This window comes from Urocampus carinirostris, chromosome 2 (assembly GCF_059441175.1).
Source record: "Urocampus carinirostris isolate Australia breed hairy pipefish chromosome 2, RoL_Ucar_1.0, whole genome shotgun sequence".
Classification (NCBI taxonomy): domain Eukaryota; kingdom Metazoa; phylum Chordata; class Actinopteri; order Syngnathiformes; family Syngnathidae; genus Urocampus; species Urocampus carinirostris.
In genome coordinates this window covers 11,281,447-11,569,804 of record NC_142350.1, presented here as the reverse complement: position 1 = coordinate 11,569,804, position 288,358 = coordinate 11,281,447, and the positions used below count along the sequence as shown (strand labels likewise).

Sequence of the window (288,358 nt, the reverse complement as noted above, 5' to 3'; positions counted from 1 at the left end):
CAAAATATTTTCTTTTTTTTTTTTTTTTTTTAAGAATTCAACAATTCCGTCAAACTGTTTTTTTCAAGCTATAGTCTCAAAACTGCTTTGAATTTATACCTAATACTTTGCAGAATTTTTTTACAAATACTATCAACCCTGAGTGCAAATACTAGTCACATAAATATATATAAAATATATGTTTGTAAATAACAGTATTATATTAGAAAGTGCAGGTACAACAACAGGATGCAAGAAATTTTGTAAAATGAAACCGACACTACAAGTTCCGTTTTGTTTTACATGTAGCCACTTTTGTCCAACAAAACAGTCCAACAATCTGAAATTTCAATTATCAGAACCTAACCCCCCTTTTGAGGCTCACATCCCTGTCGACCAAACGAAATAAAAAGAACAGATTTTGGCGTAGTGAGGCTGATGCTGATAAAGCTTAAAATCCACAGCCAAACTTTGCAGAAGCGTTAAAGTTCTGGCAGGTTTGGAGGATTCTGGTAAGCAGCAAAAACAATCCAGTCCCAACAGAACTATCAGTTTCTGGAATCTGCTTGTGTCGGGTCTGAAAAGATCCTGAGGTCTTTGTTTTTGTTTGCATGTTTGATAGCCATCTGATTAGTCAGTATAAAGGCCCCATTCAAAACTCAAAACCTAGAAATACTACTTTTGAATATGGGGAAAATAAAGGTACAGTAGATTCCCGGGATATGACATTCCAAAACTTAGGTATTCACTTTACGATATGGAATAAGGTGCTTTTTTACCCCTCTGTGCGACATTTTCCCCTTATACGACATCAACAACAAATTATTTTGCGTATCTAAAGACTTTGGCAATTTTGAGTGTATGACAAACTGCCTAATATTGATCGACATCATACAAAATGCATGTCTACATTGTTAAAATACAGATATACTATCATCTGAACTACCTCACACAATGCCTTTCTCTTCATTCAGTTCACAATCTTGTCTGTTTCGTAAAGACTTTGCGAGCAAGCGATACAAAACTGTACTTTTTCCATCATACTTATTCACTATGTGATGCTAAACGGAGAGGCAAAAATATAATAATCTGTGGAAAGGAACTTTGCGATTATAAATATATCACGGGTTGAAAAATATTCCGTAATCCATTATCCCCGATTGTTGGTTACTGTGAACAGGGGACAGCAGAGCCTATTTTTGTCAGGCTTAGCAACTTTTTTTGTTGTTCTGTCCACCAAAAATTGAACTGCACACGTGTGGCCATGATCCATTATCTCTGATCACACACTGCTGCCAGAAACTGGCAGAGCACACTTTTTGTGATATGTCCACCAAAGTGTGCAGCCATGATCCATTACCCACGATCCCATTTTGTCAGAAGGCACTTTGGTCAGGAGTCGTTTCATTCTGGCCTGCTTAAAATGAACTACACTATTTTGGCCCCGATCCATACTCCCTGGTCGACTAAGGCTGAGAGAGGAGCAGAGAAAATTTGTATCATGCATGGCAATTCTTTTTTTTTCATTTTTTTCCGTCTAAAAGGAACAGAACTTGGGCGGCCACGATCCATTATCACCAATCCCATATTACTGCGAGCGAGGACTAGCAAAAAGCACTTTTGTTATGGAATTTTGCATGTTCTGGAGGATTCTGATAGGGGATTAGGGTATTTGAGTTTGGGGCAAATATTTGCTCTTTAATGTCATGGGAAGTTTCTTGCTTTTGAGTCACGCTGCCCGTTTAAACTAAAGAAACTGAGATCAGTGATGTCATCTGGACCTGATCCAAATAATTAGTCAGCTCTGCAATTGATTCATTAACAGAGAGAGTGGCTAAAATAGTGGTTGATGAGATGCACGAGACCCAGGCTGACGCTATGGAAAGTAATTAACATGTCATTCATGTTTCTGCGACGTATAAAATTTTGATTTGTGGCAAATTCAATCAAAACGGGCGTCTTTTCAATATAATGTCTCGATTTACTGCCAGTGTTTAAACAGTCACGGTTGCGGTGAAATATTTCTTGCCAAGAAGCCAGTAATCAGCTTCACTTTCACGCTTGGGCGCTTTCATCAAAAGGGGAAGCGGGGTGGTCGCACTCTTTCATTACAGGTGAGATGAAATGCTGCTCAGGCAACAATGAAGTGAGAAAAGGCTATAAATTATTGAGACTCGTTTAGAAGAGCGGTTAAAGTGGTGCTCTTGTTGCTAATGTGTAACTGGAATTATAAATTCAGCCAAACTATGGCTAAATAAACGCTAACCGGTGACTTCATATTTAACATTTTGAAAAGACAGAGCCATGCAGCGATCAGTGCGAAAGCACCGTTCCCGGAGGTACTGCAATACCGGGCCGATGCACTACATACAGCCTTACATCCAGCACGCTGTAAGATTTTTTTTTTTTGGTTTGAACAAATTTATTGACACTAAAAACAGAAAACAATCATGACAATCTCAACAGCAATTAAGCACATTCACAACATTATATTCCAATATTACGTTTTTAACAGCAAACACAAAGTGAGGTTTGAACAAACCTTCTCGAAAATCTTATTAGCAATCAAGCATATTCACAATTTCGTTATATAACATCTTTGTTAGTGTCAATAGATCCGTCCAGATTATGAGACTGACGCGCTGCCTACTGCGCCAACGAGGCCGTCCAGGCCAAATTGTTCCACTATTTTAACTTCCTATATACTACACAATCCTAGAAATCTAAGCTCCGTAATTAACGTATGATGCAGACCTGTAAAGTCCAGGTCCCGTTGAAAGCAATCCAAGGAAACAAAATGTATATTTTCAAAGTTAAGGATGGGAAAAATATATATCCACTATTGCCCGCTGCGACAACAGACAGATCTACCGGTAACTCAGCTTTACCCCATTTCCCATCAGCCCGCGTTTGCTCCGCCCCTTCTTTTTGATTTGTCCGTAGAACACATAACAGAATAAATCTCTAAAATAAATACATTACAAAAATATACAGTTGCAAATACATATTATACATGGTTACACATATTTACGAAGAAAGACGGTACACCGAGAGTTTTCAAAGCTTTAATAATAATAATAATATAACTTTCATCCCAAACCGTGCCTTTGAAAGGTACCAACACGCAAGTAGGATCACGCTCACAATGCATCAAACATACCGGGGGAAAAAAGGCACCCCATAAATGTGAATATCACGGTAAATCGTCTTGAACTTCCTTCTTACAACTAACGCCACTATGGGCATCTTCCTCATTATCGGAATGTACCTTAACCTTACAGACAATGTATGCTTAAACTTAGAGGTTGCAGTCTTTCTTGACACACATATTCTACTGGTCTTAATCTTACCTTTTATACTCCAGCGCCGCTGGTGGCCGTTAGAAAAATTCCATAAATTGGCCGCTTCACTGAATAAGCCGCAGGGCTGATCAATTGGGAAAAGAGTAGCGGCTTATAGTCCAGAATCTACGGTATATGAACTGCTCCTTTTGGATAAAACATCAATATATGGGTAATCTTCCATTATGAAATAAATTCCATGTATCAAGAAAGAAATACTAGATGGCTTGACTTGCTGTTAGCCTGCACATACGATCACTAATTGTATTGTTTGAGGCTGAGGGGTGCGCCAAATCAGTATACTTGGTCTTAATATTGCCGTCTGCAATGAGGCTGGAGAATTGCGTGCCTCACTCTGTATCTACAGAGGCTCAGCACAGTACTACGTTATGTATCAATTATATTGATAATATTAATAATAAAATGTGAAAAATCAGCGATTTTGAAACGAGAAATCCAATGATTGTAAAGTTAAACGATAAAGTACTTTAACACTAAAGAAATTTAAGTAGTTCATATATTTTTAACACGATATTTCCAAGCTGACAGGTGAGGCACAGCTTCACCTGCCTCCCCAGACTGCACGTCACTGATATTAACTATACTATAATTCACGAGAATAGACAATATGTTTCAGTGATTTGGACTAGAATCGGCCAATACTGTTCCAAGTATTGATTATAGTGCTGACATCATTTTTTTTTTACCTCTGAGGACTACGTGTATCTAATCCGTGATCATTTCTTGTAGCATCATTGCCCCTTTTTTGTGTATTTGTGCCTGTCTAAATATTTCATAAAACCTTTGGCCATTCCCGGATATATTTGACTCGTAGCTGACTCAGGTAGCCAGGAAACAAGCTCAGACTCAGTATTCTGAAAAAAAATTACAATAAAGCAGAAAAAAACAAAAACAAAATACAAAAAGGTACCAGACCTTTTAAGGTGTCGATACTTGTAGTTCTTGTGACCATTAAACAATTAGGAATTTAAAATCAAAGGAATGGTAAATCACTCCTTGATAAATTTAATTTTAACCAAAATGTTTTTGGAGAGAGAAGTTAATTTTATGTAGTAATTGTATCAGTATGTGATAAAGCATCGGTTACTGATCAACAAAAAGACATCGGGATCGATAGTGGCTTACGAAAAATGTCGTATCAAACACCTCTCATGAAAACAAGTGATACCTCTAAAAAGAACACACAGGAAACACATAGAAGCAAAACAAAACATGCATTAATTAAAATACATTTCCTTAACAATCGAATTTTAGAAAGTTATATGTACTAATGGTCTTGGTTTATGTTACCGAAAACAGTGACTTGAGTATTCATATCTGTCTGAGTAAGTTTGGTATTTAACATCTTTATATCATTACATGTTTTCCTCACATACATATTCTTTTATATTTATTTATTTTGTCAGGTCTTACTTTTATTTACAAGATGCATACAAGTAAAATGTCATGTCAAGTCAAGTCATGTTTATTTGTATAGCCCTTAATGACAAAGAGTCTCAAAGAGATGCACAGACCACAGATTACTGCAAACCACAGACTATTATTACACCATCCCCTGATCTAAAACCTACATCATGGCAAGGAAAAACTCAAAAACCTCAACATGAGGAAAATGAAGAAACCTTGTGATCTCTAATATGTATATTCCTATTGGCCGAAGTGGTCTCAATACATAGAATCATAAAGTGTAAAGCAGGAAGTAACTTTTCCCCAACTACCTAGGTCCTAAGTTTAGAATTTTAATTAGCATATGATGTCAATTTTGAAATGTTTGACTTTACAAAAATGTTAACTTTTTGACAAGCTAGCTGTGTTGAGTTTGCCCAATGTGCTATTGCCAGTGTTGACGAAACGGCCTGTAAGCAGGTTGCGTATTTTAATTGAGTGAATTTTTTGTTGGATTTCTGTTTTAGTTGCACCCTGTGATGTGTAAACCTCCTTTTTTGAGTTAAGAGGATTAACGTTTGTACTCTCGGATGATTCCGTTTAATCTGATGTTTACCAAACATTTGCAATCTGCTTTACTGTAGACAAAATGGCCCGGTAGCACATACAGCATCGGCCCCAAAAAATATCTCGGGATCTCTTTGGACTTGGCTTTGAATATTTTATGGGCCATCGGATGCACAACAGATGCTCTTTTTGCCCTTTATTTGGATGCACGGTTCAGCGATAGAGCTTTAAATTAAGGCCTGGTAAAGTTGGCTGCTTACATGCTGCTGCTTTCAAACAGACCTTCTTTGTCTTTTACCAGCCATTGTTTCATTTTGCTCCATTTGTTATCAGATTTTTGTTTTATAAAGGCAAACATCATAAATGATAGTGTATGAAAAGCATAATAAAAAGGTTTCAATGTTTTACTTTTCTTGCTAAATGTCTTTCTAATACTGATAATTCAGTGCTTTTTCCATCTGACAGCTATACAATTCTGTGTCAATATGTATTTACATGCATATATATATTTTTTCCATTCTACACAGTATGATGGATGGATGAACGGAAGGATAAGTGGATTAGCTAATTGATGGATTAGCCAATGGATGACGATATGCCACATAAAACATGTTTTGCTCATGTTAAGGGTTGAAGGTTGTTCAACAAGTTGGCGAGGACATTCTTAAAAATCCTTAAAATGAGCAAAATAAACATAACAGAACATTTTTCACCTTTTTAAACTATGACTCTCCCACTTTTCAACTGTTAAAAAAACACAAAACGTTACAACTGTTTCAAACATCACTTTACAGCCTGGAAAACTACTAAACAAAACGGATCATAGCAAATAATAAACGCTGAGGCCTGCGGACTTAACTGAAAAGGAAACCTGAGCGTTGCAGTCCTCACTTTAAATCCTACACCAGTGCGGTGTAGCTATCTGGCAGACCCCTCCATAATTACAAGCTCCCCATCATAAATGTCATCCTCCGTGCCGTCCACACGAGGATCCACCCTCACGCTCGAGTGGCTAGGCGACGCATTAGCGCCGCGACACTCCCACTTCCCAAACCACAAAATTTCAAGTGGCCTCGTGAGCCCGTCCAGCAGAGGGAAAAGCTATCAGCAAAACAGCCTCAAACATAGAGGTGAGTCAGAGCACGTCTCCTCTGGAGGTAAGACCAGGCCTAAAAAAATCTAGCCTGACCCAATCTAGGCCCGTGATTATTAAAGTGAGACCCAGCCTGAGCCTCACCAATTAACCTGATTTTCAGGATTGAGCTCAAAACAAACACAATTTCACACTTTATTTTTGAGGACTCGGGAGGAGAAGTGATTCATGATAGAAAATTAAAGCCTGTCTTTTGTAACCACATATAAGTTAAACAGGACTGTAGAAACATTTACATATTTTATATTTATGTGTCTGTAGAGTTTATATTACCTGAATATGTTCCATCATTAAAAGTTTTTTCAAAGAGTAAACGGGAAATTTTAAGGCCTCCTGTCAGTTTTGTTGGGTTAAAAAGTGGGCCATAAACCACAGAAGCAGTACATTCTTAATACTCTAGCACAGTATTTTTGAGAGAGAGAGAGAGAGAGAGAGAGAGAGAGAGAGAGAGAGAGAGAGAGAGAGAGAGAGAGAGAGAGAGAGAGAGAGAGAGAGAGAGAGAGAGAGACAGAGAGAGACAGAGAGAGAGGAAGAGAAACAAAGAGGAACAATGACGGAATGATAATCGTGACTGGAAGGAATTATTCGAATTGACAACGCAAAAGTTTAGTTCAGTAGGTGTTGTGAGGCGACGACTTTGGACCATGGTCTCTCATGTCCAAAACAACTCACGACCCTGAAACGCCTCAGCACCCTGCAATGTTAGCCTAGCCACTACATAGTGAGTTTTGACAAGATACTGATTTAATCACTGTTTTTCTTGCATATTATAACCAACACTACTACCAGATAGTAGTCAAGTCATGTTTGTTTGTATAGCCCTTAATCACAAAGAGTCTCACAGGCCACAGATTATTACAAACTACAGACTATTGTAACACCATCCCATGATCTATAAACTATATTAGGGCAATGAAAAACTCAAAAACTCAACATGAGGGAAATGAAGAAACCTTGAGAAGGGACCCCACATGAGGTAATCCCCCTTCCAGGATGACCAGGCTGCAATGGATGTTGCAATAACAAATAATACACAGATATTGTCAACATCAAATACAGTATAGTACTGGATTCCATGGTTACCAGTAGCAGGAGAAGCACCTTTATCATCTGGTCACCAATGTTTTTTGGTGTAAAGCATCCTCCCGCTTTTGAGAGATGAGACGGACCAGCTGTTTTTTGCAGCTGGTCTAATAATGTCCAGGTAGCTTGTGGGCTCCCGGAGGCTTCCACATTGGTTTGGTCTAGGTTAGCCACATTAGCAGTCGGCTAGCTGGCGAGTCTGCCGTGCTTATTGTTTTCTTCTCCCGGCTAGGTTCATTTGCTGCTGTGCCCCGCTGTTATCTTGGCTGCTAACTGCATGTTTTTGGTCAGCCAGCCTCCCGTTTTTTCCGCAGATCAATCCTGGTCCGTCTTCTATAGCAGCCGGCTATCCCATTTTAGGTCTCTGTGTGTTATTGTTCTTAGTTTACCCCATTTTTGCTGCTCGCCTTTTGTTGTACAATTGCTGCACCCACTGCGACACAATGCCTAGCCATTCTCCACAAAAACTACCAAAACTTGGCTCTAATCACTCAAAACCTTTTTGACTAGTTACCATGTAAACCAATATGGTGACTGGCTCACTAGGGTGCTGGAGTTCTTTAAATGATGTCAGAGCTCAGAAAGTCAAAGAAGAGACAGACTGTCTTAAAACTGCATTATCTTGGAAAATAATTGGAATATACCAATGACATATGTATAAACATTATGTAAAAAACATGTACTATTTCCTCACATTTTGTATGTTTTAGAATTTGAGAATCCCTTTAAGATATTACCTATGATCCCTTCCACCTCTCCTGTCTTGTTGAATAGAAGCAGAACGCGTTAGCTGCTTACGGGTGCAGGGAGCAGGTGACGTGCTTTATCGCCAACTCGGCTGCATGCTCGGCCGTCATCGCTCCAGCCAGATTTCATTTTGCGCTCATTAGAGCGTCACTTCCTGTTTTAATCACCTTCCGCCTGAGTGCATTTATGTCATTAGGCCAAGCTGCCAGCTAATATTCTAGTGAAGAGTTGGTGGGTGGATAGGATCCCTTAACCACTAGGGTCATGGGGGCAACATTTTGGGTAAGTACAGTCTCGTGGTGCCTATCCCTCTCCAGGCCAACATATATTTCTACGTGCGTGTCTTTTTGTTTGTGTGGTCTTTATTTGGTGAGGCTTTTTGTTTTTTTCTGTATTTGTATTTTAGTAATTGTTTCTGGTAGGCTTTTTTTCAGTTTTTCTGTTTTTTTACTACTTGTTTTTGTGTACTTTTGCTTTTTTTCCTTTGCATTTTTTTTTTATAAATATGAATTTTGTGTTGCTTTTGGGCGTGTTTTCATTGTTTTTTTAATAATGGTTCTGGATGTTGTTGTTTTTCTTTTGTGTCTGTGTTTTGGTAATTTCTTGAAGTGAGTGTTTTAATTGTCGTGTGTTTTCGTGTTCTTTTAGGAGTGGCAAGTGTTTCTTTAGTGTGTTAGATAGATAGATAGATAGATAGATAGATAGATAGATAGATAGATAGATAGATAGATAGATAGATAGATAGATAGATAGATAGATAGATAGATAGATAGATAGATAGATAGATAGAGAGAGAGAGAGAGAGAGAGAGAGAGAGAGAGAGAGAGAGAGAGAGAGAGAGAGAGAGAGAGAGAGAGAGAGAGAGAGAGAGAGAGAGAGAGAGAGATAGATAGATAGATAGATAGATACTTTATTCATCCCCGTAGGGAAATTCACACTTCCAGCAGTCTACCCTGTTGTTTATTAACAGATTAACATGATGCCCTAGGGGTGCTTGTAGCGGAGTGGATGACTAAGCTAGTCCAAAAGTTCGACATCCCTGCAGCAGATGAAAATCTTTTCTTGAGTCTGGGGATACACCACCTCGTGTTAGCAAGTCCGCCTCCTCTCCGATTCCCCCAAGCTTTCGTGTCTCTGTATAGTGGCGCTGAAGCCGGATTGCTCCGGGTAGCTCCGGGTGGCTACACGTTAGTGTCCGGAATGCTAAACGTGAGCCACGTGAGCCACGTTTCCGAAAACACAGCAACTGCGCTCCCTGTGCGCTTCGATGTTTTCCACCAGCACTCGTTGGTCTTATTTAGTAGTGAGTTCGCATTTACCATGATTACGGATGGCACCGAAGACTTATAACGCCGCTAGCCGCTTAGCTAGCTCCGGCTCTTCTTCCACGATAGGCCCCTTCATCACGCCAGCACAAGAATTCTTCAGGGCAAGGAGTTGATTCCTTGAATAAGCGCATTTTTGTGCGCTAAAACCCATGTCCATAGGATAGATGTAATCCATAGTGTAGTTGTCAAAACGGGAAGAAAAACACCGGAGATAGAAGCAGACAATAAAACAAAAAAATCACAAAAAGTGAGAGATAACAGGGGAGCTGCTGGAAAGGCAGCCGCTCGATGGCGGCGCCGCTTCGATCTTGTAGTGTATTTCTCATGTTTTATAGTTTTGCTTTTTGTGTGTTTTTGTTATTGTGTTTTTTGTATTGTTTTATGGTTGCTTTTTTGTTATTTAAAGGTTTTGTCTGTTTTTTTTCTTTTTTAGGGTTTTGTGTGTTTAGAGGGGGAGGTGTTTTTATTTGCTGTGTGTTGTTTTCATTGTGTTGTATTATTATGTTTTGTCTTTTTGTGATTCTACTCTTTTGTGTTTCTTTTTTTCTTGTTTCTTTTTTGTATTTACGTCTTTGTGTTTTTTTGGGTGGTTAAGGTTTTTGTTTTGTCCTATTTGGTTTGTTTTCTCCTCCTCGGGCATGGGAGGAGTTTGGCGAGGCCATGGAAGCCGACTTCCGAACGGCTTCGAGGAAATTCTGGTCTACTATCCTGCGTCTTAGGGGGGGGAAGCGATGTGCCATCGACACTGTGTATAGTGCCGATGGGGCGCTGCTGACCTCGACCCGGGACCCTGTACCGGTCCGTCGTGGTGAAGAGGGAGCTGAGCCGAAAGGCAAAGCTCTCGATCTACCGGTCGATCTACTACCTACCCTCACCTATGGTCATGAACTTTGGGTCGGATACAAGTGGCCGAAATGAGTTTCCTCCGCAGGGTGGCTGGGTTCTCCCTTAGAGATAAGGTGAGAAGCTCAGTCATCCGGGAGGGACTCGGTGTAGAGCCACTGCTCCTCCGCGTTGAGAGGAGCCAGTTGAGTTGGCTCGGGTATCTAATAAGGATGCCTCCTGGACATCTCCCTCGGGAGGTGTTCCGGGCATGTCCCACCGGCAGGAGGCCCCGGGGGCGACCCAGGACACGTTGGAGAGACTATGGCCCAATCCCATTTCTCTCACTCGGCCCTGAGAACCCTCCAGTGAGGTCCCTCGAAGAGGAGTGCCCTCCGCGAGTGAAGTGCAAAGTGGAGATGGTTTGGACAAGACTTGCAAGGTTCCACCCCTGTCCAGGAGATGGCGGTAATATTAATTGGCTGTAGACCTTAGTGACGTATAGGCCTACGTCACGTGTAAACAACTCGAGTCTCAACCTGTAGTGTGTCAGTTGGAGATTTCGTGCAACGTTAAAAATGCCCGCTACAGCTGTGTTATTACCGATTGCCTGAAAGCTCATCATCTTTTCCGTGTCTCCAATCAACGGAGGAGAAATGTGCTATACTGAAGACAGCTTCGGCGCTATGTAGTGCTGATTCACCTTTACAAGGTACGGTCAAATACAGTAAGAGTTAACATACAATGCACGTTCACATAATACCCTATGTTTGTGTAGACATAAATGGCAATCTACTTATTAGTATCTTAATGCCATTTTATGACACATAGTAGGGGTCTTGAATGTGTGACATGACGAAAAGTAAACAAACACAAGAACAGTCCACCTGACCCATAAGCTGACATAATATCGTCACCAAACTTCCCTGTACGACCCAAAAACCTTAGTTCGTAAGGAATTTAATTCAAAAGAGTTGTCATTGGATATAAAAAAGGTGCTTGATTGCTGTTGTTTGGTCATGATTGTTTTCTGTTGTTGGTGTCAAGGGATTTGTTCAGACCAAAAAAGACAATCGACTTTGGCTTGGACAGATCTATTGACACTAACAAAGATATCATATAATGAAATTGTGAATATGCTTGATTGCAAATAGGATTTTCGAGAAGGGTTGTTCAAACCCTCACATTGTGTTTGCTGTTAATAACATCATATTGGAATATAATATTGTGAATGTGCTTGATTGCTGTTGTGATTGTCATGATTGTTTTTTTTGTTATTAGTGTCAATAAATTTGTTCAAACCAAAAAAAATTTCAACATTTTTTCATGATGCTTACATCACAGTTAAAGCGGTCTTTTTCTTTTCTATGCCCACATTTATGTCTAAAATGTTTGTTTTCTATTGTGTTCCAGAGTGGCTGTCCCATAAGCATGGACAGGTTGGACAGGAATGTTCCCATCCTGTGCTTATGGTTGGATGTGGAGTCAGAACTCATTCAGGACTTAAGGTTGAGCAAGAAGGTTATGTGGGCCCTGCAGGAGCTGCTAAAGAGGGAACAGGGCCATGGCTGGAGGTCCTGATCTACGTGTACTGGCTGGCCCACGCTCTGTCCTACCGTGTGGTGTCACGGGTCTTCAGGATTCCCAGGTCCACCGTACAAAGAATTGTCCACAGTTAATATGGAATAAATTGCCCAAAAGCCATATTTTAGGCTCTTTAAGTCAGACCCACATTTGCATTATGTGCTTTTCTGCATTACTATTCAATAAACATCTTCATTTTGAGTAACACCTTGGTGGTTTATTTCATAATGATGTGAGATACTGCGTGTGAACTATGTGACTGTTGGACAGAAAACAACTACAAATCACTCCAGCTTAAATAATAGTTTACTTTCAGAAAAACAAACTCACATTGGGCCAAAATACATAATAGTAAATAAATAATGTGTCACAAATTTTAACAAAAACATACCAATACTTCCATGAAGCTGGAAAACACAAACTGGAACTTCATTGAGTTCTTAATAAAAAAAAATATTTTCCTTTTATAAAACAAAGGGAAACATTGCAGAGATGTCACTGTTCTGGAAATTTGTCCACGAGCTTCCCAAAAAGGACGGGAACCGCTCAGTTTTGGCCACAGTTTCTTCGAGACTTTTCCTCACTCCGGCAGACTCCACTTTCAAAAAGTCAAGGAGTGTATCGTGCTTCCTTTTTTTTTCTGGGTGATTTGGGGTTTGGCGCCGGATTAGAAGGTGCCAACGACGTGCCCGGTGGTGTGGATGGCGTGGTAGCTGTGATGGTGACCAGCTCTTCCACGGGACGTTCTACAATGGCCTTTAGGTTGGGTGGAAAAAACAAGAATTACTTAATGCTGATGTATTGTACAAAAACAACTGTGTATACGATGCTCAACTAGTTGATGTCAAGTCAGTCAAGTCATTTTTATTTGTATAGCCCTAAATCACGAAGAGTCTCAAAGGGCTTCACAGATTGTTACACTATATTACACAAACTATTTTCAACCGACAAGAGGAGTAGGTTATTCGTATGCAATGGAGTAGAAGTGAGTTTTAAGTTTAGATTTAAACATTTCCACTGAGGTTGCAGATCGAATCTCAGGGGGAAGAGCATTCCACAGCACCGGTGCCCGGATGGAGAACGCTCTCGAACCAGCAGAAGACTTCTTTGCTCTCGGGATCATCAGAAGACCAGCACTCTCAGATCGTAGGCTTCGGCCCGGGACATAGTGGCAGATCAGATCTGAAAGATAAGAGGGAGCAAGTCCATGTATGATTTTGTACAATACTAAGAGAACTTTGAAGTCACATCTTTGGCTAACTGGGAGCCAATGCAGGTTAGCCAAAATCGGTGTTATGTGATCGTACTTTTTTGTCCTGGTTAAGAGCCTCGCTGCGGCATTTTGTACTAGCTGAAGAGACTTGATTCTGGACTTCGGGAGACCGGAGAGTAGTGCATTGCAGTAATCGAGACGGGAGGTAACAAATGCATGAATTATTGTTTCCGCATCAGACTGAGACAGTATTGAACGGATTTTAGCAATGTTGCGAAGATGGAAGAAGGCAGTTCTAGTAATTTGTTTTACATGCATCTCAAAGGATAGTTCAGGGTCAAATATGACACCTAAATTTTTAACTGAGTCACTCTGTGTGATGTGACATTTGTCAATGTTCACAGCAGTTTTTGAGAATAAGTCCCGGCATTTAGAAGGACCAATGACTAACATTTCAGTCTTTTCAGAGTTAAGACGCAAGAAGTTGAGTGACATCCACTCTTTTATCTCAGTGAGACAGGCCTCCAAATTTCCACAGTTTAGTGTGGAAGATTCCTCCAACGGAAGATATAGTTGAGTGTCGTCTGCATAGCAGTGGAAGCTGATATTGTACTTGCGAATAATATCACCTAACGGAAGCATGTAAATGTTGAAAAGTAGGGGGCCGAGCACTGAACCCTGCGGAACACCGCAGGTAACATTAAAGGGCTCAGATGTCGTTTCACCATATTTAACACAGTGTGTCCTATCTGAGAGGTAGGATTTGAACCACGAGAGGACAGCTCCTGAGAGACCAATCCATTTTTCCAACCGTTCTAGTAGGATATTGTGGCGCACTGTGTCAAAAGCAGCACTAAGATCCAGCAGCAGCAAAAGTGATGAAGCGCCAGAATCCATTGACATTAGGAGATCATTTGTTACCTTGATCAGAGCTGTCTCAGTAGAGTGGTTAGCCCTGAATCCTGATTGCATGGATTCAAAAAGGTTATTCTCCGATATGAAAGCATTCAGCTGCTGTGCCACTACTCTTTCGAGTACTTTAGAGAGGAAAGGTAGGTTTGACACAGGTCTGTAATTACTTAATATTTCTGGATCAAGGTTGGGTCGTTTCAGTGTGGGTTTAATAACGGCGGACTTAAAAGCTGCTGGAACTACACCTGAGGAGAGTGATGTATTTATAATATTTAGAACTGAAGGCCCAAGGACGCTAAAAAGACTTTTAATAAGTGAACCTGGGAGCGGGTCGAACTGGCAAGTTGTCGGTTTGGCCGCATTCACCACTTGTTTGAGATCATCAAGTGACAGTTCACTAAAACCGGCCATTTTCCCAGGGCAGCCACCCTGTCGTGCATCTGTAAATTTCAGTCCTTTAATACGTGTGGTACTAACAATATCTTTTGCAATTTCTTCCTGTATGCATTGAATCTTCTTAGTGAAGAAGACCATTAAGTCCTGAGCAGAGTGTGTCGAACTGTCTGCGATAGGCTGTTGCCTTGTAAGCGATGCTACAGTGTCAAAAAGGGCTTTGGGGTTGTTCTTTTGAGATGCAATCACCTTCGAAAGGTAGGCCGATTTTGCAGAGGCAAGGGCCGCTTTATACTTTAACAAGCTGTCACACCAGGTTTGATGGAAAACCTCAAGCTTGGTAGCGCGCCATTTTCTCTCCCATTTCCTGCATTCTTTTTTAAGGGTTCTAGTTTCATCAGTAAACCAAGGTGTGCGTCTTTTAGGACGTGATTTTAGTTTTATGGGCGCTATTGAATCCAGCACACTAGTCAGGGTGGTATTGAACTCATTCATGAGTGAGTCAATCGAGCCATTGTATTTAGGAAAGGACGCAACTGCTCCAGGAAGGAGTTCAAAGAGCTCAGAAACTGTGCCAGTGCTTATATTGCGTCCGCTAGATCCCTCAGCTTTATTAACTCTACATTTAGTTAGCACCTCAAATGTCACTAAATAATGATCAGAGATAACAGTAGTACACGGTAGCACCATAATGTTTGAGGTTAAAACTCCTCGAGTCAGAATCAAGTCTAGCGTGTTCCCATTTTTATGGGTTGGCAAGTCAACCAGTTGAGTAAAACCAAATGCATCAATTAGAGAACTAAACGCAATAGTAAGTGAACTGTGTGGGGAGTTCATATGAATGTTAAAGTCTCCCATAATTATAATTTTGTCTGCATAGGTTACTAGTTCAGACAAAAGTTCAGCAAATTCGTCTAAGAAAGTTGTGTATGGCCCAGGTGCACGATAGATAGTTATTACATCAATTGACAATTGAGGGGACCGCATCACAAGAGCCTCAAACGTTTTGTAATTATTAGAGGTACGTGTATTAAATTTGAGCGATTTTTCAGAGATTAGCGCAACACCACCACCCCTTTTCAGTGTGCGTGCTATATGACTACTCTCGTAGTCTGGGGGAGAGGCATAATTTAGCGCTAAGTGCTCATCCGGGCGTAACCACGTTTCACAAAGACCCATACAGTTAAGTTTATAATCACGAATAATGTTATCAACAAGTAAAGCTTTTGGAGCAAGCGATCTAATATTTAACAGACCAAATTTCAGCTTTGCTGAATCATTTGACTTAGCTGAACTCTTTGTAGTCTTTGTCGAGATCTTCAAAAGCTCCCGGCGTTGTGGCCGCTCGTGAGCGCTGAGTTCAAAGCGTCGGTTGTCCGGCGAGGAATGAATGGTGGAATTAGTTACATCCTCGCGTCCATCTTGCTGCTTGGACTTCACACGCTTCACACATCTACCTGCACGGCAACCACGTTTCTGTTTCCTTTCTTTACGGGGCCGCCGCCGCCGTTTTTTAAGAGGAATAGCTGTCCACAAGGATGCCGGGTCTCTTTGAAGTTCGCTCGGTATATCATGGGCGGTATAAAAAGTGCCCGAATAATCGAAATTTAGACGCCCACCCAACCGAATAAGTTCGTTCCTACTGTAAGTGTTTTTGGCCACACATGTGTCCAAAAGTGAAAGCAAAAAAGACAAGAGAACGGCAATAAATAGAAGATTAGCTGGAGAGCTCGCCGCAAGCATGTATCCATGCGCAGCCGCCATCTTGAATTTTTGTGATGTGAGACATGAAATTGATATGTTATTCTTATGGCTGTATGAGCCTTCTATTGGCCAGCATCACATATGCTTTAGAATTGTCTCCACATTTGGACAACATTTTGAGAAGGTAATTCGTTCACTTAATATGTGTTTACAGAGAAGACAGTGAACTATGTGATAGTAGTTTGTTTCAACTGTATTTCCACGTGAAATTCGGAAACATTACTCGTAATGCATGATGAAAACTAATGCATTCTGATCTCACATGAAAGAATCATATTGTAAATAAAACACGACACCCGAAATTGTGTGCAGTAAACAAGCGCTTATGTCCAGAACGGTATTCTGACTATGCTCCTTTAGCGACTGGCCATGTAGATGAAAAGCACGACTCGTTTAAGATAAAAACAGGGATGGGCTGAACCGTGATTTTCTGCACAGTTATCCTACTTTACAGTTTGTAGCGTGAAGGTTTTTTTTGCCAGCTCCCTTGGTAGATTAGTGCACTTCGTAAAGTAGCGATTTTGCAATGTTCGTGTTTTAACGCGAAAATACGATTTTCTATTGCATTTACGTCTAACTAAGATATCTCAATATATTTTGTTGCAAATACATGCGTGGTTGTGGAAAACTACTTACATTTGTGTGGTTCCTTTTCGGGCATGTTTGTTGATATTGAGAATTCGCAAAGCCTTCTGGGTAGTCACTTCGCTGCCAAGTGAGGTCGAGAGCCCCCTCGGTCTTGAAGTGGTTACGACTTGGTTTGAGGGCACTTCTGCCTCGGTCTTGAGAGTATCGGGACACACCCCATTTTCACGTGAACGCGCAAACCGAGTGACTAGGGCACATAGCGAGTGAAAGTGCGAAGAATGGGACGCAGCCTATGTCTCTCGGCTGGCTTGAGAACGCCTCGGGGTCCCTTCGGACAAGCTGAAGGAGGTGGCTGGGGATAGGGACGTCTGGGCTTCCCTTTTAACGCTGCTGCCCCCGCGACCCGACCTTGGATAAGCGGAAGACAATGGATGGATGGATGGATGGTTTGTTTTGTGTAGCTTCAAAAACTTAAAATTAATCACTTAAAAATAAGTACATGATAATGGGAATTACACAGATAAACCGATGGTCTTGTAGGCTTTTCCTCACAGGCAAAATAAGAGTGGTTACAAACCTTAGCAAAACGTATGGAATCACCAGTCTTGAGCAAGCCCTCACTCAGACATTTTATTCTGTAGAAAAAACTCAAACATAAACATAAAACAATCGTAAGGTCAATCCAAAGTGCAACATATTAGCCTTCAAAAACACTAAAAAAATAAGAAAAAAACATTGCAAGGGTCAGTAAATTTTACTTTTATAGAGCAAGTGCAAGGAAATAAACAAGGGATCACTCAATTAGGGGGAAATAAATATGGATTAAGTGCATTTTGAGTAGAAAATTAGCACACACCCAGTCAATTTCATTTCCTCAATCGGGCATCTGGCTTAGATTAAGTCTGCTCGTTAGTCAGCAGTTGAAAACTGCATTAATCACACCTTGGATGGCTCCTGGACTAAGTGGATTGGCAAGAATCATGGCTCCAACAAGAGAGATCTCTCTTGAGATCAAAGACAGGATTGTCAAACTTCTTGAAGAAGGTAACTCTATTCGTATGGTTGCCAAATATGTGGGCAGTTCACAGTCAGCGGTATCAAAGATTTGGACTAAGTACAAACAGCATGGGAAGGTGGTCGAGTCAAGTGTACTGGTAAACACAGGAAGACTTGTAGACATCAAGACAAACAAGTAAAGGCCATATATCTTGAAAACAGAAAATGCACAACAAGACAAATGAAGAGGAAATGGAAAGGAGTTGGAGTCGATGTATGTGAAAGAATTGTGCACAATTGCCTAAAGGAAATAGGATTTTCAGGCAGGAAAGCTAAAAGGAAACCATCGTTGACGCTTAAGCACAAAAGAACAAGACTGCAATGGGCTAAGGAGAGGCAAACATGGACTGTGGATGGCTAGATGAAGGTTGTCTTCTGTGATAAATAAGGAATCTACATTGGACAAGATGATAATACTGGAACATTTGTTTGGTTTCGGTGAGATTTACAAAGAGGACTGCCTGAGGAAAACATCAAAATTCCCACAGTCCTTAATGATATGGGGCTGCATCTCAGGCAACGGCACTGGGGAGATGGCTGTGTTTAATCTGCAATACATGCACAAGTTTACGTTGACATTGAGGACAGCTTTCTTATTCCTTTAATTGATAGTGTTTGGAGATGATGAACTAATTTTCCAAGATGACAATGCATCATGCCCCAGAGCAAAAACTGTGAAAGCATTCCTTGGAAAAGATGCATCCAATCAATGTCAAATAGCCCGGATCTCAAACCAATTGAAAACCTGTCGTGGAAATTGATAAAATTGTCCACGGCAAGGCTCCGACCTCCAAAGATTATCTGGCAATTGCAATCAAAGAGAGTTGGCACCAGATTGATGAAGAATATTGTTTGTCACTCATCAAGTTCCATGCCTTGGAGACTGCAAGCTGCCATAAAAGCCATAGGTAGTGCAACTTAGCCACTAAATTTTAGTAATGTTTTAAGTGTCTGTTTTTATCATTCTATGTTTTTTTTCCTCAGAATGAAGTGATTCCATATTTATTTCCTTACACTTGCTCTATAAAAGTAACATTTACTGACTTTAGCGTTTCTGAATGCCAATATGTTGCACTCTGGAATGACCTTACGATTGTTTCATGTTTGTGATTTGAGATTTTCAACAGAATAAAATGTCGGCGTGAGGGCTTGCCCATAAAGGGTGATTCCATACTTTTTGCTAGGGGTTGTATTTCTGGCGGCTGTAATCCATCGTTATCCATTTTTATAGCAGTAGCAGTTGTTGTAGTATGAAAAACGTGTTGCAAATCCTCCTCTCAAAAAACAATTATGATGTCATACATATATTCATTAGTTTACTTTGGAGCTTTTTCCCGCTCACTCCATCTGGCTCGCCAAAATAATTACTGGCATAGAGAGGGGTGGTGAAAAGAAACTCAATTTCTTCCTCTCGTATCTTCCTCGAGTGAGTTCATTTGCATGTTATAATCCTGCCATCTGTGAAACCAAATACGGAATTATTTGCACTGTGACCAACATCATGAAAGGAGGAAAATAATATTAATATAGCCTGCGTTAGGCAAACGTGAAATAATCAATTATTTGTGTGTTCAGTTTCTCCCGGGAGGAATTGCGGTTCTGTTTACTCTCAGAGGAAAGTTCAAGTCATTAGCAAGTCTTTGTGAAAGTAAACCGTCTGAGCTTGAGAAGAAAGCTTTATAGATACGATATTCCAGTCACGTTTTTTTTTAATGGTCAGCTAAGCAAAGTTTTGCTTTTTCAGGTGCAGCTTCAGACGGATGTGAGGGTCGGATGGAGACACTCAGACTTTCTTAGGCTTAGGGCTATCAACAGATCAGCTAGCAGGCCAATGGTAACGAGGTCACTGGATCCGATAGCCAACTTCTTATCGCACCCGAGGAAGTTGGAGAAACCGGTTTGGTCATTAAAGTCTAAAAATGTGTGAAAGTGTCATTTCTGGGGGGCTTGGGTTATGATCTATATCTACTGGATGTGAAACTCACAGCCTGTGACATCATTAATTGTGAATAGAATATAATAGAATAGAATGGAATTGAATAAAATCGATTAGTCTTTACTGTTCTTTAATTTTGGCTGTTGGTCATTGACCATCAAATTGTCACGGACCAGAAACGGAGATGGGGCCCATTTGCGTTCGTTTTACGCAGTTTTTATTAAGAAGGAGAATAGGACTTGCATCCACAATCCGAGGATCGGCGGTTACGGGTGGCAGATAGCAGGAGGTAGTCGATGACAGCGAGAACAAATAGGTCGATGGCCGGGGCGGAGGAGCAAAAACATAAACGGGTCATAGATGGTTTTTACTGCATCATAGAAACTGTGCATACCGCTTCGATCAGCGTGAGACTGGATTTCATTGGCTTTTGAGATCCACCACTCATCTTACAGTTTTCTAAGAGTTGTTTGGGGCTCGGAAGGAAGGGCTTGTCATAGCGTTTTATGGAATTGAGATTGTGGGTTGTTCAGGGTGGCTCTGTGCGCCTTGTGCATTCTGTCCAGGAGGGTTGAGATCTCTCCGGCATTCTGGTCAAACCAGTCCTGGTGTTTTTTGATTTTAAAACCAATGGTTTGGGCTGCAGTGTCAAAGAGGGTGGTAGATATACAGGTCCACTTCTCATCCATCCCAGCCTCTGAGATGACCAGCTGTTCAATGTCTGCCAGCCTCTCAGCTAGGGAGCAACGGAAGTTGTCAAGGGTGTCGCTACTGGAGAGTTTGGCACAGTTGAGTGTCTTCCTCTTTGAACCACCCTGACGTGGTAGGGGCCGGACATGCATTCGGACCTTTGTCAGAATCATGCGGTGGTCGGTCCAGCAGTCTGCCCCACGCATAGCTCTTGTAATGAGCACGTCCTTCAGTTCAGCCCTCCTCCCAATCGCGTAGTCGATCAGGTGCCAGTGTTTTGACCTGGGATGCATTCAGGATGCCTTATATTTTTTCTTTTGTTGGAAGATGGTGTTTGTGATGGTAAGGTTATGCTCCGCGGACAGACTAAGAAGTCTCATGCCATAGGAATTAACATTTCCAATGCCATGGGCACCAATCACACATTCCAGTTTTGCAAGTTCTTTCCGACTCTTGCATTGAAATCACCAAGCAGCATGATTTTGTCATTCCTCGGGATGTGACTGAGGATTTCATCGAGTGCCTGGTAGAAGTGATCCCTCTCTTCATCATTCGATGGCAGTGTTGGTGCATAGGCACTAACTAATGTGACATGTCTGCATTTTGCAAGTGTGGTGCGAAGAGTCATTATTCTTTCACTGACACCCACTGGTGACTCTGTGAGCTTCAGCAGTAGGGTGTTCTTAATTGCAAAACCAACTCCGTGAAGATGGTGTCCACCCATGGGGTATCCCTTCCAAAAGAATGTATAACCCTCTCCCTCTTCATTGAGTGACCCTTCCTCAAGGAGTCTGGTCTCGCTGAGCGCTGCCACATCCACATTATAGCGCTTCAGCTCGTTGGCAATGAGTGCTGTTCTGCGCTGTGGTCTGTCCAGACTGGTATCCAGGAGTGTCCTTATGTTCCACGCTGCAATTCTAAATGCTATTGTTTTCCAACCGCATAGTGGAATGTCCCGACAGGCGCAGTTTCCTGTCCGGGTACTGTGCTCAGTGGACAATCTTTAGGCCACCTTTTCTAGGCCTTTCCCCAATTGGGGTGAGCAGTGCGGCCACTAAATAGTGCTGCTCAGACGCACAAGGGGTCTGCCGGAAACAGCTGCCACTCAATCCCAGCTGCTAACGACCGTTGCCCTGTGCCGCTGACGTGCAGAGGTCCAGCTAAGAGCTTCCAGCTCATTCAAACCTGCTCCCGTCACTGGATACTCCATCGCCACCAGACTTTTGTGGTCGGAGACTCAGGTAAAAGAGGATACCTGCACAATGATGGTTTTTAAAGTGGCGTAACCAACCCCACTATCTTGATTGTAAAGAAGATGGTTCCAGTGGCAAGGGAGACCCTAGACAACCGGCATCTTCCTACAACTGCAGGCGGCTGCCGGGATCCAGGTCTGTAGGAAACCGCCTCAAAGCGTGCCGCCACCAGCTTTTGGGATCACTCTTAGTCTGGACTCTACCCGTCGACCTGTCCGGCTTGGGTAACCCTACCAGGAGTACGAGACTCCCGCCGACATAGCTCTAGGGGTCATGGAGACGCACAAAGTGCCCCACCACGATAAGGTGGTGATCCGTCGGGATACATGCTTAAAAAATCTATATCTACCAACTATCAGAATGACTGAGTTGGATGCAGCATGCCCCGTGGAGAAAGACATGACTACTCTGTTGTAATACACGCCTCAAGTTAATTATTGAATTGCGGAATGTTTGAGTGTTTTGATAAAATTAAAGAAATGCAATTTTTGATATCATTTTATTTTGAGGATTGAAAAAACAACAACAAAGGTGCATAACGCGCATTTTATCAGGCCAGCAAAAACAGCAATACAACGTAGCATGCATTTATAAAAATAAACAAACCTTTTGAAAAGATAGAATAAATGAAATCACATTAATGGAGATTACACTTGATCTCTTTCTGTTATGTATGTCTTTTCACCTTTGGGCTCCATTGCGGATCACACACCCTCCGGCGACACTGCCCCTTTAAAAGGGGCGGGGCTAGGGCCACACAATGGATTCCACCGAACAGGATTAAGAGCAAGCGAAGGACTCTGAGTAATGCGTGTATTTATGTGGAGGGGATTTAAGTTACTTATTAACGGGTTCAATGTAGTATAATGTAGTGGAGTAAGAGTACACTTTCTTCTTCACGAACCTACTTAACTAAAAAGTAAAACGTATAGCGCTTTAACATCACCAAACATAAACCACACAGAAAATGTTATTAAACCAGGTTTCTTTCCCTACATTCACACCGAATTTTAAAAACACTTTCACTTTTTCAAAGAACTTTAAATCAGAAAAATAAAGTTAAATCCTATTGACAATAACTTTCTATTAGCAGTAGGATATGTTTCACGCCAAGAATGTGGATCCAAGCGCATGAATGAATCTGCTGTCTGCATGTTTGTTTGTTTTACTTCTCCAGCATGTGTAAACAAGGATGATCCTCCCTTCGATGACACGAACCTGTGGGTGGCCCCAAGAGTCAACAACTGCTCCGTCTTCAGCCGCACTCAAAAAGTGACAGGACTGAACAGGCAGCGTGAGTTTGCGCCGGATTAGCGCACGCAGCTGGGATGGAATCAAAAAACAGAGCTGGAGTTGATGAATCATCACCTTTTTTCCCCCTGTTGCTGTTCAACCTCGGCCTTCTTCTGAGGCAGAACTTCGCCTTACCCTCAAGAACAAATGGCACATTAAATCTTGCGTGATATTCTGCACATGTGATTAACTGCGCAAGTGTTAACTGCCAGTGTTTATTCCAAATTGAAATCTGCATTAGTTAAAGCTCCTTTTTTGATTAAAAAAAAATTATCTAACGTCATTCTGCTTTTTTTCAGGAATGAAGAAATTCCTCTTAAGAAACTAAACAAGTCCATTGCTTACAATGAAGAATGTGGTTGTATTTTGACTATTGAACATATGCAAATAAGACTGCTTAGTAAGCGAAGGATTGGTTACTTTCACTGTTCGTGAAAGCTCATGTACTTTTGTATCACTTTTACTATTTGCCAATATGTTGCTGTTCTATTTTAACAAATGTACACAGAAATGATTGCTTAAGATTCCAGGGTTGGGTTAATTTGACTATTACTACACACGGTTGTTCATTATTTTGACCATTATTGAGAGCTTGTGCACTGTTGCATCATTGTCTGTTTGCCAATCTTGTTGCAAAGAAGATTGCTTAACATGCCAGTGGTGGTTTATTTTCACTATTATTGGGTACTGTTACCTGTGATTTTTACTTTTATTGAAAGTTTTTGCAATGTTGCACCATTCTTACTATTTGCCAATAATGTTGCTATGATAATGAAACACCTGCAAATAAGATTGCTTAAGATTCCAGGGTTGGGTTAGTTTCACTATTTGTGAAAGCTTGTGTACTTTTGTATCATTTTACTATTTGCCAATATGTTGCTGTTCTTGTTTTAACAAATGTTCACCTGCAAAATGATTGCTAGGCTTGGGTTTTCATGACTTTTGTTGTGCACTTTTTTTTTATTACTGTTACTCAGTGCTTGTGCATTGTTTGCATCATTGTCACTATTTGCTTATCATGTTGCTGTTCTTAGATTGCCACTTCTTTTAGGGTTGATTTGTTTTTGGTAACCCAGGAGACTTAAATAAAAAGAAAGCGCTCAAGGAAAAGACCCGTAGAACAGTTTGGATTTTTACATCTTGAGGTTTTTGTACAGTCCATTACTGTTCTTGCGAGCTCAAAATGTCATTTAAGTGTCTATTAAACTTTAAACGTGTCATTTCTTGTGCATTACGAGTAAACACACCTGGTGCTAAAATGTCATACCTGACTGATGGCGGTCGAGACAGTCGAGACTAATCCCGTTCGTCCCAGCGTCAACAAACGTTGTACCCTCACTCATTGGCAAATAAATCCCAAAGATCTGCCGGGAAGATGCGTAGGTGTTGAGTGCAAAGGTCAAAGGTGGTAGGACACGGAGTGTCTGGTGGTAAACGTTTTAGAGGGAGGTGTGATTTTCACATTCAGGGGGAGGTCAATTTTGGTCTGTTTATTTTGTGTTGGTATCCAAAAAATTGGAAAGCAGGAAAGTGACGTAAAATTAAAGTTTCAGGAATTAGTAATTAAAATTGTATTTATTTGTTTTCATTTACGTCAGAGAAGCACAGTGGGAAAGGAAATGAAACCTGATGGTCAGTTAATTTTTGTTTTCTTTGTTCTTTAGTTCTTAGGTGAGGAAAAACAAGTGATATTCATTAGTCTAATATGGAAAGAAATGAAAATCCCATAAACAATAAATGATTCTCACTAACCTTTATACTGTATTAACCCCACAAATACATTAATAAACTTGACTATATTTTATTTTATCTACTTTGTTATACTTAATTTGTCCTATTTTACTAGAAGAACAAGTTAAAAATATTGTGAAAAAAACACACGCACACAAAGGAGAAAGGAAGCTAAGATGGACAGATCATTAATTAGAAGATTCCGTTTTTAGGTGCACGGCGGCGCAGTGGTTAGCGCGTGTGCGGCACAGCTACCGGACTTCCTGTGCAGAGTTTGTATGTTCTCCCCGTGCTTGCGTAGGTTTCCCACAGGCACTCTAGTTTCCTCCAACATTCCAAAGATATGCATTTTAGGTGGATTGGCCGGTCCAAATTGTCCCTAGGTGTGAAAGAGCGAGCGAGTTGTTTGTCCCTGTGTGCCCTGCGATTCGCTGGCAACCAGTTCTGGGTGTCCCCTGCCCACTGCCCGATGATTGCTGGGATGGGCTCCAGCACCCCCGCGACCCTACTGAGGATAAGCGGTGCAGCTAATGAGATGAGATGAGATGAGTTTTAGGTGAGAAAAAAATAATGATTTGATATTCACTGATCAAATGATGGAAAAAATGAAAAATCAACAAATCAACAAATTTTACTGACTTCTATACTTTATAACTGTGAAAAAAATTGCCATAATTGACTGAATTCCATTCATTTCCTTCATTGTACTTTATTTGTCATATTTTAAATACCGTTTAAAAAAACATGGTCCATTGATAAAAAAAATTATATTCTTGGTTGTAAAAAGAGGTTCAATTATACTCCTGATCAGGAGATGCCGATAATCCCCTGCTCGGTCTTTTCTTCCGGTTCAGTCAATCGCCGCCATCCCAGTTGTGTTTGAGAGTGACCGTACCTTATTTTATTGCGATTTTGTTTGTTTTATTTCCTTTCTCTGCTCAAAATAATGGGAGGAATGTTATTAATTATAGGAAGGAAAAGTGTAAAACAGTGACAACAATTATCGGGTCAAAGAAGGAAATTATTGTGAAATACTGGAAGGTTCACTAAATGGTTTCAGAACGTCACGCGTTTCGTTTTTTACCATATTTTCAATCTTCATTATCTACATAATATAAATAAGTATCGATGTTTAAGTTATATTAATAATGTTTTGGACACGAACCACTTTTTGTATGTGGCTATTTTAAAGAAGTATGAGGAGGTTGCTTATAGGCGATATAGGTTTATATTCTAGTACAGTATATACGGTACTTGAATTCATTTTGATTTTAGTGGTCAATCGTTTCGTTCAATACATTTGAAATGTGGACACTTTTTCTTAATTTGTGTTGAAGGTTGTCATTAGGGCGGAACAATGGGTCCTGAAGTCAGACCATGAGAGAATCACTGATATACCATATAATATAATTTGCTAATTTTTCATCCAAATTTCAGAAGGATTTAAGGAATGGGATTGAAAATATTGTACAGTTTATCTTATAGGTACTAGGTCACGTTGAGTGCATTCCACTTTGCATATTGTAGATCCATACTAGTCCCAATGGAGTTTTTTTTAACAAGGTGGGGAAATACCTGATAGACTTTAAGTAGACACTTCTCATGTTGCGTTCAACTGTGGGTGAGCTTGGTTGCATTTGTGTTCCTTGCTTTCCCACACATTGTCTTGTGCATGGAAACCAGACACTTGGCTCTCCTCACCCCTGCCTGAAGTGGTTGTTACATAGCAAAAGCTCATCTTTCCAATCACACTTCTCATGCAGGAGCTTACCTAATGCAGCCGAGCACAAATCTGAGGGCTGATTAGTTTTAAATCCACCAAATTTGGGTCATGTAAGGCATAATCCTGGTCAAAGAAAGAATAAAACATCAAATATTAATTGATTTAACTACTCTTTGAAACAGGTGGAACACCCGTTAACTTGACTACTGTAGTACATGCTAAACTCGAAATGCCTGGGTATCATTTCATTCAAGTTTTTAACCCCGAAAAATTCCGTTTTCCAACTGATCTATACTATTGGTCTTATCTGACCACATTATAAGGAAGATTTTTTATTCTAATATTAAATTTAATATGTAAAATTGTGTTAAAAAGACAGTGGATAATATCTAGTGCCTCCTAGTAAAAATGTAATTCAGTAAAAACATTGATTTGAATAATAGGCAAAATACATAAACTATCATATTGATGTATTTTTTTCTATAAAGATTGTTGGTTAATGAAATGAAATTAAATGAAATTAAATGTATTTCTCGTACCTAGCAGAATCCATACCCAGTAGTTGCAGCAATGTTTGTCTGGCATCTTTCTACTACACTGTGCTCATTTGGCACCGTTTTTGTTTGCATTACACAACATAGTGTCATATGGCAGTCAAATATTGCACAATAAACATTTCAATGTGATGATTTTCACATTTCAGATTATTAATTATAAACGATTCAATGGATAACACTACAAAAAAACAAAAAATGTAGAAAATCTAATTATTTGTAAAATTATTGTCTTAATTTTATGACATGTTTACTTATTTCTCAAGTAATTTGTGCTTACTCTAAAGAGACAGGGCGTACTATTTGACCACGAAATGTCACTGTATTGTGTAGTGCACCCAAAAACAAATGTTAAAAAGCACAAGGGAAATAAACCAGAGAGATTCAAAGTGACCAAATGGCACTGTTTTTATTCTCATTTTTTTGACCAGCCGTACACAAGGTTTTGCCAAAAGTAGCATCCCATTCCCAATGTCATTATTTCATTATTTCTATTTACCTTAAACCTTAAATACACACACACACACACACACACACATATATATATATATATATATATATATATATATATATATATATAGCCCTCTCAAAATAGACTTGTTTGTTTCCTATGAAAAAAGTACAATCATCTTTGTTTCCAATCTTACTGTCAACAAAGTTAATATCTGTTCTTGCGCCATCATTAGCATAAAGCTAGCAGATGTTAGCAAGAGTGGTTTATATGGTTTGGTGTAACATTTCAGTATTTTCAACAAATCCTAAACAGTAATAAACCATCACATTATCCAATTTAAAAGTGTTTCTATGCGCAAAATAATTATACGTTGGAGTTTGAATTCATACTTTCCTTCTGAAGCATAAAAGACTTCATGAATTTTATGTAGGAACTGAGTCATAAATGACCGCGACGACTCAATGAGGAGCATTACTGATTGGCAACTTCATAATAATCTAATTAGCATGAGATATCGAGTCAAACTTTCCTACTCAGGGATTTAAATCTGATCTTTGTTAAATCTTATGTTAATGCCATTGATAGCGTTAAGTCCCCATTAATCTTATTAAAGCATCATTTTGAAAAAGCGCCAAACCTCTTAAGAATCAGTCGAGATCTGCTAAAATTTTCCTTTGCTGTTAGTCTGCCCTGAGCCAATTAAACACTGGAAAAAAACATCAGGAAAATATATTTATTTGATGCCTTACAACTGCAGTTGTTATTATAAACAAAAATAGATGATTAAAATAAATTTCAAGTCATAAGAATTTTTGAAAATATTCAGTGTGCCTGTTTAAAAAAATATATAATTAAAATAGAATTTTCCAGCTAAATATCACACACATTCCATCCATCCATCCATCCATCCATTATCTGCACCGCTTATCCTCAGTAGGGTCGCGGGGGTGCTGGAGCCCATCCCTGCCGTCTTTGAGCAGTGACACCCTAAACTGGTTGCCAGCCAGTCACAGGGCACACAGAGACAGACAACTCACTCGCTCATTCGCACCTAGGGACAATTTGGACCGGCCAATTAACCTGACATGTATGTTTTTGGAATGTGGGAGGAAACGGGAGTGCCCGTGGGAAACCCACGCAAGCACGGGGAGAACATGGAAATGCAGGAAGGTTCGATCTCATGACCTCAGAACTGTGCCGCACATGTGCTAACCACTGTTCCGCCGTGCTGCCATCACACATATTATTCCCGATAAAATGAATGCCTTGCATGGCTGTTGCCGCTATAAGTGTGTGTGTGTGTGTGTGTGTGTGTGTGTGTGTGTGTGTGTGTGTGTGTGTGTGTGTGTGTGTGTGTGTGTGTGTGTGTGTGTGTGTGTGTGTGTGCTATATAAATGCAGACATAAAAGTAACCCTAATTTTCATATATTGACAAATTTAGAAAGTGATTACTTTTTAAAAACACTGATTTTGCTAACAAACAAAAATGAATTTTGGATAAAAGTTTTGCTGATAGCTCATAAATAAATACTTAAGAATAATATGTCATGGTATATTTTAGCTTCAGTGCCCCCTTTTAAAAATCTATATTTATATTTTTTCTTTTATTTTGAGAGTGTATGCGATAGTGGTTCGTTCAGGCCTAAAAATTGCAGCCCAACCCAACCTGTGGGTATATAAGCCCAAAACCGGACAAACCGGACCAATTAATTTGATTTGAGGGAACTAGCCCGAAGTAAACCATAAGCTTTTTGTATCCTTTATTTAACAAACACATTACCATAGAAAAATCTTACAATGTTGAGTAAAGAGTACAGTCACAGGGTATAACAAACAAAAATAACCCAAACCTTTACTTCGGTGACGACGTAAACCCGAAGCTTTACTTCGGCGCTGTGCGTACTTCGGCCAGGTTCGGGCTTAAAATTCAGAACCCAAGATCTTACCTTTAGTACTTGAGTGCAATTGTGACATCTAAAAAAGTATTTGACTTATTAAAAGATATCATTGAAAAATAAAATAAACTGGAACGAATATGGGCACGTCAGCTCAGTGGTTAGAGAATCCATGGCACAGTTCTGAGGTCATGAGTTTAAATCCAGCTACCAGCCTATTCCGTGCGGAATTTTCATGTTCTCCCCGTGCTTGTGTGGGTTTTCACTCCGGTTTCCTCTCACATTCCAAATATATGCATGTCAGGTTAATTGGTTGGTCCAAATTTTCTGTCTCTGTGTGCCCTGCGACTGGCTGAGGTGTTTCCTCCCCATTGCCTGACGACAGCTAAGGATAAGCGGTGCGGATAATGGATAGATAGATGGATGGATGGAACAAATATGTTTATCTTTATAATGAAATGAATAAAAATGTTTAAAAATGATTCAAGATAATTTCTGATATAGTCATTGCCCATTTTAATGACATTTTTTTAAAGTTTGTGTCCGTGTGCCAGTTCCATTTCACATCTTAAAATTGTTTTACAATTACATGAAACTAATCATTTTCCTTGAAATTATGATGAATAAAATGAAAAGATTTGTTTTTTGTTGTTTGAAAAAAAACAAACTTAAAAATAATATAAAAACCTAGGATGCACGATAACTATCTGGCGGATGGTTTTCGAATTGATGACAGCCAATTATGACGTCACAGTTATATTTCGATAGAAAAAAGACCCTATAACCAGTTATTTAATGCCACACTACAATATTTATTCGGCCAACACTACTTGTTAGAAAAATTCTACGCATTTATGTTCCTGATTTTAAAATATTTTGATTTTTTTATAAAAGCAATAGCACAAATTGCTCATGTGTCCTCTCTATCTTTTTATAATTTTCTGCAAAGCATCCTTGATAAAAAATTTCTAAAATTAAAAGCTATTATAAAGCTTCTAATCGCAAGAGTTAAATACATTTCAATAGTAATATTGAAAAAAAATGGCTGATTGATACAAACCAAGGTCTATAATGGATAACTTGTCTCTAAAATATTCTTGCTCCTAGTTCCTTCGAGTTTATATACTGTTTATTTGTTTCCATTAATCTGAATTATTAAGTTTATATACTCTGAACCTTTAACTGATACTTCTGAAAATGAGTGAATAGGAATTGGTTAGTTAAACTGACAATTTTTCTGATTATCTCATTACATTATGTTTCGCACGGGTTACTGTCAGTGAGGCGTGTTCAAGGAAGCAGTAAGAGTCTCATTGTGCTTGAAAAGACATTAATTTCAGGCCTGGCCCAAAACACGAAATATTATTTTCAGGATAATGGGCCAAAATGTAATCGGAAAGTAAGAGGGGAAGCAATACAAGAATCGGTAATCAGAAAGCCAGTCTGAAAAACAAAGAATCCTCTGTTTAGCTGTTTTGGAAAAACAGGACATAACAACTGCAAAGGGGGGGTCGGGACGGATCCCTGTGGGATTCCAAATACTCCACCGGTTGAAGTTCCAGCTAATATTTCATTGTTTTTTTCCACTGCTGTGACAAGTTCAAGAGTAGGTTTCCAAGACATTTTCGTTCAGACATCAGTTTAAAGTTTTCAACCCTGGGATGCTAACAGGGACCGTCTGCTTCAGAAGCGGCAGCCTTGACCCACTTATATTTTGCTAGCGACTCGGGATTTGATGTGCTTTCTGCCTGACAGACGGGAAACAGCTCTACTTTTTCTAAGGGACGTTTTACATTTTTGGATTGAATACAGGCGGTTGAATCAAATGGCAGCCACAATTTCACATTTGGGGTTTTGTAATTTGGCTTTCAAATTCTATTTGACAATATGTCTGTTGTGTGTTTTTGTTGTGGTTGTAATTTGTAGCCATGTAGTGTTGTGTTACTTCAATTTGGAATATTTTGTCCGTCTTATGAAACTAAATGGAGTACTAAAAAATGGAGGCAATAATCAACAGACATTGACAATACAGGATAGTTGAATGACCATACATGAATCCTCGACTTACAACATATTCCACATTTAATGTTTCCAATAATTTTTCGGACTACATTATAACGTTTACATTCTTTTCCATCGGTATTGTTGTTCGTAACTGTCTTATACGCTGGAAACATGAGTCGTTTCTTCGCCCAAAACTTCCACACTAAACATTGAAAATGGGAGAATATTGTTACAATGCATCTACCTGCCTTTTACAAGGATAAGGATTAAACATTTTAAAAATTGCAATGGATGTCTTGTTCTTACAACCAAATTATTAACATTATCTGAAACTGGTGCAACCAGGAGTAATGATGGGAGAATACCAAGACCAGGTATGACTATCACTGTCAATGCCAGCCTTTTTTAAAGCCCAAAGGTGTAATATTTGACCACTAGAGGGCACTATGTTGTATGGTGCGAACAAGGGGGCATTGCCACAAAGCACAACATGGCAGCTGGATGCCATTCAAACATGACGGCAACCTCAGTGGGGATTTCACTGTGTAAAGGAATACACATTTCTCAACCCAAGATTTTAATTTTTTTTAAAGAACATTGTGTTTGTGTATTTTTGCTTGGTATTCAAATCAAAGTTTTTATTTTTTTACTGAATAAAAGTTTTTTTGTACCACTACAAGGCACTAGATAATACACACTGTCCCTTAACACACAGCCATTTAAGAATGTAGAAGGTTTGGGGGGGGGGTTGTTTTTCACATGAAAGGGAACTTTATGTACAGTTGGGTAGTATCGATATTGATGACCATTCAAGATTTGGGTTTAAGTAATTCAAATTGGTTTGAAAAAAATGTCTGAAGAACATAATGTATTTAAATGTTTTAGCTTCTACACAGAAAGCTAGCATCGTGTTCCCCGGTAATTTTCTGCTCCGTTACAGTGAGAATCCCGCATATAAATATTTTTAACTAATTTATCAGTTTTGGCCTAGTTTGATTTATACACCTGAGTGAGTTAATGTGGGGAAAATACCGCACACACTGTATAGCTTTCTTTTATATGTATAGCACTCAGTTTTATCAGACTTTCATACAAAAAAAATACTTTGAAATCTGAAATTCAGGTTATGTTGCTGGCTTAATAACTTAATTCAGCAGTAAGTCAATGACTTCCTGTATTTTTCCTGTGAGATCTATTGTATTATTATCGTTTGGACTATGGACGTTAAAAATCTATCCAGCATTATATTCAATATCATGTGATCCCAAGATTTAATTTGCCCTGTACTGTATCTCATATTTCTTCTGAAAAATCGTCTTTTGTGTTTTCCACTCTAAAAAAAAAGAATCCAATGGTTTTCCCTCTCTGAATTTCCCCACTTGAGCCATTGACAAGGAAATAAAAGAGCTCAAGTGTCCCGTGTGTTCATTCACTAGCAATAAAGTGATGCAAACAAACCAGGCGAGGGAAAGGTTAACCTCATTGTTGGAATCGACAACATCCTGTACTGTATAATCCCTGAAAAAGAAGTTGGCATTGTATGCACAGTGGTGGTAGTTTAGCCGAATCCATAGCGCTGCCAGAATGAAATATAGCTGCCTTCATGCTCATGCAAACAAAAACAACAAAAGAAAGGGGATACGGAACGTCCACATTGTCTCGTTGCAGTACGAAGCAGGTTTTGTGTTTCATTTTTCTTAATCTTACAAAATTTCGTAAAAAGAGCTCCTGACTTTATCTACGAATGCACCTATTAAGTTGTATTATTATTCAGAGTTTTGGTAATGGGTGTGTGGAGCAGCACTACACACAAATTTGACACGGAGGCTGCAGTTCACCTTTAGGCCAGAGGTGACAGTGACGAGTGAAAGTAGCGAGTGAAAGTATGATAAACGATGCAATTCTCCGTTCTGACTAAAATTCAAAATCTGAAAGTTGATAAATGATCGGAATAACATTTTACAATGTAGTTCTTATTGTTTTGGAAGTATAAAATAAGTTAACTTCTATTGTGTTAAGATAAATCATTGTTTCTCGAAACGTTTTTTATTGATATAAAACGTGTGAATTGGAATCTTTGAATCTGCATATTGGAAAAGGTTATTAGCACATTATTTCTTCATATTAAAAAAATGAATGTATTTGAATTTGATTGGGAGAATTCAATAAATGACCAAAATCATTGTCTATTATGAAAGATGTTTTTCTCATTTTGATTATAAACTATTTTTCTTGATTTAGAAATAACATTTTTACAGTATTCTTAGTTCACTTAAAAAAACTGCAATATTTCATATTTCAAGGATATACAGTATTTCACTGGAAGAATGATAGAATAATTTCAAATACTTTTTTAAAAAATCCTTAAAAAGACTTTATATACAATTTAAAATAATTATTTTTAACCACTTTGGAGCGCTTACTAATGCACATTGTCCTTTTAAAATAAAAATCATAAAATTACAAATACAAAATAAAATTACAATTATCTTCTGATGAGACAAGAATTGTATTTATTTATTTATTTGCATGACCTGCGATTGGCTGGCAACCAGTTCAGGGTGTCCCCTGCCCACTGCCCAGAGATGGTTGGGATGGGCTCCAGCCCCCCCGCGACCCTAATAAGGATAAGCAGTACAGCTTATGAGATGAGATGAGATTTATTTGCAGTGTATGTAGGAAGAAAGCAAGAGTTGTGTTTTTGTTTTATTGCTACTTTTTTATATAGATTTATAATCCTTGCCTTCAAGCTCTCCCATAAAAAAATCTCAAATCATTTTTTGCACTTCTTAAAGGAATTAAATAATACATAAAAAAACGTATTGATTTAAATAATAAACAAAAATACATTATATTATAAATACCCTTTTTTAAATATGGGTATTTTGCATAACATAAACCTCGCCTAAATGGAGCTGACATGATTGTCTGCCGTCTTGCTGCTACGGGTATCACCAAAACAAAAAACCTTAAAAAAGGCTGTGCAAAAAAATGAGGAACAAAATGGTGCGGTTTGGTCACTTTGAGTCTCTGTAGTTTGTATTCTTCCTTATGCGTGAAGCACTTTTTTCAGTTGAACCACGTAACGCAAGATCTAATGGTCAAATATAACAGTGTCCCTTTAATGAATTCTTAGCTCACACATTTGACAAAATTCCATCACTATTATAGTCAGTTTTGTTTCTTTAATGCAAGTTGTGGGTATTCACGACAAGTGTGAGAAATCAGTCTGCATGAATAATACAAAAGAAAATGTAAACAACTACTTATCTGAATGAAGTGTCATTAGCGCTGCGAGGGCCTCAAACAAAAATCGGTTTTCGATGCGCAAGGTTTGTTTATGAGATGCAGCAAGGTCTAAAGACGTGGGCGGGGAATGCGGGGATGCGGGGAAGATTGGAGGAAAAAGGGTTTGGGGGTTTACTCAGGAGAGATTCATGCAGGGAGGCAGGTTATATCAGGTCAGAAGCAGAGCCAGATAGCCTGCAGCCGCCAGAGGAGGTTGTAACGTGACCTTGTTTTTTATTCCTGCCCTCTGTTCAGGGACCGGCTCCCATGAAAGTGCTTTTGCCTCAGGTGGAAAAATAGGGAAATAAAGAGGGAAAATGCGCTTAGAATTTGTTGAACAAACTTTTTTTATTGTTTGGTGCTGAGGGTCGTTTGTCACCAATGGCACAAAACCCATTTGCAAAGGTTGCAATATTGTGGGGTTATGTTTATATAATGATTACTAAATAAATAAATACATAAAAAAATAAATGGGTAGCCTGGTAATACCAACCTAGTAATAACATAATTACATAGTAATACCATGGCCACAGTTGTTATTTTAGAAATGCATACCAAGCTAGTGGTCCTTTGCGTTCAACAGTGACAAATTAGTAGCTTTAGGCCTCTGAAAGGTTTGAGAGCCCTCTTGGAGCCTGTGCTTTTCAATACCTGTATTGATATTGACCAAGGTTTCCACTGTTGACAGTACAGCAGAATATACAGTCCGTTTCTTTTAGTTAAGTGGTCATGAGCTGTGATGGTAAAATTGACACAAACACATAAACAACTCTTTCACCAACACATTCACACCGTCCAGAAAACTAAAACGTCTAAGTAAATAAGAAAAGGGGGAGATTGGTGTATAACAAAAATAAATTATACCACGAATGATAATAGGAATACGATTTTTTTCCCCCAAATTAAAAAAAATAAAAATAAAATAGGTGGTGAAAATCGTTCGTTGCAGCTCTAGCTTAAACGAAATTCATATAATTGTTTTTCTATCGTCAATTTTATGTTAAGTCCTGTATGGTACAAAGAGCCTTTAATATGTCAAAAGCAAACGATTTAATGACACTGTCACAAAAATTCAACAGAAATATTAAAGTATCACTAGTACTATGCCACGTTTCATGTGGGGGACCAAACAACTGGCCTGGATAGGAATGGGCCCTGGCAGTTAACCAGTGTTGTAATAGCTCGAAGTGGAAGGAGAAGAGGACGACGAGGTGAGCGGAGAAGATGAGGTAAAATTTTGGACTATTTGATAAAGTTTCAGGAGCGAGCAGAGAGAGTGGGAAAGGTGAGATGGCACAACATTCATTTGGACAGGTAACTTAAAATTAGTTTTACCTGGTTATATCAGTATCAGAAATTATTTTCCCCCCATTTTATTAACACTCCACTTATTGAAACATAAATATTTTGTTTGTTTGTTGTACATGATTCAATTGTTTGTTTGTTTGTACATGATTCAGATTGAATCGTTTCTTGTACATGATTCAATTGTTTGTTTGTTTGTACATGATTCAAATTGAATCGTTTCTCCGGCGCCGTCACGAATGGCAGCCACTCCAGCAGCTCCCGTGTTATTTTCGATTGTTCTCAGTTATTTTCGATTGTTCTCAGCTTAGGGATGCTGCTGGAAAAGTGAATTTCCCTTCGGGGATGAATAAAGTATCTATCTATCTATCTATCTATCTAAAGATAGAATAAAGAGAGAGAAAGGCAAAGGGGCAGACAGTGAGAGAGAAAGCAAGAGAGAGAGACAGGCATGCAGGGAGAAAAGAGAAGGACACAGAGAGAGAGTGCAACAGGGAGAGAGCACATACAGCAAGCGACAGGCAGGGAGAGAGAGGGGGGAGTAGGAGAGAGAAAGAGAGAGAGAGAGAGCGTCAAACAGTGAGCTAGATGCAGAGAGAGGCAGACTGAGAGAGACAGAGGGAGAAAAAGAGAGAGCAACAACCATAGAAACAGATAGAGACAGAAGAGGGAAAGTGCAAATAGAACACTAAATGGGTAAGAACAAGGCACGAAAAGGGAGAGAAAGACAGAGAGAGAGAGAAACAATGACAAAAAAGACATACAGAATGATGTGACAGAGGGAGAGAGAGAGAGAGAGAGAGAGAGAGAGAGAGAGAGAGAGAGACAGAGAGACAGAGAGACAGAGATACAGAGACAGAGAGAAAGACAAACAGACAAACAAAAAGGTAAAAACAAAACAGAAAAGAAGAGGAAGAAAAGAGACAGAGAAAGAAGAGTAAGAGGCGCATGAAATGGGGTAAATACACAGAGAGACTGATAGGAATGGAAAAGGACGAAGGGTAAAACAAATTAAAAAAGGAGAGGAAGAAAATAGAAACAAAAAAGGGAGGATTAGAAAAGAAACAGGAGAGACAGACAGGGGAGAACGAGAGAGAGGCAGAGGAAGAGACACCGAGACAGGGGGAAAGAGACAATAATGTTAAGAATGTATCAAAAGGAGAAGATGGAAAACAAAGAAAATTGACAGAAAGAGACAACAAAATGGAGAGATTGAGTGAGGGGTTAAGATCAAAAGCAATAAAGAAAGGGGGAATAATAATAACAATAAATTATAGGAGAGTGAAAAATGAAGTTGGAAATAAATAAAACAAACAAAGGCCAACCTGGCAAACATTTAGCATTACTTGCTTGAGTGCTACTTAGGAAATTGGTTGAAGCATCTACAAAGACAATTTGATGGGAAATTACTCTTTATCTTCTATAAGTTGGCACCTCAAAAGAACAGAGACATATTTTTTTAGCTTCTGTTCCTCAATACAAACTTTTTTTCACAGGTTACCTAGGGCAGCAGCTTAGCTGCCAAAGAAAAAAACGGTTTTCCCCAAAAATATGTACGGTATTAATTGAAGTATTTGTAATGTTTGTTTGTACATGATTCAAATTGAATCGTTTCTCCGGCGCCGTCACGAATGGCAGCCACTCCAGCAGCTCCCGTGTTATTTTCGATTGTTCTCAGCTCAGGGATGCTGCTGGAAAAGTGAATTTCCCTTCGGGGATGAATAAAGTATCTATCTATCTATCTATCTATCTATCTATCTATCTATCTATCTATCTATCTATCTATCTATCTATCTATCTATCTATCTATCTATCTATCTATCTATCTATCTATCTATCTATCTATCTATCTATCTATCTATCTATCTATCTATCTATCTATCTATCTATCTAATGTATTTCTTAAAGATTTTACTATATCTATATATTATCAAGCTCGCTAGCCATGTACAGTTGTTTCGCTAACAAAAGGAACAGCACGCATCAGATCATTTAGTCTACAACTCCAGTTAAAAGATTTACAGCAAACACCCTTCCCTCAAGCCAGCATGTCGTATAAACAGTGGTGAACATTCCTTGCTGCAGATGAGCTTTGCAGACAAAACAAATGGTAGCGCATTCTTTCGGTGGCGGGACGGTCATATGCTGTCTTTTCTGATGTTTACTCAATGTAAATGCTGTCAACGTTTGTCCAAGTCAGCAAACTTTGTAAAAAGCAGTTTGGGACAAACCTGATTAACTTTTTTGTTTTTTAATTCACAATAATATCTAACAGTGAAATAATAAATGAATTGATAATTTTCACAGACACTTTATAATGTTAGAATTAGCTGTGTGAAAAAGCACAGCTGCTACTGGATCAGCCCCCAAGCATAAATCTGAACAGCTGCAGCTAACATCTGCATTTGCGGCATCAATACACTGAAAAACCGCGCTGGGACGGCAGAGAGCAGAAAGCGCTGACCACAAGTTGGCAGCTTGAGTGCATACGTGTTATGCTGGGGTCCTCAATTTTTTTTTTTCATTTTGTAGAAATGAAATCCACACAGATGCCTTAAAATGTTGAAGTTTATTATCTAGAACTAAAGTCGCCGATCCTTTTGAACCCGAGAGCTACATTTTTTATACTAATTAACGTGAATGGCTACCAGTTGTATATGCATTTTTAAAATAACAACCCAAAATGTTATGACTATGCTGTTGCTATGTTATTATTGTGTTATACCATGTTGTAGGTATTTGAAGTAGGGTTAGATAGGCTAAAACAGGTTTGAAACTAAAATTTCCTTGAAAAGTCACAATGACCTATCACTGGCGAGCTATTTATAGGACTGGTCCATAAGCTACTCAGATCCACCTTGTTATTTCGAGTTCCTCCGTTTTTGCTGTTGTTGTTTTAGAACTGAAATCAACACAGCTGCCTTGTATTATAGAATTTGTTTTCTCTCTAGATTCCCTTTGAAAGTGAGAGATACTTTTGTGTATGATTGGTAGGACAAAAACGTTCTCGGGAAATTGCTATTAGCGTTGTGTACAATGAGCATTGGTTGGAGGACTCGATGGGCAGAAAGGAATTTCAGAACACTGGCACATCTCTGAAGAGTGCGATCACGCTTTATACTGAAAAACAACAGTGATCAGATGATGATTGTCCTGTATCTGAATCAGATCAGGAGGCCTCTACTGCTACTGGTAAACATGGAAACCAGTACTACCTGTTTCATGCTGAGGAGCAAACCCCTGCCCCACCAAAAAAACAGCCTGGATAGGATGGGTGGTGGCAGACTGTACTTGCCCAAGACACACCGCAGGCAGTGGCGCCCCTACAACCTAGGTGGTCAAGGGATCTATGAATGTGAGCCTTTCACGCGAAAGGTTCCTGGTTCAAAACCTAGTGGAAACATATGTAGTTCTGGAGAGGGATGGGCGCCACCAGACCTTACTTGCCCAAGACACACCACAGGAAATGATACCCCTTCTACCCTGGTGGTTAAGGGATCCAACCAACCAACCATGTTCTAACTATTTACATGTTGTTACCAGGTTATAATTTTTAAAAGTGAGGTTAATTTGAAAATGGGAAAATCTAATATGTTGACAGTAGATACATTGTCAGATTTTTTTGGCCAACATTATTCATCTGATTTATTGTAGGAGCAAAACAGGAGGTTTGACAGTTTTTTTGTCCAATATTTACAACGCATTCACAATATTTCCAATTTTCACAGACAAATCAAGAAAAATCCTGATTTTATACATCCGAATTGAACACAAGGGAACCTTTTACACGACAGTTCCCTTTTGGCATCACCCGGGTCAATGTCGAGTCGTTGAAGTTCCCTTTAATCCTCAAGGAGCGATGACAAGTAAATTTAATTCCATCCCATAATGAGGCAACGACCGATGACAACAACAGAAAAGACGACTTCTCACATTTGTGTTGCAATCTAGCCCTATGGTTCGTTATGGGAATGTCAAAATTGCTCTGATGTTGCCATCTAGAAATATAGGGCTTACACTACATTTTATGCAACCCTCATTCATCTTTTCTTTGTCTTGTGCTCATCTTCATAATTGCTATTTGACTCTGTGGTGGTTACCATCTTAAATAGTCACAAGATCTAAAAAACACCTGAATCAAAAAACTTGGAGTCTGTGTTCTACTCTCCCTCATGTGGCTGTGGGTGGTACACAGTTTAGCAGCATCTTAAATTCCCTTCGAATAAAGTGCAGAGTCAGCTCAACTTTCATTCAAAACAGAATAAAACTGAAACACATAAAGAATACACACCGCGTCTGCCACCACACCACAAATGATCGACAAAATCTATCAAACAATCAGCAGTTTCAATTGAATACATCAAAAATATCTACAGACGATGGGTTTGAAGGCACATTAACGAAAGCAGATGGCCGTTGATGGTGATGATGCAAGGAGTCAATGGAAATGTATAACTAACCTGATGTTATATGGCTCCCAATGTGACATCTCTTCCTGTTTGAGAATCTCCTTTAAAATAAGTACAAAAGACTACGTAAACTTCAAATTAACTTTTTCTGGGGGGCAGAAAATTAGGGCTGAAAACAGTGCAGGTGAGAACAGCGGCGAGCGTAATGTGGGTGTTCGCAACCAATAGCATTGACGCTAAATTTCAAGGTGCTTTACCTGGTGCCCGTGGGAAACACATCGGTGACCGCTGCTCCAGATCAAGTAATTAAGTTTGCTCATTACAGGTAGCATCTACCAATTTCTTTTTTCTTTGCACTTGTTTACTTTGCATTTTTTATCCCGACTCTGCCAGTCCTCAGTCCCATTTTGGCATTATTTATAACGTCCCCTTCCAAGAATTCCCCCCGCGTCGTCACTGCCTGCCGAGCACAAGAGAATGGATGGATACTCACCATAAATAACTGTCAGAGAAAAGCCAAAAACCGCAATGTTTCCCTCTACGTGCTTTGTTCCCAAATGTGCTGGATGAAATGTTGGCACATGGTTTATGAAACGGAGCAGATTACTAGATTTTCGAATGGAGAGGATGAAATTTTGCCTATATGTGACTTAACAGAAAGAAAAAAAAACGAACAGACTATTTACAGCTCATCTGTTTTGAATCAGTTAGTGGTCAGGAAATTTAATTGCTCAGCATGTATTTGTTTATAGTGATATGACAATGTTGCGTTGCAACGATCTGAAATCTGTATTCATATGACTACAGGGCATTTGTCACTAATTACATGCCCTGGGAAAATGTCAAATATTGTTTGTGTTTTAGGGGGTTTTGGATGCGAGACCAAAGTTTTTTGTTGTGTGGAATGTCAATATAAACTTTATACAAAGAGCAGGGAAGACATAATGTGAAATATGATTGCATGACACATTGTGGTTAGCGTCATCAGGCTAGATCTGTTTTGAGTCTGGAACTTAAAATAAAAAAAAATAAATGACTTTTTTTTTAGCTCTTGGGTCAAAAAGTCACATTGAAAGTGCCTTTTAACAAAATGTCGCTCTGATGTTAAAGTGGTGTCAGTATCAGGGTCTAGTATCAATGAATACTTAAGAGTTGAGCATTGTCAGTCTGAAAATAAATTGGCATCGAACATTTTAAGTAAGTTTAGCATCATCCTCAAATCTCACTATCATTATTGTTTGCAGATAAAAATTTAAAAATAGATTGCTGAAATAATTATCAAAATATTTCTTTTTGTTGTATTTTAAGACAGCTTTTCTTGGATCGTGTCCATAAAAAGAGCCCAAGTCTAAATTCAAAAGTTAAAAAAAACCGTATCAAAATATAATCAAATTATGAAGTAAAAAAAAAACAATACTCAAGTCAAGTCATGTTTATTTGTATAGCCCTTAATCACAAAGAGTCTCAAAGGGCTGTACAGATCAAAGACTATTGCAAACTACAGACTATTATGACACCCTCCCCTCATCTATAACCTACATGAGGGCAAATAATACATCATCAACATAAAATATAGGTTATACATGTGCTATAGAGTAGAAGTGTGTTTTAAGCTTAGATTTAAACAGTTCCACTGAGGTTGCGGATCGAATCTCGGGGAGAAGAGCATCCCACAACACCAGGGCTGGTGAACGCTCTCGAACCTGCGGATCTCTTCTTGGCTCTTGGGATCACTAGTAGACCAGCGTTCTCAGAGCAAAGGCTCTGGACCGGAACATAGGGGGAAATTAAATCTGAAAGATATGGGAGCAAGTCCATGCATGATTTTGTATAATACCAACAGAACCTTAAAATCACATCTTAAGCTAACAGGGAGCCAATGCAGGTTAGCTAAAATCGGGGTAATGTGATCAAACTTTCTTGTCTTAGTTGAAAGCCTCGCTGCAGCATTTTGTACCAGCTGAAGGCTCTTGATTTTGGACTTCGGGAGACCGGAGAGTAGTGCATTACAGTAATCGAGACAGAAAGTAACAAACGCGTGAACAATAATCTCCGCATCTGACTGATACAGCATAGGACGAATTTTAGCAATGTTGCGAAGATGGAAGAAAGCGGTTCTAGTAATATTCTTCACGTGTGTTTGAAGGGACAGATTCGGGTCAAATATGACACCTACATCTTTGACTGAGTCACTCTGGGTGACATTACATTTGTCAATGTTCAAAGCAGTTTTTGAGAACAAGTCACGGCATTCAGATGGACCAATAACTAACATTTCTGTCTTTTCAGAGTTAAGGTGCAAGAAGTTGAGTGACATACATTCTTTTATCTCAGTGAGGCAGGCCTCCAAATTTCCAGTTTAGTGTGGAAGATTCCTCCATCGGAAGATATAGTTGAGTGTCATCTGCGTAGCATTGGAAACTGATATTATACTTGCGAATAATATCACCTACAGGAAGCATGTAAATGCTGAAAATAAGGGGGCCAAGTACTGAACCCTGCGGAACATCACAGGGAACAGTAAAGGTGTCATTTCCCCATATTTAACACAGTGCGTCCTATCTGAGAGGTAGGATCTGAACCATAAGGGGACGGTTCCTGAGAGACCAATCCATTTTTCCAACCGTTCTCGTAAGATATTATGGTCCACAGTGTCAAAGGCAGCACTAAGGTCCAGCAGCAGCAAAAGTGATGAAGCGCCGGAGTCTGTTGCCAGTAGAAATAATACTATTCACTTTTTTTTTTTTTTTATAAAAATACAAATATTATAAATATTGGAAATGAAAAAATATACCTAAAATCTCAATTAAACGAGAACTTTTTTTTTAATCTCATTTAAAAGAAATAAAAACTGATTACAAAAACAAAAAATACAGCTATAAAAAATAATGATAAATATTCTATGTATACAAATACTATGTGCAATCAAAAATACATCCAAAAACAAAACTGAACTCATTAAAATAAAAATAACGGATTTGAAATAAATAACATTTATAAAACATTTATTAAAAAAATTACAAACAAATTTACAAAAAAAACAAATCTCACTTAATTTTAATTCTAAATTTGGGGTGGCACACACACAGAAAAAGAGCCATCACGTTCATCATTTCAAATGGGGCTTAAACTGATCTCATTTCCCTCCCATGGGATGGGCGGCCTGATTAAATCTGCATACACACAGCAAACACGTGACCACACACACGCTCACAAGGTTCAATCAGAACATGCTCAGTCTGACACCTCCAACTGCCTGCAAGCATCTTCTCTGCAGAAATGAGAATGTCAACACGTAATCGAGCCTCCAATCACACTTCGCCCAGACACATTTTCGAAAAAATCGACTGACGGGATCCATTTGAGAGAGGACTGCGAGGCTTATTGCTCAGCGGAGAAGATGATTGGGAGTAAGAGCAGAGATCTGCTGAATTCAGGTTCGGCATCAATAACACCGAGCTGGACGTTGGGGGAGGATATCATGAATTTTAAAAGTTCTCTGGACGCTGAAACATTATCCTGCAGTGGCTGCTGACAGAATGATGAACAGTTGGCTTGGTCGCCACGCAAGAGCAAATTACTCACTGGGGAGGAAGGTGAATGAACAAGTGTGAGCTATTTCCAAAAAAAGGGCGAAAAACGGTGAATTTAAAGATGGCTTTGGTAACCGGTTACAAAAAAACGGAGCGTTTACGCCGGGTATAATCTTGCGTATTTATGGCCTTGTTTTTCAGACTCCGCCTCAAGTTGATGGCCAGATAAAGAGACGCCTTTAGCCCCCGTACAAGGAGCTATTCAGGTCGCTGAAATACAACTGGAAAAATTACACTTAAATGAAACTCGAGGTGTCGGGTTGATTTGTTCAAGTGGGGCAGGGGGGAGGCTCCTCGGGGCCTCTGCGTCCATTTTTGCTGATTTACTTAAGATACAGATACAATTTACCACAAGTTTTTCAAGAACAGTTTTTAGGACGATTCACTTTGTAATTTAGAGGTATGTTTTCCAAATCACACTGATTTTTTTAATGTATTTTCATTTCATTTATGAAATTGGAGCACTCATTTGGTACCATGGTGCTATATTGTGTGAAATGTTTCTGTATCTATGTACTCTTTAACCAGTACAACGCGTGAATGGTTGAATAGCTGATCTTTAATCTATTCTTTAACTGATATTTATAGTTCTAATATTTTTGGAGGGAGCGTGGTAATATTTTGTATATTGTATTTTTTGTTTTTAATATTCAATTATTTTATTTTGTATTTTGTGATTTATCCTTATTTTATTATGTTTCTTAATTCTTTATTTTCATTTTTTAATTTATTTTATTTTCATTTTATTTTTCCATTACCTTTTTAATATTTTGTTTAATTGTATTATTATCTTATTTTCTACAGTCAAGTCAAGTCATTTTTATTTGTATAGCCCTTAATCACAAAGGGTCTCAAAGGGCTGCAACAGTTGTTTAACTTACTTTGTCTGGTAAAATGTGATTTTTTTTTTGTACTTGTTTATGATTAATAGAATCAAAAATATAATTCTTCAAATAAATAAATATTTATGTTTTGTAGATGCAAGATAATTGTGCTCATTTTCATACTTTTTGCTACCAGGAAAAGTGGAAAAAATATGACTGTTAGTGGGCCAGATTTGTTTTTCTGCCCAAGTTATTATTCATTATATTATTTTGGGGGGCATGAATACTATTTATTTGTTCTTTTTTTATTTCATAATCCCCATTTGAGAACCACTGCTATATAACATTTTATATTGTATAAGTAGTTGTCTGTCCCTGTGTGCCCTGCGATTGGCTGGCAACCAGTTCAGGGTGTCCCCTGCCCACTACCCGGAGATGGCTGGGATGGGCTCCAGCCCACCCTAATGAGGATAAGCGGTACGGCTAATGAGATGAGATGAGATGTGTATAAATGTTTGAAACATATACATTTTACCATTCAAGTTCAGAAACAACGGTAAAATAACTTCACATAAAGACAGTAATAAGTTTTCCTTGTGATTTTAAATTGCGTAAATCTTTAAAAACTGTCATTTTTATGTTGTCTTTTTTCATCAAATAAAAAATAGTCGTTAACTAATTTTTACAAACTTTAGCTTTGACGACAAATGCAATAAGTTAAGGACTATTTTGTCTGTCTCCAATTCAAAAATACACAAAAATGTGTAAAAATACAAAAACAAGCAGTACATTATGTACGATTTGTGGACCCATAGAAAAATCTGATGAATATGGAATCCACAACATAGGAACAGTGGTGAAAGGACCACTGTGAAGAGTATTAGTTCCTATTTAAATTTCAGTAGTCAGCTTCAAAATGTTTTGCTTTTTGTTCTTAAGCAACCCTAAGATGCTGTCTTTTTTACAGCCTATTTTTAGGACGAGCACTATCCGCAGAGCTACGCTACAAATGACAGTGGCTTCCAAACCTTGAGCTTGATTGACAATACAAACGCATTCCTGTTCAATTATAGCCGCTGATATTATATTCCTCAATCCCGAGAACGCAAACCGCTCCAATTTGTATCGGTTTTCTTTTTACCTTCCATCATCTCCATTGAAAATGTCAAGACGTTTATCAGCATGACCGGACCTCGTTACCGGGCGAAAGTGGAAACGTTTTTCGTGGTTGTGGGATGTAAATCAGTACCGGAGAGTGAGGCGACCTCTGGCAACGAAACACTGACAATACTCTTCTTCTCTTGTGTGTTCTTCACATTCCTCCAGGCTGCTGCCAGGCCGCGAGGTCACAGGGCACCGAGACACCGACTGAAGTCTCGTCTGTCAATGAGGAGCTAGGCAACGCTCCCATAAATACGTCTGAGCTAGTTGAGCAAGCCGGTTTGAGGACCAGACTTTGGCCAAATACCATTACTTTCCCTTTCAACTATGTACTTTGTCTTTTTTATATTCCTTCTCCCCTTCCCTTTCTTTGGTGAGGGCAAGATTCCTGCAGGAATTGGGACATACTTTCTCCTCACCATGTGAAGTTGCGCTAGTTGTAAGATATGATTCTTCATTCTTATTTTAAAAACGAATTCACCCAACATAAAACAGTAATGGTACAACTGATCAGAACAACAACAAAAAACTCGTCTTCCCCGCAACCACCTCTTTCTCGTACATCTGTGCTTTTCCTAGTCTCACAGAACCCTATGGAAGAACAAAGTTCCATAACACAATACAATATAAACACATTTAATTGGTTCATACTATCCCAAAATTAATAAAGGGAGTGACTAAAACCTGGGGCGCTCCTGACCAATCTTCGTGAAAAGAGGTTTGTATGTTTTGCTCTTTCCCACAACTCTATGTTTTATTGAGAAATAGGGCAGTCTTTATATTTTCGAGAATGTGAATCGCTATCCATCGATATATTTTCTGACCCACCTATTGTGCTTGCGGGGGTGCTGAAGCCAATCCCAGCTGTCTTCGGGCAGTGGGCAGGGGACACCCTGAACTGGTTGCCTGCCAGTTGCAGGGGACATAAAGACCAACAATGCACTCACTCACTCACACTTAGGGACAATTTGAACCTGCCAACCAACCTGCCATGCATGTTTTTGAACATGGGGAGAACATGCAAACTTGACACAGGGAAACTGGTGGCTGGAATTGAACCCTGGATTTTTATAACTTAATTTATATTGTGCTTTTTCTGTTTTTTAACACACAACAAACAAAGAACAAATGGGTTGGAAAGGGGAAATAAATACTAAACAAAAACAAAACCCTAGACTTTTAAACTGTGGGGCTGATGAGCTAACCACTCAGTTGCTGTCCCGCCCTCACATTGCTACAAAAAAAAAGAGTGAAATAGAGGGGTAAGGGTTACAATGGGATTCAGCATTTTCCTATAAAGTGCTGAGGGGCCACCTCCATCAAACAGAAGTCCAAATGCTAACACCGAAACCTGCCCAGATGAAAGGCAGGCAGCTCATATTTCTTTGCCGTCAAATTCCAAATAGGTATGAGTAAAAGCTAGGACACTCCTGACCTATCTTCATGACAAGAGAATACGTATCTCTGACTCTAACCCTCCCCTCTAGACCTTGTTGAGAAATGAGATGGTCTTTATCACCATGTGAATTGCTAGAGAAGGTAACAAAATTGAGAAGAAGGGAGAATACTAGGATTGGACCCTCAGAGGGAGTGATCCAGGGCCACGTCTGCTGAACACAAGTACAATTGCTAACACCTAGCTTCAAACCAACCCCTGGCCAGATGAAAGGTAGGAGACTTGAAAGGTAGGAGCCGTCAAATTTCAAACGAGTCTCTCTGAAAGGTGGTTTGAATCCCTTACTCTTCCTCTTCCCTCAATCCCCTGCTGAGAAATGGGACGTTTTTCATCTTCTCATGAAGATGCATTATTACAGAAATGAACTAAATGAAGGAGAGGGGGGGAGCAAAGGGAATTCTTTTTTCCTGAGCGCTGAGGGGCCACCTGAGGAGCTCCAAAGTTTGATTTCTAGTACCCAGGTTTAAACCAACACCGACACCTGGCCAGATGAAAGACAGATAGCTCATATTTCCCTGCCGTCAAAACACCCGAGGACACACGGTAGCTACCAACTATCATCTTGTGTAATCTCTTAGGTGTGAGAGAAAAAGATACCTTGTCCGCCACCGCTGTCGTCAAGGAAACGAAGGCCCACTAGGGATATCCACCTAGCCGCTTGATTGTTTGACTTTGCCCAGGTTCAAAAAGAGGATTTGGAGGCTGTAACTCAAGCTGGCGGGCGGTAGATTATCAAATCTCTCACTGCAAATCTCACGAACTGATAACGAATGTTGAGCATGAGTTGAACAAGCTGAAAATGGCACACCGCTGGAGAGCCAGCCCTGAAAGACCGATCCAGTCCCAACAAATCTCATGAATACGTTTTTTGTGGGTGCTCCAGTCCCAGCGGTGATATTAACTAATTTTTTGTTTCTTAACTGTTGTGCTGTGAGACTTTGACTGGTGGACCGCAGATAATTGTCCGATTTGATCTAATTAGTGACACCAAACTGATAATTATTCGGAAAAAGTGGGATGGATAGTGCAATTTGATATTCAACTTTATCGTTATGTACAAGCATATCACCATTTGATATTTTTATAGTAACAAATAGCAAAAACAATAATATAAAATATTCAACATTAATTATTTTATTGGTCAATAAAATCAGATTAATCAGAGGACTTTTGTCATGTCAAATCCTGTATTTGAACTAGAAATCTATTCCAAATAACACCTTTCGAGAGAGAAGTATTATTCCGTTATTCAATGCCCCCCACCCAAAAAAATAATGATAAAACGGATCAAATAAAAAGAAAGGTTACATGAGTGAGGCCAAAACAGTTTAGCTCCAAATTATTTCTTTTTAATTCTCACCGGATAATAATTACTTGCTTTTCCAAAGATAAATTTGTAATTTTTACATTTTATAATAAATAATTTGTAAACAGACAAAAACTAATTACCAACAAACACTTGTGTAGGCTGATCGAAGATGTTAGCATTCTTTAAGAATCTTAAATTTACCAAATTTACCAAATAGTGACCTGAAATTTGTTCTTTTTTCAAAAAACAAATATATAAAGTTTTCTCTAATGGAGGAATGCTAAACAATGTTTACTTTTAAAGACTGATATCCACAGGATTTCAAATCTTAAATAAACGTAAAGAATGATTTGATTGAAAAAGTTGACGATGAATTTGGTTATCGATTAGTTGTTGCCACGGTACCAGTGACAGAACTGGCCCTGGACAAAATATTGACCCAGAAGAATGGGAGAAAAACGAAGTTGGATGTCTATAGCCATCAATGGTAGTATTTTTAACGCAAAAAAATGTGGTAAAACTATGCAGTATTTGACATAGGAAACAGGTGCACAAATGCACTTAATCACACACCCTTAACCGAAAAGAATAGCGGCAGTCGCCACTTGAATGGGCTGCAGCTGCACGGCGCTAGCTACGTAAACAAGCTCGGGAGCACCTTGGTTTATGCATTCAAGTGAGGATATGACTGTTCAGCACGAACAATGAGTGTCACAAACGCTGTGATAAACGAGCCGAAGCCCAACAGAGTTGTGGAGGTGCCAGCCATTACTCCTCCTTGAAAATGTTAATAAATGCAAGCATTGTAGGTAAGGGACAAGTGACCGTGATCACTACTTTTATTTTTAAACCAGGATCATGACTTCAGTTCAAATCATTTATTGCCATTCAAGAAATATATTTGAGATCAGGGGATGGTGTAATAATAGTCTGAAATAATAGTCTGTGCAATAACCTGTGCAGCCCATTGAGACTCTTTGTGATTAAGCGCTATACAAATAAAAATGACTTGACTTGACTAGATCTATTAAGATATACAAACAGCAGTGGTGGGCCGTCAGTGCCTGCGAGGCTTTCTATAATGGCCTTAAAACATCTGAATCATGTGATGTCAATTATATTTTGTCAATGAATATTTATTAGATAATACCAAATTGTCTGTCAGTGTGCTTTAGAGTTTAAGCATAAAACCAATCACATTACTTGTTGCGAGAGTCAGAAATCTACCCAGAGGCCTTCACAATCAGTTCTACAGGCCCCGTGGCATAGAATAAGTGACGATAAAGATGTTTGTTTGGCCAGTCACATTCAGAGTTAGGGGAGCCAGGGCCTTCTAGAAGGAGTAAGGAAATGTAAGTGGTTTCACAAACTATGATTAGCTAGGGGGCTGTAATGGGAGTATCACAACAAAAAGGTGAAGAAAAAGATCCCCATGTCCACCGCTACTGTTGAACTGACAACTTCAGCCCTAAATCGAATAAAAATGTATGCCAGAAATACAACAGAACAGCCTGGACTTTCAGCATGGGCTTCGATGGTAATAGAATAGAATTTCTTGATGGAACTGAAACGCACGGATAATCTCTACAATGAAGTAATTGAAATATTAAGTAAAGAAAAGATGATGGATTTTGTACACAAATAAAAAGGATATTTGGTGAGTAAAATGTGGCTGTATTTCTAAAAACATTACAATTTCATGAGTTGATTATCAAGGCTTTTGGTCCGTGTCGCAGCTGTAGCTGCAGTACATGTTCTATAGGGATAAAATAGTTATAGAGGGTCGGATTGATTCATATGTAGCACTACTGAAGGCATCGGTGTGAAATGCACGGCCTGCCACTAATAAACAGTGATACCTCGTTACTTGAACAACTCTTTATTAGGACGAATCGGTGTTTGAGTAAGTTTTGCTTTGGTTTTTGAACGAAAACTCTGAACCCAAACAAACCTGACCAAGACTAAATCCGTAGCTGAGTGAGATGAGCAGCTATCTTGGCTACAAATAGCTTTGGGACCTAAAAATTTAAGTAATTTTTGCTTCAGTATTCAGACCAAACTTCGGAATCCAAACAAACCCGAACAAAACCAAAGGTGTGGCTGAGTGAGATGAGCGGCGATCTCAACTACTCACGCCTGGTCGAGTAGAACCATTTCGAGAGAGATCACCAGTCTATTATCATTTGTGAAGAATGAATTGAGATTTAGATCATTTTTTTGCCTTTTTGCGGTTGATAATCAGTCCCAATAAAATTATTGATGTGCGTTTAAGATGAGCAGCCATCTTGGCTAATCTAGCCATGTCAGGTAGCATTATTTTAGAAGAGATCGCAAGGAAGAGATTATTTGTTATCTAGAGTGGTTTTTGCCTTTTTCTCAGACAATAATGAATTTAAAGAAAGTTATTGATAAGGGGAAGGTGTCATTACACTCACCTGTGCCAACTCGTTTGGCGCCAGCTGTTGCTGGTTACCTGATTGGTTCCCCCTCCTATTTAAGCTCAGTGCTTTCACTCGCCTCTTGTCAGTCCATCAGCGAACCTCTGTTTACACAAGGAAAGCATCTGTTCCGTTTTGTCACCTGTTTTCCACCCATCCGTTCCTGATTACCCCTGTTTGTCTCCTAATACGACCCGTTTCTTGACCCCGACCACTTTCTGATCCCATCTAACGACCTGTTTTTTCCGTCTAACTACGCTACGATCTCCCGCTCCGGAAGATCCGCTTCCGCATTCAGTACACACTCCGATCCCGTGAACGGCTTGCTTCCCGTGTCCAGTGAGCACCGGATCGGTGGCGCTTACTTTCTTCAGTAGCCTAGATGGTAGGGCGCCCACTTTGAGACTGGGAGGTCGCTGGTTCGCGCCTCGGCCGAGTCATACCTAAGACTTATAACATTGGTAAAATGGCGGCGCCCTCTGTTGGCTGCGGCTGCATCGGCTCGCTACAACGGGTCAGGTGTATCGACATTTCGTTCTGTGTACATTGTTACAAAGAATGACAATACAAAGGAAATTATTATTATTATTATTATTATTATTATTTAGATGAACTAGTGAGTAACGTTACGCGTCTGGGTCCTCCTTCTGTTCTGGTCCTGACAGAAGAAGATGAAAATAGTGAGAACAATGATTGAGTTTAAGATGGAAATTGTTGCAAAATACAAGAATGGTGTACAAGTGTCCGACATAAAACCGCTGCTCAAGTTAAAGTAGTTTAATCTTGATAATGCTTAATTTTAGTGTGTACACATTTAAATAATTATTGTGTTTTGGATACACCTTTTGCTAATATTTGGGGTATTCTACAATGTGTATGAATGTATAAAAATAAATAAATTTACTCCATATTCAAAGTCAAAGTCAAATTTATTTATATAGCCCTTAATCACAAAAATGTCTCAAAGAACTGCACAGGATTACAATGACACAATTACCTGATCTTAAACCAACATGCAGGCAAGGAACAACTCAAAACCTCAGCGTGAGGAAAAAGACAAACCTTGAGAAGGGACCTCACAAGTGGTATCCCCCTTTCAGGATGACCAGGGTGAATTACATTTAGCATTACAGTACAAAACATAGTAAACACTAGGTAACATGTTGAAAATTTGTCCGGAAAGTGCATGACAGCAGCAATGCCCCCAGCCTGTAAACTAGTCCAGAAAGTCCATGACGGCCACGACGCAGCTTCCCATCTCTGCCACCTGGTCCATGCAGGCGTTCACATGCTTCAGGTCAAACGCTGGTTGGAAATAATGTTTCAATAAGCAAACAATTCGGTGGTCCAACCTCAATCCCAAACGCATTATGGTCGAGTACCAATGACTATATATTAAAAGTTGGTTATATAGAAATATTATGTTAACAGGCGTTAAAAAATGTTGAAGACTTAAACCGCTCAAAATCCACACTCTTCCTTATTGTTGCCCACTTCCTCTCTGTGGCAACACACGCTTCTGGGACAGTTACCTCAGGTTTTGTGCTTTAAATAGTACAGAACAGTATGAGGAGTGTCAAATTGTGATTATTTCATAAAGTTTTCGTGGCACTAATTCCTTGATGCTAACATCTGCAGAAAAGTCCAAAGCTGTATTATTGGAACATTTTGTGTCATTTAGCGACTCCAAGTCTCATTGGGTAAAAACAACATTAACTTGAAAAACCAGCAAACATACTTGAACTATCAAATAAATGTGCAATTTAAAAAAAGCAAAAAAAAAAAAGGGTCAAGCTTTTTTATGAGCCTCACTTTGAGGAATCTGACATGATTGTCTGCCATATTAGTGCTAAGGGTGCCCCCAAAAAACAAAAACCTTTGGAAAGGATGGATAGACAACAAGAAGAAAATGGTCTGGTTTGGTCACTTTGAGTCTCCTTAGTTTGTGTTCTTCCTTGTGCCTTTTACCACAAGTTTTCTGTTGGATGACATAATACAGTGACATTTAGTGGTCAAATAATACACAATGTCCCTTCAAAGTGTGGCGGCTGTATCAATATTCTTGTTTATCTTGTTTTTTTCTCTTAAGTGTTTTAATACATGTTTATTCTGGAGTACCACGTCAAATCTCGTTGTAAACATTGTACATTACTTTGTTATTAATGACAATAAAAACAATTCTCACATCTGTTAACTTATACAAGGGGTCTCTAACGTGGTGCCCGCCAGCGTGCCCCCTAAATTTAGCTGAGGTACTGGAGAACTTGTTCTAAAAATAGATTACCGATGCTGGTTCATTGTGATTTTCTGGTAAAATATTTTTTTAATGGTTAAGTCTATTCAATCTTACTTCCAATAATTAACTTGGTAATAACACAGTAATAACATGATGATATCATAAAAATGCCTATCAAACTTCGGCTCTAACCCTGATTGTTTGGGTCTCTGGTAGCTAATGTTAACGTCATCATGGAATGCTAACAATGTAGTACATTAACAAAAGTTATCTTCAATCAAGCATTTATTTGATTGTTTTCAAACAAATGATCATTGTTTCTATTCTACAATCTACATTGCCTGTCTTGCTGTGAGTACATAGATGAGGCATTGAGTTTGATAACAATTAATAAGGGCAATTGTAATCATTATTAAAGGGAGCAATTGGTCCTGGTTGACAAGTATGAATTTTATTCTATTTCATTATTATAATCTATGCCAAACTACAGAAGCATTTTAGTTCGATTTCTAATCATGACGTCACATCAGGAAAAGGGGGAGGTGGCTTGGGTAGTGTGCTGCATCACTTGACCAATCAGTGGCCTGTATGTAAATGATACATTTCGTCACAGACCGGAGAGCGGAGACTGCTGAGGACGTCGAGCAAAGAGGCTCAATCCGAGTCTCGAAGCCAGAAAATAGGCGAGTTCCCTCCGTCTTCACGGCTCTGGATGGCGGCTTAGCCACAGAGAAGTCCCCTTTTTCTTTCTTATTAATGTGCGATAAAGCGGATATTTTTCGTCTGTTTTGGAATCTTCTAGAGGAGCGGCACAATGAAATATAAAGTAAGTGACTGTTCCCTTGTTCTGTCGTACTTTAAAGCCGGCCTTAACTTTGTCGGGAAAAATGGTTTTGATTCTAAAACAAATCAAAATATTGTCTCGTTTTCGTCATCTTGATGGTTCGTCCGGTTACTTCACGCTCGGACTGTTCTTTTTTCCCCCTGCCCAATCTGTCGCCGCTATTTCCAACAGTTATTTCAGCAATCAGGGGCGTAACTAAAGCGTTACGTGTGTAGGCTCGTCCAACTGGGCACCCCACTCTTAGATCTACATTGAATAATATGTTACTAAATATTTAAATACGAAAATGTCTTCAACATATTTCATCTTAAAATGTCATTTGGTTTTAAAAAGTCTAACACATGACAAAGCTCAAAGTTCGGAGACACGCCTTTTCCAATCATTGCTGGTGCTCTATTGCCATACTCAATTGTTTTATACATTGTTTAATTTACATTTTATTTGTTTCCTTCTGTCCATCCAAATACAAGGTTACATTGATCTCAAAACAATTGATAAATCAGAAAGACAAAACGGGCTAAGGGAAAAAAGCCAGACCTTATCTAGGTCCCGTCTCCTTGACTGTCTAAACTCTTCACAATATTATACATAATGTTTTAATATAAGCCCACAATATAGAATGATCGGAGTATGGGGAGTATATGCGACAACAAAGAATTTACAACTAGATGATTTTCAAATAACTGACAGGTTTTTTTTTATGATCAATTAATCATCCAGATAACATTTAAATAAGAAATTATCTATATATTTAAACTTAAGCTTCTCAGAATTAAATATTAGCTAATTAATTTTCTTATTTTGGTGGTAAAAGACCAATTGTGGATTAACATTACACTGATTGGTGACAGTTAAGGTTATTTTACATGTTTTTTGTTTGTTTGTTTTTCAAAATAACTTAATATCTTTCAGACTTATGTGTTTATTTTTCAGATTATTAGCTGTTTTGCGGATCTTTTTATATTATTTGACCTCTAGATGTCGCTGTATGGTGTAGTGCAAATGAGAACGCCTGGTAAAAAGCACAAGGAAGAATACGAACTATAGAAACTCAAATTGACCAAAAGGCACCTCTTTTTCTTTTTTTCCTGCCTTTTTATAGGCACCTGTAGCAGCAAGCTATCGGACAATTATGTCAGCTCCCTTTAAGTGAGGTTCATTCACTGTCTTATAAATGCTCATTTTTCAACCTACAAGAATATTATTAAAAATGCACATTTATATGATATTGAGTGTATTTTTGATTATTATTCAAACTAATGTTTGTTATCTCAAATTATTTTTTAACCATTTGGAGGCACTAAAGAGGACGCAGAATCCCTTATAAAATACTTTGTTTTTTAATGATTTTATGATTCAGCCCTGACTCCAGCAATTTGCTTTACTTTCGAAAATGATCAACAATTATTTCTTGTTTTCTGACATAGGATGGCTGATACCAGTCACAAGATTAGCCAAAAATATTTTGTATGGTTTATTAAACACATTTTTAGTTTGATATTACATGAATTGAAACAAATACGTTATCAGTTCATCCACATAATCGATGAATCTATGAAAAAAAAACATTTTAATTGATTAATACCGTAGTTGTTTTGCAGCCCTAAATGGGAGATGTCTTCAGGTTTGTTTATAAAGCTTTAAATATTCATGCAAAGTGGCTTCAGCAGTGCTACATCGACCAGCGGCGTGGTGCACTGGTAAATATGTCGTGACGCAAGAGCAAAACTGGAGATTATCAGCTGTATAAGTGAACAGTGTGTTCATTTCACCAAACACGGTCGTTTTTTAGTGCGGTCACACGCAGCACTGGTCTTCATTAGATGAGCTCAGAGGCTCGCCGCATTCTCGTCGGAACCCATCCGAAATGTCGGCGTGATTCAGAGGTTTCCAAGGACGAACGGGGGGAAGGCTGCAGTTTTGTGGGTTGTTTTCTCAAGTTGCTGTTTGTCAAGCTTCCCCTGTTGCTCAGCATCAGGCTTCTGTGTCTTTCTAGGGGGGGGTGTTGGACCAGACCAGGAGGCGTGCACATGGACTGACTCATTGGTCTGTTAAATATACATTTTAGAGCAGGCTCATGGTTTCAGCTTTTCTAAGGGGGACTTTAGATATTTATGAATCAGGGGGGGAAGAATTTCAAGACTCTTAAGTGCGTGCAGGAAGGAAGCTGACACAGTGTGCACCGTCAATAACGCAGAATCGTGTCTGCACTTTGTTTGTCTTTCTCTGCCGCCTTTCAAGATAGCGAGCCAGCCTCTGCTATTTACTTACCATGCCTTCAGTAACCAAGGGCATTTTAGTTACTCAACTACAAAGGGGACCAGACATTCATTTGAAGCTAGCGTACGTTTGAGATAAGGACTTTTATTTTAGTAACAACACACCTGCCAAAACAGTTAGATTCTGCAAGTTTGGAAAATATCTCTCTTCTGATTTTCAAGTAAAATGTTTTTTAGTGGTTGACTGTGTCTATTAACCTTACTTCCAATAATTAACCTGGTAATAACATTGGAACAACATAGTAATAACATAAGTTGTCATTTTAGTAAAGCCTCAAATCGGGTGCTCTTTGCACTAATAAGTGACAAAAAGTAGCTCTCAGCTTGAATAAGGTCATAGAACTTTGCTGTAAAGAATGTTTTGGTCTGGAGTCAATCACTAGACCAGTTGTAAAAGGCAGCATTTTAGTAAACATTTGTATCAGAAAGACTAATGTCAGCCAATCAAAGAAATAAACGTAAGTTTGGTGGTATATGAGCTTTGTTGTGCAATGGGGCAGCCTATTCTCACATTAATCTTCCGTCATAACCCAGTGTTAGTGAAACCAAAGAGCTACGGTATTTGGTCCATGATGCATCCGTGATTTTTGATTGATTGTGACTTAAATTAAATGGTAAAGAAATAACAGCTTGAAACCGGATGAATAGCTGCTGAATTAGTCTTGCCTAGATTCGATGTTACATAAGCTTTTGTAACTTTAGTCTGTTATTTTACCTTCAGTTATTTTACAATATGACAATTTATCAGTATGTTCCAGCCCATTTCTGTGGTGCCATCTGGTGGCTCTCGTGTATCAAGGAAGTGTGTTTGAGTGAGTTGCAATGCTTTGAAACCCTCTTGTGACATCTCTCAACAATTATTTAGCTGTTTGGGTTGCCGTTGTGTAAAGTTCATTGATTTTACAGCAAGGCTCTCACCTGAAGTGGGGGTTTACTGTATGCGAACATTATGTAACGCAGGCTATAAGGTTGGCATGGGGGTAGAGGAATGTGCCCCTGCTTCCATGACACATTGTGCGTCAGCCTTCTGTGTCACATTTCTTTCAGGTCAGCTGCCTTGTTTAAAGTTGTTAAATAACCACAGAGGTTACGCTCTCAAATCTTCATGTTTGTGTTTGATCTTAGTACCATTGAATGATTTACCGCTATATTAAGTAGCGGAGGGGGTCGTGTTTCAGTCGGAGTTTATCCCCGGCGCCTAGTCACTTGTTGTCTGTCAGAGAGGCTTTTGAGCAGGTGCTCAGGTGCGAGAGAGAGGTTATTTCTTCTATTGGTCTCCTAATTCGTATAATCTCATCTGTGGGACTATACGCACGCTCTTCGATCTCCCGTAGCATCGGTGAGGTCCAACAATTTCAATGGAGCATGGCCCCTGCGGTGCTCCCAAAAGTTCAGACTGTTTTATGGGGGGGAAAAAAATTCCACTAACGCTTTTAGTATTAATGTCACAGTTACTGAAAATGCTTCACAACCTCCGTGGTTAGGTGTCCAAAATGTGTGTCTTTCTCCTTCTGATTCTTTTTTTAATGAGTTCAGCTTCCAGGCACCGGTCCAAGCGTAAAGGGAGCTGGAGGAGGGCAAAGCTGACATTGTTCTGAGTGGGAGGAGAATCCCTGATGCTGAAAGGGGCTGCAGAAAACGAAAAGCAGAGGAAGTTGTGGGGGGCGACAAAAGGGCAAAGTTAGATTTGTTTGGTGATTGGGGGGAGGGGGATGGGAAGAGAGAGGTAGAGGGCCTCCCTGTGAAAATGAGAACATTCCAGGGTGTCTCGCTTAGGGAATGTCATCAAGGGGATGCGCAGAATTGTTTCAAGGTGGCCCTCAAGGTTGTTAATGAGTCTGGTAAAGGGTGCGAATAGTCAAGCCCCCAGTTGCATTATGTGGCAAGAGTCCTTCGACAAGAAACACTCTAATTCCCATTGGAGTAGGATTCCTTAGACTGCAACCATCCAACCCTTTGTACCCGAGGCCAATCAGCCAACTTTCAACATAACAAAAATATACACAGGCAGATGATATTGTTAATTCAAGGACAGCACAAATAGCCCCCATCAGTCTTCTGAAGAATGTCAACTATTTTGTAGGGTCACCTCTCAAGATTGTGAGCCCTTTGTCGGTATGCTCTGACCCCAGAGGCTGTTAAACCTTGTGGTAGCAAGCTGGGCAGCTGAGAAAAGTTATTCATGCCAGCGCAAATGTTAGTTCATATCAGAGCATTCCACATTTCACATACACAAATGGTTATCGTGAGATTCTGTCTCAAGTTAAAATAAATTTCACCAAGATGGTTCTTTCTTTTGAGAAATTAAAGAAAAGTGTCTTACAAGATTATTTCAAAGATCAGCATGGTTTGGGGGCAGGTTTATTATTGCAACATCTCTGCCTACCGTGAAATTGTAAGGACAGTCGAGTGAATTTCCATATCATTAAAATTTCCTATGTGTAAAACCTTCCAATGTGGCCCTTCAGAGATACCATGAATATGATATTGGCTCATGCCCCCTTGAGGGATTAGTTGGTCCCCAGAGCATACCAAGATGCACCCATGTCGCATTTGACCTTGGCAGGAAGCAAGAAAGTAAATCACTTCATCGTTTGCCAATAATATTGCCTTGAGTCTTGCCAAAAGGATTGTGATTGTGTTTTTTAAGGCATTTGTTTGTTTAAATTCTCTTTTGCCGAGCAGAGTTCTGTGTTTGGTACTAAAGAAAACCCATAAAGTTGGCAGAAACCCAGTGATAGACAAATTCGCTGCCTGCTGCTTCACACAATTCAGAGTCAGAGGAAGTCTTGGAATAAAACACAAGGCGACTATACCCAAGATGCTCACGGGACTCCTGCAGATTTGTGTAAATAGATGTGCCTCACACACCTCATCATAGCACGTGTTTCAAAAGACAGCACAAGATGAGAAAACGGTAAGACCGCCAAATTGCAAGTTGCCTTGTTCGTTATAATTTCTGAAGGGGACTAAAAAGTTGCGCGGGATGAAAAAAAACAATAACATTACAGGGTAATGTCAACATAATGTATAACAGTAAATAAATAGCATTGGTAACGGTTGAGGGGGGTGCATCCCTTCTAACGAAGATGTTTCTCAATAACTTTGTGAGACTTAAAATGTCAAGTGTTGCACTGTCATCCTGCCCACATTCATCATATTTTACTTAAACATCTAGAAGTGACTTTATGCATTGTAAAACTAATGACATCAGTCTAGTGTAAACGGTCAATATTTAAATCATCACTGTTTTTACGAGTGTTTAAATACTATTCTATCTATCTATCTATCTATCTATCTATCTATCTATCTATCTACCTTGGTCATATTCCTCAAGAGGGGTGACCGACAGCAAGACAAACACATACAATAACAAAGAAAATAAAAGGGGAAAAAAACAAATAGCAAAAAAACACACAAATTTTTTTTGGACCATGGCCAACCGAATTGCCCAAACACCCAAACAAGTTAGGCACCTCGGCACCTAAGTTGGTCATGCTTTTGTCCCTCCAGATGAAAAGGGACACCAGAAAGCGGCCATGTCACTATATCCTGGAGAAACATCTGTTTCAGGGAATCATCATGTTTCCACCTCAGTGAATTTTGATTTCACCTGGGATTTCATTTCCTGAGTCCGCATGTATTTTTTCCGCTTCACTGTGGCTCGAGGTATATTAAATCTAACCTTCCCTTCTGGACTTTAACATCATTGGTCATATAGTTAGGCATATCTGACGGTAAATACAGCGCTAAGTGATTTGCTGTCCTTAGTCGGTTAGTGAAATGAGAAAATTAAGATCATTTGACAAGGTTATTAACCGGAGTTTGACCGTAATAGCTTATAGGTAGTCAGTCATCAGAAGGAAAAAATGAGCTATTGATTTTTCCTGACCATTTCAAGCAAATCATACGCTCTCTAACTATTTTGAAATTAATTATATATTGGTACATATAGCTTGGTAAATAAAGTTTAATTTTACATGCAAGGACACAGTTGAACATTGTCTCTCATACCAAGAACCTGCTGTATAATTTTACTCAAACAAAGCCATTGACAGAGGCTACAAATAGGCTATAATCGGGGGGTAAACCTTCCTGTAAGAAGAAAAGTTCAAATGAAGAAAAATTACCACGTATGCTTTGCCACTTCCCACGAGCTTTTCCTACCCAGAACCCTTCACACGCCCCATTTATTTGAACTGGCTCTCACCCGCAGCAGGCCTTTCACTCTGAGGAACGACTGGTAAAAGTCATCAGGTCCTCATTATCGTCATTATCATAATTATTTTCTAAATATAGCCACGTGGAACCAGGCCACACAAGTGCGCTGCTTTTCTCATTCGACAAAGTTACAGTGGTGGATTCTCGCACCTTGGGTAAAGCACTATTTGGGTGTGAGGGGGCAGTTTGTTGACTGTGATTTTCAGCATTTATGAGCTTATATAGTCAAAGCCCTGTTCATTACCCACCCTAAAAAGTCTAAACTTCTGAGTTTTCTCATGGCCAGTAGAGGTGGGGCCCTTTTAACTGGCAGCAGTGTTACATAAGGCAGATTTTATTTTGGGACCGGTCAGCACCGGTAAGTGAGGGGAGGTTTACACAGTCTGCGTCAAGGCCAGACACCAATGGAAAAAGCCTGCGTGAGTCATTGATGTCTGCATACGTAGAAACTGGGATCAAGGGGGCGCCCGGGAGGGTCACACAGCTGGATCTTTAGGTTGTACACTGTGATCCAGGTGCAGAGCCAGACAGTTACGCTCTGCGCTATTGCATGCCTTGGGCTCATGAAAACATGCAAGGTCTTTAAACAAGGCACTGATGGGGAGAAGAAAGCCTGGCAAGGGAAAACAAAAATTCCTTTTTTACGTCTTTTTCTTGGCATGGCGATTGAGCTGAGAAACTAGAGATCCAGATTCCATTTTTTAAAGACAGGGTAAGATGGATCATTTAACCCGAATGTTGCAGTATTGCTACATTTGCCATAGGACCAAGATTTAAAGAAGGATCAAGTCAGTTTGTAGAACACTACATGAAAAGCGTCATACTTAAAATAATCACAGGTAGCAAATCCAGATCCAGACAATAAAAACTCTGCCACTGTTTGCCTTTAGCCACATGTGGTTGTAGTCAACCAGAAGGTAAACGTTTAAACGTTGGTCAAGTAGAAGCCCCTTTAGCTAAAGTCAAACTTAGTTTCCAAGAATAATATGTTATATGTGCCACTGCAATGCATTTTGGTTTGTTTTTAGACTATAACTTAAGAAAGTTCAATTTGTTTTTATAGTTTTCTGGAAGCTAAGAGTCAGTGTTGCGGGACGATGACATGGACTACGTTTACATATAGGCAATAATCTGATTGGAACCTAAATACTGATTTTTGAGCAATCCGAATGAATCGTTTACATGCCAGAGGAATAACAAGTATCCCCTTATACATGGCGTTTGCAAGTCATTAACGTTTGTCAGCACACAAAGGATGATTTTATCCATGTTACTCACCAAATTCAACAAAGTACTATGTTTGTTTCCTCCACACTCCAAAAATTAGCTCTTAGGCTGTGCCTCGTGTGTTCACAAGATGGGCTCGTATGTGATGGACTTACACCATATCTTGATGGATCCAACTGTTACATTTTAGAATAGAATAGAATAGAATATACCTTTATTGTCATTGTTACAAAATGGGTTAACATATTGTGACAACGAAATTGGGCATGACACTCCAGTTTTACACATTCACAGTGAGGTATGAGCCAAGAAGATAAAGGAACAGAGAAGATAAGGTTATAAAACAAGGGGGATAAGGCTATAGTTATAATTTACATGGTATTTACTCAAGAAATGTCGGCATGTGGGATGTTACATACAGTGTTATCGTAATATCGTTGGTATCGTAAGGGTTGTGCAATATTGCATTTGGTGCAAAAGTCATCATAGTGCAAAAAACATAGTCAGCATATGCATTGGTGCAAACATAGACATCATAGTGCAGAAAAAATAAATGGTCAAACATTGTGCAAGGTGAGCAGTAAACGTAGTGCAGTCGACATGTGCAAGAACATAGACATGAGTACCATTATATTGTATAATATTATATTATATTTTGCTGCATTTTCGCTGTGGGAGCAGAAAAAAAAATTGAAATATCCTGAAAAAAACCAATACACATTAAAATCCACGTATACACATTAAGCTTTTTAAGCGAGTAAATCTGAGTTTATCATTCGTCTCTGTACGACAAGTCCTACAGTGCTTTGGGGCATTCAGTATTTCAGATGAGGGAAACCGTGTGCATTACTGGAATGCGTATACATGCACGAGTAATCAAAACATGAAAGGACTAAATACTGCAATCAGAATGTTTGCAGTAGGACTATGACCTTCATGGAATTATTTTGCACGTTTCCATGGTTTTACATCATCGGAATACTGACATAAGTCCTTGGACCCAGCTCACTATTATTAACGATTATTATGCTTTCTGAGATTGAGCTGTGATTGGTCAATAGCTGAAGATTTATTTGTTGTGTATTTTTTATGTAAGTTTTAGCTCTCTGTTACTCACCAAATGAAAAAGTGTCATAGTCGAGTTGTTTTTTTTTAATTCTTGGAAACCCAAAACACATCATGCATAATTTTCTTGATGGAGCAGTAGCCCGTCTCGCCCCGTCACTGACCTCTAAACGATAACTTCCTGGAAGCGCACACTCATAGGTGGGGGCCTTTTTTTCCCTAACCATCCCTCCACACTCACCCGCCACAAAACGGCAAACACGTGTGTTTACAGCATGATCAATGGCAAAGAGCGTCTCCGTGTCATGACTAAAGCGTGTTTATGTCAGCGATGCAAGGCCTTAATAGTCAGTTTTATCTGCTCACATTACGGCTGTGTCCACACAAGTCAAGCAAACAAACACCGAGGAGAGAGCTGCGTGTTCCCGCCCTGTTTCACATCAAAAAGACATGTGGGACGATTATTTTCAACAAACAACCTGTTTATGCAAATGTTTACGGCTCTTTTATTACATTTCCCAATTGGGTCGCACCGATTTGCATTTATGTTTTTATATGGGGCCTTAAATCTAATCCAAATTGACATTTCCTGGCTGAAGGTGCAGTAGCAAACTGTCATCATTCATGGGAAGCACCCACTGGAGGAAGTGAGTAAGATCTACCACAACAGCTCATGAATTTATTTTTTTCCCAAGGACTGATAGACTATCAAATTGATCTGAAGCCATAAAATGTTATCATTTTACAAAAGCAATAATGCTAAAGTCATTTGTAATAAAACCTGAATCATTTCATCCGAAATCATTTTGTTTATATATATATAAAAAAAATCAAGTGCAATGGCCAACAGTTCAAGAAGTAAAACTAATTGTTGAGCAGATTTTATCCCCAAACTGTAAGCTTGAGTAAACAATGAGATGGGAAAACACAAACTGTCAATAGTTATTCTTTCACCCATTTAAATTCATTTAAGATGACTTGAATACATGTTTCAAAAGCAGTATTAAGTCTAAGTGTATGTTAAAAAAACGAATGTAAATAGATTCATAATTCATCAATTCTTTCATGCACCTCTAGAAGGCTCATTTAACCCCAAAGAACCTTTTTTTAGACTGGGAGAGAGTGTACTGTCTCATCCACTGCAGTGGGTGGCAGTGGCAGCATCATTCAAAGTATGCTCACAGTATTACTGCAAAAAGGAACTAAATATGTTCTACATATAATGCTATTTATAACTATGTTGAACAGTATGGGACGGGGATAATAATTTCCCCCTCTGATCATTTTGTATTACTTGTTCTGTTTTTCAGATTATTGATTTTGACATGACTGTTTAGTATTGAATCAGGGTTCCCACGGATCATTAAAAAGTCTTAAAAGGGATGGAATTCATTATTCTAACAGTAAGGCCTTATTTGGTATCAAAAGGTCTCAAATCCAATTTTTGAAAGTCTTAAAAAATGTAAACACATCAATAAGATTTTTATTTGTTTGAACTAAAAAGATTTAGTAACCTTTATCAATTGTTTTTTGTTTTTTTTAAATAATTCATTTACTTTGGTGGCAACATTGCCGTAACCACAATACCGGAACTATCGAAACGGTGATGTGCTTTCAGACAGGCCTTTCAGAGCAGACGCATGTCTTAGGTTTACCCACAATGATCTTAGCAACTCAGGGCCGAGGCGTTTACTTTGGGTCATGAAAAAGGTCAATTTTACGAGAAGTGACAATCCGCCGAACATTTTTTGCCAATGCTTAGAGCTGTGCCATGTATACCTGGCATGATGTATTTTCTGCAAGAAATCCTTTGCTGACTTGGTCTTAAATTTGATTTCAAAAGGTATTGAAGAAGTCTTAAAAAGTATTGAATTGAACTTGCCTTAAGCTGTAGGAACCCTGTGAATATGTTTTCAAGCTACATACTTTTTATTTGATAACAAGAGCATTTTACATTTTCCTTGTCAATTTTTTGGGGAAAAAAAAATCATGGAAGTCAATGCCTTATAGCGACATGCTTTAATTATTCCGTTATGACTCAAACGTAAAATAAACAAACTGTCATCATCATTTTCCATTTAAAACTATCTTGTGATAAGCATGAGGATTAAGTTAAGTTGCTTTCTTTCAGCTATTGAACGGGCTTTGTGGCTGATGTCAACAAGCTGCCGAGTTGATGCATGCATTAATCTGCTCCGGGGCCTGCGATGTGATTAGGTTTGCATAAATATATTGAAAAAATGTACTCCGCCTTTCAAAGCCCACCGTCACGTGGGACACACTCTGTCTCCGACCCTGAAAAGGAGAATTAATTGTGTTGCAGACCTGATTAGATATTCAGAGTGGCTTAAATTTTGAAAGCATTTATGTGGAAAGGCTTCAAAAATGTTTTGTCTTGGATGAGATTATTGTTTTGTGACAAGAGTGCTTAATGTGGGTTACGTGGGGGCTTCATACAAGATTTAATTTTATATGAGAACATTCATTTAGATTGTAATTAACAGAGACAAAGGAGCGGGACAAAGGAGTCTTCTGCTGTTAAAAGTGAGATATCACCACCGCACAAGCTGAGCTTTAAACATTTGAGCGCAAGTTCCGTGAACAGAAATGAGCTTTTCGCTTTCCTCATTTCCTCATGGATGATTCTGCCAGGCCACATCAAATTATTGGAACTGGCCAACAGTCGCATCACATCCTATTGGATCAGCGACCCCCAAGGTCGCAATCGAATGCTCCGCGGGTGCACCTAGCGGGTAGCCGGAGAGGGGGGTGGTACTTTTGCGGGTGTGTCGAGTGTTACTGGCTAATGTTGCTGACAGCGCGCTTAGACAATAGCCAAAGCGGCCACAACAACACAGTGAGAGATAACGGCGTTAACAAGAAGGGAGATTTTCACATGGGAACCAGCCAAGGAGTGAACCCCATGGCTGAAAAAAACCTCAACGATAGCTACCTGGTTCCCACATGCAGGGTAGCGTACAATAAAGATTGATAACAAGCTAGGCAGTATTTTATCTGGTACAATGTAATGACTTAATGGCTATAGCAAAGAGTTGTAAACAACAGTGTAGCAAAGTAACTCATTGCCAGGTCAGGCATGTCATTCTAAACTCAAGGGCCAAGTCCCTATTCTGTAACATTTACCACAGGATTGGACAATAGATGGTTCTTTAATGGGGCTGCACAATTTGGGGGGAAAAAACTAATTGCGATTTTTCAGACTAGTATTGCAATTTTAATGTGATTTTTAAATGTTAAAAGACAAGTGCATTTTCTGTGCAATGTTTGTTTTTTTGTGAGTACTTAACCATGTTGTTCTCAGGTCAAAATTTTCAGCCACTGTGTTGTTAAAAACCCAGTAAAAATCTCCTTGAATTATATTTTATGTAACGTTAAATGTTATGACTTTTCAAGGATTGGTCAGAAAAATAAATAGTTTTTTTTCACATTTCCATGTAAGCTTTACAAAAAAAGTACAAAAACAGTCCTTAAAACGAATACAACACAATGGTTAATCATATTGACATAATTTAAACCTAAAGAGTATTTGAATTCGAGACGAAAATAACGTGCGCAAGGCAATCCGTGATTCATTTTTACGCACTACTATTATCGACAAGTGTGCACAATCATTGATTTGACTTCTGGAAAGAGAAGACAATCATTTGCAAATATTTTACAATTGAGAAAAAATTGGCTTTAGTAAAATACAAATTTGCAAATGTTTTTGTGTAGTAAAGTAGTCGTCTCCAAATGGCCACTTTAGGCAATGCCTCCTACCTTTAGAAAAATGTGTAAAATGTAATGTTTAGTAAGCTATGGTCTCACCTGTTTTCCAGCTAAGATGGCCGTGCTACACTCATCTGCAGGCATTTAACTGCAAAAGAAAATTCAGGCGGTACTAAAAACCTAGTTCTGTGTGTTCCAAATCAGATTAGATAGATAGATAGATAGATAGATAGATACTTTGTTCATCCCCGAAGGGAAATTCACAGTGTAGCTTTTTGTAGTGACGATTTCAGTTTGGGACAAAACTTGAGAGTCTTACCTTTCAAAAGAGACTCTCCATATTCTCCAAATGGTTCAAGAAAAACATTCAATTTACTCTGGGTACGTCTTGGATTGGGATTTTAGGCGAATTGTACAGAAACGTTAAGGGGTTAATTATGCAGCCATAGTTCTTAATCACGTGATCTACTTTGCATCAGAGGAACCTGAGTAGTGACGACCATGTTAGATGAGTATGTGTATGATTACATTGTTGTTTGTTCTATGAACTTTCCATGCTAAATTACGACGATTAATGTTCACAAACTGTTATGTTCTGTAGCTTTTGTACTCGTGTGTTTTTGTGGAACAATCCTCTTCGATGTCTGTAAGATATAATTTAAGGCAGATAGTTTGCCTGTTGAATAAAAATTCAGTAAAAAGTTAAGAAGTTCAGCGCTATAGAACTACAATAGTTAAATAAGCATTCGTGTTTTTGACTTATGCGAAGAGAATTGGAGATTAATATGGATAGTTGCTAACTAGCCTCAGGAAAAGACCAATTGCAGTTTATATTACAACTGGCACTTGAAAGGAAAAACAAAGATTTGGCCTGACAAGTTTAATTAGTTACTTGTTAACCCAAAAGACAGTCAACAGTAAGACTAAGTTTATCATTCATTCTAAAATGATGATTTTGTGTTCCTGATCACCTAGCGTTTACGAAATGTTCTGGACAGACTCTCAATTACGGATATGATTTGGGTGTTAGGTCTGCTTTACTGAACCTTGATAACCACGTTCGTTTCCAATTTCTTATTCTTCTCGCCCTGAGAGGTAACTCTAGCAGGGAGATGAAAAAACAACGCCATACACCTTCCACTTTTATTTGACCCGCCAATAACAGTGTAGACCCATGATAACATCAAACCGTGTCTGTTAAACTGGCCGACAGTCTATATACAGGAGTCTCCACACTAAAACTATCTAAAAGACTTATTATCCGGTATTTTTTTTTTTTCAATCACAGAAGATTTAATAAGTTTCCAAGACGTAACCCCGACCTTGTTCACTCACGCGAGTGCAGCATGGCTAGCGCTAGGACTATATACATTTGGTTTGTGGAAGACTACATTTATCACATACTAGCTCCAACGCAGGCGCTTATTTGAGCAGCTGCCTTCACACGGAACCCGGTTGTAAGCTAAATACTAAGTCAAATCAGCTTTTTTGACTCTTAATCTTATGTAATTATACAATAATAGATACATGATTAGCAAAGCATTGGGTATTGGCTGCAGATGTTATTGTATGACAGCAGCATTTGGGAAATTTCTACTAAGTTTGGTATTTTATATTCATCTCAAAAGAAAAGAGTTATACATGCTAGAATTTGATCAAATAAAATCTATTATTTCAAATTTTCAGTGTGTTATTTACTGTAGAATGACCTTTTAGGGGAAACCCAAGCGTACTGTATTTTGTTGACTATAATGTTGCATTTCACAAAAATAAGAAAATCCAGTGGGAGTGAATTATTCCCTAAGGGCAACAATACTAATGCAGTGATCAATTTTCAAAGATAAAAGGATTGTCATTAGCTATGTGTTCACGGCATAAGCCGAATTAGAGCCTTGGGACAACCCTCTTTATCAATTATTTAATCAATAAGTGGATTGGTAAGACCTCTTAGTCCCGCTGGAATTAGTTTTTATTGACATTTTGAACCATTTCATTTGGGGCAGCAATTTTGGTAGAAGGCTTTAGAAATCTGACACCATAAAAAAACTGAAGGTGTAAAAGGTCTCCAATATTTTCACCCGTATGGGGTAGGTTGTCATTGCTTGTTTATGTAATTAACAGTACAGAGTACTGTATTTGTCCATGTTCCAGTGCTAAGTTGAGTCTTTCCAGCCATAAACCACCCCCAAAAAGGGATAATGGTGCATTTAATGCGGCAATTAGCCGCAAATGCCGGCCTTAAACACCGCAATGGCACACTCCGGGGCATCTGCTATCGCCAAAATCTGCCTGTTAGTCTCATTACACCTCAACCCCCGCTGGCCGGAACACGCAAGTGTGTCCTGGAGCGAGAAGCCAAGCTGAGAAAATCCCGTCAAGTTCAGATTTGTTTGAAAGACATCTGGCGCCGAGCCGCGGGCTAATGCCATCTGCATGGTCATTTGAAGCGGGGATTTAAGTTCACTGACATGTCAGAGTGAATGTTAACACGGAGGGGCGAAATAAACAAACTTTAATGTGGGATTTTGTGTACAGAACATAATTAATGGGAACATTTCATGCAGTCAGTCCATTTCATGCATAATCTAAACCAGGGGTGGGCAACTATTTGGAGTCGCAAATGGTTTAAAAAAAATGACCGAAAGGCCAATCCTAAAGACCTATTCCATTTTTTAATTCATGAATAAATATACATACAGAGATATACATCTTATACTTCTTTATATCTCTTTTCAAATAGAATTAAATTTTTTTGAAACCCTCATAAATAAAGCAAAATAATATTTTAAGTCCCTGTTGTAATCACTACATTTGATAGATAGATAGATAGATAGATAGATAGATAGATAGATAGATAGATACTTTATTCATCCCCGAAGGGAAATTCACATTTCCAGCAGCATCCCTGAGCTGAGAACAGTACAATAATAAAGCCAAAAGAATACAATATACAAATACCCAGTGTGACGTGGAAATGCCCACTGTAGCGTGTTATATAGAGTAACTAAATAGTGCTACACAAAATACATATTGCAGTAAGATTCGGTAATATCCAATGTAGGTGGTGTGGTTTAATGTGGGCCTTGACTCTGCCGGGTGGAGTTAAAGAGCCTCATGGCATGAGGAAGAAAAGATCTCTTCAGTCTGTCCGTAGTACAAGACAGTGACAGCAGTCTGTCGCTGAAACTGCTCTTCTGTCTGGAGATAATGCTGTGTAGTGGATGCGATGGATTGTCCATGATTGACCTCAGCTTTTTCAGTGCTCGTCTCTTTTTATTATATTATTTATATTAAGTTTTCTAGTATTACTGTAGTTGTATGTCGCAGAATCCATACATAGTAGTCCATATTTGTCTAGCATTTTGCTGCTAGGTTGTTCTCATTTGGCACTAGTTTTCGTTCGCAATTAGACAATACAGTGACATGGCGGTCCAATATTTTACAACGTACCTTTAAAGACTGGCCTAAGTTGCAATAAGAGTGCAATAAAAAATAGTGCATCATCACAATAGTGCAACGAAAAGTAGTGCAATTACATTTATCAGCAGCATCAATTCCCAAATTCGGCCTTTTTATCTTAATTCTGTGCGTTTGTTATTTCCATGTTTGTGTGTGAATATATATATTATCAAAATGATAATTACTTCTAATGCAGATAATACTTTCCCATAAGTATTTTAATCAAATGTTACATTATTTTTAGCCTCAAACACACTCAATTAAGTACATAATAATATTGATGATACTAATAATAATAATGATAATAATATGTTTTACATCAAAGCACCTTTCAAGGTTGCTGTACACGGAATATCAGACAACAGTAAAACAAGCAAGTAATAAATACCAAAAAAAAGCATAGTTAAAAAACAGGGGGCGGTATGTGAAACAGGTAATTATGAATAGACCAGTCGAAAGATGTGAGTTTTGAGTCTGAATTTGAAAGTGGACAGACTTGGTTGCGAAATTCCAGAGGTCAAGTGGCAAAGAGCTTCAGAGCTGGGGGGCAGAGTGGCTGAAAGCTCTGCTCAGAGAGATGGGCAGTGGGTACAGTGAGATGGAGGAAGAAAATCTGAGGGTGCGGGATGGATGAATTGTTCTCTGTTGATCTTAAGTTTCTAATAGATTGCGTTTTCCTTTTTCAAACAGAACCTAATGGCCAAAGCCTTGTACGACAACATGCCTGAGTCCCCAGAGGAGCTGGCCTTCCGCAAAGGGGACATCCTGACGGTAATTGAACAGAACACCGGTGGCCTGCAAGGCTGGTGGCTCTGCTCCCTGCATGGTCGCCAAGGCATCGCCCCTGGAAACCGCCTCAAGCTGCTCATCGGACCCAAGTTCGAGGCCCAGTCACCGGTGGCAGCGGGGGCCGCTCTCCAGTCGCTTCACCAGAGCTCGGGTTTCCAGCAGAACGCCTGCTCGCCCGGGGCTCAGGGGCTCTACCAGGTGCCACCTTCCCTGCAAAGTCCGCAGCAGCAGAGCCAGCAGTGCATCTACCAGGTGCCCTCTGGACAAGATGTCTATCAAGTGCCACCACGGAGTACGCTTGCTGTTGAGAACACTCCGAGCAAGGTGAGATACTATGACAGAAGAAGGATCATGCCCTTTCCTTAAAATACTGTATATGTTCTAATTTTGACTCAAACTAATCTTTCCAGTGACTGTAAATGCGTAACGAATCTGGCGCTATGATGATTAGTTTGGCCAAAAATATAATAAATCGCAGCTCAAAAGTGTCTTCTTTGGGGAACAAAATGGGTTAAGTATTATAGGGTAATTCCTGACCGGGGTACTGATGTTGTCCCTTGGGCTTTCTAGTAAATGTTAGCACCTCCACTTGAACAATGTAAAGAGTTTTATACAACCCTGAGCCTCGGCCGAGTCATACATAAGACTTACAACATTGGTACTCATTGCCTCCCTGCTTAGCGCTCGGTATTAGGTTTTGGAATTGGGGGGTTTGGTCACCTATTGGCTTCCAACACATCAGTTGGGTTGAGCGAGGGGGCTGGGAATCCCCTCCTCTGTATCAATTTCCCAGAACGAGTCAGAAAAGTGAATGTGTTCTTGACTCTAGCTACCTCCCACTAGGGGCTCTGGTACTCATATACATATATTTATATATATACATATATATATATATATATATATATATATATATATATATATATATATATATATATATATATATGTATGTAAAAAAAAAAAATATATATATATATATATGTAAAAAAAAATATATATATATATATATATATATATATGTGTGTGTGTGTATGTATGTATGTATGTATATGTATATGTAAAACATATATTAAGACTAGAAAAACAAAATTTTTAAATTAAAATAATCTGCCACTCAACAAAGGATTTATTTTGCATTGTATGCTGTTCGCCCATTAGATACTCAGCAAGCTTTATATGGTACGCTAGGCTGCAATGATGTTAGATTAAGCACAGCTATCACAATCTCCCGCCTGGAAAATTGAGTTTCGATGCAGGTCTATTGTTCCAAGACATACACCACCATGTACAGCTTGATGGAAACCTGGCCTGAAAATCAACAATATCACACTGGAAAAAGAACTGTTAAGTTGCCAAGTAAAAACTCGCACATAAGAAATGACTGTGAGAAATGCGCTCGTATCGAATCCCGAAAAGGCTTTTCTCTGGGATCAGCGCCTATTTATAAATATCAAACGGTGGGTTTGGCCTCACGGACGCAATAGGACGTGACATTTACACAATTGAGCTCGACTCCCAGCCTGGGACAAAGTACAAAACTGACTCATAGTCGAGAAAGATTGCGGCTTTGCAATGACAAATGTGGACAGGGTGTGCCACTTTTAGCGCCGACCACAGAGCAGGGTAGTGTTTTAGCGCTAGGATTTAGCCGTGCATTGTGAGTAGCAGAGCCAGGATAAGCCGCAGAGGCCTCGCCAATCAGTTCACCCAAGGGAAAAGTTAAACTGCACAAAGCCATTTTGTTCCTGCATCAAAAATAGTTTGTTCCTGCATTTAATTGTTGGGTTACAGTTCACTAGCAAACATGTAGCACTTAGATCGGTCGCCGGATAGCAACTGTAGTTTGTCATTCCCAGTCGTTTTAGTGCTGGATTTTATGTTTCTCGCAGCATATAATTTTGCCAGGGCGGGTTTGAAAACAGTGAATGAATCAGTGGAGTCAAAATGCTAACTTTTAACATTAAATTAGAACACACTATAAATATCAGTGTCATAATATGCTGTGCACTTCTTCCTTGCGTGGGAAGGTTTTGTTCACACAAAGGCAACAACAAAATGATTCAAGTTTGCACAGGCCTGCAAGGGGGACTGAAAGCACCGTCGAAAGTGTGCCATGCCAAGCGCCGGAGTTGGCAAGTTTTTTTTTAGGAAAACATTACACACCTGCCCACCAACTGCTGTTTTGGCTTCACAATTGCTGTTGTCCTGTAAACAGATGAATGTGGCTCCAGGCCTGTTACTCAACGGCAGATGGGGCCAGGCGCAAGCTAGGCCCAATGACATCAAAGCATAAAATATATTTTATTTTGGAAGGTTTTGTCGATTTGAAATCGGATGTTCTCTCACTTTTTAACCTTTTGCTGTCATTTAAATTTTGGAAACATGTCAGAGATGCAAAGTGAGCAAAATCTAGCTTATTTGGCAAATACATTTTAAAATAAGTTTTATTTTTACGTATTTCGAATTTTTACGGATTTCAAATGTGATGGGTTTTTGTTTGTTTAGTTTTTTTCTGATTTGACACTTTAGCTATAATTTCAACTTTTAAAACAAGTAAAATGCCCAAAATAAGCTAATTTGTCTCAGCTGGTAGACAATTATGAGTATTTTTCATATTCTGTATGAGAAAAATATTGACCAAGGTATTTTCTTGTTGGTTTATACATTTTTTTCCTGACTATTTTTGCAGGAATCCTTAAAATTAAAAAAATCTTCTTCCAATGGCTACAAGTTTTTATCCATTTTTAAACATATTTTTTATATTAGTTTTATTTCAAAAGAATGAAATAAAGAAATATAAAAATTTAAACAATATTATTTTCTTATAAATCACTTTTAGTCAAAAAAGTCAATTAAATCTTATTGTTTGAATTCAGAAATACTTTTAAGTATTAAACAATGTCAAGAATCTTCTTACTTAAAAAAAATCAACGCAGTATCATTTTTTGAAAGGGGAATTAAATTGTCGATTAAACTGCACACATACAATAAACAAATAGAGAATTATTTATTGCATTTACTTATAAGTTCAATAATGTAATTTAACACACTTTATCAAAGAATAGAATAGAATAGAATATACCTTTATTGTCATTGTTACAAAATGGGTTAACATATTGTGACAACGAAATTGGGCAAGCCAGAGTTACTTGAAATTAGCAAAAAATATCTTCAAATGTGTACGATTTTTTACAGATAAAGAAAACTGATATTCCGTTTACTTAAATGGCCATAAAATATCACATTAACATGCCAACATGCAAGAAATAAATCGGAGAATCCGAACTATTTTTAACTTAAAAAAAATGGTAAACCAACAGTTGGGCAAGGAAAAACTCAAAAACTCAGCATGAGGAAAAAAGAAACCTTGAGAAGGGGCCTCACAAGTGGTTGTTTCCCTTCCAGGATGACCAGGATCCAATAAATTTAGCATTGGGTAACAGTACACAAAAATTGTTCATATCAATAAAAGAGAACAATAGTTAACATGTTGAAATTTGTTCGGGAAGTTCATGACAGCAACGACGCCTCAAGCCTGTAACATAGTCCAAAAAGTCCATAAGAGCAACAGCGCAGCTTCCCATCTCTGCCGGCTGGTCGATGCAGGCGTTGACATGCTTCAAGTCAGACGGTGGTCCGCTGACTCATCTCAAATCGTCCTTCTCCCTCGTATCACCACGAGCCAGGAAATCAGAAAAAGACAGGACAATACAGGGAGTGCAGAATTATTAGGCAAATGAGTATTTTGACCACATCATCCTCTTTATGCATGTTGTCTTACTCCAAGCTGTATAGGCTCGAAAGCCTACTACCAATTAAGCATGTCAGGTGATGTGCATCTCTGTAATGAGAAGGGGTGTGGTTTAATGACATCAACACCCTATATCAGGTGTGCATAATTATTAGGCAACTTCCTTTCCTTTGGCAAAATGGGTCAGAAGAGGGACTTGACAGGCTCTGAAAAGTCAAAAATAGTGAGATATCTTGCAGAGGGATGCAGCACTCTTAAAATTGCCAAGCTTCTGAAGCGTGATCATCGAACAATCAAGCGTTACATTCAAAATAGTCAACAGGGTCGCAAGAAGCGTGTAGAAAAACCAAGGCGCAAAATAACTGCCCGTGAACTGAGAAAAGTCAAGCGTACAGTTGCCAAGATGCCACTTGCCACCAGTTTTGCCATATTTCAGAGCTGCAACATCACTGGAGTGCCCAAAAGCACAAGGTGTGCAATACTCAGAGACATGGCCAAGGTAAGAAAGGCTGAAAAACGACCACCACTGAACAAGACACACAAGCTGAAACGTCAAGACTGGGCCAAGAAAAATCTCAAGACGGATTTTTCTAAGGTTTTATGGACTGATGAAATGAGAGTGAGTCTTGATGGGCCAGATGGATGGGCCCGTGGCTGGATCGGTAAAGGGCAGAGAGCTCCAGTCCGCCTCAGACGCCAGCAAGGTGGAGGTGGGGTACTGGTATGGGCTGTTATCATCAAAGATGAGCTTGTGGGGCCTTTTCGGGTTGAGGATGGACTCAAGCTCAACTCCCAGTCCTACTGCCAGTTTCTGGAAGACACCTTCTTCAAGCAGTGGTACAGAAAGAAGTCCGCATCCTTCAAGAAAAACATGATTTTCATGCAGGACAACGCTCCATCACTCGCATCCAAGTACTCCACAGCGTGGCTGGCAAGAAAGGGTCTAAAAGAAGAAAAACTAATGACATGGCCTCCTTGTTCACCTGATCTGAACCCCATAGAGAACCTGTGGTACCTCATCAAATGTGAGATTTACAAGGAGGGAAAACAGTACACCTCTCTGAACAGTGTCTGGGAGGCTGTGGTTTGCTGCTGCACGCAATGTTGATCGTGAACAGATCAAAGCACTGTCAGAATCCATGGATGGCAGGCTTTTGAGTGTCCTTGCAAAGAAAGGTGGCTATATTGGTCACTGATTTGTTTTTGTTTTGTTTTTGAATGTCAGTAATGTATATTTGTGAATGTTGAGCTGTTATATTGGTTTCCCTGATGAAAATAAATAATTGAAATGGGTATACATTTGTTTTTTGTTAAGTTGCCTAATAATTATGCACAGTAATAGTCACCTGCACACACAGATATCCTCCTAAAATAGCTAAAACTAAAAAAGCCCCACTCCAACTTCCAAAATATTCAGCTTTGATATTAATGAGACTTTTGGGTTCATTAAGAACATGGTTGTTGTTCAATAATAAAATTAATCCTCAAAAATACAACTTGCCTAATAATTCTGCACTCCCTGTACAAAATATGAGGTGGGCATCAATCATAAGGTTTTAAATAGAAGCGTGTCTTAAGTCTAGATTTAAAAACTTATCTCCGGAGCCAGAGCATTCCACAGCACCGGGGCCCGGGTGGAGGACGCTCTCGAGCCTGTAGACTTCTTCTTGGCTCTGGGAGTCACAATTAGACCGGCATTTTCAGAGCGGAGGCTCCATGCAGGAACATAGGGGGAAGTCAAATCTGAGCGATAAGAGGGCGCCAGTCCATGCAAACATTTGTATGTTAGTAAGAGAACCTTAAAGTCACATCTTAAGTGGACTGGGAGCCAGTGCAAGTTGGCCAATACAGAAGTAATGTGCTCAAACTTTTTTGTCTTCGTCAAGAGTCTTGCTGCCGCATTCTGAACCAGCTGCAAACCTTTGATGCTAGACATCGGGAGACCAGAAAGCAATACATTACAGTAATCGAGCCGAGAAGTTATGAACGCATGAATTAGAACCTATGCATCTGATTGGGATAGCATCGACATACAAAAAAAACAAAATAAAAATTATTATACTTTCTTTTTTTGAAGGCCTAGTAAACATTCTTAGCCACATGTTACAAGTATCTTGAATGTTACAACACACGCTATTGTTCCAGTTTCGAGAATATTTAACTTGTCAATTTTTTACCCTAAATAGTTGATTAAACATATTGTGATTGACAAAAAAACATCATAACCTACTTATGATGTTGATTTTTTTTGTAGTTTTAGTAAACATTTTTAGCCTCATTTAATGTGTATCCTGAATGTGTCACAATACACGCTATTGTCCCAGTTTCGAGAACATTTAGCCAGAAAACAAATTGTCAACCTTTACCTCAAGTAGTTGGTTAAAAAGTAAGCATCATGTTGTGATCGAAAAAAGCCTCAAGGCTTGAACATATTCTTCTTTTGTCATATCCTCTTTTGTTGCCCTTGTGTGTTTTCCTTTTATGAACTTTGGTTATCATCCGGATGAACCCAGGTGAGCTCTTAAGAGGGCAAACACTCCAGACTGCGATAAAGATGGCGAGAGCTGGCTGCCGACAAGGGCACCCATCACTCAGGCAAAACGCATACACTCCAGGGGGCTTATCCAATCCTTTTCCATGCAAGGTTTAACGCTCAGGGATAAAAGGACTTTGATGGCAGCATGGAAAATTAAACACGCTTCCGCTGACAGCGTTTTGTGCTGTGATCATGTTATTAGGGAGATTATATTAAGCCGCGGATGGGTCATTTTTCCTTGTTTCATCCTAATGGAATCCGATGGGAGTCTTGATAAGTGCGTCACATGCAAATGAATGTTCTCCTCCGTTCTTCATTTGTGCATTGTTAAAAATTCAGACAAGGTTATGCTGTGTTGCCATGACGCACGCGTTTTTTTGGGATATCCCCAGTCAAATAGTGTTTTTTGGCGCTCACGGTTCGAAAATTGCTTTTTTAGGATGGCTGTTGGTGATTAAGAATCGATTGGTGCGGTATTTTCAAACGAATGAATGGGTCTGCGGTTCCTTTCAGTGCAATGGGCGATGAGAAATGATAACAATCCTCACACATCAGGGAAGCTTTAACCTCTGGTTCACCTTCATTTTCTTTTCTATTTTTGCTCTTTTCCTTTGGCAGTCACGTTCGGTGTCTGGCTTAAAGGACGGCAAGAGGAACATAGGATTGTTTTTTTTTGTCTTCAACAAGAGACCAATAGCAATAATAAGCATGGCTTTCTATGTTTTTATATATAGGTTTATTGGAATTACGAGGGAACTAAAATATTGTTAATGTATCATATCGTTTATAATGGTTCCTTGGGAAAAACTTAAATCCTGACTAGTGCTTTTTTATATCGAAGGCTTTAGGGATGTTGGATATCACTTTTTTTTAATAGATATACCAAGGACCAACACCACCAGTCAGCCCAAGTGGCTCCTTTTCCCCAAGGCCTTCACCACCCTAAAAAAGCGCACAAAAAAGTGAAAATATACAGGACTGTCTCAGAAAATTAGAATATTGTGATAAAGTTCTTTATTTTCTGTAATGCAATTAAAAAAACAAAAATGTCATACATTCTGGATTCATTACACATCAACTGAACTATTTCAAGCCTTTTATTATTTGAATATTGCTGATTTTGGCTTACAGCTGAAAAAAAACTCAAAAATCCTATCTCAAAATATTAGAATACTTCCTCAGACCAAGTAAAAAAATAATTTTATAACAGCAAAACTAAATCAAACATTTGAAAATGTCCATTGATGCACTCAGTACTTGGTTGGGAATCCTTTTGCACGGATTACTGCATCAATCCGGCGTGGCATGGAGGCAATCAGCCTGTGGCATTGCTGAGGTGTTATTGATGCCCAGGATGCTTCGATAGCGGCCTTCAGCTCATTTGCATTTGTAGGTCTGGTGTCTTTCATCTTCTTAACTATACCCCACAAATTCTCGATGGGGTTCAGGTCAGGGGAATTAGCAGGCCAATCAAGGACAGTGATGCCATGTTCAGTGCACCAGTTACTGGTGGTTTTGGCACTGTGGGCAGGTGCCAGATCATGCTAGAAAATGAAATCCTCATCTCCATAGAGCTTTTCAGCAGATGGAAGCATGTAGTGCTCTAAAATCTCTTGGTACACAGTTGCATTTACTCTGGACTTGATGAAACACAGTGGACCAACACCAGCAGCTGACATGGCTCCCCAAACCATTGCTGACTGTGGGAACTTCACACTGGATTTCAAGCAACTTGGATTTTGCTCCTCTCCAGCCTTTCTCCAGACTCTGGCGCCTTGACTTCCAAATGAAATGCAAAACTTGCTTTCGTCTGAAAAGAGGACTTTGGACCACTCTGCAACTGTCCTGTGCTTCTTCTCCATAGCCCAAGTCAGAGGCTTCTTCCGTTGTCTTGAGTTCAGAAGTGGCTTGACCATGGGAATACGGCTATTGTAGCCCATTTACCGGACACGTCTGTGAACTGTGGCTTTTGATACCTGGACTCCAGCTTCAGCCCACTGTCTTTGAAGCTCCCCCAAATTCTGGAAGCGGCTCTTCTTCACAATTTTGTTAAGGCTGCGGTCATCTCTCTTGGTTGTGCAGCGTTTCCGGCCACATTTTTCCCTTCCAACAGACTTTTTGTGGATATGCTTTGAAACTGCACTCTGTGAACAGCCTGCTCTTTGAGAAATTTCTTTTTGTGTCTTACCCTCAAGATGGAGGGTATCAATGATGGTCCTCTGGACAGCAGTCTTCCCCATACTTGTGATTTAGTTTACTGAACCAAGCTGAGTGTTTTTAAGGCTCAGGAAACCCTCGCAAGGTGTTTCGAGTTAATTAGATGATTCAGGTGATTAGTTGAATAGCCTACTTGTATACTTTTTCATGATATTCTAATATTTTGAGATAGGATTTTTGAGTTTTCTTAAGCTGTAAGCCAAATTCAGCAATATTAAAATAATAAAAGGCTTGAAATAGTTCAGTTGATGTGTAATGAATCCAGAATGTATGACATTTTTGTTTTTTTAATTGCATTACAGAAAATAAAGAACTTTATCACAATATTCTAATTTTCTGAGACAGTCCTGTATATCTTCCGATTTATTTTTTTAGTTTCAGTTTTTTGCTGCTAAATGTTGTTGCGTAAAACTGTAAAAACGTATACCCTGCGACTAACCTGGGGATTTGTGTTGCTGATAAATGCTATTGCACTTGTTTTTATTGCAATATTGTTAGGATGCACTATTCTTATTATTTTCACTTTCATTATAACTTGGACCAGTCTCTAAGCACTTCATTTTAAATAGTTTTTTTCCTTTTCATGCTGACAGTCTTTGTTTCTCTTTTTAAGTCTTTATTATATGTCTACCCTGGAATGCCATGTCTAATTTGTTGCATACAAAGTTTCACAACATTGATATCAATACAATAAAGAATTCAATACCAATAGCTCGGATAGGAATTCACCTATGCCTCTTTTCCTGTATTGATTTTAATTTTTGGGGTTATTTTAAAGGGTTATGGAGAGGGAATCCCTTACTTTGAACTAAAGGTGTACCCTCAACATCGGTAATAAATAATTGAAATCTTGTTATTTTTCTCATTTTTGTCATGTTGTATGGAATGCTAAAAAAATATGTAAATATTTTTGTCAATATTTGGAAAACTACACCTAATTTGTACGAAGCCAATTTATATTTATATAGCTTTTTTTCCATATTACAATTTAATTAAAGAAATCACAGTCAAACCCTTCTGTTTCAAAGTATTTTTGGAGAGGCTCTGCTACATTTTTTTAATGTTTGTAATTATTACAAGTTTTATATACAGTAACAATTTATTTAAAAAGCACTATTAACCCGTTAGTGTCAAAATATCTTTGGAAAGGGTCTTCATACAGTCCCTGCGGTTAACAAGTGCCTGTAGACACCACGCCGGTGACCTGTGATTATGGTAACCACATATTTTTCTTTCACAAAATGCTTCTATGAAATAATAGATTCCTAAAAGTTGTATGACTACTACTGAAAGAGGACTAAATAAGCATAAGAAGCACGTTGTAATTGGGTATCGCAGATCTCTTTTCCGACTGTGGCTTGAGTAAGCATGAGCTCAAATCATATTTTTACTTTCCCAAGCAACCGCCATACTTTCTAATTTCCTGCAAAAATTTGTCCTCTGGTTTGCAAATCCACAATGGCAACTAGTGATTTTTCTCTTCATGTGGCGTAAGAGATGCGGTATATAAAATGCCCTTTGGGTTTGGCTCCCACTGGTTTGACGTCGGGCTTCTTCCTCGCCTGACTTCCATTGGGACTACCATTGGGACCGCTCGCACGGGAACCTTGTCAGGCTTCAAAGTCTTGGGTGAACCCCAAAAACCAGAAGCCATTGTGCTCCAGTTTCTGTGTTTCCTCTTACTGTGATTGTGTAATGAAAGGTGCATTTGTATTACTCCACGCCGCCTCCCACTCCTTCACGCGCCCCTCTGAGTCAGGCTCTGAGGTCATGGTGTTCAAAGATGGGCTGGGTTCAGAGTTCAAAGACCTCCGCCGGGCGTCTTATCTTCGCTTACCAGACGGGCTATTCATTCCAAACTTCCTTCCCTCAAGAGCTTTCTCCTTGTATGGGCACTTCCTCAATTACTCACGTCATGGCTACAGATCCAGCGTCCCGACAGGATATATGGTACCGATCGACTTCGGCTTTTATGAGGGCGCATCGTTCACCCCCGATTATGCCGGGTTTGCCTCGTTTGTTTGTCGGCCGCAATCGCTTTAGTCGCACGCAAGGTGACTTATGCCTTCACGAAGCCCGCCGGGTCGGTCCGTTGCTCGACATTGTTGCGGCTGTGATGGATCGCCGGCCCGTGAGACGTGACCGAGGGTTGGGGAGGGCACCATAAATCAGTTGCAGTAATGCTGTTTGCGTGGCTGAGAGGACTTTGCTCCTTGAAGGTTTAGAACTATGCTCGTCATAAATGAGTCATAAAGTGAAATGAGGCTGGAGGACAGGAAATGTGTCTCTGGGAAATTTTTGGTAAATGCTAACAGTGATCTGACCGATTGCCTCTCTTTGCGGTTTTCTTTACCGCCCATGTCTCAACGATCGTGTTTAAATTAGGTTTACACAATTGCTCGATCGTTCTCTGTTGGGATTTACGTCGGATAATCTCAATATCCCCCTCTGGGAATCAAAAAAACATAATGACGTTTTCAGAGAAACCAGACCTCTCCTGTCCTCTTTTTCGCATTCCTGCGGATAAAGTCGCTTTGATCTGAACGGCTAAGACAAACCTCCTCAATAACTCATTCAGTTCTAGCTCACTAAAATGGAAAATGGTGGCTTGACGTCTAATTCCATAAATGTTTGACAAGGGGTTCAATAATTTTTTTCTCGCAATACAGTCATTGGTTTTGCATATTCATTAGCAAATGGGTAGTTGTGTTTGACAGCCATTCGTCAAAGACCAGACACTCCCTCCATTTAGCTCCACGCTTGGCTAACACAGAAGTGATGTCATTGTGCTTTAGTCCCTCGAAGCTTCATCAACATCCTGACTGGGGATTATGATTGATAGCTGCTAGTGGACAGAGATGAAGACGCGAGAACGAGGAGGCGGCCAATGGCCGGAAGTGTAATAGTCATCAGTTGCCTCCTTAGCCTTGTAGATTTATGTCGCTGAGGGATAGAAGGGCCGCCTTCAAACCAAGCGAACAAAGATTAGACGATGTCTTCCCATTCATTTCAGCCGCACACGCTAACTGCTTCTTTATCATGAAGCATCTTTCATTTTGTTGATTTATAGCAGCTATGCTAGGGTTGAATACAGAACTGAACTATACGCAATGCAAGAAAAGTGTTTAATTTTCTGTCATTAAGATAAAAAGAATGCTCTAATGCACTTGTAAATTCAACAATTTTTTTGACCAATTACGGCTGTTCTACCCTAAATTGTTCTCTAAATTGCTACCATGATTTTGATTACAATATTCGGTTAAGCCCAGAATTCCCCAGAATTTGCCCCTTCCATTTACTTTGTTATTCCTTTCCAATGTCCTATCACCAGCACACTATAATCTCAAGTCAACACTGGGACAACTGCATTTTGGTATTATCACAGGACCCAAAAAAATGTGCCGTAAGTGCAGTACATAAGACCCATGACGACATATCTCAAATAACAACGAAGTAGGTCTTAAACCTACCAGTGAGCTAAGAAAACAGCAGGGGGTGCCGTGACTCACTCACCGCCAAGAACAGGAGCATTAGCACATCATCAAGGCACCAAGTCCAAACCTGATCCCGCTTTAGTGACACAACCTTTGCCTCCTTTTTTCATGATGAAATCCTTGGAAGTCTAGCACCTTAGTGGAAGCAAATATTTGCTGGATTGGGGGGCTCTGTGATGTCATCGGCTTCCCTGAAAAGAAAGACTCTGTCAAAACGCACCGGCCTCTTCGGAGCCGGTAAATATTTACAAAGCGGCAATTATGACGGCTTGCTGGGTAAACAACGGGAAGGAGACGGAGGGATAAATGAGCTGTGTGCGTACGCTGAGGCAATGACACATACTTGTGAAAAAGGTCACCAAAGTTCTCGAACGGACACCTTGCTGCCATCTGTATGTGGCAGCTCAGTCCCAATATCCACTTATCGCCGACGCTCAGATTCAACCCGCAGGCCGGGAATGACCTTTAACGGACTCGCTCGTCTTCTCGCTTCGATTCCGCCAAGGAGTTCAGTTTATATGTCTGGAATGGTAAAATTTCAGATTCTTGAGCAAAGGAAATGCAATATGGACTCAAATTCTCTTCATTTCGCTCCTGGTGTGCCCTCAAGCTCTTTCCTAAGCTCTGTTTTTCATTTTTGACTTCTTTTTTCTCGCAGACTTTAATATCCTTTTCATTTTATTGAAAAACAACACTTGTCCTGCTCATCCTATAGTTTAGTAGACACATTTAAAATAAGGAAAGAAAACAGCAATCGATTTTGCAAGGAGGACATGAAGGGACCCAAACCTCAGGTAAGAAATTCTAATGTGTTCTAAAAGCCCTCACCTGATCCGTTTCTATTAGGTTACAAAAGCAGATCCACCCTAAAGGGTGTGAATATCCAAGAACAGCAAGACGATCGGCCGTTAGTGACTATAATGCATAATAGTCAAGACAATAAACAACAGTCTGGTATAACAGTCGAATTAATGAACTGGCATACTATCCCCTTTGTCGGTGCCAATATTCAAAGGAATAAACTTATCAACTAATAAATACAAAACAGAACATTTTTGGGACAAAGGATATCATGTGAAAAAGAAAAGAGAGCACTTTTTTTAATATTATGGTAATCTCAAAATCAACAGAGGGTAAAGATGCACCACAAAATAAATCTAGTGGAAAATGCAAATAAATTGGTTGCAGTGTAGCGCTTTATCCATAAGGGGGCCAATTCAAACACAAATTCGGTTTTGGGTAAATAATAATCTTTCCAAGTAATTTTTTTCCAATTTTGTCAGCTTGTCAAAATAACTGTTTTAGGTTCAAATTTTTATGTTTCTTCACATATGTGTATTATATATTTTATTTAATTGTACAGTATTTGCAGCTGGGTTTTTTGCAGTGTGGTTGGGCAAGTCCTTTGAAAAAATATAGAGAAATATAGTGTACAATTGAGATAATTTTTTTCCGAGTACATTTTATTCTGTTAGAGGATCATTTCATTCATAGAGTATTTATTTTTTTACTATATATTTCCCAATTGACTTATTTTTACTGAAAAAAGTCAATTTAAAATGGGGGAAAAGGAGAGAAATAGGGAAAAAAAGGAACACATCTTTTTTCCTTTTCACTATATTTTCTTCTGCTTGCAGTTCCAAATTGCATATATAAATATTGGTATACATTGGCATTTATACTTTTTGGGGAATTTTTGTTGCTGTCAATGTTATTCTACTACTTTACATCGCACTATAGTTACGATGCACTATTCTTTCATTGCACTATTATAACCTGGGACAGTCTCTAACAACTACATTGTAATATGTTAACCTATTTATTCTGACAGTTTTTTTTTTAGCTTATTTCACTCTTAATTAGATGTTTATTCTGGAGTGTTATGTCTTATCTTGTTGCATATACAATGTTTCACCATGTTGATATCAATGACAATAAAGACTATTCCTTTCTATATTTCCTAATTTACTTATTTTAACTGAAAAAAATCAATTAAAAAAGCGAAACAAAAAGAAAAATATGAAAAAAGATTATTTTACTATGTTTGACAATATTTTCTTCTTGCAGTTCCACATAGCAAAAAGCCAAGTTATATTTTTAAGGAAAAAGGTGGCTGGGAATTATCAAGTATGAAATGAAAGAGTATCTATTATTTTTTCCCTTACTGTTCTGCAAATATTTTTCAAAAGCAGGACACTAAAGACATTTTTTTCCTCTCAACTGTCAGCCCCATCCATTATCTTCCATAATATTTCTTTGAAATGGAATCAACCAAAAGCCTTAGCTGCAGCCTACTGTGTGGAACGCAGTATCTGACCGCGATGCGTGAGAAGCAACAAGTCTATTTATTCCTCGGCCGGTTTATTTCAAACCCGGTGTACGTTTCGGTCGTGATCCGCTATGCCAGTGATGAACACCTTAAATCACCTCGAGGCTCGCTTGATCAGAACCATATGAAGTTCTCGTCTGACTCCACATTGAATGGCATTCCTTTCCATACTCAGCAACATACTCCCAGTTTCCATTCCCTCCCCCCACCGACTCCTTTTTTTTTCATAAATCTCTTTAACAGACTGACCCCCTCCCCCCTGTCTTTTTTTTTTTTTTTTGCTTTCCCCGAAACATTAATCCAGTTCTTTTTTTATGATTGGCTTCATCATAAGCCAGCTTTACCATGACTCAAGAAGAGTGGATACTATGACTAAATTCTGAACCCTGCTCCCCATAGACCTTTACCCACTTTTAGCATTTCCACGATTGCTATTTTTATAAACCCCGATCTGGCGAGGCGATGATAGCAAGTGGGGGTGGAAAAAAAAATCCGGGCCCAGAAAAGTACATTCCCAGAATTCCACTCTCTTTCTGACGCAGTGAAGAGGTCTGCATAGATGGTGCAGGAGGAGGGTTGGAAAAAGCGATATTAGGAGGTGTGGAAAGACTGATAGGAAAAAAGAGCACGGTCATAATTATGTCATTTTGTGTTGAGTGGAACTTTGGCATGATTAAATCAAAGTTTTTTTCAGCCTCTCTGCTGAAATCAGCTTCCTTATGCAAATGTTAATTTCAATCATGGGCACTTATTGTTCGCTCTTCTCATGTTGTGATTGGACAGGTGGTGACCCCCACAAGGGTAGGACAGTCATACACTTACAGCCCAGGTCAGCACAACCAGCAGGACCTCTACGATGTGCCACCGAGTAGATCACAGGGGGTAGGTATCATATATTACCATACTTTTCAGACTATGAGGCACACCTAAATCGGCCAAAAATTTGAAAGTGCACCCTATAATCCAGTGCACTTTATATTCCGGAAATCACAGCAAATATAATTAGAAATGCATAGTTGAAATTTAATGATACTGCATACAGTAACTGGTCTGCCTTTGAGAAACATATAGTGGGCCCTTTTGGTTAAGATGTTAATTTGTAGAAGCAAAGAGAGCCCTACGATACAATTTTAGACAAATTTTAGCAAAACCACTAACCTCCAGACAAAAGCTATTTTTTCGGCGAATTTTATTTCTAAGTGTGATGTTAGATGATTTGATAACATTTATGAAATAACAATGCCAGAGCTAGTGTCCCATATCATTAAATATACCGTATTTTCCGCACTATAAGGCGCACCTAAAAGTCTTATTTTTTTCAAAAGCTGACCATGCGCCTTATAACACAGTGCGCCTTATATATGGCTCAATATTAAATTCGCAAGGTCTCGCAACTACGGGAAACAGCCGCCGACTCCATTTTTCGCGCTGTGCATACTGGGAAATATTAAACGATTGGTAGTTGCCGGGGCTCGTGTTGTATTTGTTTACTAAGTGGCAAAATGGCTACCCCATTAAACTGCTTAATTCATATTCAACAAATACAGTATTTGTCTGAATCCAGGGTTATGACTGGTGAAGATGTAAAGCACAATTTACCTTAAACAAACGCAGAATTATTCAGAATGTCACGTTTGAGAGAGAGAGAGAGCGAGAGAGAGAGAGAGAGAGCGAGATTCTCTTTCATACGTGCATTTGTATAAGAAAATGGCTCCTGTTAAGAGACACGCGTACAACGCCGAGTTTAAACTCAAAGCGATCAGTCACGCAGCACAACACGGCAATAGACCGGCAGCGAGAGAGTTAAACTTAAATGAATCGATAGTACGGAAGTGGAGAAAGGATGAAGATAAGCTCCGCCAAGTAAGGAAAACTCAACAAAGTTTCCGTGGCAATAAAGCAAGATGGCCAGAGTTAGAGGAGACACTTGAACAGTGGGTTGTTCAACAAAGAGCGGCAAGCAGAAGTGTCAGTACGATAACTATACGTATGAAGGCAACAGCGCTGGCACAAAAACACCGGACGTGTTGGATGGCCCATTCACTGAGATATGGTCAATTCGAACACAGCAGAAGAAGAATTCGAGGGATTCGTCGATGAGGAGCTTATAGAGTGATCTTTGTTTTTCTTTTGTGTGTTTACGTTTTACATTTTACAGTTATTATGTTATTGCTTTGCACTCGTTGTTTTTGCACATTACGAGTGTCACTTTATTGCGATTGCACTAACGTTTTCATTTAAAATAACAGTATCAGACGTTTTTTTCTTTGCGTGTTGACTAAATGGACAAAAAATAAAATAGATGTTAAAGATGTGTCACGAAAATGCTTTACCTCAGAGAAAATAATAAAACGGCTGTTTATTTATTTTGGGAGTGAATGGAGTTATGGAAAGCTTGTTTGTTAATAAAGTTTGACCCTTTTGAATGTTTTGTTGACATTCCCTTGAGCGTGGCAACATCTAGAGGTTGCATAAAGTAACTACATTCTCTACTGTAGTCAAGTCGTCACATTTATTTACCGTAAATAGCCCTTAATCCCAAAAATGTCTCGAAGGACTGCGCAGGATTACAATTACAAAATTGCACAATTACCTGATCTTAAACCAGCATGCACTTATAGCGCCTTATAATGGGGTGCGTCTTATGTATGGCATAAGTTTTAAAATATATCATTCATTGAAGGTGCGCCTTATAACATGGTGCGCCATATAGTGCGGAAAATACGGTACCCCCTCAAATTTCTCTCCCTACCACAGTTACTTAAGATTATTTAGGCTCATTTTGACCTTAATTTTGTAAAAAATGGTTTAAAAACAAAGTGCAAGTAGAATTATTATGCAAATGTGTCACAACATTTGCAAACAAAAAGTTTATATATGTATTTCCCTTCAGTGAGTGTGCGTGAGAGGGGAGCGTGCTGTGTTGCATAGCTCCGCCCACCCCTAACTCTCACACAAATTTTTCTGAGTGCTTGGCTAGCGTTTGTGGGTAATTACAGTTTGTTGTGTGTGTTTTTATCATAGTGTCTTAACAGTGAATATTCATTATTTAATGAACAACATTGGTGATGAACAGCCATAACAAAGTCTGTTGGTTTGACACCTTGAAAGTTAACTGTAGGTAAAACTGCACCCTTTATATACTGGACCGAACTTTGAACATGATTGGAGTTGCTTTGGCAATGCACACACCAAACCGGTTAGTGAGTTAACCAGATGAAGAAAATTTAGGGAGAATTTACAGTCTTAATTAATGTTTTTTTTACCAGTCAGATAATAATAATCCACAACGTCCATTTGAAGTTGCTCACATTTAAAAAAAAAATCTAAATCGATGTTTAATATTTCTGTTCCTTTCCCAGGTGTATGACGTTCCACCCAGTCAAATGTTAGGGTCCCCGTACCCCGGCCAGCACGTGGCTGCAAAGAACCAAGACATTTACGATGTCCCCCCATCTCAAGCGGACCACCGGACGCAAGGACAAGACATTTACGATGTCCCTCCTTCTCCACAATCGGTATGAAAACATGCTTTAAAAAGGAAGCATTTTATTTTAAAGTCAATGATACAAAAAAATGCCATGGTGGAATTAATATTACATTAAATGTCCCATTTATGACATTTTTGTGGTCACCGTGAATGGAAGCTAATGCTGCCAGCTAAATTGGACCAAAACTCTGCCAGTGTGGTTAATTCTGTCTCGAGCCTCCATGGGAAGGTCGAAAGGAAAACTCTTTACTTTCCGCAGGGTCTACGATTTTGATTTTTCAGGCTTTTGTTCAATTATTAAGCACATACCGCTAACTTGCTAAAACTTTAAGATCCATATAAACATCAACTTGTCATTTCAAAGTTGCAAATGTAAGAGAAATATTTCCAGTTCTCCCTTGTTAATTTGTGCTTCATGTTAAATAGCCGCAGTGCATCTTAGGTTGAAGTATAATCTACGATCCATTATCCGGGATTGCATATTGTGCGTGGGGACAGGCATAACACATTTTCTTCAGGCCTGGCAGCTCTATCTTTGCCATTCTGTCCACCCATAAGTGAACTGCAATCGTGCAACAACGATCCATTAACCCCAAACTCATATTGCAGTAAGCGGAGGCAATTTCTGTCAAGCCTAGCTACTCTTTTTTGCTGTTCTGTCCACTTAAAACTTAACTCCACCCACATGGCCGCGATCCTTTATCCTCGATACCATATTGCTCTGAGGTTGGCAGTGTGCATTTTATCGGGCCTGGTGGCTTTTTTTTGCGACCCATGATCCCAGATGGCATTTTGCTGTGAGAGCCGGCGGAGCTTTTGTTTTTGTTTCGGGCCACTGAAGCATGCCATTGCGGCCTGCCTGAAATTAACTGCACTGTTTTGGTTGCAGTCAATTACAACCAGGCCAAAAGAGCAAATTAGTGTCATTAGTGGTGGCTCTATTTTTCCATTCTTTCTGCATAAAATGAATAGCGCCTGTTTGGCTGCGATCTATTATCCCCTGTGTGGCACAGCGCGTATTGAAAATAGGGGCAGGGGCTAGTTTGTGGATTTTCGTATATTGCGGGGGGGGCGTTTCAGGTCCTCATTAACCGCGATGAACTACACTACATTAGTCTAAAAATGCCTGTTTTTGACTCATTGACGCTTGTTATAGGTTTACTGTAAATTGTATTTCATAAATGCATCTACATGATTGCAGACAGGAAGTGAAACGATATTGTGATGAGACTTGGAAGCCATCAGTTGACAACGAAGACCATTTTCATGATTTTATTTTTTTATAAGCATCATACTAATCAGAGGTAAAATTCAGTCCGTCCCAGGCCTGCCGGTACAAAGACTCAACCCAGCCGAAGCCTGACCTATTAACTTGATTCGCAAGACTGAGCCCGGACCAAACCCGAAATTTATAATTTATTTGGGAGGTGAAAGGAGAAGAAGAGTTGATTTGTGATAGGAAAGACATGCTTTAATTTGTTAACAAAATCTAAGGTAAACAAGACTGTGTAAACTGATTTTTTTTTAAGAGTTGATGTGACTTTTTTACGGCTTTCTGTCATTTGGAGGTGTTGAAACTTGGGCAATAAACCAAAGCAGCAGTACATCTTCCAGAATCTGGAGGAACTTTAAGAGAGAGAGGCCGAGCAAGAAGAGGAACAATAATAATATTAATTATAATACTAATAATAATAAAAAAGGGCAGCATAAGAGAAGGCTGGCCCAACCCGATCATCATCAATGTTTTAAGATAAGATAATTTTTTATTCGTCCCACAACAGGGAAATTTCTTTAGGCCTGACTTGCCCCAAAATCCAGGTCGGGCTCGAGCTTGGCATTTTACCGCTGATGACTAGTATTTTAACGACTTACCAGGTATTTTCCTTTACCTTCAGGTCTATTCAGTCCCACCATGCCGAGCCAATCCTGCCCAGCAGGAGGGCACCTACGATTTCCCGCAACCTGCCAAACAACTGCAGGAGGGCATCTACGATGTGCCCCCTCCATCCCTCATCAAAGCCCCGCAGAACGTGCAGTCTGTTTACGACTTCCCCCCCAGTGCAGAGCCCGCCGGCCATCACAGACAACAGAACTGTAACGAGGGCATCTATGATGTACCGCCTACTGCCCTATTATCGGGCGGGGCGGGGTCCCCCAGTGACGTTTACGACATCCCGAGGGGTGCACAACACGCCCAGCACGATAAGGGCGTGTATGACGTCCCCGCCCCGGATTCCCGAGCCGTGGCAGAAGCGACTGACGGGGTTAACCGTCTTTCGTTTTCAAGCACGGGAAGCACAAGGAGCAGCATGTCCACCTCATCCTCCTCGACCGGAACCGGCTCGGAAGGCCGTTTGGCTCTGGATTTGGACACTGCGCTCCAGAGGTTGTACCGCCTCCAACAGGCCGTGGAGGTCTCAGTCGGTGCTTTGCAGTCAATGGCGGCATCCCCTCACTGGAGGACTTTCCCCTTCATGGAGCGCCACGCCAACGACGTCCGTACAATCTTGGACCGGGTCCGTGTGGGCCTGGGGGACTTAATCGTGTTTGGAAAAGGGGCGGCGGCTAACGCCACGGCGCTCTCTGACTCGGCCCTTCACAGCAAGCTGAGGAGGCAGCTGGGACGGCTGGAGGACTCGCAGCAGATCCTTTTGCAGAGCTACCAGCTCTTGGAGAACAGCGGCTGGGCACTCAACGCCATGGCGGCCGCCGGAAAGCACCACCACAAGAGCGACGAGTTGGACCGCTTCGTCATGGTCTCCAGGACCCTGCCGGACGACGCCAAGCAGCTGGCTTCCACGATAAGTAACGGCGCCGAGTTGCTGTTCCGGAGGACACATGTGGACGGGTCCTTCTCCGGCGGAAGCACGCCTGACGATAACCACCCATTTACGTCACCCGCATCGGAGGCTGAAAACTATGAGGGCCCTACCAAACCCTTCCCGGTACCGTCCAGCCAAGACAAGGACAACATGAACCACAGCGAGAAGTGTGTTAAAAGCTGGATGGAGGACTATGACTACGTACATTTACAGGTACACAAGATATTTGAATTACCGTATTTTCCGCACTATAAGGTGCACCGGGTTATAGGGCGCACCCCGAAAAAATAGTTTTTGGTCCTATATTTGACATACATAAGACGCACTGGATTATAAGGCGATACAATGGGAACGTCGACAAAACATTCATATAGTTTAGTCAAACTTATTACCCCCTTAACATTCCGAAAGCTTGCAAAGACGCAAATACGTGTCGAGAACACGTGCGGATGCGGTGTCCGTACGATGTCACTCAAATGCATCGTTCCATCATTTGGAAGGTTAAAGTCTTGGGATTCAAGAAATGCCAACCATTCCTTAATTTCTATTTTCTTTTTCGCTCGCAACTTTACTGTGCATATGACAATAAACACTTGGAATTGAGTTAATTTAAAAATAGACACTCCATTCCATCCATTATCTGCACCGCTTATCACAGAAACATCGAGTTCAGTCTGAAACAAGATACAGGGAAAATATATAGCCGGAGTAGCTCACCGAAGTCGTTGTGTTCAATAATAATGTGCAGCCATGGTCCTCTTATATCCGTGAGTGTAGTAAATCCAGGAGAATAAAATCTTTACAAATACAGAATAGTAAATAATACTTTCTGTATGCCGTCAACCACCTGCTATACACGTTCATCTTTTTCGGCCAATTGCAGGCTTTGTTTTGCCGCTTAAGCCTATGCCAGCCTGTAAATGATAAAAAGGATCCGCCCCTTAACCTCCGAATAACTTTAGCCAATAGTGATCGATTCAAATGATGATTGACACATTGGTTAGCCAATGAAACGCCGGTAAATAAATCCCAGCATACACCGCGGACTACTTGGCGTTCGGGGGAAAATCTAGTCGGCGGCCGCAAGTTAGTTGGAAGACTTTGCGACTTAATATTGATCCATAAATAAGGCACACTGTATTATAAGGCGCATGGTCAGCATTAGAAAAAAATAAAGGCTTTTAGGTGCGCCTTATAGTGCGGAAAATACGGTTATAATATATTTGATACAATGCATGTGATACAGGCAAACCCAACACTAAAACACTATAAGCCAAGACACCAAACCTGCGGTCTACTACTGCTTACCATCACTCAGGTAGACATCACAGACCACTCCAACAGGCCCCGCCACTTAAAGGTATTCCCAAATTCTTAAATGTGCCAATTGTGAGGAAATAGTACATCTTGCTTTTTCATAAGATGTATCTATATATTATCCAATTATTTTCTGAGAGAATGCATTTTGAAGACAGCATGTCTTGACTTTGTCATCCTGAGCTGTGACGTCATCGGAGGAACACCAACACCGTTGCATGCGAGTCTCCATATTGCTTTACGTGTTAAGAGAAATCTAGGAAGTTTTTGTGTGGAATGCCTAGGCGTTGTGTCACAGGTAAATTCAGGAATGGTACAACAAAGGGTGAGCAGCCAAAAAGGGGCTAGCCTGCCAAAAAAAGAAAACACAAAAAGCTGCCAATGGGCGGCTACCAGGGACAGATCAATGAAAGGCCACTGTACCTTCCGCGTAAAAGCCTGAGGCTGGCCGACCCAAAAACATGCAACCAGACTAACAGGGAACCAACAAAAAGCGTCAACAGCTATGGCGAGAAACGCCAAGCCAGCCAGGAATAAACAAACAGAGAAACACGTAAAAACAGGTGCCAACGCCAGGCTAACCGAGTACCAACAATGAAAAACAGCAAAGCTTTCCAGGAAATAACCTACAGATAAGGCAAAACCGGCACGAACGAAAGGCAAGCCAAACAACACCCGGTGGTCAGCCAACGAGCGCCATTCGGGATAAAACAAAACAGGAAAACCCTCAGTAGCCCTGACACTAACATATGTAAGCCCGACAAAATTAAACAGTAAAATGCATCAAAAAACACCTACTTCCAAGCAGATATTAGCAGTATGGAATCGTTTTGCATTGCAATCACTGTTTTAGAGCTGGCCTCACATGTGTTAATGGGATTCGCCATTTTGAAAGTGTTGTGTTCCTTCAGTGAAGTCACATTTTAGAGGAAACAAACCAATTTAGGGGGGAACACTACAGGTTCTGTGCACAATGCAAAAAAATGTGTTTGGGAATACCTTTAAGTAACACACAAACACAATAAGCGTACACACACAGAACCTGCTGTCTGCCTCAGCTCACAATCAGTCAGTGGTCAGAGACCACTCCGACAGGAAAATGTCTAAACGTTTTTATCTTGGACTAATACTGTGTTGCGTGATCATCTGAAAGGTATACACTGTATATATCTTATTTATATAAATAATTTAACAATAAAAAAGCATTTTAATTAAGTCTTTAGTCTCTATTTAATGAAATGCTAATCGTTTCCCTCCAGGGTAAAGAAGATTTTGAACGTCAGCAGAAAGAGCTGCTAGAAAAAGAAAACATCATCAAGCAGAATCAAGCACACTTGGGACAGGAGCAGGTAAGCTTAAAATTCTTTGGAAAATAATTCTGATAAGTAGCGATATCGAGTCATATTTTGCTGGATTGCGTATCGCAATAGAAAACGAGTGCTAAAAAGCACAAGGAAGTATACAAACTGCGGCGATTTCAAATGACCAAACACCAACACACTTTGCTTCTAATATTTTTACTGAGCGTTGTGCTAGGTTTTTGGGTAACAGCAAGATGGCCTATAATAACGTCAGCTCCCCCTAGTTGATGCTCATCTCAAGTTTATACCGATTCCTCGACCTACGAGTACGTATTTTGAAAGAATGAACGTTTATATAATAGTTCAAGTATGTTTTTCTCATCGTTCAAATTATTATTTATTTATTCATTCATTTATGTATTTATTTTTTACAAACTATGTTTTTTTAACAACTGGGAGGCACTAATTAAGCCACACTGTCCCTTTAAGGCACAGTTAACAATACCGTTATTAGCATCTTTGCTTAAAATTTATCAGTCTTGAAATATTACGTTTTAAAATGAATGCTATCTACAGTTGGAGTTAATCTGTAATGGAAAAGATCATTATAAGATTGACACGCTCAGAAATGATTTAACTTCAAACCCGAAAAAAAATGACCTACCTTTATAATTGAGTAAACACTTAAAATAAAGAGAGAAAACATCAATGGATTTTAAACCTGCAAGGAGAACAGAAGAAGACCCTAACCTCAAATAGGAAATTCCAACATGTTCTAAGAGCCTTCCCCCTGAGCCCTTTCTTCTATTAAATCTCTTTTGTTACAATGGCAGATCCGCCCCAAAACCGTGTGGGAATCAAAGAACATATTATTGGCAGAGAGTGACAATGGTGTATACCAGGAAAAGGCAAACTATGGCCTGGGGGGCACATACAGCCCAATCGTCGTTTGAATCGGGCCCACCAAACTAAAATGGTAAAAATATAATGCTGAAATATACGTTAAAAAAAATACTACGATTAAAGAAGTGTTGTTGTTTTGGTGCCACTTTTATCCAAGTGTCCCTTTGCCGGCCCCCTACACTTGCCAATGTGCTCTTGATCCACATTTAAATAGCTGGCTACATTTTTCTCTACTTGCCTTTTTTTTCCAATTTTATTATTGTATTTATTAAGATATGTATTATCTGTCATGCAATAAAATCACATTTAGTGCTTAAAAGGGAGCTATTATATTATTTTGATTCAACTACTTTTAAAGTTTATTTTTCAATGAGTGCACTGCAGGAAAGAGGTCTAAATCTAGTGGAAGCTAGAGCTCTTGTTGGTGATAGGAAAGAGTGGAGAGGTGTTGTAAAAGGATAGTGGGATGTTTGGACGCGTTCTAAGGAATGGGCAGGGCACTTGTATAATGCGGCAGGGGTAAACCAGTGAAAGCGGTCGGGCCCTGCTGTTGAACAGAAGAGTGTGCTGTGTCACCCTGAACCGAGTGACACGGCCACTTTCTTGTGTCCTGTTTTCATCTGGAGGGACGAGGTGCTTAACTTGTTTGGGTGTTTGGGCATTTGGGCATTTGGGTTGGCCATGGTCCAAAAATATTTGTGTGTGTTTTTAGCTCCTTTTTCCCTTTTTTATTTCTCTTTGTTTTTGTGTATGTATCTTGCTGTCGGTAACTCCTCTCGAGGGATGTGTCCAGGGTAGCTAGATATCTAGATAGATATCTACATAGATAGCTAGATAGCTAGAAAGATAGATAGATAGATAGATAGATAGATAGATAGATAGATAGATAGATAGATAGATAGATAGATAGATAGATAGATAGATAGATAGATAGATAGATAGATAGATAGATAGATAGATAGATAGAATTTTTCAATGACAAGGTGTAATTTTTAATTTCGAATAGTTCGAAATCTCATCTCATCTCATTAGCTGCACTACTTATCCTCAGTAGGATCGCGGGGGTGCTGCAGCCCATCCCAGCAATCATCGGGCAGTGGGCAGGGGACACCCTGAACTGGTTGCCAGCCAATCGCAGGGCACACAGGGACAGACAACTCGCTCGCCCATTCACACCTAGGGACAATTTGGACCGGCCAATCCACCTGAAATGCATGTCTTTGGAATGTGGGAGGAAACCGGAGTCTCATCTCATCTCATCAGCTGTACCGCTTATCCTCATTAGGGTCGCGGGGGGGCTGGAGCCCATCCCAGCCATCTCCGGGCAGTGGGCAGGGGACACCCTAAACTGGTTGCCAGCCAATCGCAGGGCACACAGGGACAGACAACTCATTCGCTCATTCACACAATTTGGACCGGCCAATTCACCTGAAATGCATGTTTTTGGAACGTGGGAGGAAACCGGAGTGCCCGGAGGAAACCCACGGAAGCACGGGGAGAACATACAAACTCCGCACAGTAAGTCCGGTAGCTGGATTTGAACCCACAGGAGGTTCCCAAGACCTTTGAACTGTGACGCACACGCGCTAACCACTGCGCCGCCGTGCTACCCTAGTCCAAAATCAATTACATAAAATGGTCCATTTCTAAACAATAAATGTAAATGGTCATTAATAAAGCTCTTTTCAAGTCACTGAAGACATCACAAAGAGATTTAGAATGTGCTCCACGCTAAAACACTGATAGCAAGGCGACCACCTGCATATCGGAGGACACTTTGACATTTAACGGGAATTGAACCTGTGACCTCTTGGCCCCAAGACAAGCACTCTATTTCCTGAGCTTTTTAACTTGTGCATATAAGTGCAAGCAAGAACAATTAGATAGGCTCATGTAACATATCCGAGTCAATACTCAGTATTGGCATAAGCGTACAATTAAATGTATCAATCAGCCATTTTTCTTTCTTGTCTTGCCCCCATCCATTTTTTTTTTACCCAATGCAACCGGCGAAAAATCTTGCCCACGCCTGATGTAGACCAGTGTTTCTCAATCGGTGTGCCCCGCGACACACTTGGAAAAAACAGAGCGTGTTCAGATTGTTTGTCTTTTAAAAAATAGTTTCTGGCTGTCATGACCAGAGAAACACTTTAAAATGTGACAACGAATTGGACGCAGGTCAATTACCGTATTTTATCGTGGTAATTAAAAACCACCAATGTGTCGCGAGACCTCGTCTAGTGTGCCCCATGAAATATGCCAATATTATCTTTGCAAAAAAAGCATGCCATTGTTCAGTATCTTTGCTTTTTCTTCCAGTGGTCAGCCAAATAATTACCTTCATCTGTATCATTGTGGCAGCAGATTGCTATTTTTACTTTTTATATAATAATTAGGGCAGCACGGCGCCACAGTGGTTAGCGCGTGTGCGGCACAGTTCTGTGGTCATGAGATCGAACCTTCCTGTGTGGAGTTTGCATGTTCTCCCTGTTCTTGCGTGGGTTTCCTCCGGGCACTCCGGTTTGCTCCCACATTCCAAAAACATCCATGTCATGTTAATTGGCTGGTCCAAATTGTCCCCTAGTTGTGAATGAGCAAGCCCTGCGACAGTTCAGGATGTCCCCTGCCCATTGCCTGAAGATAGCTGGGATGGGCTCCAGCACCCCCGCGACCTTACTGAGGATAAGCGGCGCAGATAATGGATGGATGGATGTATTAATTATCTGCTCATGAAGTAGTACAGGGAAATGTTTTCATCAACTTATTTTGTAGATGAAGCTGTCAAAGATTGCACTGTAGAGGAAATCATTAAATTACCAGTAATCAAATCAAGTCAAGATCTTGCTCATAATTCCACTCATTTGGATTAATATTTTCTTATTTAAAAAAAAAAAGGTGGCATGATAAAATCTTTTTTCTCTACTAGCAGATCATTTTCCTCATTTTAAGTGTTTTTTTTCTAGAAAAAGAAGACCAAATGTATTAAAGATTTAAAAAAACAGGTTAGAAATATAGTAAAATCCAAAATTACAGTAAAAGTATTAACCAAAATAAATAACCTGTATTACCTCCAGATCCACAGTGACCAAAAAAGATCATTTCAAGAGCAAGAAACTGGTGTGTGGAATTCATTTCCTAACATTTTTGACAGAGAATGCGCCTCAACTAAAAAAAGTGTGCCCTGACTCCAGAAAGGTTGAAAAACATTGACGTAGACAATACTAAATAGTGAAAACAAGGAACGACAGTGAAGGATAAGAGCCAAAATAGCAAACTGTCTTTTCTGGAGGTGTCCAATATTAAAAACGGCATAAACTTATCGGTTGCTCATGTGATTCCAGATCAACCAGTTCAAGAAACTGGAACAGGAAGTGATCAAACCGGTGGAGAACGACATCTCGCAATGGGCACCGCATCAGCACCCGGGTCGGATGGTCGCTCCCCACCCGGACACGACGCCTTCACCGGCGAGCCGCGGCTGCGCCCGGGACCGCCAACTTTTGGGCTTCTACTCCGAGCAATGCGAGCAGCATTTCGCCACGCTGCTGAGCGCCGTAGACGCCTTTTTTGGCTGCGTGAGCGGCGGGCAACCCCCGCGCATCTTCGTGGCGCACAGCAAGTTCGTCATCCTGAGCGCTCACAAGCTCGTCTTCATCGGCGACACGCTGTCCCGGCAGGCCGCCGCCCCCGAAGTGGCCAACCGGGTGATGAACTCCAGTAACGTGCTTTGCGATTTGCTGAAGACGGTCGTGGGCGCCACCAAGACGGCGGCTCTCAACTACCCCAACACGGCCGCCATCCAAGAGATGGTAGACAGGGTGACGGAGCTCTCTCATCACGCGCAGCACTTCAAAGAACAGTTGCTGCAAATGGCAAAATGGTGAAGAAGAAATGGATCGTTGTGTAAATATTTTTGCTCTAGATGGTTTTCTGTGGATGATTTTCTTAACATTCCGGTCTTATATCATGAAGCACCTTATGTTGGATTCACCCGTAGTGTGTTGTTGACGTGTCGTACTGCTGGAAGTGTGACAGTAGATCCCGAACGGTGTAAATACCCGTGTGTGGGTGCGTGTGTTATTGTGGAAAGTGTGTGTGGGGGGGTTCTCCACAGTAAAGACTTGTTCATAACCGTGAGACTGCGTCCTTTCATTTCTTTTGTTCAAACAATTATCGTATTTTCCGCTCCATGCGATTTTAAGGCACACCCCCCTAAAATAGTCTTTTGTGATATATTTTTTCACATAAAAGGTATGCACGGAATTAAAACTACTGTAAGAACTTGTGTGGCATAAAAATGTTAAAATATAAAATTCGTTAAATAGAACATAAAGGCGGCAGCACGGCGGCGCAGTGGTTAGCGCGTGTGCGGCACAGTTCTAAGGTGTGGGTTCAAATCCAGTTACCGGACTTACTGTGCAGAGTTTGTATGTTCTCGCCGTGCTTGCGTGGGTTTCCTCCGGGCACTCCGGTTTCCTCCCACATTCCAAAGACATGCATTTCAGGTGGATTGGCCGGTCCAAATTGTCCCTAGGTGTGAATGAGCGAATGAGTTGTCTGTCCCTGTGTGCCCTGCGATTGGCTGGCAACCAGTTCAGGGTGTCCCCTGCCCACTGCCCGATGATTGCTGGGATGGGCTGCAGCACCCCCGCGACCCTACTGAAGATAAGCGGTGCAGCTAATGAGATGAGATGAGAACATAAACAGTCATGATATCTGGTTTCACCACTAAAATGAATTTTTGCAACAAAAATTAAGATGTTAACCACAAAGAGGATGCTTGAAGACCACTTTGCTTCTCAAAGACAGAACAGTTGTATAATTCAATTAAAACTATACATTTCCAATTTTACCCATATCTATTTTTCCAGTATAAAAGAGGCACTTTTTAATTGCTGGCAAAATACGGCACTTTTCCAGCAAAATCGCCCGGTAAGCTCTGTTTTGAAATGAAACTGCACCCTCCTGTTAAGTAAAGATGAAATTGCAGTGCCCCAGAGTTAAAGGGACACTGTGGATTAATTAGCGCCTTCTAGCAGTAACAAAAAACAACCTAATTCGTTTGAAAAAATAATGGTGATTTGATTAATAAGCAAAATCACATGAATATCATATAAACATGCATTTTAAAAATTAACCATAGGTCAATAATTTAGCATATATTTTATATAACATGAGCTACAGGTACCCAAAAACCTCAAAAAGGCTGAGCAGAAAAAATTAAATGGTGCATTTTGGTCACTTCGAGTCTCCATAGTTTTCTTTCTTCCTTGTGCTTTTTAAACTATTGTATTTGGATTCAATACAGTCAATCATACAGTGACATCTAGTGGTCAATGAATAAACACTGTCCATTGAAGCTTGAAAATGTCACAACCTAAAAAAATGGAAAAAAGTTACACAGTGATTGGATGTTTCCTAAATCCTTGGGGCCTAGGTTTTCATATTTAGTTGAAAATCGCTCATCGAAATGAATGAAAGCAGGGTCTAAAATATGAAAATTTTGGGATAATATTTCATTTTACTATTTTCAATAGTTCCTTTGATGTAAAGGAGGTCGAAAAAAATAATTTCACGTGTGACGTCATCACACATAAATAATACACTGTTACGTCCCATTTCTAATTTTAATATTCATATTTTAACCATTTATAGAATTTTGAAGACGTTATAAAGAGCAACGACAAGTTACTAAATATAAATCAAATGGGTATTTTCCTTTTTAAACTATATTTTTACTTCTGTATTCTTTTCATTTGAATGTTATAATTTTCATGTTGTTTTACTATATTTGTAATGTTCTGTTAAAAACGTTTGTCTTTTTAAATCTGAAATGTGCTATTATAAGTAGATTTTAACCCTAGTTCTCATAATTACAACTTTTATAACTACTTAAAGTTAGGGCAGCACGGCGGGGCAGTGGTTAGCGCTTGTGCGGCACAGTTCATGTCATGGGAACCTCCTTCGTGGGTTCAAATCCAGCTCCAGACTTCCTGTGCGGAGTTTGTATGTTCTCCCCATGCTTGCGGCACTCCGGTTTACTCCCACGTTCCAAAAACATGCATTTCAGGTGAATTGGCCGGTCCAAATTGTCCCTAGGTTTGAATGAGCAAGTGAGTTGTCTGTCCCCGTGTGCCCTGCGATTGGCTGGCAACCGGTTCAGGGTGTCCCCTGCCCACTGCCCAGAGATGGCTGGGATGGGCTCCAGCCCCCCCGCGACCCTAATGAGGATAAGCGGTACGGCTAATGAGATGAGATGAGACAACAAAGTTATTTTATAAACTTTGTGCACCGGGGTAGCAGAGAACATTTCTGTCACGACCAAAACAGAATTAGGACCCAGATGCGTAACATTAACCATAGGTTTATTGAGATAAAGAGGAAAGGCAGCACCCGCGATCCAGTGCTCGCTAGATCCGGGAAGAAAGTCGCTCTCAGAATCGGAGCGCGTTCCGAATGCAGAAGTGGATCTTCCGGAGCGGGAGATTATGGTTTCGAGGACGGAAAACTGGGACAGAGGAGCAAAACGTGGTCAGGACCAAAAACGGGTCGTAAGCCGGAACAAGAGCAAAACGTCGTCGGGGTCAAAAAACAGGTCGTAGCCGGAGACTAACGGGGAAATCGGGAACGGACCGATGGAAAACAAGTGCAAAAAGCTGGACCGACGGGAGTCAGAGTCAATGTGCTTGCCTTGTAGAAACAAAGGTTCGCTGACGGACTGACAACAGGCAAGCGAAAGGACTGAGCTTAAATAGGACGGGGAACCAATCAGGAAGCCTGCAGCGGCTGGCGCCAAACGAGCGGGCACAGGTGAAGTTAATCAGTCATCATGACAATTTCATTGGCATTTTTATGTTAATGACATAAAGACAATCTTGATTCTTGGAAACAACATTGTAATAACAAGTTTCAGAAAGTGGTTTTGTCAAATTTTCATCACCATCAGACATAAAAAAGCAACTATGCTTCGGTTCTTAAAATAGCCGCTTATTTTTAACCATGGTGACACATATTTTCTCTCAAAATGGGGGTGCACTGCATTTCACTGCAAGCTGGCAGATTTGAAATGAATCCCGGGTGAGATGAGGACATCGAGTAGTTTTTGTGTACGGCCTCTGACCCATTTTCCTCTTAAAATGTCATCTTAAATTTCTCCATTACAAATTGCAAAAGTGTGCACCGCCTCCCCACACCTCAAGCCTAAAATCTCATTAAAGCTCTTTTCAGCTGGCACAGGCAAGCAATTTGTTTTCTTCTGTTTTTTTCTTTTTATTATCCTTCGCATTCCTGTAGGCGCTCTCCGGGGAGACGGGGAGGAAAAGGAATTTGCAAACGCAATCGCTTTTTAAAAGTCAAGCCTAAAAACTAATAAGAAGATGCTAGCTTAATTCGGAGACGACATGAGTGATGGCTGTGGTGGGGTCGTCAATGAATACACGTCACCTTTATTTTCCATTATTCATTTATTTATTGGGATAAAACCACGACTGTTACGTTGATGAAATATTAAAGTATTTTACAGTAATTTGGTCGTAAAACGTCAAGGAATAACTAAAAAATAAGACAAGAAAATCACTACATAATGACATGGACCTTCAGGAAGTTTTTTTGCAATATATCTTTAAATACACATAATATCTATTATTCTATGAACTGTATTTATTTAGATTTTAATGAACTAATTAAAACCTGTAAGAATAACTTTAAAGTGTAAAAAACAAACACGACAAAACTAAATAGACAACCAGACAGGCAGGCACACAATCAAATAGAAGCAGAGAGCTGATAGGTTGGCAAACAGGAACTCGAACCAGCATTTGTTAACATTTCTTTTATAGTGTATAATTTTTGTTTTCATAGTTGAAATGCATTCGCTTTATTATTTATTTGTTATATGAATCTGTTAGTTTGTTTTTATTTTCATTTTTTCTAAAACGTAGCCCGGATGCTAAAAACATAGCATTCGCCCCTGTGGGATCATGTTACCATTGCGCTGGAAGAAATCTACAAACATGTGGCATTATGGGAAATATATCGTGTCTTTGATAGGGTCGGTCAATGCTTTGCTAAAATATTGCTTAAATACATTTTTGAATCAATTAATTTCTTATTTGAATTTCAATATGTTAGTTTTTAAATCGTTTTTGCACATCATCCTGTTTTTAATTCGTCTTTTAATATAAGCCAAACAACAGAAAAACGTGACTTTGCTACCAATACGCACGTGTAAATCTAGAAACGTCTTGCGTTGTGGGAGATACGTAAATTTTTTTAAGCGTCGAGCTTACTTGTAGTTTTAGCAATTTCACGCTTCTGCAAAACGTAGTTTAAATACCTTTTTGAATCAGTTAACCTTATATGTTGTTTTAATTTGAATTTGTTAGTTTTAAATGTTTTTTTTTCCCGCAGAATTACTTTATATTGTTTCCTTTTAATATAAGCCAAACAACAGACAAAACTTAATTATGCCAACAATGTACATGCATTAATCTAGAAATATGTTGCATTGTGGGAAACTTGCAAAGTTTTTAGCATTTAGCTTCTTGATTTTGCAATTCCACACTTCATTAAATTTAAATACATTTCTTATCGATTGCTTTTGTTTATTTTAATTTAAATCTAAAGTTTTGATATTGTGCAGCATTGTTTCGTGATTAAATCTTAATATGAGGCGAAACTAATATGACAAGGCTAATAATGCTCATGATGCATCAAGAAATGTGTTGCATTGTGGGAATTATGTTTTTTTTTTTTTGCAATTAGCATAATTGTTGGCATGGTTCCAACAAACAACACTTATGCGAGTCCAAACTTCTGTAAAGTGCCGTTTTCGTAACTTTATTTGTTTTATTTTGTTAGCAGAACAAATCCAGGGGTAATCTTACAACAAAGTAAACAAAAAACACCTTTCTAAATTGGCTGTTTTTAGTCAGTGGTCTATTTATTGACCAAGGGACAAGCGCCACTCGGTCATGTCACTAAATCAATGGAGTTATTTTAATCCTAGCTGCTTGGAATCAATGGACGCCAGCTTGTGTGTAATTTGGTGTTTTTCTGTCACCAAGAGCGACAGACCAAAACAGCTCTGAACCTGACTCGCTGCAAAAACAAATCGTCTGTGGTTGCATTTCGCTCGATCCCAATTACAGGTTGGCAGCTACGAGGAACTTTTGACACATTCGAGAGATCGCAAACAGGTGTTGGGCTGCAGGCACGGAAATAAAAGTAGCAGCTGCTCACCTTGCTTGCAAAGTGACAGTGAAATGGAGTGGCGAAGGGTCGCGCACAAGATGCAGAAAAAAACGACTGGAAAGTCCTTGTCATTTCCGTGGTTTACCAAATTCGTTTCCTGTTAAGTATTTGCAGAATCTGAAATTACAGCTTCTCAAAGAAAAAAAGGGGTGGGGGCAGCTTCAGGGCCTGGAAGCCAAATTTAAAGGTGATTGGAAAAAAACAGAGGGTGTTCAGATTGTTTGTCTTTTAAAAAATAGTTTCTGGCTGTCATGACCAGAGAAACACTTTAAAATGTGACAACGAATTGGATGCAGGTCAATTACCGTATTTTATCGTGTGGATTTCCCTCAGTTGAATTAACAGATCGTATTTGTATTACAGTAGTATTACTGCACTTGGGTCAAACTTGAAAGACATGGACAAGAATCTCCCAATGAGGAATACTTGTGCATTGCTGTTACTTAGTGGTTAGTAAGTGAAACGCAGCTGAAAGGACCTAAAAAAATAATGACACGTTTATTTCAAAGTAGTTTTCAGGACAGTCGAAGTCGCGGTACACGGAATAATAAGTTAGTAATAATGATAATAATATTTTCTCAATGTAGTCTGAGAATACATCAGGTATCTGAAGACGTTAAAGTTGAGTTACAGATTCATACCTGTCAACCTGTACGTTTTTGCCGTACAAAGTACGTTTATCATGCATTTTAAGACGTGTACGACGTACAAGGAAATCTGTACGGAAAAACGCAAATTTGTCAATTATGGGTACCATCCGGTATACACCGACTATCACGAAACGGCAAATCAATCAAGTCAAACGAGTTTGCCGCGGTAGCCTCTATCTCAGTATGGTTTTTTTTTTCCCCTTGCAAACGAAGCAAGCGGTTTTATGTAGTGTAAGGAAGTCTTTCTCTTTTTAGAGAACCGGCTTTTTCGGCTCAACTCATTAAAGAGAGCCGGCTCTCAAACGGCTCACTTGCTTTGATGCATTATATTACCAATGATTATGTTGTATAAAGAAGTTAAGAAAAAAAAGGAAGTATAAAAGGAGAAAATAAAAAGAGACAGGTTTGTGGTTATCACTTTAATCAGTACATTACCAACAATAATTTAACGCAAAAAATTAATTCATAATTTGAATAAGAAAATCTATTATTCTACTTAATTATATTTTCATGTATTTTTCCTTCTACAGTGAACGTCCAAGCTACTTCATTTTTTGACCTTTTTTATAATAAACCTCATTCTTGTCGAGCAACTCAGTATCCCACAACAAAATGTTAATTAACAATATATATGAAATAACGAAACACGTGTACAATACAACATGCTAAACTACATAAATCAACACGTTTGAAAAAAAATATGGTGTAGGATTATTTTGTAAGGGAAAATACGACAGTTTGTAACAGCATGGAGCCCTGGAGTTTGACAGGTATGCAGATTTAACTCGAGTCATATCATAGCCATTTTATCGCTCGAGTTGAACATTTGAATCGGTTTAAAGCTGTTTTACAAACTAAGTTGACTCGCTTGTTGGATTGCTGAAGTGAAATAGTTAAATCGGTTTAACTTATGCTGTGCGACTGGCTGGCAACCAGTAAAAGACCCTAATGAGAAAAAGCGGTACAGATAATGGATGGATGGGTTGAAGATACTTTAATCATTGTGTTGTCCTCATTTAAGGACCATTATTGTGCTTTTTTGTGCAGCTTACATTGGAAATGTGAATAAAAACAACATTGTTTTCTACTGTTGAGGCCAATCTAGAAAAAGTCATAACATCTAAAGTTAAATCAAATATAATTTAGGGGATTTTTTGGTTTGGTTTATTTTAACAAAACAGTAGCAAGTCATTTTAACTCGAGGACAACAGGAGGGTACGATCGTTAAATATATAAATCAGTTTAAAAGCTGATTAAACAATAAAGTTATCTTAACTGTTTTATGAACAATAAAAAAAAGGGTTGAAGAGTTAAATCGGTTAACTATTAGCTTGACGCTTAAAGATCTTTAACTATAACACTAACTCAGAGCTGTTTAGTTGCTTGAGATAAATAAAACGTTAAAATATAACTGCACTCTGGTCAAACTTACACTACAACGGGAATCGGCAACAAGCAGCACTGGAGCAACATGCGGCTCTTTGGCACATCCTTGTGGCTCCCTGGGGCTTTTTCAAAAATGTTCGATAATGGAAAATTATAGTCTCTGTAAGACAAACATGACACAAACATTTACGTTTTCCAATGATTTTAGATGTATAAAGTGTAAATCTGTATGTGATATATAATATATTAGTTTTCAAGCTGGTTCTCTTAACCACTAGGATCGTAGGGGCACCATTTCCTGTGGTGTCTCTTGGGCAAGTACAGCCTGGTGGCGCCTGTCCTTCTCCAGGCCAACATGTGTTTGCACTCGGTCTCAAATCAAGGACCTTTTTGTATGCAAGGCGAGTGACTGCACTACGGAAACCTTAAAATGTTGCGTTTTATTTTCAATATCGCTATTTCAACATTTTTGTGCAATGCTGCTATCTAGTGGTAAAGTAAGAAAGTTAAGCGCAGCTGAAAGGATGTAAAAGAACTTGTTTCTCCATCTATGTGGAACATTTGTCGGGCTGGTGAGGGTGCCACCAAGCTGTATTTGACTAAGACACAAGAGGGAAATGGTGCCCCTACGACCCTAGTGGTTCAAGGATCCAACCATTCACCTGTCTTGTCTAATGACGTTAACATCTACAGATCGTTGTCTGTTGTGCAAGAAATCATAAAAACAAATTCATTTCTAAGAGCTTTAATATATAAAACAAAATCATTGAAGACATTTGAGGAGGAAACAGGACTGAGCTCAACATGTTTGGTTTACGCCACTCAAGTGATAACAAGTAATGTGCGTGACTGTTATACATGATTAATCAGGAAAGGAAAATATCAACAAGGCCTTGCTAGGCGTTAATTTGGCCTTGTAAATGTCAGCATTTATCGTGTGTAGCAGCTTGGAAACCCTACAGAACAAACATGGAAAAGGCTCTTCAAGTGTTTTCTGGACGAAAGTTCTCTTTCACGTCATTTAAACGTCATAGTAAAAACGTTTTTTGCTAGCTAAGAAACATGGACGCCCCCCATATTTTTTCAACCTTAAAATGCATTAATGTCAAAAAACGGATGGCGACGTAGATGGCTTTCATATCTCCTCAGTCTTAAAATGTCCCAGTTGATTTTTAAGTGCTGCCCTCCTGGAAGGTGACTCTTTGGCGGGCGGTCCTGGGCCGGTTGCGGGCGTCGGAGGGGCGTTCGCTCTGGTTTTCAGACGGTGGCTTGTGCGCCCGAGGGGCGACCGCGTCCCCCACCAACTCGCGCAGGAACTTGAACTTTGACAGGAAGAGCTGCCACACCACATACCAACCTGAGGCAGACAAAGATTGGCCTTTAATAGCAATGAAAACATGTTTTGTTATATAGTTGAAGCTTTAACTCAGAGTTGACGTAAAAGCCGATTTAACTCGAGTTAACACTTGAGTTAAATACAGTAGACGCCAAGGATACAGAATCCCCCTTTACAATATTTTCACTCAGTGTGTGGAATGAAGTGATTTTTTTCATCCCCTCTTTAGAGAATTTTCCTCACTATACAACAACAACAAATGATTTTGCATTCAAAATCCTATAAAAATCTAACTTTGGAGTGATCATGTGTACGTAGTTACGTCTCTAAGATTCCTGTCTGCTATCGGTCAATGCCAAATAAAAAGCCCGTCTGCTATTGTTTTATGTCTCGGCATCATGAAAATGCCGAGCTGTTATTGGCTGAATTTCTACACTGCTTTTCCATCTTATCATTCAGTTTAGGACTTAGTTCTTAGTAGAGATGTCGGTGATGCTAAAGGAAGAAGTAAAACATGAAAACCATGACAGTGGAGCATGTGAATATCAAGAAATACAAAGAAAACACAAATTACTACCCACAATCTGCACGAACATAACCAATCAAAAATCAGGACTATTATTAAAAATAAAAAGGCAATTACGGCAAGGAAATACTCGAAAGGATGACAATCCACGCAAGAGGAATTTTTAAAAAACAGCTTTTAATTTAATCCGCAGTGTCGTCCTTACGCCACATCAGGGGTCTCTCAAGTGGTGCACTCAGGCACCAGGGTGCCCCCTAACATCAGCTGAAGTGCATGCAGACTTGTTCCAAAAAATAGCTCACCCGTGCTAAATTGTTGCAATTTTTTTTGTAAAAATATTTTTTTTTTAGTTAGTGGTTGACTGAGTCTATGTAACCCTACTTCCAATAATTAACCTGGTAATAACATGACAAGTTGATATTTTAGAAATGTTTTTTCACTGGGTGACGTTTACACCAATTTGTAACAAAAACCAAGTCTCAGCTTGAAAAAGGTTGGAGCCCCCTGCTCTACCATCCACCCACTAACTCCAATGTACCAGCTTAAGTCAAGTCGCATTATAGGTCAGGGGTCTCAAACCTTTTTCAATACAATAACTACTTTTTGTTACTAATTAGGGCTAACTGATATGTATTTCTAAAACTACAACTTACCATGTTTTACTATGTTGTTACGATATTATTACCAGGTTTATTGTTGAAAGTAGGGTTAAACAGACTCAGTAAACCACTAAACAAAAAAAACTTTGTACTAAAAGATAACAATGACCTTAACCTGGGGAGCTATTTTGAGAATAGTCTGCGGGGAACTTAGCTGTCCTTGTAATCGCATTGGAGACCGCTGCCAGAGGAAAATACAATTTCATTTTTTCTTTACTTGTATAATAATTTATAATGTTATTTAATCATGTGCATGCATATTACACCTAAGTAGCAATGTACTATTTTGTTAAGTTAATGTTTTTATCTGGGTTACCATACATAGGTTTCCAGGGTTGGGTAGGGTTACTTTAACTGGATTACTTTCAATTACTTTTGGATTACTCCAATACCAAATTTGCTAATAAAAGTCAAAAGAAACTAAATATGAATAAAATTATGACTCACAACACGTGGTAAGCTTTCTCTCCTGGCTTTGATTTATTTGATCTCCGGCAAAACTAACATAAAATGCGACAGAAACAAAATGAAAATAAATCCAAACAGCTTGCCAACATCATTTTTGCCGTTCCATGTATTCCGTTATATTGTGCAGGCTTGGGGAGTTTTTTAATTTTATTCATATTTAGTTTCTTTCGTCTTTTATTAGCATATTTGATATTGGAGTAATCCAAAAGTAATCCAGTTAAAGTAACCCTGTAGGTTTCTATCCTCTGTTATACGGCAGTTTTACTTTGCGGTCCCCCTCAGAACGGATTAAGATAGTATCCCGAGGGTCTACTGTTTATAAATCAGCTTAAATCATGGTTGAAGTGTAAAGTTGTTTTAACTTAGGTAAAGCTCTAGCTTTCGGCGACTTTAGATTATGAATCATAAGTGTTGCTCATATACATCAAAATGTTGTTTAAATAAGTGTGAGGTGCTCCAAGAGTCAATTAAAGGATCACTTTTTCGCTACGTGCAATACTCAAATCAAGTCATGTTTATTTGTAAAGCCCTTAATTACAAAAAGTCTCAAAGGGCTGCACAGACGACCATTACTGCATCCCCTGACCTGTAATCTACATCTGGGGAAAGGAAAAACTCAGAAACCCTATCTTGAGGAAATTCAAAGAGACTTGAGAATGGGCTAGAAAAATTGATTGGTCTCTCATTGCTTAGATCCTACCTCTCAGGTAGGATACATTGTGCTAAATATAGTGAATATAGTGATATGAGCTCTGAGCCTTTTAGTGTTACCTGTGGCGTTCAACAGGGCTCGGTACTTGTTCCCCTCTCTTTCAGTATCTATATGCTTCCGCTACGTCATATAATCCGCTAATATTATATTAGTTTCCATTTCCGCAAATGACACTCAATCAATGGAGGAACTGTTCTGTTAAATTTGGGAAATTAGGAGGCCAGCCTCACTGAGATAAGATGGATGGTACTTAATCCTTAAGTCTTAAGACTGAAATGATTGAAATGCTATTTTTTGGTCCAGCTCAACGTTGTGACTTGTTCTCAAACACCAATCTGAAGCCTGACAAATGCAATATCCCCCGGGGTGACTTGGTCAAAAATGTAGGTGTCGCAATTGAGACTTATCAGTCATTTTATATACACTTAAAGAGTATCACTACAATACAAATTACACTTTTGATAGATTATATGTCAACATATCTTCAGATAATATCAACGTCATTATAAAGAATTACAGCCATTTTTAATGTCGTTTTACACGACTTTGAAAATACCCAACGTGTCATTGCAAAGGTATTTTCACAAAACATTATTGTTTAAATGTATTAAGGGTTGTCATTTGTATAACACTAGGTCTGAAATTCTCAATTCTGGCAGCGGATTAAAAATAGACTTTCGAGCAACACTGAAAGACACTAAGAAAAAAAAATCTTAATCCTCCTTTCAAGTTGTCAAAATGTCCAAGGACGATGACACACGTTGTCCTTTAAGACAGTTATGGAAGAGGATCAAAAAAACAAACTTACCGCATAACATGAAGATAAGAACACAAAGCAGCGTGGCCACAATGACCAGCAACGTGAGACCGACACTTTGCCACATTTTAGCCAGACAATGTCGTCGACCGGGAAAGGGGAGACGCTTATTTCCCCGAGGCCACCATTACAAATAAGAAGATAAAAGCACAAAGCAACGTGTTAGCTCCTTCAGGCTCTTAGCTAAAAAGCGCAAAAGACGTAAACAAAACTGCGGCGCATAGCAAACTCACTGTAGCTTGCTAGCATGTGGCTAACTTCGGGAGCTTATTTGTAAATTCCAGCCGCTGTCACGCAACACTTTTTAGACAAAAAAGTAGCGAGTGAAATATATTTAACAATAAAACAGGCCCGGTATGTTTGGAAGTGCACATAACTGTTAAAACGTCTTCGTTTTCGAGCTCTTCTTGAGTTCAGTGTATGTTGAAACTGCGACTGCGCCAAATCGGACTGACTTCTGGGTGATGTAGTTATCCATTTCAGGTTAACTGACTAAAAAAAACACGACACGGTAAAACATACCTGTCTGTCGTCTACGTTTTTCCTTTATTTTATAGTTCTTTTAATTATCATTATTTCAAATAGTTTTAAAATCATTTCAAATTGCCACACGACAACGTTTGACAGATAAAAACACATTTTAAGATTTTTCTTGCTCATGCTACGTATTACTTAATTTACTGCAAGTGGGGAAAGAACTAAGACAAATGCTGAAAGAGTCGTTTTTTTAGTTTATTCTGTTAACAAAATAAACTTATTTACAAAATCATCCTTGTTTTGGTTCTACAGTCTGGGTTGCTGTGAGTAAAAGGGTGCCACGTTGTTTTTGTCAGTTTTATCATCGCTTGATAAGGGGAATTACAATTAGTAACATGGGCGGGGGTCAGTCGATTGAGATTGATAATAATGTAAATAGAAAACAGTCACGGAATGTTTATCCGTAGTATTTAATTCAATATTTTATGAATTCAAAACATTTTTACACATGCTTTTTAAACTGTTTTTGATGAACAAAGAAAGTGATGTTGAATTATAAAAAAAATATTCTCATACTAATTTATATTTTTTATTAACCCATCAGGAGAAATCTCCGTCCAAATGTACTTTTTATTGTTTTACGGTATTTTTTCATCAAATGAGGAAAACTAAAAGACGTAACAGGCGTTTCTATCAAATGGTAGATTATTTTTTCTCATTCTAAGAAATATTTAAAGAATTAAATGCTTAAAACAAGCAAAACTATCTACCGTGTGCTAGATAAGATATAGTTGCTTGCATACACATACACATACGCATATTTTACGGGGAACTAACACGTATAAGTTAGTTTGAAACTATAAAAAATGTTCTAAAGTTGTTTTTATTCCAATTATTTTAGTTTTAGCAGCGTACCGTAAAATTTTGTTCAGTACACAATTTAGCATAGTATAAAAAGTTTTTCCTTAACCGTCCAGTAGGTAGAGACATTAACCACTTTTTCGTTTTACCCTCAAAGCCACACAGTACTGTACTGTAGTCTACTTTGGTGTAATTCTTCTTATCCCATAGTAAGCATAAAAATACATCAGTGAAAAATAATGTTTGTAAAAAAAAATAGTATCACGTAAAACACCACAAGATGACCAGCCATCAAAGCTGGAGGAAAAAATGTTTCTTAAGTTTATTTTTTACCTCGATTTATAAATTCTCCAAAAGTCCAATCTTATTAATGCAGTAATTAGCACGATTGAACACCACAATGGCCCATTCATTCCGTCTGGCACAAGGAAGAGAATTGCACATTTGCATTTGCTCCAAGAACCTCCTCTGCACAGATTTTGCATATTGTTGAGCCGTGAAGACGGCCGGCCTAATTCCATCCAAATTATATCAGGGTGAAAGCCAGGTCAAGGCATTTGACTTAATTGTCAGGCGGTAAATGCTACGCCTCATTTTTTTGCACTCAATGTGTGTTTCAAAATATCCATACTAGAATAAGAATGCTTGGGAAAATGAAAACAGTAGACCCCCAGGATATGACGTGAGTCCGTTCTGAGGTGGGGATTGCAAAGTGAAGTTGGCTCCCATGCACGAGAGACAATGGAGTATGTCCGGAAAAATCTCAGGATGGTTTGAAGTTTCCGGTCAGCACTGGTCTCAATGTTATGCTAGCAACAAACCCGACATAGCCGAATACGGATTTGTTTTTTGGACCTTATTTGCGATTGATTTCAACTCTTCTGATGCCCACCGAAAGCCAGAAGGACTTATAAACGCACAAATGTTTTTTTCTTTTTTTTCTTTCAAAAACGGTCTGGCCACCACTGCTGTGTACCTAAATGTACAGCATCGGCTACTTGTAATTGAGTCCTGAGCTTCCATACGTTTCCCCAAAACTCAGAATTACGAAAACGGTGGGTCATCAATCATCGAAGAGACGACTTCATTGTTTAAAGTAGCTCTCGAGTGTATAGCTGACATTTTCAAAGCTCGGACTTGATAGCTAATTCCCACCGATGGGTATAGATATTTGCATACCTGTCAACCTCCACAGCTCCATGCCCGTACAAACTGACGTATTTTCCCGTACAAAATAATCTTACACCATTTTTTTTTCTTGGAATGATGCATGATGGGAAACCCTCAGGCGGCAGACGCATGTGCACAGTAGCATCAAACCGCTCGCTTTATTTGCAAAGAAAAAAAACGATACCGAGATAGAGGCTTCCGCGGCGAACTCCTTTGACTTGATTGATTTGCAGTTTCGTGATAGTCGGTGTTTACCGGATGGTAGCCATAATTGACAAATTTGCGTTTTTCCGTACAGATTTTCTTGTGCGTCGTACACGTCTTAAAATGCATAATAAATGTACTTTGTACGGCAAAAACGCACAGGTATACAGGTATGTATTTGACTCCTGATAACTTACCTGCAATATGCTTTAGTGTTGAATTTTGTGTTATGTTTTTGCTCTCTTTAAATTACACACATGGCTCTCGTTGCAGCTCGTTGACTTTTTCTTTAATAAAAGTATGGCATTGAAATTTGTTTCAAGTCAACTGAATTGCACATTCAAAGGTATTTTGATTCAGATTTAGATATACTTTATTGTCATTCTTGTACACATGTATACAGAACAAAATGTCGATACATCTGACGCGCACAGTGTCCTTGAATGTACAGATAAATAAAATGTTGTATTGAGTTGGAGTATTGAAATACTAATAATAAACTAAATAATTTATAGCTATGAGTATTATACAGTAGTGCAAGAGGCGCAGCTAAACAGATGTGCAAAATGGGCAGTCAGGTAAACAAGTCGCTATACAATAACAATGGAGTACGGTAGTGCAGAGGAGAACAGATGTGCAAAGGAGTGGCTAGGTATAAGAGAACTGCCAGTAGTGCCAGGACAAAAAAAACAAAAAAACAAACAGATGTACAGATTAGCAGCTGTGTAGGCTTACTGTGTGTGTGATTGACCATTTAACAGTCTAATGGCCAGGGGGACAAAGCTGTTGCAGAACCTAGTGGTCCTGCACCGCACACTGCAGTACCTCTTCCCAGAGGCTAGCAGAGTGAACAGTCCATGATGGGAGTGAGAGGGGTCCCTAATGGTCTTCTTGGCTCGGGATAGGCAGCGCTTCTGGCCAATGTCCTGAATGGAGGGGAGAGAAGTCCCGATGATTTTCTCTGCTGTCCTCATCACCCTCCTCACACTACCCCAGTCGGAGGCACACAGAGATACAGCTAGTCTTGCTATTATACAGAAATACAAAGAAGGAACACAAATTCCTCCCTTCACTGTATTGCATGTCCATAACCATAACAGCTAGACATATATGTGTAGAAGAAAAACAAATCAATTTATGCACATTATGATCAATTTTGAGGTACTCGCAATTGATGTAACTTTGTATATTTGGGCATTTAATTTCAACGAGCCCAAATGATGGTCGCTCGATAGTGTCATATACCAGCCCATCAGGTGATGCACCCAACCACTCCGCCATGACGTTATTTCGCGCTTTGTATGTGCTGTTTATGAGAGATCGGAAATGACCAACCATCCTTACTCTAATGCGGAAGTAAGTCATGCAAAGAGCCCATTGGCAGATACAAACAAATGATAATTGGCTAATACCTTTCCAACCAACCACAGGTAAAAATATGGAAATAACAAAATGTTATATCATAAGCACTACTTATGTGTAATATATATGCATATGATGAAATTGCGTAAGTAAATATACATGTAAAGGAAAAAAATGACATGTTTCACTGTGGTGTGACATGACTTGAGCTGGGCTAGTCGAATAGCAGGCGGATGCAGGGGGGGCAATTACAAATAGAATTGATTTTAAACTAGCCAATAGTTAGGATTGTCATTAATTGCCTCCTTATGTTTAATAATAGTCCCGATTGTCGCTTGGTTATGGACATGCAATACAGTGAAGGTAGGAATTTGTGTTCCTTCTTTGTATTTCTTGATAATAGCAAGCTTCGTTTTCACTGTTGTCATGTTTTTGCTTCTCCCTTTAGCATCGCGTCAGCCTTGGACCCATAGCAAATAAATACAATGCAAAGAATAGAGTATTGTGTCACCGACTCTGAAGTGTTTACGAAGCACACGAGATTTTGAACTGAATAAAGAAAGAGAAAGGCATTGTGAAAAGGTCGTTCAGATAATTGAATATCTGCATTTCTATGATGCAATCAGTATTCTCTCGTGCAACTGAAAACGAGTGCTTACACTCACAAGAATGAAAATTTCAAAGACTCAAAGTGACCATTAAGTACAATTTTTCTTCTATTTTTTGCTCGATCTTTTGCAGCAAGATGGCGGACAGATATGTCATCTCCCTTTAGGTGAGGCTGATGTTACGTACAATAAATAGAAATTTCTCAACCTACGAGTACTTAAAAAATAATGCACATCGATATGATAGTTTTTGTATTGTGCTAACACGCAGAACCTAGCTCCGGTGGCCTTTAGGTAACCTGAGTTTGAAACCTCTGCCCTAGGGTATCCGCGGTATCCAGGGGCTCTACTGTATACCATTTCCAAATACAAAACATGCAACGGGAACTTATTTCTTTATTTACAGTTTTTAAAAACAAAGTCATATATACACTAACCGTCTTGTTATCGACTCTTATTGTGACTTTGCATCATGATGATCTTGGCGGCCAGCTTCTGAGGGTCCACAACCTGCGGGAACATCTCCATGGCAGCGTCCACCAAATCGGCGCTGAATATGGCGAGGAGCTTGGTGCGGGTCACCTTCCTCTCCTCCTTATGGCTGGCACGAGGGGGGGACTCAACGGGCCCCGCGCTACGGTGGGAACGGGGTTCTTGAGAAGTCCCCCAGGAGCCGGAGTCCTGTTGGCAGTAGCGGCCCGGTGCGCTCCAAGGATGAAAAGTGGGCATGACACGGTAGTTGGAGGACGTCGCTCCGTGGTAGGACTCCATCGATTGGTTTTCGATGGAACCAAAACCGGAGTCCAGTTGCTTATGCGAGCCGTGATCGGCGGAACACAAATTCCCCCGCCCCTTTTTGCAGGAGGCCTTCTGCCTGGAGCAGTGGACCGCTTTTTCTCTTTTGGAGTTTTTCTCGAGGAGAGTTAATTTTCTAGCGGCGTCTTCGACTACGGAAAGGCTAGGGCTGATTTTGTGATTTGAGTGCGGGTGCTTTGCGTTTTCTCGGAGTTCGTCGGCAAGCAAGGAGTTGGACTGTTTGGCTCGCCCGGGGTGGAGGTATTTGCATTTGAGTCCGTAGGTGCATTTCTTTCCTGTTAAAAGAGCACAGAGGTGATTTAAAAAGATGGACTGGATGAAGGTAGAATTGGCTTTGGCTCTAAGTGAACTTGTTGGAAATTGGAATTTAAAATGGAATTAAAAAAAAAAATTCTGGGTTCTACAAGCAAATAATTGTGCTCATTTTGAATTTTTTTTAAGAACTGCTATTAGTACTTGAGAAATGTACTTATCTCACAAATTTCTAATTAATGGCAGTTGTATGCTGCAATTTTATAAAAACAGTACACTAATAAAACCTCTATTTCCCTTACCATAAGGGCACGCAAGTTTTTTCGGAGTCTTGGGTGACCACCGCAGAAAGTTGTCCAGGTTGGGACCGTCTCGGCCAAGCGGGTCATCAGGGACCATAAACCTGCATTTCAAAAGAAAACACCATATTTGAATGACCACAGATTAGGAGCTCAGTGCGATTTGGGAACAAAGAAAAACGAGAAAAAATTGGGGGCGGGGGTAACACGCACATTTAGAATTTTCATACTTTTGAAAATAGTTTTAAATAATAATAATTTAAATAGAATAGAATGTAGGTATTGGGGAGTATCAATACCAAGTATCAGTTCAGATCAATACCTATCCTTTATTATTACACTTAATGCACTACTCTCCGGTCTTCCAAAGTCCAAAATCAAGAGCCTTCAGCTGGTTCAAAATGCCACAGCGAGGCTTTTAACTAAGCCAAGAAAGTTTGATCACATTACCCCGATTTTAGCTAACCTGCATTGGGTCCCTGTTAGCTTAAGATGTGATTTTAGGGTTCTGTTGGTAGTTTACAAAATCATACATGGACTTGCTCCCTCGTATCGTTCAGATTTAATTTCCTCCTATGTTCCTGTCTGCAGCCTTCGCTCTGAAAATGCTGGTCTACTAGTGATCCCAAGAGCCAAGAAGAGATCCCCAGGTTCGAGAGCGTTCTCCATCTGGGCCCCGGTGCTGTGGAATGCTCTTACCCCTAAGATTGAATCTGCAACCTCAGTGGAACTGTTTAAATTTAGGCTTAAAACACACTTCTATGCATATGAATAACCTATATTTGATGTTGACAATATCTGTGTATTATTTGTTATTGCAACATCCATTGCAGCCTGGTCACCCTGGAAGGGGATTACCTCATGTGCAGTCCCTTCTCAAGGTTTCTTCATTTTCCTCATGTTGAGTGAGTTTTTTTTTGAGTTTTTCTTGAATTAAAGTAGGTTTTAGATTAGGGGATGGTGTAATAATAGCCTTTGGTTTGCAATAATCTGTGGTCTGTGCCGCCCTGTGAGACTCTTTGTGATTAAGGGCGTCACAAATAAACTTGACTTGACATACCAGGTCTAACAACTGGGGACAATTACTTCATTGGCCGACCTCCAGACCATTGAGAAAGATTTTTAATGTATGCCATTATATCCCATTGACTGCCAGGCTGATAGTATTAAAACTGAACATTGACATATATAGTTGTCAGTGGCAGTGAGTGGGTAAAAGATAAAAAAGTTTAGTTTTGATTTAAAAGGTGTTTTTAATTTATTATTAATTTTGTGACAATTGTTTGTTTTTTAAAAATACTATTAAACAATACACATACTGGTATCGTTTGGAATAAAACGTGGTACCGGATATCTCTACTGGAATGGATTTTCTCATCTACTCACTTATCATTAACAAAAGAGTACATGAGGAGGCGCTCTTCGATACAACTCTTCCACTCGGGCTTGTCCACTTGCAGGTCTCGGTATACGTCATTAGACACGATGACTCCGCCGGTATCAAAAGCCAACTGGACGATGAACTTGTCGTCATTGCACACAACACGTTTGTGGCCCACACGGCGCGACGGCGTGAACGTTAGGTACTTCTTCTTCTCCAGTTCGGAAAGGATTTTTTGATCTAGGGTTCAAGGGAGATAGAGGTTATAAAAAAAAAACATTCAGTGTCATTGCCAGCTATCGTGGTACTAAATATACGTTTTGGATGTCGAAATTGTAAATCGTAAACCAGGATACAGAGACCCCGCCTTACGACATTTTCCCTTTACGGTGTGGAATAAGATGGGTGATTTTCGGCCCCTTCTATAGGGTATCTACCTCAATATTCCACATTAAAAACAATGTATAAAATTCAAACTTTGCGGTGTTTGTGCATACGACGAGTTATGCCTCGAAGAGGCCTGTGAGCTATTGATCGGCTTCATATGAAATGCTGGTCTTTTATTGGTTTAATTGAAAGGATCATGAAAATACAGATATGGTAGTGGTTGGATTACCTCCCACAATTCCTTTCTCTTCAATCAGTTCAGAATCTCGAGTGCTTCGTAAAGACTTTACAAGGTCAGCAATACAATACCGTGTTTTTTTTTGTTCTTTATTTATTTGCTTGGGGTCGAAGGGTTTGTAGTAATGCTAGTTCCTTATGTTGACAATTATTGCGTTCTGTTGTTCGTTGTGCTGACTATCACATTATTGCTTCCGGCCAATCATGTTGCTGTTCTTAGATTCACACAGCCCTAAGGGCCGATCTTTTTTGTAACCTTGGAGATTTCATAAAAAGAGGGGAAGGCTTTAGAGACAGGATGGCATTTTCTTATCTGAAGTCTCTTCTGCTGGCCCTTCTTGTAAGTTCAACATCCATTGATGTCTTCTCTCCTAATTTTGCGTGTCTAAAGTTTAAACTTAACAACAGTGAACCCTCGCTACAATGCGGTTTACTTTTCAGACTTTTGCTACTTGACGTATTTGCATCGTGCATAGTGCTCTGCATTCTGATCGGCAAAACACAGGTTTTCGACAGCTCAGAGAGCGGGCAAGATTTGGTAAGCAGAAAATGGGTGAGGGCTGAATATTCAGGCTGGTATACTTTGAACATTATTTAATATATTCACCCTCCATGGAAGGTTTGCAGTCCTTGATGATTAGCTTTTTAACCTCATAGCTCGCCTTTGTAGCCTTTTCATTTGACGCGCAGGGTCTGGTGAAAAAGCGCTGCTGTGCCGTTGAGACAGCTTCCATTTGCTCCACTTTTCACAGCGTTAGTTTTCAGTTACCTTGGCGTAGTCAGCATGTTTTGTTTGGCAGTTTTATTCTTTTAAAACAGCCACAGTCTTTTGGCAAATTAGGCAGACGCAATTGTTTCGGATTTGGATGAAAAAAATACTCCAATTCCACTTGTCCTGGAAGCGGCAGCCCTCACACTCAACTTTCCTATTTATTTATTTATAGTCGCTATGTTGGAAATGGGGTGGGATCACATTCTCACAGAAACCCAAGGGCAAGGTGGCCATGGACTACTGCCATCATATGGTGAAACCATGTTTTTTTTCCAACAAAGTTATTTTATACTGCGGTCAACATTACTGACAGGCCACATATTATTAACTTTATGACAGAGGCCGCCGGCAAGAAAAATTTTGATCGCGGCTGTAACTGGCCTCTGGGCCGGACTTTGGACAGACTTTTTAAGGCAAGTTAAATTTAAGATTTTTTAAGACTTTAGAAATAAAATTTAAGACCAAGTAGACAAAAAAAAACAATCAAAACAAAGCAAGAACCCAAATATTTCTTGCCCTAAATACATCGTGCCTCCTAAACATTAACTGGCACAGGTTCTAGCATGGAGAAAAACGTTCGTCGGGCAGCCATTTCTCATTTAATGTTAGCTTTCCCATGGTCCACAGCAAACCTCTCCGTTCAAAGTTGCTATGTGTATAGTGGGTAGACCTAAGACATACGTCTGCTCTGAAAGGCCCGACTGAAACCACATCACCGTTTGTGGTCACGTGATGTTGTCACGGAAGTAAATCGGTGAATTTTCAAAAAAGACAATTGATAAATATTACTAAATATTTTTAGTTCAAACAAATACAAATCGTATTCAAGTTTTCACATTTTTAAGACTTTCAAAGATGGGATTTAACACATTCTAATGCCAATTAAGGCTTTCATTTTATAATGATGAATTAAATGCCTTTTAAGATCCGCAGGATTCCTGTAAACACTCACTCTGCCTCTTATCCATCTGTGCATCAAAATTGATGTGGTATAATATAAGCACGTAAGTAGGGAAGTGTAAAAAAGAAGAAAAACTACTTTTAATTGTGAAACAAATGCTTGGGCTTGTAAAATAGTTCGTTCTTTTTGTTTTGTTGTATAGAATTTAATTGTATAATAACTTGAAAAAATTCAGTTTTCTACTTCACTTATTTTGGCTATGACAGTTTTTTATAACGTAACCTCAATGAAAAACAAGGGTTTATTTGTAAACAACAGAAATGATGGCAGAGATTAAAACTTCACTAATCGAGGGTTCACTAATCGAGTTTGGCGACTGTTCTAATTAAATTCAATAATCGAAGAGAGACGCTTGTCTTGTTTTATAACAGGTACGCGTGAGCCAGGGACAATTTTAAAAATTGGGCGCAACAATCAATTGTCGTCCTTTTGCTGTTAAATATCAACACTAAGTAAAGTTTCGTTTTGTTTTTTTTACAGATTTAAATGATGGAAAGACCTCGAAAGATTTCACAGATAAAGTAAAGTGTTTTGAAGCTCAAGTATAATCTTGACTACTCGGTAATATATATTTCACGTCCAGTAGCCCAAAATGTACTCAAGTAATCAAGTACTGTTACTTCAGAATAATATGACTCAAGTAGATGTAAAAAGTAGTCATCCAAACAATTACTTCAGTAAAAAAACTTACTTGAAGAAAAAAATTACTCAAGTATTGAGTAACTGTAGCAACGTCTTATTAATTAATTTTTCTAAACAACCATGCAATCAGATCATCAAATTGTTCAAGTCTATCCAATCAACAATAAATTACACGTCTGTGTAATTATGAGTCTGTGTACTTATACAGTTTGTTCGGGTGAACCCTCTGTAGCTTAAAAAGAAATACATATGTGAGGCTACAACTGTATGCAGAGACAGGCAGGTATAGCGATTCAAATACTCCTTAAAATACAAAACGTCCCAAAACTAACTTAATTAAATGTAACAAATTTTATGTAAATCGTTACTACCCACATCTGGTCCATAGCAGTGAATTGATTCAATATAAACAGCCTTTAACAGTTGTAATCAAAAACTTGGTCTTAGTCCAAGGCAAAATTAAGAGTTGGCGGCAATAGGCATGATTAATTGCCGTCCTACCTGAGATGGGAACGTCGGGTCTCGGTTGTTCTTTCCTCCAAGAGGGAACGAATACGGTGATAGAGGTATGGCCTCGTTCCAAGAAGAAGTCCACCGCCAGCTGGATTCCCATGCAAGAGAATACTACTTTGTTCCCGTGGCTGATAAGGAGAAAAAAAATGTAATCATTTCTTTAGCTAGGAAACGCATTTATTCCCCTTTATCCCCCTCTCCATCCGGGCACCGGTGCTGTGGAATGCTCTTCCCCCTGAGATTCGATCTGCAACCTCAGTGGAAATGTTTAAATCTAAACTTAAAACTCACTTCTACTCCATTGCATACGAATAACCTACTCCTCTTGTCGGTTGAAAATAGTTTGTGTAATATAGTGTAACAATCTGTGAAGCCCTTTGAGACTCTTCGTGATTTAGGGCTATACAAATAAAAATGACTTGACTTGACTTGACTTTATACTAAAGTAGTTTTGTTCATTTTACACCAGGCATGTTGTTGGACGGCTAAGATGTTCTTTGTGGTGCCGTTTACCCTAAAAGGAGAAAGTATCAAGTCTGTTTGTCCAATAGTAACAAGACAAATATTAAAAAGTAACAATTTATCAAGTGGAGCATACTGTATATCAGTAAGTAACTCACCTTAATTAATTTACCAGCTATTCAAATCATTCACCGTAAAATGGTTGGAACTGGACATGTTACTTTCACAAGTCGTTTTGAGATGTAGTCTTGATCTCAGTTCTATTTCAGGATTTGGGTGAAAAAAATACTCCAATTTCCACTTGTCCACAGATCAGCAGCCCTCACAGTCAACTTTCCTTTTTTTAAGAAATGGGGTGGGCCAAAATTCTCACAGAAAGCCAAGGGTAAGGTGGCCGTGGGCTACTGCCATCCTCTGGTAAAACCGTTTTTTCCTACAAACTTATTTCAAACTGCGGTGAACATTACTGGCAGGCCACATATTATTAACTTTATGACAGAGGCCGCGGGCCAGTAAAATTTGATCACGGGCTGTAACTGGCCTCTGGGCCAGACTTTGGACATGCCTGGCTTTAGGCAAGTTAAATTCAAGACTTTTTAGGACTTTTAGAATGCCTTTAGAAATCAAATTTCAGACCAAGTCGACAAAAAACAAAAACAATTGAAACAATCAAACGGGCTACTGTCATCATCATGTAAAATGGTGGGGGGTTTTTTTGTACAAGTTTATCTTATATTGCAGTCAACATTACTAGCGGGCTACACATGCTTAATTTGATGACACAGGCAGCTGGCCATTACATTTTTTGATCACAGGCCGTAACTGGTCCACGGACCGGACTTTGGACATGCCTGTTTTACCTCATTAAAACTCCAGAGTTTTGTTTTGAATTTATTCCCAGTTGTCTGAATTTTATTCTCCTTTTCATAGCAAATCAAAACGCAAAAACGTTTTAGCTTAGTTTAAAGCAGGACAAAACATTTGACAATTTTCAAATGTTTTTATCAATTTAGCACACTTTTGCTAAAACAAAAGTTTCGGCTACTGATGACACCTGAATAATAGCGGCTAGCATCCCTGAGGGTGCTTCTAGCATAAACAAAGACAAAATTTAAACTAATGCACATAAAACACCACAAAAATAAACCTAACTTGCTGATATTAGGATTAAGCATTTATTCAGGTTTAGTATTTGTATCATTTGTCATAGCTTTAGGACAGTGGTACCCAAAGAGGGCGGGTGGGTGGATTCTCTGGGGGAGCCAAGGGGGCAGCCTACAAAGGTTTGGGAACCATTGCTTTAGGGGTTCAACTAGCACAGTGTTCAGCAACCACCGAGCCGCAGATCATTTGGTACTGGGCCATGCAAAGAAAAAAACAGTTGCCTTCTTTTTTGCTTATACCTTATTTATTCGTGTATGCACTCAAGTTTTTGTTTTTTTATCCTAAAAAAGCTGAAAGTTTGGGTGTACGTGATACACAATTTTATGTTTACTGTATTAGATGAGTCAACAAATACTGTACCACAAAATACGCATTACTTTTTACCTCATCATCACCAAATTCTACTCGGTGCCATGTTGTACAATGTTGTAATGGGGTATATTGGGAAAGAGTTTAGCCAAGACAACGTGGTACAGTACCGTGAGTAAAAATGATGAGCTCAAATCGAATGCCTTTTCCTATGTTATCAATATCCCTAGAGGTCTAGTGATTACACAGTGGATTTAGGCTTATAATCATTAATATTTTTAGCAATATCCTCATTATTAATAATGATATTGTAGCGGTCGTTAGCTGCAACTAGCACAACATTAGCAGCTAGCATTACAAGCTTCCTTTATTTCATCTGCATGTTATGACTATTTATATATTAAGGAAATGTGTCTTTTTGTGCCCTAACCATATTCAAGATTTCTAATATAGCCATAAGAAAACACTACTTTGTTTATTTTGCAGTATAAATCTTGGGTTTTCAGGAGGTTCAATTTGCTTAGCAAGACGTGCAGAAGTCTGCTGATGACACTGCCATCGTGGGTTGGATCAGAAGTGGGCAGGAGGAGGAGTACAGGAAATTGATTCAGGACTTTGTCCAACGGAGCGACGCTAAGCACCTGAACACCACCAAGACCAGGGAGATGGTGGTGGACTTCAGGAGAACTAGAACTCACCCGGTTCCTGTAACTATTAAAGGAGAACGTGTAGAAAAAGCTGCGGTCAATCATGGACAATTCATCACATCCACTACACAACATTATCTCCAAACAGAAGAGCAGCTGTCACAGTCTTGTTCCACAGATAAACTGAGAAGATCATTACTTCCTTATGCCATGAGGCTCTTTAACTCCACTCAGGGGGGCAAAAGCCCACATTAAACCCCACCCCCACATTTGCATGTTACCCAATTTTTATTACAGTATGTATTTTATGTAGCAGTATTTAAATACTCTATGTCAACACGTTATATTGGGTATTTCTGTATTCTATTTCTTTTATTTTATTATTGCTTTCTTTTTAACACAAGGATAGTGCTGGAAGTGTGAATTTCCCTATGGGGACGAATAAAGTATCTATCTATCTATCTATCTGAGGCATTGAAGAAAATTGTCAACATTCCATCTGTCCGACCCTCGGATATAGACTAGACACCCTGCTGTTAGATGATTAACAGACCTCGGATCCGACTACAGTAAAAATCCGGCATTGATACACACAAACAAAACCCGTCAGTACCGAAACATTGGCGTAAGCACAAAAAAGCCAGCCTTCAGCCGATTGGCTAGGCGCTAAAATGTGGTTGAGCTGGTTCTCAGGAGAAAGCTTCGCCGTGATTTGCATATTCAGGCTTCCAGGGCCTGACCTGCATCAACATGCCTGAAGCACACCCACGCCACTTAACAGGGAGAATAAGACACGTGTGTGCACAATTCTCATTCTTGAGGTGTCTTATATGCAAAACTTTTACGACGTTGTGGAAATACACAAGAAAGCGGCTTTCCAATGAAGGTTATGCAACCGCTCGTTTCTTCCTTTCATGAGCGGTAGTTCACAAATTATGCTTAATTGCGTTAACAAAACCACTAATCTCCACTTTATGGTGCTTCACTCTTTTTTGTGGGTGACCGTATTTGCATATTTTCCGACACATCGTGGACCTGATCATTGAAAGCTTTACAATGCGGCAGGTATGAAAATGGGTCAGGGCTTAAAACGGTGAGAAATGTGTGCAGGAAATACAGTATTTATTTGTGTATAACGTACGCCACTCATTATTTATTGAAAATCGGTATAAAAAAATTTCAGCTTAAACTAAGCATCGAAAGTGTCAAATGTTGAATACATGCGGCCACTATTCAAATACGTTTGATTCGTCCCGCTGCCTTTCAGGCGTTTGTTTATGATTGAAGTTATATTTACATGTGTTCACAAAGAATGTACTGTAACTACCTGAAGTTAATGAATAAATGAATGAAATAATTTATTGACAACTATGAACACAATACCAACATAGGATTTATCATGTATTTATTTCATGTCCTTCAAAGTCTTAATCATCATTAGATACACTAAAGAGTTGTTTCCCTCATCATGCTTTTTTGCTATTTATTCTTTCTTTCAGGAGCCTTCCTGTTTTCTCCAGCCTCTAAAATTCGTGTTTGGTACCGTGAATAAAAATAGTGTGATATGAGATAAAATCTAATGTGCTTTACAGACCAATAAATAAAGTACTCAAGATCTCAAATGCCAGATTTACTCTGGAAAATCTCACAATACCCTCCTCCTGACTTCAAAACATTTTCTCCTCATTTTAACACAATTCACGTAGGTAACCCTTTTTTGTAACTTCAAAACGGTTAATTCATCCTAAATGCATTCATGCCTCATGCAGAGGTTGCAACTAAAATATTGTTATTTTATATTATTAATTAAGGCTGGGGGGGAACATACGTCACAATTCTCTAAAATACTTTCTTTTTCTTGTATTATTAGCACATTATCAAGTTTCGCTAAAAGAAAAAGGAAATGCCGTTAACTTTAATTTTGTTGAATGAAAATTGACGCAAAGAAAATAGCATTAGGAGCTAGCATCATGTGCTCAATTCTTACATCAGAAGTTAAAATCTGTGACACTATCATTAGCTCTTAAATATTTTAGCACTAAAAAATATGAAACATGTGAATTTCCCTGCGGGGATGAATAGAGTATCTATCTATCTATCTATCTATCTATCTATCTATCTATCTATCTATCTATCTATCTATCTATCTATCTATCTATCTATCTATCTATCTATCTATCTATCTATCTATCTATCTATCTATCTATCTATCTATCTATCTATCTATCTATCTATCTATCTATCTATCTATCTATCTATCTATCTATCTATCTATCTATCTATCAAAGTGCTAGCCACCATAACGTGCAATTTCTAAATGCAACTAGTGGTCATTTTCACAATGCAAACATTAGTAATTAAGGTCCTTGACATTAGCATTAGTGGGTAAAACAAAGCTAGCCACCAAGACGATGGTATTCGCTAATTTGGCTAGCAGCCATGTCCAAAATGCTAAAAGTACCAGTTGGGTCTGTGACACTAAAATTAGCTGCTCAGTTAATTATCACTAATTACTGAAACAGGGGTTGGGAACCTATGGCTTGAGTGCTATATATGGCTCTTTTCATCAGTTTGTAGAGACAAAATTGTTTCGGCGCAAATGTTCTTCATGCCATTCCTAATTAGAGTGAGCAAAGCATAATGTATTGCAAGTGAAACCAAACCACCACTGAAACAGGGTATTTACTGTCCAGTATATATTTGGCATATTTTATAACAAAAGTTTAGTCAAGTATTCACACAAAACTAATGTTTTTTTGCTGTACATCCCTCAAAAAATCCTTTATATGGAAGCTCATTAATAAGTTTATGTTCATTATTGTAACACATTATGATGACAAGCCACGTAACTATTTTTAAATACCCATGAGCTCTAGCAAAGCACCTAGAGCAATTTGATTGGGTGAGCTGGATAATGGGTGGAGCTTTGCAAAGAGCTCACTCGCTCCTGTCTCCCACCCTGCGGCGTCTGCACCGAAGGTGAATACTTTGAGATCCCTATTGCAGAATTTTGTTACATTTTTACAACAGAACTTTGCTCGCATCTTGAAACCATTATGTATGACATAAATTTGCGTGAAACACTTCTAAGTACCTACAGGAAGGTGACAGATTTTAAGCAGTTTATTAATGTGGGAGACAGGTTCTGACATTATTATTTCATAGATTTGATCAAAGTATCTAATGTCACAGAGAAAAAAATGTGATGAAGAATAAGCTTTTGTCTGGAGAGCAGGTTTTTATGGTGTGGCTCTTTCCCAAACGAAAATATATTTTGCTTTAATGACTCAAAGTCAAAAAGGTTCCTGATCCCTGTACTAAAGTGATGTGACCGGGTTGAGCAAAACTAGCCACCTAAATAATGGTATTTGCTCATACAACTAGCGGCTGTGTCCACATTGCTAACATTAGAGGTAAATGTCCGTGTCGCTGGCATTATCTGCTGGGTTTTTTGGTACTAAATAATAACATAATTTAATCAAACTGTTTTTCATACATTTTTCACGCAAATAAGTGCCATGTATAAAGATTAATTGTAAGTGATGCTAATAGCCAACACAAAGCTAGCCACTGAAACTAAGCTATTTTATATTGCGGCTAGCAGCCATGTCCACAATGCTAACATTAGTTGTTAATGTCTGCTACACTACCAGTACCAAAGTGATATTAGTGGGTAAAGCGAAGCTATTTTCCAAAGGGATACTATTTGCCATGCAGATACAACTACATTAGCGGGAAAAAAGGGGCAAATCTAGGCCATGGTTAGGGTAGAAAAGGAGAAACCATCTTTCATTTTTTGGAGATCACGAGTCCTTTCCTGGTTTAAAATCAACACCTCTACGATTAATTACTCAAGAAGTTCTCTCCCACCAGACTCATTATTACACACACAGCCACAAATGTCTGGCATGTGAATCTTTTTTATTTAGTTTTGGAACTTTCCTCACCAAATGGCATCGATAACATGCATGTTAAAATTGGTTTGATGATGTGAAACCTTTGTGAGTGATAAATATGCAAAAAAACACAGAATCCAGTAAGGGGGAAAACCCTTTTTCATGGCACTGTAAAAAAAATCCATTCTCACCTCATAGCTACGTTACTGCCATCAATCACAATGGGCCTCAGTGCGTCATCATCATCCCCGCCCTCCTTCTTGCTCTGAGAACCAAGCGCCGGTGCTCCAGGAAGCTCAGCCGGCCGGATGTCGTTCCTGGTTACCGGCACAGACAAGGTGGTCACGGGCCCCTTCCCAGCCCCCAGGTCGGCACCCATTTGAACCAGCTCCCCGAGGACTCGATTTCTGTCCGCGTCGGGGCCAAACTTCCTGAGCAAAACTTTGACCTGAGCCGTGGAATAACCTAGTTTGTGGAAGAAGTCCAGCTCGTCCTCCAGTCGGCAAGGGGTTCCGGAGGGGTCACACTCATCCTGGGGACCCAAACGCAAAACAGGGTCCATCGCGTCACCGTCGGGACGGGACGGGATGACCCATTCGGAGGAATTCTGACTACAGGGAAGTCGTGTCCATAGATGTGGAATTTCAATGTTAGTCCTCACTTCCTGGCTGTGGCCTGTTCATGTTCCACCTGATTTAAATCAGAGCAGATTCGTTTCCATATTACCTTTCACATCTTTATGTAAATCGTGAATGGGAGGAACTAAAAAAATAGTACTGTATTTTCCGGACTATAATGTGCACCTGAAACCCCCAAATTGGTAATGAAATGAAATGATCTGCATTTATATAGCGCTTGTCAAGTCAAGAATTCCCAAAGCGCTTAGAAATTTGAAAATGCACCTTATAATTTGGTGCCCCTTAAATACCTCCAAATACGGTGAATAAAGTTGGAAATGTATTCTAGTATTTTTAGGTGTGCGTTACTACAGAGTAATACTGTAGTGTACTGTAAAACACTACTGTATTACTGTTTTTGTGAAATGATCAATCAATAAACATTATTGACCATGATTGCAAAGCAGTGCATTCAACAGGATTCAATCCGGGGTTGTGGCGACAAGAGCACCATTAAATTACCACCAGACCACCATTTCCAAATAGACCACTGGTGATACAGTTAACATACGAAAAAGCATGACACCATATCTCATTATCATACTATTTTCCCCAAAAACAAATGTTAGCTCTTTTACGTAATTATGCATAGTAAACCGCAACGTTATTGACTCACAGGTGAAGAAGTGGAGGGACTGTTTAAGAATGCAGAACAGAATGCGCTATGCAAATCAGTGTTTTTGGCACTGAGAGTAAAAAAAGTGTGATGAGATCAAATTTAATGCCTTTTATATGTTACTAGTACCACTGGTGGTCTAGTGGTTATTTCATGTCACTCTCACTGCCGTAACCAGGGTTGGATTCCCGTTCCATTCATAAATTTGCCATATCGGTCAGTAATACTTACCAATCATTGCACTGATACAGTGTATATATATATATATATATATATATATATATATATATATATATATATATATATATATATATATATATATATATATAAAATTGAGACTACAGTAAGAGCTGGCTACCATGTTTATTCAAGGATTCCTTAGACATTTAAAGTATTATGTATGAAAAATATAAAAATATATGATAAAAGAATATTTTTGGGAGGTGCACCTAATGATTCGTTGTGCCTTATAGTGCAGAAAATACAGTGATTGTATTCTTATTTTATGATCAAAATCACAACAATAATCCTGATATAGCACAGTAGTGTTGTGTGACTATTTAGAAATGTAATCATTTGTAAATATGCTAACAAGGAGCGATATTATAAAATGTATGTCATCATCTGTAGAGAGGGTATTTTTTATTTTCCTGAAGAACTACAAATGAGGTAAATTAAATGATAATATTTTTTGCAAATAATTCTTTACTTGAAATAAAAATTTCATGAAAATGCATGGAATTATTGACGCTTTTCTCTTGTAGTAAGCCTGATGCTTGACATGTGTGTAATAGATGGTTAAGGAATGCCACAAAGGGTAAAAAAAAATTTGACGCCGTTTACCATAAGACCTATTATTGATTCTTGCATACGAGTTAGGAGAATATTCCGTAAGATTTGAGGTCATTTTTATCAAATAAACAAGAAACTACAAATTTAAAGAATATTTGAGTTATACTGCTATCATGTACTGCACAGTAGAATTGAAATTAAATGTTTCAAAAGCTACTCAGAATAATAGCAGTTAGGCTGCAGATTAAAAACTATAGTGTACCAAATAAATTATTATTACTATTCTTATATATTTTATGCAACTCTCAAACTAATGTACAAGATTAATGAAAGAAAGAAGCTAAAAGTATCATATTGTTACTCTTCTGTGCACTCATTACACACAGTAAATGCAAACTGAAAATTATTGAAATCACACAACAATGTTCTTGTGTCCTTAAATTTTTGCTTCCACTTACCTTACCACACCAAAACAGGTCCTAAAAAGTTCAGATCTTCCGTGAAACTTTTCCCTTTGGAGTCCACGACTAAATCTCTTCCCCACCAAAGCGAGGTAGTCTTTCCTTCCTGATAAGGAATAGTGAAGAAAACTTGAGATCACTTGGTTTAAAAGTCACTGCGGCTTCCGTAGTCGCGGACTGACTGCTCTTTACTGCGCTCTAGCGATGAAAAAGCGAACTGCACCTTCGTCACCCCAAAATAAAAGATAGCCATACTGTACCTCAAATTTTGCAGCAGGGTTATTTTTGGTCACTTAAAAAAGAGAGATTAATAATAATAATAATAACAATAATAGTAATGATAGCGATAATAATGATAGCATGCTAAAATCAGCATTGAATCAAGATATAACAAGCCATTGAAAAAAACAACGTAATAAATAATAATGATACATGTTAGATTAAAACAAGAAATGTTTAGGGGTTATTGATTCTTTTTGCGAATCAATATTTGAAAATTTTTCCTCTCTAAAATGAATTATAAAAATCATCTCTGAAGTGTACATAATGAACAACTACAATGCTACAAAAAAAAATTGAGATTCCAATTTATAGAAAAGAAGAATTCTGCGATAAATCTACAGAAATAGTGTCATGATTACCCAAGTGGAGCCACCTGGGGTAATCATGTGGCGCGCTGGAATGTGCTTCCTGATTGGTTAATGCTCCCTTTTTAAACACGTTACGCGGAGAACTCTTTGTCGGAGGATTACTTCTGTACCCCGTAAGACTCTCCCGATTACATGTGCCTTCTTGTTTACCTGATTCTGCCTGCCTGCCTCCGATTCGACCTGCCTCCGATTCGACCTGCCTCCGATTCGACCTGCTTTCGTCCCACGCTACGATCTTCTCTTCAGTCCTGGTAAACTCGACCTGCCTTCGTCCCACGCTACGATTGATCACGTCTCCCGCTAACCCTTACGCTTCCCCAAATAAAGAACTGTACGAACGCTCTGGGGTCTCCTGCTCTGTTCTGGTCCTCCCTGACAAATAGGAAATATACTAAATGTTAAAAATGAAATTTTTTGAATGCTGTTTTTTTCTTGTCTTGTATTTTTAACTACCGTAGTTTCACTCCTATAGGGCGCATTGTGTGATAGAGAGCAGTCTTTGTAGTCTCTTCTATTTCAGTATTTGACAAATTCAACGTTTGTGCCGTGAGGGGGTACATTTTCATGCACGAGGGGTGGTTGGGTCATTTTTCGCTACACAGACAAGAGTAAAAGTGAGCGTATTTTAAAATAGAGCCCTGGCAAAACTGAGTTTGGTTTTGGTCTATTTAAGTATTGATTACAAAATTAATAAGATTAAAAACTTCTCAGAGTTTGTTTTCAGCTTCCTCCAACTTGCGACCCTTCGATTCATTAATCTTCAATTCCATCGCGGCGGCTACTCGGTTTCCATGTTTTTCCGCGTAGCGTTAAAATTAACACACAACGGCGGACGAAACACGGTAAGGATTCAATGGACAGATAGTGAGGTTTTGGACTGAATTCATATTTGGGTGGACAACTTTCTTCAGCCTCAGGTAGCACAATAAATTTCAAATTGCTAGTTACGCTACGGCGTTAGCATCCATGAGAACCTCCGTTAACAAAGTATGCGAGGTCACACGTCCTCTTCCACACAAGCGGGATAGGATGGTAATCAAACAAGAGATGCCTAGAAGCCACAGTAGACGCATAGAACGGACATTTAGATGAAAATGTGAACAATCTCACAAAAACCTGGGATTTCACCCAAAATGTTGTAAGGCTTGACTCAACCAAGGCTTGAACCTGTGACCTACCATTCTAGAGAGCAGACGCCCCACCCTAAAGGAACCGAGCTGGTCACCGTCCACTCTCCATAAGGGACAGGGCGCACGGGCAGTGGGAAATCTGAGACTTATGAGTGCCTATATGGGCGTGAAAATACGGTACTGTAATTCTTTGTTTATTGCGTTTAATGGGGACCAGTACTCCCCATGATATGCAAAAATCAGTAAAGTAGCCCCTCCAAGTTTTAACATACACTCTAACGGCTCCCGCCTGCAGCAATAGTCCACCAGGGCTAAGGAATTGCGGCTGCAGGGGTGCTGTCAATTTTACACTTCAAGAACGAAAACGAGCCACCATGCATGACACAAATTGGCTTTCACAGCCCCTGCTCTCCACAATAGTTGAAAGGGGATAATGTATCTCGGCCAAAACAGTGCCGTTCATTTTAGATGGGGAGCCACTGACCTGAGCCACTGAAAAAAATCACTCTGAGCAAGCTTTTTTGGATCTTGCACGTAAAAATGACCAAAATCTAAAACTAAAACATACGAAAGTGATGAAAATGTAACACAAAACTAATTCAAAAGTTCTATCTATCTATCTACCTTGGTCATATCCCTCAAGAGGGGTGACCGACAGCAAGACACACACATACAATAACAAAGAAAATAAAAGGGAAATAAATAGCAAAAAAACACACAAAAAGGTTCGGACCATGGCCAACCCAATTGCCCAACCACCCAAACAAGTTAGGCACCTCGGCACCCAAGTTGCTCATGCTTTCGTCCCTCCAGATGAAATGGGACACCAGAAAGCGGCCATGTCACTCGGGTCAGGGTGACACAACACACTCTTTTGTTCAACAGCAGGGCCCGACAGCTTTCACTGGTTTACCCCTGCCGCATCATACGGGTGCCCAGCCCATCCTTAATTCAAAAGTTAAAAAATAGAAATAAGACAAGTATTGACATTTCAAATAAATGTGCTCTGCTGACCCCTGCTCTAAGCAATAATCAACCAGGGATAACGAATTGCACGAATTTCATTTTTAGCAGGCTGCAACATTACGTCTCTTGACAAAGTGCCTTCTGCTAGTCCTTGCTCATAGCAATATGGGATTGGGGATGATGGGTTGCGGCTGCAAAAGTGCAGTGTATTTTAGGGAGAAACAATGGCAAATAAAGAGATGCTCAACCTGACTAAGGTGTGCTCAGCGAGACCCTGCTTGCTGCAATAAGCAATCGGAATAATGTATCACAGCCGCACGATTGCTGTCCCCTTTTTGATGGACAAAACAGCAAAAAACAGCTAAACACGCGCTCTACCAACCCACGCTGGCAGCAATATATGATCGGGGAAGATGGATCGTAAAGAGTGAAGTAGCGGGGATAGCAGTATTGTGCAAAAAAACAGCTCACTTCCGCCAAGACACAAAAAGACACCATATTTATGTGAATGAAATGGTTAAATGGTAAATAGTCTGCATTTATATAGCGTTTTTCAAGTCAATGAAGACCTCCCAAAGCGCTTTACAATGTGCCTCACACTTACCCATTCACACACACACTCACACACTAATAGCGGCCATGCAGCCATTGTTCTATTGTAATACATTTAAAGTCTATTTTCAAATTCGGCCATCTAGTCTAATTGCAATGCATTAGTCCTTGTGCAGGAAGTGTCGTCATAGCGCACAGGCCAATAAGGACGAGCTCGGCTGTGGATGATCCTCTTCCTGACCACCTGTTGCATCTTAAGGTTCTTTACAGAGGCATGCTTGGATCAGAATACGGAAAGAAGCTGCAGCCCGTTATGTCCTAAAAAAAGAAATAACAAATTGTCTCAACTCTTACATTCATGTAGTTAGTTTGACTTTGTCAACCGGCTGCCCAGGATGTCTATGAGAACCCTCCCGCTGGTTTTTATCAACTTGGGAGGAGAGATGCTTTATATTCTGCACCAGCGCCTGCACGCTCGCAACACTTCTGAGGACAAGTCGGAGAAAGGTGCAATAAGAAACTTTTTTCAACTGATAGTAAAAGAAGAAGCTAACAATGTCTCTTTTTTATCTTTGGGAACCTGCAGGATTGTGGTCTCAAAATGACAGAAAAAGAGGTAAGTAAATGGCTTGATGTGGCAAAATGTGGAGATTTTCATATGGGGTGCACTCACTTCTTGTTGCAGTGTTGTGACTATTTCGAAACATTATTTTGAACTATTTTTGTTTTACCGAATAGGGTTCTTTGACAGTACAACGCGAAAAAAAGAACTAGTCCCACATAATTATTGCTTTTTTTTCCAATTCTTTGTTATTATTTTTGGCTTTTTCTTTTTTTTAAGTATTATTGTATTACGTTCCTATTATTTATTTAATAAAACAAACGATTTTCTTCTAATCAGACCAAAATATTGTCCAATATTATTGTGCTCATTTGTCTTTTCATTTTATTTTATTTTTTTCTGCATTTTCTTGTGTTATATTGTTTTATTTTCACAATGCTTCTACGTCATCATTTCAGGTAAATGGATCTAAGTGAACAGCTAACTTTAAGTATTTTTTGGGACCATATTTTTTAACTTGCTTTCTGGTCAAGTAAGAAAAATAATACTTCAATACAATGTTTTAACTTATTATGAAAAATGCATATTCAAAAAAAGGAAAGAAAGTAAATAAAACCGTAAAATTAGCACAATTATCAGGAAAACTTTGCTTATTTTAAGGTTGATTTTTCTCCGTAAAATAAAACAAATTTAAAAATATAAGAAGGAAAAAAAAATTGGTTTGCAAGTGCATGTCTTCATGTGGAACAATTATTGAAATTAACACTTAGGGATGCACTACTTTTTGTTGGCATTCAAAGGATTCTTTACCACATGAACCAAGTAGGCTCGTTGACATTGTTCACCGCAAAAAAAGCTTGTCTTTGTCAGAACCAGAACAAATGGTAGACCCAATCGCGTAACATTTCACACAAAAGTTCATCGGGATATCGAGGAAACAAACGCCAGCGATCCGGTGCTCGCTGGACAGATGGAGCAAGCAGCTCACGGGATCGGAGCGTGATCGGAATGCGGAAGTGATTCTCTGTGCGTGGTCAGGGGCAAAAACGGGTCGATAGCCGGAGCAGAAGATCAGAACGTGGTCGGTGGTCAAAAACAAATCGTTAGTCGGAGAGGGAGATCAGAGTGTGGTCAAATGGACAAAACGGGTCAAAAGTCGGAGACAAATGGGAAAATCGGGAACAGACGAGTGGGATACGGACGAAGACAGGACCGAATGGAGCCAGAGTCAAAGTGCTTGCCTTGCGTATGCAGAGGTTCGCTGACAGACTGACAAGGAGTGACTGAGGTACTAGGTATAAATAGGAGGGGAATCAATCGGGCAACTAGCAGCAGCTGGCACCAAACGAGCGGGAACAGGTGAGTCCAATGAGTAATCATGACAGTCTTAGATTACTTTGGTTTTCTTTTTAATGTACTGTTGTTATTTTTTGCCTTTGCAGAATTTTATTTTTTTCTTATTTTACTAGTAAAAAAAACCCAAAAGAGCATGCTGTTAAAAACAAAAAAAATCTTATCTTCTGCTGTGTGGGTAAATGTGCTGTTATTTTTGCATCAGTTACAGTTTTCCGGCCTTTTTTGGGTTGACAGTGATGAACGATATCGTGGGGACCATGTTCAGCAAAGCTTTCATGGATGAACTTCTGAAACCTCAATTGCTGTATTCGCACAGAACGATAAAAGTCGTCCTCAGTCGCTTGGCGCACGTCTCCATCATGAAATTGAATGCAGAGAGCATGGAGAAGGTAAAAAAAAATATTAGTCTATATATATATATATATATATATATATATTATTTTATACTTTTTAAAGTATTTTCAAAGTAATTTTAATGATTACGGTAAATATTTTTTGTAATAAAATAAATCTTTATTTTTTTTTTAGCTGAATTCTAATATTGTTTTAGGGCAAATAAAAATGTCTTGTTCTTGTGACTTTACTTTTAAAGTAAATTCTAACTAAAAGACAGTTAGGGACAACAGTACCATCAAGTTTCCACACATGCTTATCGCTAATGCTATGCATGCACAACTGTTGAATTCAGGCTACTTTCAAAATGTCTGAAATTTCAGTTCTTTTATATTATACATTTTAACGCAAAATCTATGTTTGTTAGCGGATTTCTTTGGTTGATATTGGAACGGAAATGATAAGAAAACTATTTAACACTCATGTTGTGTTAGGAACTGGCACCATTAACCGTTGTTAGCGGATCCATTTCGTCCCGGGTTCTAACTCAGTCCTGACCACCAAAAAAGGGGTATCACTTAAAACAACAAACATTACTTGCATCAAGAACCATCAATTTCAATGTTAATCTGATTTTTATGGCCCCTGACACATCTCAAGTCAAGTCATGTTTATATATATATATATATATATATAATAAATATATCACATTTTCTAACTTTTTCCAACATTTTCTAACTTTGAAAAGACCCAAACACAACGTAGGAGTTAAATTAGCAACAGATCCCAAATGTACAGTAAATTATATTTTTTTTCTCCTCAAACAGCTCTATGATTTGATGCTCATGGCCTTCAAGTATCAAGTCTTCTTGTGCCCCCGGCCTAAAGACCTCCTCCTCATCTCATACAACCACATCGACACTATTAGGGAATTTGTGAAAGACACTCCGGCCGTCGTGAATAAAGTGGACGAGACTCACAGGAAAATCATTGAGGTAGGCCTAACTCAAATTCATTTTTAGCCCTCTTCACTGCCACCTTGAATAAACAAAAATGTGAAACACCCAAATAAATTTGATACCCTGTTCTTAAAGGTGCGATGCATCGTTTTGGGTGTGCTGAAAAAGTTAAATGTTACATATTTTCTCTCCTAAGTGGTAACAATGCCCAACCGAGTACTTACAGCCTTATGCTTTATTTTCCATTGTGCCTATATGCTTTTATCTTACTTTAAGCTGAGCTGTTCGGGACGGAACACATTAGGTTTGAGTAAAAGATGGTAGGGGGGTGCTGGAGAGAGAATTCAGGCTCCTCCTTTCAAGTTTTGTTTTTATTTCTATTTGTCAGTGGAGCAAAAAAATGGTGAAAGTAAGAGAAGGCCTGCTTCTGAAAAAATCTAAAAATCAACCCAAAAGATGGAAAAAGAACCATTTATTGGAGCTCGTCAAAGAAACGCATGTAACGCATGTACTTTCAGCCTGCCTGAGTCTGCAATCCTGACTTTATGCCAGGAGATGGCGGCAGAGAGTAACAAACTTTTTAAATCCTGCACACCACCTTCAATGTCTCGATTAGTTTTCACTAAAAAGAAGAGGCTCAGTATGCTTGTAAATATAAGACAAACAGAAAACCCAAGTCACATCGTTAGCTAATTGCTAACATGAGTACGACATAACACAATTTTGCCTCCGTATTCTTGTCCTCTGATTGAATCATTCTCATTCGACAACATTTCTTTTCAATGTAGATTTACTCGTGTATGACTGCAGGTGAATTCCAGCTCCTCCGACAAACGCTGCTCACATTTTTACAGGATACGCACATCCGTGTGAGTCTTTATCTATCCAATAAACAGCTCAAATAATTTAAAAAAAACTCATTTTTCCCTTTATGTTTCATCATTCAGGTGTCCATTTTCCTCAAAAACAAAATCCAGAATCCCAATGGACGTTTTGCATTGTCCACCGTCGCCCCGGTGCCGCATGGAATGGATCTGCCCGGAATTATTAGGTGAGAACGTTTTAAGGTTTTGGCAGGTTTTATCACAAAAAAACATGACAATTGCAACCACGTTTGTGTAGGATATTTGACAGTAAGGGGCGGGAAGTGCGACAGATCCGCTTCCCTTCAGGTGGGAGTTACTGCCACTCACTAAAGGACGCATCTTTTGGACTGCATGGAGACAGAGTTATCAAACTGGGCTTGAACATGTACGAATAAATAAATATGTACTAGAAATGTGGTTGTGGGTTAATACCTTTCTTACCATTTATCAATTAAAGGTACAGTGTAACTGTTGGAGCGAAATCATCCAAACTTCCTTCAGTGACGGTAATGTGGAGCCCGAACCTACTCTGTCCATCCGTCCATCCGATTTATTGTCATTTACTGTTTTGTACTCATTTGTTTACTTCCTCATGTGTTAACTTATTTACTTACACATGTGATTACTTTTGCTTGCTGGATGATGTTTTACTTACGTACCTAATAATTTACATGCACAGATTTATTTACTTTTTTATTAATCTATGTAATTACTGGCGGCACAGCGGCTGAGTGGTTGGCGCGTCCACAGCACAGTTTTGAGGTCTTGGGATCAAACCTTCCAGTGCGGAGTTTGCATGTTCTCCCCGTACTTGGGTGGGTTTTCTCCAGGAACTCTGCTTTCCTCCCACATTCCAAAAACACGTATTTCAAGTTAATTGGCCGGTCCAAATTTTCCATAGGTGTTAATGAGGGAGTGAATTGTCTTCTCTGTGCCATGCCCACTGCCCAAGTACAGCTGAGATGGGCTCCAGCACCCCCGCGACCCTACTCACAATAAGCGATGCAGATAATGGATGGATGGATGGATGGAAATGTATTCGTTTTTTTACTTATTTATGTATTTACTTACCGTAAATTCCAGACTATAGAGCGCACCTGATTATAAGCCGCACCCACTACATTTCGGGAGGAAAACCGATTAAGTACATACACAAGCCGCACCTGTATATTAGCCTCAGGTGCCCACATTGAAAATACGCAATACAATCACGGAATAAATCCTTACCCGATGCAGTCTAAAAATCACAGCCGGCAAAATGAACGGAAAATGATACCGGTACTTAAGGTTTGATGCAGACCTGCAGAGTCCAGGTCCCGTTTAAAGTAATCCAAGGAAAAAAGTGTATATTTCCAAAGGTAAGGGTGGGAAAAATATATATCCACTATTGTCGTCCGCGTCCACAAACCTGTCTCACCTTTACTCCACTTCTCGTCAGCCCGCGTTTGCCCCCCCCCTTCATTCTCATTTGCTCGTACAAAACATATCAGAATAAGTTTCTAAAATAAATACATTACAAAAATATACAGTTGCAAATACATATCATACATGGTTACACATATTTACAAAGAAAGATGGTACACCGAGAGAGTTTTCAAAGCTTTAATAATAATATTATAACTTTCATCCCAAACCGTGCCTGTGAAGGGTAGCAAAACGCAACAAGAAACTTGCTTGCAACACAGTAAACAGCTCTGTTAAATAAACATACCGCACTTGTAGTAAGCAGGCACCCCATAAGCGAGGTAATGGCCGTCTAACGTGGGGCTCTAAGCCTGAGCGGGAAAGCGGTACAGCCTGCGCAGAAAGGCCCAGGGTGGGCCCCTCTTCACTTGGGCCAGTGTGCGGAGTGACGGCCGCCTAGCGTAGGGGCTATCCTGAGCGTGACGGCGGGCCGTCCAACGGCATCTGCTTCACGGCCAGGAGCTATTGGGTGCATTCGCAATGATCGCAGCAATGCTTAGATACTAGGTCCTTAGCTTGGCCCTGCATTCGCAATGATCGCAGCAGGGCTTTAGGGCTAGGACCTTAGCTTGGCCTTTTGGCTGAGAGTAAGTGTCCCGGCTCTTAGGCTCTGTAGCGTATTATGAACTGACGGATAATGGATAATGAATGACGAAGATAGAACAATAACCCTTAAAACCCCATAAATGTGAATATCACGACTTTCTATGAAGTCACTATCTTTGATTTTTGCATTTCGGAGATGGAATATGAGCTTGCTCTGTCCACTCTACTCATCGGCCCGGTATTGCAGTACCTCCGGGAACGGTGCATTCGCAATGATCGCAGCAAGGCTTTAGGGCTAGGACCTTAGCTTGGCCTTTTGGCTGAGAGTAAGTGTCCCGGCTCCTAGGCTTTATAGCGTATTATGAACTGACCGATAACGGATAATGGATAATGAATAACGAAGATAGATCAATAACCCTTAAAAACCCCAAACCCCCCCAGCACGGTAAATCGTTCTCATCTTCCTTCTTATAACTGACTTCATCAAAGGCGTCTTCCTTCGATGTAGGAAAGAGACTTTGACATATACACGTGGTCCCACGCTCCCTTATTTAAATACACGCTAGCATCACTCTCGCCAAGTAAGTCCTATACCGGACTGCTCGACTGTGTTTAGCTAGAATGTTGCGTCATGTGCGATTCTTTTTGCAATTTGCATGATGAGGATATGTCTACGCTAATTTAATTTGTGCACAAGCTAAGAAGTTGCAGTTTAAATCTTACCTTTTGTACTCGAGCGCCGTTGGCGGCCGTTAGAAAAATTACATGAATTGGCCGCATCACTGAATAAGCCGCAGGTTTGAAAGTTTGGGAAAAAAGTAGTGGCTTATAGTCTGGAATTTACGGTATATATTTACTTTATCACCTACTAACATTGATAGCCCAAGCCTTCATTAAGCAAAATTTACTCCCCCCCACTACTTATTTATTTCCTTATTTACGTACTCACGCCCTCACTTTTTAATATATTTACTCTACTATGTAATTATTAAATCATTTACTGGATTTACTGGTATTTGTGTACATCTTTAGTTACTTATTTATTCATTTTCATGCCGCAGGAAGACACTCCTCCCAACCCTCTGGCCAAAGAGGAGCTCAATCTGCTTGCCCGCCTAATGGGCACAGTCCAGATTGAGAACGCGTCGGTTTCCGGGACCAGCTTTCAGATCAACCTCCTCACCGCAGCTCGAGAGGAAGACGAAGGGTATGTGTTTAAGCGCCACATGTCATTCTAATACACAGTTTATTTGTAGGGGTATTTTTTGTAAATAGGGGTGCTTCAGGTGGAGTTGAAGAGCCATTTGAAGAGATACATATTCAAGCTTTGCAGGTAAAAGTGTGAATTTGTTGTGCGCTTGTAGAGGTGATGCATGAATGACCTTTTTTCTCATTACAGGATGAGCATTCGGCATCTCAGCTGGCTCAAATAGCAGGTTGTTTTGTAGAGCAGCAGGAGACTCTGCAAAATGTGAGCACCAGCAAGGGAGATGACCTACTGGCTATGATGGATGACCTTGGACCTCTGTGAAATGACAGAAAACTTAGCTAATTAAACACTTTTAAGAGTACATTCATCTCATTGATAAGTATGAATATATGCATGTGTGTGGTGGCACAGCGGCTGAGTGGTGAGCGTGTCCGCGACAACCTTCTGGGGTCATGGGTGCAAATCCAGCTACCAGTCTTAGATGGGTAGATAGATGTGTGTGTAAATGTTTTTCTATTAATTTTGGGTCGAATAACCTTTATTTAAACGTTTTTTCTATCACCTATGGATTTACCGATTGCATGCCAACATCCAGCAGAGGGCAGTGTTGTGTTGTTTTGACTGAATTTATTTGACGTCATCAAGTCACGTGATTCTTACCCGGATGTGTTTGCCATTATCCCGCGAACATTATTTTCCCTAAAGTGGATTAAAACGCAAGGTAAACGTTTCATTTTGCTTGTTATTTCATCGATTAATAATTGTTTGTATATGTTGTTGTCAGTTTTGTTGCATAGCTTGACAGAATTTAAAGCCAGGGCTGGTCTGTAATGACAAACTTTTGCAATAGACACTAGATAGATAGATACTTTATTCATCTAATAAGGTCATACTACAAATTTATAATTTTAGAGTCCGTAAAGTAAAGCATTTAAAGTTAATTTTCAATAATATTTGTATCATGTATTTTATACAATCAAAATACATATACACACGTTGAGTGTAATTAAAAATTGTTATGTAGGCTACTGCACATTTGCAATTGTTTATTTACGACTCGATGCATTGATTACACTGTCTGCACTGTTGATTTGAAGTATTATTGTGCTTGATTTGATTATAATTACTTAAGAAATAAATATTAAATACTGTGATTTATTTATTTATATTTTAAAAATGAATTATCTATCCGTGGAGATAATTTTGCTCGTTTCTGTAGTTCTCCTGGTTTACAAAAAAAGGTTGAAATAATTGTGAAAAATATATAGAATTGCAAGAATTATCTTTCAGTAGAATTAGAAAATTGTAGCTGGTGAGATGATTACTTTGCTGTGAACGCTGCAGCGTGTTCTGCATTCTGATTGGCTGAACAGTCCTTCTGCTTCTTTTCCAACTGATTATTAAAATTATTAAATGCTTGATCCTGTAATAAGGTTTGTTCTTTGGTTTCAGTGTATGATAGAGGATTTAAATATTATAATTGAAGGGAATAAAATGGGTTTCTATTTCACAAATATCATCTATCATAAAGAAAAAGGACTGAAGAAGAGCTAGCAATGTTTAAGGAGCTGTACAGAATTTGGAACTTTTTAATTTGCTGACGCCATCTTCCGGCTTGTGTCCTCATAGCAGCCTTTGTGATTCCTTAGACATGTTTGAATAAACCCTTCTTTTTTCATCTTTTTGGTGGTTTTGGTCTGGCGTTTGGACTGTACAGACCTTTTCTTGTTTTAACCATTTTCATGCTACACAATTAACTGAGGTGACCAGCATAAAGTCACCCTTCAAACCCCAGCCTGCACCCCGCGCCTCCAACCTACTGTGTTCTGCTGCCTAAACAACTTTGCTAAAAGTGAGATAAAAGCAGATAGGCGCAATGGGAGGGGAAAAATTATAAGGGCTCTTTGAACTCAGTTGGGTATTGTCAAGACATACGTACTAGGGAAATTATTCCATATGTAACTTTTTTAGAACAAAGCACGTTACCTTTAAGTTTACCTTGACGTTTCTTGCAGGTTGCCATGGAGTCAGAGAAGACCGAGACCCTTCCGTCAAGCCAAATAGAGAGTTTCAGCTCTATCCGTGAGCGGATCATCGCTGAAAACAGCATGGTGGTTTTTCTCCAAGGCCTTCGAGGGGAGGTGACCACGGTGGACCTGAGAGACGAGAGCACGGCGCGGGGCCGAGTGGTCAACGTGGACGCTTTCATGAACGTACGTCTGGAGGAGGTCTTGTATCGTGACCGCAAGGGATGCCTCACCAAGCTGCAGGATCTCTTCATCACCGGGAGAAACATTCGCTACGTTCACATCCCGGACCACGTGGACATCATGAAGACTATCCAAGGGCAGTTGGCTAAGATCCACCGTGTCCGCAATTTTGGAAGAGAGGGGGGAGGCAGAAAGGAATTCGCCAAAACAAAATGAAATGATCAGGGACTAGACAAAGTGAAGCTGTTCTACTCTGTTATAAGCCCAGTCAGAATCTAAGGAAATAAACCTGAAGAATAACTTGTATATGTTTAATTTTGTTCTGTTTGCAAATAATTGTCCTCTTATTCATCTTAATTTTATTTTTTTAATTATTTTTAAATTTAATTTGGGTTTTTTTTCACAATACATACTGTAAATATTACAGGGTGTGAGTAAAATTCCCACATGTCTTCATATATTATATTAAAATTCTGTAAAAGATAAAAATAATTTAAACGATAAGGATTATCTGGGAACGAAACAAAAATGATATCTTTCTTATTTTACTTTGTTTTTTTTCTCAAACTGGACTTTTTTGGTTTCTCTGTAAAAGTTTCTTTTTAAATGAAAGGTGTTAAATGATGTATATTTATTTGGCCATTTATTGGGCATAGATAGATAGATAGATAGATAGATACTTTGCATGTCTGTTAACAAATGAATGTTTCTATTTTGGATCAAAATAAAGAAATATGTATTCTTTTAAAATCAAGTCAGGTCAATAAAATATTTCATGATACATTAACCCCGATCGCAAGTTGCTGTGATAATGGGCTGGCACAGCACATTTTTCACTTGCCTGGCTGCTTTTCTTGCACAGTGTCCACCAAAAAGTGAACTTCACTCGTGCGGTTGCAATCCATTATCCCCAATAACATTTTGCTGTAAACAGGGACAAGCAGAATGCACCTTTGTCGGTCCTGGCAGGTCTTTTTTGCATGCTGTCCACCAAAAGGTGCTGTGTTCCAGTATCACAAATTGCTAAGCGCACATTTTTCAGGCCTGGCTGATCTTTTGCTGTTGTTATTTCTGCTTGAACTTCACTTGTGCAGCTGTGATCCGTTATCACCAATCCTATATTGCTGCAAGCTTGAACCGCCAGAAGGCCCCTTTTTCAGAAAGTGTGAGTTATGGTCCGCCTAAATGAAATGCACGGTTGTGGCAGCTATTTATTATCCTGGTTGACATTTGCTGAAAGCAAATAAAGCGCTTTTTATCGGTTAGGTTCGTTTAAGTGTGCCTGTGTGGCCGCCTTAAATGAAGTCACATTTATTTGTACAGCCATCAATCACAAAATGTCTCAAATGACTAAACTGCTCACAATTGCACTATCCCTTGATATGAAACCAACATGGAGGCAAGGAAAAACTCAAAACCTCAACATGAGGGAAATAAGAAACCATGAAAAGGGGCCTCACAAGTGGCAATTCCTCTTCCAGGATGACCAGGCTGCAATAGATTTTGCACTGGGTAATAATACATAAAACATAGGGAACATCAATAAAAATACATAGGTATAATGAAACATCTGTCCAAAAAGTCCATGACAGCAACAACGCAGCTTCCCATATCTGCCGGCTCGAAGTTGCAGATGATGACATGCTTCAGGGCCAGGTGTTGGTTGGCTAAATCGTCCCGATACGTCCGTCTCCCTCATTTCAACCAAAACCAGGCAGCCAAAAAGAAAAGGAAAATAAAAGTATGGATTGGGCATTAATTATAAGTTATAGAGTAGAAGTGTGTCTTAAGTCTAGATTTAAAAACTTAGACTGAAGTTGCAGATCTTATCTCTGGAGGTAGAGCATTCCACAGTACCTTGGCCCGGATGGAGAACAGTTTAGGCCGCGATCCATTATCCCCAGTCAACTATTGCTAAGACAGAGGTCAAGATTATATTTTTTCCCCCGCTTCAAATAAACACCACCAGTACAACTGCAATCCATTATCACTAGTCGACTGTTGCTGCAAGCAAGGGCTGACGAAGTGCATGTTGAAAAACAGACGTAGGGCTACTTTGCTGATTTTTGCATATTGTGGGGGGTTCTGGTCACCATTAACCACGGTAAATGGGGGATTTAATCATAAGGTTTTATCAATTTTGCAGAGTGAAAATGATATCATAACGACTAGGGTGTGTTACGTGATTAAAGACTTTCCTATAAGGGCACAAAAACCCTTCGTTGATGGAGTGGAAATATTGCAATGAGGAAATTGGTAGGGTGTGTCTATTCTCTTTGAAATCAGTTGTAAAGGGAAACATTTGTCATAGTGGTTGTGTATCCAGTCACTCTGGTGCATCTGCATCCATCCAAACGTAAAGGAGAAAGGAAGAGAGTGTTTCCCTTGGAAACGCCTGGTCGCAGTGTCCTCCCAGTACAATGGGAATTTGAGGAATGTGCAAAAAGGCTGATTTTATTCCCAGCGGATGACAGGAAGAGGGCAGGCCTGACAAAACACAGATGCAGCTGGGACGCATCAAGCCCGGATCGAAGGATGTCATTTTTAAACTTGGATCCCAAAACACGATAGCTCAGGACGTTTGGGAATGTCCCTTCGGATCATTGTTTTGGATGCAGCCTCTAATTTTACTTTATTGTGGGAGGGTTTTTCCTCTCCTCCTCGTTGTTAACCTTGAAGGTAACCTTGAGATCGTGCGAATGATGACAGGCCGCATAATGAAGGCTTACGGGTGATGCCGGACCACGTTGCATATTTTGGAATAGACATTGACATATTTCACCTTTTCTGGTTTCCTGACCACTTGAGTCTGCTCGGAGGACAAAATATGCGGGAATGGCCAACGTTCTATGAAAATATATACTGAAGAGAACACATGCACACAAAATATAGCATTGATGCTGTGAGAAATGACCACAACTCAGAAAAAAACTTGACGTGGATTTACACATCTAAACAATTCTTTCTCTTGGGACAGTTTAGGGATTTCTTTATAGTTCATTTTGATTTCCTTTGAGTTTTTTTTGGGGGTGGGCTTATGAGTGACCATTTGATTGTTTTAAAAAACGGGTTTTGTTTTCTTTTTATCATTTCTTTAGTGTTTGTTTTACAATATGTTATATCTTTTTAAAGGAGCTGTATAGAATTTGGAGCTTTTCCCCGCAGCCGCCATCTCTTGGCTTGTGTCATCATTGCAGCCTTTGTCACGTCAAGTACATGCATTTTTTCAGACGTACCCAAATAAACTTGTTTTTTTCATCTTTCGTAGGGTTAAGGTTGACATTTAGACTGTTCTGGAACAGGCCTTTTTTACTTTCACCCTTTTCAAGCTATACTAAAAAATAGAAACAAAAAAGTAAACCGTGAGGACGAGCTTGAAGTTTTTACAGGAAAAATATCTCGGGTTCACTAACCTTTTACCTTTTGGAAGTACATTTTGAAAAACAGGTTAAAAAAAACAAAAATGGTGTTCTCTAAACTCAACAAAATATTTTAAAACAATTGCCCATTTTCATTCAAGCTTAAATGATAAATTATTTTTATTTTGCATTATTTTATCACTTCAAATAATGCACTAAACTACTTCAATATTTCTCTCTTTGTTAAATCAAAAATTTTAAACCAATTAAAAAAGAGTTTCTTTTTTCTTATTTGTACTTGTGGACTGCAAAAATCAGTGAGTCTGGAGCATTCTAATTTATGAAAATTTTATTTGAATAAAATTGATTTATTTCTTGGCCCTAATCTAAACTGGTGTTTATTTTTTACAAATCTGTTATATATAAATGGAAATAATGCTGCATTTATGTTTGAAAAAGCAAGCAAATATCTGGGGATTATTCAAAGAGACTAATTTTTTATGTTCTACATACTGTCATTTTAATCAAAAAAATAGTTTATAATACGGATTTCTAAATTTAAAAAAAAGTATTAACTCACCTAATAATTCATCAAAGTATTAACCAATTAATCAAATACCAAGACAATAGTTTGTTGCAGCTTAACTTATGAACAAATCATCAAACTAACCAAAAAAAAGGCAATATTTTAAATGTTGTTGGTATTCATTAGTTTTGAGTGCACCTACATTCCATGTTGAAAATATATGTGTATTTTCTGTCATTGCAACATCCATTGCAGCCTTATCAGCCTGGTTATCCTGGAAGGGGGATGACCTCATGTGCGGTCCCTTCTCAAGGTTTCTTCATTTTCCTCATCTTGAGGTTTTTGAGGTTTTCCTTGACCTCATGTGGGTTTTAGATCAGGGTATGGTGTCATAATAGTCTGTGGTTTGCAATAATCTGTGGTCTGTGCAGCCCTTTGAGACTCCTTGCTATTAAGAGCATTACAAATAAACATGACTTGACTTGACAAAGTACCAACAAGTGGTCTCCAAAAACAAATAAAGTGTACAAACAAATATAAATCTGCATTACAACTTCTGCTGTTGGAGCTAGTCAATATGGAGACTGATTAAGCACAGGTGGGTACTCTCCAGCCACTCCCCCCAAGTAGGCACCCATCTAGGGGGAAAATGGTGTTCGAGATCCTGACAATTCTTAATTGTTAAAATCCTTATTCACAGTGCACAAAATGAAAATGTCGCATGGCAGGTCGCTATATCCCGGGGGTCTACTGTACTTATACTGAAACTCTCTAGTTGAGAAGCCCTGGCCTTACATGACACAGATTTCAGTCTTTGATTCTAGTGTATGTTGTATCAAATGTGGCATCAAACATAATTTTAAATATGCTCCATTTTAAATGAAATCAACACATACCTGTCAACCTGTACGGTTTTCCCGTACAAAGTTTTTTATGCATTTTAAGACGAGTACGACGTACAAGGAAATCTGTGCGGAAAAACGTAAATTTGTCAATGATGGGTATCATCCGGTATACACCGACTATCACGAAACGGCAAATCAATCAAGTCAAAGGAGTTCACCGCAGAAGCCTCTATCTCGGTATCGTTTTTTTTCATTGCAAATGAAGCGAGCAGTTTGAGGCTACTGTGCGCATGCGTAGGCTGCCTGGGGATCATGCATCATTCCGAAAAAAATATATATATATGGTGATTATTTTGTATTTTGTACGGGGAAATACGACAGTTTGTATGGGCATGGAGCCGTGGAGGTTGACAAGTATGTCAACATACAAATACAGTGAGAAAGTTGAAGTATCTGTGTCAGATCAGGAGGTTTTTCCTTCGACTGGTATCCAACTGTTTCATGTGTGTGTGTGTGGGGTGGGGGGGCAAACCCCTAACCAAAAAAAAACGCCTAGAGAGGGATGGGCAGCATCAGGCTGTACTTGCCTAAGACACACCACAGAAAGTTGTGCACAAAAGACACAGATGTTGAAAGGAGCCGTGAACCCTGAAAGTTAGAGGAACTGCTGATTACCACAGACACATATTAAAACTTTTATGCACACAAGTGTCAAGAGGCAAAAAGTAAAGTATAAAACTCTATTTCCGTCCCGTAATGAGAATCCCCTCTGGAGTAAATGTCCTAAAATTACCTTCAGGCTTCACGTTTAACCAAAAACACAACCTGTTCGCCTGGCCTACCTTACTCGTGTCTCATAAAATATAAAAAATAAGTGCTCAATTCATCCACAAGCCCCCACAGATGCCGAGAGCAACACCGATGCCCGAAAACGGTCGACAAGCTATTTCCTGTCCCACCCTCTCCAGCCGAACAGACCTGCGATGTGTTTGCAACCAGCTCACTCGCGGTCAGTAACTTAGGAGCGTGTGTGCCTTGTTTTGCATGTTGCTCATACCTGCAGAAAAAAAATGGATTTCCTCAGGGCTGTGAGTTGCTGGGTGTCCTCCCACTGAAGATGAGTGGGAGTGGATGGTAGAAATCCGAGAGCGACATTTCTTTTCTGGAGGCTGGTGTGGTCTCCCTGCTTTTTCTATTAAGGAGACAATAACATGTTACTTTCGCATGTGTGGACTTCTAGTTTCCTCTGTGACAAGAATTGAGGGTGAGTAATCAGATTATGTTTTCTGTTTTAAAATCAATTTGGGTTTAAAAATAAAATCCAGATGTGTAGTTTAACTAAGGTCACTCTCCCAGTTGTATTCAGGTTCAAAGGTGGATTTAAAACTTGTAAACATACAAAAAGTCCTGTAATATAAATGCATAGATTTGATTTTTCCTTGTATTTATTTTCTATGGTGCGTTCTCAATCATTGTGTTAAATCATGAGCATATTTGTAGGTTTTGTAGGTCTATTATCACAATACCTTTTAGGTTTTTTCTGCTTGTAAAATTGCCTGGAGGACGACATAACACGACTTTTTTCTTCTTTCTGCATGTTTGTTTGATTTTAGAAGGAGATTCAAAGGCTGGAAATGTTTAGCAGTTCTTTCTTAGGTTTTATTTGCATAATATTCTGGGCACAAATGAGATACAGACAATGGCTGTAGAATTTCATAAGAGCAAAAAAAACTGGCTTATCATCATTCTAATATGAATGGAAGGGCGAAGAAATGGATACTGAACTGAAAAAAAATTTGAATTTTCTCGCTGTTTCTCTTAACCACTAGGGTTGTCGGTGTACCATTTCCTGTGGTGTGTCTTGGGCAAGTGCAGCCTGGTGGCGTCCATCTCTCTCCAGGCCAACAAATGTTTTCACCCGGTCTCAAACTATACAAAACCAAAAGTACTTGTACAGTAAGCCTTTGTCAATTCTGATAACGTCCAAGGTCACTGCTGGTTACAATATGAAAAAACAAATTAAATAATGGACTATCTTAATAATCATGACTGAATATATGAAGAAGTTACATAATTACGAAGAAATGAATACTTTTTAAATTAGTGAAATGGTTAAGTTATAAAAGCACTTATACAATACTAAACATAGGCAGTGAAATATTTCAATATTACAGCAAGGACTGGTGTTATGCCGAGAAATGCATCCCTGCCGAGATTTGCATCCCCTAGCTACTATAACCACTTTTACCTCGTTTTATCTCACTTTTATATCACTTTTCGCGAATGTAATGGCGAACATATGACCAAAACCACTTCGTCTTGCATTTGTTGGGAATGTAATACAATTTAAACCATTCTGTCTTTGTATTTGTTGTGAATGTAATCGAACGGTAATGCACATCGTATATAAATAACTTTTGAGCAGGTAACATGTTTATTTTGCCTTTTTCTACTCAAATCGCTCGTATTAAAATTTATTTATGCTGAAATAAGCTTTATGGTAGAGTGCATAACAGTTCTCAAAAGTGATTTATAGACGGTGTGCATTACCGTTCGATTACATTCACAACAAATACAAAGACGAAATGGTTTAAGTTGTATTACATTCCCAACAAATGCAAGACGAAGTGGTTTTGGTCATATGTTCGCCATTACATTCGCAAAAAGTGAGATAAAACGAGGTAAAAGTGGTTATAGTAGCTAGGCAGGGATGCATTTCTCGGCATAACACCGGATCAAACCGTTTCCCACCCATGACTTGGGCAGTTCACCAGCATCAAACAACTCATACTGTGCAAAGTTGTCTTACAGTCTTTAGAATCACCACAAAAAAACAAAATGAACTTCCCACCAGTGTTTTTTATTCATCAGGCAGTTTACAAGATTGATGAAAGTAGACCGTGGTAACACTACTTGTTAGCTTTCATCTTCAATGGCATTATCCAGGCAGGAAATGCAAAGAGGGTTGAGTTGGTTTACGTTTTATAGGGTCACATAAACGACTACAGCTGCCGTCTACAGTCAATGCACGCTGAGGCAAGCCTGGAAGTGCTGCCAGTTTCATTTGTTTGCCCAAAGCTGTGTAAAAGTGGACATTTGTCTCCGTCTGGAATTTGTGTGAAGCGCTTCCTGCTCCGACAACCACAAACTGCCTGGTTGTGGCGCAAGGCATAAAATTAGAGTTGTTGGGGAAACAACCAAAATGTGTTTGACGTCGGAGACTTTAATAAGTCTTGCAGCAAACTGATCTTTTATGAGGATTGGAATTTGGGGGTTTAAAATCACTCACAGCACTAAGCCAAAATTAAAAATAAAGAAAGTTTGGATTTTATTTTGGAGAGGAAACGTTCTCGACACACCAAGGGGAGAAATGCTTCTATTTAAGCTTAACAAAAAAGTATTGTTAATAGCCTTTCGTTTTATAGAAAAATGAATATGCCAAAACTTTGAATATTAAGGCCCATAGACAGTATTACTGCTGTTTATGCCATTTATACATGTCAGTGTCCTTTGTTAAAAGTCATACAGGACTCACAAGAATACAATTATTTTCCCATTTTAATCTTTTATTTCTGAAAAGACAATTGCATCAAAAGGGTTAGGTCTTTCAGTAAATATTAAGTAAATCTCCCTTGTCAAGGTATATTCTAATCTTTTGCTCAGCTAACAAACTTACTTACAAACCCGACTTTACCATTACCATACATTTTAAGAAAAAAAGATTCAAAACATTGCAAATAAGATTTTAGAGTTTACCCAACATGTGCTAAGCTAACATTCATGCTAAAGGTAGCAACATTAGGTAGCGCAAAGTTTTCCAACGTTACAAATGTGTTTGTGTGATCCTTTTTAAACAACAAAAGACAAATAAAGACACAGAATGCTTTGGATGTTACATGTTAATCTAGTTTTACTCGCACGTTAATATTCCTGGCCGACCAAGTTGGGCTAAACTACCCACTTCGAGCATGCTTACTGGTGCTGAGATCATATACAGCTATCAATAATAAGATCAGCGCAAACTTTGCCAACGTTACAAATGTATTTTTGCAACATTTTCTAAACGATGAAAGACAAAACTAGATATTGGTGCAAAACGCTGTGGTTTTTACACACACTATTTCACAATTTTACTCCTACCTTAACGGTACTCCTGGTCAGCCAATTTAGGCTAAAAAGTATGTTTCTGACATGCTTATTTGGGCTAAGATATGCACGTTTAAAGTTTACCATATTTAGTCACAAATGTTAGCATAGAAGTTTTTAGGAAAAAGTAAATCCCTGGCATGGATTCAGTTTGTATTTTAAAATCTAAAATTTCACAATTTAACAAATATGGGGAAGTAGACCGGGTGGAAACATAAGTTGGCCTGGAGAGGGATGGGCGCCACCAGGCTGTTCTTGCCCAAGACCACAGGAAATGGTGCCCCCACCAACCAACCGGAGTTGCCTCTACCAACCAACCGGAGTTGTAAGGTTTTAAATGAAACTTGGAAAAAGAAAATGCACCATGTCTGCATAACATTGCATGCAAGGATTGTTTTAATTCTGTTGAACGAATGTTTCAAGATTCAAGTTGTTTAACAGTAATCAGTGTAATCAGCCATGGGACATTTTTGCTGGGGTTTGCCAAAAGTCATTATGATAAAGATCAGGGTGGGTGAGTGAGTCGAGCCAGAATTTGGATCTCCCTGGAGAAAAACACATAAAAAAGAAAAGGCTCCCATGTAATGTGTTATTTAAGTGGGCATTGTGAAGGGGGGCTGGGAAAACAACCGTCATGTTTACATTAAATCTTGCTGTAACTGTGGGAGCATAGCTTTACGGATGTATATAAAAACCATCCCGAACATGGAGTAAAAAGTAATTTGGAAAAAGTCTCAGATGATAAAATCCATAACCCACTGTTGGATGTTTTTTAAAAACCCTTGTGAGAGCCAAATGTGTTACTGTTGGCCACCGGAAACTGGAAATGAGTCCCCTTAGGCACTTGGTGTCATAAATATAAACATGACCATCAGTTGAGGCCCATTTTACTCCATAAGTCTGAAGATAAACACAAGATCTTTGCTGGAATGTTTATTTGTTCTTTAAAAGTGGCCCAGAAAGTGTGAGCATCAGCGTGTGATTTTATCTGACAGATGTTAAAGAAGATATCGGTGATACCAGATACTTGAGAGCCTTTTTAAGCAGGATGGAGCCAATTAGGAAAGACATGGAGCTGCTCAGCAACAGCATGGCAACATATGCTCACATCAAAGGTACTTTTAACGGCTATTAGTTGCTACAATAAGACTGCACAAAAAGTAAATCAGTCTTTCCATGCAGCTAACCCAGAAAGTTTTGCCCTATACTTCATGATGGGCGTTTGTTTCGGCCTTCTTATGGCACTTTGCCTGCTGGTGGCGGGAATCACCTGCAGGTCACGCCGACGCCTTACCAGGCCTGGCCCTGCAAAGAAGACACAAAAGGACTCCGAGGACGAAGAGAGCATACCGGAGGATGAGGCCAATGACGGGATCAGGAAAATGACTCTGGTAGATGAACGAAGCATGCAATCCAATGGAACTCTAAAGAGCGTGGACGTTTTTGCATCAGTGGAGGAGCTGGAGAAGGCCCGGCGTCTGGAGGAGAGGGAACGCATCGTAAGGGAGATCTGGAGGAATGGACAGCCTGACATCCTGGCCACCGGGACGGGAACTATTGGACGGGTTCATTACCACTAGCTACGTCAAAATAGATATGGAAAGCATATCTGTGACATGTCAAACACTCGCAAAGATCGAGTTAAACATACTCTGAAATCAGTTGCGTTAAAAATGACTCAATTTAAGGTCGACGATGGATCTACCTAATACTTGGGTTGATTTGACACAATATCCTGTGTTGTTTGCAGAAGCAACCCCCCACGAAAATCCTGCACGGTTTAACCCCTTACGTTCCTGTTAAATTCGCCTGAAATCCCAATCCAAGATGTACCCAAAGTAAATTGAAAGTAGTTCTTGAACTGTTTGGGCAGTATGTACAGGTTTGGTCTCTTTTGAAAGGTAACACACTGAAGTTTTTTCCTAAACTCAAATAATCACTGCAAGTGCTACTAACATGAGTAATCTGAGTTGGAACACAAATAAATTGGCTTTTATTCCCGCCTAATTTTGTTTTTGCAATTAAATGCCTGTAGATGAGCGAAGCATGGGCATATTAGCTGTAAAAGTGATGAAACAATTGCTTGAAGCCCTATATGGAACATTGTCAAATTTGATCACAATCTGAAAAATTAAACATTGTTTTTTTAACCCTTTTTTTTCTAAGGGGTGGGTTTAGGCGTTTCCTAAAGTGGCCAGTTTATACCACTAAAAACATTTGCTTCCGTGTATTTTACTTCACCATTTCTTTTAGACATTTTGAAAGTTATGTTTGACTTCTCCCTCGTGTCTCTATCACTATTTTGGACACTTGCGCGTAATAATGGTGCGTGAAAATTAATCAGGAGTGGCGTTACGCACATTTATTTTGGGGTCTAATTTGGATACCCTACGTCATCTGCCTTATCGTTCTTTTCAGAATTTCACTGGCTAAACAATGTGTCGATCATCATTTGATTCGGTTACTACTGGCTTAAGATATTCGAAGCTAAAGAATGCGTTATCAGTTTTATTAATATAATCCCTTTTAGGCTAACTCGGGAGATGGACCGTTTAAGAAACCTGTAATTGACCGAGAGTGGTGTCAATCAAAAGGTCAGAGGCTAACGGCCCAATTGGAAATAATTTTACAAGTCTGTTCATTCGTCAACGTAAATTATGTGGCGAAACAGATAGATTGCAACAAGGACCTTCTTACGATGCAGATTTGCTTTTAGGTGGATTTTTTATATCTGTTGGCATTATCGTGTGTTTTTAAGGGAATATTTTACACGGTTTTAGATTCACTAGTTTTGGATGTAACGAGTCAACATTTGCAGAATGATTTGTGAGCTATGCCGGCTTTATAGTTTCCGCTAACTTCTTTTAGAAAGATTATGATCTTTCTGTGATGAATACATTTTGAAATGGTCATATCATATCTCAAACAGTCCGATGAGCCGCCAGAACGTTAAGGGGTTAAAAAAAAATTGTACAAAAAGTACTTTGGTCTAAAATAAACCCCCAAGCATCGCCACAAAATTTGTGGTCTGGGTATTTTTTCCTATAGAATAACCCAAATGAAGCGGCTGTTTTCTGTGAAACGACCGAGAGAAATATGTCACATAGACCAAAGTATTAAATTGTTTCTATTTCTGACTCAAGTGTCTTAGAGTAAGACTGGGTAATTTTGTTTAAAAACCAAACAAAAGTTTGTTTTGTGTAAAATGATCCAGAAATGAAAGGGTCAAATTGACCCAAATAGTGGGTTGAATCCATTTTTGATCCAAGTGTTTTTAGAGATAGGGTCATTTTGTTTAAAACGACACAAAAATTGACTTTGTGTATATCAACCCGGAAAAAATTGTCAAATTGTGGGCCAGATCCGATTTTTGACCAGAGTGTTTTCAGAGCGAGACTGGGGAATTTTGTTTAGAACCCAAATGTTTTTGCGTGTTTATAACGATCAAGAAAAATGTGTCAAATTGACCCTAAAACTAGGTTGAAAGTTTTTTCGACCCTAGTGTTTCTATAGTAAAACTGGGTAATTTTGTTTGGGACCCAAAAGTTGTTCTTGTGTATAATGGCCAAGAAAAAACAGGTAAATTGACCCAAATAATGGCGCTAATACAATTTTTGACCCAAGTGTTTTTAAGTGAGACTGGGTTATTCTAAACAAAAGGACCCTAACATTAGGGTTGTTGTGTGTCGTTTCGACACACAAAAAAAATACCTAAATACCTAAATTTAGGGTTGATCCCATTCTTGACCTAAGCGGTTTTAGCGCAATAGGTCATTTTATGACAATTTTTTGTAAAACAGAGGAAACTTGACTCAAGTATTGGGTTATTTTTAGAGTAAAATTAGGTCATTAAGTTCAGAACAGCCTAAAAATCAGGGTAGTTCTGTGTAAAACAACCAGGAAAAATGGGTCAGATTTACCAAGTATAGGGTTGGTCTATTTTTGACCCAAACATTTTTGTGTGTGTGTGTGGACAGGAAAACGCACGTGACTGTTGGCAGGAACTACAGTAATAAATTTGCACTTCCTTTTACCTTTTTGCGTCTCCATTTTCAAATCACACGAAAGTGAATGTCAAAATTCGCCAGGTCTACCCAGGACATGAGTTGGGAGTTAATAATTCAGCTGTCCCTTACGTCAGTGATTTTCTATCACTGCCGCGAGAAATTATCCAATGCCACTTTTAAAATTTTATAAAACATTTATGAATCATTTTCTGCAAATATGTCAAAATCAAGGGTCTGTGCTGTAAAAACAGGGGATATTATAAATTATATTGTAATTAAACTTACTGTTCAGTGTCTTTTTTATAACATTTTTGGTTAGTGGTGTGCCGCAAAATCTTTCCAATGTAAAAAAACATGCCCTGGCTCAAAAAAGCTTGAAAAACACTGCCTTACATAACATTTGTTGATTAAATGCTGTACTTGATTACTTGTGCAAAGTACCATTAAAGTATTAGATCATGGGTAATGTCATACCCCATTTGGCTGTTCAAAATTCTTGAATTAAGAGATTTGATGGACAGAAAACATTATACAAAAATACACAAAAAAGAAAAACAGCATGATACAGCAATAATATAGCATATATTAAATCATAATAATTTTGGGGTTTTCTAAGAGGCATTTAAAATAAATGCCTTAATGGGTCAATCATTTTTCCTGGACCTTTTGGCGTTGTGTATTTTTACCAACTTGTTAGCAGATGTATGGAAAATGTACAAAATACACAAAATAACAGCATTAATATTTTGTTCTCTAATTCCTATATTATTATTTGTGTATAATATATACATTATTTCATATCGTTTTAACTTCTAAAATTCACTTATTGAGGAAGACATTTAGACATATTAAAATAAATGTTTTACTGGCAAAATAATTTGTGGGCCATTTTGTACTATGTAATGTTTTCTGTTTAAAATTTGTGACCTGATACAAAATATTGCACAAATATATTAGCATTTATTTTTTACTTTTTATTAAAATTAATTTATCATTTTTATGATTACCGGTATATGTATATTATTTACTATGTTCTTAATTCAATTATAATTGTTTTTGTTTCTTGAAAGTAATTTAACATGTTTACATAAATGCATATTTGGTTGAAAATACATTTTTTTGCCTTACGTACAGTTCACAAATTGCTACCTGTTGGGTAGAAAATCTTGCACATATATATACAACAGCATTGATCTTATTCTATTAAATGTATTATAAAGGCTATATTATTTATCTTTGATTAATTGCTCCTTGTGGATTATTCAACATTTTGAATGAGGTACCTTTGTAGTTTAAGTCTTCAGTCATATTCCTTGGGCCTTTTTGAGCAATGTACCGTAAATCTATGGGAATAGTACTTGGCAAAGTCATGGCTAGGACGCTTTAAAGTGAAATAAAAGGGAAATAAACATTTGGTTAAGACCACAACTCTAATCCAGAGCCACTTTTTCCCCTCCATTCCAACAGGCCGGTGTCACTGACCCAGACAGGGTTTCTCTTTACACACAATTCCCAGCAGGCCCAACAATGTGGTGCTCTATTGAAGACACTTCTGTTGCCATCTGTGAAAAGAGCCATTTACTTAAACCACACCATCTATGTGTCGAGTTTCCCAATCTCGAGAGGGAGTACGTTTTTCAAAACCTGCTCTCCATCAAAAGCTCCATTATGCGTTGAGCGGAGAGCTTGGTTGTCATGTTTTTGCACAGTGAAGAGTGAAGAAAAGATTGTTGTCTGGAGAGAAAAAACATCTCAGCTCGTGATGCATGCTGCGGACAATTTTTCGGTTGATTCACAACCAGTGACGACTATAGAGATCCATTTCAACCGAGCTTGCAGGATGAGCTGAACTAATTCCAACTCAGGACTCGTTTTCTAAATCAAAAGGAAAATTTATTGAAAATAAACAGACATGACAAGCTTATGACTTCAGAAACTACAGCGCCGTCACAGGGTTGTGGTGTACATGCAATTTGGACAGTCGAGAGATTTATTCTTTTGGGACTTTCTTCTTCAAATCCTTTTTTCGTCTCAAACACCCAAAACAGTCCAACTTTCTTAATCACACAATTAAGTTGGGTTATTTGTCAATAAAAACTCCCAAAACATAAAAAAGTATCCAATTTACTAAAAGGAACAAAAAAACATTTAAACCTACATAGCTTGTGAACACATTAACGTTGAAAGCAAAGCACAGCAAATTTTCTTGTGGCGCGGTTACATGAAATCACAGATGAATTGGTGCCTTTTATTTTTTCTTGGAGTAGGCTGACCAAAAATCTAACGTTGACAATGTAAATACTACTGATTGGCCCCACAGATAGAAACAGCTTCCTGTTTTCTTGGAGTTTAAACATCAAGACGCTATCACAGGGGTCTCAAAATCTATTTACCTGGGGACCACTTCAGGTTTGTTTTTTTTCAACCAAAAAACTGCGATAACGACGTTTGACCATTTTCAAATTTAAATATGTAAATAATCAAACACAAAATAAGAAATCATAAGAAAATAATATATTGGTAATGAATGCATCCATTATCAACTACGGCTGCACTTAAAGGGATAATGTGTTTTACTTGGTCCCTCTAAGTAGTAAAATAATGTAATGAAAAGAAAAGAATATTGATGAAATAATTAGCAAAAGTACATAATCATATGAATGGGCCATGTCTATAAACACTCATATGTCCAGAAATTTCCATTTATTTTACATAAAATGAGTCTTGCCTATAGAGAGCTGCTGCTATGAGTACAGAAAACCATTGGGCGAAAGGCCGGGGGAAAATAATAGAAGTAAAATGGTGCTTTATGCTCCCTGGTCACTTTGAGTCTCTGTAAATTTGATTCTTACTTGTTATTTTTAGCACTAGTTTGAAATTGTATGACAGAATACTGAAACATCTAGTGATCAAATGACACAGACTGTTCCTCTAATTACTGGTGGTTATTAAACTATTATCCCGCAAATGCACCCAAGGCCGTGTTTTTGAGACCCCTGCGCTATCAGGATCGGGGGGAAAAAAACTGAAAATGAGCCATGCGCATTGAACCGCAAAAACGCTACCATGAATTTTTTTGCTTCAAATAATCTAAGGCACAAAAATATTTGTTTTTTTTCCCTTGTTTGTTCACGATGACGCCTTAGTATTCAAAAAAAATCATCAATGTATTGCGGGAACACATGACATAAAAATGTACTTACTTGAGCTACCACGAGAAGTAAATAAGCATACAGGGGACAAAAAATATAAGCACACCGACAACTATTTAGGACTTCAAGGATTCTTCCGCATTCTTGCCGTCTTTATGCTCCCCTTGCATGTGTTCTTCACCCATATTGGGCTGCTCGGCGTTCTGGAACATGTCGTGGGCCCACTTGGGGCTGCTGCCCCCCTTGCGGTACACGAAACGGCCCCTGCGGGGCATGAAGGAGCCCCGGCCACGCCCACGGTTGTCGACCCAGTTTTTCTCGCCGTCCCGGTCATCATGCTGGAAATGAGATTAAAATTAAGGTCATGGTGAGACAAGCTGTTGAGGATGTTTGATTCACAGTCAATCAGTTGACAGAAAAGTCTGTTATGCGCAACTTCAGGAAAAAATACTCCGCTTTATAACAAAATGTTTCACACAGGTCAGTTTTTCCTGTGGCGTGTACTACAAAGCGACCATCACAGACTTTCATTTTAACATCCCAGGGCTAACCTAAGAACTATTTTCTGCTCTGCCATGTGGAAATGTGCCCGACGTAATCGAAACCGTTCACAACATACAGTAAGTTGACACAAAATATTCAGCTAAGTCCAAACATAGGTGACAAATTTGCCATTTTTTCATTTTACATCCAATCACACAGAAGCCACAAGAAAAAAAGGTGAGCTGTGATTTGTTATTACCTAAGCCCATGTACTGTCATTATTGATCAACATGAACGGATAAAATCAAATATTGATCCCTGTAGTGCTGTGTTAATACAAACATGACTTAAAAGAACAACAAGAAAATTAGTAACAAAGATAATTAGACTAGACTAAAATAAAAGCAAAACAAATACCCGCTGTTCCTGTTGTGCGTGCGTTGGCCTCTTAGCGGAAGTGTAGTGGCGTGCATGCAAGAAGTACACAAAACCAAATGAGAAAAGTAAACCTTGGGATCTGGCTTTTTTGTAATATTTTCTACACATTGGGGAAATTTTTGGCCCTTGAAGATTTTTAGTATGTAATGTGTATTCCTAACATTAAAAAAATGTGTGAGAAGACAAAATTTAAATCACATCTTAGACATCATTAGGGGTCCACGTATTGGCGCAACGTCATTTTGACTCACCAAGTAATACTTTCTGCTCTTGGGTGTGTACTCAGGATCCCATTCCTCCTCTGGGGGGCGAGCTTGAGGATTCATGTTGGCTGGGTTGCCATTGTTGCTGTTAGGGTTATTGTTGTTGTTGCCTTGATAATTGCCCCTGTTCCATCCTCGCCCTCTCACCCGGGGAAACTGAAATAGGGGAAAGGTGGCTTACATTTGGCAAAGATGATCAATTTGAAAATAGATGTGCAAGTGGCTGGACAATTGACGACACTAAACTGCAATGAGAAGGCCACATAATCCTTGGGCCCCGACTCAGTTCGGAAAAAAACGTTAACACTTACAAATCCACGGCCTCTGCCTCTATCCGTGTGCTGGCCCTCAAAATGGCCGCGGTCGCCGCGATCGCTGTAGTCACGCGGTGGGTAGCGCATGTTAGAGAAGCCCTCTTCATACTGGTCTGGCCCGTCTCCCATGAACTCCTTGCCTCTGAAAGGTGGCGGCGCGGAAGGCACGGGGGATGGAGAGGACGAGGACGAGGAGGAGGACGGAGAACGGTCTCGCTTCTTCTTCGATTTCCTGAAAATGCGACAGTTAAGAAAATACTAGGGCATGAAAATGGGTCAGGGGTTAAAAAGGTGAGAAGGGCATGGAAGAAATATTTTCCGCTACACTGAACAACCCAACAAAATGTTGAGCTCTTTCAAACTACATTATGTTGCAATGATCTACAGGAGGCACCCCACACGCATACACCTTTGGTGTATTGCGCAAAACAAAGATAAAGGATTAAGACTGGATAAGTTTGTTATTTTGGCTGAACTTATCATCAAGTCTGCTGCATGAAAGCAGGTTAAATTTAGCCTGGCTCCGTTACTACGGTGATATATTCTCTACAGCTAGCCTTCTCCAGACCAACCCAATATCCAGGCTAAGATTACAGACGCTGCCCTACTTACTCACAAGATAGGTTAAGGATGATCGTTTGTAAGTTCAGTGCTATATTTTGTATGTTTAAGGCTTTTATTCATAACCTTTACAGTTTTGTATGCTCTATAAAGATAAGTATGTCTATCTTACTTTTGGAAGATAAGCTTCAAGAGGTCCTCCTCCGTGTTAGAGAGTGGCCGAAAAAAAGCGATCCAATTATTTTCTCAACCGCATCAAGCTTTCTTATTCCACTTTAGTTTCAACAGAAACGGCTCGCCTCTTTAGATATTACACCAACCATTTCGAATGGATGCACGAGATAACAAACAATAAAAATGTCAAAGTTCTTAGCACGCTGGAGATGGTATAGACATAGTATAGACAGTAAAGAATGTTTACACACGAACAAGGAAGAGGAAGCAGATATTTTTTTCTTCCGGGTGGATGCTGGTGACCTCACAGCGCCACACGCCGGTTGCGGCGGAAAGAAGCACTACAGTAATGTCCTGTACTCAGAAAAAGGTGCACACAATACAAAATCTAACTTGTAGCAATGCCCATATATTTTTCGACATCCCATGTTCGTATCTACCATTTATTGTAAGTCGTACGGTTGTAAATAGGGGAGCGTCTTTATCTCCAAAAGAAAATCTGGCACTGTCAATAGTGTCAAGAATTTATGGGTTCCAAAAAGTTACGTTCTCAATATAATTTATTATTGTAATTATCCTGCATGTTTTTTTTACATATTGGCTATACTGCCATATTAATAAGCTCTTGACTGTATGATTGCAACAGTCATTTTATAGTAATTTGTGTAAAAAATGGATTGTGTCAGGCCAAGTGTTTTATTAATAAGCCCATTAAGAATGCTTGTCAATTTTGTTGAATAAAAAGTGGCCAAAAAAAACTTGCTATCATAGAAATCATTACAAGGGTAATTATTATCATTGATAACCACAGTGAAGACAAAAAGAAAACAAGACGTGGCAATGCAGGTTAAACAAGTGATAAAAGCCTCAGAAGAGATAAATAAAATAAAAACAATATTTAGTTGAATGGGCAAACATTTGTCTTTGTTGCATTGGCCAGGGGATCAAATCCACAGGACTGGAAAGTGACAAAATAGCATACACTCATTTAAATTATTCCTGAATTTATTAAAAGTCTTTATGCCTTTTATTTTTTCATGAAAATCTTTATCTGAATATGGGAAATTCGCTGTTAGATTTAGTATCTATAATAAACCTATGCCTGTTTAGTTCAAATGCACCGCTTAAAACACCTAATGCACTCTCTGCGAATTCTCACAATACCCCCCTCAAAACAGTTTGTCCACATGGGTCACCCCTTTAGACTTCAAAACTGCTAATTTCACCAAAAGGAGAGATTTCCATGCCCGATAAACAAATCCTAAATAATGGAATGAAGATTATGTAAATAAACAAAAACGAAATATCAAAAAAATCTCTGCTCACTTGGATTTCTTGTGGTGTTTTCCAGATTTCTCAGAGGACCTCTCTTGGGAACCACCCTTGTAGTCCTTCCCCGCAAACCTCTTGCGCCTTTCAATGTCCAAGCGAAGGTCCATTGAGTCACCTTTGAATTTTTTGCTCGATTCCTACGAGGAAAAATTGTTCAGTATTAGTGGTGAATAAATAGACAACGAGGAAACAAAAACAAGGCCCCGAATGCTGCCATTACATTTTTCAAGTGAATGGTCACACACAATTTCACTTCCAACAAACTCACTATTTGGTGCTGCAGCCCTCTAGGGGTTGAGACCAAATACTGCATGTGTAGGTTTTTTGTCTAATCCGCCAGTTTATAAAACAAAAATGTACTTAAGAAAGCAGCAGCATGCACGCAGAATTTAAATACAATACTTCAGAGTGTTTTTGTAGGTTCATAGTTTCTTTTGCGGAAAGATACTTACAAGGTTAAGGAACGGACAAGCGTCCCATGAGATGCTTTGGTCTCAGGATCATACCTCCCTTCCTTTTTAGCCTTTGCTCTTGGTTGGTACATATTCAATCAATAACCATATCACATAGGTCGCAGGCTTGCTTGGCACTTATAAAACACAATTGGGCTCTTTTTGATTTAGAATAAAGCATCCTTTGAAAGAAAAGCACAAAAGCTGAACACTGCCGGTTCTGGTTGTCTCAAAATGCGCTGTTGGGGAAATGGGGCGGGCGAGTGGGGTTGGATAGGAGAGGGTGTCAAGTTTTTAAATGACAGGTCACCTTGAAAGTTTGCTCGTCCATATCCTCAAACAGGTGAGAGTGCCTCTTAAAGGCACTGGGGGAAACATCAATTCTCCTAAAAAAGAAAAGAGCAGCACAAATAGGTAGATAGATAAAACAAGACAGAGCAACCTTGTAATAAGAGTGAAAAATAAACACCTATGGATTTCCGGGCTCTTTCTTGGCTTCATTTCTATCTCTGCAGCTTTTTTTTGGTACATGTCGAATCGCTCACTTAAAGTCATGTCTGGGGAAGGGAAGTGTTGAGCTGCAGATAAAAAAGAACCAACAATAAAACCCCTTCTTAATGGGCTGACGGTGATTCATAAACAGCTAATGTAACTTGTTAAATTCTCCCATGTACCTTTAATGTAATGCAAGATGGACACGATGTATTGGGCGAACGGTTCGGAGTGGCTGATGCGCAGCGGGGTGGACTGAATATTCTGGAAGATTGACCGAAACTCCAACTCTTTCTTAGAAGGATTGACCAAATCCCTGGCTGCGAGTCGGGTCTTAGATATGGAGGAGCTGAGAAAGGAACATTAAAAAAAAAAAAAAAAAAAAAAGGAAGGCACAATGTTTAATATCTGTAATGTGAATACCACGAGAGCTGAATCAAGAAAGATGCCAATAGGGCACACCTGGGCATTTCTTCTAAAATAGCGATTCGCTGTTCAAATTCCTCCCTTGATGACGCCAAATGTGCAGGAGAGTCCTCACGGGGGAAGGCCCCAGGGAAGAGCGGCCTGTCCTTGCTTTTGGATGACACAGCGGGGGACGGACTCCTTTGCTTCTTCTCTTTCTCCTTTTCTTTCTCCTTCTCTCGCTCTCGCTCTTTCTCCTTCTTCTCCTTTTTCTTGGCCTTCTCCTCTTTCTTGCTGTGTTTGCGGCTCTGGTACATCTCCTCAACCATTTTATCCAAGGACTCTGCATCTTCATCCTTACGACTTTTCTCTTTGGGTAATGGGTAGGATGTGGAATAGGTCGGCTCATCGCCCCATTTGCCATACATTTCGCGGGATGTTGGGTTGGATTTGCAAACCACATCGTCCTCTGTATCCCTGCCCTTCAAGCCATGAGACTTAAGAAATTCCTCCTCTTCTTCGTCAAAGAACGGCATGGTCTTTTCATCTTTTGGGTCACCGAATGGAACGGAGATGCTGAAGATGTCTCCGGACTTGATACCCTTCTCCTGGTCTCGGTCCACACTGCTTCTCTCTACATCCTTGGCCTCCTCCTTTTCAGCGGCCTGTTTTTTAATTTTGTTTTCAGCCAAGAACCTAGCAAAATAACAGTCAACATTAAAACACAGCCTCAAAGTGAAAATCTACCACTACCAGCCTATTGTTACTATACCAAGATAAAATCCTTCAAGGTTGACGCACCATTACTGAGCACAAAACAGGTGAGTATGTGGGATTTGTGATCAAACAACAAAGAAAAGCATTATGTGTTGCGGGGGAGAACATAAGGTCTGCCCTTCTGCAAATAGAAGAGACGAGACAGTATTTATACTCACGTAATATGCTTCTTTCTAAGTACGTAGGATTTCAATAATTTCCTCTCAGTGCACATCAAAGGACAATTGTCAAACTTAAAATCAGGAGTCCTATTCCTTTTTAAACTGACGGTTCATCCAATGATCTTTGGAAAATAGCTAAAATTTTTGAAAGAAAAATGACATGTTTCACTATTTGCTGTGAAAATAAGAAAAAGCAGGAATCCCATTGAGCTGTAAGCAAACGGAAAATTGACATACTTTTTGAAGGCAGCAGATATCACCAACTTGTCTCCAGGTTTGGTATCCCCCTTAGAGAAAAAGCCGAAACCACCGTAGGAAGCCTTTTGCTTGGCGGAGTCGTCGTCACCCGTGGCGTCATCCTTCTGTTCCTCCTCTGCACCATACTCGATCCATTTACCTCCCGATGCCTTTTCGATCACGCTGCCTTCCGCGGGCGGCTTCTCTGCTTGACTCTCTCCTTGCTTCTCCTTGGTAATTTTGGAGCTGGGTTTGCCCTTGTTGCGAGTGCCAGGGGTAGAGGAGCGTGACCTGGAGGAGCTGGAAGCCCTGGACCGGTGAGACGGCGCAGATGACGAACGTTCCGAGTGACGGGAGTGCGAGCGGCTGGCTGAACGCTTGCTGGGCGAGTGGGAGCGTGAGCGGCCTCGACGTGGGCTGTGGGAGCGGTTGTCCTGGTCACGCTTGCGGTCGTGCCAGCCTCCACCACCACCGCCACCACCACCACCTTGCCAGTTGGACTTGTAGCCATAGCCGCCTCCCCGGTTCTGATAGTGACCCCGGGGATAGTAGCCGCGATTCCTTCCACGGAAGTGGAACGGCCTCCGGTAGCCGCGATTATAGCCACGGTTGTAGCCCCTGTTGTTCTGATAGTCCCGCGAAGGGTAGTTTCTGTAGGACATTGGGGTGCGGGAACGAGAGCGGGAACGGGACCTAGAGCTGGATTACACCGAAAAAAAAGAAGGAGGGGACAAGTCAAAATCCATTTTCAGTCATATTATTAACCACTTAATGTTCCATTCCGATTCAAGACATACCCAAAGTAAATGAAACGCAGTGTTGGAACCGTTTGGAGAAAATGGACAGTTTTGTTCTCTTAAAAGGTATGACTGTTACGTTTTGTCCCAAATCGATATAATCACTGCAAGTGCTACTAATATTGAGTAATCTGAGTTATAACACACAGAAATAGAAGGTTTTTATTCTTGCCTGTTTTTTGGGAATTTAAATGCCAGCAAATGACTGTAGCATGGACATCTTAGCTGGGGAAACAGGGGAGACAATAGCTTAAAGCCTTACCTCAGGGGTCGGGAACCTATGGCTCGCGAGCCATATATGGCTCTTTCTATGAGTATCTGTGGCTCAGAGACCAATTTAATTGCATGCAAAATTTCTCCATCTTGTTCAAAACCGGAGTTGTCTATCCTATTAAGGTACACGTAAAGCCAAACCAAAGCCAAATTTAGAGGTAACACTTCGCAGTATATATAGGGCACGTTTTTCACTACAATTTACAGTCGAGGTGTCACACGAAAAAAGGGGGAAAAAACTCGTTTTGGCTGTACAACGCTAAAGAATCCTTTATTTAAAAGTTCACTATATAATGTGTGTTCAGTGTTCAGATACTTTATGATGAATCCACAGAACTGTAAATACGCCAAAACACCGGAAGAGAACTTAGTCATTTGATTGGGTGAGTGGGAGGGATGGGTGGAGCTATGCAAAAAGTACAAGCATTCCCTCCCATCTCTCGCCAAAGGTAAGCACATAAGGCTCCCTATTCTCAGAATGTTGTGACGTTTTTACAAAATAAATGCTTGCATCTGGTTTTGACTCAAAACCAATATGTGTGAAAAAAAAGGTCAAAAGGAGTTTAACCGATCTTGAGTAATTGCAAGAAAGAGACAAGTTTAAAGTGGTCTGTTTGTTGATTTTGGGACAGGGGCTCTGGCATTATTCTCTTTTCAGAATTTTTATCAAATCATCAAAAATAAATGTGCTGAAGACTAAGCTTTTGTCTGGGGCGCGGGTTTAGCAATTTAGTAAATTTGTCTCATAATATATGGTGTGGCTCTTTCCAAAAATAAAATTAATATTTTTTGCTTTTATGGCTCTTTGAGTCAAAAAGGTTCCCAACCCCTGCCTTACCTGGTACCTTGTCAAATTTGATCATTATCTGAAAAACTGAACAATGTATTATACACATAGGTTTAGGCCTTTCCAAAGTGGCCAATTGGACACAAGCAGTTTACAAGACTAAAATCTTTGTAAATGTATAGTCTCCTTTGGCCAATTTTTAAACATTGAGTAGTATACTTGACTTCTCTATTCAGAGGTCAATCATGATTGTGCACACTTGCGCGTAATAATGGTACGTAAAAATAAATCACGAATTGTGTTGCGCGTGTTCATTTTCAGCTCTAATTTGAATACACCCCAGGAAAATCGTATAAAATTATTTGAGCGTCATTCAAATCGGTTAGTGACTGAAGATATTCGGAGCTACAGGAGGCGATCTACCGCTTAACAATCCCACATGGGCTAATACAAGTAGTAGACCACGAAAAAAGCCTGCTATTGGCTGAGTGGTGTCAGTCAAAAAGCCAAAGGCTAACAACCATTTAGGGAATCATTTTACGGGTTGGTTTGGTTTAACACGTTTGGACTCTCTGGATTGTCCTGGATATAAATAAATAAGGCACTTTTGCGGACATCCAATGAATTTAATGACGGCCAACGGACGTAGTTATTGAGTTACACTGGCTTTATAGTTTTCGGGTATTTTGTTTCAGACTGATCATTATGTTTTTGTTTTTCCATTTTTCGTGATGTTGAGTTTTTTTTCTATCTTGAAATGGTCATCGTATATTTAATCCCAAGAGTTTAAGCTTTCTAATGAAATGTGACAGGACTTATTTCAGTGACTGGTGAGATAGTACAGATGTGTATGTTTATCAGAAGTCCGCCTTGTGGTCGTGAAAATACGGTACTCAAATAAAAATAGAGTTGTTTGTAGTGTGAAAAGCTGAGAAACCATAGCGACGCTAAATTTTATCATCTTAAATACTCCTTAAGGCAAGGATCACCAACCTTTTTGAAGCTGACCGCCACTTTTTGTTCATCTCATTAGCGCAAAGGGCACCCAAGTTATTGTATTATTTTGTTGTTCCAGGTTAATTGTTAGAAGTTGGGTTAAAAACTCACTTAACCACCACAAAAGTAATTTTAATAGAAAATAAGCAGCACCAGCACCGCACCTGTACTTAGGGGGAACCGCGTTGGAGACTCCTGCCTTAAAGGGTAATTAAATACCCACCATTTAGGAATTGATTTGGAAGGCAACAATGAATGAACGGATTTACCTGTAGCGACGTTTTCTGGATCTCGAGCGAGAGCGGCTCCTGGACTGAGATCTAGATGCAGATCTTGACCTAGACTTGGATCTAGAGGCTGAGCGAGTTGGCGAGTATGGCGCCATCTTAGCCCTTATTTCAGATTTAACAGCCTTGAAAGAGAAGAGAAATAGAATTATGTGCAAGGTGCTGGCCAGTGCTCATCTCTCTTTTTTTGCCAGGCAAATGTGCATAGGAAAGGAGCAGTCAAATAAGTGCAAATGTCAAAATATTGGCCAACCAAAGTGTTTCAAACCTAAGAATAAAAAAATGGTCAATGCATATATATATATATATATATATATATATATATACATATATATATATATATATATATATATATATATGAAAGCACACTTGGAAATATATCAAATCATATTATCTTTAATCTGCACGAAGCAAACAGTCGCTTAAACTGTAGAGGGAAATCGGTTTAAATTTAAACCGTGTGGTGATGACACAAGGTGGCAAACAAGTTGGAGAGAGAAATGCTTCAACAGCTGCAACAACAAGCAAACATATGGACAGTCGCCATCGGCTGAGTGAGGGTGAGCGCCGCTTCTGCCCTTACAATATATGAACTTGCCACACAAACGTAAAATTAAAGTTACTTAAATACTGTACCGTGGCCTCTTGAAAATCAAATGATGCCAAATAATCATTGTTATGTCGTTCAATGACTTATGTGGTGATCTCCATCTTATCAAAAAGAAATGTGTACACTAGCTAAACTGCTCCCAAGTTACTTCTCTTTAAAGTATATTAAATTGTGTAAATAAACTAGATTGTACTAGTACTCCGTAATAACAAGCCAAAAGGATATCAGTTACATGTTGCCCTAAGTTCTCATTGCCCTTGCATCTACCCTTGTGGCATGTGTTAACATTTCATCCACACACAACAAACGGTCGCCACGGTCCCAACACTGGTTGCCATGACACCTCAACTATGGTATCTACAACCGAATCCATCGCAAGGCCTCCATCAGACAACCAGAAGGGGGCTGATTGAAGCAATTTGAAGGAAGTGGTAACAAAGTGGACCTTTTGTGTAATGGGAAGTGCAAATGTCGAAAAGTAAATTCAATATTTTTTTTCACACACAAATACAAACTGCTTTGTTGATCCTGTACACTTGCGACACGCCAGTGTGGTTTGATTACATCCCAACACTTGTTCATATCAACTACACTGGATCCTCAATTTAAAATATATATGGGACAGTTCCAGATAAAGAATCGGTTTCTAAATGCACATTGCCCTAATGTTGTTTTACGGTTGCAGACACGCATCGTTTTTAGTTACGACACAACACAGGCGGATATGGGCCATGCCATGATGATCTATTATGACTCGAGGGATTTAACTCTTTGGATAAATATCTGATCAAATAGCAACAAAAATTAAAAAAAAAAAAAAACATTTTAATATATACAAAATACGTTGGTGTGTTTCGGCGGGTAGGGTGTGTTGAATTAACAAATAGGTTATGGATTGAATAAAAGGGAAGATATAATACACACTTTGTCCAAAATACACCCCCCATCAAGACGTCGGCGTGTATGTTGAAATAAAGTCGACATTTAATATAATCGTGTATGATTTCCACGTTACGTGCTACCATTGAAAGCAAATGTCAACCAAAACAATATAAAAATATGTGCCTCTAGATAGCCATTACTTGTTTTCAGTTACTTAAACATTCAATGAAGATAAATTTTTGTATTACCTGTGTCGAAATTGGACAAGTTTTGACCCGTCTGGGCGAAGACCCTTTTAGGCCGCGGTTGGTCCGAGCTCCTCTTCCTGTATTTTACTGTTAGCAACGTAGCTAACAAGCTAGATCGACGCTAGTAGCAAGTATGCTTCGAAACGCTTAAATGGAAGCGACTTCTGTGTGCTAAATAGTAGTCGGTAGTTTCTAAAAATTCTGAACGGGAACAAGGTCAAATAAAAACCTGTTTCTTTGTCTGATATTGAATGTCTTATATAAAGCCGTACCGAACATTAGAGCGTTTTCATCAGCTAATGGTCGTCGACGGCTGGCAGCTCGTGGAGTGTCCGTCTGATCCTCGCGAGATTTCAGTGAAGATGCGCCTTAAAAAAATGTGCCGAATATATCTTTAATACATAATTCGTCCTAAAACTATTTTCTGGCACTTTTATTATTTATACTACATCAAAGTATTGTGATTCCAAATATTAAATGTAGACTGTATATCTATAAAATGATTAGAATTGTCAATCATTGGCAATGTAGTAAACATTGTTTACGAGATTAGACGTGACACTCAAGGATAAACATGTATTACAAATAGTAATGAGTAAAAAAAGATCATAAAAAAAGCCAAAGGGGGCATTGTACTATATACCATCTTCTAGTGGTGACAACAACTTCATTAAAAACAATATTGATTTGAATGAGCTAACTACATGAACTATCTTTATTTTTCTTAAATACTCGAAAAAACATGAGGTTCACTTATAGGAAGTTCAAATCCTTGTCGGCCATCTTGCTGCCAAAGACCTTGAAGGCTGGTGATAAAAATGAAAATAAATTTGTGCGGTTTGGTCACTTTTTGTCGTCATAGTTTAAACTATTAATCACACTTTGTAGCACTTGGTTCTTTTGCATTGCAAATACACTGACATCTCGTGGTAAAATATTACACGTTTAAGTATCAACTGCGCAAGTACTATTAGAAGTAAAAATATCTAGTGTGGACAAGTTTTGCTCTTATCTTAAAGACAGATGTATACTAATGAATGAAGAGTTGGGTTTTTTTGACACTAGGAGGCACTAAAAAAACACTGTGCCTCTAACTGTCCAAAGAGGAATATTTGAAATTAAAAAGTTGTAATTCCTCACAGGAATCAAACAACCATAAATAATTCTTACCAACCGAATACTCCTGATGGCAACAACACTTTTATTAAGACATGGCTGCACCAGGACACTAATTTGGAACCAAGTAAAGGTTAATATAATTGACAAAAAAAAAAAAACACACAATTCTTCCCTTTCATAAAGCTTTATTTCACAGATCCCCTGCAACAGGAGGCCAATAGGCAGTTTATTATACATTTACATACACTTCCGCTCCTCCTGTTAAATAACTTGTTATTTCAAGACAAAAAAAACAACAAACACACATTGCTCAACCTAACAATATCAGATCGACGGTAATAATAACAACCATTTTCAAACTGGATGTCTTTTTTTCCACCCCTGGGGTTTTATACTGTATTTTCTATGAATTCAGTCATTTTTAAAGGTGCACCGTGAAGTCTGCATGTGACAATTCAACAGAACTCGCACCAGAACACAATGTTAAAGACAGAATACTGAATGATTTTTTTCTTTCTCATCTTTTTTTTCGGATGTTTTTTCCTCTCATGTTGCTATGGAGTCGGTATGGGCGTGTGGTTGGTTTGGCACACTATTTAATTTTTTGTACTGTATGAGCCGGATGTATCTCTATGCTCAAGTGGCGACGTAAGGCGTGTTCGTCCATGGACGGGGTGGGAACTCACAAAACCTCTGCAAGGGAAAAGGAGATATAATAAACCTGTATCTGTGCAGTCACACGATTGATTTCCTACCTGCAACGTGCTGGGGTTTCATGGGACTCGTTTTCGTTTTCATTAGGAAGGGCTCCCCTCCCTGCATGATTTCATCAAACTTGCCATCAGGCGACATGCCGTTCTGATGAGTGTCCTGCTGCATTCCATTGACAGCGGAAGCCGGCGCACTAGTAGCAGGACTCAGCGAGTTATCACCTGTCACAAAAATATAATATCAGCTAACAATTGTGATAGTTTAAATCTAGTAGCACGGAATGGAAAATCGAAATCATGTGAGTATTCACAGCCGCCGCAATTCATACTTTTGGGTAAAAAAATAACACAAATTGTGTCAAAAATGGACCATTACACTGTGTTTTCTGATTGGTTTTGTGCAAACCAACAGAATTTCTCATGCGTGTAACAAAATGACCTTGTTTTGGGGTTTGTTTTGTATAATGGGAGCCCATTTTGTGGGTCTGTTCTAAAGAAACTGACATTTAGAAAGGTATTTTCTATATTCTTTTTTTGGCTTTAAACTACTTTTCGAGGGTTGCTTTTAATTAAATTACCAAAGATTTGGGAGGTTGTTTTGTAGATCCCTTTATTTTTTTTCCCCAAATTTAAAATGTATTATAGAAATATTTATTTATTCAGTCCTTCATTCATTCAAAATCTGCATTGCTAACCCCAGTAGGGTCGCGGGGATGCTGGAGCCCATGCCAACTATCTTCGGGCTGCGGGCAGGGGACACCTTGAACTGGTTGACAGCCATTTGCAGGGCACACAGAGACAGACAAGTCACTCGGTCATTCGCACCTAGGGACAATTTGGACCGGCCAATTAACCTGACATGCATGTTTTTGGAATGTGGCGGTAAACCGGAGTGCCTGGAGGAAACCCACGCGAGCACGGGGAGAACATGCAAACTCCACACAGGAAGGTTCGATCTCATGATCTCAGAACTGTGCCGCACATGCGCTAACTACTGCGCTGCCGTGCTGCCTATTTATTCAGTCATTTATTTAAAATAAAATAAACATTTTGGGTGATAGTTTAAAATTTTAAAAATATATACATGTTTTATTGTTAAAGACTCCCTCTTTTGTTTGTATAACATGAGTCACTTCACTTTATGGTCAGTTGGCCGGATCCCTTAACCACTATAGGGGCACCATTTCCTCTGGTGTGTCCTGTGCAAGTAGAACCTGGTGGTTAAAACATCCCCATTCTGGGAAATTGTTCGAAATAAAGTGACATTTTTATTATTAAAAAACCAAATTGACACGTTTTGTTGAGTTATGTCTTACTAATTTAAGCAGTTTTTTGTGCCAAACAACCAAATCATTTTAGTCAATTTAACTCAAATAGTACATTGGGCCAATTGTTGTAAAGTGCGTGAAATTGGATGAGCCCAAATCTGTAACTCGATTTTATCCAATACCTATTAAAGAGCCGACACCATACCTAATGTTTAATCCATAGTGGGAAATAGGTAAAATTTTCCAAATACAGTAAAAGTCAATTACTTTTGCTCAGGTCTGTCTCCTTTCCATTTAGCTGTGGAGATGGCTTCACATCTTTCTGTAGAAAAAAACGTTATTATAACATAGCAACACAAAGTTTTTTTTGGCAAGAAAGACTTACTTTTTCTCCTACGTCACTCTTGCGAGTCCTCTTCATGATCTCCTCCAGACGCTGCAAACAAAAGTAAAAAACAAAACAAAATGCTGCATGGTTTTGAAAAAATGTGTCACTTCTTACCTTCTTTCTCTCTAGGCGCTCCTGCTCTTCCTTTTGGAAGTGTTTTTCCCTCTCCATGCGCTGCTGCTCAGCCTCTTCACGAGCTTTTGCATCGGCCTCCTCTTTCTGTAATCGGGTCAAAACATACGCGCAATTTATGGCACTATAATGCACATTTATGTCCGCTTCGTAATTCTTTTCCATGCAATATATTGTGACAAATTCATAGATAACTTATGTACCGTATTTTCCGCACTATAAGGCGCACCTAAAAGCCTTTATTTTTTTCAAAAGCTGACCATGCTCCTTATAATACAGTGCGCCTTATATATGGATCAATATTAAGTCGCAAAGTCTTGGAACTAAAGCAAGCAGCCGCCGACTAGATTTTCCCCCGAAGGCGAAGTCGTCCGCGGTGTATGCTGGGATTTATATACCGGCGTTTCATTTCCTAACCAATGTGTCAATCATCATTTGAATCAGTCACTATTGGCTAAAGTTATTCGGAGGTAAAGGGGGCGGATCCTTTTTATCATTTACAGGCTCGCATAGGCTAAAGGGGCGAAACAAAGCCTGCAATTGGCCGAAAAAGATGAATGTGAATCACAGGTTGGGTTGCACTACGGCATAGAGAAAACATTTTTACTACTCTGTATTTGTAAATATTTTACTCTCCTGGATATACTACACTCACGGTTGTAAGAAGACCATGGTTACGTATCTTTAATGAACGTGAAGCCTGCAAGAGAACTTAGGTGAGCTATGCGGATTTATATTTTCGCGGTATCTTGTTTTAGAACGATCTTGATGTTTCTGTGATGAGTCTATTTTCAAACTAAATTCAATTCAAAGTGTTCATTGTCATATGCACAGTAAAGAACCCCGTTTCTCTGCTCAATAAAATTCTTACATTGCTCTCCACACAGTTGCCAGCAAAAAATAAAATGGAAACTAAGAAATGTTTGTTTGGTGACATCGTACAGACACCGCATCCGCACGTGTCTACGACACGTATTTGCTTCTTTGCAAGCTTTCGGAATGTTAAGGGGGTTATAAGTTTGACTGAACTATCTGACTGTTTTGTCGACGTTCCCATTGTAGCGCCCTATAACCCGGTGCGCCTTATAATGCGGAAAATACGGTATATATGTCCCAAATACGTTCTAATCAATAGTAGCAAGTTAAAATGTATCTTACAAAAAGAAGCTTGAGCATATTTGAGTCTTGAAACAACATAAAACGTACTTTTATAGGAAGTCTGGGTAGGCAAGTAAAAGTCATGAAAAGGGAATGCCTCAAATTGCCATTGGCTAATTGCAAATAATGCTGTGTACTTTATGAAGGAACAAAATATTGGTTTTGCATTTACAGAAAATAATAAAGAGCTGGACTTGAAAAGAAAAAAAATCATTGGTAATCCTAATTAAAAAAAGACAGATACTGTATATCACAACTTAATCGATAGAAAATAGTTTTTTTCTTGATAAGTATAGCATGACAAACGATATAGTTATGTAAATTAAAAACATATACTGTCTACTCCAATCTTTAAAAGATAATCATTGGTTATTGAAAATGTCCAAATTGTTTGTGTGTATAAATATGTATATTTAAAATTGAAGAGGTTTTAGAAACCGGGAAAAAGCTATCTCCCTATGAACGTGGTGTCAAATAGTGAAATAGGGTAAATGCAAGAACACAGGAAAAATACATAAAAAAATACGTCATGAGGGTTATTGATTGCCTGTTGGTTTAATTTTGCAACATTTTTTCACTAGAGGGCAACAGAACACCAGAAAGCAGTACATACATTAGAGTACAGTACAGTATTTACAAGCTCAATTACATAGTTCATTGAGTATTTACATTCAACACCAAGTGGACTTATGTGCTGCTCAAATAAACTACGCCATCAAAACAAAAATTAATGTACATTATTTAATTCACTGGACTTTGCAATTAAAAATAAGACAGGTAGCTCAGATTCAAACATATACATGTTCTGTACCATATGTACACACTTTAATGAAGAAAATGGCTTTGTGGAAAGTAATTCAGCCGTCCTGAAAGATATAAATAAACGCATGGCTGCTCATATTCAAAATGCTTGTCACTTTTAAAGCTTTGTTTGAGCTGAGAAAACGTGAAACAACATTCTCGCTACTCATATCTGGTACCGTGACCGTCACCGCCACGATCCGGGTTCCATTCCCGATGCATTCACTGTGATGCTATTGTGAACAACCATCCAGGGACACAATAATACACGTGTAAATATTTTTGAGACAAATATATCCTCATACAAGTGTTGGGTAAAATGACGGTAATATATAGCCAACATTTAGAGTTGCAGGAAGTTTTTCCCATTACAATTTAACACTGGGAAACACAATCCTATTTTTTTGCATGACTCATAATAATTCTCCATAAGTGATACGTAATCCTTGCGCTAAAAACATTTCATAGTGCCCTATTTAGATGTAGCATCCACCTGTCCTCTTGGGTGCAACCTGTAGGGGACTTCATAGGGCAATGCCATACATACTAATGCCAGCTGCTGTTAATCATGTGGGAAGAAGAAATGCAATGGCAAAAAGAAGCCCCCAGTGACCAGTGTCGCCGTCATTTTTAAGTAGAATTGTTGTGAAACATAGATACTACTTCAAGCATGTACAAGCACTTCACCCAAAATTGAACCATTTTTCAATCTGCAAAACACAACATTAAAATTCAATCATTTTCAAGGTTTTCAAGCACATGTATGAACCTTGTTGTGAGGATTCGGTGCTCAAACCATTGCTATCTTGTTCGATCCCTGTTGCAACCATTGTTATGCAAAGCAATACTTATCATTACTTGCACAAATGTTGTAACGCATTTCTCATTTTGTCCACATGTAATGTGTAAGTTCACAATACCAGGCAATTTTTTTTGTTTTTTTTTGGGTGCACCTCATATTTAAGAAAATTTGATAACTGGACAGTAAAAATAAAATAGCAGTTAGTCTCCATCACTGTCACCCAGAACAATAGAGCCATTGAAGACGAAAAAAGGATGGCCGAGAGTGAGCTGACGTCGCGCGTCAGCCCATCGATGACGTTTAATGAGGGAGACACAAACGAAACTGGACTGTCGCTCCCTCAGTCGCCACTTACTGCTGTTATGGAGGTCACCAGCTGGCTTGTGCCAAGGCAGACAAGGGGCCTCTCTTTAGTATTAGGGCTCTGCTCGACGCATATAATCCATGACAGCACCGCCGTTTAATCTGCCAGACATCACAGGCCCACCACTGGGCCGTGATCCTATGCATTAAACATCCCAGATGGTAAATGTACTCTCAGAACGGAGGGGGTGATTGCCAGTCAGTCTTGAGCTTTAATGGAAATCTGAAGCTTTACAGTTGATGGTATTGTTAAATATTAAGCAGCCGGGTAGGAGGATAAATATTTGGATTATAAAGTCATTGAATTTATGACCCTATAATGCGATATGTGACACGGACAGTACGACAACTGTGATTAACAACTTATTAGAGCATTTTGTTTACCTTGAGGTGTCCCAACTACTCAAAAATGACACTCCTAAAAAAGTCACTCATTGACACCATTAGCAGCGAATGAGGTAAATATCAAGGGATGAAAGTGAATCATTGCCAATTTTGACACTGCAAAATCGCAGACCATTTACTAAAAATAAGAACAATTTTCTGCCAATGTGCTTTGCAAAATACAGCTATTGGCTTCCTTATCCTTATTCGTGCGTCGAAAATGTCTGTTTTTCAATTTTTTTTATCTTACTGTGTCATTAGAACTGACCTGTTTCTGCAGCCTGTCGTTCTCCTCCTGCTCGGCTTTGGCCCGCTCCTGGGCCTCTTTTTCTTCTTGGGCACGCTGGGCTTCGTCCCTCAGACGCTGCTGCTCGGCCATGAAACGGGCCTCCTCCTCTCTGCGTTTCCTCTCCTCCGCCTCTCGTGCCATGGCCTCCTCTCTGAGGATCCGGTTCTTGTGCTCTTGCTCTTGGCGCTCCTGCTCTTCTCTCTCCCGCTGCTCACGAGCTTGCCTGCGCTTTTCCGCCAGAACCCGGGCCGCCTCCTCAGGGTCATTGGTGCCGGCCGAGGGCCTGCCGGTGGCAGCGGGTTGGTCTTCCTTAGGCATGGCACCGGCAGAGGGTTCGACGAGTGATTGGGAGGAGGAAGGAGGTGGGGCTGGGGAAGTGGCTAAAGCATTAGCAGAATCTACGGGAGAGGAGATAGAAACATGCTAAAATAGAAAACAGTGCCATAAGACTGAACAAGCATTAACCAAACCATGAGTTCAAAGTTAACAACGTTATAATACAATGGAGAAAATATAAATTAAAAAAAGTGGCAGAAAGGAAAAAAAAGTAAATATACCAAATTGAGCCTTGTGTAAACATTAAGAAAAAGTGTACTTCACATCTGTTTTATTTATCAAGTTGTAAGACATATTTATATATTGTAAAAGGCACTTACATTCTTATAAAATCACTGTAAAAATGTTACCTCTCTGGCAGGGAAGGAGCCCGAGTTGGTGTTGAGAAGTTCCGACTAGATATAGTCGGACTCACCTCCACACACGGCTTGGGCTGGGGTACCAGTCCTCTTAAGAGTGGTTGGACTCTCTTCCACTCTGGATTGCCCGTGGTGAGAGGCGCAGAGCCGGTGTGGGCATATTAGTTGCTCCACGGCTCAGCGCCTGTACGCTGGGGTTCACCCCGGTAGACGGGAGGGTGGCCTCCCTCCGCCTTCGGGTGGGGGGACGGGTCTTGACTGTTGTTTGTACTTATGCACCAAATAGCAGTTCAGAGTATCCACCCTTCTTGGAGTCCTTGGAGGACTCCCTCGTACTTCTGGGAGACTTCAAGGCTCACTGTGTGCCATCGACACTGTGTATAGTGGCGATGGGGCGCTGCTGACCTCGACCCGGGACGTTGTGAATCGGTGGGCAGAGTACTTCGAAGACAATCGGTGGGCAGAGTACTTCGAAGACCTCCTCAATCACTCCGACACGCCTTCCTCTGGAGAAGCAGAGCCGGAGGACTCTGAGGTGGGCTCTCGTATCTCTGGGGTCACAGAGGTGGTAAAAAAAGCTCCTCGGTGGCAGGGCCCCCAGGGGTCGGTGAGATCTGCCCGGACTTCATTAAGGTTCTGGATGTGGGCGTGTCATGGTTTACACGCCTCTGCAATATTGCATAGACATCGGGTACAGTGCCTCTGGACTGGCAGACTGGGGTTATGGTTACCCTCTTTAAGAAGGGGGATCAGAGAGTGGGTTCCAACTACAGGGAATCACACCTCTCAGCCTCCCTGGTAAGGTCTATTCAGGGGTACTGGAGAGGAGGGTCCGCCAGGAGGTCGAATCTCGGATTCAGGAGGAACAGTGTGGTTTTCGTCCCGGCCCTGCAACACTGGACCAGCTCTATACCCTCTGCAGGGTCCTTGAGGGTGCATGGGAGTTTGCCTGTCCGGTCTACATATGTTTTGTGGACTTGGAGAAGGCATTTGACCGTGTTCCTCGGGAGGCCCTGTTGGGGGTGCTTCGGGTGTATGGGGTACCGCACAGTCTTATCCGGGCTGTGCAGTCCCTGTATGCCAGAGTCTGGTTCGCATTGCCGGTAGTTATTCGGATTCGTTCCCGGTGAGGGTTGGACTCCGCCAGGGCTACCATTTGTCACAGATTCTGTTCATAACTTTTATGGACAGAATTTCTAGGCACAGCCTTGGTGGGGATAGAGTCCGGTTTGGGGGCCTCAGCATTACGTCACCGCTTTTTGCAGATGACGCGGTGCTGTTGGCTTCCTCAAGCTGTAATCTTCAGCTCTCACTAGAGCGATTCGTAGCCGAGTGTGAAGCGGCCGGGATGAGGATCAGCACCCCTAAGTCCTAAACCATGCTACTCTGCCAGAAAAGGGTGGCATGCTCCCTCCAGGTTGGGGATGAGATCTTGCCCCAAGTGGAGGAGTTCAAGTATCTTGGGGTCTTGTTCACGAGTGAGGGTAGGATGGATCGGGAGATCGACAGACGGGTCGGTGCAGCCCTTGCCGTCATGCAAACCCTGTACCGGTCCGTCATGGTGAAGAGGGAGCTGAGCCGAAAGGAAAAGCTCTCGATCTCCCAGTCGATCTACTTTCCTACACTCACTTGTGGTCATGAACTGTGGGTTAAGACCAAAAGAACACGATCCCGTATACAAGTGGCTGAAATGAGTTTCCTCCGCAGAGATAAGGTGAGAAGCTCAGTCATCTGGGAAGGACTCTGTGTAAAGCCACAGCTCCTCCGCATTGAGAGGAGCTAGTTGAGGTGGCTCGGGCATCTGATAAGGATGCCTCTCTCTGTGTTCCGGGCATTTCCCACCGGCAGGAGTCCCCTGGGGCGACCCAGGACACACTGGAGAGACTATGTCTCCTGGCTGGCCTGGGAACGCCTTGGGATCCCGTCGGATGAGCTGGAGGAGGTGGCTGGGGATAGGGACATCTGGGCTTCCCTTTAAAGGCTGAAGCCACCGTGACCTGACCCCAGATAAGCGGAAGACAATGGATGGATGGATGTACTGTAAAAATGTGTTTTTTCCCCAAGAGTTCAATTCAAAAAGTTCAAAATCTTTATTGAAAGAAATAAAAAATAATTGTTAGAAAAAATGTTTGTTCACTTCATGTGTAATAATCTATTTAGATGTTTCTCTTTATTTTTTTGCCAGGCATAGGCTACAATGAGCAAAATTGTGGAATTTCAATATCCCTTTTCAGCTCAATAGTAGTACAAAATTAAATAAAACTAAAATTAAATCGAGTTAAAAACAAAACAAAGTAACACCCTTGTATTGATATGTGTAGATAATTAAATCATATTTAAAACTTTCTTTAAATAGACTCATGAAATAACAAAAGGAAGGTTTTTATTAACTATCGATACCCACATATTGAAACCTCAGATCCATAATGAATTGTTTTGTAAAAATATCAAATAGACTTTTTATAGTAAATACATACAAAATAAACACATTTAGATTTAATCAAAATGTTTTTTTTAAAAAACAGATATTGACTATTATTGATACTCCACATCCCTAACAATCAGATTTTAATAATATCAGTTTTTATAATAAATACGTAAATTAATCCTTTTAATTAAAACAAACAAAAATGATCTCATTAACCCGATATTGATGCCTAGTATTGCTACTTCAATTTCCTAATGAGGCATATTAACAAAATACTGCTTTTCTCATATTGATACTTAAAAATCCCCAATGAAATAATATTACAAAAACAAAATAATAAAATAAACTGTTGTAAATGTATATAAAAAAAAATCCACGTTTAAAATGTTACTATAGAAATAGATTTTGGCAATTATTTGCTATTATCATCACCAATATTTGTGTTTCAAAACAAACAAAAAATCAAAAACAATGAGCGAATATTTCACACTCCAATTCTTTATCCAGACACTTGTAATATGGAAAGCAGCCAAAAGATGAAGTCATCATCGCCAGTGTTCCCACACTCACCCTTCTTCTCTTCTAATGTTTCAGACTCTTTGGGTTCTTGGCTGGTTTCCACTGCAACCGTAGCAACCACTTGAGGCTGCACCCTAGCGGGTGTTTGGGCCCGTTTGGGTCGTGTCTTGGAGCCTGGAGGTGGGGACTTCTTCCCCGTAGGGGTCTTGGAACCCGGCGCTGGTACCAAAGGTGATAGGGGGCGACTTTTGGGGGGAGCAGGTGACGGAGGTCGGGTTCTTGGCTTAGGGGTGCTAGGATAGGATAAAGAAGTGGTATTAAGTGTAAAACTAACAAAATTTCCTGGTACAATAGTGCATAAAAAAATCTAGTTCAAGTGGAAATCCATGTGTGTGAACTTCACTCAAAGACACGCTCATGAACCAAATCCAGAACTTCCTAAGTGCTCAGATCAAAGAATTTCAGACCATCTGCACGGAAAACCATCCGGTTCCAACAAATAGACTTTTGCAATACTTTTTGCAATGCTTAGTGTTCCAATACTTCGGATTGGGTTTCAGGGGGTTAGTACCTGGACTCAGGCTGTGATTTTCTTCTGATTGTAGTTGGTGATGCGGTTTGTCTCTTTTTCTGCACTTTCTCTTTTGTCAGTGCACTCTTCTCTTTCTCGTTCTCTCTCTCCTTATCCTTCTTCTCTTTCTTCTTTCTGTCAACCTTGGAACAAATAAGAAAATTGGAGGGTAAATCAGAGCAGGCCTTGGTACCGGACAAAATGGGGGGAATTTCTTCTCGGTGGTTGGAAAGAATAGTGTCAAATAGATACTGCATCACATGAAAAGGAAAGATTGCTCCAACTTGTTGCTTGGCAACCGAATAATAAGAGTATCGGTGTGGTGACGCTTTCAGCGTGCCAAGTTATCAGTTTTATAGCTTTATATATATTTTATAGCATTATGTTCATGTTAATATGCGTCAAACAAAATCACAGGAGAGTAACAAATCGGAGCCTGTAGTGCCTGAATCTCACATGCGTAATTCAAGCTCGAGTCTGTTGTTTTTGTTGTTATGGATTGAACAAGGCCCAAGGGAAAGGGCCCAGCAACCTGCCTTACTCTGCGATTGCTGTTTCACCCTATGCTTGTGCATCAACTCAATGACATTAATTAGTAAATAGTACTTGATGAGAGAAAAAATATTTGTTATGCAGACATTAGTGCTCTTTAAAATACTATTTTCATTTATTTTCAGAATTATTCTAACTAAGATATTAGAAGAAATAATTAGTGAGATTTGAAATGAGCTAGAGTATCTGGCATCTGGAGATTATGTACTAATTTCAAGTTCATTTCTATTTTAGACATGGAAACAAACTATTGACAATAAAATATGAGGGAAGCCATAAAATGCAACACAAATAACAGTGTCTATTTACACGGTAGGATTGTTTTTAAAATGTCAAAGAAAAATAGAGTAAAACAAGTAAGGTATGAATGTTTAGAAGCAAACAATATCTTGTTCCAATGGAACATAATTCATAGATCCGACAGCGAACGTTAAGCCACGCCAACCATAGGTACGGTATCCGCATATCACAAACGGAACAAATTCGGCAGCTGAAACAGCAACAGCAAGCGACTCTTTAGTCAATATTCCTGATAGCATAGCCATATGATTTTTTCCAGGTTATGCAAACTTATCCCAAAAGTCGGTAGAAAAGGGGTCTCAACTATTTTATACAAAGTTATATTCAAGGCATCAAGGTACGCAAAGATGCTAACCTTGTAAGGGTGGATGCAAAATGTTTGCGATCCATGAGGAAGCCAGAAGCCCCGTACAAACTACACATAGAAATGGATTCAGGTTTGTGAGAAATACAGTGGGACCTCTCTACTACACGGTTCCACGTTCGCGGGTTCAGAGCTTCGGTGTAAAAAATAATAATAATAAAATAAAATAATAATAAAAAAATATATATATATTTTTTTTAAGCATTTTTGAAGGGGCGTCGCTACTTCGCAGATTTTCACTTTTCGCAAGTGGTTTTGGTCCCCATTAACCGGGTCTAAAAAAGAACAATAATAAAATAAAATAAAAATAAAGAAATAAATATGTATTTATTTTTTCAAGCATTTTTGAAGGGGCGTCGCTACTTCGCGGATTTTTGCTTTTCGCGGGTGGTTTTGGTCCCCATTGACCGCGATAACCGAGGGATTACTGTAATGGTATATACAATGAGTGATCCAGTATATCAAATTTATGAAACGAGTGGTGTAATTTCCAATTGTTCAGAGTGTCCGGCGAGGAACAAATGGACATTACATCATGAGTTTCATAAATTTGCTATACTGGATCGCGAATTGCATATCCTATTTATCCCATAGTTTACAAGTTTCCCTTTATTACGAAATGCCAGTTTCTCTTGTATTTGTTTTCGTTATATGCTAACGAGGGTGCAGTGATATACTCAAAGAAAGTGCAAGTAAAGCGGCAACACTTACAAACATCATTCCGGTAAATGTAGAAAGTATTGGTTACTGTGGATATTCATTTAACTACTACAAAACACATACAATAAAGTTAATTTAAAAAAATTAGACATTATTACTTTAAACAATAAATACTGGGATCCACTGCATACGCTGATCTCAGACTAATTACCAACCAAACAGCAGCGTAATAAAAATAAAACATTTACTATAGAACAAACAACTTTTTTGGTTCCCATCGATACTCTGCATGTTGAGTTGATCGTAAAGCGCCAGCATGCCTTTAGCCATTTCAAACATTTCTCCAAACTAGTTTTTGGCTGAGGAAACGGGGACGAACCTCATCCCTCCCAATCATTTTGGATACCTCTGGTCTACATTACAAGTGCCCCAAACACACGGTCGAACCTTTTTGATACACAACAATGAACGAGCGTTTGGACCACATGTCCATTGTCTATGATACAAAGATGGCCCACCTAAATCGGCAGCCACGGAATGAAAACAAGAGCCTTTACAACTATGAATTCTGTGAGTTTTAAATATTTTTTTTCTTAATTTGTTAAAGTGAAAACATTAATTGGAGGTGTTTTTAAATATATATTTTGTATTTTACAAAAAAATTGATATATTATATATAGCGGAGCCATATCCCCATAGTGGGAGGTGGCTAGAGTCACGAACACATTCACATTTTTTCCTCTTTCTGGGAAATTGATACAGAGGAGGGGATTCCCAGCCCCTCACTCAACCCAACTGATGTGTTGTAACATCTCGTTGGGAGTCATTAGGTGACCAAGCCCACCACTTCCAACCCCTAATGCCGAGCGCTAAACAGTGATACCAATGTCGTAAGTCTTAGGTATGATCCAGGCAAGGTATGAGGCTCGAACCAGCAACCTCTCAGTCTCGGGGCGGGCCCCCTACCCCCAAAGGCACAAAGCTGGTATAACAGAGCTGGTTTATATAAAGGAAAAATCTTTTTAAAAATGAGTAAATAGTGTTTCCTTTTGTGTTGCAGAATAATTGTGGTCATTTTGAATAAAATTATATGTATTCACAGATTTAGTACATATAATTAATGAAAAAAGAACAATATACTCTAATCGAGCAAAGGTTTTGGACATCTAGAGCTCATTATAAGTATTATTAATATTTTACATACAAGTAATCTGCCAACGGGGAAATGTAATTTTTTTGCTACATTTTTATTCTTAATTTTCTAACTTTCCAACTTCCTAGCAGCAAAATTGCTGAATGATATACTAATATTTCTGATTTTATAAACCGTAGTATTAGCTTAGCTTGTGATGGTGATTTGTGGCCTTATTGACACCCATATTAACCCTTTAAAGAACAGAATACAGTGAGCAGCTATTCATAAAGGATTTTTTTTTCTTATTATAAAGATAATCAACCCACTATAATGAATGAAAAGAAATCTTACCGGTGTGAAGGTTCGCTGACGTTGGCGCTGAGTGATGTCTGGGGTGCTGGCAGAGGAGTGTCTCCAGCGCTCGGCCGAATTCTGATGACGGTGGTGGGAGCAGGCGTTTAGCGGGCTAGCTGAAGCTGAACGGGAGCAGTGATGAGAATCTGAGTCACGTGGGGAGCGCATGCAAAAAGAAAAAGGGGGGTGGTAGGGTCACGCACATATGAACACACCATACAGGTTGATAAAGTGGTACCTCCTCATACAAGCTTAATTCACCCATTCCCAACCTCCCAAAAGTATCCACCTTTACTCTAAATAGCTATAAAACTTACAGTCTGAATTTTCCAGGACACCTACTTACAATTACACAGAGTTATAATTTATTGTAGATGGGAAAAACTTTGATGATTTTATGATCTGATTGAATGGTGGTTTAAATTTTTTTTTTATACATAACTAAGACATTGCTACAGTTAATGAGTACCTTCTCAAGTTTTCCTAATTTTCCTCATGCTGAGGTTTTTGAGTTTTTCCTTGCCCTCATGTAGGTTATAGATCAGGGGATGGTTTAATAATTGTCTGTAGTTTGCAATAGTTTATGGTCTATGCAGCCGTTTGAGACACCTTGTGATTAAGGGTGTCACAAATTAACCTCGACTTCACCGGACTATAAAAAACACATCTTACTGATAACTAAAACACATTCAAATAGTCATACAGTAATACAATAAATAAGATGATACAGCCACATCTGCTAGCAGTGTCGCAATCTCCCGCAAGCTCCGCATACCCATAATATGAAGTCTCTCCATCTCGTCATGAAAAGTGATACTCCATTTTGAAGAACAGTCATACGCCTGGTTGGTTTCAAAGCCTTGATCACATCTTCCCTTTTCATTAGCATACAAATCCTTAGCTAGGTCACTCACACGAACACCATGATTGTCTACTATTTCATGATTTGTTTCGATTGCCATTTTCTCCTTTTTTCTAGGAAAATACCTTATCATTTCTCTTTCCAGAATTCATGGCTATGGTCACAAAAAGGAGATATAATATGATATTATATTGTAATATAAACGGGTAGGTGGGATCAGGTGTCCGATGGTGGGAAGCAAATGCGCAAACTAGGACGAGCTGATTATGCCTGTGAGCGGTCTCTAGTGGTAGCCTCTGGGACTGCTTGTAGATTGGATTTAGCTTAATACATAGAGCAAGATTTTTGTTCAAAAAACTCGCATATTGAAAGGTCTCATGTTTGGAGGTGCTCTTATAAACACTGTATTAAAATCAAGGGTCACAGCAAAAATGCAAACTGCACACAACTTTCCATGTGACACTCACAAGAGTCGGTGTTGTTGAGCAGGGTGGCGGCGCTGCGACTGCGGGCCAGGAATGACAAAGTTGGCGTCATGAGTCGCTCAACGATTCTGCTCTCCCACGGGCTCAGACGCAGGCTGCGGGCTGACACAAGAGGGCACTGTCAAAACCAGGTCAATCTTAAATCCTGCACACCTGTTACAACATGTCTCTTCATCCCGGATGAAAGATGCTGACATGTAAGCTACTTGTGATCCAGAAATGTTCAAAGTAGCAATTACAAAAAAAGCCCAAACATAGTTTTTTTTTAGTTTTCAGGGCTGGAAAGTGTAAAAGAGCTACAGTATTACACTTTTCCAATGGTGGCAAGACAACCTTACTAGCCCATACACAATATCAACCAGGGGTCATCAAACCATTTGATGTCGCAAGCAACTCATTTTGTTACTAATTAGCGTGAAAGACAAGCAGTTTAATATGCATTTCTAAAATAACAACTTACCATGTTATTAATATGTTGTTACTATGTTATTACCTGGTTGTGATTAATAGAAGTAGTGCTAAAACAGGCTGTTTTTTGCATGGACAGAACGTTTACAGTAAAAAAGCGCCAAAAAAAAAAAAGGCCCAAAATGGAGATCAGTCTTTCTGAAAAAGCAGCAAAGATTTGTCAAAACCATCCCTTTCATGAAGCATTACTGGGTATTACACTAAAGGTTGACATTCAAATAACTGTCTACATTTTTCAACACTTGCTATTTCTTTTATGGTGTATTCATTTGATTTATCAAGATATTTTTCACTGATGAACTAGGCCTTTTGCATCTTGAATCTTTCAATTGAAATGATGAAAATTAGTGCTTAAAGGAACAGAATGTTATATTTAATGCCTGCCATTGGTAAAAAAACAAAAAACACTTTCATTCACTAAAAACAAAAACAAAACAAAAACATTTAGGACGACCATCAAGCCACAGAATACAGCAGACGCTCTCTTCTATCTGAAAATGCTGGTCTACTAAATATCCCAAGAGCCAAGAAGAGATCCAAAATTTCGAGATTGTTCTCCATTCGGGCCCCGGTGCTGTGGAATGCTCTGCCCTCTGAGATTCAATCTGCAACTTCAGTGGAACTGTTTAAATTCGGGCCTAGAACACACTTCTATTTTATAGCTTATGAATGATCTAGAGTTCATGTTGACAATATTTGTGTATTGTTTGTTATTGCAACATCCATTGCAACCTGGTGATCCTGGAAGGGGTATTACCTCATGTGCGGTCCCTTCATTTTCCTAATGTTAAGGTTTTTGAGTTTTTCCTTGACCTCATTTAGATTTTAGATGAAAGGATGATGTAATAATAGTCTTTAGTTTAATCTGTGGTCTATGCAGCCCATTGAGACGTCTTGTGATTAGGGGTTTACAAATAAACATGACTTGTAAATAAACCCTCACTACTTTGCGCCTGGGTTTTTTGCGGCCTCAACGCATTAGTTGTTGATAGATATTTCCGATCAAATATTGCTTTAAGTGAAAACCAGCACTTTCGTCGAGAGGCGTGGCATGCTGGCCTGCTATCAATAAAATTCACGGTTGTGTCCGCGATCCATTACCCTCAGTGGTCTGATGCTCATTGCGGAGGTCAAGAGAGAAAATTCGGATCATGCATGGAAGCACTTTTTTCCTGTTCTTTCTCCCTAAATCAAAAGCATCTGAGTGGCCTTGACTCATTATCCATGGTCGACTATTGCTGCGACTGAGGGGGCGGCAAAATGCATTTTAAAAATGATAATTGCATATTTTTTCAATGAAGTGAGTGATTCTGGTCTTCATTAACCGCGATAAACGAGGGATTACAGTATCACCCACAAATGTAAACAACCTAAATTGATATATACATCAGAAACAAGAATGTAGAATTCTGATGCTATTTGCCAAATAACCAGAGTCTCCGAACATTATTCAATAATAAAAACTGCTTAAAATCAAATAAAATTCAAAACTGCTGAGAAATAAGTGTGTCTGGTGATGTCTCCTCTTACTGAGTATTAGCATTCATCAGAGTGCCACACTGATCATGTCAGAGGAGGAAAACCAAAAACATGCATTAATCACCTATTTCAGTTACACAAAGAAATCTTCACGTACGACTATAGATAAACAGATTCATTTTTGTAACATTTTAAAAACAAGTTCTCTGTAAATACATTTTCCATTATTTTGTCAATTTGTAAGTAAATAAACAAATCTATTTTTTACTTCAATGTGACTGAACTTTTAATATCACAACTAACTTATATGGTAATGTGCAATCATCACATACCTACTTTATATAAGAACACAAACAGTCACCTTCGTTTTGCCTTTTATGACGAGCCAATAAAATGACTACTGTCTGTTGCCAGGCAACAGTGGAGTAGCGCGGCTGCCTCCTCCTTTTTTCCCTCCAATGCGGCAAGGAGGAGGCTGCTGCTGATCAACTGTTCTGTGTGGGTAGTGTGGGAAATGTCAGCACACCGTTTTTTGCAACTCCACATACAGATTGATGTAAAGTAGACCCCCTGGATACTGCACTCGAGTCTTACAATGTTTTCACTTCATAGTGTGGAATAAGATGTCCCCCCACTTCTTTTAATTGCATGTTCTCCACTATACAACATCAACAACGTATTATTTTGCGTGGCCAAAAATATATACGGTACAATTTGAACTCGCCTATTGGCAGACGATGCAGGTCTTACAATCGGCTGATGCCGTGGCATCATAAAAATGTCAATCTACTATCGGCTGAACTATCCCCACAATGCCTTTTAGTCTGTCAGTTCACTTCAGAATATTGTGTGCTCTGTAAAGACATTGCGCATCGGTGATACAACACTGTATTTTTTTGTACTGTATTTATTTTCTAAGAGTCCCAAGGATTGTAGTAATTGTAGTGAGGAAAACGCACAAGTATGATAACCATGGAACCAAAGCTTGCAATTATCAAGAAATACGAAAAAGGCACATGAATTGCTATCCTTGCGAGGTTGCATAGCTTTAACCAATCAACGATATGGACTATTAATTAAAATAAGGAGGTGATTAAAGAAAGTAAATCTAGGGGCATGAAATCCTCGCAAGAGGCAGTTTTAATATCGGTTTCTTTTTTAATGCGCCGTCACCATCTCCTCCCCCCTCTGCATTACCTGCTACTCCACTAGATCAGCTCATGACACATCACAACAAAGCTAAAGAAAATTTGATTTTTTTTTCCTTTATTTGTATATCTATTTGTAATTGATTTTAATCATATGATGTATTACACACAAGTCGTGGTTCCTCTCGTCCTTTTTGTTATTCTAATGTTTTTATCTGAGGTAGCAGGGGAGGGGTTTATAGCTAATTACCATAGGATTCAATCCCCCGCTATATTGCAATTTCACTTTGCAATCACCATCTCATAATAGATTAATATCGTATCTTAGGGGTCTACTGTATTTTAAAGCAAAGCATTATTTGAATCATAAGAGGATGAAACAGTCAAGTTTAACATAAACAGAAAAGTAGGCTTTCGTTTACTTATATCAACCACCACCACACCAAGCCACCAACAAAAAGGTGGAGACACCACAAAAAATGCCATGAAGAGACATAGAAGATGAAGAGACACACTTTCTTAAAGCATGACTTCACCAATGAGAGGAGCTTGATCCAAAATGCAAATAAAAGACAACCAAATCAAATGAAAACCACAATGCACCGTGAAGGTGTGTGCAGCAAATGACCAGTCACCAAGCGCAGGCAGGCAGGCAGGCAGGCCACCAGACACGACAAGTAGAATAACCCCCAAAAAAACAAAAGGGTAAAAGAAGGGGGAAAAAGTGGGGCGGTATGAGGAGGGTTGGTGGGAAGCCCGGTGGACACTGAAGTTGGGTCGTCCTTACTTCTATTGGGGGAGTTCCAGAGCGTTGCAGAGGACTTGGACAGCCTGTTGTTAATGACAGGGTCCACCTGTCTCGGCAGGTTGACAGTGGAGGCCGAGCATCTGCCTGCACCGGAGAGAATGCAACAAACAACATCTGTACACACGATGATCCACGCTGTCTTGCGGGGGCATTCCAAGGAACATGAAGGGAAAGTTTTAGGTTTTAAATGAGTGGGAAAGAAAAAAACTCATCAGCACACTGCTGCTTAAATGAAAATTTAAAAATGTAGTCCGCCCCCAGTGGTGGTACCAGAATATTAGTCAACGCTGACATCATCTGTGGGAATTTCTCCGCCCTTTCAACCGCGAAAACCTCCTGAGGCAATTTCCTAAAATTGCGTGAGCGTCTTGAATTTAAGCGATGGAGTGACAAACTACAAACAACTCACTTTCTCTTCGGGAAGTCTGGTTGAGTCCTCCTGCCCAGGACCATCTCTGCTGACGGATCTCGGCCCATGTCTTTTTTGTTGACCTTTTGATGGCTGACTCGTATCGCTCCTGTAAGACATCCAAATATTAGGACCAAGTCTATTTATTACTGGTGTAATTAACAAACTTCACTTATTGCTGTCAAGTTGTTGTTTTTTTAACTCATAATTATAAAGCGGAGAAAAGAATGCCGCTAACACAAATGTGACCAGCGGCACTAATCCACCTGCTATCATTAGCAACTAGAAGGTTTAAGTAGGTAGCAAAGATGCAATTGTCCAAGTGCAGCTAAGGCTGATGTAGTTACCATTGCTTATGCATCAACTAGCTTTAATGATTAGCATTTTTAAATGACATTGCTAGCAGTAATTGCTTTGTTGAGCCACTTTTTAACAAAGATTACTCATTGTTCTTAGATTTGTTGGCAAAATGGCTACTATTGTACATTAATTAACACAAGCGACAGATGCTAAGAGCACTAAAAATAATTCTGCTAGTGAATAAAAGAGGTACAAATCTCCGGCGTTAGCGGCTCGCCAGAAAGAGACGAGTAATCACTCACATTACTGTTAGGCTGTGAGCTGCATTCAATGCAGTCGGTTATTTATAACTCAAGACAGTTAATTCATGCATTTTACTTTATAATTGAAAATATTTTAATGGACAACGCGGGTGTTATCAGCAAATTGACCAATTATGACAGGAAGCAGGAACCAAGGCAGACACGTTTAAAAAGGAACATGTTTAATAACAAAACCAACAAAAAAAATGTCCAAGTCAAAAAAAGGAAACATAAAAAACCTGACTTGACAATGACCCAACACCAAAAGCAATATAAAGGCTAGGGATGATTAGATTCAGGTAGGGAGATTGGATGCAGGTGTGCTCATATCTACCACGCCCCCAGTTGGCGCCACCTGGTGGAACATGGCGTTCCAGATCCTGTCAGGAGGCTTTATAGAAATTAATAAATACCGACATAAACTAAAAACAATCGTGTGAAATTGTTTTTTTCCCTTAGTGATTACAATCAGTCACCTATGTTTACAGAATTTTAGGGGGTAAGGGAGTAAACGTTGATGCACGTCAAATTCTAAAAACTATTGAAATATATTTTTACAAATTTAAAATCCCTAAAAATGAAAGGATTTCTTCACATTTTTACCAAATAATTAAAGTTTAAACAAAAGTTAACTATGAGGAAAATGTGGTTGAAATTATTAATTGAGATTGATTATTGACAGCAGTTATAAAGCCGTTAATCAATCTGGCTCAGAAGAGGCCAATTGCCTACATCATATTAAGTCAACCTGAAAGTTGATCCGCAATGCATAGGACTCGCCTTGTTTTTCTCTAGTTTCAGCCTCTGTTTCTCCTCCAGGAGGGCCCGACGTTTTTCGGCCTTCAGCCGCTGATCCTCCAGCTTCTTCCTGCGGTCCTCCAGCTGACTCTCCCTCAGTCGTCGAGCTTTCTCCTCCTTCTCCAGCCACTGGGCTTTTTTTACAGCTGAAGAGGGGACCACAGATGTGATAGTCAAGAACATTCCTTGTGGTAACAAGGACCAGAAAACCGCCACAATTTTTTGCTTGCATGAAAAACGTAAAAATGAAAGAGTAACACAGATGGGAGGCCCTTTCTCACACGGACTTTTTGCAGCAGTAAACAGAAAATTCCTGCGGTGTTAGACAGCCTGCTTTAGCAGATGCCACTCTATGCAGGACTACGGCTCGTTTCTTCTGGAAACAATTAAACGGCTATCAGCACTCTTAAATTACACTTGTGTCATGCTGGAAAACAGTTGTGTCTTTGCTTTTCAATCTTTATTTTGAAAATTCTTAAATTGAGTGTCTCAGTCAACTACTCATAACAGTGTTAAATACGTTGTATTCTCAGCCCCGAGGAATGTAACAGAATCATGCCAAGAAAATATGCAATTTTTCTTCTCCCATTGAGTCTTAGGCGGATCTTCTGCAAAAAAGCGCCAATGACAAATTCTTATGGTAATCCAATTGCTGCAGAAAAAAATCTCATTATGCCTGCAGGATTACAGCAGAATTATGGAGAATACGTTGAGTTTAACCTTACGTTTGTGCTTAAAGGCTTTGAGAAGATTCGCCATTCTCCAGCCCTTAAGGCTATGAGGTGATTTAAATTTGAAAAGAAATTGAAAGATCTTCAGCATTCCTACAGCATCTCACTGTCAGAAAATGTTTGGTCATTTTAAGTATTATTATGGTTGTTATTTTTATGGAAAAAACAAGATGAAAATATAATAATCCTGTATTTAAATACAGGTCGAAAGATTTTTAAACTTAAATATTACAGCAAAATTATCAAGCAAAATTAATAACCTGTGTTCCTCTCAGAGGAACGGTGATCACAAAAATGCAATAATTAAGGCAACATGATTAATTAAGCTTTTAAAAAAATGGAACTGGTGCCAGTAATTACTTGTTAAATATTTTTGACAGACAGTATTCTCAAGAATTTTTTTATGAAAAAAAGGGTCCCTTGACTCCAAAAAGGTTGGTTTGTACAAACTCAACTTAAAACAATACAGAAAATTAGAAGGCAATCAAGCAGAACTTTGCTTGACCATACAGTAGCGATAATAAAGATACAGTCTCAAATGTGGTGTGACACTGAGAGCAGCGTGACCAAGCTAGCCACGCTAATAAACGCTGTAATTAAATGTAATCGGTTTGTGAGGGCTGGTCTCAACTCATCTATAATGCCCAATGCTTTATCACATATTCATTGCTACGAGAAAGACTAAGAACATATTAATTTTCTCTTTTTAAGAAATAATTATGTAAAAAAAAACACACACACACAATTTGGGTCAAGAATGGACTGATTTACAAACAAGGTTATTTCAGACGCAACTTCTTGGGTTATTCTTTTCTTTGGGTTATTTTTCACAAACAACCCCCAAAATGCACCAAGTAATTGTATTGCTTTGTACAAAAAATATTCCAAAAATTGCATCAAATTAATCCATGATGTGGATCAGTCTGTTTTTGACCCAGTTGATTTGTCGATAAAATTCAAAAAATATGATAACGGTTACATCACACAGATTCCAACCCTACAGCAGTTTTGTAATCCGAGCTTAAGCCCAACCATAGACCCATCCTACAAAGCAGAGAAATGTTTTTTAAAAATTATGGATAAAATAATCAATGAATTTAGTGTTTTATCTGAAGAATCGTGAATGTTGATTCAACGTGAAACATGCATGAATGAACACCCAATCCAAATGGAAAATTAAATCACACAAATGAAATATTTAAATAAATAAACCATGTCTTGTTCTAGAAAGTGTATCACCCAAGAAATGATTTCAGGTATGGTTATTTCTAAACGATGATGATCGCAGCTTTGTGGCCGATTTTAGTAAACCCCTTACCTTGCAACTGCGTTTGCTCTTCTGAAAGCCATGCAAGGAGACAACAATGACATTGTCAATACACATAAATAGAGAAAAGAATAAAGGGAATTTAAGAGGTTAGAAATAAACAGGCCAGGATAAAAGACGTGCATTGACTTGGCGAACCAGTTGACCAGAATGGCTTAAATCGAGTCTTACCGATGTATCTGGCTCTCTCCTCCCTCCTTTGCTTGGCAAGCTTCTGGCGCTGCTCGGAATTCATGGCATCTGTGGAAGGGGGATAAAGACTTCAAATTAGGGTTGCAAGAACACAGATAATGTCCTGCTTATCTAAACTGGTACCGTTAACCAAAATAAGACACTGTCTATATAAGGAGTCTCCAACGTGGTGTCCGCGGGCACCAGCGTGCCTTCTAAGGACAGCTTAGGTGCCCGCAGACCTGTTTTGAAAATAGCCCACCAGTACTGGGTCATTATGACTTTTTGAGTGGTTGACAGAGTCTTTAACCTTACATCCAATAATTAACCAGGTAAAAACATGATAAGTTGTTGTTTTTTTAGAAATGCGTATGAAACTGGGTGCCTTTGCACTAATAACTTACAAAGAGGAGCTTTCAGCTTGAGAAAGGTTGCAGACCTCTGGTACATACGAATAAATAGTTTTGATATATTTTACACACCGACTATACACTAAATACATTTTCACCAGTTAGCAGAGAATGTTGCTAATTTTTAATACAATTTTCGTATGTTAACACATTTTCAACATATTCTTCTAGAGTAACAATACATAATATGAGCAAAATTGTTTGATATGTCTGATTTGATCCTGTTTCAAGCTTTCTTTATTATTAAACTCTGGAAAACTAGTAAATCTAAAGAGGTTCAATTGTTATAAACAACTTTTTATTTTATATAGCACATATTATTTTTTTTATTTTATTTTATAAACCTAAAAAAAGCATATTTATTTTCAAGAATATTTTTCTGTACAAAAAGAGGAAAATACAACTTGAAGTAAGCAGGTTTGGAGCAATACTTTTAAAACGGAGTAAAATGACACAAATCTTCTTCCCATCAGGTAAAAATGTTTTTTATAGTGCATTAAAAAAAACACACTAAAATGAAATTACCCCATTTTTTATTTCATTTTTTAGCAAAAATAAAATAAAAAATGGGGGGGTTGCTGTTCATCTTAGAAATTCCCCATTTCACTTAACTGACTTCAGCACATATTTAAGCAATAAACAAACTAAAGGCTAAATCTCAATATATCATGCAAACAATTTCACTGGCACAAGTGTCACTGCTCCATTGAATCAGTCACTTATCAAAGTGAAGCAAGGCACACCAGTGTCAATTGAAAATGCGAGGCCAAAAGATTTTTTAATCGCTGAAAAGCAGATAATGAGGGACTGAAAAGCCATTAACATGCGTGGGTTGATTCACTTTAGCAAAATTAATGATATCCAAATGTTCTCCATGTTATACAAGCTACAGCCTAATCATTAATTGTTCTCAATTGTGCATTGTTTTGATTTTTTTCAACTGTTCTTTCGAATGGGTCACACTGTGGCACTTGTATCCAGATGATGTCATCATCATTTTCCTAGTCATCTGGCTGCCAAGCACTTTGGTCGATAGACTTCCCTGGATATGCAGCCAGACGCCTGGCAGTGCTGATATAGCCGTTGTTTGAAATGGTAATTGTCCCCATCTTGCGGTGGGATGTTTTTACAATTTTATTTTATTTCTTTTTTTTTAAGGGTAAAACCGTATTTTCTCTGATGGCACCGTATTAACGTAGTGGGTTAAAGAAAACCGTACTCATTACGGCAAAACCGTAGTGCTTGGCAGGTATGTGCATGCTATGTGTGTCGACCAATCAAACGGTATAGTATGCAAGCCTTCAGTGCCATCGTCATGGCAACCAGATTTTCAAATCCCCTCCTTCCCCAACTTGGGTCTGTTATATGAATGTACAGTATACAGCGGGTCGCATACATGACAAGCAACATCCCACTGAGACGCCATTAAATTCACTCACCCCCCCTAGTGTCGCAAACCATTTGGCTTTTGTCCAGAGCCATCTGTCTGGTGGGAAAGAATTGATCAGCTTTAAGGCCTGAAATTATGTAATTGCTTCAAATGTAGAGAACTGCATTTTACATTTGGACTTTTCTCTTTTTATGTTTGCAATCCAGTGCCATTGACAGGTAGAGACTTAAAAAAAAAAAAATTAACCATTAAGCGGTTTTCTACCGTTGCATTGAATTGCATACCAACAGACAAAAAAGATATATATCAATAGGCCGGTAGTTAACGAACAAACCACGATCAAATATGAAAGCAGTTATTGGCCTAGTAATCGGTGGGAAAAAATGTTTTTGTATAAGGGGATTCTCAATGACACACCTACTGTAATCCCTTGTTTAACGCGGTTAATGGGGACTTGACCCACCGCAATATGCAAGAAATTCGCAAAATTGCTCCCATTTTAAACAAGCGCTCTGCCATTCCCCGCTTGCAGCAATGGTCGACTGGGATAATGAATCGTGGGCACACGGGTGCTGTTCATTATAGGCGGAATAAATGGAATGAAAAACTTGCCACGCACAACACTGATTTACTCTCAGCCCCCGCGCCCAGCTATAGTCTACTGGGGATAATGGATTGCGACCTAAAGAGTGCCGTTGATTTGAAGCGAGCCACATTGGTGTGCTTCAATGGCCCAACTTAACAAAAGGTGCACTCCGCTCCTGCTCTTTGCAATAGTTGACATGTGCGATTCATTTTAGGCGTAAGTAACAAGGGTGAAAAAAACGCCACATGACATTCTTTTTTTCTTTTAGCCCCCTCTCTCAACAATAGTTGACTGCGTATAATGGATCATGGCCAAGACAGTGCCATTTATTTTAAGCAGGCCACAATGACATGGCGGCCTGGAAAAAAACAACAACAAAAAACGCTTTGCCGGCCCCCGCTCTAAACAATCGGCAACTGGATATCATGAATTGCGGCCACAAGGGTTCAGTTTTAGGCGGGCCATAACGACAAAAACAGCTTAGAGGTTGTCTCCGTAACGTCAAAATATTCTATTTGGTGACACCATCCTTTGGCTAAAATCATCTTCGCAGCCTGTCAAGCTGCTTGTATGACGCATGGACATACGTGTTTTTCTTAGACACGCTTGAATAAACTTCGTTTTCATCCCAGAATTAATAAACCAACATGTGGTGAAATCAATCTACAGAACAAACAAATTAAGATTAATGCATTTTAACAACTGCTTGCTCTTTTGCCATACGGGATTGTGGATAACGGATTGCAGCTGCAGGAGTGCAGTTTATATTAGGGGAAAATACAGTAACTGCAAAAAAAAGAGCTGCTCGGCCTGATAAAAGTGTGCTCTGCCGTTCCCCGTCTGCAGCAATAAGTGATCAGTGATAATGGATCCCGGCCGCCTGAGTGCAGTTTACTTTTTGCTGGATAGAACGGTAAAAAAAAAAAAAAAAGCCCGGCAAAAACGCACTCTGCTTGCCCCCGCTAGCAGCAAAATGCGATAAGAGAAAACGGATTGTGGAATGTTTTTCAACCCATGATGCACTGATTCCCAAAAGCGCAGAAGCCGCCAAGTACGAAGGGCGAATTGGTGAGGGAATACAGTATTTTCAAGACAAAATGGACGTTCACAGCTTACCTTTTTTGGGCTGAGGGCTGCTGCTAGCACCCGGGGTGGAGTGGTCAGTTTTATAGGAAGCGTCCATCTCGGTGGGGGTTTCTGCTTTGCTGCAGGACTCGGTCTTGGATGAAAGGTCTGTGACGGCCGAGTCATCTGGCGTCAGGAATACGCTGCACTTGTCTCCATTGTGGATGGACTGAGAGTCACCTTGTAAGGGCAGAGCTGGTAAAATAAAAATAAAAACATGACGTTATTATCTTGGCATAAAATAAAATGATGTCATTGTGTAAACGTTCATTTCTGATTTGACTTTCATAGTCAAACCTCGGGAGTTCACACAAGCTTCATTATCGCAAACACTCCAACCTCATTAGGAATCCTTAAACGCTTTTTCACGCCTCATTCGCACGCACATAAGCACATTGGTGGCAAAACGCTTCATTTTCGCAAAATAACGCCTATCGGCATTGTTGACGCACGGCGACTGGTATTAAATTAGTGACCTCAATTCATGACAGATTGTGTGATAGTGGCTTAAAGTGACAGTGTGTAATAATTCAACACTCAAAGTTGTTGTATCTTAGGTGGAACCTGAAGCCTATTGAAGAACGACACCACCACAAATCCAATTCTAGGGTAAATTATAAAAGGACCAATCCTCTAATCCCTCGTTACTTTCCGCTTCGTACTTTGCAGCTTCAGTGCATCGAGGGTTAAGAAATCTTGCAGGATCCATTACACAAGCTGGGACAGCACAGCAGATTTTTGTTAGGCCTGCCAGCTCTTTTTTACCATTCTGTCCAGCCAAAAGTGAATTTCACTAGAGCAGCCGCAATCCATTATCTCTGATCGCATATTTGTTGCAAGCAACAAACGACATTGCACATTTTTGTCGGCCCTGGAGTCACTTTATTTGCAGTTATTACCGCCTAAAATGCACTCCACTTGAGTGGCCGCGATTCATTATCCCTCATCCCATATTGCTCCAAGCGGGGACCGACAGAGGGCACTTGTTGGGAGGCGTGCTGTTATGGCCAGTCTAAAATAAAATACACCGTTGAGGCTGCAATCCATTAGCCTGGGTCGACTTTTGCTGAGACAAGGGTCCAGCAGAGCCCATTTTTTCCCTGTGTCAGGCCGCTGAAGTGTGCCATTGTGGCCCACCTAAAGTGAACTGCACTATTTTGGCTGTGATCCATTATCTACAGTTGACTTGCTGAGAAATGAGGCACAGAAGCAAATGTGTTATACCCATGGCAGTTCCATTTACCAGTCTGTCTCTCTAAAATGAACAGCACCTGTGCGGCCAGGATCCATTTAGCCTGCTCGACTATGGCTGCATGTGGGGGTTGGGGGTGTTGTCATATCACCGGGTTCTTTTGAAAAAATAAAAAAAAGAAGCTTTTTAAGAAAAACTGCATTTCAAGCAGAATTTTGACTTTGATGCTTTTATTTTTTTTTTTTTATTTGTAATACCTCCAATATCTTACCAATTATTTTCACATGAGCACATTCTTGCAAAATAACATTTACTGCAAGAACACTAAACTTATGCATGAAATTTTCACTGCCCCAAGTGTCTGGCGACGTAATCACACGATTTTGTTTACCCAGGGGCCACCAACACACTCTCAATTGCTTAACAGAGAAAGGAAAGCAACACCTTCTCCATGCGTGGACAAAAATGTAATCAATGCCATTCCTGCTATCTAGTGGTGATTTATCATACAGAAATCACTCCCAGAGGCTTGATAAGTGCCAAAACCTTTAGAATAGTTATTTAAAAAAACAAATCAAAAAACAAAACGTATTTTTTTTCTTTCTGGCTCTTAAGGACAATGCTTCTGAAAGCATATGTATAGCATATGGCTTGGAATGAGTTAGCTAAAATATAATCCTTCTGAAAAGTTGTCCACCAATGTCGAGGTTTGCCTTTGGCAACTCGTGGTAGCGTCTCCTGAGGTGCCTCAGCAGCCGCCTGCCCCTTTTATGGCCGACATTCTCGGTACGGCCCACGTCGCTATTTATAATTCCGTCACAGTGGCACAGAAACCCGAGATGTCAGCGAGGGCGAGGAGGGTACGTTGAACTTGTCACGAGGTCTCGATCGCACGTGATCAAATCCCTGATTGTCTTATCATACAATTGTTATCAATTGTGACAGTATGAGTAATTGTGCTTTTAAGCTAAAGTAAGCAAACAAGCGACAAGAGGAGTGTTTTAAAAAGAAAGACGACCTATTTGAACTTGGCCATCTCTGCTGAAGTGCTTACAGAAAACAAACAAAAGCCCACGTTTGTACTGTTGGTAGCAATTGGACTCTCGTCATGTGACGGATGGGACTCTTGAGCCACAGTCGGCTTTTGTCCTCTTACTTTATGTGTCTTATCAAAGGGTCACCTGATTGTTTTAATTCAATCACACCATGCCTACATAGATGGAAAATGTTGGATTGACGCATATTGCCATCAACGGCACTGAATGTGTGGCGTTTATGATATGTGATTTTTTTTTGTTCTCAATTACATTTCTTTTCAGTGGATTTATTCAAACGTTTTACACTGAACAGCGCTAATTGTAGTATTGGCACTAGCAATAATGTCAGTAACATTAAGTGCTAATGCTAGTTTGTTGATTTTAATTTCTCACTGATACAATTATTGAAACATGTTTTTATTCGTTTTTATTCTAACACATTCAGATTTTCTTTTTTTTTGGATCCTCCGTAAGTGACCTAATATATAAGGTTTGGTAAAAAAAAATGCAACATTCAAATCCAGTTTAAATTTATTATAGAGCAATACCGTGGTGTAAAAATGCAGTATTAATTAAAAAAAATACTATTGATTCAAATAAACAAACGTGCTTTTTTTAATCTTTAAAATGTTGTCGTTTCACTGCAAAACTTGAGACTCCCATTTAAGAAAGTGACATGATTGGAGACTATGGAAGCCCAAATAGTGATTTTGAGAAGGTACATTAGTTTGTCTCGGTGGTAGTTTTTGTACTTAAATGGCTGCTAATCTTCCACAGCGGATCCCTCCATGCAATGATGACAAAGTATTGTGAGTCAGGCATTTAAAAAAAATCCTATAGTTTCCTTCTTTAGATAGTCACTTGGCTGCAGGATATGTCTCACAGCTACCCGCTTCTATAAGTCACTTGACAAATTCAGCGCTACAAGTGATGCTCACTGAATCCTGTGATCCAGGCATCTTTCACTGTTTCCTTCTCCAGCCAATCATGTAAGGCACTTGGCTGCAGGCTATGGCTCTGCGCTAGCCGCTTTTGTTATCGCTAGCTGCTCCGTATGAATAAAGCTTTCTTCGTCACTCGAGTGTCACTACCCTTACTCCAAGTTCCGTGATTCATGGTACCAATGCTTAACAAATTCTGGCTTGCTTTTGCAATCTTTTACTGCCAATTTTAGCTTCTCCATCTAGCAGCCAAAGTTAACCTGCTCTGAACATATCCAGTTATTAACTTTATTAACCACTCCTGGCATATCTAGTTTGCTCAGTCATAGTCGCTCACGGAGGTTAACACCAGTTAGTAGTCCTGTTGCTGGCTGAATTTTATCCTTGATCACGGAAAAAAAGTTGGAAGTAGGCTTCAGAATTATATGGTAATGTGGTGCGCTGTCTTTGAATGAACACACACTTCACCTCCATTCTAAGCTACAACAACCACTAATTGTGATTTATTGTATATGGAATAAAATATTGTTTATTTCAGCCCTAATTAAACATACTCAGAAAGCAAATGCTCAAAAGAAATCATTCTTAGTCATATTTTCATGTCCCTATCTCATTCATAAAACTGAATGGCCCATTTATTTAGCATTTTGGGAGGGAGGCTGAAAATCACTGCCACTCCCCCTATGTGAAGCAGGTCAAACTCCATGTAGTTATGAGTTTAGCACATGAGCGTGTCTTTGTGATGAGTGCGGAGTTGGATCTGGGTCAGGCCACTTTAGGAATCTCACTCATCCGCAATGCTACAATGCTATGTCTTGTGGATGTGTTAGCTTGGCATGCTACAATTTGGACAATCAGAATACGTACACAATTTTAGGAAACACTGAGAGACAAACATTATCCATTGTATGTGTTTTGAGTGTTGGATGTCATTTGTGTGTCCTGACAGCACTTCCTGTGCGTAATAATAACACGGAAATGCTCACTAGCGACAAGCGTCCACGCCCGGGGGAAGAACATTCCTGCTCTGCCGAAAGCCACAACAATGAATACACGATACCGGCTGAGATTGTGTATCAATTAGTAGATTTTTTTCCTTTCGAAATCTGCAGCTTGTGACCAACAACAGAAATAAAAGAGAAGGTCAGTGGGTTTTTTAACAAAGTGTGCACTGTAGAAAATTAACAAACAAACCAAAGTGAACCTTTCATTTCTTTGACCATCTGGTGACAGTCTTTAAGGTTACCGGACCAACACCAAAGGGAAAAATATAAAACATTGAAAATGAAAAATAAACAAACAACAATAGAATTAATCCCTTGACATACTTGTCCGTCAATGGCAGTTAAAAAAACTGGAGGTGCGACACGTATAAATTCCAATCGCAACTTGACTTTAAACAGACTCTAGTAGAGAAAGGGGAAGGCAGGAAGTGATTTCAAAAGGCGGGGTCTCCAGATGCTTTAAAACAAAGAGGGCTACAAATCTCCAACTCGGGCACTGCATTAATCATAGATGACTCTTTTGTAATTGATATTTTTCTGGTTCACTCGTTGTCAGGTTTTCAATGTAAATCTCTTGATTTTCTGTCTCAAGGTAATTAGCTTGTTTTTATATTACTAAATATAAAAACAATGTTTCTCATACAAACACACACATAAAGTAATGTTTCAACAATGAGTGTAATTATATCTCTTGTACTTTTATCAATCTTGTATTCTTTTATTTTGAAATCGTGTTCTTGTCTGTACTGATTCCTCTGACGTTAATAAACAATCCCTCTCTCTGTTCAGGACCTCAGCCAAAAAGGGCGTGAGTTCCTTGCTCCCACCATCATGTCGAATTAAACTATATACATGTATTTTATCTGTGCAAATATAGCCACTATATAGTTTTAATAATGTCTATCCCTGACACTCGTCTACCGTATGAATTTGATATTAAGAGCAGATCAACAAACAATATTTTCAAATTTGATTTATAAAGCTTAAGGTCTAATATTTGATCATTAATAAAAAAAAATTCTGAGATGTTATTTACCAAACTAGTACTGTAAAGCCCCAGTGTGTAATATTTGACCACTTGACGGCACTGTTGTCTAAAGTGAACGAAAACCAGTGCCACAGCAAGCAAATACACATTCTCGACCTATGATTATTGGTATGACAGTTCATGTACTTTGCATTGTATTCAAATCAAATGTTTTGTTTTTTTTTTTACTGAAAAAGTCTTTTGTAACACAAGGAGACAGTGAATATTATTGTCCGTTTAGTTATAATAGCTAAAATATATTTTCCACGGTGTTGATTTAAAATAATGTGTTGTTTTAGGATACAATTAATTAGAGGAAACCATTTTGATTAGGAGATGCATTGACAAAAATATTAGCAGGTTAATGAATTAATAATCGTTTTTTGCAGCTTTAGGGACTGTGATCAAATGTCGATCTTCGACAGTTTCAGGACAAAGGGATTCAAATTGAAAAGTAAAATAAAACTGAATAAGACTGATTTAGTTGATGAATCAAATCATCCACAGCTTAACCGACTATTTAAACCACATGTGTCAAACTCATGGCCCGTGAGACAAATGTGGCCCACCATAACATTTAATGTGGCCCGCAGCGGCTTAAAATGTCTGAGCGTTTAAGAATAGTTCAACTGCATTACCCAAAAACTACATTACCACACTGCCAGTCAACAACAATACTCATGAAGTGATGACTCAAAAACACTACTTGGCAATGTTTCCATATCAATGCCAATGAGTGGAATTGAGAAATAAATTATTGTCATGTTGTTCCATTTGGTGAATAACATACATATGTGTAGCTAGATTTTTTACATTTCAACTGTAATGTATGCGACTTGAATAAGTAATAGATTCTGAGTTATTTTACATTAAGAAGTACTTACATTTGTTTTATGAGTTTGACACCCGTGATCTAAACTGTTTGTTCCAGCCTTTGTAACTGTGATACAACTTGAGCTAGGGCTGGGCGAAATGGCCCAAAAAATCCATCTCAATTCTATGGGTTTATCAAAACACTGTTAGTTAATTTGGAAACATGAACGGCATCCAACACAACTTTAAATGTTTTATTAAATAAACAATACATCCTGTGCAAAATGTTGACAAGAAGAACTGATTTTAAAATATCCAATAGCTTCTTTGACCAATTCAAATGCAACTCTTAAGTTCTTAATTTTCAATTGCATGATTTGGCAAATTTTTATCATTCAAATGACGAATTTATTTAATTTATTGCCCTAGTCCTATTTAAATATGTCACATTTGTTTTGGAAACTAGTCAAGTCAACACAAGAGTTAGCATAGTAACCACAGCTGACTTGCTCCCTCCCAGCATTCTTGTTCCGGACATCTAAAGTAGGGCAAAGCCCGGAGATACTGACTAACGTTGGCTGGGGAAGCCGTGTCGTCAAAGGTGAAGAAAACGACTTATCTCTCTCTTTTTTCCCCAGCCTGGTCATAGGATTTTTGACATCTATAACCGTTAATGGCACAGAATGTGTTCATATTATTGTTGTTTTTTCCCCACAATGAATGCAGCTCTCAATAAAGACCGAAAAACAAGAACCCACAGCAGCATTAGTCTGCAGAGGTAATCAATACTACACACTCAAACATACACCATTCCAAAACAGAGAGTGGTGACGCATCTGTTAGCAATTCCTCTGAGGTTGGAGCACTGCATCAACACAAACAAATATCTTAAAGGCTAAGCGCAACCAAAGAATTATCTAACAATATGTATGGTGGGTATTGTTAACTTAAACAGTGAATACAATTGTGTAGTAGCATACAAGTTAAAAAACAAAGTCCACCGGTTCATTTGTCTCAGTGGGCAGCTATTTTGCGAATTGTTCTTTGCTAAAACTGACGTCAAGGTTGACCAATAGACTAATCACAGCTAAACTGTTGTTTTAAACAGAAGTGTGTTTGGTTGTTACCAGGAACTCAAACTAATATGTTGTTTACTGGAGGGGCAGCACGGCGGTGCAGTGGTTAGCGCGTGTGCGGCACAGTTCTGAAGTCATGAGATCGAACCTCCTGTGAGGAGTTTGCATGTTCTCCCCGTGTTTGCGTGGCTTTCCTCCGGGCACTCCAGTTTCCTCCCACATTCCAAATTGTCCCTCGGTATGAATAACCAAGCGAGTTGACTGTCTTCTCCGTGTGCCCTGCGACTGGCTGGCAACCGGTTCAGGGTGTCGCCTGCCCACAGCCCGGAGATAGTTGGAATCGGCTCCAGCACCTCCGTGATCCTACTGAGGATAAGCGGTGCAGATAATGGATGGATGGTTTACTGGATATTCCATGAATGCAATAATAACTAAAATGCAGAGAGACTCGTGGGCATGTAAGGAAAATATTATTCTGGGGATTATTCTAGAGCTGCATTCGGTGCCATTGACGGCTATTGAAAGACATTTTCTTGATTAAAATATGATTTATTATGTGTTTACGATTAATCATATATTTGTCAGCAAAAGATTTTCCAAAAAAATAAAATAAACAGTGCTCTGCAGAATCTGAAACTGATGGTATTGTTGGGAAAAAAAATAGGAGGAAAAAAATCAGGAAAAACTAAAATAAAACATTTCAAAAATAAAAACAAATAACTTGAAAAACCTGAAAAAATATTTCAATGCATTTAAAAGTGTATACAACAAAAACACACCCCTAAAAACAAAACAAAAAACTGAAAAACAGCTATTGCAAAAAACTGAAAGAATGTTTAATAAAATACACTATTAAAACATAGTCAAAGCAATTTACAATAACGAATTGTCTTAAAAAGCATAAATGTTTTTTTCCCAATTTTTCATGTGAATGCAGTAGGCTTCCATTGGAAATAAATTGTGTTTTTTATAGACTTAATCTTAATAAAAAACAGAAGATCCAATCAATGGCAGTCCTTGGTTGCCAGGCCCTAAAAATAATAATTAACTTTCAGCCCTAAAAATATTAATTAACTTTCAGCCCTAAAATGTCCTATTTGTTCCTTATGCACAGTGGCTAATCTCTCCAATATGATATTATTATTATATTATTATGAAAGGTCTATTTGGGCCTAATACATAAAATAATCCTTCAAACAAGATTAATAACATCAATGCCGTTTTTTATTTCAAAGACCAAACGGGAAAGAGGAGGGAAACATAAGTAAGCTGAGCATAAAACCCACGGAAGCTCTTTCATTCTCCCTCCTTATACTCTGCACCAGAAAGAAGACCTTCTCTCCTTTTCCTGTGCAGGCGTCATGGCTGAGATTTACAAGATCTGCTCAATGCTTTTCTGAAGATGACGTGGACGGTGCAAGCTCTGGTCTCCTTCCTCCTCCCGACACAATTGCTACATTTTCCATTCTCAGTTATTCTAACCCACCCATTCCATTTCCCAAAAATGATTTCCTCTTTATTTCACTTAAACTTGAGAAATCTACACAGAAGCACAAAGTCACACCGCTAACTAGTAAGCTCTAGTTGACAACAGTAGCCAACTAGTGAGCCCCATGTGTATTCAAAGGTGATCCAGTTTGAGGTGGTTTTGGTATCTTTTGAAAATGAACAAACTAGCAAGCGAAAACCTTAGTAGCTATGATTGATCGGTATTCCTATTTTTTAACTTGAGTTGTGATGCTAATAATAAACAATCTTGTTATCACAATGGATGGATGAATGAGAAGTTTGGTGAATTCACTTAGCAGTTGTCACTTAACCCTCGTATAATTGTTCAAATTTAGGCCCTGGGGCCATTTGTAGTCGTTCAACTATTTTTAATTATCGATCCCTAACACCTTGCGAAAAATATAGTCGCTCTTGAAATACATGTCTGTATGGACTGTAAACATTTTCCAGATCTAAAGATGCAAATAACTTGTTTACAATGAAAGTAATTGTTTTTAAATACTCTAGAGGCCATTGGTGGCTAGCCTTCTATGAATGGTCGACCCCCAACATATTCCAAAAATTAGAATTGCTTCCCAAAAAAATGTTGAATACACTGTACAACTTTTAGTACCTAAAAATGCAAATTAGCTAAGATGAAAGTATTTCTTTAATAAAAATGTTCTTTTTTTTTCCAACCTAAAAATAAATCTTAATCAACCTTATAGATAACTATTTAGATATATGTTTACATTTTTGCGGTTTGGTAAATAGCAGCCAATAAAAAATAAATAAATAAATAAATAAATGAATAAGTAAAGAAGTAATTTAAAATCAAATAAATCCCTTGTATCCTTGTAAAAAAATACATTATGGGAAAAAAAATATCTAATTACCAGCAGGGAAAAAAAGAACTTGGATCCGAAGACTAGGGATGGGTGAATATCAGTAACCATGTATCGATATTGTTGCGCAAACTAGCCCCATCTTAGGGTATTAGTAGTCGAGACCGTCGGTGATACCAGTATCAGCCTTTGTCTAGTGGCCTTTTTACTACCAGGAACGAAAAATTAAAAACTCGAGGAGTAATAGATTATCTTTAGATGTATGCATTTTAAAAATGTATGTTTTAAAAGCCTTTTTTTTTTTTTAAATATCAGTCATCTTCTTTGGTGGGCAGAAAAAAATTTTTATGTACTAGTGAGGACAGTCTCTGGTCGAGTCATGTTTATTTGTTTTGCCCCAAACCACAAAACGTCGCAAAGGACTGAAGAGACCACCATTACAACATCCCCTGATCTGAAACCTACATGAGGGCAAGGAAAAACACAAAAACCTCAGAATGAGGAAAATGAAAGAACCTTGAAAATGTTTTGGTTGTGATATCAATGACTGCTCAACATTTAGGTATCGGTAACAGTCTGGAAAAAGATGGTATCAGACAGCTTCAATGATGTTCATGAGGCTATGTTTGTGCTGGAATGGGGGACAAATAAGCAACGCCGATCAATTTTAAAGCAGAAAATTGCAGTCCGCCACCTATTCATGACATAAGTATCACAAGATAACAAAGTTCACATGGAAGTTTCTTTTTCTGGATACTTTACAAGCCAAAGTAAAACAAAGCCAATGGAGGTTTTGAGGCAGTGTTTCCAGACCGGGAGTGATCTTGACACTGAGCCAAGAACATTACGTCAACATGGCTCGGATGCAATATGGACAAAAGGGAGTGAGTCGACGTCTCATGATTTTTTTTTCTTTTTTCTGAGAACTGAGAGGTGAACTGCAGAGCAAAAATACAAAAGATACAAATAACAAGATGAATGTTTTATGGACTCAACTTTTCTGGAGGTCGGGAAATAGACCGAGACCCCTTTTGAAGGAAAAAAAACAGGAGTTCTATGTTGCATATAGAGACTTAAACAAACTGTCCTTACGTCTGACAAAAGTTCACTAGACCCCGAGTACCCCTGGCCCTATGACATTTTCAATTTATGTTTTTCAGATCCTCCTTATGGCATATTCCCCGATATAAGACATCAACAAAAAAATGTATGCCCAGTAACTTATCAAATTTAAAGTCCGCGGTGTTCCTGCATATGTAGAGTTACGTCTCTAGGATGCCTGTCTCCTATTGATTGACGTTATATGAAATGCTGGTCGGCTATTGGTTTGTGTCACGGGATCAGGTAAATGCAGATACCCTATTTGCTGAACTACCCCCTACAATGCCTTTTTCTTTCAGTTCAGAATCTTGTGTGCCTCTTAAAGACTGCACGCAGGTGATATTATTTTATGTATCTTATTCATTAGCTATAGATCCCAAGACTTGCTGTGATACTAAAGAAAGAAGTAAAAATATGATAACCAAAGAAACACAGCTTGTGATTAGCAACAAGTACGAAGAAGTCACAAGAATCACCACCCTTGCTAAGTAGCATGCCTGTAACCAATCAACAATCGAGACCAATATTAAAAATAAAGATTTGATTAAAGCAAGGAAATCTTCAATGGGCATGACAATCCACGCAAGTGGGAGTTTTAAAAACAGTTTCATTTTTAATCCTTCTTCTACCTAGTACTCTACTGTGACAGAATAAGTTTTGTCCCATTTATTTATAACGTTATTTAAAATATGTAGGTATATTACCCAGAAATGGTACAAACTATATTCTATTGTTAATTAATGTTTTTATCTGGGTTACTAGGGTTAAAACACATTAGCTAATTACCATAAGTTTATAACTCGCTGAACATAAATTCCACTTTGCAAGCCCCACCTCAGAAGAGAGTAATGTTGGGGGTATAGTATGGGTCACTAAGGACTATAATGGTGTCAGGGATTGGGTTGATCTCCTCTTTAAGATTTTTTGCATTGTGTTGTCATTTTAAGCTGTACAAAGAAAACAACCCCTGGCAAAGATCCACTTGTTTTGTCTTCCCTTTGCTATGTTTATAGGACTTAGGGAGAGGAGACACCGACAAAGAATTGGTCCGTTTATATAGCAGGCCTGCCTTTTTCGGGTTGCTACATTCAAGATAACGTCAATCGCTGGCGTTCTCAGAGGAAGCGCCGGTAATTAAATCAACGTGGTCTTGTAATTTTGCATAACACTCAAAAGTGAAGGTTTTGGACGTGATCTGGTATCATTGTGCATTTTGATTGTGCAAAATTGAAAATATACAAGTATTATGATGGAGCTACATAATGTGTATGGAATGATTTATTGGCAATCAGTGCTGAGTATACCCGGTCTATGCTATGCATGATCCCTGATGGGCTCTAGCACCCCCCCCCCCCCTCCCTTACTGTGACCCTGTCAGACAAATCACTTAAAAAAATAATTGGATGGCTGTATTGTGAATAAACGACGCCTGTGTATACAATACTTGGCTAGGGTATTCTTGACCCCCAAAGGAGCTTTAAAACACCTCTTCCCCCCTAAATTGATGTTCTTCCGAGCACCGGTCAATGTATTGACACCCACGCCGCCCCCTTAGATGCAACATAGCAACAGTGATAAAGGTAATACACGTTTGCTAGAAATAGGGGTGGTGGGGGGGTATTGACACGGACATTGTTTATAAGAGATATTTAAGCCAAGGGGAGATGAAGGGTAGATGTTTGCTGGAGATAGGATAGACAGAAGCTGTCTTGTGAATACGAGTTGGGGGAAGGGGGGGGGGGGGGGGGGGGGGTCATACATTTTCCCCTCCTAGGGTCTGCATCAGATCACTGCAGTACTTGGGAGATGGTTTAGGAAAACACATGCATGCAAATAATTGGCATTTTCAAAATGACAGAAAATACATAGTCTCATCTTTTAATTGTAAACCTAAAAAGACTTATTTGGCTTCGTGTGGCGTACTCACATATTTCAGTCAGTTTGAGTTTCTCCTCGAAATGATGTCCGAGATCTTTACAATCCATTGTGTCCATTCAGATGGACTTTCCAATTGCTGTCATTCCTCACCAGACTCCCAAGTAAGGGGCTTTCAACTCCCGGTCCGGATTCAGCCAAACACGCCCTTTCTAAAAAAAAAAATCCAAACGGGATAGGGAAAATGCGATCAATAAATAAGTACAAGTTGCTCAGTTGCTACGAAAAAATCGACAACGATCGATTTTTTAAAAGTGTTTTGCTGTCAAATGACTAATTGGAATTGCGGGTGTAACGTGTCTTCTATGGAAAATCTTCAGCGGGAATAAAACGCTTCAGCTCTGCCGTCCGAAATTCCGTCCAATGAAAATATTACACAACTATCTTCCGGTTAAAGTGTTCACTGTAAAACTTGGAAAACGCAGTTCACTTTGCATTACTATGCAACTATAACGCCTTAAATCCCTAAATTACAACATATACTCGGATTAAAAAAAGATTCTGATATTTAGTTTGATTGTATCAGGTCAACTGTAAGTAACGCTATCTGTATTTTTTTAAGTTTATGCTGAAAGAAAAAACAAGCATCCGGTCATTGATCTTCGTACACCATGACAAACTTGACGTCATTGCTGGTTGAGAAAACCGCATGCCGGAAAACTGGACTTTACCATGTGCTCAGTAAATGACTAGCAAACTTATGCATTTATAAATTCAGATACAAACATAAATATACTTTGAAATTATTCGTAGTAATATTTTATCCACTGTGGGTGTTTTTAAGCGTGTTGTTACATAAAACAAGTTTATTCTTTTTCGAACTCAGGGAATGGTTTGGCCCATCAGATGATTTCGAGCAGCTGAAAACAGGGTGACTTGAGAATAATTACAATACAGTACTCTGGCTCAAATTAACTGTCTGTAACCAACACATTATGCAACAAACTCGACCACAATTGTAATAACTGACCGAAGAAGAAATGCTACATGACGCTAAACGATTGTGCGACCATTGTATGCCGTAATTTGTATGATTTGTGACGACAATCTCAATAACTATTAATATTATTTTTTGCATAATTGGGTCTTTGTTACAAGGTGGACAATTGAGGAGAAAAAATGGCAAACTCCACACAGCAATGCCAAAACCAACATTCAAAAAAAGCCTATCATTCATGCACCCATTTGTGCTCACAATTTGAATCCAAAGTATATTTTTAAAGGTTTTACAAACAACTCGAAAAGTAAAAACCTGTGCGTTCCTGCATTTAAAAATAAACCCGATTTACGACCATTATAGCGCTTTGGCCCTGCATTTACCATTCAGATCAATTATGGATGATGTGATGTCCACATCCCAAGGCTTTTTCCATCAGACTGAAAGATGTACAGTACATAATACATTATGGTGTGAATAATGTAAAAGCCTGTGTTTGTTTGGGATGAATACAAAGGCAATACAGTAATCCCTCGGTTTTCGCGGTTAATGGGGACCAAAACCACCCGTGAGAAGTTAAAATTCGCGAAGTAGCGACGCCCCCTCAAAAACGCTTAAAAAAAATAATATTTCTTTAAATTATTTTATTATTATTATTTTTTAGACATGCGAAGCTCTGAACCCGCGAACGTGGAACTACGAAGTAACGACGCCCCTTCAAAAATGCCTATTTTTTTTTTTTTTCAGCTGCGGCTACATCAGCTCGATACAGTTTTTTACACTTCGGCCATAAGACCCAGTCTTCGACTCAGTTTTGACGGCGCACAAAGTCGCCTCAAACTTTATCGCAGTTTTTTATGCTGGATATGCGATCATCCAGACATCAAGCGCTCGGTGCTACGACCACTCGGGAGTGTTCATTAGCCACGGACTGCTTTGTCAACAAGACCCAGCGGCCTACAAAGCAGCGAAGCAGAGTGGCAAGAGAGCGGCGTGACCAGACGAGGAAGCGAGGTTGTCGGGCCGGGCTAACCGCTAGGCTGAAGGCTAAACCCTTCAAAACGCCTCTCCCATCCATTTTCCTCTCCTACGTTTGCTCTCTGGACAATAAACAGGACCATTTAACAACTGGAAGTGGCATCGAACCGCGAGATGACGAACTGCTGCGCTAAAATTCTGACGAAGACATGGTTAATCTTATCTATCCCGGCTGACGCTCAAGGAAACTGTGCTGGTCAGATGTGTCGACATTTCGTTCTGTATACACGTGTACACGAATGATAATAAAGTAAATCTGAATCTGAAAAAGCTGGTCACACCGTAATCTTGTGTTGTTTTTCAACTGTTGCTGCGAGTCATGCGCTTCAAAAAGCCCACAGAGTTGTGATTTCTAACTAGTGTGAGAAATCATTGACATGCAATTTTCTTTTACTAAATGTTAAAAACGTTGAAAGTAACATAAAGACTGTTTCAAATACAGTCCAAACAACAACCCAAACCCCCAAAAAGATGAAAAAAGAAGAGTTTATACGAGCACATCTAGGACCTACTTGCACGCGCAAAACGAGCAGCTCGGTAGAGACTCAAAAGATGATTTCAGCCAGAAACTGGCATCAGCTAGTAAAACATTTTGAAGCGACAAACACCACCTTTAAATACAATGATCATCCATTATCCATCCATTACTTGCACCGCTTATCCTCATCCATCTTCAGGCAATGGGGAGGAGACACCCCGAACTGGTTGCCAGCCAGTCGCAGGGCACACAGAGACATACAACTCACTCGCTCATTTATATCTAGGGATAATTTGCACCGGCCTATTAACCTGACGTGCATGTTTTTGGAATGTGAGAGGAAACCAGAGAGTCCAGAGGAGACCTACGCAAGTACAGGGAGAGCATGCAATCTCGCACAGGAAGGATGGTAGCTGGATTTGAACCTCAGAACTGTGCCGTGGACGCTCTAACTGCTCAGCTGCCCATACAATGATCAATTCTTCAAAAAATATTTTTTAAATTAGCTTATTATTTATATATGATAACACAACAATAACTTGATAAATTGTTATTCTAAAAATGGATATGAAAATGGTAACCCTTCATGCTAATCAGTAACAAAAGCTCATTGGTTAGAAAAAGTTTTTGACCCCTGGTGTAGTGTATGGCAAATGCACCACAACCACAAAAGAATAACAGCAGTAAAGCTGAAATAACAAATACATAGTTTTATGACAATGTCTGACCTGTACTTAAGGACAGCAGGTACTGAAGAAGCCGGGTGAGAACAACTGTGAGATTGTACTCAGAGATGCCGGCAGGGATAAGGGGCCCTGTGAAGAGGATATCATTTTAAGCCCTACCACTACAACACCGCAAAGAGAAAACATTATTTTTTTCTAGGGGATTTATAATTTCCTTTCCTTTTAGAAAATGTTTGCATCTAGCATGGATAAGAAATTCATTAATAAGAATTATTAAAAATGATTAAGAAAAAAATACATATATATAAACTTTCAGCAAGTACTGAGACCTTATCTGATACTAGGCTGCATTTTTTATACAGAATGTCTATTAAGATGCCATAAAGATTTGTTTTCATAGAAGGAAGGGACTAAAAAACTATCGATAAACTTAATATATGTTATGGCATTCACTACATTTTGTTCTCTATATACAGTCAACCCATGTGTTGCTGTAGCGAAAATCACCTGAACCTAATTGAAAGTATTTGGAGGGAGGTCAAACTCCGTGTTTTTCTCAGCGACAGCCCAGAAACCTGACCGATCTAGAGAAGACCTGTGTGGAGGGCTGGGCCAAGATCACTCTTGAAGTGTGCGCAAACCTGGTGAAAGACTACAGGAAACGTTTGACCTCTGTAATGGCAAACAAAAGCTACTGTACCAAATATTAACATTCATTTTCTCATTTGTTCAAACACTTATTTGCAACTGTATCACACAAATAAATTGTTAAAAAAGCATGCATTGTAGTTTCAGACCCCTCCATTATTTCTAAGTGGGAGAAATAACAAAATAGCAGGGTGTTAAGTCACATTTATTTATATAGCCCTCAATCACAAAAATGTCTCAAAAGACTGCACAGGATAACAATTACACAAATTACCTGATCTTAAACCAACATGCGGGCAAGGAACAACTCAAAACCTCAGCGTGAGGAAAAAGAGAAACCTTGAGAAGGAACCTCACAATTGGTAATCCCCCTTTCAGGATGACCAGGGTGAATTACATTTAGCATTACAGTACACAAACATAGTAACACATTTTCAAATATTTTTTTCTTCACTGTATATGAGCAAAGCAAAAACTGAAAATGATTTGTAAATGATCATCAATTTTATACAATATGAAAATTTGTAGCTTTGGGACATATAGATCTTCACGTTTTGTATCTAAAGTAAGGATGCTATCCGATATTGTTAGAGTTGCTGATTCCTGCCTTATTTGAGATGTATAATAATCTGAAAAGAAAGATGGAAAAATAACTAATAATGGCTTCACTCATTAACTTATGAGTGCATTGTAAATGAATTGCGTTATGGTTCAAAAATAGGAGTCCCAGACATATCTAATGTAAAACAGGGCAGACTAGCTCTCAATTGAAAACAAAACTAATATAGATTTTAACGATTTGAGACGCATGTTAGCATTCTTTTACAGACTGATACCACTATTCAGAAAGAATTCAACTCTTTAAAACATACGAATAACCAATACTTTGGTTATGGATGTTTTTCTTAACAGATACTGAGTTATCAATCTTCAACTATTGAGTAATTTATCATACCAACAACACGGATAAATTACCCTCACAACAACACATTTTACCATTAAATTTGAGCATTCATATTTCTACAGAAAATGATACCCAACTCTCAAGTAGTATTCAGTATCATTACTAGATAACAATACCGCTGGCACTCATTAAAAGGTTCTTACATTTTTTTTTATAATGAGTAAAAAATGTGTATGCCTCTAACCTAACTTTTAACTGTATTTAATCAAGTGAATGACATAAAATTCATTCATTTTATCAAATTAAAAATGGGTTTGTATCGGCACCCACCTGACATATCATTTTCATATGATAAAAGCTCTAACCTACGTAACGGAGTAGCCCGCGGACCGCTTTTGAAAATAGCCCGCCAGTGATGGATCATTATGATTTCCTTGGCAATTAGATTTCTATCATTTCTTGAGAAACCAATGACAAGATTATTTAAATACATGATCATTTCTTTCAAAATTACAGCATTTCTAAAATTAGTATTTGTCTTATATATGTAAATCACCCTTATACAAGGCAGATGTTTCATGGGTTGATGGAAACTATTAAACCCTGCTTCTTGTAGCCTGGAAATAACATAATGATAAAATAGAAATAAAAAGGTAACTTGTTATTTTAGAAATGCATATTAAACTAGTAGTCCTTTGTGCTAACCAGCAACAAATAAGTAGCTCCCAGCCTAAAAAAAATGGTGGTCCCTCTTCTTGAACTTGTAAAAGTCAAATATTCCATAAGGTAGTGTTACAACCGATAGAGTTTCTTAACAAAAAACAAACGTGAACCCTTGAGCAAGTCTTGCGGTAATAAATGTATTTTAATCTCTTCCTCAAATGTACACAGGTGTGTAAAAAAACAGAGTTTCTACTGCTACTGCTCTTTAGAGGGGAGTACATGTTCACACTTGTCTAGGCCCGACTGGAACTCGAGCGGATCAGAGAGACACTCATCATTCCACAGAGACGAGCATAATTGCATATCCTACACTCAAAGCCAAAAGAGTCCAGACTTGGGATTTTTTTGACGTTTTTCTCCTCTGACTGGAGGGATTGGCCGTATTTTCCCCACTGGACATATAAAAACCTCCTCTAACTATAAAATCTAGAATTATACTGTACAAATCTGAAGAATGCACGACTGAGGTCATCATCTGAATATAAAGACAGCTGATGTTATGGGGAGTTGAACAGTTGTTTTGAGGCGGGGGAAAAAATCTAGAAAATCTTGTGAGCAGATGAAAGTGTTTTTAAAACTAGAGTGGGCTGATGCTACATCTAACACTATTTCCTAGAAAGATTTCAAGGACTCACTTTTTTTATAATATTTTGATTTTCTAAAGCAGTATGGGATCGCACAAGTTGGTCATGTCTCCTCTCTCCCCTTTGTGTGGTTGTTTGTGGTGAAGTCTTGATTTAATCAAGATTGATAGCTCTTTAGCGCACACGTTGATCAAGATTGACGATCGACAAAGTGTTACTTGTCTGCACTAGACATCCGCATTAGGATCCAAAAAATGTTGTGTACATTTTTTATGTTGAGCTTAATTGCCATCACAGACATTTGTAAATCATATTTGTACATGATGAATTCACAAACTATCCATTCATTGATTGGTTGATTAATGGATTGACTAAAATAATGCCACTCAAAATATTATTTAAAAAAAAGTGAGTCCTTGAAATCTTTTCAGGAAATAGTGTTGGATGTAGCATCAGCCCACTCTAGTTTTAAATACACTTTCATCTGCTCACAAGATTTTCTAGATTTTTCCCCCGCCTCAAAACAACTGTTCAACTCCCCATACCATCAGCTGTCTTTATATTCAGATCATGACATCAGTATATTCTATTCTATTCTATTCTATTCTATTCTATTCTATTAAAAGTAATATATTTTTCTTAGCCAATGCATGTGTGACTTTGAGTACTGGAGCAAATTTACAGTATACTGTTTAGAAGTGACATATTTTCACATAATAAATACTTTTGGCAATATCTATGTGTCAGTATTATGATACTCATAATAATATCAATGTAGTTATTTCTCATATACAAAGTAAGTACTAATTTATTAACTGATAATGTAAAGCTATAGTCTCTCCTTCACTACTTTTATCAGACTTGTATAATGTTGTAATTCTAAACAAATGTCCGGTTCAAAATGATGTCCAGATGAAATAAGAGACTTTTGAGTTACAATCAAACTTATTTATTAATGAAAAGCAAGCACATTGAAACAAGGGCAAAATTACATTCTTGGGTTGCTATAAAATAATACCACGGACTGAAGCATGAGCCTCTTTATTAAAACGTTTCATAGATTTCTGATAGGAGGAGAGAGTAAAACACGTGCACGTAAGCACATTCTGATTGGTTTAGACAGGAATCACATATTTAAATGCAGTGTATAATGTTGGTCGCTAGATGGCGCTGGATGTCACACGTCACTGCCGATCAATGCTGAGGTCAGGCTCATCTCTGAAGAGCACTGAAAGACAACGGCGACCAGATGATGAAGGTGTGTATTTGAGTCAGCTAAGGAGTTTTTCTCCTGCTACTAGTGTCGATGGAGACCAGTACTATCTATTTCATGTGGAGGAGCAAACCCATACCCAGAAAAATGGCCCAGAGCAGGTTGGGCGCCACCAGGTTGTACTTGCCCAAGGCACACCAAAGGAAGTGGTGCCCCTAGGACACTATCGGTTAAGGGATATATGAACAGTGAGGAGATAAAGAGCAATCATGCATCCCTGACATAAATGCGTGAACGATCTCCTGGCAAGGCCTTATTTCTACTGAGGTATACCCATAAGCAAATTGCGCTATGCCAACTTCATGCCCAATCAGACACATTGCGCGCATAGTCACACTTTGTGCCCGCCTGCCCCGAAGCAGTTGGCACTCTGGTGTCATCACAAGCTCTCAGCTGTTTTAGTGGCAGGCCGCTGACTGGACTGGCAGCAGCTGGGATTGCAGCAACACCCACCCATGTTTTAATAGAGATTTGTAAAATAAGATAAGTTATAAAAATAGATGGGTTATTTGTTAATAAACTGAATAAAAAACATTAATAACATATTGACAGAAAGATTTGCTTGTTTTAGGTATAATTATTATTATTTTAAAGCATGTTATCTTATTTTTGGGATAAGATACAAAAATACACATCAAAAAAGCCCAATTATCTTCATGAGCCGATTGTGGATTGCTATGGGCATTTCTGTTTCATTACCATCTGCTATACTAATAAACACTATTAAATGTATTTTCTATTGAAATGAAAAATCATACCCAATACAAGACAAACAAATTGCAGTGCATCATGCCGATAAAAATCATCCGGTCGTAAATCAATGGAAGGCTTACATTTCAGATTAATGGGACAATAAAAACATAATTAAGCAAAAATAAGATCATGATTTCAAAAATCTCATTGGTACTTGCAAGTACTAGTTTTGTGCAACATCAGAGGAAAAGTTTCCCCAATATAAAACAAATTGACCTCAGGCAATGTCTGTCTGACTGCATAATTAAAAAGATGATCACATTGTGTTGCCTCTTCCTCTTTGTATTTATCAAAGCAAAACTCTTTAAAAGCCAGGGTTGCAGAAAAAAAAAATCATTGAATTCCCTCGCAGTTATTTCCAACAAAAGGCGATCATTTATAATGAAAGTGTACCTTATTTTATACCTCGGCAACTGTAACGTTTCTATACTATTTAAATCAGGTTTTTTTAAGCGTGTGAAGTTACTATAAGCTACAGTGCATCACATGTCTGTTTAAAACTGCTATCAACAAATCATTATCTTTGTTATAATGAAATATCTTTAGAGTTCTGCAGCACCTGTTGGTTTAGAACGCTAAAGCAGCAACCTTGTGAAACACAAAGAGGACCGTATATGTATTAAAAATAATAAAATAGCCTCAGTTAAATACAGTAATACTGTTCTTGTTCACCAGGCTTAGTCAGTTTTCTGGAGGAAATCGTGGACTTTATACCTCTGTAGTCAGGAGATTATCTAATTAATTTTAATTAATTCTGTGCAGCAAAGGGCAGCACGGCGGGGCGGTGGTTAGCGCGTGTGTGGCACAGTTCTGAGGTCATGGGTTCAAATCCAGCTACCAACCTTCCTGTGCGGAGTTTGCATGGTCTCCCCGTGCTTGTGTGGGTTTCTTCTGGGCACTCCGGTTTACTCCCACATTTTAAAAAAAACATACATGTCAAGTTAATTGGCCGGTCAGAATTGTCCCTGGGTGTGAATGAGCGAGTGAATTGTCTGTCCCTGTGTGCCCTGCAACTGGCTGGCAACCAGTTCAGCCCACTGCCCGGAGATGGCTGGGATGGGCTCCAGCACCCCCGTGACCCTACTGAGGATAAGCGGTACAGATAATGGATGGATGTATGCAGCCAAATGTAATTGCTAACATTATTGTCCTAAATTAGCTGGATCCCATTTTAAAACATCAGTAAAGATACGAACGACATATGATGCAAAAACCACCTTGAACAGAAACTACTGAGTCACATTGGAGAACATACTGCCATATGGCGTATCATGTGGTTTGCTGGGAGTACTACAGCAGAAATAAGAACATTACAGAAGGTCATCAACACAGCAATCAAAATCATTGGCTGTTCTCTACCCAGGCTGAAGGACAATATCTAGGACTAAGCTCATCCCGGTAAACATCTATTTGACTTGCTGCCCTCTGGCAGATGATACCCGACCGCTTAAGACAGCCATGTCCAAAGTCTGGCCAGGGATCAGTTACGGCCCGTGATCAAATTTTTCCTGGCCCGTGGCCTCTGTCAGAAAACTAATAAGATGTGGCCCGTGGGTAATACTGACAGCGGTATAACATTAATTTGTAAAAAAAAAAAAAATAATAAATATATATATATATATATATATATATATATATATATATATATATATATATATATATATATATATATATATATATATATATATATGTATATATGACAATTTCACCAGATGATGGCAGTAGCCCTTGGCTACCTTGCTTTCACCTTGCCACCCCGTTTCCGACTGCAAATACTGTAAATATAAAAGGTAAGTTGACTGTGAGGGCCGCCGCTTCAAGGACAAGTGGAAATGGAGTCGTTTTTCACCCAAATCCGAAACGACTGTGCCTAACTAATTTGCGAAGAGACTGTGGCTGTTTTAAAAAAATACAATATCAAGAGGCCAGATTGCCCGGCCTAATATGTCTGGCCCAGCACGGCGGCGCACTGGTCAGCGCGTGTGCAGCACTGTTCTGAGGTCGTGGGTTCAAATCCAGCTACCAACCTTCCTGTGCAGAGTTTGTATGTTCTCCCCGTGCTTGCGTGGGTTTCCTCCGGGCACTCCGGTTTCCTCCCACATTCCAAAAACTTGCATTTCAGGTTAAATATTATTATAAAAATTGTCCGTAGGTGTGAATGAGCGAGCTAATTGTCTGTCCCTGTGTGGCCTGCGATTGGCTGGCAACCAGTTCAGGGTGTCCCCTACCCACTGCCCGAAGATAGCTGGGATGGGCTTCAGCACCCCCGCAACCCTACTGAGGATAAGCGTTGCAGATAATGGATGGATGGATGTCTGGACCACTATCTGAAAAGTCTAGGCACTCCTGCCAAAGACTAACCAGGCTCAGAGAAAGTTTTTTTCCCCAGAGCCATCACTACCCTAAACAAGCACACAAAACTCTAGGAGTTTGTTGTAAACAACGGTCACTACGTTGATAACAATAACAATGACAAGAAAGACAATTATATTTTTTTCCAATTCCATATAACCTTGAGCGTTGCAACCACTGTGCTTTAGCTCGTTGCCATTTTTTAACGCTTCTTTACCGCCATCTGTCGGCTACAGCGCTACATTTTGCAACACTACAACCCCCTCTGCCACCTTTTCTCTCCCCACGAACCTCACTGCTGATCCATCATGGCGATGCACGCTAAGGCCACCCCGCCTCAGATCCCGGATACCCGCCGGGAGCTTGCAGAACTTGTTAAAAGGAAACAAGAGCTTGCAGTAGGTTTATGATACCATGGGAAAACACAAGCTGAAATATTTTGAAGCACAGTGCTATGGATGAAGTCAAAATATAATTTTAATTGCAACATTTTAGCTATTGTGCTCGGTGCTTGCATGGGCCATGCTAAATGCTAGGCTAATAACGGCTACGCGTGTTTCACCCCGGGATAATATTTCGGCACTTTCTGACCGTATATCTATGTGTTTTATAAATAGTGTTATATATTCACATTAATACAGCAAACATTTTCGAGACACTTTATTTGTCAGCACTAGCTTCTTTTTATTGTGTAGGCTAGCCAACCTGCTAGCAGCTAAACCCGGGTCCTCGTTACTATAACGCTCTCGCGAGATTTAAAGGTACAAACGTCATCAACGATGGCCATAATTTGTGTTTCGATTTGTATGCAGTTGATCATATATATATATAATATATATATATATATATAATAATATATAATTACCATTAATCAAAGATAACCAATACTTTGTTTCGTCCGGGTACTTTATAGCTCAACTTTCAAATATAAAAGAAGGAACGAATTCAATAATTTCAAAATAAAATTGTAAACATGCGTGTTTTAAATTTTGAAATAACACGTTGCCCCTAAGGAATTTACCCAAAGAAATTGGAAATTTCCTTTGCTTCTTTTGTAGGAAACGCTTGTGAATTTGGAGCGACAAATATATGCATTTGAGGGCAGCTATTTAGAAGACACTCAAATGTACGGCAACATCATCAGGGGATGGGACCGATACCTAACCAATCAAAAGTAAGTTATTAATACAGGGGGAAACAGTTTTGTTTATTTAAGATATTAATCAATATTATGGTTCCCACAGGAACTCTAATAGTAAAACCGATAGAAGGAATAGGAAATTCAAGGAGGCAGAGCGTCTGTTCAGCAAGTCTTCTGTCACGTCAGTTGCTGTAAGTTCATATTGCTTTTTGTGGCCTTATTATGAAATTTTGGCTTTGATTGTAGTTGTGTTTTCTTCAACAGGCAGTGTGTGCACTCGGCGGGATCCCCGATCACATGACTGAAAAACGTGAGCAAAGAGGGATCCTCCCAAAAATCTGGACTGTTATTAAATGAAAGCGCTGAGATCCGCATTTTCCTTTGCCAGGTGAGGCAGGTAGCGGCACCGAAAGTGATGCCTCTCCAGACCTCCAGAACCAAGAGAACGAACCCAGTCAGGAGGACACGGAGGAGGTGGACTCCGCCCTTCAGGATTTGAAGCCACAGAAAGCTGCATCTTCTTCTTCGTCTGGCAGCCATCACGGAAGCCACAAGAAGAGGAAGAACAAAAATCGGCACAGGTAGACACAAATAGGTTATATGTTTATGTTTTATACAGTAGACCACTGATAGTTGACATTTGTACTGAAAATGGAATCACAAAGGGGAAATAGCTGTATAGCGGTGGATAGAAGCCTTTGTTAATGCAAACCTAATGCGTTCGAAACCCTTGGTCCCTCAAAAATAACAAAATATTATAAAGTAAATATTCGTAGTATATTTGTAGATCTTTAAATAACAAATGATATACATATGAAGGAAAAAATATATTTTATCTACCTTTGGTGTGATATGAAGAGCTAGTTGAGTGGAGTAGCGGGTGGATCCAGAGGGAGACGTCCTCCTAATTTTTTTTATAATGGTCACAATCGTCGATTGGTTACGGCCATAGTAATGATTTGTGTGCCTTTTTCTTATGTGGTGATGATCCCAAGCTTTGTTTCCGTGGTTATCGTGTTTTTGTTTCTCCCTTTATCATCAGTGCAAGCCTTGAACCCATCACAAATAAATACGATACAAAAAATACAGTATTGTGTTGCCAACTCGCAAAGTCTGTATGAAGCACACAAGATTTTGAACTGAATAAATAGAAAGGTGTTGTTAGAAATTCATACAATATTTATTTTCAGGATCTTGTGACAGGAACCAATAACAGAACAGAATTTAAATAACGTCGATCAATAAAAGCCTGGCATAAACACCACAAAGGTAGACTTTTTTTGGAGCATATTAAGTATTGTATTTTCATGAACATAGGGTGCACCGTGTGAAGCAGCGCAGTCTCTGCAGCTGGTTTTATATTAGAATTTAACAACACTGGAGGTACACCTGCCCTATATGGCGCGGGTACCCTCTGCTTGCATGAAATGTTCCCTTGCGCATCCAAGGTGCAAATGCTCCGGGCTTCACTGGTCTATTACATTTCCCCAAAATTAGATTCAAAGAGGTTCTAGGGGGGTGGGGGTATTTAGATGCAGGGGGTGGTTGGGTCATTTTTCAGCACAACAAAGACAAGCATACAAGTGTGCATATTTAAAAACACAGCGGTAGCAAAATTGACTTAGGTTGTGGTTTATTTAAGTATTTGTTACAAAGTAAAACACAGATAAAAACTTGTTGAGGTTGTTTTTTCAGCTACCTCCAACCTTCGATTCGTTAATTTTTAATTCTCTCATTTCCACATTCTCGTGCGTAGCGTAGAAATCAACACACAACTGCGGCCAAAAACGCGGAAAGCATTTAATGGAGGGAAAGTGAGGTTTTGGATTGAATTCACATAAGGAGGGGAAGCCTCTGGTAGCACAAGTCAAGGGCTGCACAGACCACAGATTACTGCAAACCACAGACTATTATTACACCATCCCCTGATCTAAAACCTACATTCAAATTGCTAGATACTCTACGGCGTGAGCATCCATGAGCACACTTCTGCTAACAATGCATACAAGAAACGACTAAAAGTCAAAGGGGACACGAAGAAGCCGCATTTAGGTGGAAATTTGAACGATTTCCCAAAACATGGAATTTCCCCCCAAAAGGTTGTAAGGCTTGACTTGACCAAAGCTCGAACCTGTGACCTCCCATTCTAGGGAGCGGGCGCCCAACCCTAAAGCCACCGACCTGGTCTCTGTCCTCGCTCTGCATGAGAGACACACACTGTAAAGGAAAAATCTTGTCAGGCAGTAAAACCTATTCCCGGGGGTCTACTGTGTGTATATATAATATATATATATATATATATATATATATATATATATATATAATGGTATAAAATGAGATTCATCTAAGATTTTGAATCTGTTCTATTTTGGGGGGGAGACTATGGTAGCTTTTCATATTTCGGCCGCTTTTACTTTCACTATACATTAACCCATCAGGCTCTCCTGCCAACACACGCAAGTGACATGCGTGTCACTTCTGTGTAGAAATCGTGATCCGACCGCTGTTGGTAAACTAACTGCTGCTGATCTTTTCCTTCCCCTGTCGTATTGCTGACTCCTTCTCCTTTCCTAGCCCTTCTGCCATGTTTGATTATGACTTTGAGTAAGTTCCAAATTTTACTTCCTGCTCCTGTGGTCTTGCACATTTTACTTGTTCTTAACCACATCTCCAGCTAATTATTTTTCTGTGTCGTGTTGTGATGCATGTCTTTGAATGCTATCACCAGCTTGGTTCTGGGCCCGTGTCCCTTTTTTTTCTCTTTGTGATTGTCAGTGTGCACTTATCAGATTGGCCGGCTGCAAGTTTGTCTGCAAAATGTGGTGCTATTTTGCTTTGGTTTACTTTTCAGGCTCACACATTCTACACTAGTGGCACCACTGTTTGTTGTTGTTCTCAGAAATGTAACCTCTCAACATATTTAAACTCCATTTCTATTTATGATCAATGCAGATTTGACATGAAGGTGAACAAGAAACCAAGAGCTGTGAGTATTCTTCCAAACCTAGTCATGTACTTATTTTTTTAATTTCGTTAGTCCCTGATAATCCTTCACTTTGCAGGAATATTCCACTTGAGAAAGATGAGTTCAAGATTTGGACCCACAAGATAAATGAAAGACTTTGTGAACTTTTTACATGCCCTCTTTTTTCAAATTTCAGTGCTCAAATCATTCCCCAGCTTCCAGGCATCCTGCATGTTACTCCACAGCAGTCGGAAACATTTTGTATTATATTGAAAAAAAGAGTATTTATTTTGTAGGCAATGGACATATTTCCCTTTTTTGTACGTGAAGGCCACATTGTTGAGTCACCCCAGTTGTCTTGTATTGTTTTTATTTCATGGTGTTTTTCAACGAAATAAAATGAAAATGATGTTGGTGTATTTTTTTAATTTAGTTTGTAATATTTTCATTGACACTCAAAATGTGACGCTTGTAATATTTTCATTGACACTCAAAATGTGACGCTTGTAATATTTTCATTAACACTCAAAATGTGACGCCATTATTTAATAAATTTAAAAATAAGTATTTTATTTGCTTATTTTGGACTCACTCTTATTTGTATATATTTTAACAATGACATTGAGAACATAGGAGTAATACTTATGCACAAAGTTGAGGTGAAATAAACTATCTCTCTCTCTATATATATATATATATACACATGTATATTAGAATCAGAAATACTCCAAAATTGCTAATTTTGTCCATAGATGCTGCCATAAACAAACAAAATATTTTAAGTATTTAATTAAAACGATTCCATTCCACTGTCAATAAGGCCACAAGCTTACTGTACACAATAAAAATCTATTCAAGTATTTAATAGATTCAATTCCTGGGTTCTCCAGGTCAAATGTTAAAGTGTCCTTGGGCAACACACTGAACTTATGCCCCTGTTAGCAGGTAGGCGCTTACATGGCTGACGTCGGTGATGAGTCAGGAATCTACATTGGACAAGATGATAATGCTGGAACATGTGTTTGGTTCCGGGTAGATTTACAAAGAGGACTGCCTGGGGAAAACAAAATTCCCACAGTCTTTAATGATATGGGGCTGCATATCAGGCAAAGGCACTGGGGAGATAGCTGTGTTCAATCTGCAATACATGCACAAGTAAATGTTGACATATAGGACAGCTTTCTTATTCCTTTAACTGGTAAAGTGTTTAGAGATTGTGAACTCATTTTACAAGATGACAATGCATCACGCCACTGAGCAAAAACTGAAAGCGTTCCTTGGAGAAAGACGCATCCAGTCAATTTCATGCCGTACAAATAGCCCAGATCTCAACCCAATTGAAAACCTGTCGTGGAAATTGATAAACATTGTCCACAGCAAGGCTTCGACCTCCAAAGATGATCTGGCAAATGAAAACAAAGAGAGTTGGCACCAGATTGATGAAGAATATTGTGTGTCACTCATCAAGTCCATGACTCGGATACTGCAAGCTGTCATAAAGCCAAAGCCAGTACAACTGAATACCAGTGATATATTTTGATTGTTATTTGTCTGTTTTCATGATTCCATATTTTCTTCCTCAGAATTCAATTATTCCACATTTATTACCATGCACTTGCTCTATTAAAATAATCTTTACTGACGATTGCAATGTTTATTTCTTAATATTTTTTTTTGTGTTTCTGAATATTAAAATGTAGCACTTTGGAATGACGGTACGTTTGATTAATGTTTCTGATCTGTGTTTTTTTCCACAGAATAAAATGTCTGAGAGAGCACTTGTCCAAGACTGATGAGTCCATACCTTTTGCCAAGGGTTGAATAAATGCAGACCATTTACCATTTTCAAATACCATAAAAACAAAGCAAACTGAAAGCAGAATTGCATCGCGAAAGTAAATTTTGAATCAAAACAATTTTTATTTTTTTCTGATTGTACATTTTATTATTTGCCTACGACACTTCAAGTGGCAATACGTTTTCCGAAAATGGCTATCGAATGAATTTTGATTGAATAAATTAATACGGAATCAACTTGCTCAACCAGACGTCTGGTGGAGTACCAAAACTGGCCAGTGAGGAGCAGCATATTCCCACGGCATTCTAAAAGAAGAATCAAGTCCGAGTTTCTGCCATTGAACCCTTGTTCACAGGTACAGTAAATGCCTTAAAATTGTATTTTTATCTTATTTCTAATCTTTATTATCCAGAAGAGTTTGGAATGCGTATGAACGTACGAACTGTTGCTTTGAAAAAATGTTTTGGTTCTTAGAACAATTCGGTGTCGAACAGATATCGTGTCTGTATGCATGTATGTATATACACATTCATACATGTGTGTGTGTGTGATTTTATATATATGTATATATATATATATATATATACAGCGCCGTGTCAGTACCAGGGGGAGACAATATCCGGGAGGTCAGTGTTCAAAGGGTTCTTGTCTGGGAGGACAGTGTCTGGAGGGCCCACACCCAAAAGGATCATGTTTTCAGAGCACTGTGGTAGGCTTTCCGCATTGTCACTTGCAGTATGATCAACATCTTGTTCGGGGATGTGCTGACTTCCTTGACTGGATGTATCGACTGTGAGAGATTCAGACTGGGCATCAGATCTGCTGTCGAGTGAGTTATCCTCCACCTCTGAATGAACTTGCTCTTCACCTGACTGTATCACCCAGTTTACTGTATGGACATCACTGTCTTCAGCCGCGTCAGGTACATCAGGGCATACATCACTTCCATGCATAGCAGCATCACACCCTGAGTGTTCAGATTCGCTGGCCAGATCTCCCTCACAGGGCAAGAAGCTATCAGAGAGTAGCAAATTCCTGTGAACTACCTTCTCTTTGCCCGTCAGGCAATCCTTGACTCTATAGACATTGAGATCAGGCTTGACTGATATGAATTCATACGGGGTCGACTCCCACTTATCTGCAACCTTGCGTTTCCCTGGGACACCTCTGATGGCGATCAACACCCGGTCTCCCACAACGAGGGGGGATCCTTTGGCCCTACGGTTGTACAGCTTGGCATGGCGAGTCTGTTCTCTGAGAGTGTTCCGCCGTACAATCTGAGCAGCTTCATGTAGATCCTTCTTCAGATGGGTTACAAAGTCAGAGTAGCTGACAACAGCATCATTGGTACTAGCATGTTGAAACATGACATCGACAGGGGGACGAGGGATCCTCCCAAACACTAGGTAGAACGGTGCAAACCCTGTTGTCTCATGCTCTGTGCAGTTGTAGCAGAAGTCTGCTGCAGCATTTGTGGCCAATTTGCTTTGGGTTGAGTGGGAAGGGTTCTGATCATATATCCCAATGTTCTGTTAAATCGTTCTGCTAAACCATTTCCCATGGGGTGGTACAGAGTCAAATGGGATTTCTGCACCCCAGCCATCTCTATAAGCTCTTTGATCAGTTTGCTCTCAAAATTGGCTCCCAGATCAGAGTGGATACGCCAAGGGAAACCATAGACAAGAAAGAAATCCTGCCACTGACAGCGAGCAACTTGTTTGTTGATTCCTGCAAGGGAAGGCATGCGCCATCTTGGAGAAATGATCAGTTATGACCAGGACATCTACAGACTTGTTCTATTGCTCAGCAGTCCAAAAGTCTATACAGACCAACTCCATAGGCTCAGAGGTGACTAGGTTCTTGAGTGGTGCACAGTTGTGTGGTTCCGGTGTTTTCCCTACTATACAACGCTGACAGGATTTAACATAGTTCACAACATCACGTTCCATGCCATTCAAGAAGAATCGTTGCTTCAGCAGAGACAAAATACGGTTCTGGCCTTGGTGACCTGCTGAGTCATGGAAACCGTGGAGGACTAGGGGCAGCAGTAGCTCAGGAGGTAGAGTGCTCGTCTTGGGATCAAGGGATCCCAGTTCGAATCCCGGCCCGTCCGTGTTACATGTCGAAGTGTCCTTGGGTAAGACACTGAACCCCTAATACCCCCAATAAGCAGGTTAGCGCCTTACATGGCTGCAAGGCCGCTATTGGGAAATGTGGAGCACATTGTAAAGCGCTTTGGGAAGTCATTGACTTGAAAAGCGCTATATAAATGCAGATCATTTCATTTCACTTTCTGCTTCAATGAGTCAGGCATCACAAACTGGAAGATCTTCTTGGCCATGCGAGGATCTTTCCTTATTTTGTAGAGCATGCCATTCTGTATGGTGAGTCTGCTCCAATGCTTCAGTAGTTTCATCACACTAGGCGACTCGACAGCTCTCTCACGCTTGGTAGGTCTCCTGTGTCTACAAAGTACATGGTTCTGCTTATTGTGTTGTCGTGTTCTTGTAGACCAACAAGCTGACTCTGTGGAAGTGCCGTTGACTGATCTTCCTTCTGCAGAAGATTGAAGTTAGCATCCGTTCCTATTACTTGACCCACGCCGCCTGGACTGAGCACTGAGGACAGCAGCAACTTCTTCTGATGTCACAGAACCATTTGTGCCTGGTGGAACTGCCCTTTTCACTCACTCATCTGATGTCCCAGAACTCTCGTCTACAACAGCGTGACAATTGTTGGATACTTTGAACACCTCTTGCACAGTACTGTTGTTCACCCCGTTGACCTGGTCCAACAGCGAGGTATAGGGCTCGGTAACAAGGCGATGACCCACACATGACCGTACAAGCGATGTTCTTTGGGCCGAGAATGTACTTCAGGTCCAAATTGTATGCAGCTAGCTTCCCTACCCACCGCTGTTCACACGCATCAAGTCTTGGTTTGGTCAAAATGTATGTCAGCGGGTTATTGTCGGTCCACGTGGTGTCTTCCTTTCAACCAATGGCTGAATTTATCACATACTGACCATTTCAAGGCAAGAAATTCGAGCCCGTGTGCAGGGTAGTTGAGCTAGGAGCGACGAAGGATGCGTCGACAGCCAGAATAAACGGCGCATCAAAATCTGGGTGGGCCAGAGTGACACCTGTCAAGAGGTCGTGTTTCAGTGTTTCAAACGCGTTCTGGCATGCATCAGACCAATCAGCAGGCGTCAGCTTCACTTGGCCTTTCCTCACTTGTTTGCGGCCTCTCTTGCACTTATACTGGGCACCAGATTCAGATGTGAGCCTAAACAGAGGTTTTGCCTTTGCAGAACATGCCTCAATGAAGCTTTGGTAATACATCACCATGCCTAGAAAAGATCTGATTTTACCAGGGCACGGCGTCTTACCGTCAGACTCCATTAGGTCAGCGACTTGTAGGTCATTTATCACTCTCACCTTCTCCGGGTCAGTCGGAATTCCATCCTCACTGTTGACATGCCCGAGAAATTTCACAGTCCGTCTGAGGAAAAAACACTTTTTGGGTGCAAGCTTGAGGTTGTGTTCCTTGAGGCGAGTAAACACCATCTGCAGGAATATCGACATCATCATCCTCATAAATGTTGCTGGGCTGTTGCAAAGTCCCTGAGGGAGCCGGTTGTACTCGTGAAGCCCGAAGGGTGATGAGAATGCCGTGTACTTTTTGTCATCAGGGTGCAAGGGGACATTGTAGTAGCCTGATGTCATGTCCACCGTGCAGAAAAAGGCATTTCCCCCAAGTGCGACCAAAGCATCAGCTTGATGCGGTTGTGGGTAGGCATCCTTTATGGTTCTCGCATTAAGCCTTCTAAAATTAATACATATCCTGAGTTCTCCATTCCGCTTCCATATGAGAACAAGCGCAGACGCATAGTCGCTAGCCGACTTCTGAATAATTCCTTTCTCTTCCATCTCGTTCAGAGTCGTCCTCAGTTTTTCATACTGACTTGGTGGTATGCGTCTGTAAGGTAGACGGAACGGCTTACCATCAACAAGGTGGAAATTATGTACAAACTCTTTGGCCTCTCCACAGTCCATCTTATGGCGAGAAAAGATTGACTCGAATTGTTCGATGACATGAAGGAGCTTGTCTTTACACTGCAGCGAAACCTCGCATGACTTCAGGTCAATGTCTTGCAGTCCCAGAGCTTACAATGTACGCATCATGTCCTCTTCTGACCTGGTTCGGACCTCTTTGCTCTGTACACTCTACAAGTTGCATTTGACCTCCTCTGCACTGGGCAGGTCTTCCGTTGCGATATAAGGAGACACATCTGCTATTTTTCTGTTTCTTCTCAGTACCACAACTCTGTCCGTAGGATTAAAGACTTTAACAGGCACCCACCCATCACACCAGAATGGAGTAACAACTCGCCCGATAAGGACTTATCTGGGCCCAGCCTTAGATTGGGTTGGATCAACAACCACAGTGCTGCCCGCTGACATCCCGGCCGACTCAGGTAACTTGCCCCAAATAAGGTACTCGGTCCGTGGATTCAGCGTCACGCAACTCTTGATTTTAACTGTCCCTACCCTATCTGGAATGCAATCACCTTTCCATCTCTTTGTGTTGGAAAGCATTGACAGGAAGTGACTGTGGTCATCAGACAGACCATTGTCAGGAGTGGAAACTAATCTCCAAGAACCGTCAGTGCTCTTCAATTGAGTCAAAATATGTTTGATGGCATTGCTGCCAAGGATCATCTGTTCTGTCTGGCCTGGCACAGCCATTACTGGCATTATCATTTTGCATCCGTAAACGGTGACGTGAATGTCGTACATGTCTCTGGGACAAACTTAGTGTCCACCGCAGCCTACAATGACATAGTTATCAGCCGTGTAACTCACCATGTCAGGGAATTGCTGCAGCAGGGACTTGGCAGTTGCCTCACTTACTGTACAAGCCATTGACCCGCTGTCTAACATTGCTCTGAAAGTGGGGCCATCTTGCACAAGTACAGGTGTGTAAAACACTTCGTCAGTCTCCGCTATTCTCTGAAACCCCTGAAAGATCAGCTTCTTCGATGGAGGTATCGTGTTGCTGTACATCTCATAGATGGATTGATTATCTTGCATGTCAGGCATCACATTAGTGGTGGGAGGCACACTCAGTTGATCTGCACTGTTCTCCCCTATGGGCAGACCAGTCAGTTTCCCTGAGGCAGTGGGACAGCTTTCTTCACTGGACAGTCACGTCGAGAATGCCCTGGGGCATGGCACTGAAAGCAAAGCTCTTTTTCTCGGCAATGAGAGAGAGCACTGTGTTTGTCATCTTTGCAAATAATACATGGCTTGTCAGTGAAAACATTAATTCGGTCTCCAGTTCGCCTGGTTGGAGTTCGCCTTCTCTCTTGAAACTGGCTAGAGGCGCCACGTAGCATAACTTTCTCCAACATACTAATAACGTCCGTTAGAGGGACATACTGTGGGCTCGAAGTCTGAGGTGGCTTGTGCATGAGGGTTGGACCATGGTTCACCTCAGCTTTGTGTACAGCAATTTCCGCCCTACTCACAGGTTGTTGTGGGGAAGCTGCTTTGTAGCTCTTCTTAGCGTGGTATTCATTTAGCACTTCTAGTACTTCACATGCTGACCACTTATCGATGGTTTTGGATCTGAAAGTGAGTGCCAGTACTTTGCAAGAGCAGTTCCTAATAAACATGCGAGTTACCTCAATTTCAGGGTTGTCCATGTTTTGCCCTGCTCTCTCAAGCAGTCAGAGGCAAGGTCAGCTGCTCTGTTTAGTCTCAGCCAGTTGTCATAGGGGTCTTCCTGGTCTTTGGGCAAGGTTGAGTAAACGTCAGCTAAAGGGACAGCAGAGTACTTGGTACAGCTAAAGTGTTTCCTGAGAAGACTATAAATCATGTCAGGACGGCTATATTACTGTTTCTAATGCCAAACCTAACTACATCTTTAGCTTTTCCTCTCAAATGCATAATGATTTCCTCGGCCTGCTCTTCAAGCCTCACATTACTCTTCTTAATAAATGTCCGCAATAGATCTTCCCACTCATGTACTTTTATTGAGTCTGAGCCATCCCCAATAAATGACGGTGGTTCCTTAACTTTTCTCTGTGTAACCACCTGAACCTGTGATACATCTGACGCATGACTAGGCTGACTCAATATGTTTGCTACATCTTGTGTGGCAGCAGCGCTAGGAGCTACTATACTGTGTTACTGTATACGAGAGTAAATGATATCAGCCAACTTATGTCCTATCTCCTGAATAATATTTGTCATCTGATCAGCTACACCCTCAGAAATGTCACTCGTGCTCTGATTAAACATGTTTCAAAGATGTCTCATCAACAGAAAAAAATGTAAATAAGTCAAAATCACAAAATAAATCAGCAGCCTCCGTAACACGTCAATGTATAGCACATTTAGTTATCTGCATCACCGTGACACTGCACAGTAATGAGCTTAACGATAACGTCGTTCATGTAACTACAATTTCAAATACTGTGAGCTTGACAGAAGTCACGGGTCACGGCACCAATGTAACCGCGGTGTACCTGTCCCACCAAAAGATCCACATTCACGCTGGACTGGACGATGAGGTTTTTATTACAGTTGCTGCAAATGAATGAGTCACAACACAACACGTGGTAAGCTTCTCTGTTGGCTTTGATCTCGTTGACAGCTCTTTGTAGACTGCCAAAAAACCCCTACCTTCCTGTCGCAAAGTCTAAAGCCAAAGCCACATACCAGCAGGTGGCACTGTTAGACTCATCATTGCAGGACACGGATACAGAAACTATACAACATATTTCAGCAGGAATTTCAATAAAACAAAAGTTATAATTACACCCGTTACATACATATATATATATATATATATATATATATATATATATATATATATATATATATATATATATATATATATATGCTACTGAGGCATATTTTTGCAGAGACACAGTGTATTATCAAGCAACTAATGGTGAAACATTAAATGGCCTGGAGAGGGATGGGCGCCCCTACGTCCCTAGTGGTTTTAAAGGATCCAAACAAAACAGACAGCAGTAAAAACCAAATAATTTTACAAAACACGAATCGACATAATGGGCTGCCATCTTGCTGCTACAGTAGTGGTGGGCCGTCAGGGCCTTCAAGGCCTTCTCTCTTGGCATTAAAAATATCCGAATCGGGATGTTAATTATATTTTGTCCACGAATACATATTGAATTATTACAAATTGTCTGCCAGTTTCCTTTCATTGCTTTTCCCCTGGCTGTGGTTCTTCCAGATGTGTGTTTCCATATTAAAGCATTTACCCAATCTCATTTCAGCCATTACTTGTTGCCAGGGTCAAGCATTTACCCAGAGACCTTCACAATGAGCTTTGAAGACCTTGAATCATAAAAAAGTGACAATAAAGTATTGGTTTAGACAATCAGATTTTTGAGTTGGCGGAGCCAGGGTCTTCTACAAGGCTTAAGGAAACAGCGGTTTCACAAACTATAATTGGCTAGCGGACAGTAATGGAAATATCACAACGAAAAAGTGAAGGTCCCCATGTCCACTGCTTCTGCTGAGCAGAAATTTTTAGCCTTAAATCGAATACAAATATGACCGGACTTTCAGCATTAGTTTCGATCGTGATAGAAAAGAACCTCTTGATGGAAGTGAAATGCAGGGATAATCTATTAGAAAGATTAATTGACATCATCTTGGGGAAAGAAAGAAGAATGAATTGTGTGCACAAAGAAAAATATTTTTGGTGAGTAAAATTGGCTATGTCTTTTCATAATATTGTAAATTTATGAGGTTATTAATGTTTTTTGATTTGTGTCGCAATTGTAGGTTCCTAAAATGTTTATTTTTAGCCAAAAAATAGTTATTTAGGGTTGTATTGTAACACTATTGAAGGCCGAGGTGTGAAATGCATGGCACGTCACTGTGCTACAGGTAGCCCAAAACCCAAAAGCTTGGTTTGGTCACTGAGTCTCAGTTGTTTGTACTTTTCCTCTTGTTTTTAGCGCTCAATTTTTGGTTGTATGACACAATACAGTGACTTTTAGTGGTCCAATAATACACACTGTCCCTTTAAACATAGCAAAAATAAATTATTTAAAATCTCTTTACGAGACTAAGGCAGCTGTCGCCTGACAAATAAACTGGAAAATAAGTAATAGTTTAATCTAACCTTGGCAGACACGGTAATGGATAAACTGCAGTCTCCCAAAAACATTCCCTGGTTTTACTGTCGCCTTAGAGTCACGTTTCATTTGGCGTTCTCAAATTGTTTCCTACACCAGAGCAACGACACCTTTTAATTTGGAGGTGAAAATGTTTTAACTTCTAGGACAATGTGAAAATGTTCTTTTGTGCAAGAGCATTCCAAAAATATTGTGGAGACACTATTATTATGGCTTGTCGCAGTTATACATAGTTTAGTGAGCAATGTACAATCATAGTTGAGGTTAGGCAATTTCAGAGGTGGGCGTGGCTACATCAAAAAATGTCTGTCACCCCTGAAAATTCTACGTGTTCTTGGCATACCGATTATTATCATCCCTCATGAGCAAAGCGAGGCTGGTGATAAGGTTTTTGTTTTTGATCGAAGTACGTACAGTGCATCCGGAAAGTATTCACGGCGCTTCACTTTTTCCACATTTTGTTATGTTACAGCCTCATTCCAAATTGTATTAATTTAATCTCTTATCTCAAAATTCTATGTGAAAAACTTTTTTTTTTTTAACTTTTTTTTTAAATTTATTAAAAATAGAAAACTAAGAAATCACATTTACATAAGTATTCGCAGCCTTTGCTTAATACTTTGTTGATCCACCTTTGGCAGCAAATACAGCCTCAAGTCTTTTTGAATATGATCCCACATCCCAAGTTTAGCACACCTATATTTAGGCAGTTTTGCCCATTCTTCTTTGCAATAAGTCTCAAGCTCAATCAGGTTGGATGGGAGACGTTTTAAAACAGCCATTTTCAGATCTCTCCAGAGATGTTTGACTCTGAGTCTGGACTCTGGCTGGGCCACTCCAGGACATTCACGGAGTGGTTCTGTAGCCAATCTTTTGAGATCTTGGCTGTGTGCTTTAGGTCGTTGTCCTGCTGAAAAATGAACCTTCGCCCCAGCCTGAGGTCAAGAGCGCTCTGGAACAGGTTTTCATCCAGGATATCTCCATATATTGCTGCATTCATTTTTCCTTCAATCCTGACTAGTCTGCCAGTTCCTGCTGCTGAAAAACATCCCCACAGCATGATGCTGCCACCACCATGCTTCACTGTAGGGATGGTATTGGCCTGGTGATGAGCGGTGCCTGGTTTCCTCCAAACATGGCGCCTGGCATTCACACCAAAGAGTTCAATCTTTGTCTAATCAGACCAGAGAATTTTGTTTTTCATGGTCTGAGAGTCATTCAGGTGCTTTTTGGCAAATTCCAGACGGGCTTCCATGTTCCTTTTACTAAGGAGTGGCTTTCGTCTGGCCACTCTACCATACAGGCCTGATTGGTGGATTGCTGCAGAGATGGTTGTCCTTCTGGAAGGCTCTCCTCTCTCCACAGAGGAACGCTGGAGCTCTGACAGAGTGACCATCGGGTTCTTGGTCACCTCCCTGACTAAGGCCCTTCTTCCCCGATCGCTCAGTTTAGAAGGCCGGCCAGCTCTAGGAAGAGTCCTGGTGGTTCCAAATGTCTTCCATTTACGAATAATGGAGGCCACTGTGCTCATTGGGACCTTCAAAGCAGCAGAATTTTTTCTGTATCCTTCCCCAGATTTGTGCCTCAAGACAATCCTGTCTCGCAGGTCTACAGACAGTTCTTTTGACTTCCTGCTTGGTGTTTGTGCTCTGACATTCACACTCAACTGTGGGACCTTATATAGACACACCATATAAAATAGTGCCCCTATTGTCCTAGTGGTTAAGGGATCCAACCCAACCCAAAAGTCTGAAATGTATTGTGATTACTTGACTTTTGTTCAAGGTAACAGCCATCCATTATCTGCACCGCTTATCCTCAGTAGGGTCGCAGGGGTGCTGGAGGCCATCCCAGCTATCCTCGGGCGGTGTGCAGGGGACACCCTGAACTGGTTGTCAGCCAGTCGCAAGGCACACAGGGACAGACAAATCGCTTGCTCATTCACACCTAGGGACAATTAACCTAAGATACATGTAGTTTTTGGAATGTGGGAGGAAATTAGAGTGCCCGGAGGAAACCCACGCAAGCACAGGGAGAACATGCAAACTCCACACAGGAGGTTCGATCGCATGACCTCAGAACTCTGCCGCACACGCTCTAACCACTGCGCCGCCGTGCTGCCTTTTAAGGTAACATTTTGTACAAAATTACGTATTGTTGTTTAAATTGTTGTTAAATAATACTGAATATGGTAACTGTTCTGCCTTTGAGAGACATACAGAGTGGTCTTGAGCGCCTTCTCATAGTTCATATTTCAATTGTTTGTTGCTAAAAGGAGGCCAACTTTCAAACACTCATTGCAAATCCTCTTTTGCTGTTCCTTTGGACAATAGTTGTCCCATACCTGTCAATCTGTACGGTTTTGCCGTACAAAGTACGTTTTTTGTGCATTTTAAGACGAGTACGACATACAAGGAAATCTGTACGGAAAAACGCAAATCTGTCAATCGCATGCGTCTGCCGCCTGGGGATTTCTTATCATGCATCATTCCGAAAAAAAAAAAAAAGTTATTTGATTATCTTATATTTTGTACAGGAAAATACGACAGTTTGTACGGGCATGGAGCTGTGGAGGTTGACAGGTAGGTTGTTGATGATATATTTTGATAATATTCAAAGTCTGAGGAAAATCCGTATTGAAAATATGCGACCCAACCAATGGCAATAAATTTGACACCCCAGATAACATGTCATTATTTCTTTTACCCACTAAATCCGGCTAGAGTAAATAGAGAAGGTCGTGGTTTCATGAGTAAGCGTCTGGAAAATTCTCGAATCACCGCATTCCTCCTTATGACTAAGGCGACAAACACACAACGAGAAAAATCGAACAAGCTTCTCGATCGTGACACGCTAAGCCGAGCCAGATTCCTGAGACGCAACCGCCAGATAGTAATTATCATTTTTATTTTTTGTTGTCCTCTTGAGAGGAAATGGCAGTCTGTGGCCTGGAGGCGTTTTGTGTAGAAAATTGTCGGTTTCGGGTGACAAGTGAGAGGACGGGCTTTGTTTGGGACATTTCTTTGAAACTGCTTTTGCAAATCTGCACGAGTCGCGAAAACACAAAAAGGAGGAATGTTTTAGGAATGATGTCAAACTACGGTAAAGATTATTATAGCATTTATCACAGTATTTATCAACCTAGGAACACATTTTTTGGGGGGAAATAGTAAAATGTTAAAGAAAATCAGCAAATGCATTCACAAGATTTTTAAATTATTTTATTATTTCATTATTTTAGCTGTGCAAAAAAATGTAATCTGCTGCCTCTCAAGGACCCGTGATCACAAATTATCTCTCAGTGGAACACTTTTTTCTGTTTTGTTTTATTTTAGCAAAAAATAAGAAAATAATAACTTTATTGTCAAATATGCACAACATAAAGCACAGATGAATTTACTGCCTCTTCCCAGAATACAAAGAGGCAATAAAGATCGCACGATACAAAAAAAACAAAATAACCAATTAAAATCAGGCATAATTATATAGAAGTTATTTTATCTTTTTTTGCAGTGAATTTTTAAACAGCTCATCTTGTTTTTCTGGAAAATAACAAAGGGGACAGGGAACACCCTGAACTGTTGGCTGGCTAGTCACAGGGCAAACAGAGATAGACAACTCACTTACTCATACACATCTAGGGACAACTTGGACAGGCCAATAAACCTGACATGCATGTTTTTGTAATGTGGGAGGAAACCCATGTAAACACCGCGAGAACATGCAAACTCTGCACAGGGAGGCCACGGTAGCTTGAATTGACCTCTGTACCTCCGCACCATGGGTCTGTGTGCTCAACACCCCTCTGCCGTGCCTCTGCCAATTGTATAAAAAAAATGAAAAACAAGATAGTATTTTGCTGCCACCTACTGACATGGATGAATCTTACAGTTACTTGGCTCATCAGTAGAAGAAAATTAAGATACTGAACAATGGCATGGTTTTTCGAAGATACAATTGGGCATCTTCCTGGGGACTTAATCCACATCCTAATTTCTAATAAAATATCTTGAGAGTCCGGAATGACATGACATGGCTCATATATGCTTTCTCTCGGGAGCAAACAAGTCCTGCTCTGCTTCAGTGCCTCAAACAAGGTCAAATATATTTCAAGATGAGGCCTGGGAAAGCAGACCCAGAAAAACAACACCACATGGCCCTTTAATTATTTATTTTTCATCTGGAGTCGATAATGACCCAAGGGCAATCAAGGTCATAAAAGGCGATGAAAAGCAGGAAATGGCAGGATGTTACTGTCACCACAGTGGGATAATGACGAAAAACCTCATTTTAATTGTTCGGATGACACCATTATGCGTAAATGATGTGTAAAAATAAAAAAAACACATGCCTTCCTTTTTTTACTACATAAGCTTGGAATCTTGACATCATGGTTCTGTTTTCACAAATGGGACAGGGGGTGCTGAACTGTAAATATTTATATGCTCTAGTCAGGCAATTGTAAGAGTCAGTTCGCATGGGAGCCCTACATTAAGGGATGAAACGTGGGAGGGGTTAAGTCTTGTGCAAGTCTTAGTTGTCTGTTTTTTCAAGAATTTTAATAAAATGTTTTCTTCTTACATAAAAAAGTGAACATACAGAAATACAACAAATAGTCTTCACAAAAACATTACTGCTCTATGTTGGCGCGTTTATCACTAGTATACTCTCTTGAAACAACATATAAGCATGCAACTTTTCTAACGTAATGTTATCATTATTATACTCCAACAACGCTAATTGTTAAACACAAACTGCAATGAGCTCACATAAAAAAAGTTATTTGATTATCTTATATTTTGTACGGGAAAATACGACAGTTTGTACGGGCATGGAGCCGTGGAGGTTGACAGGTAGGCTGTCCGTAAGTATGAACTGTATCCTTATTACTTGAATGAGTGAAGACCTTTGTTTAGGGTAACGTTCTGTTCAAAATTAAGCTCTAATGTTTGAATTGTTGTTAAAAAATACTGCGTACGGTAATTGTTCTGCCTTTGAGAAACATATAGAGTGGTCTTCCAGTGCACTCTTGGGGTTAAAAAGTTAATTGTTTGTTGCTGAGATTAATTTTACTGGTGAAACCACATGTTCAAATGTTAATCTATGTTCTATGAAATACATTTCGTTCAATTTAGATGTATTTATTAGATTTTTATGCAAGCATAGCTCTGACTATGATTTTAATTCCACTCGCGTCATAGTCTAGTGCACTTTATAAATAAGAAAATATATCACAAAAGACTTTTTTGTGAATGTGCCTTATAATCTGGTACGGCTTACAGTCTGAAAAATACAGTAGTGTAAACAAATTAAATTAGGTTTATGTGTGTGATTTGATGATATATTTTGATAATATTCAAAGTCTGAGGAAAATCCGTATAGAAAATATGCGACCCAACCAATGGCAAAAATTGAGAATATGTGTTAGCCATTATTAAAGTGCCAGTGTGTAAATTAGAATTAGAATAGCGCATCAGAATATTCAGAAGTCCTACTTCCATATTTTTTGCGTGAGCAGAGAGAGATTTTAGCCAGCGATAAGACATGCCAGCTGGTGTTAATCCCTGTGCGCAACAACAGAAGACCGAGCAATCTAGATACACTGGGAGCAGCTGAAAAAAGCGATTAGCTGGAGTTGATCAGAGCTAATGGAAGTGGCTTACTTTAGTGGCTAGCAGGAAAAGCTACTAAAAAGGCCAGCAAAAGATCGATTTGTCAAGCGTCGGAACCCTGAATCCCTGAACTCGGCAACATGAGTGACTAGAGAAGGAAACAGTTAAATCATGTTGAAAATAACAAGACTGAATCACAAACTCAGAGACGTTAGATTGCATGATGAGCTGTGGAAATCGAGTGACAATTAAGTAGTAAGATTTATTTACACAAAGCAACTAAGAATAACAATAGCAGGGAGCTGTAGCCTGCAGCCAAATGGCTAACATTTGAGGCTAGAGAAGGAAACGGTAAAAAAACTCCAGATGCCTGAATTAAGGACATGGAAGCTGGTGTTAATCTCTGAGAGTGGCAAAGAAAAAAAGAGCCAAGTGGATACAGCCAGAGAGGCTGAAAAGAATGAATAGCCGGAGTTGGTCAGAGGTGTTGCAGGTGGCTTATTTAGCAGCTAGTGGGAGAAGCTACCAATAAGACCAGTAAAAGCTTGCAATAGCAAACCAGATTTCTCAAGCGTCCAACACAAATAGCAAGAAGCCAAAACCTGCAGCAAAGTGACTTACATAACTGGCTAGAGAAGGAAACTGGAAAACGGATCAGAAATGCCCGAATCACGGAAATTGGTGACCATCACATGCAGGGCGCAGCTTTGGAAAGTCATTGGCTGTTGAGTGGTTAAAGCCTCGCTGGGGCAAGTTACTTTCACAAAATCGTCACCAAGGCTTCTGTGGTAGTAAGATGTTGGCAAATATGTTGGCCTTTACAAAGGGCATGTATAATATAGTGTAAATACATTTTTTTTATACCTATGAGTCTTTGAAAATGTGTCTGAGATGGTACATGTGTTTTTTGACTTATTATTTCATTCAATAGTGTTTTATTCATATGAAGGAAATGTTTCAACACCACTAGATGGCGCTATGTAATACACACTGGGGTTTTAGGCATGAATTGACATGTAATAAGAAACTAAGGAAAAACTGAAATATAATACTGTTAGACATGTAATGCTGAAAAGGCTTGTTTTTCCCCTTTAAAATCTGTTTTTTTGCAAAAACACTATTCAATACTATTCAAACACTATCTGCTACAAAATTACTTAAAAAGACAATGTTTACTTTTAGCATACAAATAAAGACAATTAATTATTTTTGCTGATTTTTGTGATGCAGTGGTGTCGGTTCGGAAATGGGTCGATTCAGTCGTCATTGTTGCAGTCCGCACACAGAATGTTCTGGCGGTCAGGGAAAAAGCCAGAGCCGACCAGGGAAACGGAGCAGCGGGAGCACTTGAAGCAAGGCTGGTGCCACTGGCGCTCCTCGAAAGAAACGTATTTTCCGTCGCCGAAACCTGTCAAGACACCGTTGATATGTAAGGACCGGAATTGCAGGGGGAAAAAAAACACATAAGAAAATACAAATCACATATCATTTTAAATAATGCTTATATTAATAATAAAAAAGTATATACAAAAAAAAAAAAATCATTAAATAAAAACACTTTAATTTCAGAATTACAATTTTATGCTGCAAATGGCCACTTTTGGAGGACGCCTAGACATATCCTTAGATAGTGATCAACTTTTCAGGCTATTGTCCCAGCTGTTTTTCAGCTAAAATGGCCCATGCTACATTCAACTGCAGGCATGTGATTGCGAAAAGAAAAATCAGGCAGGAATAAAAACCTTCTATTTGTGTGAGTGTTAGATTACTCAATGTTATTAGCGCTTGCAGTGATTATTTCAGTTTGGGGCAAAACTTGAGAGCATTACATTTAAAATGAGACCAAATCTGTCCATATTCTCCCAATGGTTCAAGAACAGCATTCAATTTACTTTGGGTGCGTCTTGGATTGGGATTTAAGTAAATTATACAGGATTGTAAAGGGTTTAAGTAGCGAAAAGTGGTAGTATAACACGTAAAGCGTTAGTGTTGGTGGGTATGCAAAGGAGAGTTGATCAAAAAAGCGAAGCTAGTGTTCGTGATAGGAATGAGTGGAGAGGTGTTGTAAAAGGATAGTGGGATGTTTGGGCGCTTTCTAAGGGATGGACAGGGCACCTGTATGATGCGGCAGGGGTAAACCAGTGAAAGCTGTCGGGCCCTGCTGTCTAACAAAAGAGTGTGTTGTGTCACCCTGACCCGAGTGACATGGCCGCTTTCTGGTGTCCCATTTCATCTGGAGGAACGAAAGCATGACCAACTTAGGTGCCGAGGTGCCTAACTTGTTTGGGTGTTTGGGCATTTGGGTTGGCCATGGTCCAAAAATGTTTGTGTTTTTTTTTTCCCCTTTTATCTTCTTTGTTATTGTATGTGTTTGTCTTGCTGTCGGTCACCCCTCTTGAGGGATATGACCAAGGTAGATAAATAGATAGATAGTCCCAAAAAAACCAACATAAGCGCTGTAGATCAGCACCATCATTATCCAGGGCTTCACCAACCTGTGATAGCCGTGTTGCAGCCAGCGCACTTTTTGGCATAGAGGGTGCTAAAGCACTTGACACAGTACGGTTTTTCCCCCTCGGAGGTGAAAGGTTGTCCGGCCAGCATGCTCTTGCAGCCCGTGCAGAGGAAGCACTCTTTGTGCCACACCTCGTCCCTGTAGGTCACCCCTCCTTTGGTCAGAGCCTGCCAGGCAACAAAACATTTCCTGGTCATCTCTGCAACATTCGAGCAAAAAATAGGTGTCACCTTGTCGCAATGCCGGCATCGAGGCGCGAATCGGCCTTCGTAGCATGGCACGCAGTAGTAATCGTTTTTATCGGGAATGAAGGCCTCCGCAGCAATAGACTTGCCGCAGCCTTGGCAAACGAAGCAATCTTCGTGCCACGTGCAGCCGCTGTACTCCAACATTTTCGATCCTGCCGGAGAAGGACAAAAGGAAATTTCTAGGGATGCATCTAAATTTCGGTACCGAGATGTTTTCTGATCAACGGTGCATTTTTTATTTTGCCTGAAATAAAAATAAGGCCGAAAAAAGGTTTCAGAAAAACGATGTTGTCAAAGGTGAGGCGAGCCATGTGAGGCTGGCTTTTGCTAGGGCCGGGGTTTTTGCACTACGCCGCTTGTTTTTGCTCATAAAGGCGGAGCTTTACCAACTATTACCAACAAGTCATATTCTGGTAATTTTAAGGCATTTAAAAAAATTTTTTTTAAAAGAGTTTTCCTTTTTTTTCATGTTTACCTCTTTCTTTTCCTTGTTACTCATTTTTCCCTTTTTTAAAAATATTTTTCCCTTTTTGCCCTTTCTTTTTTGCTTTTCACCTTTTTTCTATTTTCCTTTCTTTCTCTCTTGTATCCCTTTCTTCTTTTATTGTGTGCTTTGATTTCTTCCTTTTTTGCTTTCCCTTTTTCCTTATTATTCTTCTATTCTTTTTTTTCTTGCTTTTTATCATTTTTCAAACATTCATAAAAAAAATGACTTCCATGTTAGACGCTCGCAAGACTTTGGCTAATGTTTACATTCTAGCACTACGGCGCTAACCATCCACAGTTGAGCGGTATTGATTCATAAACTCGTACTTTGTTGTAACATTCAATCCATTTCTACCCGAAGTCCGTTGGTCTTTGCTAAGCTACGTGCAATAAAAATTGAATTTAATATTAGTTTACTATGGCAAAAATACATTAGGTTGCACCAACTAACACACCATCATCATTATCATTACTTATTAAAAAGGAAGAATTTATTAAAAGTAAGTAAAATCGGCTTTTAGTAATATGCTTCATTTTTATCTTTGATTTAATTGAATTGTTATTCTACAACATGGCTAATAGGCAAGTCAGTAGTACCAAATAAATGTGTTGAATTATTTTTGTTTTAAATGTATTTGTTGTTATTTAGTTCTGTGTTGTTTTGGCATTATGGCCAAGCAATATCGGATTTCGGTGCATCCCTAGAGATCTCTGATCATTATCTTTGCGTGTCATCCGAAGTTGAAAATACACGATTACTCGAGACGATGGGTGAACCTGTTTTGCGGTTGTCGGACACCATTTGCCACTTCCTGGTATGAGTTACGAGTTGAACAATATATTCTCAGCTAGTGTGTGGATCCAATTATACTTAATTATTACTAAAATGATTATTTGTTCAATGCAAACGTGTCATTGTTCAATTATTTGTTCTGCACTACTCCACTTTTGAATAGAATTAGAATCGTCTTTATTTTCATTGATATCAACGTTTTGAAACATTATATGCAAGGAGATTAGACATGGCACTTCAGTATGAAACATGTTATATAGAAGAGACTTTCAAGATGAAAAAAGATAAGACTGTCCAGGATGAATAGGCCAAAAAAATACAACATAATGCTTATAAAACTGGCCTAAGTTATAATAATAATAATAATAATAATAATAATAATACAATGAAGAATAGTGCATTGCAACAATATTTTTAAGTGACTTGTAGCACCTCCTAGAGGATGGCAGGTGGTGGGATCTGTCTCTTATAACTAAGGGTGTCCCGATGAAACTTTTTCACTTATGATACAATACTGATATTGTATTTTCTCATACCAATGTGATACAATCTGAAATCGGGAGGAATACTCAAAGACTGACACTACAACCTCTATTCTAAAGGTCAGAAGCTTTTCTGTCCATTCCAAGCTTGCAATCTCAAGCAATCGTTCATCCTTCTGCCGGTATCATTTAAAGTTGGATATCTCACCAGGCGTGACTTTCTTGTCGCAAACCACGCACTTGGAGGAGAACTCGTTGCTGTAACACTCGCTGCAGACTAGGGCGTCATCCTGATTGGTGAAGGGCTCGCTGGCTAGTGAACGTTGGCAGAGCCTGCAGCGGAAGCAATGGTCGTGGTAGTGCTGCTCGTTGTAGAAGAGCTCCTGCAGGGTGAAATTGCGTTTTTACAAGCGTCGCAGCCGTGGTTGCCATGGAGATTTAAAACGTCACATAAAAACCACTAGTGAAAAGATTATACTAAGTCTGTGTGTTCAACCAGCACTACTTTTTGTGGTGTGCCTTGGGCAAGTGCAGCTTGGCTGAACCTATCCCTTTCCAGGTTGTTTATTTTTCGTTGGTTTGCTCCCCCGCATGTAACAGATAGTACTGGTCTAAAAAGGATTTAATTAACTCATTGCCAGCTTATTCAAAAGACAATGGAGGATGGATGTCAAAAGGCATCAATTGCATTGGATTTAAAAGGGGTCCTTAACCTTGATTTCCCAGTCATTGCCAGGGAAAGAGTTCAAAACTTGTAAAGTTTGAGTTTTTATTCTGCAGTGTGGTATGAATACAATTTAGTTCAAAATAAATTACTTGACATTTTGATTACAAAAATAAAATACTTTTAAACAAATTAGACACAATTACTTAAGCCAGGGCCAAACTTGTGCGAGAAAATGGTCGCTCCTTAGTACAATGTAGAAAGTTTCACTGGTAAATTAAGGGAGAATATGTAGTATAAGATAAATACTAAATAAGGGTCTCGGTTTCTAAAAAATATGATCTTTTTTTGTTGGGGGGTTGCAATGGGGTGAGTCTGTTTTGTATAGAAAACCACCAAAATATCACATTTTAGGAGGAATGTTTTTAATAAGTTAAATCTTTAAAAAAATAAAAAAGAGAAAAAGATACCTCATGCATTTGTTCTAATTATTCAAAACAATATTGTTTTTTCTTAATATTTTTTTTCTACCGTTAAATACTATACAATGTCCCTTTAAAGTTATTTAATGAATGGAATGTTTTTATTAGAGGTTTTCTAGTCGATTCTGCCTAACTTCACCCAGATATGATATATATGAGCGGCGCAGTGGTTAGCGCGTTTGTGGCACCGTTCTGAGGTCATGAGATCAAGCCTCCTGTGTGGAGTTTGCATGTTCTCCCCGTGCTTGCGTGGGTTTCCTGCGGGCACTCCGGTTTCCTCTCACATTCCAAAAACGTGTATGTTAGGTTAATTGGCCGGTCCAAATTGTCCCTAGGTGTGAATGAGCGACCGAATTGTCTGTCTCTATGTGCCGTTCAACTGGCTGGCAACCAGTTCAGGGTGTCCCCTGCCCACTGCCCGAAGACAGCTGAGATGGGCTCCAGCACCATCGTGACCCTACAGAGGATAAGCGGTGCAGACAATGGATGAATGGATGTGTGTGTAATATATATATATATATATATATATATATATATATATATACACACGTATACATACACACACACACACACACACACACACATATGGCAGCACGGCGGCGCAGTGGTTAGCGTGTGTGCGGCACAGTTCTGATGTCTTGGGAACCTCCTGTGTGGGTTCAAATCCAGCTACCGGACTTCCTGTGTGGAGTTTGTATGTGTCCTCCTGTTTTTGTATGTTGAATAAGCGAGCGAGTTGTCTGTCCCTGTGTGCCCTGCGATTGGCTGGCAACCAGTTCAGGGTGTCCCCTGCCCACTGATTGCTGAGATGGGCTCCAGCACCCCCGCGACCCTACTGAGGATAAGCGGTGCAGCTAATGATGAAATGAGATGAGATATATATATTTATATATATATATATATATATATATATATATATATATATATATATATATATGTATAAAAATGTTTTTATATACTTTCCTTTTTTCAAAAACCCAGCGGCCCTAGTGAGAATAAGAATCTGTTTTTAAAAAACTAAATCTTATTTCTATGTTTTGCAGCCCAGAACAGCAAAATTTTGAGATGAAATTTGAACAAACTTATAGTAAAAATGTTTTCTAAATATGATAACATGAAAATGAACAAAATGAGCAAGAATATCCATCAATAGCACTGAAATCATTTGGCTTGGAATTTTTTTTCCTTCTCCTTTATTTTCCCCCCAAAGATTTCCCTAGTATTTTTGCAATGTAAAAAAAACAATAAATCACTCGGGCCTATGGCAAAAACACAACAGTCGCGTGTTTCTGTTTTTTTTGTCTTCCTGCTGCTCGTGCTTCAGTTCAGCAGCAGTTCATTTTTTGATAAATGGAAGCCGTTGCAAAGAAGGCAAAAACATGATTTTACAACTACAAAAATAAAGGCGAGGGAGAGAAAAGGATGAGGAATTCGTCTTGTGAGCGGTCTTGAGGGCCAAAGTAAGCAGCTGGGTAATTTACTGTCGCTCCCTCACAGGGAGCTCATGATTCACAGGACACTCGTGGCCTTCCTGACATTTGCGGGTGTTTTCTTGGGAGGTTTCCATGGAAATAAGGAGGGATGCTGCGAGTGCGGACCTCCCCAGAGGCTGATGTTGAGAGGACTTGCCGTTCTGTTAAGTGCTTATTAGGCTACTTGAAAGTTTCACTCTTGAGTGAACGAAAATCCAAATTGGGTAGGAAATGGACTGGTTATATATATAGTGTATATGTACGGTATAATGTGTATATATGTATAGTACAGAGGGACACAATTATAAGGGGTCTTAACTCATTCAATGCCTGATATTTTTCTCAAATTCGAAGAGCTTGTGCCAGCCAATTTTTGCCATTTTGACTCAATTTTGAAGGCCTAAAGAAAATGTAGTTACATAGCCACATAGGCAAAGGAGATGTCAAAAGAAAGCTTGACTTCTGAGAAAAACAGCTTTTTGTAAAAGGATGCCTTTCAAGAAGAATTTTCACTTCTGTGCTTTTTTTACATTTGTGATTCCTCTTAAAACTAAACAATGCTTTCCATATACACAAGGGGACTTTGCTTGCGTAATAACATTTTATCGTGAGAACACGGGACTGATGCATGAACTATGCATAAACTTCATGTCACCATGGCGATCCTGTCCCCTCAGGCGACCGTGTTTCTGCAGACATGCATGAAACGTCCTCCCTCTCTGACAAGACGATGACCATGGGACTTTGTCGTCTTTTTTTGAAAAGAATAAGCTCGGATTAGAAGTTAACTTCCTATTACTATTTGTCCATATGTCGAGATTATCATTAAACTGCTTGACTACACAAACCGCCTACACAAACACGTTTGCTGAAAAAAACGGAAGCAACTCTAGGAAATGATTTATCATACTGAAATCATTCCCAGAGGCTTGATACGTACCAGTGATGGGTGCACCAAACCCTTTATAATAATAGTTTTTTTTTTTAATAAAACATGAAAAATGTATTTTTACTTTGTGGCACTCAGGGACAATGCTTCTGTAAACGGATGTATACGCTATGGCATTGAAAGAGTAAAAACATCTGTACAGAAATCAGATTTTAGAGGGACTTTCTTTCTGTTTGGGCATTTTCAGGTTACTTAATAGTTTCAGTCTATGGTAAAAATAACCCGAATCGTGTCAAAAATGCACTGTGTTTATTCTTAAGTGGATTCTGTTTTTTACAACCTATTAGCCTTCGGTTTGTTGCTTATCAGGTTACTTGATATTTTTACTCTCTTGGGAGAAAATTCATCTAAGTTCATTAAAATTTGACTGCCTGGCTTAATGTTATTTAAAACATAAAAATAAATACACAAATACAAATAAATTAATTCAAACACCACAATCTAAGTCAGGCGTCTCCAATCTTTTTCAAGCTGAGAGCTACCAGCTTGGTAGCCTAGATGGTAGGGCACCCGCTCCAAGACTGGGAGGTCGCTGGTTCAAGCCTCGGCCTAGTCAATTAAGACTTACAAAATTGGTACTCATTGCCTCCCTGCCTGGCGCGCGGCATTAAGGGTTGGAATTGGGGGGTGTTTGTCACCTAATGACTCCCAACACAGCAGTTTGGTCTAAAATGGCAGCGCTCTGTTTGGCTGCGGCTGCATCAGCTCGCTACAGTTTAACTGTACGGGTCGGGTGTATCGACATTTTGTTCTGTGTGCACGGTTACAAAGAATGACAATAAAAGTAAATTATTCTCTTCTTGTTACTAATTAGAGCAAAGGTCATCCAGTTGGATATGCATTTGTAAATAAACAACTATAATAGTTCGGGGCATCCCCTGCCCACTGCCCGAAGATAGCTGGGTAGGGCTCCAGCCCCCCCTGCGACCCTACTGAGGATAAGCGGTGCACATAATGGATGGACGGATGGATACTATATTGTTACCATGTTGATTACTGGACGTAGGGTCAACTCTTAAAAATGTATTCTATTAAAAAAATCACAATGACCCAGCACTGGCGAGCTATTTTCAGAACAGGTCCGCGGGGACCTTAGCGGTCCTGAGGGGACCTCATGGTGCCCACAGACGCCAATTTAGAGACCCCTGATGTAAGGGTTTTTAATAAGAAAATCTGATTTTATTATTGTCTTATCTATTTGATTTTGGGTTTCTTTGAAAAAAAAAAAAAAAATTATTGTTTAAAAAACAAGCTACCGGTAGTATTATTAAGAGATGCCTTAAACAGACCAGTTGTTCAGAGTTATTTTACAAAAAATATACTCAATACTTTTAGGCGTCTTTAATACAAAATGAACAACGGTGTCTAAAAAGATAAAAAGTATATTTTGGAGTTGGTGTGGGTTTTTTAATTGAAAATCACATAAATATTACAAATGTTTGGTGTTGTCTTAAAGGTTTTGGTTAAATCAAAATTATCCAACATTTACTGTTGTTTTTATACAAAAAAATCTCCATTTATGTAGGGTTGGTCAATTTAAACAATTTTCTTTTATGTTGGTATGCGAAAGCCGACTTGATTTTTAGGGTCGTTTAAGACAAAACAAATCAAATTATTTGGGTGTTGTTTTAACACAATAGGTTAGAGGGGTTTGACTTGCTAAAAGTGACATTTTTTTTTTTTTTTCGTTCTAAACCACTACAGCTGGCTTACAGGCAAATATTTGCGGTTGGTTTAGCAAAAAAGCCCATTTTCTTAACCCCTTATAAAAATTAAACAGCGTTTCACGCAAAACAACTCAAGAAGTTTGTGAAATTACGCCAGGAAGGGGATCGGTTCTTGCGCTAAACCGACTCAACTGTCATTAAAGTTTAATACAACCTAAAATTGACGGAAATTCCGCTTACTTTGGCATTATGAGTGATGATTTCTTTACATTCCTGGCAAGTGTTAGCATACAAGCGATCGTAGCAGGGAATGCAGTGGGCCTGGCCCTCCACCTGAATGTATTTGCGTCCATAAAGGGACTCGTCGCAGTTCTTGCAGTCGAACCGATCGCTCATGATGTCAAGATGACCCCCTGCCGACAAAAAAATAGTCTGTTTAGCAAACATCCTGTGTAACGAGAAGGCAAAGGGAGGAGGATAGGGTTCAAGGGAGTTGGTCAAACATGGAGATAGAAGGAAATGAAAGGAAGCTTCAGATTTTTGGATGAATCAACAGAAGTGAGAACGATATACAGAGGCAATATTAATCAGTTTAAGATGAACACTGTTTTTGGAATATCCAGTCACCAACTTATTTGAGTGTGTTTAAGTCTATATAGTATATATACTGTAGTATTTTAAAAGCTAAAAAAAAAAAATCCATCGGCATCATTAATAAAAAATGCTTTGCATTAAGTACTTAGCGCGTCCGCGGCACAGTTCTGAGGTCAGGGGATCAAACCTTACGGTGCGGAGTTTCCATGTTCTCCCCGTGCTTGCGTGGGTTTCCACCGGGCACTCCGGTTTCCTCCCACATTCCTAAAACATGTATATAAGGTTAATTGGCCAGTCCCTATTGTCCTTAGGTGTGAATGAGCGAGTAAATTGTATGTCTCTGTGTGCCCTGCGACTAGCTGGCAACCAGTTCAGGGTGTCCCCTGCCCACTGCCCGAGGACAACTGAGATGTGCTCCAGCACCCCCGCAACCCTACTAAGGATAAGCGGTGCAGATAATGGATGGACTTTGCATTAAAAGCTAGCCATGTGTTAGCCTTTATTAGACCCAATTGGTTGGCTAAAAACTTCTTAAAGTAATATTTTTTGAGTCACCACTGCTAGCCAAAATGTGAAACTTAGTTAAGTTAGATACTAGCCATGTGTTAGCTTCTTTTAGCCACATTCCGGCTAGAAACCTCTTCAAGTAATCATTAAGTAAGATAGATAGATAGATAGATACTTTATTCATGCCCTAAGGGAAATTCACACTTCCAGCAGTATTCTTGTGTTGAAAATAAAACAATAATAAGTAAAAGGAATATAATACATAAATACCCAATGTAACGTGTTGATATAGAGTATTTAAATAGCGCTACATAAAATACACACTGTAATAAAACATGCAATGTGGAGGTGTGGTTTTATGTGGGCTTTTACTCCCCCGGGTGGAGTTAAAGGGCCTCATGGCATGAGGAAGAAATGATCTCCTCAGTCTGTCCGTGGAACAAGACTGTGACAGCAGTCTGTCGCTGAAGCTGCTCTTCCGTTTGGAGATGATGCTGTGTAGTAGATGTGATGAATTGTCCATGATTGACCGCAGCTTTTTCAGTGCCTGTCTCCCAGCTACAGTTGTCAGGCTGTCCAGCTCTGTGCCCACAAAAGAGCCCGCTTTCCTCACCAGTTTATTAAGACGAGAGGCATCCTTCTTCTTGGCGCTGCTGCATTTGTAGGAGCTTTTTGCAGATGTTGAAGGATGCCAGCCTTCTGAGGAAGTACAGTCGGCTTTGACCTTTCCTGCATAGAGCTTCTGTGTTGGCAGTCCAGTCCAGTTTATTGTCCAGCTATATACCCAGGTATTTGTAGTCACTGTTAGCCCCTTTTAGTCCCATTTATTGTCTTATAATTTATTTTAGTAATTATTTAGCCTGAGTCAAAACTATTAGCCAAACTTAAAACCATATCCCATTTGAGGCTAGCCGTTGTTAGCCTATTTCGACAACATTTGTTTGTTTAATCATTTGGCCTGAGTCAAAACTAACAGCCAAATCTCAAAAGCACTTTGTGTTAGGCGCCCGTCATATTTTGGCCTCTTTAAAACTACATTTTGTCGGCTAAAGTAATCATTTAGTCTGAGTTACAACTATTATAAAAAACATGGAACATCACATTAAGTGCTAGCCATATATTAGCTTATTTTAGCCACATTTGGTTGGCTAACAGCCTTGGTTAAGTAATCATTTAGTCTTGAGTCCACACTTTTAGCCAAAACTTGAAACAACCTCGCATTAAAGATAAGCTATTGTCAGTCTATTTTAGCCAGGCTTGGGCTAAAAATATCTTAGAGTTATCATTTAGCCCGAGTCCCAACCTTTAGCCAAACAAGAAACCAGATTGCATTAGATGCTAGCCATATTTTTGCCTCCTTCAGCCACATTTGATTGGCTATTGACAGCTTAAAGTAAACTTTTAGTATGAGTCACAACATTAGCCAAAACTCAAAACCACATCGCCTTAAAAGCGAGGCATGTGTTATCCTTTTTTTAGTTATGTTTGGTCTAATAACAAGGGAATCGCTTAACCTGAGAGACAACTTCAAGCCAAAACCCGAAACCACATCCGTTTGGTAACCCTAAGTTAGCTGCTAGAAACTCCTCGGATGGCTATTACCCTCCTTAACACTGTCATATTTTAACCTTTATTGTACTTCCAAGAATTAGGAAATAGTAGTATTGTTCGCAATCTTAGCAACCAGATAGCCTCAAACCAGAATGTTTGGGTTATATCGCTGGAATTTTAGCCTCTTTTCACAACATTTGGTCCGTTAGACTGCCAATATAACTTCAAATTGTGTCCCCGACATCTGCCGCTGGTGGTTTTATTTCAGGTTTTTTTTTATTGTCTTAGCAATTTTTCACCTAATTTGGTCACATTATGTTGTTGTCACTCTAAAAGCTGAAAAACTAAACGGCTTAGAAAATGTCCCTTGTGGAACAAAGAACGATCCGATCCTCCCTTTACTGCCTCACTGGAAGCGATGACACAACCCAGAGCTCACAAACAAGCGACGGCCTCTACGATTTTTCGGAAAATAAATTTAACGGTTTGTTATGAATAATGATCATCCGTGAAAATGTTTCCTGCTCCCGAGCGTCGACCTTCCGTGGTGTGTAAAGAACTCATCTTTTACATCTAGTTTACATACCGTGTGTCAGCACAGCCGTCAAATGTAACAACAAATGATGAAACTGTATCAGATAAACACACAGGGACTAAGATAAACATAATTTCTTCTTCGTAGGATGCTGGAAGGAGCTCGTTCCAGGAACTGCTCAGATACCAACAATGCTCGGTCTGAATTGTTTTCTATAGAAAACAAAACTTGGTAAGTCCAAACATTCCATGTCTGTTTTGGGGTCAGTCCGACTTCCCCCTAAAAATGTCTAAAAACGTCCCGGTTTTCCATTCATCATTGGACAACAATGGCTTTCCTTCCTGATGATCTTTTTTTTTCTCTTGTGTTTCTCGTCTTAATGTAGACACATTGTGTGGTTTGCAGCTGTTCTCTCAGCCCACCTGCTACTATTTATTTTATGTTTTGAACTTTTAGACAGGGACATTAAACAGCTGTGCATACAATTACTCTCCACATGAGAAAAAAAAAATCATGATAGTACTTTTTAAATCCAAAAATTATTTTTTTTTGTCCTTTTTTTGTATATAAACTTTTAATACTATTGAATTCCTATGCTTATTTTGATTTATTTCTATTTTAGAAGGAATGACATTTTTCTATTCATTTCCTTTGATTTTTTTAATGGGGTTAATCATTTATCTATTTATTTATTCAATAAGATACAAATTAATGTCTGTATTGATAGTTTTAGAACTTTCTTTTGTACTTGAAGCTGCATTTTTTTATTAAATTATGAATTTATTTGATTTATTTATAGATCTGTCAGTCTGTAAAGAAAAACAATGAATAATTTTGAAATATCAGCATTTACACTGTTGAGATGTACTTCACATTTTATATATATATATATATATATATATATATATACATGTGAATATTGGTCTTACATTTTTAGGTTATTTTTCATTTTCGCTTGAATATGTTTCTGTTTCTATATTTTTCAACTTTGGCACTTTAGGTCCTCTATACATATGTTTGACTAGTGAGCAACCCAAGGAAAATTTTGTTAGCTTATTGTTGATACATAAGACCTCATTTGAACATAAGGTGTAATTATTTGCATCTGCATTGTAAAGCTTTACGACCACGTTATTATTGCACGCTTCTCCGCGTGGAAAATATCAGCAGCACATCTCGGAACATTTTCCAAACATTGTGACGCTCGGAAAACGGCATGAGAGCATAAACTGGTTGGAAATGTGGAGGCCGTTTTCTTTTTCGAGGTAACAATCAACGCTTTTCTTCTGTTAACGCAACACACGCCAACTGACCCTGAGCGGGTACAGTTGCTAATAAAGTGGGTTTATAACCACCTCCCCACTTGAAACTGTTTCTTCTCAGTGGAATAGATTTGGAGGAGGTTTAACGGCGTTCTCCTGCTCGGTACAGTTCAAGTATTGTTTGGATCTCCACTTCCACACCCTTGACTTTGAGGTAGTGGTCGGGCAGGGAGGGGGTGGAGGGGTGAAAGGGAAAATTGATGGAAGAGCGCACACAATACTTGTGACCTGCAGAAGAGCCCGGCCTGCAGCTGTGGAGGAAAAGTGACACCCTAGGGTTTGCACAGAGTTAACAGTAAAAACAAAGAAACAAAGCAGCTCTATTGCGGCCGTCAGATGACTGCGCCACCTTTCATCCCCATGGCACAAAGACATTTAATGTGCTGTTGTTTTCCAACGCTCGATGCCACGGTCGCATGCGCCAATCAAGAATTGCAAGGAAAGTAGGGTACATTTTCTGTGGGTATTTTAGTATCTCAGTCACAGCCAGCCCGATAAACATTTGACGAATACAGTATAGCTTTTAGGGGAATGAAGGAGTTAATTTTTGTGAAAGGAAAGGAGAGGCAAGGCAAGGCAAGGAAAGAAAAGGAAAGGGAAAGTAACGAGAATGGAAAAGGGAGAGGAAATAAAGGAAAGGGGAAGGGAAGCAAGGGAGAAGAGAATAAATCAAACAAAATGAAAAGAGAAAGAATGGGGGAAGTAAGGAAATAAATGAAAAGAAAGGAAAGACGAAAGAAAGTAAAGAAAGAAAAGTGGAAAGCAAAAGAGAAAAAGTAAAAGAAAAGGAAGGGGGAAGGAAAGAAGAAAGAAAGGAAAGGAAAGAAAAAGAAAGAAAAGAAGGGAAAAATGAAGAAAAGGACAAAGAAGGGAGAAAAGGGAAAGGAGAGAGGTAAAGAAAAGGGAAAAAAACGAAAGGTAAATGGAAAAGAGTTAAAGAGAAGAGTTAAAAAAACAAAGCAGGAAGAAAGAAAAGGAAAGGGGGATAAGGGAAAGGAAAAAAATTGAAATTAAAGTTGAAATGGAAAGAAAGAGGAAAGAAGAAATGAAAAGGGAAAGAAAGGGAAAAGGAAAAGGGAAAAGGGGAAATGGGAAACAAAATTGGATGGCAAATATAAAATAAAAGGAAAAAAAACAATGAATAATGCAATGAAACCAGAATAATTAAAATAAATTCAAATAATTTTACTCTCATTACAATGATTATTACACAGAATTAACCAGAACAAGATTAGTAAAAAATAAACAAATGTATACATATTATTCGGAATTCAATACTCTATTATAAGTAAAGCAAAGAATATACTATATAAATGTATACATTTGTCTAGCATTAAATAGTCTCCTAAAACCCCAGTGTGTAATATTTGACCACTAGATGCCAATGTGTTGTGTGGTGCGAGCGACGGCCAGTTCCACACAGTGTGGTGTCTTGGAGCCGGACATACATGGCCTAAGTGTGGAGTCCACTGTGTACAAAAAAATTCAAATTTCTCAATCAATTTTTTTTTTTATAAAAACGAACACTGGTATGTATTTTTGCCAAGTATTTAAATGAAAGTCTTTATTTTTTACTTGAACGAATGTTTTTTTGTATCACTAGGAGGCACTAAATATTACACTCTGGCCCTTTAAAGGACAGAAATGTTTTCAGTAATGTGGAATTGTAGCTGAAAACTATAGATCCAATAAATACATTTTCCGGGACAGTGTCCCGCGAAATCGTATGCTTTCTATCTGGATTGCAATTGTAAGCCAGTTTTGCGCTGAAGAGCTTTCCGTGTCGGAGGTGTTTCGACTATAAATGGCAAAGAACGAAAGACAGACATCAAACTTACGCAAAAGAGGGGGTTGTGTAAACATCATTACTAAAACCTAGTCTGTTTGGGGAGTTGAAGAAAAAACATTCATATTTGTCACCTTTAATCACCGAAACTTGAGCTATGAGATCACCTGTCTATCTCTTATTATTTCTCTTGCCGGCCATAAAAAACGACATGACAACTTCCCCGTATTTTTAAATAGAATGATAATCTCCGTGGAAGATATTCTTTGGAAAATTGAGCAAACAGTGAGATTTGACATGTTGGAATATTTGGAGAAAAGTAACCTTAGAAGGGAAGGGGTGGCACCCACTTAAGAGACATGACATCATTTCTACTCACAAGTGATTCCGTTTCATGTCTGATCCCCAGCTTTCCTCTCGATAAAGGGCCAAACCCTGGCTCTAATATAACCCTTTAACTTGAGTAAACTCAAATCAGCTTTTAAGGATTATCTCACCGACTTCCAGTTAATAGACAAAGTTGTTTGAAGTTTTTTCACCTTGACCTAATTCAACCATAAGACTTTTTAACTTGAATTAAGGTTAACATGTGTTGAGTTAAAGCGTTAAAGAAGTCAACGCTGTAGTAGTATTTTTTTGGGCTATAGTAGTACTTTTGCATGTATCTGCTGAAGTACTTTTTAAGGATTTCCACATTAGTATTTTTTGTAGTATTTCTGTAGAACTTTTGTAGTTTTTCCTTCAGTATCTTTGGAATACTTTCATAGTGGTACTTTTGTCAAATGTCTTTTGTATTTTTGTTATATTACTTTAGTTGTATTTTTTGTAGCATTTCAGGAGTGATATTTCTATAGTAGTATTTTTGTATTATAGTATTACTGTCGGAGTATTTTGTTGTATTTTTATAGGTTTTTTTTTTCATTTTAAAATGAAAGCAAAATAATAAATTAGGTATCTGGTCTTAAGCACTAAATTTGATGTTCATTTTTGTAGTAGTAAAGTTACTACTACTACTACTGCTGCTACTGCCACTGTGGTTTTTGGACAATGGGAACAAAGTTGGCACCAAAAAACATTATTTACTATAATTTATACCGTCATTATATTATGACAGTCCGTTGAGACATTTTGTGATCCAGGTTTATACAAAGCTTAGTTGGGCGGGCCGGATGAAAAGCCTGCAGGGCCACATGTGGCCCACAGGCCGTAGTTTTCCCACCACTGATCTAAATGATATAATGAACATATATTAAGATATAAAATCTCTGTTTTCCTTTTCTCATTACCTTATGTGTGCAAGCTGAACTCGGTGTTAATGTAAAGAAGAAAAAAAGATTTGTACAATAACTTGAGAATTTCCTCTTAATACAAAATACAAAGTGTAGTCTATATTTTTAAAAAGAAATTAATCAATGACACTTACCTTTCTTTAAGCATCAGAAGCCGGTTCTTCCTCACTTTTAAAACCAGCTTGTTGTCCTATTGACAAAAAAGACAAATAATTAGAGTCCTGCGTGGGTTCCCGTGGGCTCCCTGACGCAGGGTTTGCACACTGCCTTTCGTGTAGGATGGTTGGGAAAAAAAGCATTCCCCTAACTCCGCCCCTTTTCTTTTTTTGCACTTTTTTGCCACTTGTAAAAGATACAACTTGTAGCAAATGGGCGCAAGTTTAGATGATTAAGTGTACAGAAGGGGGAAAAGGGCGTGTGAAAACTACAATTGCCACTTAAGTGAGTGTTTACTCTTATTGCAACAGGAGGCTGTGGGAGAATTCCTTAACAACGACCCAATTTTAAGTCATGTCTTAAAGTTGAGACTTAAAAACTTGGCTATGTTATTTAGATAAAGAATTTTGTTTTTCATTTCTTAAACATCTTCCATCGCATACAATGTACATGTTAAATGATGCTGCCATCTGCTGTCCTATGTCGAAAATTAGGTTATAGATGAGCTCTTATTTTGCAAAGAACAGGAAGTACAACTAACGGGGGAATTCGGTCGAGCCCTCATGAGCGGCATTTGCTAAATTAAATTAATCAGAATTATAAAACATATGTAAAAATAAAATACTAGATAAATTCTTACTGCAGTCTAGTGAGACGTAAAAAATTCATCTGAAGAAAAAAAATCACCGGTTTAAAGTTAGTATAAAAAAGAAGTATAAGGACTTAATACTCACAATGATGTCGTAATGGCGGCGTGTCGCAGGAATCAGGCAATCCGTGTATTTTTGAGCCAACTTTCTGGGTTATTATGAAGAACATGACAGCATTTTTGGGTTGTTTTACGTTAAGAAGCCTTTAAATGAATTATGTAAAAAAAAACTTTTTTTGTAGTTTTACTCAAAATTGCACATTTTCTTGCTTGTTTTGTACACCGAATCTCATTTTTTTAGCCTGATATAATGGAGGAGTCTTGAAAAATAATTGATCTTGTATTCTGTGATATTTTAAAAATACATGTATTTTGAAAGCTTTTAATACAATTTGTTACTCAAATAAACACTTTGGAGGTTAATTATTTTGTAAAATACCTTTAAAAAATAATTATGAGGAATTATTAATAATAATAATCGTATATTATTATTAACAAATAAATATTCTCAGTGTAAATTTTTGTTTTAAAATGAAACAACCTAATTGAGTCTCTTTTGAACAAGATAAGCCCAGGAACTGTTTCAAATAACCTATAGACTGTCTCAGTCCACTCCTGAGCCAAATTGTGTAATTTATGACCAAACTGTATTTTTATGGTACTGTATATAATGAAAGAAAACTTTACTCAAGAATTTTTACAAATTGATGAAATGAGCAGATAAACATCAGTCATGAAAATATAAATTTATTAAAAGAAGATAAGTGCTGTAAAAAATAAAATCATCATGCTCTTTGGAATTCATTTGCTGTGATTTAAAAAAATCAAAAGCCCTTAAAAGATTAGGGAACAGCGCATGGGTAAACACAGGGTGTGCGAGCCCCCGTTAAAGTCAAAGAGTTCCCCCGAAACTGGCTGAGCGTGCATCCGTTAAAAGGATGATGCAGAAAATGGAAGACAAGCTTCCATGGGTGCATTGCCCGGATTTCGGACAAAACTGCTGAAATTATGGCTGCTATGTTTAGAGGCCGTTGCCGTTTAATGCAGCGTATTTGAGGCTGCCGCTCGATTTGGGGACAAGGCTTTGGTTGGAGGCGGCCACTTCGAACACCTCGTAGATGGCTTTTCGGAAACAGTGGAAATTGTACTCGATAAGACCTGTAGAGAAAACATTACGAATTGGATGAGAAATACATTTACGAGATTCTTGTGAGATAAACCTGTTTGTAATAATTGCGAGGACTCCTGAGCTCCTCCTATACATGACATGTACAGATTGAATACCGAAACCAATTCGTATTTTAGGTTTTGATACTTGAAACAGATTTCAACACCGGTATCGGAACTGTAAGCAGTTGTAGTAGGTTGGTTGGATCCCTTAATCACCAGGATCGTAGGGGCACCATTTCCTGTGGTGTGTCTTGGGCAAGTACAGCCTGGTGGCGCCCATCCCCCTCCAGGCCAGCATGTTTCCACCCGGTCTCGAACCGGGAACCTTTCGCGTGTTAGGCGAATGTTGTAGTACTTTTATTGTAGTAATTTTTTAAATTCATTATATATTGTTTTCTAGACAGAATATCAATCAACGTCATCTTATTTTGAAACTTTGAAATGTATAGGTTAGTTTTTGAATACATTTAAACCATCAGTACTAACGATAGACACCTTTTATTGGTATTGGTGAATACTAAAGAGTTGAGTGCTCAATACCAGTTTTTGAGAGTAATACCCAACTCTTCTATAGTCGTTGATATAGTTTCTTAAACATTCCCCTTCACCTGGCATTTATAAGTGCCGATAGCTAAAACTATGTTATCTGCACCAATATCAATGTCTGGTATTGGTACTCTCCCACCCACTGCAAATAACGTTCTTGTTATCTTTTATTAAATAATCTTTTTTAAAGTACATTATAATATGGCAGATCATCTCATCTCATCTCATCAGCCGTACCGCTTATCCTCATTAGAGTCGCGGGGATGGCAGATCATTTTGGTTTTTTTAATTAAAGGATTCTTTTTCTTACCTAACATTATTATTTGATATCATTATCCCCCATAAAATAATACTAGGGAAAGTCATTTTTATCATACCCAATTTTAAGATTTAATTTCTTATTTTTTTTATATTTTTAACTACTATTTTCTCAAAAAAATACCGTATTTTCCGCAATATAGGGCGCACCTAAAAGTCTTAATTTTTTTCAAAAGCTGACCATGCGCCTTATAATACAGTGCGCCTTATTTATGGATCAATATTAAATCGCAAAGTCTTCCAACTAACTTGCAGCCGCCGACTAGATTTTCCCCCGAACGCCAAGTAGTCCGCGGTGTATGCTGGGATTTATTTACCGGCGTTTCATTGGCTAACCAATGTGTCAATCATCATTTGAATCGATCACTATTGGCTAAAGTTATTCGGAGGTCAAGGGGCGGATCCTTTTTATCATTTACAGGCTGGCATTGGCTGAAGCGGCAAAACAAAGCCTGCAATTGGCCGAAAAAGAGGAATGCGTATAGCACATGGTTGACGGCATACAGAAAGCATTTTTTTACTATTCTGTATTTGTAAATATTTTATTCTCCTGGATTTACTAAACTAACGGATATAAGAGGACCATGGCTGCACATTACTATTGAACACAACGACTTCGGTGAGCTACTTCGGCTATATATTTTCCCTGTCTCTTGTTTCAGACTGAAATCGATGTTTCTGTGATAAGCGGTGCAGATAATGGATGGAATGGAGTGTCTATTTTTAAATTAAACTCAATTCCAAGTGTTTATTGTCATATGCACAGTAAAGTTGCGAGCGAAAATAGAAACTAAGGAATGTTTGGCATTTCTTGAATCCCAAGACTTTAACCTTCCGAATGATGGAACGATGCATTTGAGTGACATCGTACGGACACCGCATCCGCACGTGTTCTCGACACGTATTTGCGTCTTTGCAAGCTTTGGGAATGTTAAGGGGGTAATAAGTTTGACTGAACTATCTGACTGTTTTGTCGACGTTCCCATTGTAGCGCCTTATAATCCGGTGCGTCTTATGTATGTCAAATATAGGACCAAAAACTATTTTTTCGGGGTGCGCCCTATAACCCGGTGCGCCTTATAGTGCGGTAATCCTGAATCAAGTCGTTTGATAAGGGAGATAGTTAAGGTAATTTAAAAACACATTTTATTTATTTTAGATTTCTAAAAAATCCTATATGAAATCTTAAAAGTCAAAAAAAAGAAAATCTTAATATAGGGAAAATTAACTTAAGTAGCTTATTCCTTTTTCTCATTTAAAGGATTGTTTTTCTTTATTATTGACAGCTGAAAATCTTAAAATTTACAAAATTATCAGTAGTGAATCAAGACAAATGTATTTGAAAACATGACTATTTTACTGTTTATTTTTTTCTATTTATAATACCACTTCATTAATTTAAAACGTAAATGAAACCAGTAAAAAAAATAACCTAACCTATAATCAATATACAAACAGATTGATCACAATGATTTCATACATGACTTTCTTCTACTTCAAGTGTTTCCCGCATAAGTTCCTCACCTTTCCTCTCAAAACTCTCCTCCCTGAGGATGCAAACGAGCGCAAGGAACTTTGTGACCTCTTTCAAATAAAGCACGGTGGTGTTGTTCAGTTTGATGATGGCCAAAGACTCCTTATCGTAGGCGCAGCCGCTGCCATCGTCCAGCAGCCTGCCCGCAATAAATCACATTAAAAACTGACGGAGGGAGTCAAATACTGTAAATTCCAGACTACAGGCTGCTACTTTTTTCTACATTTTAAACAATGCGATTTACAGTACAATGCGGCCTATCCTTTTAGGGTTTTTTTTCCAAGGGTCCCAGGGGAATCCGACTGTTTTATTGGAAGGACATGCGGCAGGTGATTACGCAATGGGATTTCTGCCAAGTGTTCTGAATGTCAAAATTAAGAAATGCAAAGAAGCGTGGGTAACAGAGTGAGTAACTTTGACTCCCTTTGGTATCCAAATGCCTTTACATCTACTTGGGGATGCGCATGAACAGATAAACAAGATTCCCACTGTCCCTATGGAATAAGATCCCAATCTTGGCAGAAGCAGAAGGGAAATGTCGAGTACAGAAAAGTAACACGTTGTGCCGCGAATAAAACACTTGTATGGGGACTGTTTCGCAGCGGTCACTTTCAATCAAGTAGCACAGCAGTCAATATTAATTGAATTGGCATTGACATATACGCAGGAGAGTGCGACAAAAACATTCTCAAAATGAGATTATAATTCTGACTAAAATTCATGAAACCTGTATGTTAACAACTGCTTATACTCATGCTCTGCCTTGCGAGTGATCTTAAGTTCTCCCATCCCTTGCACTAATGACTAGAGGAGAGTAACTGCTACATAAAAAAATCATTTTACTATGACAGTAGTCAGTAACTAAGGAGAGGTACACGATAATAAGCGGGCTGACAGTTATCGGACTGATCACTGCCGAATATGACGTCTCAGTTTTTGAAACGATTAAAAAAATAAACCTGTTAATTGGTCCCCAGTATTGATTTTTGCCGCACTCCTGCATATATGTCAATGTGGTTGAGTAAAATTGACAGCTGCGGTACAGTCTGTGTGTCTTAATCGCAGCAAAATGTTTTACTTTTCTCTACTAGACATTTTCCTGCCGATTTCGTTTTTAGTGCAAAAAATATAGGTGAATGAGTTCATTTCAATGGCTGTTGAGTTTCTTCCTAAAATGTGCACATGCAGCTTTTAATCTCGTGCACTCTGTAGTCCAGAGTTTACGCTAATCGATCAATGCGCCGCATCTGACCCGTAAATGCACGAGACGTCGATGACCACGTCGATCATGTCGCAGCAGAGCTCGTAGGACTGCATGTCCACTGGAGAACTGTCGGTGGCCACGTAAATCTTGCTGACCACGTCGAACAGGAAGGCCTTCTCGATCCCGGAATGCTGCCAACATGTGAATCACGGGTTCAGAGAGGATATGCCGTCAGCTTTTTTTTTTTTACATAAAAAGAGAACCGGAAGTAAAATGAAAAAAAAAAACGTCTGTTTACCGATATGAAAATATTTAGGAGGTTCTCCAAAGTCGGCAATTGAGGGATGAGCTTCTGGACCACTTTGCTGAAGGCCTCGAATATGGAGTGGTCGTAGATGCTGGTCAAGTAGAAACTGAGAAGACCAGAGAATTGATTTTTGATTCAGACCCTTATCCAGGAGGGACTTGAATTCGACCCGTGGGATACAGCAATCCCCATCTTACAGTATTTTTTACTTTAGAATGTGGAGTGAGATGCTTTTCAGCCCCTCTTTATGACATTTCTCTATTTTCCGACATCAACAACAAATTATTTTGCGTGTCCAAAGGATTCGCAGTGATTGTGAGTATGTAGAATTATGTCTCTGGGATGCCTGCCTGCTATTGGTCAACGTCAAGGAAAATGCCTGTCTCCCATTAGTTTGCGTCATGACATTGTGAAAATACGGAAATGCTATTGGCTAAGCTACCTACCACTATGCTTTTCTTTTTGTCTTTCTTGCTTTCTTTCTTTTCTTCTCCCTCCCTCTCTCCATTTCTTTCTTTCCTCCTACTTTATTTTCTATGTGTTCAAGGCTAGCAGTAATGCTAAAAGGAGAAGCAAACAAATTATTACATGGAAACGAAGCTTGCCATTATCAAAAAATACGAAGAAAGTGCACAAATTGCTACCCAATCTGTGTGGCATGGCCGTAACCAATAGGTGATCGGGACTATCATTAAAGGGACCGTGTGTATTGTTTAGTGCCTCCTAGTGGTAAAAATTACTTAATTCATTAACGATATATAAAATAAGCAAAAATACATTAACTATCATTTAATCGTGCATTTTTTGTAGGTAGAGAAATTTGCATTTGTTTTGGAAAAACAAAAATATGGCGATTAGTTTTTTGTACTGTTTTTACTTGCTATGGGTCCCAACACTTACAGTGATCCTAAAGTAAAAGCAAAATCATGTGAACCATGCAAACAAAGCTTGAGATTATCAAGAAATCCAAAAATGGCACACTGTTTGCTACACTTGCTAAAAAGTATGGCTTTAAGCAATCAACGATCGGAACTATTATTAAAAATAAGCAAGCAAATGAAGCAAGGGCAAGTTTCAAAATCCGTTTCCTTTTTAATCCGCCGTCGCAGTCTCCCCCTACATCCACCCGCTGCTCCACTTGACCAGCTCAAGTCATATAACACCAAAAGTAGGTAAAATGTCTTACTTTAGTTAGATATTTATTTAGTTATAATATGTATTCATATGAACATGTATTTTCACATATGTAAAGCTTACAAAATACGATTTTGTTATTTTAATATTTTACTCTGGGGTACCAGGGGTTTGGAACGCATTAGCTGATTACCAGAAATTTCAATCCCTTGCTATACGGCAATTTTACTTTGCAATCCCCACCTCAGAACGGATTAATGTCATGTCCCGGGGGTCTACTATATTTTACGTGACATACCTGAGATGAACTTTCTCCAAGCTAGCATCTGCTAGGTCGTCAGTAGCCCTCTGATGAATATCTCTTTGCGTTTCTATTTTGTGGTCGTCAGAAAGGCCATCCACTTTATGGATGAATACCTCAAAGTTGATATCAGGGTTGACCTTGTAGGCTCTCGACACCGTCATTTGCAGCTTTTCCAAAGCGTCCATGTAATCGTCCTGGAGGACCAAATAAAAAAAACAAAGTTCCTCATTTGACCCTGGTCACTCGAGATGAAAACGAAAAGGACTACCTGAGCGTCGATAACAAAGATCAAGGCTCCGGTTCCGTTGAAGATCATCTCGCTGTCGAAGGTCGGGTCACAGAAGTCCACCTGGCCGGGAAAGTCCCAGATTTGGAAGTTGACGAAGGAACTGCTGGAGATGTCGTCTTTGTAGATTTTGTTGGTGCTCTCCAGGAACAGAGTCTCGTTGGGAGACATTTTATGGAAAACCACCTGAGAAAATGTTGCCACACTTAAATCAAATGTTTTATTTTACACCACATTAATCTATTACCAAAAAAAAGGTTTGCACCAGGATGGGAATTGGTGAACTTACGGTTGCTGATCAGACATTATGTGTTATTCCATTGCTTAAATGGAGAGTGTTTGAATGAAATGAAATGATCTGCATTTATATAGCGCTTTTCAAGTCAATGACTTCCCAAAGCGCTTTACAATGTGCTCCACATTTCCCAATAGCGGCCGTGCAGCCATGTAAGGCGCTAACCTGCTTATTGGGGGTATTAGGGGTTCAGTGTCTTACCCAAGGACACTTCGACATGTAACACGGACGAGCCGGGATTCGAACTGGGATCCCTTGATCCCAAGATGAGCGCTCTACCTCCTGAGCTACTGCCGCCCACTATGTCTCTGCATGGTACAGTGCAAATCAAGTCACATTTATTTGTGACACCCTTAATCACAAAATGTCTCAGAGGACTGCACAGGTTACAATTACATCATCCCCTGATCAAATGAAATGAATGCTAAGAAATACAAGAGAAAAAACAAACTACGGAGACTCAAAGTGATCAAAACGCAACATTTTCCTTCTCATTTTTCCCCGAGCCTTTATAAAAAATATTGTTACCTTTATCCAGCAAACATAGCGGACAATTATCTCAGCTCCTGTTAGCTGATACACATGTTATGTACAATAAATGCTAAGATCTAAGAGGATTTTTAAAAAGAAATGTTTGTATGGTAGTTCTTGTATTATTTAAATCAATGCTGTTTTTTTAAATCAACAAAGTTTTATTTACTGCAAGAAAGCGCTAAATTAACACTGTCTCTTTAAGCTTTGATATCATGAAATAATATTTTTACCATTTACACAGATAAACACATAAAACTTATTCAGAAATATCTATTAGAGAATATACCGTAAAGTGCACCTAAAAACCACAAATTTGCCAGAAATCCCAAAATGCGCCTTATAAACTGGTGGGCCTTATATCAATGATAAAATATAGTAAATAATATTAGAAATACACAATTAACAGGGAATACTACTAGATGCTGTAACCGTTTACGGATTAATTCTATTTTAATGGTGAAACAACATTTTATAACGTTAGTTACTGTTTCACGATTTTTTGTCTGATGTAACCATTATTTTATGTGGCTTAATTGCACATTTAATTTGAAATTATCACACAAACGGCTGTTGTGATGGTGCGCCATATAATCTGGTATGTTTTATAGTCCAGAAAATATGGTAATATGACTCATATAACACTTAATATGAAAACTAACCTTGTGTAGTCAATGTCATTTTAATATATATATATATATATATATATATATATATATATGTAATTGTGGATCAGTGGGTAGCAATACTTGTACCAATACTAGAAATGATGTATTTGCTGCCTTCTATTTAACAATCAGAAACCTGAGGTTAAAGGAATGGTACATTGTCGTTTCTAAAATATTATGCTGGGAATTAAAGGTATTACTTGACAAATATCTCTCTTTTTTGAGTTTTGCTTTGTAGTTGTATCGGCATGTAGTACTTGTATCGATGACTACTAAGCATTTTACTATCCTTCGCATTACAGGTATGATATATAAATTAGGAATGTTCAAAAGCAAAAATCTAATAAAAATCAAGACCAACACAATGCTCAATCTTAATTCGTCACTGATACAGATACCAGGAATACATATACCCTCATCACAAAATCTCATATTTTTTTCATTTGACGGATGAAATAAACAATCAAATAAAAAATGATCTCGACTTCATAGAAATATCTTGAAATCCCCATATAATATCTTCCTTAATATTTCATTTATTGAACAGAGATTTACCTCTATTACAGGTTGAGGTTCCTGAAAATATGAATGGGCTGCTGTTTGGAATATAAATTCGAGTATCGGCACCCATATCGATACCTGGCTTTGGTATTCGCTCATCCCTAAAAACAGGGGATATGGCAAACATAAAAAATGTTTCAGAAATTCACTAAATTGTTATTATACCATAAACTCGGTAGTGAACCATTTTCTAGATAAAAATAAATTCTTGTGCATTTTATATAGATAATAGGGCCAATAAGCGATGTGCTTCCGTTTGTGCGCATGCGCGTCTTTTTTATTGCCCATGTCAAAATACCGATGTAAATTGGACATTGTGTTTTGAACAATAAAAGAGTCGTATAAATAAACACTTTATTCAAGGATAAATCCTTTTTTCGTTTACCTTTTGAATGGAGGACTTTCCGCTTCGCCTCCGCCCCATCAGCAGTATCCTCGGCTTGTCAGCTGACACGGAGCTCTCCTCCACGTCTGCTTCCTCCAGCCCGTAGGCGAACGTTTTGGGAAACGAGCCTACGATATCGTAATCGCCTGATAAATTGGGTTCCTCGAACCGAATCGACATTTTTGCTGTCTGCAAAAACAACTTTTAATCTCCCGAATTTACGTTCAGCTGACTAAAAAATCCGACCAGGAATGTGCTACGCGAGCTAGCATGGCAAACTAGCTTAGCACGCCCACTATTAAAAAAGTTCAAACCTCACATTAAGCAAAATAACTGCTTGTTTTTTTGTTAAGGAAAATAAATACACAAATTAAAGTGTCATTTCCCCCGTGATTGGTCTAATTAAAATGAAGTATACAAATCCAGTCGCGTCTTGGACTTCTTGCAAAGTGTCCCTCCTTTTTCCTCCGATTGGTTGGCCTGACTACCCGCTGTCACGTGATCACGAATCCCGGAAATCAACAACAGTGAGTACCGCGTTACGTCTTTAAAGGGTGATTTATCGTTTTATTCTACTTATAATTAATTGGTTTTGAGCGTGAATATGTTGCTGTTCACGATGGAGTAAAATCCACCGGGAGATAAGGATGCTGTGCATGTTTTGCGACCTGTGCAAACCGCCAACGATCAAACCGACCACAATGTTTACATTTGGAAACCACTGATAAAATGTCAATATGTGATGACCAAATCTTATCACATACAATTCAAAACCGATGTCTGAAACATGATATTTACTGTAGAGTACACTGCGGGAATATTGCCCTGATTACAGTCGGTAAAGAATGTATTATGAATCACAGCTAGCTGTTTCCCTCTAGTGGGTAATCTTTTAATCGTTTTACCTTTCATAATAGGTTATTGTCATAAAAATAAGTATCGTATAATGTCCTTAGCAATAAAAACGAATTCATGCATTTCAGGTTCTTTTAAAATGACAGCAGTTATGCTGTGGTTTCTCCTGGTGGCTCCGTTGGTTTTGACTTCAGGCAGGCCTGCTCAAGACTTCATTAATGGAACAGTACCTCTAGTTATGTGGCATGGCATGGGTGAGTGTTGCATTCTTTTACACTGTATTGCAGTCCTATGATATCGATATTGTATTGGTATTCTTTCATTTCCAGGTGACAGTTGCTGCAATCCCCTCAGTCTAGGGGCCATCAAGAAAATGATCCAGAAGGAGATTCCAGGAATTTATGTTCTTTCATTGATGATTGGGAATAATATCTTAGAGGTGCTTTTTATCCGTTTCTCTTAAGTTCGAGCTCAATTTGATAATTACTAGTACTTGTTTTTACATGGGCAGGACACCAAAAATGGATTCTTCTTGGATGTGAACGAGCAGGTGTCTCAAGTGTGCAACCAGCTGGCTGGGGATCCCCAGTTAAAGGGCGGATATAACGCGATGGGCTTCTCACAGGGGGCACAGTTTTTGTATGTTATTTTCACACCTCAATCCACGCAACCCCACAGTTTTTACATAACATGACGAAACATTTTCCTGTTGTTGTAGGAGAGCTGTGGCACAGAGATGTCCCTCGCCCCCAATGAAGACGCTTATCTCTGTCGGGGGCCAGCACCAAGGTAGGAAAAGACATTTATTATTTCAGGAGAAAACATATATGTGTCGTTCTTTGGTGGATGGGTGCAGCGGCTAGTTTTTTTTTTTTCATATCTTACCTTTCTCATTTGGATACGTGCATGAATAATCATGCTTATAGTCACCAGGAACTCAGAGACCTTGGACAAAAACTAGATTTCAACGTATTTGATCATTCATACGGCATCACGGTGGACAGGATAACCTTACAGTCATCAACACACCCCAGAAAATCATCAGCTGCTCTCTGCCCAGCTTAGACAACATTGCCGACAACATTGTAATGAAGTCCTCTTACCCCGGCAACCACTTTTCTGACCTGCTGCCCTCTGGCAGATTTTACAGGATCCTTAAAACAAGTCCGACAGGCTCAGGGACAGTTTCGTCTCAAGGTCCATCACCACCTTAAACAAGCGCAAAATACTGTGAAAAACATGTATATCTATACACAGATATAGGAAAATGTGTATTCATATTTTATTTCTCGATTTATTTTGGAAATATTTTTCCACCTATGTTTTTAAACAGTTTTTCTTTGCAATATTTTCTGATGCACATATAACTTGGGCCAGTCTGAAAAATCTACCTTGTGATTATTGCCTATCTTTATACTGTAATCCTTCGTTTATTGCTGTTCATGGGTACCAGAACCCCCCCCCCCACCCCCCCCCCCCCCCCCCATGAGATGCAAAAATCCATGAAGTAGACCCCCCCGTTTTTAATATGCGTTCTGCCGGCCCCCACTCTTAGCCTAAGTCAACCGAGATAATGGATTGGTGCCCAATGCTGTTCTTTTAAGGTGGAAAGTAGAGACAAAGAGTTGCCATGCATGATACAAATTTCCTTTCTCGGCCTCTGCTTTCAGTAATAGTGTACAAGGGATAATGGATCAGGGCCATAACTGTGCATTTAAATTAGGTGGGCCCAAATGGCAGCAGAATGGGATCGCGACCGCCAAAAAAAGGCCCAAAAAACTTAATGCAAAGTGCGCTCTGCTGGTCTCCACTTGCAACAATATGTAATGGGGATAATTGATTGCAGCCGCACAAATGCGGTTCACTCTTTGTTGGACAGAATAGCAAAAAAGAGGCGCTACGCATGAGACAAATGGTTTCTCTCGGTCCCCGCTCTCAGCAATAGTGTACTAAGGATAATGGATCATGGCCATTACTGCACATTTAATTTTAGGTGGGCCAGAACAGCAACAACATGGGAAGGAGGATAATTGATCATGGCCGCATGAGTGCAGTTCAATTCTGGTGGTCAGAATGCCCAAAAAAGAGCTGCCATGCCTGACAAATGTGCGCTCCTGCTGGTTCCTGCTCGCAATATGTTATCAACAGTAATGGATTAAGGCTGCACCAGTACCGTTCACTTTTTGGACGGAATGGCAAAAAAGAGGCGCTAGGCCTAAAAAAAGTGTTCTGGTCTCGCTCGCAGCAATAGGCGAATGGGGATAAATAATGGTGGCTTAACGGGTGCAGTTAGTTTTAGGCGGAATGTGTCGCAACGCGTGACACAAATTTTCTTTCGGCCCTTGCTCTTAGCAATAATCGGCTGGGTATATTGGATTGCGACCACACAGTGAAGTATATTATTACATGTTGATCCTGGAGTGCCACATCTGATCTCGTTGTTAACAACGTACACTATTTTGTTATGACAATTTTATTCTTAGGTGTATACGGGCTGCCGAGGTGTCCAGGAGAAGCGTCCCACATTTGTGATATGATCCGAAAAGCTCTCAACACTGAAGCTTACAGCGACATTGTTCAAAAAAAGTAAAGTCTTATCTCCTTTTTTCTTTGTGTTGAGACGCTTTATTTATTTTATTTCTTCCAGTTTGGTGCAGGCCCAATACTGGCACGACCCTTTAAATGACGACCTGTACAAAAAGCACAGTCTCTTCCTGGCTGATATCAACCAGGAGCGGGTCAGTCGTCTTTCGTTTTTATACTCGATGTGAAATATTCGACTCGTTTTGTCTGGTTTCCCTTTCAGGTTTTAAACGAGACGTACAAGAAAAACCTTCAGCTGCTGGAGAAATTTGTCATGGTCAAGTTCTTGCAGGATACGGTGGTGGATCCCGTCGACACCGAGGTAAAGAAAAAAAAAAAATTACATTTTGGGTTTGAGGTTGTGAAACGTCAGTTCTCATTACAGTGGTTCGGCTTCCTGAAAACGGGCCAGGCTAAAGAAACAGAAACCCTGCAAGAAAGTGTTCTTTACAAAGAGGTGAGATTTTATTAAAAAAAAAAAGACCCCAGGATACATTAATTCCTTCTCAGGTGGGGACTGTAAAGTGAAATAATTGTATAGAGGGGGAGATAAACCAATAATAATTAGCCAATGAATTCCAAACCGCCTGTAGCCCAGATAAAAACATTAAAATAACCAAATACTATAAACTGTTTATATGTTATATACTTTCATACAATAACAGATATACTTGTAAAAAAAAGGACTTTTACCTTTAGTGTGACTCGAGTAAATCAAGTGGAATAGCGGGTGGAGGCTAGATTGCTGTGCCCTTAGAAGAGTTGGTAACTTCAATTGCTTTATTTTGAAAAATCATGATTGGCGATTGGTTACCATCATGCAACTTTTCACGGGTAGCAATTCATGTGCCTTCCATGTAAATGTTATTGCTTCTCCCTTTAGGATCTCTACTATCCTTGGACCCATGCGTTACAAAAAATACAGTATTGAATCACCCACTTGTAAATTATTTATGGAGCAGAATAAGAGACAACGGCATTATGGGAGGTAATTCAGCATCTTCACAATGCCATTACACAAACCAATAGCAGAAAAGCTTTTTTTCTATTGTGTAGTGGGAAAATGCTTTAAAAGAGGCAAGAAAACAGCCACACCGTAGGGTAAAATAATATGGTGGGGACACCATGTCGTATTGTATTAACATGCAGAAAAAAAATCAAGAGTGGTGACTCGTGTTTGTGATTTGGACGTAGGATCGTTTGGGCCTGGCTGCCATGGACAAGGCAGGAAAGCTGGTTTTTCTTGCGACGGATGGGGATCACCTTCAGTTTACTAGAGAATGGTTTAACGCTAACCTGCTGCCTTACTTGAAATAGGTCAAATACTATAGGAATGTAACAATATTTGCACTAATCTGTCACATGCTGGGTTCAAATCATTACTACAGTTAATTTGTCTTGTTTTAAGATTTTCTTGATTTTATCGCTTGCAACGTTCATGTTTTCAATTGCATTTGCTGTAAATGTTCATATCCATGCATTTGTCTGCCAATAAAAAACCAAGAGGGGTTATTGCAACATTTTAATGATGTCTCCAGTACTCATGAGCAAGAAAATTGTGAAACCGACAACCTCCCGAACAGAATGGGTCAAAGTAAAGATGACATAAAAGACAATCCACAGCTTCTGAACAGTATGGATTTGGGAATGGTGACAGCCAGCTTCACTGGATCTTTTCTTTACCCTCACAATGGAATGTTTGAAAAAATTGGGAATGTGCATCCTAGAACTACTTCTTTTATGAAAGATCACTTAGATGAATTCTAATTGTGCTGAAGATCAAATACACACAACCGATATTTTCGGTGCCGTGGAAACATTTTGTTAGGAAGTGCATAACGGAAACCTACCACGCATTAACTTTAAGGGGGAGGATAGAAAGCCTTTATAGCCATGAAGACATAATTATTGTGGCTAAAGAGATTTCCACACTTAGATAGCATCATCTGCATCAATAATACACAGAGGCGATTGGCAAAGTGCTCCCTGTTGATTGGCTGGAGGAAAGCGAACGCAGTCCTCCTTGGCTGTGGGGAAGGAACATCTGAAGCCGCGACTGGCTGTGGGGAGAAAAACAAGGGGAAGATGTACGAAAATGTTAGCTGGTGAGAAGGGATCAGTCAGGTGGGCTCGAGGAGGCGGGGATGAAGGCGTCTTCTAGGCCGTGATGTCCATTTCCGTGGTGACGAACTTGGAGCCGTCCCAGATCGTCTTGAACTGCTCTGGGAGTGGGAATTCCGACTGGGGAGGATCACAAAAAGTCATGAGGACTGCTGTTTAACATAACATCCATAATATTTGCAGTAGATTTTCGGGATGTGAAATTCGCATGATATTTACACTGATGCAGGACTAAACGACATTCCACCCGTTATTTTTATCTTAAATGCTTGCAATACTAGAAATAAGAACCAGGAAACTGCATATTCTCGTTAAACTAACAACCAGATGCCCCCAAAATTTGAACACACAGCTGTGGGGTACCCAGTCTCACACGGCCAGCTGAAATTAAACAGAATTCAAGCAGCAGCGATTAATTATCCGATATTTGTTTTGCCATTTTTTTCCCGCTTAAAATGTTTTGCACTTGTGCGGCCGCAATCCATTATCCCCTGTCCCTTACTGCTGCAAGCAGGGCCTGAAGTCACTTGTCAGGAGGCGTGTCGTTCTGGCTCTCCTAAAATGAAATATAGTTGTAGCTACAATCCATTATCTCCAGTTGACTATTGCTGAGATCAGGGGCCAATGGAGTAAATTTGCCGTGTGTGGCTCTTTGCCCTGGCATCAGCACTTGTGCGGCCACTATCCATTATCCCTGATCGACTAATCCTGTCAGCAACGGCCAGCAAAGCTCATTTGTCTGGGTGCGGAATCGTGCAATTGTCGCTGTGATTGATTATCCCCAGCAATCTATTTTGTAGAGCTAATAAGCCCAGCAGAAAATTGAATTCCAAGTAACTCAACTTTGGAATCGATGGAACGACGGCGTCCCCTTTTGGACAGTTCCAGAACATACCAATTCACGATGTACCATAAGGAAATCTGATAACATGAAGTTAATTAATTAATTAATACATCCAAGGCTATGTATTGATAAAATAATGTTCTCACCGAACGTAATTATGTTAATAGTAGGGGCATTCTCAACTACAGAACATTACGCAAATTTTTCACTTCTTTGTCTTTCTCACAAGTTTAGCAACTTCAATGACCCGATACTGTCAGATATCTAAGACCACGCCCATAGAAGCATGGTCTGGTCAAGTGTCCCTGGTCCACATAAAAAGAGGAACTGATCGATAGTTTGACCTTTTTTCTACAGCCCCGCAATGCGGGTGCTTGATCAAAGAGCTCATGTAATAACGTAATTTAACATTTCTTTTAGTGTAGGAAATTCTTGCATCCTTCAGAGAAATAAAAAAAAGATTTATGGTGGAGCACAAGCAACACCTAGAGGCAAATTTGTTTACCGATTGCAGTAACGAATAATTTGTTTCAATCCTAACTATTTTCAAAATTAAAACTAGAAAAATCCCTACAATTGTTATGTGCAAAAGCCGTAATAGCAAATTTGTCATGCATCCCCCCAGTTCTTTCCACCTAAAATGAACAGCACCCGTGCTGCCGCGATCCATTATCCTAGGGCAATTATTGCTGTGAGCAGGGCCGTTTTGGTCCTCATTAACCGCAACAAGAGGGGTTTACAATATATTAAAATGCTGTGATTTCAAAGTCGTAATCACAAATATTTTCATCCGAATTCGACAAGAGGAGACTCACAAACTCGCCGTCCTTTCCGGGCACCAGGATGTTCATCTCCGAGCTTTTGGCGCTGATGATCTCGCAGTCCAGGGAGTTTTGGCTCAGGTACACGTGGCAACCGTCTGTCTTGTTGATGGAGATAATGGGAACGCGACCCAACACCTAAATTGGACCACACACTCCCATTTTAAAATGTGATCCCGTGAAATGTTTCAAAAAGTTTCTCCTTGCACACACCTGGACTTTGACATCCCTGCAGTTGATAATGTCCACCATGCCGACCACATCTTGGAACACCAAGCCCATTTTCTTACAGTTGTCTGTTGGAAATATATGCAGCATAACGATGACTGGATGAGAACTACAACCAAAATGGTGGCAGGTTCTTACCGATAGTGATGGAGTTGAGTTTGCCTTTAACCTGCAGGGTGCTGTTGTTACACTTGTAAGCGTAAACGACTTGTTTGAGCTCGGTCTCATTGATGGCAAGTTCATGGGCGCCTTCTTGGTTTTCCTGCAGAGAGCGCACAATCAAAACCGCAAAAAGGAGGTTTTGTAGCGACAGGCAGTACGTACCACTTTCCACTTCTTGCCGTCCAGTTCGAAAACAGGGGGATCCTTGCGTGCCGGGGCGGTTGATGTGGTCGGTCGAGGGGAGGGGCTGGAGAAAGGTTTGGGTCCGGTGCGCACCGTAGTACTTTTAGCTCTGAGTTCGGGGTTCTTGTGGGTCTTTTCGTCATCCTTGACATGTCTGAGGCCTGAAAAAAAGAGAAAGGAGGACATAAGGATGAAAAAGATGTGCGAGCACATGTGATCAATAAATTCTTTAGTTTAAAAGACAATTTAAGTTTACAGATTACCAGTAGCACTTGGGGCGTAGAAACAGAGTTTGATTATTTAGCAGAAATCAAACCAATAACAGACTAATAGGAAAAATTAAGAATGGAGTGCATCATTTTCAGTTTAATTTTTCTCGTCAGCCATGCTTGCAGAATAAGTTGAGCAAAGAACAGGAGATAAACTTACCAAATTTTGACAAACTTATTTAAGAGGGGCCTAGTTAAAAGAATATTTCTTTCAATTCAAACTGTATACAGTACTGTATTACCCAGACTTTTTATACAAATCTGCCACATTATAATAAATGTCCTTTTTCCTGGTGAATTTTTTCTCATACACAATTGGGACTTAAATAATTTTTGTCTTGTTTGTTTTTACCATTGTTTTCTTTCTATGCCGTAAATAAAGCATCTGTGGGGGTTCAATAAAATATGTTAGCGGTAGGGATAATATTCCAAAAACAATATTAGATGAATGTGGAAAATGGCGTAATTACAAAATTAGAAAGAAAATAATTGTTCAAACAAGTACAAAAGTCAGTAAGTGCCAAATTTGTGTGAATAAAAACAATGTTACGAGAAAAAAAAAATTATAATGAGGCAAATTTGCAAGAGAAAAACTCACAGGTTAAAGTAAAAAATGTCAAGAATCGCGGGAGGCGTCAAAAGTTCGGGAAGGAGGAAATCCTTAACGCAAGATTAAAAAAAAACACAAGTTTTATTATTAAAAAAAACACAAGTTTAAAAGGAAAAGGATGTAAAATCTACAGGAGGCAACTTTACAAGAGATTCCTAAATGAGCAACATCTTAAATTTTCTCAAATGGATGCATGTAAAAAGAAAGTTTGAGGGAGAAATAAAAACTAGTTCGAAGGGGGGATCAATCTCTATGGGATTAGACTTTAAAAAAATAAAAAGTTTGCAAGAAAAATACAAAAAAACTCAAGAGCCAAACTTTTGAAAACTTTGCAAATTAGATAAATGAAAAAAAAATATTTAACTAGTTTGAGGGGGAACAAGGAAAAAACATTTGAAGAAAAAATATGTAATATCTACAGAAACACAGCATCAAAAATAGCAACTTTGCAAGACACAATATACAAATAAAATTACCAAATTTGCATCATCTTTATTGCAAAAATTGTTAGAACCTTACAAATTGATACATGGAAAAAAAAAAAAAATCAATGAGGGGGAAGAGAAAAAAGCGGATGTGATAGCAAGCAAAATTCCTAAAGAAGAAAAAACAAGTCTATAAAATGGCCCAAATCATTTCTCCTAAAACACCGATTTCATACCAGCTAGTTTTTGGTTTTACATATCTCAGCTCCCCCTTTGAATATTCTGCTTACCTCTGGTGATGTCGGCCCCCTTGTTGATGGAATCGAACAAGGCGGTCCGATTCTGCGCGTCGCTATCTCCGTGTCCAGAAGAGCCGCCCATGTCCAGGGCAGGAGGAGGAGGCGGTCCGGGAGGGGGAGGCGGAGGCGGAGCGCTTCCGCCGGGCCTACTCGGCGGGGCTGCCGAGGAACTGGCTGAAGCTACCGGTCCCTTGACACGAAAACAATATTTAGAAAGCAGCTAGAGCAACAAACTGTTGTGTTGACTTACAGTCTTGCTCCAGGAAAGGCCGGTTGTGTGGTATTGCTTGATGTAATTTTGCAACTCAGTCCAGATTGCCAAGTAGGACCGCACCCATTCCACGTGATTTTTGTCCCTAACAAGTTAAGTCACCCAGTTAATCCAAATGAGGCGTTATAACAAAACAAAAAGGGTCATACTTTTCCTTGTACTCCTTGAGGACACGGTTGGTGTAGAACATGGCTGCGTCCTGCATCTCTTTCACATACGGGCCTGGCTTGGGGGCCTAAAACACAGAAACCTGTCATCCTGAGACACCAAAGCTAGTTACAAAAGTTGTCAATCGGCTTTTTCGTCTTCCACATGTTTGTTTGATTCTGGATAGCAATGACAAAATATCGTAGCCCCTCTATGAACCAGAATAATTCGTTTACCGATTGAGGTTGTATCGGCAATTCCTCGTATCTTGAACAAATTTTCCCCATAAGAAATTACTGAAAATCGATGAATTCGTTCCCGAACTCCCCAAATCATCCAAAATAATTCCAAATAGCTGCAAACACAGCTTCATGATCACTAAAAACATTCATATAGTGGGTGAACATAAAAATATAGTAATAAGATAAATAGATATTAACAGAATCAAATGTGAGTTAATGATGAGCTCTTACTATGGAGTAAGTTGGCAGTTGCTAACAAATCTATGTGTGGCTGTAGAGGGACGGGGGAGCACAAGACATTCATAACACATGCTTACAGAGATGAAGTGATAGTACAGATGAGTGGCAATGACTAAAAATTCTCCTAACTTAGAGAGAGAAAATGATCTTATGTCGGGCAATATTTTAGCCCAAAAGACATCTCATTTGTCGAATTTAGTAGCTCGTATGTAGAAGAGCCAAGGCTGGAAAATGATGAGCAGTTCCTTCGACGGTTTCATTCACAGAATATTCTGGGCAGGAATGAGCTAAGACAATGGCTTTAGCAAATTACAAGACTGTAGGACTAAAGAACATACTAAGCTCTTATACCAACAGAAGATCAGTGATGGATCCTAAACGACACTAAGAAGACCACATTTCTCACTAAACAAAAGGGAAAGTATTGTACAGTAAGTCTGTCCAAACCGATAATAGTGAGTACCAACGCTCAAGGCCACATAAGGCTACAAAACAAATAATAAAAAAGTTGCCTAGTGTTATATGCAATATGTTATAAAAGACAAAAATAATTTGGTTATAAATGAATAAATCATACCATCATGACCAAATATAAGCAATGACATACCGTATTTTGACGACTATAAGGCGCACCTAAAAGCCTTTATTTTTTTCAAAAGATGACCATGCGGCTTATAATACAGTCGCAAAGTCTTGCAACTAAGGCATGCAGCCGCCGACTAGATTTTCCCCCGGAGGCGAAGTAGTCCGCGGTGTATGTTGGGATACATATACACCGGCGTTTCATTACCTAACCAATGTGTCAATCATCATTTGATTCAGTCATTATTGGCTAAAGTTATTCGGAGGTAAAGGAGGCTGATCCTTTTCATCATTTACAGGCTCACATAAGCTAAAGCGGGGCTAAACAAAGCCTGCAATTGGCTGAAAAAGATGAATGTGAATCACACGTTGGGTTGTACTACGGCATAGAGAAAACGTTTTTTTACTAGTCTGTATTTGTAAATATTTTACACGGTTGGATTTACTACACTCACGGTTGTAAGAGGACCATGGTTGCGTATCATTATTGAACGTGATGGCTGCAAGAGAACTTTGGTGAGCTATGCGGCTTTATATTTTCCCGGTATCCTGTTTTAGACTGATCTTGATGATTCTGTGATGAGTTTATTTTTTAACTAAATTCAATTCAAAGTGTTTATCGTCATATGCACAGTAAAGAACCACGTTTCCCTGCACAATAAAATTCTTATTTTGCTGTCCACAAAGTTGACAGCGAAAAATAAAATAGAAACTAAGAAATAGTTGGCATTTCTTGAATCCCAAGACTTTACCCTTCCGAATGATATGTGGGACGATGCATTTGAGTGATTGGTGACATCGTACAGACACTGTGTCCGTACATGTCTGAGAGACGCATTTGCTTCTTTGAAAGCTTTGGAAATGTTAAGGGGGTAATAAGTTTGACTGAACTATCTGACTGTTTTGTCGGCGTTCCCATTGTAGCGCCTTATAATTCGGTGCGCCTTATGTATGGAAAATACAGGGAGTGCAGAATTATTAGGCAAGTTGTATTTTTGAGGATTAATTTTATTATTGAACAACAACCATGTTCTTAATGAACCCAAAAGTCTCATTAATATCAAAGCTAAATATTTTGGAAGTTGGAGTGGGGCTTTTTTAGTTTTAGCTATTTTAGGAGGATATCTGTGTGTGCAGGTGACTATTACTGTGCATAATTATTAGGCAACTTAACAAAAAACAAATGTATACCCATTTCAATTATTTATTTTCATCAGGGAAACCAATATAACAGCTCAACATTCACAAATATACATTTCTGACATTCAAAAACAAAACAAAAACAAATCAGTGACCAATATAGCCACCTTTCTTTGCAAGGACACTCAAAAGCCTGCCATCCATGGATTCTGTCAGTGCTTTGATCTGTTCACGATCAACATTGCGTGCAGCAGCAACCACAGCCTCCCAGACACTGTTCAGAGAGGTGTACTGTTTTCCCTCCTTGTAAATCTCACATTTGATGAGGGACCACAGGTTCTCTATGGGGTTCAGATCAGGTGAACAAGGAGGCCATATCATTAGTTTTTCTTCTTTCAGACCCTTTCTTGCCAGCCACGCTGTGGAGTACTTGGATGCGTGTGATGGAGCGTTGTCCTGCATGAAAATCATGTTTTTCTTGAAGGATGCGGACTTCTTCCTGTACCACTGCTTGAAGAAGGTGTCTTCCAGAAACTGGCAGTAGGACTGGGAGTTGAGCTTGAGTCCATCCTCAACCCGAAAAGGCCCCACAAGCTCATCTTTGATGATACCAGCCCATACCAGTACCCCACCTCCACCTTGCTGGCGTCTGAGGCGGACTGGAGCTCTCTGCCCTTTACCGATCCAGCCACGGGCCCATCCATCTGGCCCATCAAGACTCACTCTCATTTCATCAGTTCATAAAACCTTAGAAAAATCCGTCTTGAGATTTTTCTTGGCCCAGTCTTGACGTTTCAGCTTGTGTGTCTTGTTCAGTGGTGGTCGTTTTTCAGCCTTTCTTACCTTGGCCATGTCTCTGAGTATTGCACAACTTGTGCTTTTGGGCACTCCAGTGATGTTGCAGCTCTGAAATATGGCAAAACTGGTGGCAAGTGGCATCTTGGCAGCTGTACGCTTGACTTTTCTCAGTTCACGGGCAGTTATTTAGCGCCTGGGTTTTTCTACACGCTTCTTGCGACCCTGTTGACTATTTTGAATGTAACGCTTGATTGTTCGATGATCACGCTTCAGAAGCTTGGCAATTTTAAGAGTGCTGCATCCCTCTGCAAGATATCTCACTATTTTTGACTTTTCAGAGCCTGTCAAGTCCCTCTTCTGACCCATTTTGCCAAAGGAAAGGAAGTGGCCTAATAATTATGCACACCTGATATAGGGTGTTGATGTCATTAGACCACACCCCTTCTCATTACAGAGATGCACATCACCTGATATGCTTAATTGGTAGTAGGCTTTCGAGCCTATACAGCTTGGAGTAAGACAACATGCATAAAGAGGATGATGTGGTCAAAATACTCATTTGCCTAATAATTCTGCACTCCCTGTATAGGACCAAAAACTATTTTTGGGGGGTGCGCCTTATAGTCGTGAAAATACGGTACTTCGATATTAAAACTTACCACAGCGACCCATCCGAGGGCTGGCACGCTCTCGCTGACGGCAGAGAGGTGGTTGAAATACGGCGAAGTGCGTTTTTTCTCGCGCAGTGCCTGCACCTGCTCCACGTCGGCCGATATCGGTCGCATCAGGGTGCTCAAAACGGCCTTTGCAAACGGAAAAACAGTGTAAAAATGAGTCGCCAATCTCACTAAAACCGTTAAATGTATGGTGAGGCATACATCAGAGGGCTTCTGGGAACTGGAGGCTGCCACGATGACCTGTCTTTGAGTAGCGAAGGCCTGCTTCATCATTTCCGCCTGTAAAGTTAAAACATTGATGGAGTAACTACAATACTTAAGTTTGGATGATAGCAACTATAAAAAAAAAATCCCGTACATGGTTCAGGACATCGCCCCCTATCTGCTGGCTCTGCTTGTAATATTGAGCCACAGAACCGCTGATGATCTCATCAAAGGCGTCGATGGAGGCTGAAGTAGCTGCAATAATAAAATGAATCAATTTCATCGCACTAATTTGTATTTTCAATCAATAACATAAAGTATGGACCCCTCTCAGCCTAAAAAGCATCCTGCGGGAAGTTGATCAGTTTTATCAAATTGGTGAAAAAGAAAAATATTAAATTTGCGGCAAACATGTGCATTGTTTCAGTGGTCAACAGAATATCTTAAATCAAGATTGCAGTTTATAAATATCTGATGAAATGGGGGTGCAGGTAACTTGATTTTGTTTTGAGATGATGTTTGAGTTTACCATTTTCTTTATATTCCTTCCCATTTCTCAGACAGAAAAAGGGAAAGACAGGAGGAAAAAGAAAAAAAAAAAGAAGAAAAACCTAAAAAAAAAAAAATTTTTTTCCAATTTTAAATATTTTTACATTGGCAGGAAATCAAATTTACAAATGAAATTGCTTTTTTTAAGTGTTAACTTTTTTTTTTAATTTACAGGAAAATAAGAACCATTTTTCTGAGCGTACCAAATAAAAACAAGAATGGATATACTGAGTAGCAACTTCACCTTTTGCTACCTTAGCGCGTCGCATGGTTAAAAATATTCCGGGATCCATTATCTCTAATCACTGTGCTGTGAGTAGGGGCTGGCAGAGGCCATTTTTGCTTTTTCTTTTTTACTCTTTTTCTACCCATCAAGGAACAACACTTATGCGGCCGTGATCAATTATCCACAATCCTATATTGCAGAAAGCATAGACCTGAAGAGGGAACTTAAGTAGGGAGGTGTGCCGCTCTGGCCCGCCAAAAATAAAGCATTCTGGCAGTGATCCCTTATCCCCAGTCTACTGTTGGCACGAGCAGGGGCTTGCAGAGCTGCTATGGCCCACCTTGAATGAACTGCACTTTTTAGGCCGCAGTCAACAATTGCTAAGAGTGGGGTTCGAGAGAGCAAATTTGTGTCATGCACTGAGATTTTTTTTCTCCCTATTCTTTCCACCTAAAATTAACAGCATGCATGCAGTCACGATCCTTTATTCCTGGTCGACTATTGTGCTGAAGGCAAGTTAAAAATGGGGTCTGTTTAAATGAACCACGATAAACGAGGGATTACAGCGTAACAGGTTTAATTAACTACGGTAGATTACAATAAAAACATAAAAATTATTTCCCTACAATACTTCCCTGACAGTTTCTGTTCCTTAAAAAAACAACAACAAAAACGATTGAAGATACTTTGATAAGAAATTTGTAATCTTTGTAAATGTAGAATACATTGTAGACTATCATGATAATTTTAACAGTAAAGTTGTTTAGGTAAATTTTGGTTTAAAGATCTGTTCTCCCTATCCATTACTCTGTAAATATTAAGTTATTGTGGCATGTTTATCTAGGAGTGCCAGGTCAAATCTCATTATAAAAATTGTAAAGTATGTTTTTCTCAATGACAAAGTCCGTTGATTCTATTCTACCTCTATCATTGGCCAAATTACCTCCATCAGAGGATCCCTCGCTGGTGCCGGCAGGGCTGGACATGGCCTCTAGCCGTCCCACGGCCAACTCAAGCCGCTGTACCAGACTCGCCAGCTCTGCCATACCTGTGGGATTAAATGCGATCATACACGGATAAGCATCATCCAATCAGAAAGAGTGGACGCCAATTTGCTTAACACCTAGCCAAAAGCCTGTGGATATTTGAATTATTTTTTTGTTTAAAAGAGCCCACAGAGGCAATTGAGGAACCTGCATCATTTCTACGGTAAGACTAGCCTGCAGAATGGATGACTGCTTAAGAAAACCGAAGCAAGGCAGGTTAGGACTTGAGGAAGTATGTTGCAAAATATTTTGTTTGCCAAAAGTTGGCGTCACACTTGACTCATTCGTCGTCGTGTATAATAGTCATTGTCTTTACATTTCAAAGAAGATTGTGAGAGATTAAAAAAACTGCTTAAAGGAGCAATCAATGACTAAGCTCCATTTTCCCTACACTTCACCTTTGCCCCTTTTGCACTGAGAGGGCGTGGCAGGCATATTAATTTCTGAGCCAACCTCGGAGATATAATTAGATTAACGAAAGGACAGTCGCCGCCAATACTTGTGACCTAATTTTCTTGCATTGACATTGAGTGCATTTACTTTCATAATGCCTGCTTTCAATCATTTACATATTCTACCATGTCATTTATTTTAAAAATACAGTTTGTTCAAAAGCAGACAAAAAAAAATAGAATGCAGAACTGTGGACAACTTCAGCCACAATTCAATAGAACTCCGGACGTCACATGACTAAACCCCACGAGCATTTGTTTGTTGCCAAGGCTTTATATAAAGGACAATGAGGAAGTAAAAATGGATATATATGTACTCAGTGTCTGAATCATAGAAAGGAATCTGTTTTTTTTTCAGGTTGCTAGCAGCAAAGTCGACAAGGTTGCTAGGTCTTATGGCACCACCCAAAATGTGTCAGCTGCTTAATTTCCTAAAACTTATCAGCAATGAAAAGATGCTACTTGAGTCCTAAAGGGAAAAAAAAACTTGATTTCAATAATTCTTTCTCATCCTTTTGAATATATTATAATAATCCAATCATCTTGGCCTAGTTTCTTTGGTCAATAAATGAGGGACAGCTGTTGCCGGTTGTGTTCAAGAAAATGATGGTCACTTTCTGTATGTTGCTACACTACCACCTCCAAAGTGTGAAAACAAAAATTACATTCCAAATTTTCCTATCCTGACAAAATGGCGTTCTTTACATTTGGCGCAGTGCGCAGGGGGATGCGTGACGTCCGACTCTCTATAGACATTGTGCTGGTCCTTATGGTGTGCACACCACCTGAAGGGGAAACGATAGACAACTGATCACTCTTCAGTCTGATAGAGCAGCTCTTTGCAGAGGATAAAGAGTATGAGTTTTCATTTTGTTCTCACATTTGAAATAGCAAAAAGTTAAATAGCCTTTTTGTGGCAAATCTGGTTTAAATGTGGACATGTAGTACTAAATATTTAGGTCAGACTTACAACTGATTAACCTCTTCTAAATAGCATTCAAACGTTTTGGAGTTTATATGACATGATATTTTGATAGTCTGTATAATTTTAAAGAAACAGTAAGTAATGTATTCCTCGTGTACAGGGGAAATACTAATATTGTCTTGCTATTTGAGCTTTCTGGCTTCAGTAAATACATTTGGTTACAAGTAATCTGAATCTAAACTCGAACAAAAAGCCACTGAAAATCCGGTTCTATGATCACAAATGATACATCTTCCAGAACAAAAATTGTACAAAATAAAATGTAAACATTTACATTTCCAGATTTAAACTTGGAAACACTACTAACACAGATGTATGCCTTTATACATTTCCATCACAACTAGCCAGCATTTAAGAATTGTTTTTGACAATTTCTTGCTATGTGTTCAAGCAGAAAAGTAAATCCAACAAACAAATTTCAAACTGTTCTAGATGCATACAACAACTAAAACGCTCATTAGCAGTAACAAATGCGATAACACAAAGTCAACTAAAATGTAAAAAGTAACGCATATACTCTGCCTATGAATAGAAAAGTTTACATTTCTTTAATCTTTTGTTTGCACAATGTTGTTGCTAATGTCATTGAACATACAATTTGGCTAGTGTACTGGCTTGTAACTATTACCCATCAATCTCAATATTATTAATCAACCATTTAAGTCTTTTATTGCAGGATTATCCGGGATTGCCATGTCTAATCTCACGATTAATGTGCATAGTACTGTAATCAATGACAAAGACAATTCCATCATAACATGGCAACAGCAAAAACTTAGAAGTGAGGTACTACACAACATCAGAGCAGACCGAGTGTAGTTGGAAATATCTAGATTGACCAAAATTAATCTAGCTTGTGGTATAAATTTCTTTGGCAGCACAATTCTCGAACACTTTGATGGGCCTTGTAATTAAAAGGATATACAGATAAACTTGACCAACCAACATTTATTATTTTGTCTGCTTGATCACAGAAACACAAGGCTAAGGCCAAAGTTGAATTTAAAAACATCAGATATTCAATGGTTTTTTGTAGTCCATATAAACACGCATAAGGGACTTGAATAATTGACTTAAACCCTGTCGAATTTATAAAACCTACGTACATCTGCGAGAGTAGATGGGTGTCAAAGAGAACCACCATGTAGAAGGTAGAAAGCCTGTGAGAGGTTCAGGAGCAGTGAGACTTCGGATTAAGTTGCGTTCCGGTCACCATGAGAAAATCGGATATTCCACATCAGAAAAATCTGAGCTCACCTTGGAAGGCGCCTATGCCTTGCACAAAATCGGAAACTTTATCAAAATATAGTTTTAGCATTGTTGAATTTTTTGTTGGTCAATTAGTTAGAAAGTACTACCTGGTGTTACCGATTTGTTGCTGTATTGGCTTTAGAAACGCATATACAAAATCAATAATCAACATAAAAATCGATGGTAGTTAGCAGACTTTGTATGTGCTTCCTTAACAAATAATATGTTTGTTGGCAGTTATCCGACGTCTTTGGTATCCTTTGCGGACAAAAGAAATCTTTATAATGCATGACGTTTTAATCACGACGTTGTCTTAAGGGCGGCGTTCACTCGGACAAAATATAAAAACGTGGCGTTTGTTGAAAGCGTCGACCTCATTCATGAAAACAAAAACTTGCATTATACCGACGCAAAACGGACCTTATAGTGGTTTTGTATTCATTATTGGTCACATGGAGTGCTGCTGGAAAAAATGGCTTTTGGTGCGTTTGCAGATTCTTCAAATCGGCAAGTCTATAGGGCAAGACAATTGCTTGAATAACCCTTTTAGAGCAATTTATATTTGTAATAAGAGCTTTAATATGCAATGTTTGTTAAAGGGTAGGATTGTTTACTTCCTCCTTTGCATCTGTCGCCTGCTTTCGGCATTTCCTGGTTCTCGTGCCTAACACGCCCTCGCCGTGTTAGCACAGTTATTCCTTAGTTTTATTATTGTTACGTATAAAAAACCCACAAATGTGTCCTATATTCGAGTAACACGCGTAAAGGAATAAAGAATATAATTCAAATGTGTGAAAACAATGCTAACCTAGCATCACCGGCTAACCGGGTGCGTTAGCTTATAGCCATGATTTGTGAATGACGAGGCGGCACCGCTTCACGTTTTTGCAGCAGACACTAAAATAATGTCAAATCGAAGCAAATGTAAATAAATAGACCTCACCTACTGAAACGGATCAAAAGTGGGATAGACTTGGTGAAGCGAACAGAGTCTGGTTGGTTTTCCTTTTTTTTCCTTCTTTTTTTCTTCCGAACTTACCCAGCTGTCACCGCGCTCCGTTTCCGCCCTTGTAGAAGAGATTCGCTCCTTTGCCATATAAGGCTTGTGAGCAGCGCACTCGGCGAAAGAAAAGAAGAAAAAACGAGTAGAAAGAATTTAAAAATCTTTCGACTTTTGTAAATAAATTGTAATCAGAAAGAAATATGTCGCGCTCTAAAATGCAAATGGTCCAAAATGTCGTTCATGGGTATGGTTTCAATCTGTTGCTCGAGGCCCCAAAGTGGACCATCATGGTGGGACGTACCCTCCAGCACCAGACGTCTTTTAGACAGTATATTTATTCATTATCTGCACCGCTTATCCTCAGTAGGCTCGCGGGGGTGTTGGAGCCCATCCCAGCAATCACCAGTGGGCAGGGGACACCCTGAACTGGTTGCCAGCCAACCGCAGGGCACACAGGGACAGACAACTCATTCGCTCATTCACACCTAGGGACAATTTGGACCGGCCAATTAACGTGACATGCATGTTTTTGGAATGCTGGAGGAAACCGGAATGCCCAGGGGAAACCCACGCAAGCGCGGGGAGAACATGCAAA

The 288,358-nt window shown here is 39.3% G+C and overlaps 13 protein-coding genes and 1 pseudogene across 28 annotated transcripts; 7 read left to right on the top strand and 7 right to left on the bottom strand.

Moving 5' to 3' along the window:
• Positions 1–54,114: 54,114 nt before the first annotated feature.
• nedd9 (neural precursor cell expressed, developmentally down-regulated 9) lies at positions 54,115–99,396 on the top strand. The gene is made up of 7 exons (XM_088328919.1): positions 54,115–54,315; positions 71,004–71,426; positions 86,210–86,308; positions 88,789–88,944; positions 90,812–91,951; positions 94,315–94,404; positions 98,601–99,396. Exons 1-7 carry the CDS (start codon positions 54,304–54,306, stop codon positions 99,141–99,143), a joined length of 2,463 nt encoding a protein of 820 aa, XP_088185045.1. The 5' UTR covers positions 54,115–54,303; the 3' UTR covers positions 99,144–99,396.
• Positions 99,397–107,276: 7,880 nt separating this feature from the next.
• On the bottom strand, positions 107,277–111,513 carry smim13 (small integral membrane protein 13). Its single transcript, XM_088328918.1, has 3 exons — positions 111,299–111,513; positions 111,057–111,171; positions 107,277–107,904 (listed from the first exon to the last, which is right to left on the bottom strand). Exons 2-3 carry the CDS (start codon positions 111,130–111,132, stop codon positions 107,720–107,722), a joined length of 261 nt encoding a protein of 86 aa, XP_088185044.1. The 5' UTR covers positions 111,133–111,171; positions 111,299–111,513; the 3' UTR covers positions 107,277–107,719.
• A 2,745-nt stretch (positions 111,514–114,258) lies between these two features.
• zc3h12ab (zinc finger CCCH-type containing 12Ab) lies at positions 114,259–135,759 on the bottom strand. Of its 2 annotated transcripts, XM_088328914.1 has the most exons (9): positions 135,702–135,759; positions 134,684–134,815; positions 131,029–131,137; positions 128,677–129,175; positions 121,996–122,135; positions 118,501–118,735; positions 117,118–117,218; positions 116,185–116,838; positions 114,259–114,703 (listed from the first exon to the last, which is right to left on the bottom strand). In XM_088328914.1, the coding sequence occupies exons 4-8, from the start codon at positions 129,045–129,047 to the stop codon at positions 116,192–116,194; spliced, it is 1,494 nt and encodes a 497-aa protein (XP_088185040.1). In that variant the 5' UTR covers positions 129,048–129,175; positions 131,029–131,137; positions 134,684–134,815; positions 135,702–135,759; the 3' UTR covers positions 114,259–114,703; positions 116,185–116,191. The 2 variants fall into 2 exon arrangements, with proteins under 2 accessions (XP_088185040.1, XP_088185038.1); XM_088328912.1 differs by having other exon boundaries at positions 114,259–116,838.
• On the top strand, positions 131,799–141,953 carry oscp1a (organic solute carrier partner 1a). 2 transcript variants are annotated; one of them, XM_088328915.1, is made up of 12 exons: positions 131,799–131,932; positions 134,724–134,836; positions 134,916–134,945; positions 136,482–136,636; positions 137,408–137,575; positions 138,328–138,408; positions 138,487–138,590; positions 138,662–138,790; positions 138,863–138,911; positions 141,477–141,622; positions 141,691–141,748; positions 141,815–141,953. In XM_088328915.1, the coding sequence occupies exons 1-12, from the start codon at positions 131,814–131,816 to the stop codon at positions 141,944–141,946; spliced, it is 1,284 nt and encodes a 427-aa protein (XP_088185041.1). In that variant the 5' UTR covers positions 131,799–131,813; the 3' UTR covers positions 141,947–141,953. The 2 variants fall into 2 exon arrangements, with proteins under 2 accessions (XP_088185041.1, XP_088185042.1); XM_088328916.1 differs by lacking the exon at positions 138,328–138,408.
• LOC148371043 (U2 spliceosomal RNA) lies at positions 140,431–140,687 on the top strand (annotated as a pseudogene).
• Positions 141,954–142,209: 256 nt separating the features above from the next.
• lsm10 (LSM10, U7 small nuclear RNA associated) lies at positions 142,210–144,622 on the top strand. Its single transcript, XM_088328917.1, has 2 exons — positions 142,210–142,346; positions 143,641–144,622. The coding sequence occupies exon 2, from the start codon at positions 143,647–143,649 to the stop codon at positions 144,049–144,051; it is 405 nt and encodes a 134-aa protein (XP_088185043.1). The 5' UTR covers positions 142,210–142,346; positions 143,641–143,646; the 3' UTR covers positions 144,052–144,622.
• A 4,963-nt stretch (positions 144,623–149,585) lies between these two features.
• eva1bb (eva-1 homolog Bb (C. elegans)) lies at positions 149,586–157,908 on the top strand. Its single transcript, XM_088328911.1, has 3 exons — positions 149,586–149,829; positions 153,707–153,826; positions 153,894–157,908. The coding sequence occupies exons 1-3, from the start codon at positions 149,697–149,699 to the stop codon at positions 154,289–154,291; spliced, it is 651 nt and encodes a 216-aa protein (XP_088185037.1). The 5' UTR covers positions 149,586–149,696; the 3' UTR covers positions 154,292–157,908.
• Positions 157,909–158,588: 680 nt separating this feature from the next.
• thrap3b (thyroid hormone receptor associated protein 3b) lies at positions 158,589–171,196 on the bottom strand. Of its 3 annotated transcripts, none has more exons than XM_088328909.1 (12): positions 171,112–171,196; positions 169,082–169,224; positions 165,960–166,658; positions 164,842–165,480; positions 164,562–164,728; positions 164,357–164,465; positions 164,198–164,273; positions 163,430–163,572; positions 161,366–161,600; positions 161,043–161,210; positions 160,771–160,800; positions 158,589–160,208 (listed from the first exon to the last, which is right to left on the bottom strand). In XM_088328909.1, the coding sequence occupies exons 2-12, from the start codon at positions 169,195–169,197 to the stop codon at positions 159,987–159,989; spliced, it is 2,604 nt and encodes an 867-aa protein (XP_088185035.1). In that variant the 5' UTR covers positions 169,198–169,224; positions 171,112–171,196; the 3' UTR covers positions 158,589–159,986. The 3 variants fall into 3 exon arrangements, with proteins under 3 accessions (XP_088185035.1, XP_088185034.1, XP_088185036.1); XM_088328908.1 differs by having other exon boundaries at positions 170,840–171,179; XM_088328910.1 differs by lacking the exon at positions 160,771–160,800 and having other exon boundaries at positions 170,840–171,179.
• Positions 171,197–172,123: 927 nt separating this feature from the next.
• Positions 172,124–211,456, bottom strand: map7d1b (MAP7 domain containing 1b). 6 transcript variants are annotated; one of them, XM_088328904.1, is made up of 17 exons: positions 211,082–211,456; positions 198,622–198,825; positions 195,120–195,188; positions 194,940–194,960; positions 192,873–193,036; positions 191,491–191,599; positions 191,061–191,165; positions 187,161–187,280; positions 185,829–185,953; positions 182,467–182,609; positions 181,947–182,188; positions 178,233–178,651; positions 174,439–174,543; positions 174,322–174,372; positions 174,204–174,258; positions 172,714–172,890; positions 172,124–172,651 (listed from the first exon to the last, which is right to left on the bottom strand). In XM_088328904.1, the coding sequence occupies exons 1-17, from the start codon at positions 211,146–211,148 to the stop codon at positions 172,641–172,643; spliced, it is 2,187 nt and encodes a 728-aa protein (XP_088185030.1). In that variant the 5' UTR covers positions 211,149–211,456; the 3' UTR covers positions 172,124–172,640. The 6 variants fall into 6 exon arrangements, with proteins under 6 accessions (XP_088185030.1, XP_088185028.1, XP_088185033.1 ...); XM_088328902.1 differs by having other exon boundaries at positions 185,829–185,977; positions 211,082–211,455; XM_088328907.1 differs by lacking the exon at positions 191,061–191,165.
• Positions 211,457–221,697: 10,241 nt separating this feature from the next.
• meaf6 (MYST/Esa1-associated factor 6) lies at positions 221,698–225,999 on the top strand. Of its 2 annotated transcripts, XM_088328899.1 has the most exons (8): positions 221,698–221,863; positions 222,524–222,639; positions 222,710–222,797; positions 222,871–222,916; positions 222,995–223,187; positions 225,181–225,210; positions 225,559–225,592; positions 225,669–225,999. In XM_088328899.1, exons 1-8 carry the CDS (start codon positions 221,774–221,776, stop codon positions 225,681–225,683), a joined length of 612 nt encoding a protein of 203 aa, XP_088185025.1. In that variant the 5' UTR covers positions 221,698–221,773; the 3' UTR covers positions 225,684–225,999. The 2 variants fall into 2 exon arrangements, with proteins under 2 accessions (XP_088185025.1, XP_088185026.1); XM_088328900.1 differs by lacking the exon at positions 225,181–225,210.
• Positions 226,000–227,683: 1,684 nt separating this feature from the next.
• ppt1 (palmitoyl-protein thioesterase 1 (ceroid-lipofuscinosis, neuronal 1, infantile)) lies at positions 227,684–273,514 on the top strand. Of its 3 annotated transcripts, XM_088328897.1 has the most exons (11): positions 227,684–227,724; positions 254,253–254,336; positions 269,534–269,659; positions 269,735–269,844; positions 269,917–270,044; positions 270,124–270,194; positions 271,889–271,991; positions 272,053–272,143; positions 272,212–272,310; positions 272,374–272,445; positions 273,183–273,514. In XM_088328897.1, exons 3-11 carry the CDS (start codon positions 269,545–269,547, stop codon positions 273,303–273,305), a joined length of 912 nt encoding a protein of 303 aa, XP_088185023.1. In that variant the 5' UTR covers positions 227,684–227,724; positions 254,253–254,336; positions 269,534–269,544; the 3' UTR covers positions 273,306–273,514. The 3 variants fall into 3 exon arrangements, with proteins under 3 accessions (XP_088185023.1, XP_088185021.1, XP_088185022.1); XM_088328895.1 differs by lacking the exons at positions 227,684–227,724; positions 254,253–254,336 and adding an exon at positions 268,617–269,077; XM_088328896.1 differs by lacking the exons at positions 227,684–227,724; positions 254,253–254,336 and adding an exon at positions 269,040–269,104.
• On the bottom strand, positions 238,804–258,999 carry LOC148371036 (four and a half LIM domains protein 3-like). Its single transcript, XM_088328898.1, has 6 exons — positions 258,637–258,999; positions 251,159–251,331; positions 245,893–246,067; positions 243,906–244,075; positions 243,656–243,842; positions 238,804–242,568 (listed from the first exon to the last, which is right to left on the bottom strand). Exons 2-6 carry the CDS (start codon positions 251,312–251,314, stop codon positions 242,417–242,419), a joined length of 840 nt encoding a protein of 279 aa, XP_088185024.1. The 5' UTR covers positions 251,315–251,331; positions 258,637–258,999; the 3' UTR covers positions 238,804–242,416.
• Positions 260,039–269,036, bottom strand: LOC148371035 (ras-related GTP-binding protein C-like). Its single transcript, XM_088328894.1, has 7 exons — positions 268,551–269,036; positions 266,093–266,296; positions 265,819–266,018; positions 264,378–264,492; positions 264,128–264,270; positions 262,866–263,014; positions 260,039–260,465 (listed from the first exon to the last, which is right to left on the bottom strand). Exons 1-7 carry the CDS (start codon positions 268,728–268,730, stop codon positions 260,329–260,331), a joined length of 1,128 nt encoding a protein of 375 aa, XP_088185020.1. The 5' UTR covers positions 268,731–269,036; the 3' UTR covers positions 260,039–260,328.
• Positions 273,498–287,866, bottom strand: cap1 (CAP, adenylate cyclase-associated protein 1 (yeast)). 4 transcript variants are annotated; one of them, XM_088328890.1, is made up of 15 exons: positions 286,868–287,007; positions 286,616–286,784; positions 285,230–285,309; positions 283,970–284,074; positions 282,406–282,506; positions 282,249–282,326; positions 282,030–282,173; positions 278,371–278,456; positions 278,201–278,306; positions 277,942–278,140; positions 276,327–276,508; positions 276,141–276,264; positions 275,988–276,070; positions 275,769–275,912; positions 273,498–274,229 (listed from the first exon to the last, which is right to left on the bottom strand). In XM_088328890.1, the coding sequence occupies exons 2-15, from the start codon at positions 286,651–286,653 to the stop codon at positions 274,146–274,148; spliced, it is 1,554 nt and encodes a 517-aa protein (XP_088185016.1). In that variant the 5' UTR covers positions 286,654–286,784; positions 286,868–287,007; the 3' UTR covers positions 273,498–274,145. The 4 variants fall into 4 exon arrangements, with proteins under 4 accessions (XP_088185016.1, XP_088185017.1, XP_088185018.1 ...); XM_088328891.1 differs by lacking the exon at positions 286,868–287,007 and having other exon boundaries at positions 286,616–286,669; positions 286,767–286,782; XM_088328892.1 differs by lacking the exon at positions 285,230–285,309 and having other exon boundaries at positions 286,616–286,669; positions 286,767–286,988.
• Between the last annotated feature and the right edge of the window lie 492 nt (positions 287,867–288,358).

What these genes read in the sequence shown, in the direction of transcription:
- nedd9 (XM_088328919.1), top strand. An exon ending in ATGACTACGTACATTTACAG is followed by an intron (nt 91,952 to 94,314) that starts GTACACAAGATA and finishes GTTTCCCTCCAG; the next exon opens with GGTAAAGAAGATTTTGAACG. An exon ending in CACACTTGGGACAGGAGCAG is followed by an intron (nt 94,405 to 98,600) that starts GTAAGCTTAAAA and finishes ATGTGATTCCAG; the next exon opens with ATCAACCAGTTCAAGAAACT.
- smim13 (XM_088328918.1), bottom strand. Translation starts at nt 111,132, where the DNA reads ATGTGGCAAAGTGTCGGTCTCACGTTGCTGGTCATTGTGGCCACGCTG. An exon ending in TCTTATCTTCATGTTATGCG is followed by an intron (nt 107,905 to 111,056) that starts GTAAGTTTGTTT and finishes TGTCTGCCTCAG; the next exon opens with GTTGGTATGTGGTGTGGCAG.
- zc3h12ab (XM_088328912.1), bottom strand. Translation starts at nt 129,047, where the DNA reads ATGGACCCTGTTTTGCGTTTGGGTCCCCAGGATGAGTGTGACCCCTCC. An exon ending in GGCAGTAACGTAGCTATGAG is followed by an intron (nt 122,136 to 128,676) that starts GTGAGAATGGAT and finishes TCTCCTTATCAG; the next exon opens with CCACGGGAACAAAGTAGTAT. An exon ending in AAAACTTGCGTGCCCTTATG is followed by an intron (nt 116,839 to 117,117) that starts GTAAGGGAAATA and finishes CTCTTTTAACAG; the next exon opens with GAAAGAAATGCACCTACGGA.
- oscp1a (XM_088328915.1), top strand. Translation starts at nt 131,814, where the DNA reads ATGTGCCTTCTTGTTTACCTGATTCTGCCTGCCTGCCTCCGATTCGAC. An exon ending in GATCTGCCCGGAATTATTAG is followed by an intron (nt 138,591 to 138,661) that starts GTGAGAACGTTT and finishes ACGTTTGTGTAG; the next exon opens with GATATTTGACAGTAAGGGGC. An exon ending in GCTCGAGAGGAAGACGAAGG is followed by an intron (nt 141,623 to 141,690) that starts GTATGTGTTTAA and finishes TTTTGTAAATAG; the next exon opens with GGGTGCTTCAGGTGGAGTTG.
- lsm10 (XM_088328917.1), top strand. Translation starts at nt 143,647, where the DNA reads ATGGAGTCAGAGAAGACCGAGACCCTTCCGTCAAGCCAAATAGAGAGT.
- eva1bb (XM_088328911.1), top strand. Translation starts at nt 149,697, where the DNA reads ATGGTAGAAATCCGAGAGCGACATTTCTTTTCTGGAGGCTGGTGTGGT. An exon ending in CTCTGTGACAAGAATTGAGG is followed by an intron (nt 149,830 to 153,706) that starts GTGAGTAATCAG and finishes TTTATCTGACAG; the next exon opens with ATGTTAAAGAAGATATCGGT. An exon ending in AACATATGCTCACATCAAAG is followed by an intron (nt 153,827 to 153,893) that starts GTACTTTTAACG and finishes CTTTCCATGCAG; the next exon opens with CTAACCCAGAAAGTTTTGCC.
- thrap3b (XM_088328909.1), bottom strand. Translation starts at nt 169,197, where the DNA reads ATGGCGCCATACTCGCCAACTCGCTCAGCCTCTAGATCCAAGTCTAGG. An exon ending in TCCAGAAAACGTCGCTACAG is followed by an intron (nt 166,659 to 169,081) that starts GTAAATCCGTTC and finishes GGTGTAATCCAG; the next exon opens with CTCTAGGTCCCGTTCCCGCT. An exon ending in TGGACGAGCAAACTTTCAAG is followed by an intron (nt 163,573 to 164,197) that starts GTGACCTGTCAT and finishes TTTTCCTCGTAG; the next exon opens with GAATCGAGCAAAAAATTCAA.
- map7d1b (XM_088328902.1), bottom strand. Translation starts at nt 211,148, where the DNA reads ATGGACACAATGGATTGTAAAGATCTCGGACATCATTTCGAGGAGAAA. An exon ending in AACATTAGAAGAGAAGAAGG is followed by an intron (nt 178,652 to 181,946) that starts GTGAGTGTGGGA and finishes CCTCTCCCGTAG; the next exon opens with ATTCTGCTAATGCTTTAGCC. An exon ending in ACGACAGGCTGCAGAAACAG is followed by an intron (nt 174,544 to 178,232) that starts GTCAGTTCTAAT and finishes ACCCGATTACAG; the next exon opens with AAAGAGGAGGCCGATGCAAA.
- meaf6 (XM_088328899.1), top strand. Translation starts at nt 221,774, where the DNA reads ATGGCGATGCACGCTAAGGCCACCCCGCCTCAGATCCCGGATACCCGC. An exon ending in CGATACCTAACCAATCAAAA is followed by an intron (nt 222,640 to 222,709) that starts GTAAGTTATTAA and finishes TGGTTCCCACAG; the next exon opens with GAACTCTAATAGTAAAACCG. An exon ending in AAGAACAAAAATCGGCACAG is followed by an intron (nt 223,188 to 225,180) that starts GTAGACACAAAT and finishes CTCCTTTCCTAG; the next exon opens with CCCTTCTGCCATGTTTGATT.
- LOC148371036 (XM_088328898.1), bottom strand. Translation starts at nt 251,314, where the DNA reads ATGAGCGATCGGTTCGACTGCAAGAACTGCGACGAGTCCCTTTATGGA. An exon ending in GATGCCGGCATTGCGACAAG is followed by an intron (nt 243,843 to 243,905) that starts GTGACACCTATT and finishes GTTGCCTGGCAG; the next exon opens with GCTCTGACCAAAGGAGGGGT. An exon ending in CTGCAACACGGCTATCACAG is followed by an intron (nt 242,569 to 243,655) that starts GTTGGTGAAGCC and finishes GTGTCTTGACAG; the next exon opens with GTTTCGGCGACGGAAAATAC.
- LOC148371035 (XM_088328894.1), bottom strand. Translation starts at nt 268,730, where the DNA reads ATGTCGATTCGGTTCGAGGAACCCAATTTATCAGGCGATTACGATATC. An exon ending in GAAAGTCCTCCATTCAAAAG is followed by an intron (nt 266,297 to 268,550) that starts GTAAACGAAAAA and finishes ACATTTTCTCAG; the next exon opens with GTGGTTTTCCATAAAATGTC. An exon ending in TTGGAGAAAGTTCATCTCAG is followed by an intron (nt 264,493 to 265,818) that starts GTATGTCACGTA and finishes TGGTCTTCTCAG; the next exon opens with TTTCTACTTGACCAGCATCT.
- ppt1 (XM_088328897.1), top strand. Translation starts at nt 269,545, where the DNA reads ATGACAGCAGTTATGCTGTGGTTTCTCCTGGTGGCTCCGTTGGTTTTG. An exon ending in TGTCGGGGGCCAGCACCAAG is followed by an intron (nt 270,195 to 271,888) that starts GTAGGAAAAGAC and finishes TTTTATTCTTAG; the next exon opens with GTGTATACGGGCTGCCGAGG. An exon ending in TGGATCCCGTCGACACCGAG is followed by an intron (nt 272,311 to 272,373) that starts GTAAAGAAAAAA and finishes TTCTCATTACAG; the next exon opens with TGGTTCGGCTTCCTGAAAAC.
- cap1 (XM_088328890.1), bottom strand. Translation starts at nt 286,653, where the DNA reads ATGGTGGTTCTCTTTGACACCCATCTACTCTCGCAGAT. An exon ending in ACCCATCTACTCTCGCAGAT is followed by an intron (nt 285,310 to 286,615) that starts GTACGTAGGTTT and finishes TTTCCCCTTCAG; the next exon opens with GTGGTGTGCACACCATAAGG. An exon ending in ACTCAACTCCATCACTATCG is followed by an intron (nt 276,071 to 276,140) that starts GTAAGAACCTGC and finishes TATTTCCAACAG; the next exon opens with ACAACTGTAAGAAAATGGGC.